Source organism: Ovis aries, chromosome 16, assembly GCF_016772045.2.
Source record: "Ovis aries strain OAR_USU_Benz2616 breed Rambouillet chromosome 16, ARS-UI_Ramb_v3.0, whole genome shotgun sequence".
Taxonomy (NCBI): Eukaryota; Metazoa; Chordata; class Mammalia; order Artiodactyla; family Bovidae; genus Ovis; species Ovis aries.
In genome coordinates this window covers 42,311,177-42,599,534 of record NC_056069.1, presented here as the reverse complement: position 1 = coordinate 42,599,534, position 288,358 = coordinate 42,311,177, and the positions used below count along the sequence as shown (strand labels likewise).

At 39.1% G+C, this 288,358-nt stretch overlaps 1 protein-coding gene across 2 annotated transcripts; it reads left to right on the top strand.

The window, feature by feature from the left end:
• Window positions 1-114,257: 114,257 nt before the first annotated feature.
• On the top strand, window positions 114,258-264,496 carry CDH6 (cadherin 6). Of its 2 annotated transcripts, none has more exons than XM_004017072.5 (12): window positions 114,258-114,450; window positions 199,280-199,636; window positions 228,694-228,988; window positions 232,439-232,558; window positions 235,490-235,657; window positions 238,698-238,885; window positions 241,049-241,302; window positions 247,835-247,971; window positions 251,265-251,386; window positions 252,443-252,560; window positions 252,691-252,942; window positions 258,469-264,496. In XM_004017072.5, exons 2-12 carry the CDS (start codon window positions 199,409-199,411, stop codon window positions 258,957-258,959), a joined length of 2,373 nt encoding a protein of 790 aa, XP_004017121.1. In that variant the 5' UTR covers window positions 114,258-114,450; window positions 199,280-199,408; the 3' UTR covers window positions 258,960-264,496. The 2 variants fall into 2 exon arrangements, with proteins under 2 accessions (XP_004017121.1, XP_042089846.1); XM_042233912.1 differs by lacking the exon at window positions 114,258-114,450 and adding an exon at window positions 114,585-114,703.
• The last annotated feature ends 23,862 nt before the right edge of the window (window positions 264,497-288,358 follow it).

Sequence of the window (288,358 nt, the reverse complement as noted above, 5' to 3'; positions counted from 1 at the left end):
AAAGAAAATGAGGTGAGACATGAAAATAAGATCAGACAATAGGAATTTAACCAAATCAGATTCCAATTCCCCTAAAGGCCACATGGTACCTACATACCTCCTGCTTGCCCTGGCTGGATTTTTCTCCCCCTTTCCGTTACATTTTACTAAGAAACCACCTGAAAGGCAGTAACTAGTTATTTGAGACATAGAAGTACTTGTTTCACTTGGCACCACCTTGGAGGAAGGCTAGAGGAACCATTAGTGGGGAACTGTGATGAAACAGAAATGGAGCAAACAGAAGAGGAGAGCTATGGCTGTGGCTGCAGGCCACCACAGCGGTCAGCACTGCTGTGAGAAGACTCGTGGCCTGGGAAGCAGTCGCGCATTGGAATCCAGAGGAGAATGTGGACTTAACATCAGCCTTTCCGCAAGAATTCACTTTACTCCACACCATGCATGCAAACACACACAGGAGAGGCAGCCTGTAGAGAAATACAGAAACCGTACTTACCTCTAAGGAAGGGCCCACATCAGTTCCTCCATCATCTTTTCTACCCAGTTGGTCCTCACTGTTCTTTTCACAAGTAACAAAGTAAAGTGTGAGACAAAAATCACAGACATTCATCCCCGCTTCACTGCTGTGTGACCCTAAAGCCCAGAAAGGCCAAGTAACCTAAAACTTCACAGACAATTAATGGTGGGTCTCATGTTAGCATTCTTATAGATATAGTCATAGACAGAGATCTACGGATATAGATATATATGTATAGATATATATATTTTTTTTTTTTCTCCCAAATCATCCCACCCTCTCCCTCTCCCTCTGAGTCCAAAAGTCCGTTATACACATCTGTGTCTCTTTCCCTGTCTTGCATACAGGGTCGTCATTGCCATCTTCCTAAATTCCATATATATGTGTTAGTATACTGTATTGGTGTTTTTCTTTCTGGCTTACTTCACTCTGTATAATCGGCTCCAGTTTCATCCATCTCATCAGAACTGATTCAAATGAATTCTTTTTAACTGCTGAGTAATACTCCATTGTGTATATGTACCAAAGCTTTCTTATCCATTCATCTGCTGATGGACATCTAGGTTGTTTCCATGTCCTGGCTATTATAAACAGTGCTGCGATGAACATTGGGGTACATGTGTCTCTTTCAATTCTGGTTTCCTCGGTGTGTATGCCCAGAAGTGGGATTGCTGGGTCATAAGGTAGTTCTATTTGCAATTTTTAAGGAATCTCCACACTGTTCTCCATAGTGGCTGTACTAGTTTGCATTCCCACCAACAGTGTAGGAGGGTTCCCTTTCTCCACACCCTCTCCAGCATTTATTGCTTGCAGATTAAAGAAATTAAGGAAACAATTCCATTCACCATTGCAACGAAAAGAATAAAATACTTAGGAATATATCTACCTAAAGAAACTAAAGACCTATATATAGAAAACTATAAAACACTGATGAAAGAAATCAAAGAGGACACTAATAGATGGAGAAATATACCATGTTCATGGATTGGAAGAATCAATATAGTGAAAATGAGTATACTACCCAAAGCAATTTACAAATTCAATGCAATCCCTATCAAGCTACCAGCCACATTTTTCACAGAACTAGAACAAATAATTTCAAGATTTGTATGGAAATACAAAAAACCTCGAATAGCCAAAGCAATCTTGAGAAAGAAGAATGGAACGGGAGGAATCAACTTGCCTGACTTCAGGCTCTACTACAAAGCCACAGTCATCAAGACAGTATGGTACTGGCACAAAGACAGACATATAGATCAATGGAACAAAATAGAAAGCCCAGAGATAAATCCACACACATATGGACACCTTATCTTTGACAAAGGAGGCAAGAATATACAATGGAGTAAAGACAATCTCTTTAACAAGTGGTGCTGGGAAAACTGGTCAACCACTTGTAAAAGAATGAAACTAGATCACTTTCTAACACCGCACACAAAAATAAACTCAAAATGGATTAAAGATCTAAATGTAAGATCAGAAACTATAAAACTCCTAGAGGAGAACATAGGCAAAACACTCTCAGACATAAATCACAGCAGGATCCTCTATGATCCACCTCCCAGAATGCTGGAAATAAAAGCAAAAATAAACAAATGGGATCTAATTAAAATTAAAAGCTTCTGCACAACAAAGGAAAATATAAGCAAGGTGAAAAGACAGCCTTCTGAATGGGAGAAAATAATAGCAAATGAAGCAACTGACAAACAACTAATCTCAAAAATATACAAGCAACTTCTGCAGCTCAACTCCAGAAAAATAAACGACCCAATCAAAAAATGGGCCAAAGAACTAAATCGACATTTCTCCAAAGAAGACATACGGATGGCTAACAAACACATGAAAAGATGCTCAACATCACTCATTATTAGAGAAATGCAAATCAAAACCACAATGAGGTACCACTTCACACCAGTCAGAATGTCTGCGATCCAAAAATCTGCAAGCAATAAATGTATAGATATATAGATAAACTATATCTATATAGTTTATATCTATATCTATATCATCAACACTGAGTTTTCTTTTTCTGACACAAATTGATGAGTAATTAATTGCCCCCTTCTGTTTCAGGGAGCTGAACTAACTAAACAAAATAGGTTTTAAGGTTTTTGTTTGTTTGCTTGCTTACTGAACTAGCAAAGAGTCTTTGGGTATATTTTGCCTTTTTTTTTTTCCTCCTGATGAACAAATTCTATGACAGTGCAAAAACCAAGAGACTTTTTAAGAGTATAAATTTCTTATCAAGTATATTTTGAAAATTAAAAAGACTTCCTGAAAATGCTCAAAATATTTAATTGCATCCAATATCGGCCATAATATGCTATAATATGGCAAAGCCAATGTAATTAGGATGGAATGAAACAGGATCCTTATTCTAGTATTTTAATAAAAGATACTCCATTGAGAATCTTTAAAAGAATAGACTATTTGAGCCAGGCATTCTGGTAAGAGAATGCCATTCTGTTTTAGCATTTATTTACAGGTGGTCCTCAGTGCTGACTATATACCAAGGGAGCTTTTACAATATTCTGATGTCAGGGCACTGCCCCCAACCAATTAAAGCAGTCTCTCTAGAGGTGGGGACTAGGCATCTACAAATTTTTAAAACTCCTTAGGTGATTCTAATATGCAGTCAGGGTTGAGAACCACTGATTTAGACATTGCTATTCCAATTAATATTAAAACAGTCACAGCCTGTTGGCTCCACTAATCCAGTTGCATTACAACTGGCATATAAAAGATTATTTTTTTAATATCATATGAAAAGGAAGATCAATGGACTCTTGAGGTACAAGTTACTCTGTAATCCTTCTGATGCACTGTCCATTCTGGTAGTCCTCTGTGTTTTAATTCATCACCTGTGCTTTTACAGAACTGAAAGTGTTAATCCTTCTTCACAGACTCTAGTGCAAACCTTAATATTGAATAATCCACTGAGTTGTGTGTTTAAGATCTTTGCTTCATTAAGTCACCAGATATTCCTGGCAGCAGAAGAGTGGCAAGATGTCAACCTGAGCTTTGCTGAGCCAAAAGAATTAGCTTTTACCGTATTTTTAAAGATGAATATGCTCTTAGAGCATGTCCATTAGCCCTAATACTCCAATGAATGTATGGCTTGACAGACACAATAATTGGCATAGTTCAGAGTGTAAGAGAACCGATTTGATGAATCAGGATAAGGTCAAGGAAAAGAAGAAAGAAGGATTTAGTTTGCTCAATTTCTAACCATAGCAACAAGAAAGATTAAATAGTAAAAAACAAGATTAGGTAGAATTGATAATCCATTAATGTGGAGTTCCTTCATCTCATTAACACTAGTCAATAAAAAAGTGGCTTTGCTATAAAACAGTGGCACTTGAGTTCCATGGAAGTCACTGTGTATCCTAGCAATGTCCTTTTTTTTTTTTTTCCTTTTATTTTTTTTATTATTTTTTTTTTAATTTTAAAATCTTTAATTCTTACATGCATTCCCAAACATGAACCCCCCTCCCACCTCCCTCCCCAAAACATCTCTCTGGGTCATCCCCATGCACCAGCCCCAAGCATGCTGCATCCTGCGTCAGACATAGACTGGCAATTCAATTCACATGATAGTATACATGTTAGAATGTCATTCTCCCAAATCATCCCACCCTCTCCCTCTCCCTCTGAGTCCAAAAGTCCGTTATACACATCTGTGTCTCTTTCCCTGTCTTGCATACAGGGTCGTCATTGCCATCTTCCTAAATTCCATATATATGTGTTAGTATACTGTATTGGTGTTTTCTTTCTGGCTTACTTCACTCTGTATAATCGGCTCCAGTTTCATCCATCTCATCAGAACTGATTCAAATGAATTCTTTTTAACGGCTGAGTAATACTCCATTGTGTATATGTACCAAAGCCACAGTCATCAAGACAGTATGGTACTGGCACAAAGACAGACATATAGATCAATGGAACAAAATAGAAAGCCCAGAGATAAATCCACACACATATGGACACCTTATCTTTGACAAAGGAGGCAAGAATATACAATGGAGTAAAGACAATCTCTTTAACAAGTGGTGCTGGGAAAACTGGTCAACCACTTGTAAAAGAATGAAACTAGATCACTTCCTAACACCGCACACAAAAATAAACTCAAAATGGATTAAAGATCTAAATGTAAGATCAGAAACTATAAAACTCCTAGAGGAGAACATAGGCAAAACACTCTCAGACATAAATCACAGCAGGATCCTCTATGATCCACCTCCCAGAATTCTGGAAATAAAAGCAAAAATAAACAAATGGGATCTAATTAAAATTAAAAGCTTCTGCACAACCAAGGAAAATATAAGCAAGGTGAAAAGACAGCCTTCTGAATGGGAGAAAATAATAGCAAATGAAGCAACTGACAAACAACTCATCTCAAAAATATACAAGCAACTTATGCAGCTCAATTCCAGAAAAATAAACGACCCAATCAAAAAATGGGCCAAAGAACTAAACAGAAATTTCTGCAATGTCCTTTTTTAAAAAAAGAAGTTTGAGGATCTTATCTACTGTGGCTAACCTCTGGAATTTCTGGTCTTATCTCCTGGCTACTCACTTAGGATAGTCTAGGATTTTATTTCCCATGGGTTTACCATCAACATTTTTCCCTTTAAAATATCAACCCTGACCTTAAATGGCACAGGGCTCTCTCTGTTGGCTCTGGAAATATTTATAGCACTCAGGTATAATTCTTCTGATTGAAATATGTTTTGCTTCTATTCTTCAGTGAAACAATAAAGGTAGATTGCAGAGCAAGCCCTTTTATTCCTCCTGAAAGGACCCGCTGTGAACTACAAAAACGAAATACAAAGTAAATTGCTTCAAACTAACGTGAATGCTGCTAGCTCATGCTGGGTCATACTAAAAGAGACTTCCGTCTGTCCCAGCAACAACAAAGAGGGGGGTCTAATTCTTAACCAAGCTTGACATGTGTCTGGGACAAGATGTTAGTCATGCTTGGCTTCATCTTCTCAGGAATCTCTTGTTTAATTTAACTCAATGACTTTGAACTGTGAAGGAAGAGTTGATCCAAAACATGAGTTAGACAAAGGAATCTAAATAGGAACCTGAAACCATGTCTACCTCTTCTGGGTTCTGACCTTACCATAATGAAGAAAAACAAATAAAGTTGGGAGAATGTGATCTCTTTCTTTAAAGATTTAAAGGTCAAAAAATGGAATGGATTGTCATAAGCTATTTGGAATTTATGAAAGACGTTTTTGATAACTATTGCATGTCCTATTTCTAATGAATTCAAAAGAGATTTGGTTTGAAAATGTGCAAGTAAGAAAATTGATATATATGCTGCTAACAGACAGGGATGGTGGGCAAAACTACTGGGTTATAATGCTGGGCCAGCTAAAATGATGCAGATTATATTTAATCTTCACTAGCTACTCATAGTTTTTTATTTTTCCATGGGTCAATTAACAAAATGCTTTATGTGACAACTATGTTCTCAGCATTACAAGACATAGAATTACATGACTACTTCAAGGAGTTTAACTTCTGGTTGGGAAACTCAAAACACTACTAAACAAGTTATGAATTATCAATGGGCAAAACAAATGAGGCTATGTTTGAGGGAATTATGAATTACAAAGTCTAACACATTCTGTTCTGTATTTCAGCTGTTTTTTATTTCAAGGAGTTCAGTGACAATTTGACCTTGTCCTTATTTGGGGACTGGTCCTCATACTTACTCTTGGGAAAATTCCCTCTGTAAATTATTCTTCATTTTATGTCAGATGAACCCAATCCAACTCAATCTAATATTCTTTGATGGCTTTCACAGATTTTTTATCCCATTCACAGCTGCTGCTGCTGCTGCTAAGTTGCTTCAGTCGTGTCTGACTCTGCAACCCCACAGACGGCAGCCCACCAGGCTCCCTCGTCCTTGGGATTCTCCAGGCAAGAACACTGGAGTGGGTTGCCATTTCCTTCTCCAATGCATGAAAGTGAAAAATGAAAGTAAAATCGCTCAGTCATGTCCAACTCATAGCAACCCCATGGATTGCAGGCTACCAGGCTCCTCCATCCATGGGATTTTCCAGGCAAGAGTACTGGAGTGGGTTGCCATTGCCTTCTCCAATCCCATTCACAGCAAGAAATGTATTTTACATGATGACAGCACACACACCATAGTCACATAACTGATCGAAATTTTATGAATCTGTTGTTTGACAATGTGAAGACATCCTCCAATGCTTTGTATTTGATTCAAATATATAAGCTTAAAAAAAACTACTGTCATGACCCACTCAACTGAGTCACTGTGTAACAGTTTAAATAGTATCACCTGAATCTAGATCTTCACTTTGAATGGGCCTAGTGAAATAGATCATGGACTTAAGATCACACATGGATTTATGAATCCTATAGACAGAGGAGCCTGGCAGGCTACAGTCCATGGGGTCACAAGAGTCAGACACGACTTAGCAACTAAACCACCATGGATCTATATATGAATTATATATATACATAATACATAAATTACAACTGACTTTCCAATAGGGGGTTTAAAAACATGAGTTAGCATCATAAGCACCTGTAAGTACCAGTGATCGATATTCACTTGAATCAATCCTAAATCCATATGTCATACCCTGTACTTTAAGATTGAGTGGATCAGCAATTTGTTTTCCCAGGGTCACCATCTTCTGGGCACACTCTTTAAGTTCTAATATTATTAAATCTGCAGCTTCATTAGGCAAAGTATCTTTTGACACCTGGCTTCTATCAAAGTTCTAGTGTTGTTACTATGGGTCAATTTTTTTTTTTTTTCTCAAATGTTCCTGAGCACAAACAATCCCAGCTCTGGCTTCGTTTCAGGCACCACAAATTCAAGGGCAGATCTCTTCATCACACTTCTCCGATGTAAGAAGATCTTTAAAACATTTGGCCTTTAATTCAGTCACTCAGTCATGTTTGACTCTTTGCAACCCCACAGACTGCAGCACGCCAGGCTTCCCTGTCCATCACCAACTCCCAGAGCTTGCTCAAACTCCTATCCGTCAAGTTGGTGGTGCCATCCAACCATATCATCCTCTATCGTCCCTTCTCCTGCCTTCCATCTTTCCCAGCATTCCAGTCTTTTCCAATGAGTTGGTTCTTCACATCAGGTGACCAAAGTATTGGAGTTTCTGCTTCAGCATCAGTCCTTCCAATGAATATTCAGGACTGATTTCCTTTAGGATGGACTGGTTTGATCTCCATGCAGTCCAAGGGAGTCTCAAGAGTCTTCTCCAACACCACAGTTCAAAAGCATCAATTCTTCAGCTCTTAGGTTTCTTTATGATCCAACTCTCACATCCATTTGGCCTTAGGATCCTAAAATTATAGCTGTCTATGATTGAAACTAAAAGTGAAAAGATAGGGAAAGATAAGAAAATCTGTCTGAATACTAAAGACTGAATATAACACACAAATGCATAAAATTCATAATGAAATCAAATTGCTTTCAGTTTAAGGGTAGTAGAAATATATTGCTTTTAAAAAATAGAAGCACATTATAAATAATCTGTGTTATTTCAGGAAAGATACATTTTATCACTATTTGCATAGAGGATACAATTAATCGATTTAATTAATGATACACCTAGATTTATGATGGGCTTCCCTGGTGACTCTGACAGTAAAGAATCTTCCTGCAATGCAAGAGACCTGGGTTCAATCCTGGGTTAGGAAGAGCCCATGGAGAAAGGCATGGCAACCCACTCCAGTATTCTTGCCTGGAGAATCTCCATGGACAGAGGAGCCTGGCGGACTCCAGTCTATGGGGTCACAAAGAGTCTGACACAACTGAGTGACTAAGCACAGCACAGATTTATGATAATTTGCTTAGCCTTACTGTCCAAGCAGAAACTGTAAAGGTTAAGCCTCATTCAGTAAATATTTATTGAGAACTAGGTACATAGAAAATACTATCCAAGGCTCTGACGAAACAAGATAGGCACAGTCCTCAGTTGTAGTCTTACATTTTATTGGATGCAGGTGACCAAAACATGACAAAAATAATTAAAGGAGATGTGCATCAGAGAGTGGTAATTGTATGCAGAGAATTAAAAGAGGTGATAAGGTGGTGTGGCTACTTCAGATGGATTGGTTGGGGTGAGCCTCTCTACAGATGACACAATATGACCAACATCTTAGTGACTAAGCAGCAGTCCTGGAATGATGGGAGGAAAGAGAACCACCCACCAAGGAACAGGCCTCCTGGAGGAACTGAAATAAAGCTGGTGATCCTGGGGTGTATTGTGCACAAGAGGGGAAGCAGAATGACATGAGGTCAAGGAGGCAGGGACTAAATCACGTTAGGATTTTAACTACCATGGGAAAACTTTGTTGTGTTTAGAGCAAACCTGACTCATACTGTTAACGAACATTCTAATTTCCCTGTGGATAGTGAACTGTCAGGAAAGAGTGGAAGCAAAGGAAGTCGAGGAGAAAGTTTAGGCATACAGAAGGGAAATGGCATTTGCTTAGAACACACTGACACTGGTGACAGCTTTATTATGTGGTAATAATGCATGATGTAGCTGGTCCTTGGGTGAAGGTAACATGATGCTGCATAAAAAGTGATGTGTGCAACATGTCCTTGTGTAAATGCATCAGGAATAAAGCAGAAAACAAACATAAGGGTAGAGGATGTTTCACCTCTCATTTCTGCGTACATTTTCAAGATACAAGTGACTGAAATTTAGGCACTGTCTGCACACTGAAAATGGAAAGTCTCAGAACTACCACTGTTCTTGGGATACTTGTTAAAATAAGGTATTCCTTGTTCTTGGGATCCTTGTTAAAATAAGGTATCATTCATGCTATGACCTAGGATAAGAATCTTCTGGGAAAGAAGATACTTGGTTCTACTCATCACAACAGACCAAGAGGTTAAAATGCTCTTAAAAAAAGGAGGGGGGAAGGGGGAGAACTAAGAGAATAGTCAAAAATAAATAAATAAAAGTGTCTAGAAAGTAAAAAAAGAGGGAGGAGGAAAAAGCAAGAAAAATGTATCCAAATGCACTGATCAAACCACTTTTTAAACAAGTAGGTAGCAAATCAATCCATGATTTCTACAAGCCAGGATGGTACTGTGAAAGGTGCCAGAGATCATCTGGCCCTCAACAATATTTGATGAATTAATTGAACTGAATTATACAAAGAAGAACTCTTTGCCTTTATCCTCTCTAAGAGCTTTACTGGTGATTTCAATTCCATGCTAATCATAAAATTTGAAGTATTAAAATAATAATTCAATTTCAAAAGTACCTTGAAATATGTATCTGCCATCCACTTGTCTCTATCAATTTATGCTCTGGAAATTTCTGTTTGTGAACTTCTGTTAGTCAATATATGGAGATATAACTTCTTGTTATAAATTAAAATACATTCAGAGTTAAATTTTCACAGTTGGAGGGTTCTGCACCTTAGGTTACTTTAGAAACTGTTACTTATATTAGATTTAAATTTCATTACTGAGTTAAATAAATTATCCCAATTCCCTCCTCTATAGACTCACAATTTTATAGTCTGAAACTGCTCTTCCTTTAAGGCATATACTACATTTTGCTCTTACTTTGCCTGGCTGCCTTTTTCCTTCATAGTAACAGGAATTAATTTTAATCAGAATTTCTCTTCTATAGGTTTTCATAGCATCAACATTGTAGTAACGTAGCTTTTTATTTCAAAAAGGAATGTAGTTAAATTTCCTTAGGCCATGATGTACATAATTTCCTTAAAATAAGCTTTTATAAAAGGCAAAATATTCTATGTCTCTTTTTTTCAGAACTCACTTGATCAAATTGTATAAATACTTTCAGGTCTAATACCATTAATATACTACATATTTCTTGCCAGCTTCAGCCCGCTTCAGCGCTCTTGGCTTTCACTTAGGAATAACACCAAAACTTTGAAGAAAGGGTTCTTGTAACACCAACAGCCAAGGTCTGCTTCTTCTCAACTATGCTGCAATTATTTCCATCAGTATTTCAAGAATTAAACATGCTAGTTTTAGATCTCTATTCATACAATTATTCTCAGAAAAAATTCTCTCCAACTTTTCTTTATAATGGGTCTTCAAAAGTTAAAATTAAGTAGGACAAGGATGATCTTATATGTAAAGTTTAAAATAAAGGGAATTTGAGGCCTAAATTATTCAATTAAGTGCTTACTTGTTCACTTTCAATTGAGGGGGGAAGAAAAAGAGGAAGGAGGAAAGAGTAAACTCCTATAAGTAAAATACAATTTTCTTTTAAGCCTGAAATAGCAGTTTTCAAAAATAAATCCAGACTTTTTAATCGTCTCATTGTCTTGCCAAGAGTAAGTATAACACAAACAACAATTTTGGAAAAGGCTTTCATAGCTATCCTATGGTCATTCCTTCCCATTTCATGATCAATAGGACCTTATCATCTTTGCACAGTTGACCAATGGCAGGGAAAAAATAAATAAAGTAAAAAAAAAAAAAACACAAGTAAAAACAAATAGATAAAATCTAAATTTCATCTGTGCTATGGTTTACAAATGCATACTTAATAATGGAGATTTAGCCTTCAACAAAACACTAAATAAGACTGTTTCTTCCCTCTAAGGAAAGTTAATTCACACTGGGGAGAAATAACTCAATTGATTACTTCTTTCTCCTTACAGATGGTGGAAAAATTAGTAACAGTCAGAGCTGATGACCCAGTGTCAAGCACAGGGTATGGGTGGGTTATCCATATTCAGGGTTCCGCTCGGAGAGGCCCAGAATGCTTCTCTTAATAAAGTGGAAGAGATTTGGGGGTGGGAAGTAGGAGATATGTTTCCAGAGGCCTAGAGAAGAGAGGGAGATTTGGTGAGAGGCAAATATCTTGGAGGTTATGGAATATAGGATAGTTCAGAGGATACATGAATTGTATCCCCTTCATGGATAACAGCCTTGTCATGGCAAAGGGGCTTGCAGAACTCAGTGAAGCTATGAGCCATGCCATGCAGGGCCACCCAAGATGGACTAGTTCATAGTGGAAATTCTGTGAAAAATTTTTAAAGAGATAGGAATACCAGACCATCTTACCTGTCTCCTGAGAAACCTGTATGCAGGCCAGGAAGCAACAGTTAGAACCAGACATGGACCAATGGACTGGTTTAAAACAGGGAAAGAAGTACATCAAGGCTGTATACTGTCCCCTTGCTTATTTAACTTCTATGCGGAGCACAGTATGCAAAATGCTGGGCTGGAATCAAGTTTGCAGAGAGAAATATCAACAACCTCAGATATGCAGATAATACCACTCAAATGGCAGAAATCTAAGAGAAACTAAAGAGCCTCTTGATGAGAGTGAAAGAAGACAGTGTAAAACCTGGCTTTAAACTCAAAAAAACTAAGATCATGGCATCTGGTCCCATCATTTCATGGCACGTGGAAGGGGGGAAAGTGGAAGCAGTGACAGATTTTCTTCTCTTGGGCTCCAAAATCACTGTGGACTGTGACTGCAGCCATGAAATTAAAAGATGCTTGCTCCTTAGAAGGAAAGATATGACAAACTTAGCGTATTAAAAGGCAAAGATAGCACTTTGCCAACAAAGGTCCATATAATCAAAGCTATGGTTTTTCCAGTAGACATGTATGGATGTGAGAGTTGGACCATAAAAAAAACTATGTGTGTGTGTCCAACTCTTTGTGACTCTATGGACCATAGCCTGCCAAGCTTCTCTGTCCATGGGATTCTCCAAGCAAGAATACTGGAGTGGGTTGCCATGCCCTCCTCCAGGGGATCTTCTTGACCCAGGAATCAAACCCATGTCTCTTATGTCTCCTTCAATGCAGGCAGGTTCTTTACCCCTAGAGCCACCTAGGAAGCCCCTAAAGAAGGCTGAGCACCAAGACTTGATGTTTTTGAACCGTAGTACTGGAGAAGACTCTTGAGAGTCCCTTGGACTGCAAGGAGAACAAACCAGTCAATCCTAAAGAAGATCAACCCTGAATATTCATTGGAAGGACTGATGCTGAAATTCCAATACTTTGGCCACCTAATGTGAAAAGTCAACTCATTGGGAAAGACCCTGATGCTGGAAAAGTTTTAGGGCATGAGGAGAAAGGCGTGACAGAGGATGAGAGAGTTGGATGGCATCACTGACTCAGTGGACATGAGTCTGAGCAAACTCTGAGAGATAGTGAAGGATGAGGAAGCCTGAGGTGCCGCAGTCCATGGAGTTGCAAGGAATCGGAAACCACTTAGCAACTGAACAACAATGAATTGTCTAATAATCAATTATAAATTGGTTGCATTACAATGCTTCCTACATCCATTCAAACCACTAATAAAGGTCACTATACATGTGGGCTTGTTAGTGGGGAAGAAGTGTGGGGAAAATGAGGAAAAGGAATCTTGTGACATTTGGAACACCAAAGCTACAACAGGACAGCACACTCTGAATGGTGAATGACTCATCAAATTGACAGCTGCAGCTGAACCCAAAGATGAATTAAGAAACATAAGCCACCCTTCAGAACCTCCAGAGACCTGAGAAGAACGCCAGAGTCCAATGACATGGGTTGAACTCAAACTTCTCTTGAATCTCTATACTGGAAAGAAAGGAAGGAAAGAAGGGAGGAGGGAAAGAGAGAATAAAGAGGGGGTTTTGCAGGTAGGGAGAAGTGGTAAGAGTACCTCTCTAAAATTTGGATTTTATTTGTCTCTAGAAATCTCTAGGCAGAGTTAGTCCCCTTATAAAACGTGACCTCTGATGGCAAGACCATCTCACTATATCCTCCATACAGCATCAGCACATAGGTAGCCTGGCCTTTTTTAACTGGTCCCACTTTAATAAGTGTTATTTAGGCAAACAGTATAATTATGAGTTTTACAATGCTTTCAATATACTATTAAAGCATTTCTATTTCTCTCCACACATTCATTTGTTTCACAACAATGATTCTGTTCATCCCACTTGGTTTTCCTTACTTTTCAGTAAACATTGCATTGGGCTTTAAAAGTATTTAAAAACAGTCACTCTTTTCATTCAGCCTGCCATTGCAATAATAAAGCTGAAATGACAAAAAATAAAATTCACAAATTCTATTGCAGAATGATTTTCATTTTCTAAGAGTGAAAGGTGATCTGTATACATAAAAGAATGTACCATATTTTTAATTTATTTGTTCTATACATTAGCTTTGGAGTTTGGGAGATCCAATGATTTGATATAGTTTAGTACATGCAGTATGTTGTGTTAGTTTTTCTTATAGCAGAGAAGTTGACAAACAGCAACCCTTTGAACCAAAATATGTAATAATTTTATTGAAATACAGCCAATTCATCTATTCATTTGCTCTACAATAGCAGAATTGAGTTGTGGCAACAGAGACCATGGGGCCCACAGAGGCTAAAATACTTAATATTTGTCCCTTTACAGAAAGTTTGTAACAGAAGCAGTGCTAAAGCACTGCTAGATTAACTAAATACAGAGACAACTAGATTGAGTGGGCTATAATGCCATGGATGTCTATTTAAGCAAACCAAAATCCAAGCCTGTATATGCCTCAAGGTTATGAAATGAAAACACTAAGGACAACCAATCACAGGCAGCCTAACTTAACTAAGGCTTTAAGTTATAGCCAATCAGTTAACTTCTTTTCTTTGCTTCCACACTTCTACATGTCAGTCTTTCCTTTCTCCTGTTGGTGGAATGCTCCAAACTACTTCCAAATCAACAGTATTCAATTCAAATGAACAAATGTTCAAGTAAACACTTTAAGGCCTTAATATACCTCAGTTTATATTTAATAACACAATAATAACTCAGTTTATATTTACTAGTAGTTAGTGTCACAGTCTGTATAGGTGCTCAAAAACATTTCATAAAGTATTAACCTCAGATTAGTATACTGTGTTACATTTTAGTATTAATTCGCAACCTGGGGTAATTTTTCTTCCCCTCCCCTGGCAATGTCTTGGGGACATTTTTTATTGTAACAAAACTGAGGGGTGGGAGTGTGGGCCACAAGCATCTAGCCAGTGGAGGTCAGGGAAGCTGCTACACATAATACAATACACAGGGCAAGTTTCCCAAAACAAAGGACTTTCAAGTCGAAAGTGTCAATAAAACCAAGGTCGAGAAACCCTGTGTTAAAGGATGATTTGAGGCTAACATTTTGGGGGACTCAGGTGAGTGAGGAGTCCAGCCAACTTAGATTCCACCCACTCTCCAGTTTAGAATAGATATCCATGCCATGTTTGGGGTGGGGTAATGTGTTTTCTTACCATTTCAATGCTAAGAGGAAAGATTTTTCATAAACAGACATATCCTATTTATAAAAACTCAACATTCAGAAGACTAAGATCATGGCCTCCAGTCCCATCACTTTACAGCAAATAGATGGGGACACAATGGAAACAGTGACAGACTGTACTTTAGGGGGGCTCCAATATCACTGCAGATGGTGACTGCAGCCATGAAATTAAAAGACATTTGCTCCTTGGAAGAAAAGCTATGACCAACCTAGACAGCATATTAAAAAGCAGGGACATTACTTTGCTGACAAAGGTCCGTCTAGTCAAAGCTATGGTTTTTCCAGTGGATGTGAGAGTTGGACTATAAAGAAAGCTGAGTGCTGAAGGATCTATGCTTTTGAATTGTGGTGTTGGAGAAGACTCTTGAGAGCCCCTTGGACTACAAGGAGATCCAACCAGTCCATCCTAAAGGAGATCAGTCCTGAATATTCATTGGAAGGACTGATGCTGATGCTGAAACTCCAATACTTTGGTTACCTGATGTGAAGCATTAACACTGGATAAGATCCTGGTGCTGGGAAAGATTGAAAGCAGGAGGAGAAGGGGACGACAGAGGATGAGATGTTTGGATAGCATCACCAACTTGATGGACATGAATTTGAGCAAGCTCCAGCAGTTGGTGATGGACAGGGAAGCCTGGCGTGCTGCAGTCCCTGGGGTCTCAAAGAGTTGGACATGACTGAGCAACTGAACTGAACTGAGGCATATCCTAAATAAGTAAAAAAAATAGACATCATTTAAAAAATTGAAGCAAATAAATCTTTCAAGTTTCACTACCCACTAAACATGACAGTGAACAAGTGGTTCTAACACCCATTTTAATAATGTAAAAGTGGAGAAGAGCAAGTAAGCACATTGTTCACCATCACAGAAATCAATCATGATGAAAGTAGCCTCAATGACTCATTTTATTTTCTTCCCCACTCCCCATCCCACTCACAATGGCCTCTTCCCCTAAATCCTTTAACAAAGTGATGCATTTCTGCTAAGCTAAATTACTGTCTACCTTGTCCCACCATTTTACACATGGGCTCTTGCAGCAATCAAACAGCAACAATTCGGGTTTTGTGGGTTTTGTTTCATCTTTTACAAAGTGGGTGGATATTCTTCTTCCTACTTTTTGTATATTGCCACATCTATTAGTGTTAGTACCAAAACAAATGGTGTCTGAGAGAATACCAGTCACTCAGCTCTTTCAGTTCTTATTCAAAGCTGTCCTTCCTCATGCCCACTTGGGCTTTTACAAACATGGGTTCACAGGTCAGAACCCATAGGAAGGCGTCCATGGGACTCTAGACTAGAAAACAAATCATGTGCAGACAGCAAGACTCCAAGCTGAACTCAAAATCCCTCCTTCCTTCTGAAGATTAAGTGTGGGTTATTGTGTCAGGCTTCACTGTCTCCCTCTTTATTTTTCCTCAAGGAAGGCATCCTTCCCAGGAAATTTCCTCAGCCCTTCAGGCACCAAATGGACAGTGCCCTGTTGGGCTTCAGACATGCCCAGACATGTCCACATATATGGGGTTCTGCTCAAGCAAGACCTTAGCCATAATAGCATTTATAAATTAATACTTTCACCTGACAAGTAATCAAAACTATTAGCATCAACCCTTCCTGACTGGGGAAAGTTGGGTAACAGACCAACTCTTTGCTTACCAAACTCCTTATTAACTCCAGTTCTTTTCAAACAATCTGCATCCAAATATTTAACTTCATAAAAATTAATACTAGAGTAGAAATCTCCCAAGTGAACATACTCAATGGAAACTATGGAATATACTCAGAGAAACTAGTCAGATGATTCTGCAGGTAAGCACATTTATGAAATCAGATATTATGCAACTTTAGGGGAAAATACAATAAAACCATATTATGAGATACCTTCCTATATCACTTATCCAACTACACTGTGGGACAAAATTGTATTTCTCTATTAAAATGAAATATACTTTATTTCCCCTCCTATGATATAGAAAGTATATTGAGTTATTTTCCTTAGTAAAAGTGACTTAATGGTGATAAATCATACTTGACTATCTTAAAATTAATTCCTGATATACTGCATTATTTTTAAATAAGTGAAATAAAGGAAAAAACTATTTTTATATTGAAAAACCCCTATCTCCTATTACTGCGTTAATGTGCAGAGCAGGAGCAATTTGTGTATTATAATTACATCTTTTTCCTCTCGAGATTCAGCAGAGGATATGCTAAATTTTAGAAGCTCAAACAGAAAGACCTTTGAATAGGTTTAGAACTGCAAAGATGAAATGCAGAACTGAATATACAAAGAGGTAAAACTCAGGGTCGTTCTTGGGCTTTGTCTCCTGGGAGTCACTTCCAGTGGCACCACAAAGATTTGTATAAAGCAGTACATTGCACACAACAGCAGGGTGACTGTCTATGATTATGGAATCTTGGAGATTGTGTGCTGCCAAGGTTCAAAGAATACAGAAAGAGGACTGCACAATGGCTTATGTTCTAAGAAAGAACGTTCTGCTATATATAAATGTGGATTGAAAAGTGGCATTTTAGCAACTTTATGAAAATGGGAAGTATTTAGTAAACTGAGTCTGTGTTGTTCTCAGTCTGTGTTCTTCTCTTCTTCTTCTCTGAAGTCAGCTAATGTGGCTTCAGAAACCATTCTGCTCAGCTAAACATGCATGAAGAAGTTATATTTTGTGTAAATGTGTTTCCCAGCATGATTAGAGTTCTTTCAAGGAGATACCTTATTGAATAGGTTTTTCAACTTCACATGTTCACATTCTTGAAAGACTAATGGATCCTTCATTAAAGAGATCACAGCTTTTCAGGTGTCATGCTTGAAGACACACAATGAATTGGTCATTAAGGAAATTCAGCCACGCAGAAAGGACAGAGAACAACGGGTTGACTCTTCTAATGACTCAGACAATGTTGGCAGAGCTGCTTTCACTTACAGGCTGTTTTATAGTTGCAGAGCAAGCATTAATTTTTCAGACATAACAACTAGGTAAAAGAATCAGCCACCTCAGGAGCAAGTGGCCACCGTCTAGAAAAACAGTTCATATAGAGATTTTTTTAAGTATTAAAACAGATCTATTTGCACCTTAATGCTGTCCCATCCTACCTGCCCATACACGTGACACTTCTTAGACATAAATCAAAGTAATCATACATAGATAACTGATTACTTTCTCATTAGATCATATGCATTCAAGAAAGCACAGCTTTAAGATTATTACAATATTTTGTAATAAAAATGCATTTTGTACTTTCTTAATTGTTTTACATGGATTTTTAGGCTGAGTCAGATTTGATTCTCTCACTAGTGATGAAAGACACTTGACTGGCCTATTGTGTCCAGTTATTCAGTCCTTAACTTGAAACTCTAGAAGGAATGAGTAGATCTGCATTCCTTCACCTGAGATTATCTAAATATTTGAACTCTAGATTTTTCTGTGCCTGGTTGAAAGGGAGACAAGGATTAGGGAGGAAACCCAGTGCCTGGCAGCAATTTCACAACCCCTTTCTCTGCTTCTTCACCTCTGTCATAGGGAAAAAGATTATGGTGGAGGCTATTCTTTCAAGGATAAGCTGACAATTTACTAGGCCCCTATAAAGAAAAAAAAGCACTCTGGTAACATCTCGATTAATTCTGAGACTTTTTTTTTTCACCTTGTGGTGCTTCAAGGCCAAATGAGCCTTCGAGGAGGTCATAGGAACTTAAGGACATAAGAAATGCCATAATAGGTCAAATTAATGAGCCAGTTACTGATAGGCTTTCTCTGAGAGAGGCGACAAGGTACATTTTGTGCATGTTGTCAATTTCAAAATATTTGCGGCTATAAGCTGGAGTGTTTCTTAGAGCAGATATCCATTTTAAATGCCATGTTCCTTTTACTGCATCTTCACTCATATATTCATTTAAACCTGTCTGAAAATATTTTAATTATGTACAGCATTTTTTAAATTTATTTTTTATTGAAGAATAATTGTTTTACAGATTTTTTTGTTTTTTTGTCAAACCTCAACATGAAACAGCCAAAGGTATACATATATCCCCTCTATTTGAACCTCCCTCCCATCTCTCTCCCCATCCCATCCCTCTAGGTTGATACAGAGGCCCTGTTTCAGTTTCCTGAGCCATACGGCAAATTCTGTTGGCTATCTATTCTACATATGGTTATGTAAGTTTCCTTGTTACTCTTTCCATACATCTCAGCCACTCCTCCCTTCTCCCCATGTCCATAAGTCTATTCTCTAGGTCTCTTTCTCCATTGCTGCCCTGTAAATAAATTCTTCAATACCGTTTTTCTAGATTCCATATACATGTGTTAGAATATGGTATTTATCTTTCCCTTTATGACTCACTTCACTCTGTACAATAGGTTCTAGGTTCATCCACCTCATCAGAACTGACTCAAATGTGTTCCTTTTTATGGCTAAGTAAAAGTTATGACCAACCTAGACAGCATATTCAAAAGCAGAGACATTTCTTTGCCGACTAAGGTCCGTCTAGTCAAGGCTATGGTTTTTCCAGTGGTCATGTATGGATGTGAGAGTTGGACTGTGAAGAAGGCTGAGTGCCAAAGAATTGATGCTTTTGAACTGTGGTGTTGGAGAAGACTCTTGAGAGTCCCTTGGACTGCAAGGAGATCCAACCAGTCCATTCTGAAGGAGATCAGCCCTGGGATTTCTTTGGAAGGAATGATGCTGAAGCTGAAACTCCAGTACTTTGGGCACCTCATGTGAAGAGTTGACTCATTGGAAAAGACTCTGATGCTGGGGAAGGATTGAGGGCAGGAGGAGAAGGGGACGACAGAGGATGAGATGGCTGGATGGCATCACTGACTCAATGGACCTGAATCTGAGTGAACTCCGGGAGTTGGTGATGGACAGGGAGGCCTGGCGTGCTGTGATTCCATGGGGTCACAAAGAGTCGGACAGGACTGAGCGACTGAACTGAACTGAATATTACATTGTGTATGTGTCAGCACAACATTTTTATCCATTCATCTGTCGATGGAGATCTAGGTTGTTTCCACATTCTAGCTATTGTAAATAGTGCTGCAGTGAACATTGCGGTACATGTGTCTCTTTCAATTTTGGTTTTCTCAGGGTATAAGCCTAGGAGTGGGATTGCTGGGTCATATGGTGGTTTTATTCCTAGTTTTTAAGGAATCTCCATACCATCTTCCATAGTGGCTGTATTAATTTACATTCCCACCAAGAGTGCAAGAGGGTTCCCTTTTCTCCACACCCTCTCCAGCATTTATTGTTTATAGACTTTTTGATGATGGCCATTCTGATCGGTGTGAGGTAATATCTCATTATGGTTTTGATCTGCATTTCTCTAATAATGAGCAATGTTGAGCATCTTTTCATGTATTTGCTAGCCATCTGTATGTCTTCTTTGGAGAAATGTCTATTTAGGCCTTTTTCTCACTTTTTCTTACATTTAGGTCTTTAATCCATTTTGAGTTTATCTTTGTGTATGCTGTTAGGAAGTGTTCTAATTTCATTCTTTTACAGGTATCGGTCCAATTTTCCCAGCACCGTTTATTTCAGATGTTGTCTTTGCCCCATTATATATTCTTGCCTCCTTTGTCAAAAATAAGGTACCCATGAGTTTGTTTCTGGGCTTTCCATCTTGTTCCATTGGTCTACATTTCTGTTTTTGTGCCAGTACCATACTGTCTTGATGACTGTAGCTTTGTAGTATAATCTGAAGTCAGGAAGGTTGAATCCTCCAGCTCCATTCTTCTTTCTCAGGACTGCTTTGGCTATTCAGGGTCTTTTGTGTCTTCATATGAATTGTGAAATTATTTCTTCTAGTTCTGTGAAAAATGCCATTGGTAATTTGATAGGGAACCTCACTGAGCTAAAGTTTGCATTTGGTAGTATAGTCATTTTCACAATATTGATTCTTCCTACCCAGGAACATGGACTATCTCTCCATCTGTTTATGTTATCTTTGATTTCTTTCATCAGTGTCTTATAATTTTCTGTGTATGGTTCTTTTGTCTCCTTAGGGAAGTTTATTCCTAGATATTTAATTCTTTTTGAAGCAATGGTGAATGGGATTTATTCTTTGATTTCTCTTTCTGATTTTTCATATTAATATATAGAAATGCAAGTGATTTTTGTGTATTGATTTTGTATCCTGCAACTTTGCTAAATTCACTGATTAGCTCTAGTAATTTTCTGATATTATCTTTAAAGTTTTCTATGTACAGTATCATGTCATCTGCAGACAATGACACTTTTACTTCTTCTTTTCTGATCTGGATTCCTTTTATTTCTTTTTCTTCTCTGAATGCAGCAGCTAGGACTTCCAGAACTATGTTGAATAATAGTGCTGAAAGTGGACACCCTTGTCTTGTTCCTGATCTTAGGGGGAATGCTTTCAGTTTTTCACCACTGAGAATAATGTTTGCTGCAGGCTTATCATATATGACCTTTAACTATGTTGTGGTAGGTTCCTTCTATGCCCATTATTTGAAGAGTTTTAATCATAAATGGGTGCTGAATTTTGTCAAAGGTTTTTTCTGCATCTATAGAGATTATCATATGCTATTTATCTTTCAATTTGTTAATATGGTATATCACATGGATTTGCATATATTGAAGAATCCTTGCATTCCTGGAATAAACCCAACTTGACCATGGTCTATTAGCTTTTGATGTGTTGCTGAATTCCGTTTGCTAAAATTCTGTTGAGGATTTTTGCATCTATGTTCATCAGTTATACTGGCCTGTAGTTTTCTTTTATTGTGTTGCTTTGTCTGACTTTGGTATCAGGGTGATGGTGGTGACAGTCTATTCCTAGGCAAGTTGATAAGAAGTCCGGGGGCCCTGAGAGAGAGGGGTCTAGGGTTCTCGAGGAGGAGACAGGGGTCTGGAATTCTCAAGGGGGAGGAAAGGACAAACTTTCATTTTTCTCTCTCTACATTCCTTAGTCACATAAAACATTTTTTCTTTAAACCCGAAACTGATAATTACACACAAACAACTCAATTTAAACGCTGTGCTAGGGATTATAGAACAATAACGTATCCTGCTTGAGGACAGTTTCTCCTTCCTGAAATGCATCTGAGTAATCCTGATATCTTAGAATGTATATTACGGGAGTTGGTCTGGTTCAGTTCAGCTCACTCACTCAATCAAGTCCGACTCTTTGAGACCCCATGAACCGCAGCACACCAGACCTCCCTGTCCATCACCAACTCTGGCAGTTTACCCAAACCAATGTTCATTGAGTCAGAGATGACATACAACCATCTCATCTTCTATCGTCCCTTCTCCTCTTGCCCTCAATCTTTCCCAGAATTAGGGTCTTTTCAAATGACTCAGCTCTTCACATCAGGTGGCTAAAGTATAGGAGTTTCAGCTTCAACATCAGTCCTTCCAATGAACACCTAGGACTGATCTCCTTTAGGAAGAACTGATTGGATCTCCTTGTAGTCGAGTGCAGTTCAGTTAAGTCGCTTAGTCATGTCCGACTCTCCACGACCCTATGAATTGCAGCACGCCAGGCCTCCCTGTCCATCACCAACTCCTGGAGTTCACTCAGACTCACGCCCATCGAGTCAGTGATGCCATCCAGCCATCTCATCCTCTGTCGTCCCCTTCTCCTCCTGCCCCCAATCCCTCCCAGCATCAGAGTCTTTTCCAGTGAGTCAACTCTTCACATGAGGTGCCCAAAGTACTGGAGCTTCAGCTTTAACATCATTCTTTCCAAAGAACACGCAGGGCTAATCTCCTTTAGAATGGACTGGTTGGATCTCCTTGCAGTCCAAGGGACTCTCAAGAGTCTTCTCCAACACCACAGTTCAAAAGCATCAATTCTTTGGCGCTCAGCCCTCTTCACAGTCCAACTCTCACATCCATACATGACCACTGGAAAAACCACAGCCTTGACTAGATAGACCTTTGTTGGCAAAGTAATGTCTCTGCTTTTGAATACACTGTCTAGGTTGGTCATAACTTTCCTTCCAGTGAGTAAGCATCTTTTAATCTCATGGCTGCAATCACCATCTGCAATGATCTTGGAGCCCAGAAAAATAATGTCAGCCACTGTTTCCACTGTTTCCCCATCTATTTGCCATGAAGTGATGGGAGCGGTTGCCATGATCTTAGTTTTCTGTATGTTGAGCCATAAGCCAACTTTTTCACTCTCCTCTTTTATTTTCATCAGGAGGCTCTTTAGTTCTTCTTCATTTTCTGCCATATGGTGGTATCATCTGCATATCTAAGGTTATTGATATTTCTCCTGGAAGTCTTGATTCCAGCTTGTGCTTCATCCAGCCCAGTGTTTCTCATGTTGTATTCTGCATGTAAGTTAAATCAGTAGGGTGACAATATACAGCCTTGATGTACTCCTTTTCCTATTTGGAACCAGTCTGTTGTTCCATGTCCAGTTTTAACTGTTGCTTCCTGACCTGCATACAGGTTGCTCAAGACGAATGTCAGGTGGTCTGGTATTCCCATCTCTTTCAGAATTTTCCACAGTTTATTGTGATCCACACAGTCAAAGGCTTTGGCATAGTCAAAAAAGCAGAAACAGATGTTTTTATGGAACTCTCTTGCTTTTTTAATGATCCAGCAGATGTTGCTAATTTGATTTCTGGTTCCTCTGCCTTTTCTAAAACCAGCTTGGACATCTGGAAGTTTATGGTTCATGTACTGCTGAAGCCTAGCTTAGAGAATTTTGAGCATTACTTTACTAGCGTGTGAGATGAGTGAAATTGTATGGTAGTTTGCGCATTCTTTGGCATTGCCTTTCTTTGGGATTGGAATGAAAACTGACCTTTTCCAGTCCTGTGGCCACTCCTGAGTTTTCCACATTTGCTGGCATATTGAGTGCAGCACTTTCACAGCATCATCTTTCAGGATTTGAAATAGCTCAACTGGAATTCCATCACCTCCACTACTTTTGTTCGTAGTGATGCTTCCTAAGTCCCACTTCATGTCACATTCCAGGATGTCTGGCTCTAGGTGAGTGATCACACCATCGTGATTATCTGGGTCATGAAGATCTTTTTGTACAATTCTTCTGTGTATTCTTGCCACCTCTTCTTAATATCTTCTGCTTCTGTTAGGTCCATACCATTTCTGTCTATTATCGAGCCCATCTTTGCATGAAATGTTCCCTTTGTATTTCTAATTTTCTTGAAGAAATCTCTAGTCTTTCCCATTCTGTTGTTTTTCTCTATTTCTTTGCATTGATCACTGAGGAAGGCTTTCTTATCTTTCTCCATTCAAATGGGTATATCTTCCTTTTCTCCTTTGCTTTTGCTTCCCTTCTTTTCACAGCTATTTGTAAGGCCTCCTCAGACAGCCGTTTTGGTTTTTTGCATTTCTTTTTCTTGAGGATGGCCTTGATTCCTGACTCCTGTACAGTATCACTAACCTCCATCCAAAATTCATCAGGCACTCTGTCTATCAGATCTTAGTCCCTTAAATCTATTTCTCACTTCCACTGTATAGTCATAAGGGATTTGATTTAGGTCATACCTGAATGGTCTAGTGGTTTTCCCCACTTTCTTCAATTTCAGTCTGAATTTGGCAATAAGGAGTTCATGATCTGAGCCACAGTCAGCTCCTGGTCTTTTTGTTGACTGTATAGAGCTTCTCCATCTTTGGCTGCAAAGAATATAATCAATCAGATTTTGGTGTCGACCATATGGTTATATCAATATGTACAGTCTTCTCTTGTGTTGTTGGAAGAGGGTGTTTGCTATGACCAGTATGTTCTCTTGGCAGAACTCTATGAGCTTTTGCCCTGCTTCATTCTGTACTCCAAGGCCAAATTTGCCTGTTACTCTAGGTGTTTCTTGACTTCCTACTTTTGCATTCCAGTCCCCTATAATGAAAAGGACATCTTTTTTCGGTGTTAGTTCTAGAAGGTCTTGTAGGTCTCATAGAACTGTTCAACTTCAGCTTCTTGAGCATTACTGGTCAGGGCATAGACTTGGATTACTGCGATATTAAATGGATGCCCACGTCCAAGGTAAGGGACTTCCCTGTAGCTCAAATGGTAAAGAATCTGCCTGCCATGCAGGAAACCAGGGTTCGATTCCTGTTGGGAAGTTCCTCTGGAGAAAGGAATGGCAATCAACTCCAGTATTCTTGCCTGGAGAATTCCATGGACAGAGAAGCCTGGTGGGCTATAGTCCGTGGGGTCGCAAAGAGTCAGACACGAGTGAGTGACTAACATACACATATAAGGTAAGGAGCAGTGGCTGCACTTTGCTGGATCATCCATGAAGAAATACCCCTCACCCAAGGTAAGAGAAAACCAAGTAAGATGGTAAGCACTGAGAGAGGGTATCAGAGGGCAGACAGACTGAAACCACAATCACAGACAACTAGCCAATCTGATCACACGGACCACAACCTTGTCTAACTCAATGAAACTAAGCCATGCAGTGTGGGGCCACCCAAGACAGATGAGTCATGGTGGAGAGGTCTGACAGAATGCGGTGCAGATCCACTGGAGAAGGAAATGGCAAACCACTTCAGTATTCTTGCCTTGAGAACCCATGAACAGTATGAAAAAGCAAACAGATGGGACACTGAAAGATGAACTCCCCAGGTCGGTAGGTGCCCAATATGCTATTAGAGATCAGTGGAGAAATAACTCCAGAAAGAATGAAGGAATAGAGCCAAAACAAAAACAACACCCAGTTGTGGATGGGACTGGTGATAGAAGCAAGGTTCAATGCTGTAAAGAGCAATACTGCATAGGAACCTGGAATGTTAGGTCCATGAATCAAGGCAAATTGGAAGTGGTCAAACAGGAGATGACAAGAGTGAACATTGACATTCTGGGAATCAGCAAAGTAAGATGGACTGGAATGGGTGAATTCCACTACTGTGGGCAAGAATCCCTTAGAAGAAATGGAGTAGCCATCATAGTCAACAAAAGAGTCCAAAATGCAGTACTTGGATGCAATCTCAAAAACGACAGAATGATCTCTGTTTGTTTCTAAGTGTGTCTGGTAGGACCTTTCTATTGTTAAATTCTAATCCTGTTATCCTAAAATGCAAATTGTGGGAGTGGGTCTGGTAAAATTTTCACAAACTTGAGACATTCTTTTGATTTATTGTAATAACTAATTAAAAAGTATATAATTCCCTTGCTAAAGACTAGCAAGTGGGGCACTCTCCATCCCCCTTCGGATGTCTATGTCAGAAGCTTTCTCTGTTCCTTTTTATACTTTAATAAAACTCTGCTACACAAAAGCTCTTGAGTGATCAGACCTGGTCCCTGGTTCCAAAGCTAAATCTTCTTTGGAGATCACAAATCTGACACCGTTCACTGTAAGCTATTAGTGGCCTCGTACAATGAGTTTGGAAGTGTTCATTCCTGTGCAATTTTTTTTAAGGAACTTTAGAAGGATAGGCATTAGCTCTTCTCTAATTATTTGACAGAATTCTCCTGCGAAGCCATCTGGTCCTGGGCCTTTTTTTTTTTTTTTCCAGCAGGGGGCGGGGGGGAGATTTTTGATCACAGCTTCAATTTCAGTGTTTGTAATTGGGTTGTTCATTATTTCTATTTCTTCCTGGTTCAGTCTTGGAATATTGAACTTTTCTAAGAATCTGTCCGTTTCTTCCAGGTTATTCATTTTGTTGCCATATCAGTTCAGTTCAGTTCAGTTCAGTTCACTCGCTCAATATAGTTGCACATAACAGTCCTTTATAATCCTTTGTATTTCTGCATTTTCTTTTGTAACCTCTCCTTTTTCATTTCTAATTTTGTTGATTTGATTATTCTCTTTTTTTCTTGATGAGTCTAGCTAAAGGCTTGTCAATTTTATCTTCTCAAGGAACCAGCATTTAGTTTTAATAATCTTTACTATTATTTCTTTCACTTCTTTCTCAATTATTTCTGCTCTGATATTTATGATTTCATTCCTTCTACTAATTTTGGGGGGTTTTTGTTGTTGTTCTTTTTCCAGTTATTTTAGGTGTAAAGTTAGGTTCTCTATTCTATGTTCTTCTTGTTTCTTGAGGTAGGTATGTACTGCTATAAACTTCCCTCTTAGGACTGCTTTTGCTGCATCCCATAGGTTTTGAGTTGTCATGTTTTCATTGTCATTTGTTTCTAGAGATGTTTTCATTTCCCTTTTGATTTCTTCAGTAACCTGTTGGTTATTTAGAAATGTGTTGTTTAATCTCCATGTGTCTGTATTTTTTATAATTTTTTCCTTGTAATTGATATCTAGTCTCATAGCATTCTGGTCGGAGAAGATGCTTGATATGATTTCAATTTTCTTAAACTTATTGAGGTTTGATTTATGACGCAAGATATGGTCTATCCTGGAGAATGTTCCATGTGCACTTGAGAAGAAGGTGTATTCTTCTGCATTTGGATGGAATGTCCTGAAGCTATCAATGAACTCCATCTCATCTAATATATCATTTAAGACTTGTGTTTCCTTATTAACTTTCTGTTTTGATGATCTATCCATTGGTGTGAGTTGGGGTGTTAAAGTCACCTACTATTATTGTGTTACTGTCAATTTCTCCTTTTATGTCTGTTAGTATTTGTCTTATGTACTGAGGTACTCTTATGTTCGGCACATAGATATTAACAATTGTTATGTCTTCCTCTTGGATTGATCCCTTGATCATTATATAGTGTCCTCTCTTATCTCTTGTAATCTTCTTTATTGTAAGGTCTATATTATCTGATATAAGGATTGCACTCCAGCTTTCTTTTGTTTCCCATTTGCATGGAATATATTTTTCCATCCTCTCACTTTCAGTCTATATGTGTCTTTAGGCCTGAAGTGGACAGCATATATAGACAGCATATATATGGGTCTTGTTTTTGTCTCCATTGAACCAGTCTGTGTCCTTTGGTTGGAGCATAAGTAATTATTGATATATATGTTCCTATTGTCATTTTCTTAATTGGGGTTGATTTTGTAGGTCTTTTTTCTTCTCTTGTATTTCTTGACTATATAAGTCCATTTAACATTTGTTATAAAGCTAGTTTGGTGGTACCCAATTCTCTTAACTTCTGCCTGTCTGAAAGCTTTTTATTTCTCCGTCAATTTTGAATGACATCCTTATCAGGTACAATAATCTTGGCTGTAGATTTTTCCCTTTCAGTACTTTAAATAAATCCTGCCATTTCCTTCTGGCCTGCAGAGTTTCTGCTGAAAGATCAGCTGTTAAGCATATGAGGTTTCTGTTGTATGTTACTTCTGTTGCTTCTCCCTTGCTGCTTTTAATACTCTTTGTGTTTAGTCTTCTTTAGTTTCATTAGTATGTGTCTTGGCGTGTTTCTCCTTGGGTTTATCCTGTATGGGACTCTAAGTGCCTCTTGGACTTGACTATTTCTTTTTCCATGTTGGGGAAATTTTCAACTACAATCTCTTCAAATTATTTCTCATACCCTTTCTTTTTCTCTTCTTCTTTTGGTACCCCTATTATTCGAATGTTGGTGCATTTGATATTGTCCCAGAGGTCTCTGAGACTATCCTCAGTTCTTTTCATTCTTTTTACTATATTCTGCTCTTCAGATGTTATTTCCACCATTTTATCTTCCAGCTCACTGATTTGTTTTTTGCTTCAGATATTCCACTACTGATTCCTTCTAGAGTATTTTTAATTTCAGTAATTGTGTTGTTTGTCTCTGCATGTTTATTCTTTAATTCTTCCAGGTCTTTGTTAATTGATTCTTGCATTTTCTCCATTTTTGTTTTCAAGGTTTTTGAGGAAATGGCAATCTACTCCAGGACTACTGCCTGGAAAATCCCATGGACAGAGGAGCTACAGTCCATGGGGTCACAAAGAGTTGGACACAATTGAGCGACTTCACTTCACTTCACTTCACTTCACTTCACTTACTATCATTATTCTGAATTCTTTTTCAGGTAGCTGGCCTATTTCCTCTTCATTCATTTGGACTTCTGTGTTTCTAGTTTGTTCCTTCATTTGTGTAGTATTTCTCTGTCTTTTCATAATTTTTTTTTAATTTATTGTGTTTGAGGTCTCCTTTTCCCAGGCTTCAAGGCTGAATTCTTTCTTCCTTTTGGTTTCTGTCCTCTAAGGTTTGTCCAGTGGTTTGTGTAACTTTCATATAGGGTGAGATTTGTGCTGAGTTTTTGCATGTTTGCTTTTTCCTCTGATGGGCATGGCTGAGTGAGGCTGTAATCCTGTCTGCAGATGATTGGGTTTATATTTTTGTTTTGTTTGTTGTTTAGCACAGGAGGCTACTGGTGGTTGGGTGATGCCAGGTCTTGGTTTCCTTTGTGTGAGTTCTCATTATTCGATACCTCAAATGATGCTAAAGCTGAAACTCCAGTACTTTGGCCACCTCATGGGAAGAGTTGACTCACTGGAAAAGACTCTAATGCTGGGAAGGATTGGAGGCAGGAAGAGAAGGGGACAACAGAGAATGAGATGGCTGGATGGCATCACCAACTCAATGGACCTGAGTTTGAGTAAATTCCAGGAGTTGGTGATGGACAGGGAGGCCTGGTGTGCTGCAGTTCATGGGGTCGCAAAGAGTTGGACACGACTGAGTGATTGAACTGAACTGAACTGAGGCTTATTTCTCTGGTAGTCTAGGGTCCTGGAGTCAGTGCTCCCACTTCAAAGGCTCAGGGCTTGATCTCTGGTCAGGAATGAAGATTCCACAAGTGGTTTGTTATGGTATTAAGTGAGATTAAAACAAATATCCAAAACCAAGAAACCAAAGATGAATCCCAGACAAATGGCAGTTACAAAATCAGGCAAACAATAATTAAAATAATGGAATATACACATATACATATACACCCATGAGCAAAGTCAAAAGAGTCCGACAAAAATAAAGTACAACAGATTGACCCAGTGAACAAAGGAAATAAAAAGTTATATTTACCAATTAAGAATAAAAGTAACTAAAGCACAAACTGGAAAACAAAACTAAAGCAAGGTGCCAACTGGGGAATAAGGCAATGAAAATAAAACTAACAAATATATTGAGAAGAAAGGAAAGAAAGAATAGATATGCAAAGCTAAATAAAGGTAGATGAAGACTTATATACATTAAAGATTAACTGCAAGGGGAAAAGAACAGTAGGAAAAGCAAACAAAGGAATAAATGCAGAAAAATATAATCAGTTTCAAAAAACTAAAAATTAAAATTATAATAAAGAGAAAAGAAGATTTTAAAAATGGAAGAAGAAAGAAAATAGGAAAACTCCACAGAACTGCAAAAGCCCAATGCAGATGTAGAGGTTTATAACAACAATAAAAATGTGACTGAATATACACATACACATATACACCCATAAGCAAAATCAAACAGTCCAACAAAAATAAAATACAATAGATTGACCCAGCAAACAAAGAGAACCAAAAATTATGTCTACCAGAAAAAAACTAACTAAAGCACAAACTGGAAAACAAAACTATAGCAAGGTGCCAATTGGGGAACATAGCAAAGAAAATGAAACTAACAATTATGTTGAGAGGAAAGGAAAGAAAGAAAGAGTAGATATTCAAAGTTAAATAGAGGTAGATAAAGAAGACATATATATTAAAGATTAACTGCAAGTAGGAAAAGCAAACAAAAGAATAAATGTAGAAAAAATAATAGCAGGTTGTAAAATTTGAAATTAAAGAAAGAGGAAAAAGAAAAAAAAAAAGGCAAACTCCCCAGATCTGCAAAAGCCCAACACAGAGGCAGAGGTTTATAACAACAATTTTTAAAAAATGTGACTGAGAAGGAAAAAAAAAGGTGCTCAAAAGCTTAATTAGATTTCATAGTGCCAGTAAAATTGATAACAACGGGGGTGGTGGGGGGGTGGGAAGAGAGAGAGAGAAAATCCAAAAGAATCTACAGAACAAGTCAAAACATAAGAATAATAAATTTTTATTGGGGGGGGGTTGTTTGTTTGTTTTGAGTCACTACTGTCACAGTCCTTTCCCTCACTGAGAGACACAGTTCACCTCACCTCCCTAGGATGTCCTCTAACACTGTGCTGATCTTTTGGACCTACTATGGAGGTAGCTCAAATTCTAATCTGACCCTACTCCTCTCTGTTCTTGCCTCCAATGTCCACAGCTATCAGAACTAGCATGTTTTCTTTTGTGGGAGCTCTCAATGACCTTTTACATATTCCATAGACACAGAGTCCACCTAGTTGATTGTGTGGATTTAATCTGCAGATTATACAACTGATGGGAGGGTTTTTGGTCTTCTTCCTTAGTCACACTGCCCTGGGTTTCAATTGTGGTTTTATTTCCACTTCTGCATCTGGGCTTTGCTCCTTAGGTTGCCCTTGAGGACTTAGGTTTGCCCCTGTGAGAGGTCAGGTGTGGAGGTGGTACAGCTACTTGGGTCGCAGGGGTTCTGGCAGCACCGGTACTCAAGGGGAGTTGGTGGCTAGGGCAGGAGGAAATATAGTGCTCTAGAAGGGTATGGCAACCAGTATTGGTCAATATGCTCCAGTATTCTTGTCTGGGGAACCCCCACTCCCTGACAGAGAAGCCTGGCAGGCCACAGTCTATAGGGTCACAAAGAGTCAGACTTGACTGAAGTGACCCTGCGTGCATAGATGCAGGACTTTTTTTTGCCTGTGGCAGCTCTGCCCCAATGAGAGTTGAGCAAGAAGGTGGCGCAGCTGCTTGGCTTGTGGGGACCCTGGCGGCGCCAAGTGTGCAGAGACACGGACTGCCTCCACTGCAGGAGTTATGGCCCTATCAGAGTCTTTCTTTGAGCCTCTTGTAACTGGCAATCAGAAGGCCTCTTTGGCCAGTCTTTCTCCTTAGCGCCACCCGTTCAGGCACTTATAGACCTCCCTTGCCTGTGGTCCTTCTCTGTTGTTCAGACGTCAGGGACACAGAGGGGTCCCCCTGGCTGGGGTCCTACTCTGTAGATCAGCACATCAGGCACTTAAAGGAGCACCCTGGGTGGGGCCCTACTCTATAATTCAGTGCATCAGTCACTTAAAGGGGCACCCTGGGTGGGGTCCTACTCTGTAGATCAGCACATCAGGCACTTAAAGGGGCACCCTGGGTGGGGCCCTACTCTATAATTCAGTGCATCAGTCACTTAAAGGGGCACCCTGGTTGGGGTCCTACTCTGTAGTTCAGTGCGTCAGGCATTTGATGGGCCAGCCTCTCTATTGCTCAGCTGCCAGTGCTGGTGTGTGGGGGGAGAGAGTCTATAGTGTTGGCTCCATTTCCTCAGCATGACTCAGCAGTATCGTCTTGCTTCCATGGCTTTCCTCCACAGGCATTTCCCTCCACAATCTCCTCTCTCACATCTCGGTCCATCTCTCTGCAGTCAACAGCAGCCCTTGCCCGGGGACTGCTCCACAATCCCTAAACTCCAGCTCCCAGCCACCGTGCCTTCCAGGGGATCCATGTCCCTGTCTGTGGTATGTATGGCTGCAGCAAGGACTCTGATTCTCATTCCATTTAGGCTGCCACAAATCAGCTGTTTCACTCTCAGCCTTAAATGTTTCTCTTCTGACTCAGATAATTGCCCTAATGTGGGGATCAGACCCCTACTTCAGTTTCCTCTCCCGCCGAGGGCAGGTCCAGTCCTACGAACACTCCTGTTTTTCCCCCTATCTCCTTTGTCCTACCGAGTTTTGCGTGGTTCTATATATTCTTTTCCGCTGGTCAGGTACTCTTGTCTGCTCTCAGCTGGTGTTCTGCATGTACTTCTGTGTCTGAAGGTGTATCCCTGATGTATCTGTAGATGTACTCCATGTCCACCTACTTGCCATCTTGTTCCATCTTCTCATGTACAGCTTTTTATATAGTCAGCTCTATAAATCTCTTCAACCTTAAATTTGGCCTAAACTACTTGCTTCACATTTCCAAGGGTTTCCTGATGGAAGTACTGTATGCTGGGAACTGGTAGACTAGTAACTGCGATTATGTGTACTCCATCTAATTGAGGTCTCTAAAATGACTCGATTAGATATTTAAATCTTCCCAAACAAGGGGTCACTAATTGTTGATCTACAACTCTTAGCACTTCTTGCCAGCTTCTTATGGCCCAGGGTTAAGAAGTTCCTTCTTACAGTCTACTTAAATATTTTCTCTTGTCTACCCAATTTCCTTCATTTTATCAGAAACAGCAAATGATCAGGATTCTCCTCACGAAAAGTAAATAAATAAATAAGCATTGTTTCTCAGGGCTTAACAACAGGAGCTTGACCGCCAAGGAAACAGGATGTGCAGCCGACATGGGTCCATGAGCAGCTGGGCTTGTGGAGATGTATTTTTAATTGACAACAAAAAAAATTAGCAATCCAAAAACTCACTGAAAAGGCAAGAGTAAGGAAAAAAATCTGTATTGTATTCTTTTATCCACCAGAGTAAAATAACTTTGGTACAAGGTCTGTGGCATGTTTCCCATAAAAGAAAACACAATGAAACAAAATGACATTTTATCAGCTAGAAAGGAAGCAAGTGTTTGCTATAAAACAGATGGGAGGGGCCATCCATGTCTTGAGTTGCAGAAAGGTTCACGTTATGATCTTCCGGCCCTTGCTAAACTGCCTGTATCTTGCCTCAGTCCTATAATAATTTTTGGTTGGTCTAGAAGAGAATGGCTTGGTCTCAGAGCTAGAAGGGACCTGAGAGATTTTTTCTTGTTTTATAGATAAAGAAACAAGCCTGCAGAGCTTCATTTCAATGGTTCTCTTGCAGCCATTTTTGTTGTTGTTGTTTTCAAAATCTAGGTGTTACATGCAAATGTGACTGCTTCCATACAACCATGGATAGCAGGCCTGCTCTGCTACAACGGTATGGATGGGACCTGTTCTTTCTCAGGACCATCTAAAATCACTACAAGGAAAATATCTTCTCTTCAATAATGCCCTGTTTTCTTCTAAACTCACACAGCACATCCATTTATTTAGTGAGTAATTAAAAAATAAAAGGCAGACGATATATACCAAGATCCTCACTTCATTTCTCAACCTACTGAGTAATCCAATAAATTATTTACTTTGGGATCACTTGGGTTAAACAGCATTCCCTGCATACTCTATGAGGTGTCTTTGATTTCAGGCTTGTTTTAAATAAATAGTTCTATGAAAACAGAATAGCCTTAACTTTCAGCCCTGAAATAAACAAACAGTCTCAATCAATGACGCTGAGAAAACCATTTAACATTTTTCAAGAGACTAAGAAAAGAAATATTTTCATGCCTACAACATTAAGTCAGAAATAGCCTTTGGCACATATATAGTTTGGTATTTTCAAAGGTTGTGGGAAAATATGGGGAAAAATATAAGGAAAATTAACGAGGCTACCATGACAACAAGCAAGTACTCAGAGGCAGAGTTTAAACTCTGGAAATCTCAGAGGGAAAGAGAGGAGGGTCCCTAGGACAGTTCATCAGAGAAGAGGAATCAAGCGTAAGGAGAATTATTGCTAAATGGAAAGATACTGGAACAGATATTTATTGTAATGGATTTCCTGTAGTGCCAAATTTTTTGAAAGGGCACTGTAACTGAAGAGAGACCATTTGCTTGAAATTATGTGTTTTTTGCAGTATTGAACTCAATGTGGAAATATATGTTCTACATTTTAATTTCTATGAGTTGTCATTTGTTTTTGTTTAATGGACAAGAAGCCACTTGTTTGGGAGTAAGAAAAAAATACGTGGAGTAGTTGTTTGTTTTGTTTTGTTTTGTTTTTTAATTGAGTTTGCCAAAGTGGCTGAGTGAGCACCCAGGAATGGTCACTGAGACTCCCAGTGCTCTATCACAGCATGTTTTTTTTTCTTTTTCTATTTTAATCAGCTCAGTTCAGTCGTTCAATTGTATCTGACTCTTTGCAACCCCATGGACTGCAGCAGACCAGGCTTCCCTGTCCATCACCAACTCCAGGAGCTTGCTCAAACTCATGTCCACCAAGTTGGTCATGTCATCCAACCATCTCATCTTCTGTCGTCCCCTTCTCCTCCTGCCTTCAATCTTTCCCAGCATCAGGGTCTTTTCCACTGAGTCAGTTCTTTGCATCAGGTAACCAGAGTATTGGAGATTCAGCTTCAGCATCAGTCCTTACCCTGAATATTCAGGAATGACTTCCTTTACGATTGACTGGTTGGATCTCCTTGCAGTCCAAGGGACTCTCAAGAGTCTTCTCTATTTAAATTGCAAGCCCTAAACACATACATTCTTTCACTTGGTCAATCAATATTTACAGGCAATTGCTATGTGAAGTGAGTATGTGAAAGTGTTAATCACTCAGTCGTGTCTGATTCTTTGCAACCACGTGGACCACTAGGCTCCTGTGTCTGTGGAATTCTCTAGGAAAGAATAGTGGAGTGCATAGACATTCCCTTCTCCAGAGAATCTTTCGATCCAGGGATCAACCCAAGTCTCCTGCATTGCAGGTAGATTCTTTACCGTCTGAACCACCAGGGAAGCCCAGTTGCTATGTACTACTCTTCAACAGCTGTTGGGAATACAGGGTTTAACAGAAAAGAGGATGTATATGAGTTACATACTGGTCGAAGGGAGCTAGAAGAGAGAGAAATAAGTAAACAAACACATAAACAAGAAAATATCTAGACAGGAGGACCAACAAGTACAAAGATCTTAAGTTAGGAAAGAGTATGGACATGCACCAAGAACAAAAGAAAGACAGTCTACCTAGGACAGTCAGGCAAAGGAGTGGACTTGGTGATAATATTTGAGGTAGGGTTCAGTACAGTGGGAATTTTCCATTCTTGTCCCCAGCCATCTGTTTTTCACATGTCTGTCAGAATGGTATGAAAACATAATCTCTCACCTGTATTAATGCAATAGAGGTAGATTCTCTATTCACGATGAATAACAAAGATAAAACTGTTAGGACATGATGTGAACAGCTTGGGTGTGGCATTTAAGGGAAAGGGAGCAGTAATAACGCTATATTTTTGGCCTGAGACAGTGAATGAAAGGTGGTGTTATTTACTGAGATGAACAAGTTAGGGAGAAGAAATTTGAGAGACAGGTGCCTGATGGACCTATAACTTTGGGGGCATCCATTATATAGCCAAACAATAACAACATGGTCAAAATATAGTTAAATACACAGTTCATATCTCAGGAAAAGGATCACAGCTGACAACTCAAACTCAGACATCATCACCCTATAGAGGACACAAAACAGTGGACCCAAATGCAGTAACTTGATGTGCAAAAGGAGTCAGAACCTATAACCTAGTGCTGGGTCACTTCACTGTAGAAGTGGGGAGTGGAGGAGTCAACAAGGAGTTTGAAAAGAAGATGTCACAGGAGAGAACATAAGGTTAATGTGTGTCACAGAAACCAAGCAAGTGAAGTATTTTCAAAAACACAGAGCTGGGTCAGATACTACAGAGAGGTTCTGTAAGAAGAAAACAGAGAAGTTGGATTTGGCAACTAGCAAGTCATTGGTGCGAAAGGATAAGAATCTTTTTACTTTCTGGGGGGAGGGCCGCTGCACCACATGGCACGTGGGTCCCTATTTCCCCAACCAGGGATTGACCCCATGCCCCAGCATTGGAAGCACAGAATCTTAACCACTAGACTTCCAGGGAAGAGACTAATTTCCCTGAAGTGGCAGATGACTTCAGTTTTAAGTGGATTAGCTTATGAACCATGGGTATAGAAGGAAAAGCTATCAGTTCAGTTCAGTCACTCAGTCATGTCCTCATGAATTTGGGACCCCATGAATTGCAGCATGCCAGGCCTCCCAGTCCATCATCAACTCCCGTAGTTCACTCAGATTCACGTCCATAAAGTCAGTGATGCGATCCAGCCATCTGATCCTCTATCGTCCCCTTCTCCTCCTGCCCCCAATCCCTCCCAGCATCAGTCTTTTCCAATGAGTCAACTCTTCGCATGAGGTGGCCAAAGTACTGGAGCTTCAGCTTCAGCATCATTCCTTCCAAAGAAATCCCAGGGTTGATATCCTTCAGAATGGACTGGTTGGATCTCCTTGCAGTCCATGGGACTCTCAAGAATCTTCTCCAACACCACAATTCAAAAGCATCAATTCTTCGGCACTCAGCCTTCTTCACAGTCCAACTCTCACATTCATACATGACTACTGGAAAAACCATAGCCTTGGCTAGACGGACCTTAGTCCACAACGTAATATCTCTGCTTTCAAATATGCTATCTAGGTTGGTCATAACTTTTCTTCCAAGGAGTAACCGTCCTTTACTTTCATGGCTGCAGGCCCATCTGCAGTGATTTTGGAGCCAAAAAAAATAAAGTCTGACACTGTTTCCACTGTTTCCCCATCTACTTCCCAGGAAGTGATGGGACCGGATGCATGATCTTCGTTTTCTGAATGTTGAGCTTTAGGCCAACTTTTTCACTCTCTTCTTTCACTTTCATCAAAAGGGTTTTTAGTTCCTCTTCACTTTCAGCCCTGAGGGTGGTGTTATCTGCATATCTGAGGTTCTTGATATTTCTCCCGGCAATCTTGATTCCAGCTTGTGCTTCTTCCAGCCCAGCATTTCTCATGATGTACTCTGCATAGAAGTTAAACAAGCAGGGTGACAACATACAGCCTTGATGCACTCCTTTTCCTATTTGAAACCAGCCTGTTGTTCCATGTCCAGTTCTAACTGTTGCTTCCTGACCTGCATACAGATTTCTCAAGAGGAAGGTTAGGTGGTATTCCCATCTCTTTCAGAATTTTCCACAGTTTATTGTGATCCACACAGTCAAAGGCTTTGGCATAGTCAATAAAGCAGAAATATATGTTTTTCTGAACTCTCTTGCTTTTTCCATGATCCAGTGGATGTTGGCAATTTGATCTCTGGTTCCTCTGCCTTTTCTAAAAACAGCTTGAACATCTGGAAGTTCACGGTTCACATATTGCTGAAGCCTGGCTTAGAGAATTTTGAGCATTACTTTACTAGCATGTGAGATGAGTGCAATTGTGTGGTAGTTTGAGCCTTCTTTGGCATTGCCTTTCTTTGGGATTGGAATGAAAACTGACCTTTTCCAGTCCTGTGGCCACTCCTGAGTTTTCCACATTTGCTGGCATATTGAGTGCAACACTTTCACAGCATCATCTTTCAGGATTTGAAATAGCTCAACTGGAATTCCATCACCTCCACTAGCTTTGTTCATAGTGATGCTTTCTAAAGCCCACTTGACTTCACATTCCAGGATGTCTGGCTCTAGATTAGTGATCACACCATCGTGATTATCTGGGTCGTGAAGATCTTTTTGTACAGTTCTTCTGTGTATTCTTGCCACCTCTTCTTAATATCTTCTGCTTCTGTTAGGTCCAGACCATTTCTGTCCTTTATCAAGCCCATCTTTGAATGAAATGTTCCCTTGGTATCTCTAATTTTCTTGAAGAGATCGCCAGTCTTTCCCATTCTGTTGTTTTCCTCTTTTTCTTTGCACTGATTGCTGAAGAAGCCTTTCTTATCTCTTCTTGCTACTCTTTGGAACTCTGCATTCAAATGCTTATATCTTTCCATTTTTCCTTTGCTTTTTGCCTCTCTTCTTTTCACAGCTATTTGTAAGCCCTCCTCAGACAGCCATTTTGCTTTTTTCCATTTCTTTTCCATGGGGATGGTCTTGATCCCTGTCTCCTATACAATGTCACGAACGTCATTCCATAGTTCATCAGGCACTCTATCTATCAGATCTAGGCCCTTAAATCTATTTCTCACTTCCACTGTATAATCATAAGGGATTTGATTTAGGTCATACCTGAATGGTCTAGTGGTTTTCGTTACTTTCTTCAATTTAAGTCTGATTTTGGTAATAAGGAGTTCATGATCTGAGCCACAGTCAGCTCCTGGTCTTGTTTTGTTGACTGTATACAGCTTCTCCATCTTTGGCTGCAAAGAATATAATCAATCTGATTTCGGTGTTGACCATCTGGTGATGTCCATATGTAGAGTCTTCTCTTGTGCTGTTGGAAGAGGGTGTTTGTTTGACCAGTGCATTTTCTTGGCAAAACTCTATTAGTCTTTGCCCTGCTTCATTCCACATTCCAAGGCCAAATTTGCCTGTTACTCCAGGTGTTTCTTGACTTCCTACTTTTGCTTTCCAGTCCCCTATAATGAAAATGACATCTTTTTGGGTGTTAGTTCTAAAAGGTCTTGTAGGTCTTCATAGAACCATTCAACTTCAGTTTCTTCAGCGTTACTGGTTGGGGCATAGACTCGGATTACCGTGATATTGAATAGTTAGCCTTGGAAACGAATAGAGATCATTCTGTCATTTTTGAGATTGCATCCAAGTACAGCCATAAGCCTATATAAACATTTGATCAAAGAGGAAGCAGAGTTTTGTTCAACAAAGAAGTAGAAAAGACTTGGCACCTACTGGAAGGAAATAGAGAAGCAAGGGATAAAATTTGAAAACACTAAATTGACCCCCCAAAAAAGACTTAGGGAGATAACCAAGATCAGATTAATTTTACTTCCCAGTATTCTTTTAAAGTCTATTTAGGGATTACTTTCTTCTTCTTTCTCTGGATAGAAATTTAGGTAATCTCATAACTTTCCTAATAACTCTTAGTAATTCCAAACTCCTATCTTAAGTCACTAAAATGATCTCAGCTTAGTAATTAGAATGTCCAGTACTGTTTAAGAGTCAAAGCCTCTAATTTCATTCAAAGACATATATATAAATTATGGGTTTATGGAAAATTTGGATACAGAGCTCTAATCTTACATCAAATAATGCTCATAGAATTCACAAACTATAAATTTCCTGGATGACATCAGAAATGTTGGGAATTTAAATGAGTTCATTCTCTGTCACATCTTCATTCATGGCTGGCTGCTCTTTCTCATCCTTTCTGGGTTCAGAAGGGAGGAGGGAGGAGGCAGAAGGGAAGGGAGATAAGGAACACAGGAAAGGGTTTACATGACTTATGGTGTATGCTTAGTCGCTCAGTTGTGTCCGATTCTTTGGGACCCCATGGACTGTAGCCACACCAGCCTCCTCAGCTCATGCGATTTTCCAGGCAAAAATACTGAAGTGGGTTGCCATTCCCTTCTCCAAGGGATTCTGCCGACCCAGGGATGGAACCCAGGTCTCCAGCATTGCAGGCAGATTCTTTACCATCTGAGCCACTACATGCCTGGTGCTGTTATAAACTGGCTTTGTACTCATAGCCTTGGTAGATGTTTAAAGCAGGCTCCTCTGTGGGACTTTCTCACTGGTATTTTGGTGACTTCACAACACTTGTAGTATCTTACCTGCATTTCCCTAACTAGTTGACTGTACTCTATTCTATATTCTATCTCTCCTCAGGCCATCTCCAGCTCCTTCTCTGCTGAAGCATTTTCAATCCTCTAAAGATTATCGTGCAGGTGTGCTAAATCACTTCAATCATGTCCAACTCTTTGAGACCCTATGGACTGTAGCCTGCCAGGCTGCTCTGTCCATGGGATTCTCCAGGCAAGGATACTGGAGTGGGTTGCCACACCCTCTTCCAGAGGATCTTTCTTAATCCAGGATCCAGCGAGCCAGCATCCCTTATGTTCGTTGCACTGGCAGGCAGGTTCTTAACCGCTAGCACCACCTAGGAAGCCCTTAAAAATTATCACATTAGATCAAATCACAGTGATCCCAGAGCATTCTTTCCTCACTTATTCCCCTCAAAAAACCCACAAGAAACACTGCTGCATTCTTTGTCCAGATCCCGAGAATATAGTTAGGAAAGTGAAAGTCACCCAGTCATGTCCGACTCTTTGTGATCCCATGGACTATACAGTCCACGGAATTCTCTAGGCCAGAATACTGGAGTGGGTACCCTTTCCCTGGTCCAGGGGATCTTTCCAACCCAAGAATTGAACCCAGGTCTCTCACATTGCAGGCAGATTCTTTATCAGTTGAGCAAAAAGGGAAGCCCAAGAATACTGGAGTTGGTAGCCTATCCCTTCTCCAGTGCATCTTCCCATCGAATCAGGGTCTCCTCCACTGCAGGCGGATTCTTTGCCAACTGAGCTATAGTTAGGAGGAAGCAGCAATTTTTCTTCCCCTTGGTTTTTTGAACCACTCCATCTGTGCCTGTTCAGTTTTTATGGGGTTTCAAACCTGCGTTCATCAAGACATCATCATGCTCTGAAAACTGTCTCTTTCAAGGGCTTTTCACACACCTGAGATGAGAGTCAGTGGAGGAAGGAAGAAGAATCATTTCATATGGGCTACTCAGTTCCAAGAAATCTTAAAATTTGGCTTTTTAATCTGACCTTTTTATACTTACAATGTGAGTGTAGAACTTATATACACAGTACATCATGAGAAACACTGGACTGGAAGAAGCACAAGCTGGAATCAAGATTGCTGGGAGAAATATCAAGAACCTCAGATATGTAGATGACACCACCCTTATGGCAGAAAGTGAAGAGGAACTAAAAAGCCTCTTGATGAAAGTGAAAGAGGAGAGTGAAAAAGTTGGCTTAAAGCTCAATATTCAGAAAACGAAGATCATGGCATCCAGTCCCATCACTTCATGGGAAATAGATGGGGAAACAGTGGAAACAATGTCAGACTTTATTTTTTTGGGCTCCAAAATCCCTGCAGATGGTGACTGCACCCATGAAATTAAGAGATGCTTATTCCTTGGAAGAAAAGTTATGACCAACCTAGATAGTATATTCAAAAGCAGAGACATTTCTTTGCCGACTAAGGTCCATCTAGTCAAGGCTATAGTTTTTCCAGTAGTCATGTATGGATATAAGAGTTGGACTGTGAAGAAGGCTGAGTGCCAAAGAATTGATGCGTTTGAACTGTGATGCTGAAGAAGATTCCTGAAATTCCCTTGGACTGCAAGGAGATCCAACCAGTCCCTTCTGAAGGAGATCAGCCCTGGGATTTCTTTGGAAGGAATGATGCTAAAGCTGAAACTCCAGTACTTTGGCCACCTCATGAGAAGAGTTGACTCATTGGAAAAACTCTGATGCTGGGAGGGCTTGGGGGCAGGAGGAGAAGGGGACGACGGAGGATGAGATGGCTGGATGGCATCACGGACTTGATGGATGTGAGTCTGTGTGAACTCCAGGAGTTGGTGATGGACAGGGAGGCCTGGCGTGCTGTGATTCATGGGGTTGCAAAGAGTCGGATACGACTGAGCGACTGAAATGAATGAACTGAAATAGGGGTTATCTTACTGACTGTGAACATTCATACCTTTTCTGGGAAAATATTAATCTGTTTGATTATGGGGGTTTGCCCCAAACCTTGCTAAAAATATTGCATAATATATAGTATGGGTACAATATTACATTTTAAAAACTGAGGAGCAGGCGGAAATCTGGCAGTTCCCAGTTCACATACTGTTGAAGCCTGGCTTGGAGAATTTTGAGCATTACTTCACTAGTGTGTGAGATGAGTGCAATTATGCAGCAATTTGAGCAGTCTTTGGCATTGCCTTTCTTTGGAATTGGAATGAAAACTACCATTTCCCAGTCCTGCGGCCACTGCTAAGTTTTACAAATTTGTTCGCATATTGAGTGTGGCACTTTCACAGCATCGTCTTTTAGGATTTGAAATAGCTCAACTCGAATTCCATCACCTCCACTAGCTTTGTTTGTAGTGATGCTTCCTAAGGCCCACTTGATTTCACATTGCAGTTTGTCTGGCCTTAGGTGAGTGATTACACCATCATGATTATCTGGGTCGTGAAGATCTTTTCTGCACAGTTCTTCTGTGTATTCTTGCCACCTCTTAATATCTTCTGCTCTCTTAGGTCCATACCACTTCTGTTCTTTATTTTACCCATCTTTACATGAAGTATTCCCTTGGTATCTCATTGACTTCACATTCTAGGCTGTCTGGCTCTAAGTGAGAGATCACACTATGGTGGTTATCTGGGTCATTTAGATTTTTTTTGTATAGTTCTGTGTATTCTTGCCACCTCTTCTTAGTATTTCCTGCTTCTGTTAGATTCACACAGTTTCTGTCCTTTATTGTGCCCACCTTCGCATGAAATGTTCCCTTGCTCTCTCTAATTTTCTTGAAGAGATCTCTAGTCTTTCCCATTCTATTGCTTTCCTCTATTTCTTCGCATTGATCACTGAGGAAGGCCTTCTTATCTCTCCTTGCTATTCTTTGGAACTCTGCGTTCAGATGAGTATATATTTCCTTCTCTCCTTTGCCTTTAGCTTCTCTTCTTTTCTCAGCTGTATGTAAGGCCTCCTCAGCCAACCATTTTGCTATGTGTATTTCTTTTTCTTGGGGATGGTCTTGAACACTGCCTCCTGCACAATGTCACAAACCTCTGTCCATAGTTCTTCAGGCACTCTATCAGATTTAATCCCTTGAATCTGTTTGACACTTTCACTGTATAATCGTAGGGGATTTTATTTAGGTCATACCTGAATGGTCTAGTGGTTTTCCCTATTTTCTTCAATTTAAGTCTGAATTTGGGAATAAGGAGTTCCTGATCTGAGCCAAAGTCAGCTCCTGGTCTTGTTTTGGCTGACTGTACAGAGTTTCTCCATCTTCAGCTGCAAAGAATATAATCAATCTGATTTCTGTATTGACCATCTGGTGATGTCCATGTGTAGAGTCTTCTCTTGTGTTGTTGGAAGAGGGTGTTTGTTTGACCAGTGCATTCTCTTGGCAAAATTCTGTTAGCCTTTGCCTGGCTTCATTTTGTACTCCAAGGGCAAAGCCTGTTACTCCATGTATCTCCTGACTTCCTACTTTTGAATTCCAGTCCCCTATGATGAAAAGGACATCATTCTTTTGGTGTTAGTTCTAGAAGGTCTTGTAGAACCTTTCAACTCCAGCTTTTTCAAAATTAGTGGTTGGAGCACAGACTTGGATTACTGTGATATTGAATGGTTTGCCTTGGAAACAAACAGAGATCATTCTGTCATTTTTGAGACTGCACCCAAGAACTGTATTCAGACTCTGTTGACTATGAGGGCTACTCCACTTCTTCTAGGGGATTCTTGCCCACAGTAGTAGATATAATGGCCATCTGAATTAAATTCTCCCTTTCTGAGCCATTTTGTTCACTGATTCCTAAAATGCTGATGTTCACTCTTGCCGCATCCTGTTTGACCACTTCCAATTTGCCTTGATTCACGGACCTAACATCCCAGGTTCCTATGCAATATTGTTCTTACATCATCAGACTTTACTTCTATCACCAGTTACAATGGGGCATCGTTTTTGCTTTGACTCCATCTCTTCATTCTTTCAATGATGTTCAAATTGGATTTAGAAAAGGCAGAGGAACCAAAAATCAAATTGCCAACATTCATTTGATCATAGAAAAAGCAAGAGAGTGCCAGAAAAAAAAAATCTACTTCTGCTTTATTGAGTACGCCAAAGCCTTCGACTGTATGGATCACAACAAACTGTGGAAAATTCTTGAAGAGATGGGAATACCAGACCACTTTACCTGCCTCCTGAGAAATCTGTACGCAGGTCAAGAAGCAACAGTTAGAACTGGACATGGAACAACAAACTGGTTCTGAATTGGGAAAGGAGTACATCAAGGCTGTATATTGTCATCCTGATTATTTAATTTCTCTGCAGAGTGTATCATGCAAAATGCCAGACTGCATGAAGCACAAGCTGGAATCAAGATTTCCAGGAGAAATATCAATAACTTCAGATATGCACATGACACCACGCTTATGGCAGAAAGCGAAGAGGAACTATAAACCTCTTGATGAAAGTGAAAGAGGAGAGTGAAAAAGCTGGCTTAAAACTCAACATTCAAAAAATGAAGATCATGGCATCTGGTCCCATCACTTCATGGCAAATAGATGGAGAAACAATGGAAACAGTGACAGACTTTATTTTCTTAGGCTCCAAAATCACCACAGATGGTGACTGCAGCCATGAAATTAAAAGATGCTTACTCCTTAGAATAAAAGCTATGACCAACCTAGACAGTATATTTAAAAACAGAGGCATTACTTTGCCAACAATGGTCCGTCTAGTCAAAGCTATGGTTTTTTCAGTAGTCATGTATGGATATTAGAGTAAGACCATAAAGAAAGCTGAGCGCCTAAGAATTGATGCTTTTGAACTGCAGTGTTGGAGAAGACTCTTCAGAGTCCCTTTTACAGTAAGGAGATCAAACCAGTCAATCCTAACGGAAATCAGTCCTGAATATACATGGGAAGGACTGACACTAAAGCTAAAACTCCAATACTTTGGCCACCTTTTGTAAAGAACTGACTCATTGGAAAAGACCCTGATGCTGGGAAAGATTTAAGGCAGGAGGAGAAGGGAATGACAGAAGATGAGATGGTTGGATGGCATCACGGACTCAATGGACCTGAGTTTAGGCCAGCTCTGGGAATTGGTGATGGACAGGGAAGCCTAGCATGCTGCAGTCCATGGGGTTGCAAACAGTTGGACACATCTGAGTGACTGAACTGACTGAGGTGGGAATCTGAATTCTTAAATTTTTCCAGCCCCAAAAGTTTTGGATGAAGACCATAAACCTTTTGAATAAACTACAATGTAGTATTTTTGTGAATTTAAGATCACTTAAATTTAAGGAATCCAAATTTATAGAATTCAGTATGAAGCAGAAACCCTGCCTTTAGAAATAGTAAAAAAAGAACTTTTTTGTAACCTTGTCTTACCTATATCACCAATAGCACACAAAGACTCCAAGGAACAAATTAAAGCAAAATAAAGTGCACTCTCTCCAAAGAAAACTGAGTTTTTCTGGTAGCTTCCTTATTTCATCTGACTTACAACATTAAGCATGGTAATAACCAGAGCTCTTTCAAAAGTCATTTGACCAATCCAGCCTTCAGATCCCTAGAGTTCAAGCAACATGACACAGTAAATCTACTGTAGCAATTTGAAATATAGATTACAAATACAAAGGGAATCTACATTTAATCTATGTCTAAAAACCATATCTTAAAGTCACTGAAAAGGAGGATGAAGTTTATGGTGCATAATCCTATCCTCCCGGAATTTTGGCTGACCATCAAAATACCTTTTGATACCACAAATCTGCTTTAATCTTTTAAAAGTTCTGCACTTGACCAGAAAGGTTTTCAAGAGCGATGGTGCTGAAACTCGTTGTGCGGTCAACCATTGTATTTGAAGTTCTGCATCACTCACTGGGTTATCACCGAAGGAAAACAGTGCATTCTACTCTCCGAGTATCATGACCACACAAGTGTCTGATATCCTGTGTGTCAAAACTGACTCACAATTAAAGAGAATAAACACAGACATGCACAAATGATAGATATTATTTTTCAACCTGAAATGTGGAAACAAAAAATCTTTTTAAAACCTCTTAAGGACATATAAACTGTTAAAGAAGCTGAGAATGTTGCAGTTCTGTGCTCTTTTATTCATCCCTTTGGAACTTGACTGTGGTGGAAACAGGATTAAAAAATAATGTTCAATAATAAAGTGTGGTAATTTTGCTTAGAAATTATTAAAATTTCTAAATTGTATAAGAATTCATACCAAAGCATCAAGTGTCCTGTGGTCAGTCTGCCTTCTAAAATATTATAAGTACAAAGAATAAAATATAAGCTTAATAGAGGGCTATGACACAGGGGCTAATTATATCCCCAGGAAAACAAGATCATAAAGAGAACTCCCTATGAGAATATTATTTTGATGCCTGTATCTTTGCTGTGTACAAAAACATTATTATAAGGTAATTAATATTCATTTAAGTTTTGTTTCTCAATTTTTTTCTGCATGAATTTCTAGCAATTATAACAGAGAAAAAGGAGGGGAAGAGGGCAGAGGCAAAGACAAAATCAAGATGGAAAAGAGCCCATAAAACTCTCCCATTACATACTCTAACCAACCGATGTGAACACTCAGTTCAGTTCAGTCACTCAGTCATGTCCGACTCTTTGCAACCCCAGAAATCGCAGCACACCAGGCCTCCCTGTCCATCACCAACTCCCAGAGTTTACTCAAACTCATGTCCATCGAGTCGGTGATGCCATCCAGCCATCTCATCCTCTGTCGTCCCCTTCTCCTCCTGCCCCCAATCCCTCCCAGCATCAGGGTCTTTTCCAGTGAGTCAACTGACTAAGGACAGCTTTATTCTGAGATGCTGGGGGTTTTGTGTGTCTGTTTCTTTCATCTAATGTTCTGTTTCTCTTGGTCATGTTGTTTAGTCTACATTTTTATTTTATTATAGACTCTACACCTTCCTAACAGTAAGCATTTCATCCTGTTTTTTTTTTTTTTAATTTCTCGCACTCAAAGTCAATAAAAATAAATATCCAAAGAGGCTTAGGAAGTAATTTCCTAAATATTTTTACCAATAAGGTTAAAAATAAACAAAAACCAAGACCTCATCAAGTGAGATGATATGTAGTGGCATTAAGTTTTAGACTTTCAAACTCTTAAGCCATTTTAATTTTTTTTAAAAAGGCATAAAATGACCAAAAGTACTAGGGTAATATCAAGACCAAGAGATTTATTTTTTCCTGGGAGATAAAATTGTTTTTCTAGTTTCTCTTTCAGTGTCTTGACAAAATAATGATATGATTTAAGAACATAAAGCTTAAAATTCCATTGTAGTAATTTCTGTTTTCATAGACCTGAGCTTAGATAAAGCTGCTCAAGTTTGCACTGCATATTATAAAGGACAGTGCTTCTGAGGTCCGAGCTATTGTTCCAGTTCTATTTTCCAAATTTTTAAGTGAGAAATGTTTGTTTCACTCAATCTCACTAAGTTTGGTTTCCAGGATACTGACCTTTCATAATTAGATATAAAAAATTTAAAAATTTAAAAGGTAAACTGGTAGGAATAATGAAAGTATCTGTTCAGTGGTGATGCCCCTTTCTGGTTAACATGACTGAAAAGAATATTTTCAGACCCCAGGTGGGAATAGTAAGCAGTCTTTCTCATACCCTCTCTTCTTTTTCTCTGACTACAATACTTTCTGAGTCTGTTTAGGAGTGTTTCTAATTCAGTCTTCCAGCGTAGCACGAATTGCCTCAAGTCATTTCCTGTTTCCTCTCTGGCTGTGAGCAGAGACACATCTCTGTAGGAGCCCCTGTTGGTCCCTGTGATCATCTCCTTGGACAGAGCACGTGCAGGTCCTCTCTGGGCAGCCAGGAGGAGGTCTGCTCCTGCCAGGAACCAGCCTTAATAGAGTGGTAATAAACAGAGGCGGTAACTCAATAACAAAAGAGAATGCCTCCCAAGCTGCAAAGTCTTTGAAAAACAAAAGCAGTCCTATTAGAAACTTTTTTGAAGAATTCTGAGGACATTTTATAAAACAGAAGTCTAGCCTAGTGCCCTTTGTCTACTGTTTAAAAATCTTTACTGTTGAAATTAAAAGAAATCAGAGAATAAAGATCTGTTTCTTATTAAGAAAATAATTTAGAGTGCATCCATTTCTTGACCTCACTACTCATTATACTTCCATTAAGGGCATTACTTTCCACTTGGCATGTTAGTCACTTAAATGCTAAACTTTTGCTCAAAAAGACATACACCCACATTTTTTTTTAATTTACACTAAATGAAAATTATTTTATTTGGGCTTAATTTCCCTCAATCGATTTTGAAAATGGGCTTTTTGATGTATACTCAATGCAATAAAACCTACCTACCACCCGGGATCATTCTAATCCCTTTCAAAAAAAAAAAAAATACTCTCTTAATTGCAGCCATGACAGTACTGTAGTTTCAATTTTCTTTTCTTTTTTTAAAAACTTTTGAAATCTGTCAATGAATTGATTGATACCAATGGAGAAATACGCATATACCAAGTGATTATTAAACACACTTAAGATGATGTGATTTTTGCTTTGTTGTTACGAATTGTTTAATGCATACTAAGTTCAAAAGTGAATAAGCAGATATATCTTCAAAAGAAGTCCAGAGAGCACATATGGAGGGTATGCTGTATCTCAGTTACTGTAACTGGGTTAAGGTTACATTGTCTCATTCTGCCACAGACAGTGAAAGCAATAGATTCTGATATCAAAAAAAATTTATGGTTTGACAATCTTAACTTTCACACATATAATTAAAAGCAAATCGCTCACCTAATGTGCATAGACATCTCACTATTCTGTGTGAATAGTTCATATATTGACCTGCAAACAGAGTTTAGCTTAGCGTTATTTAGACTCCCTAAAAAAACATACAGGGAGAACTAAGGGGTAGCTAGTAAAAGGTATAACATCTTTCTTAATATTCCCCCATCAAGCCCTCCAACTGAAAAAAAACCAGCATAGAGAAACATAAAAGTGTGTGTTTTACAAACAATGCTTCAGGAAATGGCTCCCAACTCACTTTTCTAATTGAATTTCCAGTGTCGGGTTATTCACAGGGACCCTTAATTTTCCTCCCAGCCCTCTTGGGAGGGTTGTACTTCCTGCCCACCTGAGTGAAGTCTGTCAGGTCGTATGCCTTGCTTTGACCAGTGAAAGGAAATGTGTCACTTCTTAGGAAAACTGGTAAGATTCACATTCTCTTTTCCGTGGGAATATCTAGTCCAGACGGAGCCTTCACTGGCTTTTCCTCCTGACTGACAACGATGAACAGTTCCTCCTCTCTGTCAAGTCACAATGAACGTGTAGCCTGAGCGAGAAATAAACTTGTGTGGTGTTAATCTACTGAGATTTGGGGACTTTTTTTTTTTACTACAACCTAACTTAGTGTACCCTAATCTCATAAAGAAACAAGAACATCCTACTGGAGACAGCAAAGCCAGCCAACACCATAACAAGTTTATTCAAAATGACATACATCAAGTTTATAAATCAACAAAAGGCCACTTATTTTTTCATCTTAAAATCCACATGTTATGGATTTTTAAAGATGCATTGCTTTCCATTTTAAAAAAAGCAATATTTTATTATAGTCAGGTTTCAGCAGTCATAGGCATTTAAAATAGTAGTCAATAGTACTAACATTTACATAGTACCGTAAAACAGTTTAAATTCATGTTTTATGTTAATTTCATTATGATTGAGAAAGGTCTGATTTCAAGTTTCCCAGTTTTATTATGCATGTTGTATAGGGAATAATATGGCAATTCATATGTCAATACTGATTGAAACACACTTTGAAAAATAATAGTAGAATTACTGAAAATATTACACTTAAATGTTTAAAAGGAAATTAAATACTATCTCTATCAAACAGAGAAAATAGCTTTATTCTAGATGCTCAAATACATCATCTTTAAGAGAAAAAAGAAGTTGTGTGTTAGATTACTTGTCAGAATCCTAGAAATGTCTCAGAGAAATCATTTGGAAGTTAAAGAGCATTAGCTCAAGGTCTCAGTGTACACTCACAAAAGATGACAGCATCGAAAATCCCTGCTGAATGGTGTGGCTTCATCAGGCCTCTCAGGAAAATAAAATCTCGAAGAAAGGCACAAAACACTATAAGCCACGAGACACGACAGTGTCATGAAGTGACTAAGCATTCTATAAAACTGGGCAAATGACACTTCCCAGACAGTTTTGGGCAATCTAACAGAGAAATGTGTGAGAAATACTAGGACGCAGAATCATCCAACACCAGTTTAAAATTCAACAAAGGCAAAAACTCGTAATTTTTTAGCAAATGTAAGTCCTATAGAAACGTGTTTGTGTGTATGTGTTTGGGTGTTGTGTGTTCTACTGCATTTGACAAGTATTTATTGAGGGCTTATTGTATAAACATATCTAGACTTGGCAGATGGACAACACAAAGATGTTTGCAAAACAGTCCATGGTCTCCAAAACTTTACAATCTATGCCATGCCAGGGATTCTATGTCTTAGTGGCACCATACATATCATATAGAGCACTTTGCAACTCAATCTATGCTTTATTATAAAGACTTAAAAATACTTAGTTGAATGAATAAACAATAGCTGAGAATAAAACCCCCTGAATCTACTTTTTATACATAAACTTCAATTTCTGAAAACTTGTCATTCTTGCTTTTGTAATATTCACAAAGCCTCTGGCAGTATAGGTTCCCTCTACCCCACAGCATGATGAATTGTTAGAGAAATATTGTGAGTTATAATTATCATACTACACTTTAAAGCATTAACATTAATTTAAAGCCTACATAATAAAAGAGTGAATGGTTGAATTACAAATGGCCGAGGAAAAAGGAATTAATTGGGATCACAATTCCAAGGAAGAATATTGAAATTAAAAAAATAACCAATAAGATTTTGATTTTACTGTTAATTTGAAACAGTGATGATAAGTATTTGGAATTTTAGTCTTTAACTTGTACACTCTTTGTATCCCTAAAAATATAATCAGGAAAGTATTATCAAAGCTCAGTCCTATAACATATGGCATGCATATGTACATGCACATGTATATTTACATATTTCTTTCTCCCATTTATTCCTAACACCAGCCTTATGGAAAATGTAGCTCAGTTGGTAAAGAGTCTGCCTGCAATGCAGGAGAACTAAGTTTGATCCCTGGGTTGGGACTATCCCTTAGAGAAGGAAATGGCAACCCATTCCAGTATTCTTGCCTGGAGAATCCCATGGACAGAGGAGCCAGGCAGGCTGCAGTCAATGGGGTCGCAAGAATCAGATTCGACTTAGCAACTAAACTACCAAACCACCACCAGGATGTTTTAGGTTGCAAATAATTAACAAGCAAAACCTACACAAACTGGCATAAAGGTTTATTATCATATCAAAGAGACTTTGTTGATTAATATAATTGTCCACCAATGTCCTCAAAAACCTATTAGAGACACTATTCAAATTTCCTTTGAGCTATACCCAGTATATCTTGGGCTTCCAAAGTGGCATTACTGGTAAAGAACCATGCCTGCCAATGCAAGAGAGATATAAGAGATGGAGGTTCAATCTAAGTCAGGAAGATCCCCTGGAGGCGAGCACAGCAACCCACTCCAGTACTGCTGGCTGCAGAATCCCATGGACAGAAAAGTCTGCTGGGCTAAGGTTCATGGGGTGACAAAGAGTCAGACGTGACTGAAGCAACTTAGTCCACATACACACAAGCAGCATATCTACTCTGTTTTCATGGTTTCGGAGATCAACCCTATTGTCTGCTACTCCTGCTGCTGCTGCTGCTGCTGCGTCACTTCAGTCGTGTCCGACTCTGTGCGACCCCATAGACGGCAGCCCACCAGGCTCCCCCGTCCCTGGGATTCTCCAGGCAAGAACACTGGAGTGGGCTGCCATTTCCTTCTCCAATGCATGAAAGTGAAAAGGGAAAGTGAAGTCGCTCAGTCGTGTCCGACTCTTTGTGAGCCCATGGACTGCATCCCACCAGGCTCCTCCGTCCATGGGGTTTTCCAGGCAAGAGTACTGGAGTAGGGTGCCATCGCCTTCTCCAGTCTGCTACTCCTAGCAGGCACAAAATCTTTCAACAGAAAAGGAGAGTTGTCTCTTCCTGTGTGTTTTTTGTGAGCAGGAAAATCTCTCCCAGAAGCCTTGCAGCTCACACCCCTCCCTCCATATATCATTAGCTACAGTGGGTCACACGCCCATCACTAAACCTTTCCCTGGGAAAGTGACTGAGGTAGATGGTTATGAATTAGCAGTAGTCCAGGGCCTCCTCTCTGAGCACATGGCCACATCAGTTCAGTTCAGTTCAGTCGCTCAGTTGTGTCCAACTCTTTGCGGCCCCATTAATCACACCACACTAGGCCTCCCTGTCCATCACCATCTCCCGGCGTTCACTCAGACTCACATCCATCGAGCCAGTGATGCCATCCAGCCATCTCATCCTCCGTCGTCCCCTTCTCCTCCTGCCCCCAAGCCCTCCCAGCATCAGAGTCTTTTCCAATGAGTCAACTCTTTGCATGAGGTGGCCAAAGTACTGGAGTTTCAGCTTCAGCATCATTCTTTCCAAAGAAATCCCAGGGCTGATCTCCTTCAGAAGGGACTGGTTGGATCTCCTTGCAGTCCAAGGGAATCTCAAGAGTCTTCTCCAACACCACAGTTCAAAAGCATCAATTTTTCGGTGCTCAGCCTTCTTCACGGTCCAACTCTCACATCCATACATGACTACTGGAAAAACCATAGCCTTGACTAGACAGACCTTAAGTCGGCAAAGTAATGTGTCTGCTTTTGAATATACTATCTAGGTTGGTCATAACTTTTCTTCCAAGGAGTAAGCGTCTTTTAATTTCATGGCTGCAATCACCATCTGCAGTGATTTGGGAGCCCAAAAAAATAAAGTCTGACACTGTTTCCACTGTTTCCCCATCTATTTCCCATGAAGTGATGGGACCAGATGCCATGATCTTCATTTTCTGAATGTTGAGCTTTAGGCCAACTTTTTCACTCTCCTCTTTCACTTTCATCAAGAGGCTTTTGGTTCCTCTTCACTTTCTGCCATGAGGGTGGTGTCATCTGCATATCTGAGGTTATTGATATTTCTCCCGGCAATCTTGATTCCAGCTTGTGTTTCTTCCAGTCCAGCGTTTCTCATGACGTACTCTGCATATAAGTTAAATAAGCAGGGTGGCAATACACAGCCTTGACGATAGCAGACAGTAAACAACTCATTCAAAATCAGAAATTGGCCAAAATGCATAAGGTGAACATGGAGAGTAGGAAATCAAGAGTATCCGCTATAAACTTATTCCTTTCCATGTACAGGTAATCCTATTATTCACAGAGTCCTTATTCGCAAATTTTACTACCCATTAAAATTTATTTGTAACCCCAAGAGCAATACTCACAGTACTTTTGTAGTCACTCACAGGCATGTGTGGCGCAATGAAAATTCTAAGTCACCAGACATGAGCCCATTCCCAACTAAAGTCAAAGAAGGTGACACTCTGCCTTATTTCAGCTCTCATAGTATAAGCTAGTGTTCCTTTATCTGTCTATTTAGTGCATTTTTTTTAAATTTGTGCCCTTTGTTGGCAATATCATACTATTTTAAATGACCCCCAAGAAAAGAAGTGAAATGCTGTCTAGTGTTTAGTGCAAGAAGGGTGTGATGTGCCTTATAGAGAAAACATGTGTATTAGATAACCTTCATTTAGACATGAAGAATAGTGTCACTACGGGCTTCCCAGGTGGTGCTAGTGGTAAAGAACCCACCTACCAAGGCAGGAGACATAAGACATGCAAATTCAATCCCTGGGTCAGGAAGATCTCCTAGAGAAGGGCATGGCAATCCATTCCAGTATTCTTCACAGGAGAATCCCATGGACAGAGGAGCCTGGCAGGCTACAGCTGCACAGTTGGACACAACTGAAGTGACTTAGCATGCATGCACACACAATGTCTTTAGCCATAAGTTCAATGTAAATGAATAAATAACATATATTAATTAAGGTGTCTTTCAACAGAAACACACATAAAACAGTTATATGTAGATCTGTTGATGAAAATACTGTGACCAGAGGCTGACAGGAACCTCACCTTGCAATGTCCCCAGTATCCACTAATTTAATGTGCACAGGAAATTTACAGAACATAACTACCACAAATAATGAGGACTGGCTATATTTAAAAAACTTAGATGTAACTAGGTTATACCACCGTAAGTAGAAGGCGAGCCTCAAATCCAAATTTTATCAGGATTGTTAACAAAATTTGGACTTTATCCTGAGAGTAACAGAAAGACACTGAAAGGCTGCAAGTAGGGAGAAATTTGAATGGACCTGCACTTCTGGAACATCATTATAGAGAAGGAAGACTGCATTCAGGGAGACCAGGTAAGAAGCTATTGCAGTAATCCAGGCAAGAAGTTATGACAGAGGCATGAGAGAGGAGGAGGAGGCCATGGCCTAGAGTATAAATTTTCTCTTAATCCCCCTCACTTTTTTCTCTCCTCCACTGACCTCTGATGTCTTCTGAGACCACAAAAAACAGAACACCCAATGAAATAAAGACTGGTCTCCAAAAGAAGATGTGAGAGGAGTTTGAGAGGGAAAAGCATGCAGAACAGAGATAAGAAGAATCAATGTCAAAATTTTGCTGGGTACCAGCTAAGTTTGGCTCCATTTCAGATTCTCATCTAAAAATCTTAGTAAGAACCTAGTTCACAGCCTCTATTAATATTAGAGCATTAAATTTTAATAAGTGGAAAATGGAATGCATAAGTTTTTTCAGTTGCATCCAATTGGGAGTTGACCAGTCATTTGTGATTTTACACATCTCTTGGTTGAAACAGAGTTACAAATACCTGACTGAACACTGGGATACATCATGCAAATGTGTGACTCTCCCTGGAGGACTTTTGTCCCCAAAGTAATGACTGAATTACAATTGAGTTATAAATATGATAGTCCCATCTGTGATCAACATTAAAAATTTTCCTGATGTAGAATTTAAAGTAAATATATCCCAAATCCCCCAAAGCCTACAGGACTGTTGCAGAACTGAGAAGTTAAGTAAAATAAGAATTATTATTTTGAATTTTCACTATCATGTCACATTTCAGTTGTAACATTTTGGAATTCAAAGTCTTATCAAGTCTCCATGGAATTATCTGAAAGAAGCAGAAAGAAAGAAGAGAAAGAGAAATGTTCATAGTAGAGGACGGTGAACTTTGGAGCATATTAAATCCTTTTCTCTATCCAGTATCAGTGTCCAGAATATTGTATTGCCTAGTTCTTATGACATGTGAACAATCTTAAATTACTTCATGGTTAAGAATATTGTAATATATTGTGCTACCATATCCAAGTCATTAATGCTAAAATATAGCCACAGGCAAACCTTTGCTTGCTGTGCACTTGAACCATGTGCCTGATATATTACAGAAATATATACACTTGGATAACTCACTGTACTATAATCCTTTAAACTAACAAACTGTCCTTTGAAACTCTTAGCCTTTTAGCAGGCTCATTAAAACTTTTTAGATAATACTATCAGTTAGAAGGATTATCAATGAAATTAGAATGAAGGGAATCATTTAGATTATTTTCCAAGTACTGAATTTTAAAAGATACAAAGTAAGGATGTATTCAAACTGTTTCCTACTTCTGTTGATACTTTGTACACAGTTTGTGCTGAGTGTCCCACAACTAGAATATGGTATTTTTCATATTATATTTATCAAGGTAAATGCTAGTTTCTGTAAAAGATGAGCCCCAGCTTAACACAAAAGAAGTTTACTTTTCACAGCAGAATCAACCAAGGTGTTGTACGACGGGCAGTCTCCCACATGATCAATCAGGACCCATTCTTCTTCTATCATCCTTAGGGCTCTGCCCTTCTAGGTTTAGGAAGTCCTCTTTATTCAGCTGATGGATTGTGAAAGAGCCCAAGCTCACCTGTTTCTTAATCACAATGGTCTGGAAGTCACTTCTCTTTATATTCCATCAGTGAGAACTAGTCATGTAGCCCTGTCTACAAAGGGAAAGACACTGAGAGATATAGTCTCTGGCTGGGCAGCCACTGCCCAGCATTATCTCTACAGTGGGTGAGGCCCATAGGCTGTTCATCTAGGTTTCTCTGCCACGCAGAAGTGTACAGTACAATAATCTGACTGACATAGATCATTCAATGATTACCACAATGAGTTTAATGAATGAACATCAATCATCTCATGTATTAAACAGTTATAAAATTAAATAGAAAACATATGTTTCCTTGTGATAAGAACTCTTAGAATTCACTCTCTTAAAAACTTTCACATATAACATACAGCAGTGTTAATTATATTTATCACACTGTACATTACACCCCTAGGACTTTTTTATCTTTTAACTGGAAATTTGTACCTGTCAACTTCCTTCATCTGATTCCCTCTCACCCCACCTCCACCTTTGGAAACCACAAATCTGACTTTTTTCCCCCATGAGTGACTTTGTTTTTGAAGCATAATTGGCCGATAATACTGTTAGTTTCTGGTACACAACATTTTGTTGTTCAGTCACTCAGTCGTGTCAAACTCTTTGCAAGCCCACAGACTGTAGCATGCCAGGCTTCCCTGTCCTTCAGCATCTCCAGGAGCTTGCTCAAACTCATGTCTGTTGAGTCCGTGGTGCCATCCAACCATCTCATTCTCTGTCTTCCCTTTCTCCTCCTGGTTTCAATGTTTCCCAGCATCAGGGTCTTTTCTAATGAGTCAAACTACTGGAGTCAAAGTATTGGAGCTTCAGCTTCAGCATCAGTCCTTCCAATGAATATTCAGGACTGATTTCCTTTAGGATTAACTGGTTTGATCTCCTTGCAGTCCAAGGGACTCTCAAGAGTCTTCTCTAACACCACAGTTCAAAAGCATCACAGTGATTTAATATTTCTATATATTTCAAAATGATCTCCATGATAAATCTAATTACCATCTGTCACCATTCAAAGATATTACAGAATTATTTACTATATTTCCCAAACTGTACATTTCATACCTGTGACTTATTTATTTTATAACTGAAAGTTAGTATCTTTTAATCTCCCTCACCTATTTCTCTCCTCCCCTGACCTTTTTCCCTTCAAGCAACTACCTGTTTTTCCCATGTATCTATGACTCTGTTTAGTTCTGCTTGTTCATTTGTTTTGCTTTTTAGATTCCACATATGAGTAAAATCATAAAGTATCTGTCTTTCTATGTCTTACCTATTTCACTTAACATAAAACCCTCCAGGTCCATCCATGTTGCCACAAATTGCAAGATTTTATTCTTTTTAATGAGTAATATTCCATTGTATGTGTGTATACACACACACACACACACACACATAAACATATTTATCCATTCGTCTATTTGATGGGCACACTTAGGGTACATCTTTATCTTGGCTAATGCAAATAATGCTGCAGTGAACATAAAGGTGCAAATATCTTTTCTAATCAGTGATTTTTGGTTCCTTTAAATACCCATGAGTAGAATTGTGGGGCCATACAGTAGTTCTATTTTTAATTTCTGAGTAATCCCTATACTGTTTTCCATAATGGCTGCACCATTACTTCCTGCCAATACTACACACAGGTTTCTTCTTCTCAACATCCTTGCCAGCACTTCCTGTTTGTTATCATTTTGATAATATACACTCTGATAGGTGTAAGGTGATATTTCATTGTGGTTTTAATGTGCATTTCCCTGATGATTAGTAATATTGAGTATATTTTCATGTGTCTGTTGGCTACCTGTAATGTCATCTTTTAAAAAATGATTAACCAAGTCCTCAGCCTAATATTTCCCACTTTCATAAAAATATAGAAAGAAATTTTAGGTACTTCTAAAAGGGTTTTTAATCCAGCAGGTCTCAGCATCTTGTAGTCTAAGGTCCACTAGGATAATGATCTTATTTACTTACATTATTTTCAGATCTTACCAAATGTCTAACCAAGATTCATACTGATATAGCCTGGCTCCACAGATCAAAACACCATCATTTCCTCTGAATATGAAATTAAGAAATTGTGGGATCTAAATCTTACTTTTTTCTTCACTACTAAAAAAATTACTCAGGAGTCGAGGATAATAAGCATTTACAATGTGATAAACAGGGAAGTAAATAGAAGAGCTGTATGAACTATAAATAAAAAAGTTACCTTGAAATGGTCAAAAGCTATTTTAAGTAAATTTAAAAAGGATCCCATCTAAGATGAGGGAGGAAACTCATAGAGTCATAGGACAAAGGAAATAACATGCCTTTGGGCTCAAAAAAAAATCATGCTGAACTTTACCATTAGGATCAGAAGAGAAGAAATAATGTAAAAATATTGATGACCAAACTGTCATGCTTGCTAAAGTTCTTGCTCCCAAAGGTCAATTAAGTCACAAAATAATAATTATTTTAAAAGTACAGTAACAATGCAGCGAAGTAAGGGGATGGTTTTTTATGAGTACTTTTTAATAGACAGTTGGTAGAGCAATGCCAAACAATGTTCAAACTACCACACACTTGTACTCATTTCACATGCTAGAAAGATTATGCTCAAAGTCCTTCAAACTAGGCTTCAACAGCATATGAACCGAGAACTTCGGGATGCTGAGAACTTCCAGATGTACAAGTTGGATTTAGAAAAGACAGAGGAACCAGAGATCAAATTACCAACATCTGTTGGATCATAGAAAAAGCTAGAGAATTCCAGAAAAACATCTACTGCTTTATTGGCTACACGAAAGCCTTTGACTGTGTGGATAATAAACTGTGGGAAATTCTTCAAGAGATGGGAATACCAGACCACCTTACCTGCCTACTGATAAATCTGTATACAGGTCAAGAAGCAACAGTTAGAACTGCACATGGAACAGCTAACTGGTTCCAAATTGGAAAAGGTGTACAAGGCTGCATATTATTACCCTGCTTATTTAACTTATATGCAGAGTACCTCATGCAAAATGCTGGGCTGGATGAAGCACAAGCTGGAATCAAGTTTGCCAGGAGAAATATCAATAACCTCAGATGTGCAGATGACACCACTCTTATGACAGAAAGCAAAGAGGAATTTAAAAATCTCTTGATGAAGGTGAAAGAGGAGAGTGACAAATCTGGCTTAAAACTCAGCATCCAAAAAACTAAGATCATGGCATACAGTCCCATTACTTCAGAGCACATAGATGGGGAAACAACGGAAAGAGTGACAAACTTTATTTTCTTGGGTTCCAAATCAATGTATATGGTGACTGAACCCATGAAATTAAAAGAGGCTTGTCCCTTAGAAGAAAAGCAATCACAAATCTAGACAGCATATTAAAAAGCAGAAACATTACTTTGCCTACAAATGTATGTATAGTCAAAGTTACGGCTTTTCAAGTAGTCATGTATGGATGTGAGAGTTGGACTATAAAAAAAGGCTAAGTAGCGAAGAATTGATGCCTTCAAACTGTGGTGCTGGAGAAGACTCTTGAGATTCTCTTGGACTGCAAGGAGATCAAACCAGTCACTCCTAAAGGAAATCAACTTTGAATATTCATTGGAAGGACTGATGCTGAAGCTGAAGTTCCCAAACTTTGGCCACCTGATGCAAACAGTGGACTCACTGCAAAAGACTCTAATGCTGGAAACACTGAAGGCAGGAGGAGAAGGAGACGATAGAGGATGAGATGGATGTGAGTTTGAGCACACTCCGGGAGATGGTGAAGGACAGGGAAGTCTGGTGTGCTACAGTGCATGGACACGAGTAGGACATGACTGAGCAACTGAACAAGAAGAACAAGATGACATCGGCTAAGGATTTGGAGCAAGTCTAAACAGAGTCACAAGTCTAAACAAAGTGTAAAAACAAAGCATTTTTCATGCTAGCATGGAGGCTTATTTACAATTCAAGTAGAACTCCGATTTACCAGAAAAAAGGGGGTCCACCTAAAAACATAATTTTGCCACCTTCACAAGGTTCTAAAATTATTTCAAGCTTTAATTAGAAAATCTAGAGAAAAAAGTTTCTACAGAATAATGGAATTCTGCTCTGCTCAATGGGGCCACCCTATATGCCTCATATATTTCTCAGCTAGTGTACAAGGATGAAATAGAATACTTTCAGGTTAAAAATGGTACTTAGTGGATGTAAACATAACCTTTTTTTAACAGCATAGTTTGGCATGCATTTATTTTTAATTTAAAACAAGTTAAAATTAATTTTGTCTTAAAAGTTTCATGCCATTTTTTGGGATGATTGGAGCTACCCTGGAGGGTAATTAAACTGGAGCTGGGAATCAGTTTTAGTCTTTAGAGAGAAAGAAACAATTTTCATAATTTCAAAATCATTTCATTAATGGGTATATATGGTCTGAATTTTCAAATCCAGGGAGCTTACCATATGCTCCCTCTCCTTTGAAAGAAACAGTGGCAAACTGCCACCATTTGACATGGAAAGAACTGGAAATGTATAGTAACAAGAAATTATAACTATGAATATGAGTTCATTATGCATATTTCCTAATATAAATGTGTCATCTCTGTGGTAATTCCAAAGCTTTTTTCCCCTAAAGTTACAGAGCAATGTAGCCTATCTTGGAGTAACCAACAGGTCAGGCAAAAGCTGAGTGCAATCAAGATAGAAAAACTAGAAAAATAAAATATATTGCAAAATAGGCACTATAATCTACTGGAAAGAGTTGCTCCACAATATATGAGCATTACCTGTGATTTTTATTGTGTGAATTGTTAATAAGACATCAGGTTCCAGTGGCAGCAATATTCACTAGGGACTAGACTCACTTCCTAGGTTCAAATGAACAGCACAGTCTTACAGATTTCTAGAGAACGATATATAACCTTGTCAAAAACAGCATATTGTGTTTAAATCATGTATTAAAATAAATCCAGAAGTCACAGTAAAAAAAAAAAATACCTGTAATCATGCAAAGAAAAACACATATAATTTGTGCACTAAAAAAAATACACATTGTTTTCCAAAACAACAACAACAAAAAATATGCTCTCTATTTAACATTTTTTGTATTAAGCCATTTTAAAAGCATTCTTACACAGAATTCATGGCATTCAAAGCAACTTTCACACCTGATCTAAAAAAGCTCCCTTGGTGTTCAGGAAGGTAAAATTATATTCTTTTTACTCTTTTATAAAGAAGGAGCCAGTGAGAAGAGAGATTATGTGGGTTATCCAAAGTCACAAGGCAGAAAAGTGGCAGACTCAGGAATCAAACCTCTAATGACCAGTGCTGTCACGGAAAGGGGTTGTCAAGCAGACAAGTGGTCTAATGCACACTTTCACCTCCAACATGTCTAAAACATGCTTGGCGAGGGCAAACAGAGCCCTAACTCATTCTTATAGTTGCAAGGTAATAAGCCTAAAATGAATTAAAAGGCATATCATGCCATGGCCTTGGGAAAAAACATCCTCTCTCATTGCCATTACAGAGAGAGACGAAATCATATCAAAGTAAGCTAGACAGTTAAAAGGGAATAGGAAATAAAAAGGAAGTGGCCAAGCGGTGCTGGTGGCAGCTGTCTGAAAGGGAACATCAGCAGGATCAAATAACAGAACTTTCTTAGTTGATTCTTAAAAGCACAAACTAAAAAAAAAAAAATAAAAAGCAGCATATACACACCATTATGCTGAATCTAAATACACATACACACACAGAGAATGTAGTTTTAGAAGGTATAATGGCGAGCCTCTCACAGGCAGGCCAGATTAAGTACCAAAACCAAATGTCTTTGAAGTCAGCGTAGATAGTCACTTACATGGCCTAGTTCGAGATGAGTTGAAAGCTCAAATCTCTTCATGCCTGGTATGGGGCCTGAAATCTCCTCCAGAAAAGCCATTTCTGAGGATTCGGGCTTAAATGCAAACATGTGACAAAGGAGGGATAATTCTAATCCAGAGTTACCCAGTAATACAACAGTTTAAGGGAATATCTGGCAAAGAATCAGACATTATAAAGAACACAGAAGGGAAAAAGGTGAGGAAGACTTCAAAGGAATTTACTGTGCTTAGAAAGGGTGAGCCTTGCCACTGGGAAGCTCGGGAAATTGCTTTGTCAGTTTATGAAGCCTGGAGAGCAACCCACTAGGTGGTATAATAATGAATTTTTACGATCTCAAAAGGTTCCAAAGCAGCATATTAAGTAGTTGGTCTAACCATATGCAGTTGGTTACCTGTCTAAAATCTTCCAGAGATTTTACTCCCCTTCACCCTTCCCCTCCACCCTCTTGACAAAGCCATTGCACATCTAGAGCCTGCCTACCTGCCAGACTTCATCTCCTACCTTTCTCCTCTGCACAATACCCCTCCCCTACATATAAAAAAAGTGAAAGTGTTAGTCACTCAGTCATGTCCAACTCTTTACAATCCATGGACTGTAGCATGCCAGGCTCCTGTACATGGGATTCTCCAGGCTACACAATGGCTATCCACTCCAGTATTCTGAATACTAGAGTGGAAAGCCATTCCCTTCTCCAGGGGATCTACCCAACCCAGGGATCGAACCCAGGTTTCTTGCATTGCAGGCAGAATTTTTCTTATCTCTAGTATCTGAGACATCACTTTGCTTACAAAGCAATATAGTCAAAACTATAGTTTTTCCAGTAGTCATGCACAGATGTGAGAGTTGGACCATAAAGAAGGCTGAGCACCAAAGAGCTGATGCTTTCAAACAGTGTTGGAGAAGACTGTTGAGAGTCCCTTGGAATGCAAGGAGTCAATCCTAAAGGAAATCAACCCTGACTATTCATTGGAAGGACTGACATTGAAGCTGAAGCTAAAGCTCCAATACTTTGGCCACATAATTCAAAGTGCCAGCTAACTGGAAAGGACCCTGATGCTGGGAAAGATTGAGGACAGAAGGAGATGAGAAAGGATGAGATGGTTGGATGGCATCACCAACTCAATGGACACGAGTTTGAGCAAACTCCAGGAGATAGTGAAGGACAGGGAAGCCAGGCATGCTGCAGTCCATGAGGTCACAAAACATTGGACACGACTTAGCAACTGAACAACAACACATACATATATGCCATATTCCAGCTGCACTAAATTTTGTGAAAATAACATATTTTCTTATCTCTAGAATCTTTCATGCACAATTCCTTCTGTATGCAATTGATGTGCAAAAAACTCGCATTTGGCAACTCATACTGATTGTTAGAGACTCAACTCAGAACATTCCTCCTGGAAGCCTCACCCAGGCTAGATAACATGACCATTTTATATGTTCCAAGTACACCACATACATACAGATCCCAGTTAGAACTTTATTACACAAAATACTACAGAAAAGTGAACAAAAACAATTACAGAACAGATACACTCTAATCACTATACCAACTAACTTACATAGCTAAAAACACACAAAAAGAACCCAAAAGGTGTTTCAAAGAAAAGCAATACAGCATCCCATAATTCAGAAAATCAAAGTAAAAGAGTTCAGTGTTTAAAGCAGAATCAAATCACTTGCAAAGAATCTGCATACAAGTTCCTTCTTTTGTTCTTAGTATATTCCCAGAACTCATACTAGCCCCAGTGACAATAGAAGGAAAAATGCAACATGAAACTTAAACTTTGAAAAACATGAGGTTTTGTGCACCTATTGTGCAAAATTTTTCTTCCCTAGAATAGCATATTTAGCCCACTAGTTCCTCAAATTGATGCTTTTGAACTGTGGTGTTGGAGAAGACTCTTGAGAGTCCCTTGGACTGCAAGGAGATCCAACCAGTCCATCCTAAAGGAGATCAGTCCTGGGTGTTCATTAAGAAGATTGATGTTGAAGCTGAAACTCCAATACTCTGGCCACCTGATGCAAAGAGCTGACTCATTTGAAAAGACCCTGATGCTGGGAAATATTGAGGGCAGGAGGAGAAGGGGATGACAGAAGATGAGATGGTTGGATGGCATCACTGACTCGATAGACATGGGTTTGGGTGGACTCTGGGAGTTGGTGATGGACAGGGAGGCCTGGTGAGCTGTGCTTCATGGGGTCGCAAAGAGTCGGACACAACTGAGCGACTGAACTGAACTGAACTGAGTTCCTCAAAAAAGAAGGCGGCGATTATTGTAACCTTTAAATGAAAGTATCAGCCTGAAGCTGCACCTCTAACTTGAAAATAAATACACCAATAGAGTCAAGAACAAATAGTAACTCACATTAAAAATAATTAGCTAGAACATCTGGGTTATCGAACCTTTCTTCAGGAATGAATCTGAGAAAATGCAAAACATTGTAAATTGCTTAATTATACTTTTGGTTCTCTAAATAGTTGTGTATTCTTTTACTTCAACTTATTATTCTTCATGATGGTAGTCTGTTTTTTTCTATACTTTATAGAATACCCTATGTACCTAGGAAAAGGCTGTTACTTGGAAATTAGTGATTAATGATCACTCATTCATTATAACTGATTCTGATTATAGAGAATGACACAGAGAAGGAAAGTACAATGACCTGATTTTTATTTCTGACTCTGAATCTGACCATGCACAGTCATTTGATTTAACTAGAATTCTAGTTAACCTATTTTTGAGGTATAGAAAGGATAGATGAATTGCAACCAACAACTGAAATAAAAGTATATCAGGTAAAAGTGTAAGAAGACTCATTATTACTGATTGTTGCCACATTTGAAATATACATGTCTATGAGGGGGACTCTTTTTAGAAGTGTCAGTATACTCTTCTGTAAAATAAAATATTTCCTCTTGACTGGTAGTAAATGGCACTGCCAATATACATAAGAAGCAAAAGTCCCCAAAACTTTGTTATGAAGGATGAAGAGATTTAGCTACTGGATGACCTTCACTCACTAGAAACTCTGAATATCTCTGCTTTTCAAGTAGTTTTCTATATCTAGAGACACCATCCAAGTTGGAATTAATAGCCTGAACTTAGGCATGATTTAATCAAAATGTCCTTGGTGCCTAGTCCAGCATTTCAATTTAAGAATTGAAATCCAGTTTCTGCATTTTAAAAAATCAAATCTATTCTCTACAGAATATTTTTACAAAACATCTTGGCACCTGCAATGTTGAAAATAGATCCAGTCCTATTTAAGAGAAAGTAACAGCAAATCGGGGATTTGTACAATGGCAATAAAATTCAGTTAAGTGTGGGTGTGCCAGGTTTTAGTCTAGAGACAGAGGTTTTTATAGCATATTATAAACTCCTGAAACGGGAGGTTATTAGAGGATCAGTTCCCTAACTATGTGGTTCTAGCAGGCTCTGCTCTGTTGCACTCTTTATTCTCCTGCTGGGAGCTCTGTCTTCTGAGGTGCAGAGCACATCCATCAGCCTTTTCAGCTGTTAAGGTACTTCGTTTATTCTAGTGTTCCCTTCATCCTATTCCCCTGCCTCTGTCCCCATGGACCTCAGAGATCTACAGTTCTCTTTGGCCTCTTAACAGGCATAATGGATCACCAGCTGAACCATCATCACACAGCCCTTCCTGCAGGAAATTATTCCTCTCCTGTTTCAAATGTTCCTTCCTTTAACTTGGTGAATCCCTTTGCTGCTGTTCTTACTGTGTAGTTGCCTATATGCAAAGACATAAAACTTGGTCAAAAGTGCTCACTTTCCTTTTGAAGTTCTCTCAAGTATTAAAGGTCCTTCCATCTTTGCCAACAGAAAAAGTGTATATATATACATGATGTAAAAATACTTGCTCAAGAAAAGTAAGTGCTAATATCACTCCATCTCTATTATTTTGCCCCTAACAGATTATTATTCAACTATTTGAAAATTTAGCTCTATTGTCTTAGTATTAAGAGCCCTCTCATGTTGAAAAGCACTTCCCTAAATACAATGTTCTGTTTTAGTAAACAAGAAAGCTACTAAATTTTATGAACAATTAGAGAAAATAAAAGGTAGCAAAATTCACAAAAAAAGAGGTAATCTCAAAACCCTTGAGATTGTTCATCATCCTTCTATTCTGATGTTTATTTCTGCACCACACTATTTTTATTAATGAACAATGTGCTATATGGACTAATACCTCCTGGAAAATCATCAGAACAACTGACCCTTGAACAATCTGGGGTTTAAGGGGGCTGACTCTGTTTGCAATAAAAAAAAAAAAAATCCATGCATGGTGTTCTCTATCCCCAGTTCCTCTGTATCTGCTGTCCAGTATTCGTGGACTCAACCAACAGTGCAGCGTGTGGTAGTGTAGAATTTACTACTGAAAGGAAACCTTAGTATAAAAGAACGCTTGCAGTTCAAATCTGTGTTTTCAATGGTCAACTGCATGTGCTAGTGGAAACATCACTAGGTTGCTGGCTAGAAGACATGAACTCCAGTCTCAGTGCTTAGTCACCCAGTCATGTCCAACTCTTTGGGACCCCATGAACAGCAGCCCACCAGGCTCCTCTGTTCATGGGATTCTCCAGGCAAGAATACTGGACTGGGTTGCCATTTCCTTCTCCACCAGTCTCAGATCTATGCTGATTAATCAGTTGGCTTTGTGTAAGTCCCTTAAATTCTTGGGGCCTCAGTTTCCTCATCTATATTAAGAGCAAGTTAGAGTAGATCACTGGGATTCTTTTGAAGTCTAGTGCTCTAGCCGGAAATTTAGACTAGCTTCTCCTTTTTTCATTGTTCAACTCATCCATTCTTTGGGCTTCCCAGGTGGTTCAGTTCAGTTCAGTTGCTCAGTCATGTCCAACTCTTTGCAACCCCATGAACCACAGCACACTAGGCCTCTCTGTCCATCGCCAACTCCTGGAGTCCACCCAAACCCAAGTCCATTGAGTCAGTGATGCCATCCAACCATCTCATCCTCTGTTGTCCCCTTCTCCTCCTGCCCTCAATCTTTCCCAGCATTAGGGTGGTAAAGACCCCACCTGCCAAAGCAGGAGATGTAACAAGCACATTTGATCCCTATGTCAGGAAGATCTCCTGGAGAAGGAAATGGAAACTCATTCACTTTATCACCCTCTTTCACGCACACACAATTATATTAGAAAATTCATGCACATGAAATAGTCCTTACATGTTGTTTACAGATAAATGTGTATCTTTTACTTTATTTTTCAAAATAGAAATTGTTTTTTATTATACTTATCAATGTTTATAATAAGATAGCTAGAAAATGTAGAAATGGATAAAGGAAAAATAAAAGTGGGCATCACTGGTAGCAGTGTGGGGAAGAGTCTGTCTGCTAGTGCAGGAGACACAGGTTTGATCCCTGGTCTGGGAGGATCCCGCATGCCACAGAACAGCTGAGCCTATGTACCACGACTACTGAGCCTATGCTATGAAGCCCACACACCTAGAGCTTATGCTCCACAACAAAAGTCACAGCAATGAGAAGCCCATGCTCTGCAACTGGAGAGTAGTCCCTACTTGCCACAATTAGAGAAATCTGTACAGTAAGGAAGACCCAGCATAGCCAAAAATAAACTTAAAATAATTTTTAAAAAAAGAAAACTAAAGGTCATTCAAGATGCTACTGGTCAGATAAAATGACCATGTACACTTCAGAGCATAATCTTCCCAATTTTTTCTAAATGCAATTTTTTTCTTACAAATATTAGATGTTATTCATATTATTTTATACCGGATTATTCAACTAAATATATACACATTATATTGAACTAAATATGAATATTCATAGTATTCTATACCCTGATTTTTCAATTAAAAATATATCACAGATCTCTTTTGATATCAATAGATAGATAGATATCTCCCTTCTCATGGATAAGTAGTATTCCACTTTATAAATGTACATGAAACATTTAACATCCCCAGTTTATGATATCTAGTATTTTCCTATTTTTTTCTATCAAAAGTAATACTGCAATCTTCATCCCTGTGTGATGCATGTGTTTGTTGAACTATTTTATGATGAAAAATTGCTGAAAGTGGAATTTTTTAGTCAAAGGGCATTTTAAAGAATTTTGGTATATAATGCCAAATAACTCTCCAGAAAAATTAATCCAATTTGGAACCCAACCAGAATGGTATAAAGTAAACTCCCACACACATACATAGACATAGACCCTCGTTTACCTTGGACTTTGTTAATTGCTTTAATTTCTGCTAATTTTGTTGCAATGTGAATTCATTTGCAATCCTTTCATATGCTAGTAAGCCATTTTCATGTCTTCTGTAAATTTTTTCTTTACATACTAAAATATTAGCCTTTTTATTTCTTGTATTTTGTGAGTATTTTTCAAGATAACTATTTGTCTATATCATTATAGCTGTGGAGAAATTTTTAGGCACTCAATTTTTTTTTAATTTTTATTTTTACTTTATTTTACTTTACAATACTGTATTGGTTTTGCCATACATTGACATGAATCCACCACGGGTGTACATGCGTTCCCAAACATGAACCCCCTCCCACCTCCCTCCCCATAACATCTCTCTGGGTCATCACCGTGCACCAGCCCCAAGCATGCTGAATCCTGCATCGGACATAGACTGGCGATTCGATTCTTACATGATAGTATACATGTTACAATGCCATTTTCCCAAATCATCCCACCCTCTCCCTCTCCCTCTGAGTCCAAAAGTCCGTTATACACATCTGTGTCTTTTTTGCTGGCTTGCATACAGGGTCATCATTGCCATCTTTCTAAATTCCATATATATGTGTTAGTATACTATATTGGTGTTTTTCTTCCTGGCTTACTTCACTCTGTATAATTGGCTCCAGTTTCATCCATCTCATCAGAACTGATTCAAATGAATTCTTTTTAACGGCTGAGTAATACTCCATTGTGTATATGTACCACAGCTTTCCTATCCATTCATCTGCTGATGGACATCTAGGTTGTTTCCATGTCCTGGCTATTATAAACAGTGCTGCGATGAACATTGGGGTACATGTGTCTCTTTCAATTCTGGTTTCCTTGGGGTGTATGCCCAGCAGTGGGATTGCTGGGTCATAAGGTAGTTCTATTTGCAATTTTTAAGGAATCTCCACACTGTTCTCCAAAGTGGCTGTACTAGTTTGCATTCCCACCAACAGTGTAGGAGGGTTCCCTTTTCTCTACACCCTCTCCAGCATTTATTGCTTGCAGATTTTTGGATCGCAGACATTCTGACTGGTGTGAAGTGGTACCTCATTGTGGTCTTGATTTGCATTTCTCTAATAATGAGTGATGTTGAGCATCTTTTCATGTGTCTGTTAGCCATCCATATGTCTTCTTTGGAGAAATGTCTATTTAGTTCTTGGGCCCATTTTTTGATTGGGTCGTTTATTTTTCTGGAATTGAGCTGCATAAGCTGCTTGTATATTTTTGAGATTAGTTGTTTGTCAGTTGCTTCATTTGCTATTATTTTCTCCCATTCAGAAGGCTGTCTCTTCACCTTGCTTATATCTTCCTTTGTTGTGCAGAAGCTTTTAATTTTAATTAGATCCCATTTGTTTATTTTTGCTTTTATTTCCAGAATTCTGGGAGGTGGATCATAGAGGATCCTGCTGTGATTTATGTCTGAGAGTGTTTTGCCTATGTTCTCCTCTAGGAGTTTTATAGTTTCTGGTCTTACATTTAGATCTTTAATCCATTTTGAGTTTATTTTTGTGTGCGGTGTTAGAAAGTGATCTAGTTTCATTCTTTTACAAGTGGTTGACCAGTTTTCCCAGCACCACTTGTTAAAGAGATTGTCTTTACTCCATTGTATATTCTTGCCTCCTTTGTCAAAGATAAGGTGTCCATATGTGTGTGGACTTATCTCTGGGCTTTCTATTTTGTTCCATTGATCTATATGTCTGTCCTTGTAGGCACTCAATTTTGCAATAGTTCTATCTGCCTGGATTTGGAGCCCTACTTAGATATGTTTCACATAGATCAAGATTATAAAAATAATCACCTCTATTTACTTTTATTCTTTTCCATTTTTTCATATTAAAACAGTTAATACCTTTGGAATTCAATTGGTGTGAAGTATAATTTCTTAAATCAAACGGTCAGTAGATTTTCCCAACAAAGTTATTATCTATCTTTTCTTCCATTGTATTAAAATTCCACTATTATCACAAACTGAAGTAATACGCTTGTTTGGATCTATTTCTGGAACTACTAGTGTATTGTGTTAGTCTGTGCAGCCCTATACCTACACCACACTCTCAACTAATGCTATTAATTTTGCAAGATTCTTTTAGCGTCTCTGAACCTCAGATCTTCATCTGCAAGATAGAGCTAATAAAACCTATGTGTAGTAGGCATCTGACATGCTCTTTAGCCATCCATCACTAGAAAACTGTCCCTAAACTTGGAGAACTCCTCACCTAAAATTCTGTGAGAGGCACTGCCATTCTATAGACAACTAATAACACCAAATAGTCACTCTTCCACCGTCTTCTGAAGCAAAGCTCAGTCAAGAGCCGATTCTACCGGTGGCAGGCACACAACTCAGTTTTGAATCAGTAGCTGAAACAAGGAAAAGGGTCCATGAGAAGAATCTCTGGCTGTGAAGGCAATGTCCACACTTGCTGGAGCAGCAGCAGCAGTAGTGTCTATGTTATAAACCCAGGGTAAGGAGCAATGGTATCCTCCTTGTAGCGCGTCTTCCAGGTATCCCAGGGATTCCAGAAGGCTCTCAATATCCTTTCCTGTTTAAGCGAAGTAAAGTTGGTTTCTCTAGTTTGCAATTGAAAATCCTACCATACACAACCAACCCTGGCTGTTTGAGCAATGAAATGAGAAAAGGCCTGCATTCTCATTTCAGCATTTTCTCTTTCTTTTTGATTCCCCTTTCTACATGCTGATCTGTCCACCAAAAAGGCAACTGAAAATGAACTGCATCAATGAGCTTCCTTCTCTTCTGGTTTCCAGTTGAGTTCAGCCAATACAAAGCCCCAGCACGAGGTGTGATGGAGAAAGAAGAGTTGGGTGAAAGTATTCACACATTCCCTTATTTTTTTTTCTCTAAAAGCTTACTGTTCACTGTTTCCCTCTATTGAGCTGGAACTTCCTGACAGTCAGTCCTCTGATTTCTATTTTCCCCACAGATCTGAGAGTCATGAAAGTATTCTAATTCTATTCCTACTATCCCTGAGGTAACATAATTCCTTACAGCTTTTCTATATAATATCCACATATTTTTTAATTGTCCTATTATTAATTCTTTCCCAAATTTTCAGTTTTAGTATACTTTCTGCTTCTTGCTTAGGTCCTAATATATAAGCAAAAGCTTCTACTACGGTGCCTGAATTATAAGAGAGTTCAGCAAATTTTCCATGAGTGAAAATACCAACTGTTTTCCTTTTTTCTTATTCCATTAGTGTGATAATGCAAGGGAAGCAAGAAGGAAATTAAGAGTTTTATGAAGGTGTTTTCAAACAAAGGTTAGTGGAGTCTTCTGTCTCCTAAGACTAAGTAGAAAATCTAGAAGCATGGACCTCAAGTAGAAATTTGCCCAGCTCACCATCCTCAGTAGACATTCAACCAAAATTTCTCAAACTTTGGCTCATGCCCATTTAGATCCACCAAAGGTGTCAGAGTATATATGTCACCCACAGCCACCCTCAAATTTAACAGGCATCTATTCTACCTCTAAGAACTTCCCTTTCCCCCATTTTACTCACTGATGTCAGGTCTGGTTTTGAATGGATCATAGTACTGTATCAAACTGTGTGGAAAATTCTTCAAACTCTTTAGAGCAGCGAAAACATCCCTTCAGCTATTCTTTCCATGTCCATATAATAAATGATAGTAGATACTACTTAACTGTCTAGTTTTTGTATCAATATATAAGTGTGAAGTGCAATTAGCCATTGAAATAAAATTGGTAATTAATACTAATTACTTCATTCTATGAATACTGGGGTAATGTATTCCAGGACTTTCCTCATTACTTTGAGAAATTGAGAGGTGGCTATATAGCGATCTACAGAAATTCTGAAAACTACTTAAAGCATGAGTTCTGTATAATTGGATCTGTTCTGCACCCCTTGCATATAAGTTTCCTTGATGCAGAGCCCTGAATGCATAAAGAAAGGAGAATGTAGAGGGAAGAGCAACTTCAATCTGCTTTGCTGTCATTTGGATCTTTCGAGTTCTGAATTCTTTTGGCAGCTCTAATATAACAAGAGCTTTTCCTTCAGTGACTTTAAAATCCCCATTTGGAATGCTTTTTCTCACACATTTATGTGAACATTGCCAATGGCTACTTTTCTTAAAATTAATTCTCACCCTAGATAATGATTTACAGAAGTTTACTGAAGTGCTAATAGTCAATACTAGGAACTATAAAATAGATATCTTTGCCATAGAAGAAAAGTGCTTTAATGTACTCATAAGTTCAAAAATCAACAGTTTCTGAAAAATGTTACTCCTTATAATTTATTATATTTTATGTTATTATCAATAATTCCTATCATCACAACAAAAGCAAAATGAAATCACATTATAAGGACAGAAAATTTTTTATGTAAAGAGGATGCTTATTGTTGGGAATACAGAAAAAAACAGAAAAGTTGTTTTTCTATCAGGCCTACACCTGAAGTAAAACTAGATTCTGTTTTCAGCTTTGCAACTGACACTATAAAAAGTCACTTGACTTCTCTTGATTTCTGTCATCTGCAAATCAGTAAGTCAGCCTAAATTATCTCAAGGACTCCTCCCTACACCAATTTTTTGGTGATTTCCCATAAATATCCCATAAATTTCACCAATGGGAAATCAAACTACATCAAATCTAACCCCTCCCGTTCTTTAGCACTAGGCATTTCTTTTAGAATTCCCTTTACTTGAAGAATTACTTTAACTTTTTAAGATAATAAATAACACTTTAAATTGAAAGTCTTAGATATAAATCACAGTTGGCATCAGGTAATGCGAGTTTTGCTTTTGTGCCAAGAGTATCTGTGGTAGCAGAAGCAGAGGACACTTCTTAATAGGTAGCAGCTTCCTGGTGATGCGCAGTCCCCAGCAGGGATAGTTTGGACAAATCACATTCTAATCAGAAGCTGTGAAACTGGGGTTTTGCCATTTCTCTCTAGTACTGCAAAATCCATGCAGATCCTCACAGAAGAGCTGAGGCAGGAGGCATGTGCCCTGACCAGAGTCCAGCCTCCCATTATTTAAGTCTGGAATGCCCCAGGCTGTAGATGAGAAACTGTGGAGAATGTAACATGTACCCCATTTGCAATCCGAGACACCAGCACAACTCACTCCTTGCTCAGGTCTTCAGGATCATCAGACAATGAATAACACGATATGGAGCCATATTCTGTCCTATTCTAGTCCATTTATTTCTGATGAGCTCAGGAGCAAGTGGACTGAATACATGAAGGTCAGCCAGCACTGTGGCATGATGAGAGGGATGAGGGAGTTGAACTTCAGCTCCCAACACTAGTTAATGGAAATAACAGAATCAGACAAAACTGTAACCGTTTGCAAGGAGTGACCTCACTACAAACTAATACATAAATATGTTTCCATTTCTTTCATTTTCAACTACTCCTATTGACAAATACTGTGAATGAATCTGCTGTTTTTAGAATCTAAAATAACCATTAATTTCTGTCCTCTCTCTCCCTCTCTCCTTTTTTCTCTCTTTCCCCCTTTCTTCCTCCCTCCTTCTTTTTCTTTTCTCTCCCTAAAAACAGAAAACCACACTGGCAGGAACAGCAGTGGAAAGGCAAGGAAAATCTACTCCAGAATAAATTGGTTGTGCTGAAACATTTGTAATTAAGCATGATAACCAATTACAGAAATACCTGGGGTAGTTTCAGTGATTCTCTCCCCCATATCAGAGGTCTCCTAATCAATTTGAAATAACCAGACGCTCCTATAGAAAATAAGCAAGATCACAGCGCTTGCTAATGAGTCTCAAAAATGGATTTCACTGCATGAAAATGTTCATTGTCAGGAGAGAGACTGTTTTCAGAATCTCGTGGGTCATTTTCATTTGCATTTGATTGGAAAAAAGTCCTTTGTTCTTTTCTCCTTCCTCACATCCTTTAAAACACTATCAACTTTTTTCTAGTGATTTAATATTTTTGTATCAGTATGTTGTACCAAGCCCTAAAAATACACCAAAATAAATCCTTTTGTGCTGAAGTAGCTAGTATCCACCTCAATTATTGCTTAATTTCACTGCTTTGAATGAGTTTTCTTGAATTTAAATTTGCAGATATATGACACTGAGGGAAATTGTTTGACATGAGTTGCAATCATGAACTCTGAAAGTGACACAAAGCCACATGGTGTATCATGTACAGCAGTGTTTCAGCAGATCTCAACTATAGTGGGAAAGCATTTTGAAGGTCACTATTCAAACACACAGGTAGACCTTTAAGAACAGGTGACAGTACATCACAAGTCTGATGAGTATCTGCTTTTTCACAGAAAAGAAACAGGGGCAGAAAAGGCAGATACCTGAAGAGGAGAGAACATGATACTTCTGATTTCTTAAAAGCATCCTTACCTAAGACATCTGCAGCTTTGCACTGGTCATCACATGTGACCCATTCATTAACTTCTTAGTAAGTTTATGGTATAAATTTGCTTCCCCAGAACATATTATAAGGTGTTCAGTGTATCTTTTTCTCTCTCCTTTCTCTTCTGTCCTATCCTATTCTATCATACACTGCACGCTCTGTTTCCTCACTTCTTTCTTTCCTCTTAGTCGTTCTAGCTCTCTGAGTATTTGCAAAGCCTGCAGGACAGAACATATTCTATCCTCTCACATCTCACTCAGGACCACAAGAAGCAGAAGACATGTGCTCCCACACATGCACAGCTTGGTCATTTCACAGCACTCCTAACCATGCTGCTTCCATGTCACCTGTTAAGAGAAAAAATTGCCACACTCATGAATAAATATTCTACTCAGAGACACACACATGTGTTTGCCAGATAGATTGTCCTCCAAATTTTTTAATTCTAGAATACAAGAAATCTTTATCCCAACTCTTGCTTATCTTCTTTAACTTGACAAAATAATTACATTTTTCCACATTAGCTAGAAAACCACTCTTCAGACTCATCACCAAAAAAAAAAAGAAAAAGATTTACGACCCTTTGACATTCTCTAATACATTTCAGTTTGTATCTCTCTGAAAATAAAGAATCCAGAAGTGCACACAAGACTTTGGATGGGGTCTGACCATTGCCAGTGTGGCAACCTTCACCTCCATCCTTCTTTTCTCCAAATAAGTCTATGACTCCATTGGCTTGTATGACTCCTGATCACTGATGACCCTTTCTAAGAATCTTCTACATGCAGATGCTCAACAGGTATAGGTTTTGTTGTTGCTGTAGGAGATAAAAAGCTTTTACTTTTAACTCCATTAAAGCTGACTCAGTGGAAAAGACCCTGATGCTGGGAAAGATTGAGGGCATGAGGAGAAGGCGGCAACACAAGATGTGATGGTTGGATGGCATCACTGACTCAATGGACATGAATTTGAGCAAACTCTGGGAGATAGTGAAGGCCAGGGAAGTCTGGCATGCTTCAGTCCATGGAGCCCCAAAAAGTTGTACACAACTTAGCAACTGAACAACAAATTTCATCCTGTTACAAGAAGCCTGTCAAAATATTTTCAGATTTTGATTCTGTCATCTAGTATATTTGCTATCCATCTCAGCCTTGAGTTGTTTACAAATCTGATAAGCATAAATTTTATGTATTCACAGATAGCATTGACATATGAATTTAATAAGATATGGCTAAAAGCAGAGCTCAGCAGCCCAGTATGAGAATCCGCTTCAGGGTGACATCCCCTAGTTAATCAGCAGTCACTGAGTAACTCTGTAATTGTTGTTCAGTCACTCAGTTGTGTCCAACTCTTTGTGCCCAATGGACTGCAGCACACCAGGCTTCCCTGTCCACCATCTCCCAGAATTTTCTCAAACTCATGTCCATTCAGTCGGTGATGCCATCCAACTATCTCATAACTCTGTAATAGAGAACAATCTGACTCCAAATTACCTCTGTTTCTTTTATTTTTAACCTCTGAGCTTTGTTGCCCGTGCTTAGTCATGCTGGCTCTGCGCTTTTTGAAAAAGAATATTGTCTATAGCCTGAAATATGCAGGGTAGCCTATTCTCAGGGCTCTGACCTTAAAGAGTCCATTCATACAGAAATAAAATGTTGCAGAACAGAGAATAACATGTTTTGTTGGAGGTTTCTACGAACATGATGACCTGACCCATATAGATAGCTGCAAGAACAAAGGATTCCAGCACCAAGAAGTTTGCAACAACCAACCTTGCCCTTTCCTCATCATGCATTTCAAAGTGCTTTACTGAAACCCTTCCAGAGTTTGGGGTTTAGGAGCATGAGCTACCCATCTCTTTGCATGGCCCTGCAATAAAATGTTCTCTGCTCCAAACTCCACAGTTTTGGTTTGTTTGGCCTCACTGTGTGTTGGGCACACAAACCTGCATTTGGGAACAACTCTGCAAAGCACCATCTAGGTACTAAAAGGGACACAGAGTGGTCCAGTTTACTCTTTCTAATGAAGAAGTTGTCAAGGATTTGAAAGATGTAACAAGAGAAGCATTTGTGAAAGATAATCCTGAATAAGGTGTATATTAAAACCTGAAGAACCAGAAGTAGTAACTTACAATGCTATTATAATATTTTCAAAGAAAGACTATACTACAATTTTTATTTAAGAAGAGAAATTATTATTCATGAATGAGATAATTATATCAATTTATCTTCCCTATTCCTAATAAAATTAAGTAATTCTACTAAGTTTTCAGATGAGATTATGCATGATAGCCTATTCTCAGCAAAGAGATATTACTTGCTGACAAAGGTCCACTAGTCAAAGTTATGGTTTTTCCAGTAGTTATGTATGGATGTGAGTTGGACTATAAAGAAGGCTGACCACCAAAATATTGAGGCTTTTGAACTGTGGTGTTGGAGAAGACTCTTGAGAGTCCCTTGGACTGCAAGGAGATCAAACCAGTCAATCCTAAAGGAAATCAGTCCTGAATATTCATGGAAAGGACTGATGCTGAAGCTGAAGCTCCAATACTTTGGCGACCTGATGCAAAAAACAGACTCATTGGATAAGACCCTGATGCTGGGAAAGATTGAAGGCAGGAGGAGAAGGGGACGACAGAGGATGAGATTGTTAGATGGCATCACCAACTCAATGGACATGAATCTGAGCAAGCTCCATGAGTTGGTGATGGACAGTGAGGCCTTGTGTGCTGCAGCCCATGTCGCAAAGAGTCGGACATGACTGAGCCACTGAAATGAACTGAACTGAACTCTCTACCAAGTATGTACGGGACCAGAAAATAGGTAAATAGAGGTACAAATGTAACTTTCTTCTTTTTCCCTCCACTCACACAATATACCATAACATGTGATATGTTATTCTAATAATGTACCAGTAGTCAACAAAGGTCCGTCTAGTCAAAGCTATGGTTTTTCCAGTAGTCATGTATGGATGTGAGAGTTGGACTATAAAGAAAGCTGAGCACTGAAGAATTGATGCTTTTGAACTGTGGTGTTGGAGAAGACTCTGGAGAGTCCCTTGGACTGCAAGGAGATCCAACCAGTCCATCCTAAAGGAGATCAGTCCTGGGTGTTCATTGGAAGGACTGATGTTGAAGCTGAAACTCCAATACTGTGGCCACCTGATGCGAAGAGCTGACTCATTTGAAAAGACCCTGATGCTGGGAAAGATTGAAGGCAGGAGGAGAAGGAGACGACAGGGGATGAGATGGCTGGATGGCATCACCGACTCAATAGACATGGGTTTGGGTAGACTCCGGCAGTTGGTGATGGACAGGAGGCCTGGTGTGCTGCAGTTCATGGGGTCTCAAAGAGCTGGACACGACTGAGCAACTGAACTGAACTGAACTGAGTCAAGGAATATCCCTCTAGGGAAAAAAAAAATGACATTGATATTCTACTGAATCAGACACTAGAAGGATAAAATTTTGCTTAATGAATTATGATTTCACAGGTGGGATTTTGTAATTCAATAGATCTATAACATCTATAGTGTTGCCTCAAATTCCAGACAGTAAAAAATTCAAGCAGACATACTAATCAAGTTTTTCCCTTGTTAAATGTAAGGATTTCTTGTCCCTAAAGTTGACCAATGCTTCCTAAAAACTTCAATGAAAAGATAAAACCAATTTTATGCTCACAACAAGTTAAAATTGTGAATTACTAAGATTCTTAAGAGGAATTAAAGATAAAAATGGTAAATGTTTGGCTAAAAATAGAAACCAAAATGGAAATGAATGAATATTCTCTTTCCTGTGTTAAGTGTCTCTCTTGGAATCTCCTCTTTTTAACACCTTGCCCTAGGCTAATTTGTCTGGAGCAAAATTCACTTAGAATATGCACAAAAGAACACGGAGTGTCATCACCAAGCAAGAAGCTTCTGAATACATTCACTATGTCCATAAAATCAAAGGCTGGAATGTCTGTCCAAGCAAGTTTAGCTTTCACTTCCTGAGGAATACATTCAGAAGAAATGAGGGAAAAAAAAAAAATAAGGGAAGGTGAGATTTCTAGGCCAGCAGGAAAGCTGTAACTCAGACTTGAAAGCTAGCAAGTAAAGCATACCATTGAGTCACAGAGGATTCAGAGACAAGCTTGTTATTACCAAAGTCACTCAGACTATTCACTGCTTATTCCTAGCAACTTCTCTCTTCTCATGTTGCTTTTATAAAACTGGTTGACTTAACTTCTCTAAATACTAAGCACATCAGCACTTAAACCAGAGTAACAGAGTCCTTTTCTGTTGCCCAAACTCACCACAAGATACTTAAACAAAGACTAAAGAAATCTGTTTAAAAAAACATTTTTTAATTATTTGACTCTTTTTTCTTTAGTTTCATGAAGTTGTCATTCATCTCAGGCAGGCACTTTGAAATTTAGTCTGATGTTTTTCACTTTAATGGACTAATTTGATATGCATCATTAAGGCCAAAAAATTAATATAATCCAATCAAATAATTCTATAGATAGCTATTAAATGTCAAAACATTGCTAAATAGCTTAATGCAATGGGGGAAAACCAGAAGAATCATATATTAATCTCCTAGACTTTATTGAATTTTTCCTGAAATAATATACTATTAAAGAATTTTTAAAGAAGTATGTAATATTTATCCCCAAATCTTTTGTTTCCTCTGAATATAATGAATAAATAATCATTTTCTTTTAACGAGATTTTGTGTTTTTATTTACACAATTCATAGTTAATTTGAATACTATTATCCTAGTCCATCTTTCACAAATGAGTTAAGAAACATTTTTTAAAGAGCCTTCTATCGTACTAAGTACCTTCCTGGGCTCCAGGATTAGAAATACAAAGGCAAAGGTCAAAATTTTTATCTCAAAGAAATTATGTTTTCCAGCGAAAACAGATATATATAGAGATAGCAACTATTCAATACGGCTTATGAACAATATAAGTAATATTGAAATAATACAAAATAAGGTATAATCACCCCAGATAATGATCACAACAAAGGTATAGCGGCACTTTTATAGACTTCATTTTGAAAATTCAGAATACGGCCTTGACCATGGCTGGTCATGATGCATCACCCCTAAGAGTTCTTGTGGTTAAGTCACTCAGTCATGTCCGACTACTTTCACCTCTATGGACTGCAACATGCCAGGCTTCCCTGTCCTTCACTACCTCCCAGAGACTCCCCAAATTTATGTCCCTTGAGTTGGCTAAGCCATCCAAGCATCACATCCTCTGTCATCCCCTTCTCCTCCTGCCTCAGTCTTTCCCAGTATCAGTCTTTTCTAGTGAGTGAGCTCGTCACCTCAGGTAACCAAAGTATTGGAGCTTCAGCTTCAGCACCAGTACTTAAAATGAATCCCCAAGAAAAAGAAATGCAAAAAGGCAAAATGGTTGTCTGACGAGGCCTTACAAATACCTGAGAAAAGAAGAGAGGCAAAAGGAGAGAAGGAAATCTATGCACATCTGAATGCAGAGTTCCAAAGAATGGCAAGGAGACATAAGAAAGCCTTTCTCAGTGATCAATGCAAAGAAAGAGAGGAAAACAATAGAATGGAAAGACTAGAGATCTCTTCAAGAAAATTAGAGATACCAAGGGAACATTTCATGGAAAGATGGACACAATAAAGAACAGAAATGGTATAGACTAACAGAAGCAGAAGATATCAAGAAAAGGTGGCAAGAATACACAGAAGAACTATACAAAAAAGATCTTCATGACCCAGATAACTACAATGGTGTGATCACCCACCTAGAGCCAGACATCCTGGAATGTGACATGAAGTGGGCCTTAGGAAGCATCACTACAAACAAAGCTAGTGGAGGTGATGGAATTCCAGCTGAGCTATTTCAAATTCTAAAAGATGATGCTGTGAAAGTGCTGTACTTAACATGCCAGCAAATTTGGAAAACTCAGCAGTGGCCCACAGGACTAGAAAAGGTCAATTTTCATTCCAATCCCAAAGAAAGGCAATGCCAGAGAATGTTCAAACTACCATACAATTGCACTCATCTCACATGCTACCAAAGTAATGCTCAAAATTCTCCAAGCCAGGCTGGTCAAGCTGGATTTAGACAAGGCAGAGGAAACAGAGATCAAATTGCCGGCATCCACTGGATCATCAAAAAGGCAAGAGAGCTCCAGAAAAAAACATTTACTTCTGCTTTATTGACTACATCAAAGCCTTTGACTGTATGGATCAAACAAACTATGAAAAATTCTTAAAGAGATGGGAATACCAGTCTACCATACCTGCCTTCTGAGAAATCTGTATGCAGGTCAAGAAGCAACTGTTAGAGCTGTACATGGAATAAGAAACTGGTTCCAAATTGGGAAAGGAGTACATCAAGGCTATATATTGTCACCCTGCTTATTTAACTTATATGTAGAGTACATCATGTGAAATGCCAGGCTGGATGAAGCACAAGCCAGAATCCAGATTGATGGGAGAAATATCAGTAACCTCAGATATGCAGATGATATCACCCTTATGGCAGAAAGCAAAGAAGAACTAAAGAGCCTCTTGATGAAAGTGAAAGAGCAGAGTGAAAAAGTTGATTTAAAATTCAACAGTTAGAAAACTAAGATCATGGCATCCAGTTCCATCACTTCATGGCAAATAGATGGAGAAACAGTGGAAACAGTGACAGACTTTTTTGGGGGGGCTCCAAAATCACTGCAGATGGTGACTGCAGTCAGGAAATTAAAAGATGCTTGCTCTTTGGAAGAAAACCTATGACCAACCTAGATAGCATATTAAAAAGTAGAGACATTATTTTGCCAACAAAGGTGCATCCAGTCAAGGCTATGGTTTTTCCAGTGGTCATGTATGGATGTAAGAGTTGGACTATAAAGAAACCTGAGAGCCGAAGAACTGATACTTTTGAACTGTGGTGTTGGAGAAGACTCTTGAGAGTCCCTTGGACTGCATGGAGATCCAACCAGTCCATCCTAAAGGAAATCGATCCTGAGTGTTCATTGGAAGGACTGATGCTGCAGCTGAAACTCCAATACTTTGGCCACCTGGTGTGAATAACTGACCCACTGGAAAAGACCCTGATGCTGGGAAAGATTTAAGGCAGGAGGAGAAGGGGATGACAGAGGATAAGATGGTTGGATGGCATCACTGACACGATGGACATGAGTTTAAGCAAACTTCATGAGTTGGTGATAGACAGGGAAGGCTGTCATGCTGCAGTCCAGGGGTTTGCAAAGAGTTGGACATGACTGAGTGACTGAACTGAACTGAATAGACTTGCCATGAAATGATGGGATAACATGCCATGATCTTAGGTTTTTGAATGCTGAGTTTTAAGCCAGATTTTCACTCTCCTCTTCATCCTTCATCAAGAGGCTCTTTAGTTCCTCTTCACTTTTTGCCATTAGGGTGGTATCCTCTGCATATCTGAGGTTGTTGATAATTCTCCCAGCAATACTGATCCAGTCTGTGAGTCATCCAGCCCAGCATTTCACATGATGTACTCAGCACAGAAGTTAAAGAAGGAGGGTGACCATATACAGCCTTGATGTACTCCTTTCTCAATTTTGAACCAGTCCATTGTTCCAAGTCTGTCTCTTGGCCAGAGAGCTGAGGCTCACCTGAATGAACTACAGGGTTGTGATAGTGTCACTGATCACTTAAGTCAAATACAAATTATCTAATTGGATGGCTCCCATCATGGGAATAACTGCCCAAGGGTCCACATAAATAACAAATCAGTTATTTAGGGAGCACCCCTGAGTAACCAAGGCCCTTCTCATTTTGAAAAGATCTTCACAGTCATCTTGATTATATAATCCACAGGTGGTGTTTTCCTAATCCAGTCCCTCAAAAGAAAAGTGTCATTTCCACCTTTTTGACCCTCTGAAGTGACAAATTCATTACAGAGAACAAGTTGACAATGCCTCCAATGAGGTCATCTGGTTGGCCACTACGTCTTAAGGGTACCAGATCAGTATTTCCTCTTTGTCTATGCCACTAACCAGGTGGCATTTTCCTAGGGAAATGAGGAGGGGAAAACATCAGGAGATATTAATGGATATTTTACATGAGAGTTTCCGGCTCTGGGGTCATTCTGCTGTTTCTGACGGAGTTTTTAGTAGGGAGAACAGGGAGCAAATTATAGTGAGAATTATGTAGTAGGGGATGGAAGGCCCTTCCAGTCAACCAAATTTAAGGTGCTACAACAGTTTTGGAGAACTGAACTGTGGCACCTCCCTTCTTGAGTAAGTTTTCAGGTATGAAGCTCCTCCTTCTGAACTTGCAGGGTATAAGATGTTCCCTCCCTAGATGTCTGGGTTGTCCTGTCTCCACTGCCACAAAGTTGTTATGTCTTCTTAAAGTTACTTGACCTTTTTCCCCATCATCCTTACTCTCAGATCTTTCATCCAGAAATGTGAAGTGTAAGAGAGATAGAATATCATTATAAAACTTACAGAGGCCGCAAATGTCCAACCTTGGCCCACTAAGCCATTGTAGAGGTACTCTTGGGGGTTATTATCATTATGTTCTAAAGTCATTAGACCACTGTGCTCATTATGCTGTGATCTAACACCATGTCAGTCTCAGAGAAGAATCTAGGCTGCTGAAGCAGAATCTCATTAGAATCTTCTGGCATTCCTTCTGGTTGGGCTGCCACCCAAACAGTATATGAACCAAATTGGCTTAGAATTACTCTCAAGGGTAAGAAGAGGTGGCCAAAATACACAGATGAACTGTACAAAAAAGATCTTAATGACCTGGATAACCATGATGATGTCATCACTAACCTAGAGCCAGATATCCTGGAGTGTGAAATCAAGTGGGCCATAGGAAACAGCACTACAATTAAAGTTAGTGGAGGTGACAGAATTCCAGCTAAGCTATTTCAAATACACATGACAGATTTTCCCAAGAAAGACATCCTCCTGTTGGGGCCAAGGCAGAGTCCATGCAATACTAATTCATCCTGCTATATCTTGATTAATGCTTTGGGCCAAATGGAAATTCAATATAGACATATAAGGAGAAAGCCACCTGGGTTTCTAAACCACATCCTGATGGTTACAGGATGTGTTCACCTGGAGTAGCTTTAGTCTTATCAACTGAAAGTTTCTATTTCAAACTAACTTTGAATAATAATTTTTAATAAATAGATTTTATTTTTAGAGCAGTATTAAGTTCAGTTCAGTTGCTCAGTCATGTCCAATTCTTTGTGACCCCACGACTGCAGTATGCCAAACTTTCCTGTCATTCATTACTCAAACCCATGTCCATTGAGTCAGCGATGCCATCCAACCATCTCATCCTCTGTTGTCCCCTTCTTCTCCCACCTTCAATTTTTCCCAGCATCAGAGTCTTTTCCAATGGGTCAGCTTTTCGCATCAGGTAGCCAAAGTATTGGCATTTCAGCTTCAGCATCAGTCCTTCCAATAAATAATCAAGACTAATTTCCTTTAGGATGGACTGGTTGGATCTCCTTACAGTCCAAGGAACTCTCAAGAGTCTTCTCCAACACCACAGTTCAAAAGCATCAATTCTTCGGCACTCAGCTTTGTTTACACTCCAACGTTCACATCCACACAACTACTGGAAAAACCATAGCTTTGACTAGATGGACTTTATTGGCAAGGTATTATCTCTGCTTTTTAATATACTGTCTAGATTGGTCACATCTTTCCTTCCAAGGACCAAGCGTCTTTTAATTTCAGGGCTACACTCACCATCTGCAGTGATATTGGAGCCCAAACAAATAAAGTCTGTCACTGTTTCCATTGTTTCTCCATCTACTTTCCATGAAGTGATGGGACCAGATGCCATTAGCTTAGTTTTCTGAATGTTGAGTTTAAGCCAACTTTTTCACTCTCCTCTTTCATTTTCATCAAGAGGCTCTTTAGTTCTTCTTCACTTTCTGCCATAAGGGTAGTGTCATCTGTATATCTGAGGTTATTGATATTTCTCCTGGCAATCTTGATTCCAGCTTCTGCTTCATCCAGTCCAGCATTTCTCATGATGTACTCTGCATATAAGTTAAATAAGCAGGGTGACAATATACAGCCTTGATATACTCCTTTCCCTATTTGGAACCAGTCTGTTGTTCCATGTCCAGTTCTAACTGTTGCTTCTTGACCTGCACATAGGTTTCTCAGGTAAGGTGGTGCAGTATTCCCGTCTCTTTAAGTATTTTCCACAGTTTGTTGTGATCCACACAGTCAAAGGATTTAGCAGTCAACGAAGCAGAAGTGGATGTTTTTCTGGAACTCTTGCTTTTTCTATGATCCACTGGATATTGGCAATTTGGTCTCTGGATCGTCTGCCTTTTCTAAATGCAGGGTGTACATCTCAACGTTCTCAGATCAGGTACTGTTGAAGCTTCGCTTGAAGGATTTTGAGCATTATCTTGCTAGCATGTGAAATGAGTACAACTGTGCAGTAGTTTGAACATTCTTTGGCATTGCCTTTCTTGGGGACTGGAATAAAAACTGACTTTTTCCACTGCTGAGTTTTCCAAATTTGCTGGCATATTGAGTGCAGCATTTTCACAGCATCATCTTTTAGGATTTGAAATAGCTCAGCTGGAATTCCATCATCTCCACTAGCTTTGTTCATAATGATGCCTCCTAAGGCCCACTTTACCTCGCATTCGAGGATGTCTAGCTCTAGGTGGGTGATCACACCATTGTGATTATGTAAGTCAAAAATATTTTTTGTATAGTTCTGTGTATTCTTGCCACCTTTTCTTAATATCTTTTGCTTCTGTTAGGTCCATACCATTTCTGTTCTTTATTGTGCCCATCTTTGCATGAAACGTTCCCTTGGTATCTCTAATTTTCTTGAAGATATCTCTAGTCTTTCCATTCTATTGCTTTCCTCTATTTTTTTGCAGTGATCACTGAGAAAGGCTTTCTTATGTTTCCTTGATATTCTTTGGAACTCTGCATTCAGATGGGTATATCTTTCCTTCTCTCCTTTGCCTTTCACTTCTTTTCTCAGCTATTTCTAAGGCCTCGTCAGACAACCATTTTGCCTTTCTGCATTTCTTTTTCTTAGTGATGGTCTTGATCACTGCCTCCTGTACAATATCACAAATCTCCGTCCATAGTTCTTCAGACACTCTGTCTATCAGATCTAGTCCCTTAAATCTATTTCCCAGTTCCACTGTATAATTGTAAGGGATTTGATTTAGGTCATATCTGAATGGTCTAGTGGTTTTCCCTACTTTCTTCAATTTAAGTCTGAATTTGGCAATAAGGAACTCATGATCTAAGCCACAGTCAGCTCCTGGTCTTGTTTTTGCTGACTCTATAGACCTTCTCCATCTTTGGCTGCAAAGAATATAATCAATCTGATTTCGGTGTTGACCATCTGGCGATGTCCATGTGGAGAGTATTCTTTTGTGTTGTTGGAAGAGGGTATTTGCTATACAGTGTTCTCTTGGCAAAACTCTATGAGCCTTTGCCCTGCTTCATTCTTTACTACAAGGCCAAACTTGCCTGTTACTCCAGGTGTTTCTTGACTTCCTACTTTTGCATTCCAGGCCCCTATAATGAAAAGGATATCTTTTGGGGGTGTTAGTTCTAAAAGGTCTTGTAGGTCTTCATAGAACCATTCAACTTCAACTTCTTGAGCATTACTGGTTGGGGCATAGACTTGGATTACTGTGATATTGAATGGTTTGCCTTGGAAACAGAGATCATTCTGTCATTTTTGAGATTGCATTCAAGTACTGCATTTCAGACTCTTTTGTTGACTATGATAGCTACTCCATTTCTTCTAAGGGATTCCTGCCCACAGTAGTAGATATAATGATCATCTGAGTTAAATTCACCCATTCAAGTCCATTTTAGTTTGCTGATTCCTAAAATGCCAATGTTTACTCTTGCCATCTCCTGTTTGACCACTTCCCATTTGCCTTGATTCATGGACCTAACATTCCAGGTTCATATGCAATATTGCTGTTTACACCATCCGACTTTACTTCCATCACCAGTCACATCCACAACCGGGTGTTGTTTGTGCTCTGGTTCTGTCTCTTCATTCTTCCTGGAGTTAATTTTCCACTCTTCTCCAGTAGCATAGTGGGCACCTACTGACCTGGGGAGTTCATCTTTCAGTGTCCTATCTTTTGCCTTTTCATACTATTCATGGGGTTCTCAAGGCAAGAATACTGAAGTGGTTTGCCATTCCCTTCTCCAGTATTCAGTTTATAGAAAAACTGGAGAACAGAGAGTTCCCATATATCTACTCCTCCCCCAACTCCCCTCTACATACACAGTTTCCCTTATTATCAACATCTTGCATTATTGTGGTACATTTGTTACTTCCATGAACCTACACTGACTTGTCATCATCACCCAAAGTCCACATTTACATTAGGGATCACTCTGTGTGTGGTACATTCTATGGGTCTTCCCGAATACATAATGTCACACATCCACCATTAACAGTAACATACAGAATAGTTTTACTGCCCTAAAAAATCTCCTCTTCTCCACCTATTCATTCCTCTCTCTAACTTACCTCCATCCCTGTCCCAATTCCTGGAAACCACTGATCTTTTTCTGTCTCCATAGCTGTGCCTCTCTTGGAATATCAAATGGTTGGAACCTTATAGTGTGTAGCCTTTTCAGACTGGCTTTTTTTCACTTAGCAACATGCACTTAAGTTTCCTCTGTGTCTTTCCATGGCTTGATAGTCATTACTTTTTATCATTGAATAGTATTTCATTACATGGATGTACCATAATTTGTTTACTCACTCACCTATTGAGGAACATCTTGGCTGCTTACAAGTATTAGCTATTATGAATAAAACTTCAGAGCAGAGAATTTTAAAATAATCTATCTCTACCTCTCCCTTTCTAAGGATCCTAATTTTCTAGAAAAGCCAACCTACTGCAAAACTCTATGAAACTGTACTTTTGCTCTTATATTTTAAGCCACAGTAAGGGAAAAATAGAAACATTTAATAGTGACCTTACTTTCATAGAATACAAAAATTTATTTTAATTTTGAACTGATACTGACAAACTTGAGTGTCTTGAACCCAATTATTTCTAACTGAATTTTATTAGATTGCCTAAGCAATTTCTATTTCCTTTCTTCTCAGAAAATTTATAATGATGTTCCATAAACTGGAAAAAGAAATCTGTCTCACATGCCCATGTGCTCACATGTCATATATGCATTTGCAATGCTTCTGCTTGCAGAAGAGAAGTATTTTTCTCTAAAATTCTACCTATGTGTAAAAAATTAATAAAATATGCTTGAATTCCCACACTCAAATTGCCACTCTTCCACAAATTAATTACATTAATGTCTAAGACTGGAATTCAAGCTAACAAGTCTACCTAATTAGATTTTCATTTATAACCTATTGACAGCTTCAAGTCTTGTTGGTTCAAGGAAGTTCAACCTAAGGCCTCATTATCCATTATTGATAGCTGTCAATAAGATAACATTATTTTATCTTGTTAAGTCTTCCATTGATTTTCTTTAACCCCATGTAAACTCCACTGAAAATACAAGTTCTGAATTAAACTGACAGATCACTTCCTGCCCAATAAACATGCAAACCAGACAAGGGAAGCCTAATTCCTGAGCATGCACCAGAATGTGGATGGTGTGTGCATTTGCTCTCTAACCTCACCAGGTACACAGCAGCTTCTTTCTTCATGACTACATTCCTCCTCTGAACATCTGAGCCATTTAAGTTTACTTAGCGCTGTGCAAACCCCTGTAAGCAGGCATAGGGCTTCCCTCTGCATTAGTGCCTGTTACCCTCAGTCCCTTAATAATGAGTGCTTTAGCTACTCCTTCATTTGTCACTAGGCCACTCTGCACGTCATCCCCCTAGCCTGGATCTAACTGCTTCCACAAACTTTATTATATCTTATTGTATTTCATTTAAAATGATGTCTGCATCATTCCACTATTAAACCACATATGAATTATTTTTATCTCAAGTCCACTCAATGGTATCACTCTAATGTTATTCCAACAATTTTGTACCCTCCCCATGACCCCCATCTTAGTTTCTAGCCAAAACACTGTCCTAATTCCAAAGCTGACATCAAAGACCTTTTTGCCTAGAATCTGAATTACCACTACTATATCTCATGACCTTATTCTCAAAGTGCTTTTAAAATGGCTAAATTTTACTCCCATGCATAAAATTCATATACAAATATCCACTTGGGTCAATGTCTTTTGAAATCTTAGTCTTTACTTTTGTTAGGTTTACTTTATTTTTGTTAGGTTTTTATGTCTGCTTTTGTCTTCTCTTTTTTTAGAGGAAAGAACAAGAGTATTACTGATGTGAGGGTCATTTTTCCTTGCAACTTTTCCTTGAGCAATAAGTTAGCTCTTTCAAGGCCTGTCCTGCACCAGGTGGGAACTACTCTTCATCATTCTCCACCCTTCAGGTATTAAGAGGTAACAGACTGCAGACTAAAGGGGAGAGGGTACATGTGTTATTTTACTTTATGAAAGTCAAGAGGTGCTAAAAAATTGATATTAAAGAATCTTGAAAAACAGATTGGCAAGTCAAAAGCAGCACCTCAGGGAAACTGATTTCCATAATTCTTTCTCTGTAGGTTTTATTACCAACTTCAGTTCAGTTCAGTTCAGTTCAGTCGCTCAGTCGTGTCTGACTCTTTGTGACCCCATGAATCGCAGCATGCCAGGCCTCCCAGTCCATCATCAACTCCGGAGTTCACTCAGACTCTGGTGCATCGAGTCAGTGATGCCATCTAGCCACCTCATCCTCTGTCGTCCCCTTCTCCTCCTGCCCCCACTTAGAACCGGGCAAATGTCATAATGACCAGTCACTGGTTGCTTAAAGATTTTATTTATGATTTTACTATACTAAAGCAAAAGTGTTTCTTAGAAAAAAATGACAACAAAAATGTTGTGATATAAACAAAGAAAATTTCATATACAAACTGGCAATAAAATATTTCCCATGTGGGAGATATCACCTTGACACAAATTAGGAACCTGTTTATGGTACAAAAAAAAAATTACATTTAAATATAAAAATATAAATGTCTAGTTTGATGTAAACTGCATAAAAGCAAAGAACAAACCTGTTCCAAAAGCCAGTGATACAAAAGACAGAAAAAGGAATATGAATGAGAAAGAAAAGTGATTTTAAAAAGCAATTTGCTACTTTAAAAACTGATTCCTTACTCTAAGAAATCAGATGACACATTTCCGTGCTGTGGTATAAAAACATGAGAAAGGAGAACAAGTTTTGCATTTTAGTAATTGAAAATTTTGCCACACTTCTTTGAAGAGGCCACAGATTCTCTCCTTGATTCAAACACTAATGTGACAACAGAATTACTAAAACAATTCATAGAAGAAAATGGAGAAAAAAATAAAAGAAATGATGCACTCATTTAAAAAATCTTTATAAGTAATTAAAACATGAATTTAAAAGCCAAATATTTTAAAAATAATTTTTCCAATTGACAATCACTTCACAGAGTTGATACTTAGTGAGAGTTATTTTATGGAAGGCATTATACATTAGCAAAGAAAGGAACCAAAGACAAATAACTTTGAAATTAAGCATCAGTGACAGGAAGTCAAACAGGAAGTCAAACATTCTTCAAGTAGTGGTAATTCAGATTCTAGGCAAAAAGGTCTTTGAAAGGTCACTTTCCTTTTACTTATATCTGAGTATGGGGCACTCCTCAAAATCATGTTGGTACTCTGTACACTCACAACAGCCTCCTTAGCCAGGTGTGAACTGCTCCTTTGGTGAGCAGGCAAATGATCATTCCTGCTCTGGTCTTACTGGAGAAATGAGGGTTGCCAACGGCACACATCATACGTGGCCATGCAGGCACAAACCTATCTTACTGAAAAACCCAAAATTTCAAGTTCAGACAATGACCCAGGTTCCCATCCTCTTAAAGTCATTCAAGGAAGAAAAAGAGTCCCACCTTGACTTCTCCACTTCACTCATCCTTTCAATGACTTTAAACCTTTAGCTACCTTCAACAACTGGGGACACATAACTCTCAATATTTTCCTAAGATTATACAAAAACAAACAAATGCACACATGTGCACACACAGAGACAAAGAATTATCACGTTACACACTTTTTCACTCAACACAAATATTTTTTCACGTTAGCAGATATAATTCGATCCAATTCTTTTTAATGTTTATATAGAATCAATCCACTGTAAAGACATGATATACTTATTGTACTGTTTTCTTATTAATGAACATTCATGATTGTGATGGACAAAATTATATGCTTTTGAACCCACAGCTATAGGTGAGATTCCTCAGACTATGTCTAAGTTATAGGAAATGCGCATTTGAATTTTTAATAGCTATTACCAAACTGATCTCCAAAATTTTTACAAATTCCTTTTAACACAGTAATGTATGAAAAGATCATTTTCATAGCACAGCATAGCCCCATTCAGCACAACACACATTTCCAATCTTCTTTACATTTTCCAAATTTCTAACAGCCAAAAAGGGTACTTTTAGTTTTCATTCTTAAAGGAATTATTAGTATTTAAATTAAATAACTTTATATATTGATTGGTCTTCTCCAGCTTTTCATCTCTAAATTACCTGTTCATATGTTTTGTCCACTTTACAGTTAAGTGGTTAATATTTTTCCTAGCTATATTAGAAAAACTTTTTACATACTAGGAATATTTATTACACTTGATAATACACATATTTTCACATTAGCTGTTTGTATTTTAACTTCAGATTTCCTGTTAATTACAGAATTTAGAATTTTAACATACTCAATCTGCCCATGTGTTCTCTTTATGGATTCTGGTTTTCAAATCTTAAGAATGTCACCCCAAACTCATAAACACCTTCTTAAAACAATTTTAAATTTTTATATTTAGCTCAGTAGTTTATCTTTTGTGTATGATATGAAGGGGAATCCAATTCTGTGTTTGGCATTTGAATATTCAATCATCCAAACACCTTACAGATTTGAAACACCACGCTAAACAAATACTAAGTTCCTACATTTGGGAATGTGTACATGTGGCCACAGTCCAGTTGAATTCTATTAATCTGATTGTCTAACTTCCAATCTCATCTTCATTATAGTAACTCTTTGTCTCCTTCAATACTATTGTGTGTATCATCATTATTAATTCTCTCGGAATTCTTCTCTATGGACTTTATCAACTTTTTAGATGCCACCTGGGACTGAATTACATTTTTATATTCACTTAGCAAAGATTTACATCTTTAATTCTTCCCAGCCAGGGAAAATTCTTCCAGACTTCATTTTATATAGGACAAAAATGGTAAAAACTATTCTAATGAGTCTTGAAGGACAAACATTGATGCGAGAACATTTTAAGTCAACTACCTAACACAGTAGAATACAACTATAAAGAAACTATGAAGTTAATTCCATGAATCTTTCTAAGTCTAGACTTCATTCTAAATGAACAGAAACATCTGTCATTTTAAAGACTATTTTTCTTTTCTAACACTGTTTTTGCTTTTGTCCCCCCAAGGGTAAAGATGTGAAACCAAATTTGGTATGTATAAAGATTTTGTCACAGAGATAATCAAGAGAACTGAAGACATGTCATTTAAGGGAAGTTCAGTTTAACTCGGGTTGGAACAATGAATGGTTTCCTCCTCTCTGCCTGGCCAATGGGATGACAGGGTGCGGTGAGCTTGGTAAATGAGTGATGGTGTGAAAAGACAGAGCATTTTGTCACCCTTTTCCTTATGACCTCTTTAGCCCTGTTTCTGAAACCATCAACCAGGGAGACAATTAGTACTGGTTACATTCTAGTCTTGTGAAATGGACAGCTATTCACTAGAAAAGAGACCAATTCATTTCATCCAGGTCACTGAGCAATCATTGGATCATAAAGGCTTTTAGTCACTGCCAAAGTGAACTACGTTTGAACCACCAGACCCAGTTGTGTTAGTCCATCTATCATTGCCATGCCAACTGGTCACCCATACAGACACTGCATTAAATGCAATGGCCTCATAGATGATTTATAAGTTCTCCTTTAAATACAAGTCTGTGTCTTAGGTATGGAAAAAGTCACACAGAAGGGATCCAAAGATATTTATTTCTGTTGCCTTCACATTCTAATCTATTTTATTGACTGTATCATTATTTAATGTATGAAGTTAAAATTTCAAATCACAGATAATCATTACTTTTCTCTTCGTTCTCAGTTTCTCCTAGACCTTACACTGTTTACTTCATGTAAATGGGACATAGCAAAAAAAAAAGTATTCGGAGTTAAAAACCTTACCATGGCTGTCTTACAAAAGACAGAAGGCTCCAAGTTACAAAAGCATTTATAACTGGACTTTATTCTCTTTTTCAGACCTAGATAAAATTTGAGTTAATTGTCCATCCACAGTGGACAGTAAAATATGACTGTATGAAATAATAGAAGCCTTGAAGTATCACAAAAATTGTATGGCACTGGAAGAATATATATTTTAGATATTGGCTGTGCTTCTAAATAAGATATGAGGTCTGATTGGAATAAATTTTCTGAACCATTCCTGAGGAATATCTACCAGGGTTTCATCTTTCTGGGCATTGAGTTTTACTGCCAACCAACACAAACAAAGATAAACCATTCTTCTAGGTAAAAGAAAAGAACAAAATCTTTTGAGTTTTAGGTTTGGTTTTCTTGGTAGTCAGATTTAATCTTTAATCTTGAATAAAGAGCAAGTTCATAAGTACAGAGGACATAGTTGCCATCTATCTTCTTCAGTACGTCTTCAAATTATTTATACTTTTAAACTGAATTAATTTCATTTGTTGGCGAAATTAAAAGAGACTATTCCATTTAGTATAAGTTCTAGCTTAAATCATAAGTAGTAGTTTTCTTGTATCCCCAGTAGATGTTATAATAGAAATGGCCAAAGCACCTGTGTCTCAGCTTCACTGCACCATCCAAAGCAGCCAGGTGGATACACTGAGAGAACTAGAACTAGTCAAGTCCACGATGCAAAGAGAAGTGACCCTCAACCTCCACGAGCCAGGAGCACCCGGATGAAATTCAATGTGCAGTCAGACTTTAGCATCAGAAACTTCCAGGGAGTGGATGGCACTTTCTCCATTATGGTCATAATTCTATAATAAATCACCCATTTAAAAATGTAGAACCATGTTTATTATTTCCTTAGTTCAAATCAAAGGAGCCCTCTGAGATGACTGACAAGATGCAGTTAATGATGAAAGTGAAAGAGGAGAGTAAAAAAAGTTGGCTTAAAGCTCAACATTCAGAAAACTAAGATCATGGCATCCGGTCCCATCACTTCATGGCAAATAGATGGGGAAACAGTGGAAACAGTGGCTGACTTTATTTTGGGGGGCTCCAAAGGTGGTGCAGAGTTTAAAGCATCTGCCTGCAATGTGGGAGACCTGGGTTCGATCCCTGGGTCGGGAAGATGCCCTGGAGAAGGAAATGGCAACCCACTCCAGTATTTTTGCCTGGAGAATCCCATGGACGGAGGAGCTTGGTGGGCTACAGTCCATGGGTCGCAAAGAGTCGGACACAACTGAGCAACTTCACCTTCAAAAACCACTGCAGATGGTGATTAGTGCCATGAAATTAAAACACTTACTCCTTGGAAGGAAAGTTATGACCCACTTAGACAGCATATTAAAAAGCAGAAACATTACTTTATCAACAAAGGTCCATCTAGTCAAGGCTATGGTTTTTTCAGTAGTCATGTATGGATATGAGAGTTGGACTATAAACAAAGCTGAGCACTGAAGAATTGATGCTTTTGAACTGTGGTGTTGGAGAAGACTCTTGAGAGTCCCTTGGCCTGCAAGGAGATCCAACCAGTTCATCCTAAAGGAGATTAGCCCTGGGTGTTCATTGGAAGGACTGATGTTGAAGCTGAAACTCCAATACTTTGGCTACCTGATGCGAAGAGCTGACTCATTGAAAAACAGCCTGATGCTGCGAAAGATTGAAGGCAGGAGGAGAAGGGGACAACAGAGGATGAGATGGTTAGATGGCATCACAAACTCAATGGACATGAGTTTGGGTAAACTCCAGGAGTTTATGATGGACAGGGAGGCCTAGTGTGTTGCAGTTCATGGAGTTGCAAAGAGTTGGACACAACTCAGCGACTGAACTGAACTGAACTGAATCTTTCAGGAGAAAAAAAAATAATCTCTTAGTGACATGAAAACCCAAATTTGAGAAAGAACTGTGACAAGCCAACTCAGCTGTGCTATATTTTTATAAAATTAAGTTCAAAGAAACATATAAAAGTTATTTTCGGCAAGAAGAATATGTTTAGAGACTCTACAAATAAATAATACCTTGTACAAACCTGAGGTCTACAAGGTTCTAAAATACTGTTCCATGTTGCTGTCACAAAAGGAGTGAGCAGGTTAACTGAAAGAAAGCTTTTGGTTGCATATTAGGAGCACATTACATGGGAGCATGAAAAATAGTCTTTAGTAACCATTGCTCAGTACAAGAAACAGCATCTACTGAAAACAGCACAGAATTTATACTATAAATAAAATACAAGCCTCAAATACAAAGCTATGAAAATAGGAAAATAATTTTGCCTGCTTATTGGGAAATACATTCAGGACATTTATTGTTTTTAGTCCTGCTCCACAGAATATATTACTCATGCTGGTGTTCCTGTCCCAGCAGAGAGAGATGATCCTCTACCTAGTGCTTTACATTTTTGTTTCCATCTTCCATAACATAAGAATAAATGCATAAAATGGAAATTAACTTGAATATTGCTACATGATGGAAAAGAATGATTTAGAACTGCATGGGAAAAGAACAAAAAAAATGTATTAACAAGTTGAATTAACTTTCATTGATCAGTCCTTATGCCCTAGACACTGAAATAGACACCTTACACAGATACCCTCAACTTAAATTTTCAAAAACAGTTTAAAAAATTAACAACTAAATCAAGGTGATGAAATAGTGCTTAAGCATGAATTTTGGGTACAAAACAGTATGTAAGTGCAGTGCAAATCACAAAAGCACAAAAAACAGAGTCTTTTCTTCTTTCAAGCAAGAATAAACTAGGGAATGATTGATTTACAATGTTTATTAGGAACCCATAGTGCTGCAAAGAGAGCCAAAGCATCTAACACTTAGATGCTGTGTTACTACATGGTGAATTAAGAAAAGTAAGAAAGGAAGGACTGTGCTATGAGAACACATGAAGAAGAGACCAAGGGGCACTGTTTACAAACTATAATGGCAATGACTACCAGAAGCTTAGTATCAAGAGCACACTAATGTTTTATTTCTTAACTAGGTCAGCCATTCTTTGAAAGCAAGGATCATGCAGTCTAAGTCTCATACTCCTAACACAGTCATCAGCTCAGTTCAGTTCAGTCACTCAGTCGTGTCCAGCTCTTTGTGACCCCATAGACTGCAGCATGCCAGGCCTCCCTGTCCATCACTAACTCCTGGAGTCTACCCAAACTCATGTCCATTGAGTCGGTGATGCCATCCAACCATCTCATCCTCTGTCATCCCCTTCTCCTCCTGCCTTCAATCTTTCCCAGCATCAGGCTATTTTCCAGTGAGTCAGCTCTTCGCATCAGGTAGCCAAACTATTGGAGTTTCAGCTTCAACATCAGTCCTTCCAATGAACACTCAGGACTGATATCCTTTAGGATAGACAGGTTGGATCTCCTTGCAGTCCAAGGGACTCTCAAGAGTCTTCTCCAACACCACAGTTCAAAAGCATCAATTCTTTGGCGCTCAGCTTTGTTTATAGTTCAACTCTCACATCCATACATGACTACTGGAAAACCATAGCCTTGACTAGACAGACTTCTGTTGGCAAAGTAATGTTTCTGCTTTTTAATATGCTGTCTAAGTGGGTCATAACTTTCCTTCCAAGGAGTAAGCGTCTTTTAATTTCATGACTGCAGTCATCATCTGAAGCCTTGTCTAACTCAATGAAACAATGAGCCATGCCATGTAAGGCCACCCAGGACAGACGGGTCATGGTGGAGAGTTCTGACAGAATGTGGTCCACTGGAGAAGGGAATGGCAAACCACTTCAGTATTCTTGCCTTGAGAACCCCATGAACAGTACGAAAAGACAAAAAGATGGGACACTGAAAGAGGAACTTCCCAGGTCGGTAGGTGCCCAACATGCTACTGGAGATCAGTGGAAAAATAACTCCAGAAAGAATGAAGAGACAGAACCAAAGCAAAAACAACACCCAGCTGTGGATGTGACTGGTGATGGAAGTAAAGTCCAACAGTGTAAAGAGCAATATTGCATAGGAACCTGGAATGTCAGGTCCATGAATCAAGGCAAATTGGACGTGGTCAAACAGGAGATGGCAAGAGTGAACGTCAACATTTTAGGAATCAGCAAACTAAAATGGACTCAAATGGGTGAATTTAACTCAGATGACCATCATATCTACCACTGTGGGCAAGAATCCCTTAGAAGAAATAATGCAGTAGCTATCATAGTCAGCAAAAGAGTCCAAAATGCAGTACTTTGAGGCAATCTCAAAAACAACAAGAATGATCTCTGTTCATTTCCAAGGAAAACCATTCAATATCACAGTAATCCAAGTCTGTGCCCTGACCAGTAATGCTGAAGAAGCTGAAGTTGAACAGTTCTATGAAGACCTACAAGACCTTTTAAAACTAATACCCCAAAAAAATGTCCTTTTCATTAGAGGGAACTGGAATGCAAAAGTAGGAAGTCAAGAAACACCTGGAGTAACAAGCAAATTTGGCCTTGGAGTACAGAATGAAGCAGGGCAAAGGCTCATAGAGTTTTGCCAAGAGAATGCACTGATCATAGCAAATACCCTCTTCCAACAATACAAGAGACGACTCTATGCATGGACATCACCAGATGGTCAATACAGAAATCAGACTGATTATATTCTTTGCAGCCAAAGATGAAGAAGGTCTATAGAGTCAGCAAAAGCAAGACTGGGAGCTGACTGTGGCTCAGATCATGAACTCCTTATTGCCAAATTCAGACTTAAACTGAAGAAAGTAGGGAAAACCACTAGACCATTCAGATATGACCTAAATCAAATCCCTTACGATTATACAGTGGAACTGGGAAATAGATTTAAGGGACTAGATCTGATAGACAGAGTGCCTGATGAACTATGGATGGAGGTTCATGACATTGTACAGAAGACAGGGATCAATACCATCCCCAAGAAAAAGAAGTGCAAAAAAGCAAAATGTTTCTCTGAGGAGACCTTACAAATAGCTGTGAAAAGAAAAGAAGTGAAAGACAAAGGAGAAAAGGAAAGATATACCCATTTGAATGCAGATTTCCAAAGAATAACACAGTCATAGATACATTCAATAAAGGCCAGTGATTATTGAGCAGTAATATCAGAAACTAGGAGACTCTGGATAATCAAGGCTCAAGATGTCTTACATTGAAAAAGATAACCAAATAGAATTTTTAGACATTCCAGTTATAGACCATGATTTATCCTTGACTATAAAGTGGTAATACACTCTTCCCGGTGCTAAATACCATCTCTAAGGACACAGTTACAGTGTGGCTAAGAGAATAAGGAGAGGTGGGGTACATTCTTTTTTCCTAGCACTTGTCACCAAAGGGAGATCACTGTTTTAGGGTTAACTGGTAATCCCCAAAGGACACCTGGACTTGAGGTGATGATTGTCCCATTTTGTTTGGTAATCACCCAACACTCCTGTCTTCTTTGGCCCAGAAAGGAATTGTGACTTCAAGCCAGTCAGCTGAGAATCCACACTGTGCTGCAGAGAAATAACAGTGGTGTTACACAGCTCTGTTGCTGTCGGTCCTGTTAGCAAAGTCCTTCCTGGCTCAGCAAAGTTTGGTTACACTATGCACTGCTGTAGGAAGAGGATCATGCCCCAAACCAACAGCCTGGGTGTTTTCAGAGAACTCACATTTACTGAGTTCTCATACATTCCTGCAACTTTTCCAAGCTCTGTACACAGTTTGATTCATACAATTCTGACATGAGCCCTGTTAGATGGATACTACAAAATCCATCTCCAGTTTAAGATGAAGAATTGAAAGAGAGAAACATGGAGAAATTTGCTAAAAGTCACACAGCTATTAGATAGATGATGGAACCTAGATCCAGGGTTCTATATCGTATTAGTCTTCAGAGCTCCTGGCCACCATGTCACTTTTGCTGAGGTTAGCTAGAATTCCAGCTGACCCACTGTCCTCTTCATGTCTGCCTCACAGTACTGGGGATCCTCAGGGCTACATTCCTTTGCTCCACGGTCGTATCACAAGTTCTTCCTTTTCACTTCCCCCTGTGTGTCACGTCCTCCCTGCACTTTTTATACTCCCCCTAGCTATTTGTATGAAGGCCTAGGCAAGAAAAAAATTGTGAATAAGGAAGATATTGAACAGATGCCAAAACACAGAAGATTTGGCTTGATTAGATAAGCACAGTACTCAGAAATTTCTTAACTGCCATATCCCAACATACCCCAAGAGCCAAAAAGATTACTAATATTACATTAAGAGAGTGAAAATAAAGTAAGGATTTTGAACACCAGAAACACCCTAAAAGCAACTCTATGTGAGTGCTGAGAGACATGTTGTTCTTATTTATAAGGATATGTCCCCGATATAGAATATTGCCCCCAAAAGTCACTTTGAAAAATTCTGAAACTGTTTTCCAGACCCATTCACAAAGAGTGTAAAATATTTACTGTCCACTGCAGTCAGTGTTAATGACTACCAAAGGATAATAAATTCATTCTAATAACCTCCCTAGCTAGCAATGTACGGTGGACTGCCAGGGGAGGAACAGTACTCAGGCCAGATGCAGAAGGCTGATAGTCTGGGAATATTAACATTTCTCTAGACATAATCTGAGGACTTCACTTTTCCCCCTCCAGTTCCTGGCCTGATACACTACTGGATATAAACTCAGAAGTGTAGCATGGTTTATTTCAACGTTTCTTATCCAAAATTGTTCATCTTTTCCTAGTTATTACAATTCCACAGTGAATATAGGTGGTTCCATAAAACATAAAGGCAGTAGGAGGAGAAGGTTGAAGTTGCTGTAGGGTTTGATGTCATTTCTTTACTAGGTTGGAAACTAGACTTATGACCATCAAGTTTGCTTTTATTAGTTCACTTGTAAGGAAATAAGAGATTGTAAGAGGAGTTATCTATGAATGATCAGATAAAACAGGCTTAAAATAGGCTCTGTATTTTCTCTTCTGTTTCACTCACAGTTACTTATAATGATCATGGAAATATTTAATGTCAAAGTCAGAACACTTTTAATAGTAAAATAAAGTAGTAAATAGAGTAAAATATCAATAATTAAACCAATACAACAGGCACACACTGGAGCTATCCCAGGCAAGCTAGGATGGATGGCAACCCTGAAACTAAGCAATCTTCCCACAAACTGCTTTTCAACTTGGAATTGACATTGGTAGAGCTCACCATTGTTGCTCTCCCCAAACAAGGTGGGCTACTTGGCCAATAGTCTGCTGTATTTCCACATTTGCTACAGTCACAGCTTCTCTTCCCATTTCTGCAGTCTCCATCTCTTCTCTCCTGTTACTAATAACCAGAAGTATGGTTGCCCATATAGGCATGCACTCACTGGAATTGCATACATTTATTATTTTCCTTACTTACACATATCATTGCCAATCATCTTTGAGTTCTCCTTGCAAATAACTAAATGGCATTTAATTGCAAAGTTTATTTTGCAATTGTAGCGCCATTTACTCAGAAAGCTTGTCATAGAATCAAAAAGAGTGACCAATCAATTTATCAGCTACGGCCAGCACCGTGGATGGAATTTTCCAGTGCATCAAACTTAGAAGATTCTTATTCCCTGGGATGGTGAAAATGAAACTTGAGTAACTGTTTTATATAAATGAAATAAGCTGTTTGCTTTCCAAATCTTTTCTTCAGTATCCAGAGTATGGAGATAGTTTGAGCTCCAGAAATGAGTAAGTGCTTATCCTGCATAAAATTCTCACACTATCTAATAATGTAATACCCATAGATTACCAGAGTTCAGTTTATGACCCATAGGCACTTTAACAGGAGGTCTGTGAAAATGTAGTGCCTTCAAGGCTCAAAGTGAATAATTTCAGATATTTGATCCACGCCAGTATTTCTTTAATCATTACTACACAGGAAGGGATAGAGTGTTTGTTTGACATGACCCAACTCAAATGGAAAGACACCTAATGAACTGCATCATTGGGAATCCACTATTCATATAAATGAATTTTCTAAATTACTTATGCACACCTATTCATTTGCCAAACTGGACTCGCTCATTGGCATCTTAAATCATTACTAGCTTTCCAAGGGAAAGGGACTAACTTCTTGAACTATAGAGTCATCTCTGTGAAGATTCATCACCGTATTTCTGTTGCAATATCCTTAATGTCTGCTTTGTTGTAGTGGATGTTGTTCTCTCCGATCAAGGTCAGTTGTCATTTCCACTGTCATTAAACTTGCATCTAATCATGTCACCTCCTGTAATTCTAAAAATTTATTGCTGCAAAACTGCTAAGTGGTCAAAAACTAGATGTCAAATATAATTAAGGATAGTTTGTTAGGAAACAGTCACTTGGATACTGAGTAAGCCTTATCTTTTCTTGTTTTGGATTTGGGACTAAACTGCCAAGAGTTTAAAACAGACCTTCTACATGGAATATGACTGTCTTCCCTTACTAAGTCTTCCTTCCAAACCTTTCCATAAAAAGATGTGATTTTCTTCACCTCTTATTCAGTAGCCATTGCTTATCATTCATGATTTCATGTTCTCTCAGATCCAAAAAGCAGTTAATTCTTTTCCCTTCTTTTTTTATATTATGTTTTTAAGACTTCACCAAAATAAGAAAGTCAAAAACACCAAGCAGGTAAAAAAAACCATGTTTAAACATCTTAGTCTATTTAAAAAAAAAAAAAAGAAAAAGAAACTGCACACAGTGAATCGTGTTTGCCTATGCTGGGCTTCAAGATGGTTTGAGAGGCGAACAGGAAGCATGCATACCACTGCCAAGTGCCCCATCTCACTCTGGTGTTCCAAATTTTAAAATTCTTGTGCTTGAGGCAAAGTCATGCTAAATCCCCTAATGTCCTAATATTAGGCATTCCTGAGTTACTTTTGTTAGTAAGTTATCTGGAAAATAGCATTGTGGAAGATCCAGAACACTAATCAAAATAAAATAATGATTGATACCCTGTGGCTGAATTACACAGATCACAGGACCACCATTCCATCATATGAACTTAACTGTCACCATCATCTCTCCCAATACATTCAAACCAGAATGTCATCAGCAAAACAAAGCCGAGTGCAGAAGTAATTACCTGACTAATTCAAACAGAAATAAATTTCTTTTGTTTCAACTATGTTATTGGGGGAATCCAGGCAGAAGTGTCTCTGCTACCTGGATTATCTAAGCAATTACCTCAAACCTCCACTTCATTCCGAATCCTGTCAAAGAACATCCACTCTTCAAATTTATAAACAATGGTATCTCTAAGCAAATTACAGAGGTAACATTTAAATCCAGCTGTCGATCCCTCCAAGGTAAAATTCAGAGCATTTTATTCTACAGCTAGCTATGCAGAGAAAGGAAATGGCTGAGAGAAATGCTAAAATCCCAAGCACAAATTTGCTATAGAATTAATATCACAATTTGTCACTGATAATGAAAGCATATAAAACAGGTCCTGACAGCATGTTATTTCTGTTGCAGATCATTCTTTATAAAATCCAAACGAGGTTTTCGTTTGCAACTGTGAAATGATTTTTTCCCTAAATGTACAAAGCAAAATAATATTAATATTGTGGTTAGTAGCCATCTGCTTCATGAGAATTCTGTGCAATCATTAGTCTAAACTGATGGCATCATGGCAAGCTGCCATGTCCCAAGAGGCCAGCCTCTAAAACCCATCAACATTTCTGCATTAGTCTCAACTCTGAGAGGGTGAACCACAAACCAGGAAATCTGTGCTATGGGAAGATCCAGATCACTAAGCTCCATTTAGATCTTGAACCCCCAAATATCTTCCCACCCCAGTCTATATTCAGAAGCATGCATCCAAAGGGCAATCCAATGGAGCCCCTAGGCAGCAAGGAATAAACATGAGGCATCTGGGTCGAATGCCAGGTCCAGCAGAGCCAACTAACAACCTGTGTTTCACTCAACAGCCGTGGTTTTCACTACAAAGTCAGAGAAGGATCAAGCTGTGAGGAGTTCAGCTTATCACAAAATCTCACTGAAGTCACCGTAACTTTTCAGTAAAACGCTGCAGAGGCAGCAACATGCAGAGGGATTCAAAGGAGGTGCGAACTAAGTAATATTTCTCACACGGTTTCCGCCATAAAAACTTGCACCAGAAAAATCTGAATTTAAATGTTTCATCCGATAAGCTATGTACTCTCTTGCCATTTTTAATAGCCTGTTCTAATGATTTTCATTTAGAGATGCAAAAGGATGCTGTATTTTTAATGTTTAATCAATCTTCAAGAACTCTGTATGTTTGTAATCATGGGCCATATGAATGCTAGCAGAATAAGATATGTGTCCCAAAATGATTTAGTAAGACACACCATAACTGCTTTTCTCTGGTATCATAATCACATAATCATTTTCTTTTTGGATAGCCTAGATGCTCCAAGCAGAGGGTGGCAAAAGGGAGGAAGAGGTAATATGAAATGAAGGAGTCGAACTAGAATGTTAAATGCTGTGTTGTGATACTTATGCAGATGATTCAAGCTCCCCATATGTATTGCTTCATTTTATGGGAAGATCCTTCATGGCAAAAAGATGGGGACACAATCGAAACAGTGACAGACTTTATTTTCTTGGGCTCCAAAATCATTGCAGAAGGTGACTTCAGCCATGAAATTAAAAGACGCTTACTCCTTGGAAGAAAAGCTATGACCAACCCAGACAGCATATTAAAAAGCAGAGACATTACTTTGCCAACAAAGGTCCATCTAGTCAAAGCTATGGTTTTTCCAGTAGTCATGTATGGATGTGAGAGTTGGACTACAAAGAAAGCTGAGCCCCAGTGAACTGATGCTTTTGAACTGTGGTGTTGGAGAAGACTCTTGAGAGTCCCTTAGCCTGCAAGGAGATCAAACCAGTCAATCCTAAAGGAAATCAGTCCTGAATATTCATGGAAAGGACTGATGCTGAAGCTCCAATACTTTGGCCACCTGATGCAAAGAACTGACTCATTGGAAAAGACCCTGATGCTGGGGAAGATTGAAGGCAGGAGAAGGGGACGACAGAGGCTGAGATGGTTGGATGGCATCACCAAGTCAATGGACATGAGTTTGAGCAAGTTCTGGGAGTTGGTGATGGACAGGGAGGCCTGGCATGCTGCAGTCCCTGGGGTCACAAAGCGTCAGACACGACTGAGTGACTGAATTGAACTGAACCTTAGTGCAGGAGCAGAAAAGTGACATACGACGGAGTTGAGGTCCAACTACACATGTGCATGAAACAAGCCACATTTCAAAACCCTACTGGTTTTCAGTGCAAAAATGTTGTTTCAAGTAAGTTTTGATAAAATCTTAAATGAAGGCTTACATACATTTGCAAATAAATGCACAGACAAAAGTAACAAATGACATGACTATCTTTTAAACACACAAATGTAACTTGTATGCACTTATTCAAAACTCTCATAGACGAATCATGACAGATGAAAAATGCCAACACGGAAAAGAGAACACAAGGGCATATAGCATTGTATTATTTCTTGGTCTAATTTTATGTGTATCATCACTTATTTAAAATGAAACGCTCTGAGGAAGGATCATCAATTTAATCTTGAACTGCTGTATAATCTTATAAGACATTGCCCCCTCTTCCCCCTCTTCTAGCAGCATCTCCAAGAGGCTGAGTGGACTAAGGATAGGCAGGCTTTGTGTTTCCTTCTCCTTCCACTTCAAACAAGCATCATATTCAAATGAACAAATGTGAAATGAATCTTTAAAAATAAAGGACTGAGCTGTGAGGGATCAGGCAGAAGGCAGGAAGATTCCACGAGCCAGTGCTGGGGGCAATGAGAACATTAGGAGACAAACTGGGTATTATCATATCAGTAGACAATGCCTGCATTCCAACTCCTGTGATTCACTGCTGAGAGCTGGTCACTTCAGGATACTGGCTCTAATATGTCTTATGACAGGATGACTCTTGCCTTATGCTTCACCAAGAAAATGATCATGTTTTGCAAAATAAGAAGACTAGCAGAAACCTTACCCTCCTCTTCATTGCATATGGTTATTCGCAACCGCAAAAAGCCACAGTCTTCCTGCCTCACCAGCTGCAACTTGGGGCACATTTAAAAGTGTCACAACTATTTCAAACAAATATGATACACTGAACCTCATTAGTATATTCAGTTCAAGTCATACTCAAGATTTGGGTTCAGATCTGTTTGCTTGCTGTGTTACTTAGAATAAGTTATTTAATCTCTCTAGGTTTCTGTTCCCTATCTGTAAAATGAGGTGAATAGTGACCTTAGAAGGCTGTCATGAAGAATCAAAAAAGGCCACTTGTAAAGTACTGACTGTAATCCCTGGCACCTAACAGGTTTGTGATAAATGGAGTGATTACTGATGTTCAAAAATGTGAAATTTCAAGTTTTCTGAGAAATTTAGGGTCTTGTCTTTGAGTTAGAGACAACCAGACTATCCGCACAAGCTTTTTAAAATCAAAAGCTCAGAAAGTAGACAGTTTCATCCCATCCCCAGATTCTGGTTCTAATAGTTGAAGATAAAATACTCTATTTTTTCACTAAAATACTCATTTCTAAATGTGTTCTGTCAAACTGTGGAGTCCTGCTCAGGACACTGAACCTTTCCGAGTCTTCTTGCCCTGCCTGGAAACACAAAGGCTAATTATCCTCACCCTCTACTGAAGAGAACTCTAGTAAACACACAAAGTAGAAATGAACGTGAAGCATTTTATAATCCTGAAGAGCAATATAGCACAGGCTGTTACCAATATAGCCGTGGATGAGTATCTGCTATTCCGATGTTTGAGTGCCTGTGTCCAAAGCTTCACTCTGCTACAGGACAGCAGCGTGGCAGGCACAGTAATGAAACTCTCTAAACCATCATTTACTCATGAGCCTGATAAAGTAACTGTTTCACAGAGTCCTTGAGAGAATCAAAAGAATATGAACAAAAGCTTTTAACATATAGTCTGGCATATAATAAGTGTTCAATAAATCTTAGCTACTAAAATTGCTTTTAAAGGTTATTATGTATTCATGGACCTTTTTCAGTTACAAAGCATTTAGTTCCCTCTCAATTTTGCAATTACAAATTTCTTATTTTGTTGCTTTAGTGTCTGAAAATATTAACTAATTATTACCAACTTTGATACCCACTAAAAAGTCTCAAAATATCCTTTAAATGTCTTTATCTACATTCTTAAAATATAGTGGCTTGTGACACTTTTCAAAAAGGCTCATATCCATGATTCTTAATGAGCTTAGTGAAATCTCCTGCGTGGTAATGTTCATGGAGATATGTGATTATACTTATAAAGATTTTAGTGGTCACAGAAATAGTAATAATCGTTTTCCTCAATTCTCAAGTATTACAAAAAAGTACTAGTTCATATCACACTTTAATACCAATTAATAAAAAGGACTTTTAAAATATTTAGTGTCTCATTAAGAAAAACTAGCTTTCCGTTTAGTTATTCTTCAAGACCATTATTCCAAATTAGTGATGGGAAGCCGTGCCTTTGTCCGCCTAGCGGCCACACAAGAGAATAGCAATATGTAAAGAAACGTCTTTGAGAACAATGACGGAAGTAAAAAACTATTTCAACACTTTCAATTTATAGATAAGCCAAGGCCAAGAGACAAGAGATTGGTCAAGACTACAAAATTTTTCAGTAAACTACCTACATGTGAAAATATTTTGTGATATTTTGAGTATTGTGATGTCTGGAAAACTAATCTCCAAAATGGACTTAACTAAGGTTCTTTTAAAATTCTTCTTATCAATTGACACCCAGAAGCTTTTTTCCAGTTTTCTTTTTCCTTCGAAGAGAGATAATAAGTAAAGTTTCCCAGGGGCAAAGAGAGGACCTCAGCTGTGACGAGAATTCTGCCTGTGTCCTCTATGAAGGATTCCTTTTTGAGGAATAAAGACTGCCCCCTGAGGGTTCAGAAGTGCACAAAGATAGCTCTCCTCAAAAAAAAAAAAAAAAAAAAAAAAGTAAAAGTCAATGCATCTTTACAGATGGCCAAAGACCCACAATGAATAAAAAACAAAGGTCAGGAAATAAGTTAAAAACTGATTTTTCTCAACTTTGGGGTACCTCTAGGTAGAAGTACGCATAGGTTAAGTACATACAAAGCAAAGAATAAAATAGGATCTTCTTGATTTGAGGTAAATTACTTTATCAGTTTATTGGTAAGCTTTCTGCTGGCCCTAAAATTTAACAAAAGCACTTAAGGTTTTGTTTGAACATAAATGCAATAGAGAGCTGAAACCATTACTCAGATATCTTAAGGCAAGTAATAAAAGAGATTGTAATGGAACAACCAAAGCATGTTTATTTTAAAATCAGAAATTTCATACCATGGCAAGTTTTGATTTTCACATCACTGCATATAGATTCCACAGTAAACTCTCTGAATCTTTAAGTCCCTATCCAGCAATTAAGAGAGTAGAACTCACTTCAAAGTGTGTGTTTCAGCCTCAGCCTTGACTAATACTGTGTGACTTTGAATAAATCATTTTACCTCCCATTCTTCAGCTTCCCCACCTGTGAACAAGAATGATAACAACATCTAGCATGAGCCATCCGATGGACTATATGTGATAACATCCATAAGGAACAAGTAAATGACATACCATATACATGCAATAAATGTTAGCTATTGCTCTTATCAAAATATTGTATGTACCCATTTTCTATACTACAAGCCTGAAGAAATAAGAATAGTAAATGAAAGTAGTTTCATATTGGAGTATAGCAGATAAACAATGTTGTGTTAGTCTCAGGTGTACAAAATGGGAGGCATGGATAGACCAGTCTTGGTCTCAAATGAGATATGTGACTTTGGACAAAGAACTTAACCTGTATTATCTTTGTTTTCTCATCTAAAAATTAAGAGTCTCAAAATTCAAGAATCTCAAGTTTGATAAAGATGTTAAAGATCATTCAATCCCCAAATTGATGAGCTCATTTATAACAAGTGTTGGTCCGGTCTGGGAATGAATGCCTTCAGGAATGGGACCCATTGCTATGCTGAAGCTATAGCTGAAGCTATACCTTTCATCTTGAACAGAACTAAGAGTTTGAAAATTCTTCCATATGTTGAGCTGAAATCTACCATCTGCATGTCATCAAAGATCAAAGATGCCAATGGTAGTAAGTTGCACAATTATTTTATGTCATTAAGAAAGAAGAGACATTGCCAATTATACCATGACACAATCCTTTCTCATCATGCCAATTGTGAGAGGCATTATAATTTCAGAGATATTAAAATGAGAAAATATGGGTTTTTTAGAATTAACAAAATGCAGTAACTTCCAGGGATTTCTCCAGTTGATAGTACCTGAAGCTTCTATCACATTAAAAGCCATTCTAATTTTCTTCCATATGACAGTTCATCAAGTATTTGAAAGTGTGACACATGGCCACTTTGAACATTCTCTCTTCCAGTCTTATAACTGTTAGTTCACAAACATGATCTTAAGTCTATGAATCACCTAAAGGTTCTGTCTACCGAATCAATTCTAGTCCATGTAGATTTCTATATATTTACATGTAAGCACCAAGCATTTTTTTTCAAGCACCAGAAGCTAAAATGATGATCAAAAGAAATGCTCTATCTTCAGTAATTCATTGGATATACAGTCTAGCAGATGAACAAGAATATGTAAACAAGAGCTCTAGCTAAAGTACTATAGTTATTTTACAAAGTACAGTGAAAACACAGGAGGGGGAAAAAAAGAAAAAGGCATTTAAGTGTGATACCTGAAGAAGAGAAGATTCTAGGTGAGGTCTGGTCTATTCTAAAGATAACACTTAAACCTACACAAAGGGTAATCTTGTGTAATTGTTTTTGTTTTATCTTCTTTTGACAAAACTTGTGAAATTTTAACATTCTCTCTATATATATATGTATATATAGTCCCCCAATATTTTTGAACACGCGTTACTATATTATCTTTCCCACTCCAGTCAGTCAGTCAGTTCAGTCGCTCAGTTGTGTCTGACTCTTTGTGACCCCATGAATCAGCATGCCAGGCCTCCCTGTCCATCACCAACTCCAGGAGTTCACTCAAACTCATGTCCATCGAGTCGGTGATGCCATCCAGCCATCTCATCCTCTGGTGTCCCCTTCTCCTCCTGCCCTCAATCCCTCCCAGAATCAGGGTCTTTTCAAATGAGTCAACTCTTCACATGAGGTGGCCAAAGTATTGGAGTTTCAGCTTCAATATCAGTCCTTCCAATGAACACCCACGACTGATCTCCTTTAGGATGGACTGGTTGGATCTCCTTGCAGGCCAAGAGACTCTCAAGAGTCTTCTCCAACACCACAGTTCAGAAGCATCAATTCTTCAGTATTTAGCTTTCTATAAGGTCCAACTCTCACATCCATATATGACTACTGGAAAAACCATAGCTTTGACTAGATAGACCTTTGTTGGCAAAGCAATGTCTCTGCTTTTGAATATGCTATCTAGGTTGGTCATAACTTTCCTTCCAAGGAGTAAGCGCCTTTTAATTTCATGGCTGCAATCACCATCTGCAGTGACTTTGGAGCCCAGAAAAATAAAGTCTGACACTGTTTCCACTGTTTCCCCATCTATTTCCCATGAAGTGATGGGACCAGAGGCCATGATCTTAGTTTTCTGAATGTTGAGCTTTAAGCCAACTTTTTCACTCTCCTCTTTCTCTTTCATCAAGAGGCTTTTGAGTTCCTCTTCACTTTCTGCCATAAGGGTGGTGTCATCTGCATATCTGAGGTTATTGATATTTCTCCCGGCAATCTTGATTCCAGCTTGTGCTTCGTCCAGCCCAGCGTTTCTCATGATGTACTCTGCATATAAGTTAAATAAGCAGGGTGACAATATACAGCCTTGATGTACTCCTTTTCCTGTTTGGAACCAGTCTGTTGTTCCATGTCCAGTCCTAACTGTTGCTTTCTGACCTGCATACAGATTTCTCAAGAGGTAGGTCAGGTGGTCTGGTATTCCCATCTCTTTTAGAATCTTCCACAGTTTATCGTGATCCACACCAGCCTGCCATTATTCCCATCAAGTGCTTCTATAATTGGGAGAGGGATTAGTAAGAGAAAGGAATTTTTCCCTCTGGATATAAGTGTAGGGCTTCCCAGATGGTGCTAGTAGTAAACAACCTGCTTGCAAATGCAGGAGACATAAGAGAAATGGGTTTGATCCCTGGGTCAGGAAGATCTGGAGGAAGTCATGGCAACCCACTCCAGTATTTTTACCTGAAGAATCCCATCAGACAGAGGAGCCTGGCAGACTATAGTCCATAACATCAGGAAGAGTTGCACACAACTAAAGCACCTTGGCATGCATGTGCACACTGGATGCAAGTGTAGGATTTTCTGTTTATTCTGGTCTACACTAGTTATTTAAGAGAATACACTGACACTGTGCATATCCTCCTACTAGGTTGTTCCTTCTAGACCAGGACATGCTCCTTCACTGACATAGTACAGTCTACCAAACTTGAGTTGTAGGTATTTCATCAGACAAATTTAGATTCTACTGCTACACAGTGAATAAAATATAAAATAATTCATCAAATTTGAAGTCCACTCTACCAACCTGGAAATGCCCTGAGTATTCAAATGTCCAGTGTAGGTCAATAACATTTTGCTGCCGTGCATTTATCTAATTTGGAAATCTCCTGGCTATTGCAATCTACCTATAGCGATGAGGCAAATGATCAAGAGGGAAATGTCTTAATGCACCCTGGGATCCAACCCATTTTAAACACAGGATTGGAAACTCTCCCAGAATAAGAAAACCTGGATAAGCACATGAAGTTTGTGTGAATTTATTTTAGCTTGTATTGAGATGTCTATGGCTCTCACAAAAGAGGAATTCCATCGAGGTTTCCTGTCTCCTTTGTTTCAGTTCTATAATACCCAGAGTAGTTAAAACTTTTTCCCCCCTTAAACACTGATGTGTGTATGCATGCATGGGTGTATATGCAGGTGAGCACACACAGGGCAAAGATAAGAAATAGCCCTTATTCCTCACTGAAAACTGTTCACTTGCGCACACCATGATAACTAAGTAATAAACATTGTAACATGTAGACTTTTTTCTGGTCGACATTGTAGATTTTTTTCTGGTAACAACACATTTGAGGCAAACTTTAGAGGGAAGATTTGGATGAAGCAAACCTACCCATGCCAAGATTCTTAATTAGGCACATGGTTTTAAAAGTGAACTTTTTTCTCCTAATCAAGAATAACCGTTGATGATCACGAAAATGTTTTTATCAGGTAATCATTGCATACAGATGCACATTACTGAAAAGAAAGTCAGAAAACATGTAATTATTTATTTATATGCATCCCCACTATAAGGATAATATCACTTCTTAATCATCTGAAGAGAGATTTAGTGGAAGTTGAAAAATCCCTCATCAAAATTAATATCCCTAATAATAGTCTATGAAGGAGTTATTTTTAAAAAATTGAAACTTTGCAAGCTGTAAAAGGAGAGAAGTACAAGTTATTTTGACTGAAGCATATAAAATAATGAAGTAGTCTAAAAATTAATGAGATACTTCAGCTGCACCAAATTACTAAACAAACAAGAGAATGTGTGGAATGGGACATTTTTGAGAATGTATTCCCAGTTCACAAGAGCATTCCCTTGCTGCTGCCCTCCATTTGGGTCCTGGGGGATCTGCCTGCAGATACAGAAGACATAACAGCTGTGGGTTCGATCCCTGGTTTGGGAAGACCCCCTGGAGAAGGAAATGGCAACCCACTCCTGTATTCTTGCCTAAGAAATCCCATGGATGGAGAAGCCTGGCAGACTATAGTCCATGGGACCACAAAGAACTGGACACGACTGAATGACTGAGCACGCAACACATGAAAGGGCTCTGTGTGGGTCACCCTGCTGCCTCCCTCTGCCCCAGCCCGTGCAAACTAGTCCCGGATCACTTGACCAATCAGAACTGCTTTCCAATAGTCCAGGAACACTTGACCAATCAGAACTGCTTTCCAAGAAATTGGAAATGAAGCAGAAAGAGAAACATTCTTTCCAACAGGTAAGCTCTGCTACAGTGGTACTGCACTAAAGTTCTGACTAAACAACAGAGAAGGCCAGTGTGAAGGGAGACAAAACAGAAGCCTAAGCACAGTGAGGACAGGAAAACAGTACTCTCAGCTGAGTACTGGTGGCTTCTCAGTACCTGTTTCCAAGTCTTTCCAGAAGCCCTGCAGAATTTCCACTCTTGAGTTTCAAAAGAAGACTCTACATGATGATAGCAAAGACCCTCTTATCTGTTTAATTCTAATTAGCTTCTGTTACTTGCCAACATGTTTTGGTGTGCCAGAGAATGAACTAGAAATAGTACTAATATGACACTGGATAATTGTATAACCTCTCAGTTTTTTAATCTCTGAAATGAAAATGAAATAATTCTGGATATTTACATACCGGATAATCATTTGACCTTAATAACTCATTTTTTTATCTCCGAAATGAGAATGAAATAATTATGGATATTTAATTGAAAACAATGATTGTAGTAAATAATGCTAGAAATCCTCAAATATCACACAAAAATCTTTTTTAGTATTAAAAGTGCTGTCCTTTATGTAATGTTGCCACGTGAACTATCCCAAAGCAAATTGATTGCTTATCCATTGTTAATAACAAGTAGTTGCTTTAGTCACCTTTGACGTGTAGTTTAGTGGGGTTAGAAGAGTAGCATATTTCAAACAATTAAAGATTTCCTTTGTGAGATATAAACTTATTCAACAGGGAGAACATTAACTTCACTATTATCCCATTTTTACCATAAAAGTCAGTTATTCTGCACATCTTTCTGCAAAAGGCAGTCTTAAAATGTGGTTTATTTTTAATGGTATATATATACATATATGTATGTACACACACACACACACACACGCACATATCCACAGTTTTACCAGTAATATTTCTGACTCTTCTGCTTTCCAGTTTTCATTGCCTTGGACGTGTTATTTAACCCATGCAATGCCATCATCAATCTGCTTCCTTTGTCCTAATGGGGAAAAAATCAGACCACTTGTTGAAAAAAGAATTCAATAAAATAATCTGTGAAAGTACTCTGTAAGCGATAAAGGACTGTAAAAACATAAGGAGCTAGTATTTCCAATTAAATGTATAGAATTCATAATCTGATGAATGGAAGCAGCTTTCTTCTCGCCTACCCTTTCTCTACAAGATTCTGAATAGCTGCATGAAGAGAAAATGTTCAGCCCCCTTTTTGTTAAGTTGGTGGCAATTCTCCATTAAAGGAAGATCTTTTCAAGAAAGAAATTCAAAGTCTTTCCATCTTCCATGTGTGGAACATCTGTGCTAAAACCATTCCATGCACACTTCTTTGAAGCACTGACTGCCTAGAGGAAATACTTTGATTTTGGCTTTATTTAAATGTCTGAACTTCTATTGGAGAAACAAAAGATTTTCTAGTAAGAGCTCAGTTGGGAAGGAGACCAACCTCCAACCAGTTTAACCACTCAGAGGCCAGAGTAGCCTGGATCTTTTTAGCACACCGTGCTGTGGAAATCTCCCCGCAACTTAAAGCATACACAAACAGATGGTTTGGGATGCTACTGACCCTGGGTGCGATCACTGTGGTAATTAGATTTAATTTTCCTAATCCAACACTGCCTGGCTCCATCATGTCTATATCTTTTATGTAGAAAACCATTACTCTCACTTAATAATACTTCAACATGCTTAAGATTTTGCAGCTTAGCTCCCTAATATTAGAAATTACTTTTTGGTTACTATAAGGATAGCTATGCAAACTGCTATGTGTACCTAAGAGTTCAATTTGGAGGTTACCCTACTTCAGGAACTTTCATGACAGATCACAAATGGGAGGCAGACCTGAATATCATTACACACTCTTCTGCAAGTCTTTTGTGTCCTTGTATTAACTCATTTAGAAAGACGGAATCAGCCATAAGTCAGTGGTAAGCCTGAAGGGTTTGGGTTCGACAGTTTCTGCAAGCCCAAGGAAGCATAGCTTCATTTTACAACATCTTGGGGTTACTCACTCCAAAAGAGTGACAGAGATCATAGGACTATGTGAAAACCTGTCTTCCCAGAAGAAAAGGAAAGACGTGTCTGAATCTATGTCTGCTTGCGCCTGGAGAACGCCTGTTTATGTTGTGAAGAAAAGCCGCCAGTACTGGTATCTCAGGAGACTGGGTTTGTTTTATGTGTGTGCATGTTATGCGTGCTATAACACGAAGCTGGCCAACTGATAGCGCAACGAGGTACCATGTCCCTGGGAATTCTAATTGCTTGGTCAGTAAAAAAAAAAAAAAAAATACCCAACCGTTACAGATGATCGCACAAGGTGCATTTTGATAGTATAACGGAGGGAACAGACGAAGTCACGCAAGTTCTGAATGTCTTAACCCCCCCAAAAAAATAAGAAAGGAAGAGAAAGGAAAGCCTGGAGCGGAGGGAGTGTTACAGGGAGCGAATTGCTCAGGACTTCAAACACAGGGAGTCATTCTGTCAAGGGGAGGGGGCGGGCGGGGGCAGGCACTGGGCCTCTCTAACAAAGTCCTCCTCTCTTTGCTCCCTCCCACTTCATTCACTTGCAAATCAGTGTGTGCCCACAAGAGCCAGCTCTCCCGAGCCCGTAACCTTCCCATCCCGAGCTGCAGTTTCAGCCGCTGCAGCGAGAACGGCTGAGCGGGCAACCGCGGCGGCGGCGGCCGAGGCAGGAGCAGCCTGGGCGGGTCGCAGGGTCTCCCTGGGAGCAGGAAGGCGAGCAGAGGTGGGTTCGGTCTCAGTTGGCAATGGTGCATGCCTTTTCTTGTTTTAATTCTGTAGCGCTGATGGAAGCCAATCAGAGAGAGCGAGCCCTCCTCGCCCGGTGGGTGCCGCACGCTGGAGTTGGGAGGGATGTTCAGCCTGCGAGCCCGGGTCGGGGCGGGCGCGCGGGTCCGGCTGCGCGGGCGGCGCTGCTGCCGCTGCCCAGAACGGGCGCCGGTTCCCGGGGAGCTTCGGCGCCGCTCCTCCGCCTTCTGGTAAGACCGCGGAGGGGCTTGGTGGGGGCATATGTGACGGGGCCGCCGGGAAGAACCCGCTGCCTTTCTCTCCGCCGGCAGAGGCTGCCAAGGGATCTCCGGCATTTGCAAAGTTGGCTGGTCAATTACCAAGGGCGCTGGTGCGTGCAGGACCCGCGGAGCGGTTTGGGGCTTGATTTATTTCCACCTGCCCACATCACAGGGTCTGTGCATGGACTGCTTTCGCCGGGTTACATTTCTTGGTTTGGGAGCCAAAGCAGAAAATTGGGTAGCTTGAAAACTCCTGAATGCTCCCAATAAGGAAAACTTAGGCTAAAGAGATGATTTGTCTCGGAGAAGAACCTTATTTAAAAAAAAAAAAAAAAACTGTTAGCTTTCACGCCGGGGGCAACGCCTGCCGGCTCACATAGGGCAGAAATGCTTAGGTTGCAAGGAAAGTCCAACACTGGACTCCGAAAATGGAGCACACTGTCCAGGGAAAAGTCATGTGGAAGACGGAGCTCGCTTGTGCTCTTCCAAGGCTGGCCAGGCACAAATCTGGGGGAAAACGCTTCCCCCGGACTTGTTGGAGAGCAAATCAAGTGCGCCTGGTTTTCCGGTGTCCGATGCAGGAAAAGTGACGCCCCCGGTGCGATATTCCGGAATTTAGTAACAGGGAATCTTGCTATGTTGTGTGTTGCAGAGCTGGGATTACTTCTGTAGTTATTCTTATGCCAAGAGTTATCGGAGATCTCGGAGATGGGAGATGCTGGAGAGGTCAGCGTGGTGCTGAAGTGTTGTCACTGCTGCAATAAAATCCATATTTTATGGGGAGCTATATGCAGGTCCTTGTTAGTGCAAGGGGCTGTTCACCTGAGTTAACTACAGAGAACATCCAAGTACCAAGAAGTTTAATCATCTGGAATAGCCATACGTTTCTCTCCTCTCTCTTGTGTGTGTGTGTTTTGTTTTTTTGTGTTTGTTTTTTGTAAAGACATTTTAATTATTATATTCATACTATGGAAGTGTATCACCCCATATCTCAGCCAATTTTCATTTTCACTTACTGAAGCACATAATGTAGGAAAGAAGAGGATTTTTCCTGAAAAAAAAACAAAAATGTTGCTGCTGGAGTGGGTGATGTGTACATGTCTGGCTGCTCTGGAGGGGCACACATGCAAAATATGGGTTCTCTGAGTGGTTATAATCCAGGGGGTGCAAAATCCTCTGTGTGTGGGAAAAAGAACACAGGGATATACCTTGTTAATGCACAACTCTTCTAAGAATGAAGAACAAATCAGCTTACACAAATGGTGAGCAGGGATTACTTCTTTTCTTTTCTTGCTGATGCCTGTACCTGAAAAGGAAAAGCTTTAGTATTCTACTTTAGGAGAAAAAAAAAAAAATCTCTTCCAGTTTGGCCTCAGCATCACCCTTTGTGTTTCAGTACTTGCATAGCTTTGTGCTGGCTAATTTTTTAGAGCCAGAGAACAAGTTGTGTGAAGAAAGAGGATATGATCAAGCAGATGTCTTCATTATGTCATAGGAGGAGGGCAAAGTTTATGCCAGAGGCCAGATTTTCAATGCAGAGCTCAGAAACTTAAAAGAAATCCAACAATTTACTGGAAAATGCAATCACGCAGGATTGTATCTTGCCCGTTTTGCTCTTTGGTGTGTTCTAATTAAAAAGGTATTGGGGAGAAATAAAAGGCAGATCTTTTTCTACCTGTTTTGATGGTTCATGGCATACTTCAGAAGCAGAGGAAGTAACCAATTTTTTCAGAAAAACATGAGAAGCAGCAGTATATCTCTAAAGGAAAACAGCAATGGTTTAGTTCTGTACTTGTCTGCAATTATCTTTTGCTACCTTTGTAAGTGACCGACTGGTATCTCTACAGGGACTTTCAGTCCCTTTACTATCTGGCTTTTACATCAATTTTTTTGCAATTACATTTCTTAATGCTAACTCTGCAAAGATAATATATAGAAACACAATCATTTTCTACTAAGTTGCCTACTATCAGAAAATGTGTATATTACCTCTTCCACCCACCACTTCCATCAGCTGTGCAAGTAAAAACTTACTGAGGCACTCTTCATTTTAAAGCAGAAATCTCTCTTGAAAATATTGTTCTGAGATACTTGAAAACAGCTAATATCAATAGAAAGCATAACTGTATGTAGCTCCAGGACATCAAATGATACTTCCTTTTTCCAAATGTATCAATAACTTGGAACAACAGGTTCTGAATATCTAACCAGAGCTAACTGAGTGATTGTACCACATCAGGATTAAAAAAAAAGAGAGATAAATATGACAAATAATCTGAATGAAACCATGTTTCTCCCTAGGGAAGTAAAATGTGCAGTCCCCCCTTCTGGCCCTTATTCGCTTTGCAGCCCCAAATGCCAGCTTACTGAGGCTGAATCCTTTGAACTATGGAAACTTTTTTTAGTTGGAAAGGACCTCTAGTGGGTCACGCCATGCACTTCTCCCTGCAGTTCAGCTGCATCGTGGATTTTGTTATCTAAGATAATAAGCGTATAACAGCTTTCCCTTCACAGACAAGACCATATTCCCCAACTCCTTTCATGACATTTATTCCAGGTCAAAACCATTACTGTCATTTGTGTAGTTCCTCTAATTTCAGGAACCCAAGAGTATTTGTACAGTTTCTGGATATCTAGACTTTTGATAACTTCTCTATGCTTCCAAATGAAAGCAATGGCCAATTAATAAAGAATTCACCACTACTAATATAAAATTTTTCCTTATTTCTCATCTTGCCAAGATTGTATTTCCTTCACTCAAATTTACCCAATAGTAATAATGGCATTACAGTTATGACTCAAAAAATTCCACATGAAGAAGCCCTACCCTAAGGGTTCAAGCAAATATAGGAAGCAATTGAAAAAAAGTAGAAAAAAATGAGGCAGAAAAAAATTAACTAACCTTTCAAAGATCCATGAACATTGACAAGTTATACTGAACTAGAGGTTTCTAATTTAAAGAAGCCCCCATTCAAATAAGCATGTACTAAAAGTCCAAAAGATGTTTAGATGCATATCACTCTTATTCTAGGAGGTGTTTGTCTTTTCTCTCTCTCTCTCTCTCTCTCTCTCTCTCTCTCTCTCTCTCTCTCTCTCTGTCTCTCTGTCTCTCTCTCTCCCTCTCTCTCTCTTTGATGTATCACAACATATTTTAGGTAACCTAGTCCTTAAAAAAAAACTTACTGCCTGGAACTTACATAGTAAGATAAGTTCTATAGGGGTGAATCAGCCTCTTCTGCTGACAGTCTGCAGGTTTCAACTTTCAATTTAAAAATCTGTTCTAAAGTTTGAAATGTGTTCCAAATGAGATAACATCCAGCAGAAGCCACTTGCTTCTGCTGCTAGCTTAGTCACAGCAGCCCATTCTTTGGGGTCGATCAGAATTAGGGTCTCGCTTATAAAAATAACAAGCAGTGACTCAGTCTGAATTGCATTCTTCAATAGTGTTTCAGCCTAGCTAGTGTCTACTGAGCTTACCTTATTTGCTTCACAAAAAGGTGAAAATGTAGATAATCAAACCTTCTCTGGTTTAAATTTTTTTCTGAATAATGATTCTAAATACAAAGACTCAAGACCATCATGTTAACAGGGGAAATTGCTGAAAGAAGAAAATCAAAATTCACACACACAGAGCACCCAGTTGTGACAGTGTTCCAATGATATTAGAGAAGAAATAAAGAAATGTACAGATTGGGTTGATTTTTTTTCTTTGTTCCTTTCTTTTTCCTTACATTTTTTCTCTCCATTAGGATTTTTGTTTTACTTTGAACACAAATGAAGAGTTTAAGGCACTTTCCTAGATCTAAACAATATTTCTGTTTTGAGTTTTCCTCTTATGAAGATTAAACTGGCCTACATTTTTAAAGTTCCTATTCCTAAGAAAGGCTCACTTTTTCAAAGTAATCAGATGAGAAAATTCAGGTTTTCTATAATTAAGGTTTACAGCCAAAAGTGTACAGTCTTAGTAATCCCATCACTCACAAGTAGGGAGATAAGGCAAGAAAAGTATACATGACCCTTGAAAAAGGTGGTACACCTTGATTTACTACATACAGATGTAAATGGAGTAAGGTTCTTTTAAGCCAAAGTGATTGGGTCAGAGGGGTCAAGATACAGCCAGTATTCTAGCTGGTCAAGACTGAACTATCCAGGAAATTTTTAACTCTTCCAACAATGAAAACTAACTGAAGAATGAATGCTGTGAGCACAGATGCATAAAGGCAGACTGGACACATATGCAGAAGGTTCTGTGTCCCCCATCCCCACAGATTATTAGAGATTATTTTACCTTGTTTCATCTATTTAATATCATTACACTAACACTGTTGGGTGCTCATTTCCTCTATAAATCAGATCACCTTGGCTGAGATTTATAAGAGGAAAAGTTTAATTAAAGCCAGAATGTTACTATTAAATTTGATGTGCAGTATAAATGGGCAGCATGGGTCCAAAGCTTTCCCCACCATATTTAGTGCTATCTTGTGAAAGAGAACAACTTAGGAAAAAGTTGAAGAATACAAAACTAGGCAACACAGGGTATAATTTATCTTCATATTTCATCACTTGAAAGAGCATTGTGTTTTTTATCTTTCTGTAATTCCCTAATTTGGTAGATCTGCCCAGAAGATGTTCAGGAGACCTAATAAGTTATAGGAATGGAAAACAGCAAGAAAAAATTAAGTTGAGGTGGTGTCCCAAGTGACTACAATGAAAAGAGATGGGAGGTGAATTTTTACATAAGAGGAAAATGTAAGAATAGAAATAGAATTAAAGTCACCATTTTTATACAGAGTGCACTTTCCACTTTATAAATACTGCTATTATTAGATATAACTTTATAAACATGATTACATTATTAACATGTTTATAATCACTATGTTTCTCTAACATGGAATGTAAACTTGAAACTTAGTCTTTAAAAAAATCATTTAAAGGAAATGATTCTGCATGGATCATAAAATAAGCAGAGGAGTACATTTTTAAAAAGTGGTCTGAAATTGCAGCAGAATCAAATGAAGGTTTTCTTAATGCTTTGAAGAATATTGACTCTTTTCTATTATCTTTATTATTCTTCAAAGTAATTAGATATACTATGTGTCCTTCTGACAACCTAAAGTATACAAAAGTGATAAAGACCTAATATAAGTCATTCATTTGGATTCTATATGTGGTATCCTCTTTATTTAGCCCCTTTTTGGTTTGAATTTCTAGGAAATTTCTGTTTGAACCAAGCGTTTAATGAATGTGCTGTTAACAAACACTTGTGGTATCTTAAAAGTAAAAGTGTGACTCTCTGAGAAATACAGAGCAGCAGAGGGCATGGGAATGATTTGATTATTTTGACCAGAGCAATGCAGGTTTCAGGCTGAGGAAAATGTCTGTAGCTTATTCATTTCTTAAAAACCACTTGAAAGTGTGCATTCGGGTTTACAGTTGTAGTAAAAAGAATTGTGTGGGGCATTTTTCTGAGCATAATAATGATACTTCTTATAAGAGAATAAATTGTCTTCTCTTATGTTGAGAGAGAGCCTTAAGTTGGAGGAGGTATTTCAGGAAGGTAGCTAAAAATAACAGCTATTTATTTCAATGATGGGGGGCATCACAACCTCACGGCACCCCAAGGGCCTCAGTCCTTTCTTAGTGCACTGACAAACTCACTACACGCATAGCTTTGGGGACTGTAGGTAAAGCTGAATAAGATTGTGTTCATTTCCTTCCTTATTTGATGACTAAAAATAATTACTTCCTTTCTTATTTGATGGTAAAAATAATTTTCTTCTTTTATGACCACAGTTTTGTTATTTCATTCCCATCACAGTTCAGTATTTGTTCTGAATGATTTCTTTACCAAGCAAAATTTTATAAGAAAAGGGGTAGAGGGTAGGGGTGGAGGAAAGCAGGAAGGAGAAAGGAAGAAAGACATCCTCTTAACAATACAGTAATATTATAAATGGTTGATGGTGATAAGCCATTTCCATTAAACTCTATTCTTTCTATTACCACCATTCAAAATGTCAGGTAGTTAACCCAGCCTTTATTGACAGTTTGACAATAAAGTCAAACTTTATTGACTTTGCAAAGGAGTTTAGACATTACTTTACCCAATGCCAAGGGCTTCACTGGTAAAGAGTCTACCTGCAATGAGGAAGAGCCGGGTTAAATCCCTGGGTTGGGAAGATCCCTTGGAGAAAGAAGTGGCAACCCACTCCAGTATTGTCTGGAGAATCCCATGGACAGAGGAGCCTGGTGGGCTACAGGCCATGGGGTCACAAAGAGTCGGACAGGAGTGAGTGACTAAAACCCAATGCCAGTCGTTTACATTTGAGGTCCCTAATGACCAGAGAGATGAAGTGACTTGTCCATGGATCAACTGAATTCATGCTGTTCACTGTATCTATCTCTTCTGTAACCTGAGCTCTAGTTGTGGAATAGTGTAACTTTTTATCATCTCCACTCAATTCTGCCATTAAAAATTAAAAGAGAAATTTAAATCTATAATATCATTATTTATAAATATGCTATAAAGGAGCAGGCATGGAAACTTATGGAAAAAATAAGGATTTATCACTCTTTAGGAATTTTATGTGTTTGTACACTTTTGTAAAGCTCCTGTTGCAAAGAAGAATTAAAATTTTCCTTCAAAATTTTGACGATTACTTGGGAGACTGATAAAATGTAGGTTTTTATTTTATTTTTAATGAGTTGATGGTACTCTTGGGTATCAGTAATTTGGCAGGTTAACCAGTCATGTGTGCATCGTTGCAAAAAAAAAAAAAAAGTTTACTGGTCAGTGATCAGATATGAAACATGATAACAACCTATTTATTGTGATTTTTATAACTTTCCATTTACTCAATTTAAGGACTGAGACGGTGACCTTCCCACTTCTTTGGAGTTAAAATGTCAATTTTTGCATGGAATTGTAAGGATAAATTATGTTGTTTTTTCCCTTGACAAAATTAAAATCTGCAAGCAACCCAATGTCAACCCTCCCCTATTTAAAAAAATAACTGTTAATGTTCCATGAAATCCAAAAGTCCAAGGACCACTGGGTTAGATAATGAATAACATAATATTGAAAAATGACTGACTTAGTTTTCTTCCTTGTTTGGATGAATAGAAAGTAAAGCAGAATTACTTTTGGAATAAGCCAAATAGACAGCCCAAAAGATAAAACTCATTCTATCAAAAGGTATTTTTGGATCCCTTATTTAAACTTCATAGAGATTAATAATAACATTTGGAATAACAATACAATCTTTGACTATATTAATAGGTCCTCCAAAATTGTACTTTGCCAAGGTCATGGCCAAAATGTGTCATTGGCAATGAATTCGCCTATTTGATTACATAGTGGATTATTCAGTGGAAAATAAGAAGTTTTAAATTTATATCTAGTTTTTCTAAAAACCCATCCAGCTCAATTTAACCATACCCATTATTAAAGGGGTATTTTTTTTTCTAAAGATAAACTTTATATAACTGTGGATAAACACAAATTTCCTAAGGTGTTGATTGAGTTGTAGTTTAAGGTATGCATTGTTAGGTCAAAAAGCAGTTGCTTTCTACATTTCAGTCATGAAAATGAGCTTATCACATTTTTAACTACAAAGCTTACACTTCCTTTGCAGGATTAAAAAAGGAGAATTTTATTAATCAACTATCGTCCATTTTATAAAATGTTTGGAACTGCTCGATTTCACACTCAACTAAAATATTTTAAGCTCTTCTTAGCAACAGGTTACGATTTAACACTGATAAAAACTGTGTGGTTGGACTGAGTAATCATGATGAAAAATGATAAAATTCACCAAGATTGGTATAGTACTGCTGATCCTAATTTGTATCAAGTAGAGCTACTCTATCTCCCAGTAACTATTTGCTAGTTAATTACTTACGTAAAAGTATGTAGTTGAGATTTTGTCACTGTTTCATAAAGAAATAAATTATGTGAGGGAGGCTTTGTGATAAATATCAGTGCCACCGTTTTACTCTCTTTCTGACTCATATCCCTTTTTATTAAGAAAAAGATGTTTGGGGCAGATCATTATTAAGACAACAGAATGAAGGGGTCACTTACTGGTTAGCGTCATCAAGAGGAGGCGGTTCCAAACCTCTAGATCCAGCTCTGCAATAATTTTTGAATTCAAGGAAAGTATATTTACCTGAAGGTAAAGTGCCTTTGATATAAATGCAGGCACACCATATACAGGTCTCATATTTTAAAACTTTGTCTCATGATACTTCCCTTCTTCAGTATGCCTTTTATTCTCAGATGCCAGATTCCAAGATATCTTTACAAATAGCACCATGGTTTTATTTTTCAACTTCCCCCCGCCTTGAGTTTAAATGTGTGTTTATTTTGTATTCTAAAAAGACAATGAAATTAAGTTTAAGAGATGACCCAACAGAAGGAAGGACACTACTAGATGTCGAGTGATCATGTGAAATGACTTTCTCACCAACTAGAATGCTAAATAGGACAGTTACTTTATTTAAAATATGAAGCTGAAAGCTACAAAAGAGTGAAATGCTCCCAAGTGATTTAGTTTAGTCTGATGTAATGAAAGATTTTTATACAGCAGACAGAGCGGGGAGAAATTGTTGAAACCTATGCTGGGTTAACTGTGCACCAAAGAACAAGAAGTTTGCTTTGCACTGTGGATATTCTGAACTTTAATAGAACATATGTTTGCTTCCCAATTTCTCACTACATTAAAATATATTTTTAAATGGCTTATTTTTTTTCTCCATATGAAAATCACAGCTGTTTAGAAAAACCAATCACAAAAACAAGAGCCAAACCTGCCCTGATTTGTAATTAAGAAATAGGCAATGATATCCATGATGTTATCAAGAAGGACTTTAAAGCAAGTAAAATTTGGGCTGCGTTTTAAACTCAGTAATCCAAAGAAGTAGCTACAAGGCTCCAACTGCTCAGGAGATACTGCACTTGTCAAATACTTTCCAATTTAGTTTTCGCCTGATTGACAAGTTCTCCTAAAAACAATGCCAAGACTTTGGAAATTTTCTTGAGTCCCTGCACAGAGAAAGCCCACATGATACAAATACAAGATGCCTTGTGGAATGAACAAATACAGGCTGGGGAGAAAGGAGAAAATGGTTTTAAAATGTCACTTCTTTCATCTCAAGATCACAGTTTTAAGATGAAGGCATCACTAGCAAATGTAGCATATAGTGAAGGCTCAATAAATGCTTACTGTGAAATTCTTCTCATACAAACTGCAAAAGATTCTCTTAAATAAATACTTCTCCAATTTATTTCCTTTTCAAGTTTATTCACACCAATGAAAAAATTCAAGTTTTCTATCCCATGCTATGGTGTTTAATAACTTTGACTCCGTTAAAAGAAGCCAATTTCAAAGGAAACCCTATCAATGGTGTCCTCAGAGCTAGAGAGACTAAGCATGTAAACAGAGCTGCCCAGCTTTCAAAATTGGCCACCAGACCTCTTCTTCCTCCAGGCAGATTTTTATTAAACTTGGTATTAAACAATGTTGCCTGGAGCCTGATTAACAATTTATGCCTTCCTAAACAGATTAACAGAAGTCTGTCATTTTGATTTTTTAATTCCTGTGTTTGGAAACAGGATGCACCTCTGAGTTTACACTTTCAATTTATGTATTTTATTTTCAGAATTCAAACTTAAACACTGTTCTTTTCTGAATTTTTTTTCTTTTACAGTTTTAATATTCATGTGTGTTACTATATATTTTCTATGCTAAATAAAGCAATTGCTTTTTTGCTACGTGATTTTTTTTCTCTCATTCAATCAATCCTAAATGTTCTTTCAAAAAATATCTTAAAGATATTTTAAATCTGTTACTTTTGAGAACACAAGAAGATTATTGGAAGTGAGTAGGATAATAATAAAAGCTAACACTTAGACAGCACTTACAATATTTCAGGCACTATTCTAAATGGTTACATGAATTTAATGTTCACAACGTTCTGAAGAAAACACCATTAATCTTCCAATTTTACAGACAAACCTGGGAGACAGAGCAGTTACGCAACTTGCCCAAGGTCACACAGCTAGTATATGTCAGAGCTAAGATTAAATCCTGGCAGTCTTGATAGCCCATACTCTTAAATATTAAATTTTTGTGCCTTTTGTGCTTAATATGTATGTATATATACCCAAATAGATGGTAGATAGATGAACAGATTCAAATGTTTGTATCTCAAATTCAAAAATAATGTCAAAATTGTAAGGATATTTATACATGCATTTATATATATGCAATATATGTAACATATACATATTTCTCAGGAATCAAAAAACATAATTTTAAAGAAAATGAGAAACATCTTTCCCTTTCAAGTCTCGGTGAATTTATCAGTATATTCCCACAACAAGTTAGATCAATTAATTATAGCCCAAAGCAGCAGATATCAGCCTCACAAAAGCCGTTTAGCTTTAGGCCTAGCTTTTCACTTTAATTTAAGTCAGTCTTACAATCACTTACTGTTGGTCCCAAGGGAAGCCTGGCAAGTGTCTGGAAGGTTTAGACTCATCAGTCATTAATTTATTCATTCTATAATATTTACTGAGACCCTCCTGTGCCCAATGCTGGAGAGATACTGGGATGATAAGACAACATACATAGCACTTTGGGGGAAACAGATTCTTTCTTCATATTTTATACAAAATAAATCCAATAAGAATTAAAAAGTAAGAGTATAAAACAAAACTGTAACTTTACTGAAATTAGATAAATATATATTTATAATCTTGGGATACCAATTGACTTCCTAAGCATGAAGCCAGAACTTGAAAACACAGTGAAGGAAGTTAACAAAGTGAAGTAATGCATGCTTTAGTAATAACAGGCCAATAGTGCCAGCTTTGTATAAAAATGAATAGGACATTCACAGTTCATTTTATTCGTATTCTCCCCATACTTAGATCTTACATGAACATGGAAATTAGTCTTTCATTTCAGGTTACATTATGATCGATTTATAGGGTCTCTATTCATTTTCAGATTTGGTATTTGACCTCCTGCCCCAGCTGAGAAAGAACCAACACATCCCTCTTCATTGCCAAAGGCTTATTACAGTTTTATTTTTAATAGTATGCCTCAAAGTACTTGAGACGTCCCGGGTGGTGCTAGTGGTAAAGAACCTCCCTACCCATGCAGGAGACCCAAGAGATGTGGGTCCAATCCCTGGATCGGGAAGATCCCCTGGAGGAGGGCACGGCAACCCACTCTAGTATTCTTGCTGGGAGAATCCCATAGACAGAGGAGCCAGGTAGGTTACAGTCCATAGGGTCACACAGAGTCAGACATGACTGAAGCAATGTAGCATGCTGTACATGGAATACTTTCATGTTGTTTCTTTCACTGATCCCTACAATTCCTCTGGTGAGTTTATGGGACAACATTAAGTAAAAATACTTTTCAAGAAGAAATCACAAGAAATTAAGATTTAAGTGATAGAGGCTCAGTTTAATTCAATAACTGTTGTTGGTGCCATGGATAATACCATGGCATCCAGTTGGTTACAATATGCATTAAATACAGGCCTACCTCGGATATTGTAGGTTTGGTTCCAGACCACTACAATAAAGCAAACCACATGAATTTTATGGTTTACTAGTGCACATAAAACATATACTGCATGAAGTGTGTAACAGTATTATGTCTTTAAAAATGTACAAATCTTGCCTGGAAAATCCCATGGACGGAGGAGCCTGGTAGGCAGCAGTCCCTGGGGTCACTGAGAGTTGGACACGACTCAGTGACTTCCCTTTCACTTTTCACTTTCACGCACTGGAGAAGGAAACGGCAACCCACTCCAGTGTTCTTGCCTGGAGAATCCCAGCGACAGTGGAGCCTGGTGGGCTGCCGTCTTTGGGGTCGCACAGAGTCGGACACGACTGAAGCGACTTAGCAGCAGCAGCAGCAGTGCATGTAAAATATATACTGCATTAAGTGTGTAACAGCATTATGTCTTTAAAAATGCACAGATCTTAATTTAAAAATACTTTATTGCTAAAAAACACAAACCATTACCCAAACCTTCAACAAGTTGTAATCTTTTTGCTAGCAAAAGGTTTGAAATATTGCGAGAATTACCAAAATGTGACAAAGAGACACAGAGTGAGCAAATGATGTTGGAAAAATAGCACTAATAGACCTGCCCAATGCACAGTTACCACAAACCTTTAATTTGTCAGAAAAATATAGGGAGATATACCTATATTAAATATGACTGTTAGAAACTGCCATTTTAGAAACATATTCAATGAATAGATAGATATTCTGTCAGAATTGAGCCTTTCAGTCATGAAACAGACTAAGGTCTACCATTATTAAATCTAGACTTTAATGTATTGACATCCAAGCTCAGTACTGGTATTAATATTCAGCTCATGTACACCAGAACAGCTGTCCAAGTTGCTTACCTCCAGTGTCCCCACTCATCTTCACTGGCCAAATCTCACTGGATATTCAGGGAAATGGTCAAGAATCTGTCCAGCAAACTCTCCCTGACTTCCACTCACCTGTCCCACCATCAGCTTAAGATTTTTCACTGCATGATCCTATAATAGCCTCTACTTAGCCTCTAAGTAAACCCGTTGTTTCAAACATCTCTACAAGATAGTCCAGGACTTAACCTATCACACTGTAAGCCTCTAGAGAACAAGGCCTCTGGGTATTAAACTTACATCTCTAACCAAGGCCTAGCACTATTTTTGACAAACGGCAAGAACACCTTAGATGTTTGTTGAAAGAAGAAATCAACAGTATTCATTATAAAATTGGACTACACTTATATACTTTTACATTATTCATGTTGGTTAGTTTTTGTTTCTTGTAATCCAACTTCCTCTGAACATAGTGTAAGAATACACTTAAGAAGAAAGAAAGGTCAGCTCCAGCCTTCTAGACAGCCCAGACCAAGGGAGTATACCCAACAGAAGGTGCTGTTCCCAGGACAACCTTGGTGTCTTCAGCCAAATGTCTGACATAGGGTTCACTTCAGTTCAGTCCAGTCGCTCAGTCATGTCCGACTCTTTGCGAACCCATGAATCGCAGCACGTCAGGTCTCCCTGTCCATCACCGTCTCCCGGAGTTCACTCAGACTCACGTCCATTGAGTCCGTGATGCCATCCAGCCATCTCATCCTCGGTCGTCCCCTGCTCCCCCTGCCCCCAATTCCTCCCAGTCTTTTCCAATGAGTCAACTCTTCGCATGAGGTGGCCAAAGTACTGGAGCTTCAGCTTTAGCATCATTCCTTCCAAAGAAATCCCAGGGTTGATCTCCTTCAGAATGGACTGGTTGGATCTTCCTGCAGTCCAAGGGACTCTCAAGAGTCTTCTCCAACACCACAGATCAAAAGCATCAATTCTTCGGCACTTAGCTTTCTTCACAGTCCAACTCTCACATCCATACATGACCACAGGAAAAACCATAGCCTTGACTAGACGGACCCTTGTCGGCAAAGTAATGTCTCTGCTTTTGAATATGCTATCTAGGTTGGTCATAACTTTTCTTCCAAGGAGTAAGCGTCTTTTAATTTCATGGCTGCAGTCACCATCTGCAGTGATTTTGGAGCCCAAAAACATAAAGTCTGACACTGTTTCTATTGTTTCCCATCTATTTCCCATGAAGTGATGGGACCAGATGCCATGATCTTCGTTTTCTGAATGCTGAGTTTAAGCCAACTTTTTCGCTCTCCTCTTTCACTTTCATCAATAGGCTTTTTAGCTCCTCTTCACTTTCTGCCATAACGGTGGTGTCATCTGCATAAATGAGGTTATTGATATTTCTCCCAGCAATCTTGATTTCAGCTTGTGTTTCTTCCAGTCCAGCATTTCTCATGATGTACTCTGTATATAAGTTGAATAAGCAGGGTGACAATATACAGCCTTGATGTACTCCTTTTCCTATTTGGAACCAGTCTGTTGTTCCATGTCCAGTTCTAATTGTTGCTTCCTGACCTGCATACAAGAGGCAGGTCAGGTGGTCTGGTATTCCCATCTCTTTCAGAATTTTCCACAGTTGACTGTGATCCACACAGTCAAAGGCTTTGGCATGGTCAATATAGCAGAAATAGATATTTTTCTGGAACTCTCTTGCTTTTTCCATGATCCAGTGGATGTTGGCAACTTGATCTCTGGTTCCTCTGCCTTTTCTAAAACCAGCTTGAACATCAGGGAGTTCATGGTTCACGTATTGCTGAAGCCTGGCTTGGAGAATTTTGAGCATTACTTTACTAGCATGTGAGATGAGTGCAATTTTGCGGTAGTTTGAGCATTCTTTGGCATTGCCTTTCTTTGGGATTGGAATGAAAACTGACCTTTTCCAGTCCTGTGGCCACTGCTGAGTTTCCCACATTTGCTGGCATATTGAGTGCAGCACTTTCACAGCATCATCTTTCAGAATTTGAAACAGCTCAACTGGAATTCCATCACCTCCACTAGCTTTGTTTGTAGTGATGCTTTCTAAAGCCCACTTGACTTCACATTCCAGGATGTCTGGCTCTAGATTAGTGATCACATCATCATGATTATCTGGGTCGTGAAGATGTTTTTTGTACAGTTCTTCCATGTATTCTTGCCACCTCTTCTTAATATCTTCTGCTTCTGTTAGGTCCATACCATTTCTGTCCTTTATCGAGCCCATCTTTGCATGAAATGTTCCCTTGATATCTCTAATTTTCTTGAAGAGATCTCTAGTCTTTCCCATTCTGTTGTTTTCCTCTTTTTCTTTGCATTGATCGCTGAAGAAGGCTTTCTTATCTCTTCTTGCTATTCTTTGGAACTCTGCATTCAGATGCTTGTATCTTTCCTTTTCTCCTTCGTTTTTCACCTCTCTTCTTTTCACAGCTATTTGTAAGGCCTCCTCAGACAGCCATTTTGCTTTTTTGCATTTCTTTTCTATGGGGATGGTCTTGATCCCTGTCTCCTGTACAATGTCACAAACCTCATTCCATAGTTCATCAGGCACTCTATCTATCAGATCTAGGCCCTTAAATCTATTTCTCACTTCCACTGTGTAATCATAAGGGATTTGATTTAGGTCATACCTGAATGGTCTAGCGGTTTTTGCTACTTTCCTCAATTTAAGTCTGATTTTGGTAATAAGGAGTTCATGATCTGAGCCACAGTCAGCTCCTGGTCTTGTTTTTGTTGACTGTATAGAGTTTCTCCATCTTTGGCTGCAAAGAATATAATCAATCTGATTTCGGTGTTGACCATCTGGTGATGTCCACCTGTACAGTCTTCTCTTGTGTTGTTGGAGGAGGGTGTTTGCTATGATCAGTGCATTTTCTTGGCAAAACTCTATTAGTCTTTGCCCTGCTTCATTCCACATTCCAAGGCCAAATTTGCCTGTTACTCCAGGTGTTTCTTGATGTCCTACTTTTGCATTCCAGTCTCCTATAATGAAAAGGACATCTTTTTTGGGTGTTAGTTCTAAAAGGTCTTGTAGGTCTTCATAAAACCGTTCAACTTCAGTTTCTTCAGCGTTACTGGTTGGGGCATAGACTTGGATAACTGTGATACTGAATGGTTTGCCTTGCAGATGAACAGAGATCATTCTGCCATTTTTGAGATTGCATCCAAGTACTGCATTTTGGACTCTTTTGTTGACCATGATGGCTACTCCATTTCTTCTGAGGGATTCCTGCCCGCAGTAGTAGATATAATGGTCATCTGAGTTAAATTCACCCATTCCAGTCCATTTTAGTTTGCTGATTCCTAGAATGTCGACGTTCACCCTTGCCATCTCTTGTTTGACCACTTCCAATTTGCCTTGATTCATGGACCTGACATTCCAGGTTCCTATGCAATATTGCTCTTTACAGCATCAGATCTTGCTTCTATCACCAGTCACATCCACAACTGGGTATTTTTTTCCTTGGCTCCATCCCTTCATTCTTTCTGGAGTTATTTCTCCACTGATTTCCAGTAGCATATTGGGCACCTAATGACCTGGGGAGTTCCTCTTTTGGTATCCTATCATTTTGCCTTTTCATACTGTTCATGGGGTTCTCAAGGCAAGAATACTGAAGTGGCTTGCCATTCCCTTCTCCTGTGGACCACGCTCTGTCAGACCTCTCCACCATGACCTGCCCATCCTGGGTTGCCCCACAGGCATGGCTTGGTTTCATTGAGTTAGACAAGGCTGTGGTCCTAGTGTGATTAGATTGACTAGTTTTCTGTGAGTATGGTTTCAGTGGGTCTGCCCTCTGATGCCCTCTTGCAACACCTACCATCTTACTTGGGTTTCTCTTACCTTGGGCATGGGGTATCTCTTCACAGCTGCTCCAGCAAAGCACAGCCGCTGCTCCTTACCTTTGACGGGGGGTATCTCCTTACCACCACCGTTCCTGACCTTCAACGTGGGATAGCTCCTCTAGGCCCTCCTGTGCCTGCACAGCCACCGCTTATCGGGTTGCTCCTCCCGGCCGCTGGCCCTGGTTACAGACCATATAACTGATGGCTCTTCCAATACAATGCTTGAATTTTTTATTAGGGATGTTTTCTTATCTAAAAGTTGCAATTTCTCCAGTCACTCTCACCAAGGTGTAGAATTGTTTAGAGGTTTTATTAATGTGTTCAGGTTAAAAATTACAGCTGCATAAATGTTTTCTCTTTGGAATAGACTAGCATGATAAACCTTGGTTATCTTTTGGTTTATTATCCACCCATAGTAGTACATCAAATGGAATCTACAAAACAATCTTATGTACATGTTTTATGAGCAAAATCATTTTCCCCTAAACTCCTACCCTGGACATGTTTCTTGAGGTTCTACAGAAGTCTAATACCACAGTCTACATACCTTGTTATAACCTTGAACACAACTACACAAAATAGATTGAATTAAATTCAACTGATTAGGTAGTCCTGTTTCATTCCTTAAGTGGCAGTCAATACGTGAAATGGGATCTTCATGAATATTATTTGGCAATGAAATGTGCAGTTCAGCACAGCTCTCTCTGAGCATGCCAAATATTTTGTAAGGTTTGAGATGAAGAGTAGGAGAGGTTTGGATGATGTTCTTTATACTTCCTCCATTTAATGTGACATTCATCAGCCTGAACTCAAAGGTTCATGGAGAATTTTAAAGTTACTAATCAATAGAAGTTAGTTTGTTTTACCTATGTGGATTTCCTAGAGTAGAATAGGTACCATGGTACATTCTGGAAAGTTTGTCTCCTATCTCACCACTATAGGAAATTGTAACTTTCAAGGGAAAAGAATAGAACTATGGGTTCAGAAAAGTTAGGAAAGTGATTCCCATTCCTCTGGTTAACACTTCCTTTGGTTAACTAACACTTTCAATAAGTAACATCTCACATTAACACAAGTAATCTAAACTCTGCAGAGGCAGCCTCTCCCATACTTCACATCCCAACTTTAGAATAATAAGTAGAGAATTAAAGGATTTTCAGGAGTGATTAAGCTCTGGGGGTAGAGGAGAAACCAATAAGAAAGCCTATTAACAGTGGAAAGGAGATCAGAAAAGTAAGCTATAGTAATTCACATTCAGCACCCTAAAGATCTGATTACTTCTTACTCTTTATTACCAAGTATTTCCAGCTTATGTAATAGGATGCTTTGGGCTATGAGTGAGAAAAAAGTCCTATTTCAAACTCAAAATAAATAAATAAAATTATATTTTACAAAAGAGACATTCCACAGAAATGCAGGTTCCAAGTGATCCACAGATGAGTAGCAGCATGATCACACACTCTGGATCTTTCTGTTTATCCTTCCTGTCATCTTTAGCATCAACTGCATTCAATGATCAGAGAATGCAATGGCACCCCACTCCAGTACTCTTGCCTGGAAAATCCCATGGACAGAGGAGCCTGGAAGGCTGCAGTCCATGGGATGGCTGAGGTCGGACACAACTGAGTGACTTCACTTTCACTTTTCACCTTCATGCATTGGAGAAGGAAATGGCAACCCACTCCAGTGTTCTTGCCTAGAGAATCCCAGGGACGGGAGAGCCTGGTGGGCTGCCGTCTGTGGGGTCACACAGAGTCGGACACAACTGAAGTGACTAAGCAGCAGCAGCAGCATTCAATGATTCCCCTCAAACTTTAAGATGATTGCCAGTGGCTACTGGAGCTACATCCTTCCTTATTCTTGTCTAGCAAAAGAGACAGAAAAACCTCTCTCACTATCAAGAATTAAGCGTAGTGTCCTTCAGTCAGGCTGAGCCAGTACAGGACATATGACCACTTAAGTCTATTATTAACTGCTAGGAAATTCCATGTGCTAATTGGCTTTTTAGACTAAAGATCTATTCTTGGGATTAGCTTCTCTTGATTTTAATTCCATGCGTGGGGTCAGAGGGAGGAAATATATCTGGACAAAACTGGGATTCTATCAGGAAGAAAGAAGCTGGGAAATGAACGTTGGCTAGTTAACAAACCCTGTCTACTACAATTTAGCCTGAGAATCAGTATTACTCTAAGTAAAAAATCTTAACTGTTAAGTGGGTAAGGGATTCAGTGGAATTCAGTTTCATAAACTATAGCTTTACAGGTAACAGATAATAAGACCAAAACCCACCTGTTCCATCAAGTGAGGGTTATCAGCAAAGCGGCAATTAGAGTGATACTAAACCATTTTAATGACCTCTGTTCCTATCTTTTATTTTACTCTGTGCATTAAGTGGGTTTTGGTGTTATTTGTTTTGGGAATATACTGACTAGAAATACATCACTGTCCAAAAAGAAAACATTTTTTTTTTTCATCTAGGGAGTTGAGGCTTAACTAGCTGGAAGGGAAGTATAATTTCATTTTGTTCTCATAGTCTCATTTAGAAAATAACCTTAAGAGATTCAAAGGACATCAAGCCATGTGAGCACTCTCCTTGCTCTCTAGGGGCTTGGCCTGGGCTTTAACTTTTCTAGCTTTTTCTGAAGTGTTTTCTTAAGCAACATTTTTGCCTTTAGCACTGTCCTAACCACTGGAGCTTTAAGAAATCTTAAAAAGTGTTGTTTAAAAATAGCCTCACAAAACAATTTTCTTTTCTCTGCCTTGCTAAAAATATCCCAAATCTTTAAGAATGTTTTTTTTTTCCTCTTAGGTTTTATTTGAAAGGCAACTAAGCTGAAATGCAGATGTTTATCTAAATCCAAGTCAAAGCGGTTTGAGAAATAATTGCAAAATATAAAATGAAAACTCAACAGAGTGCTGCCTCTGCTATCAGGCTAATTTTAGGCAAAAGTGAGGTTCTAAGGTTGCTTTTTTAAACAAATGCATTTATGTGGATGTGATGTATGCCACACAACAGGATGTTCCTGAAACATCCTGTAATAAAATCAAAAGTCTAAATCTTACAATTTTTTCCCCATCTTGTGTTCCCTTAGAACTGACTTTGCCACCGTGTGAGTTCACTGACCTCTGCAAACCTTTAACTATGACAAAAATGTCTTTTCTTGCCAAGCAAGTTAGGGGTAGAATTAAGGAGCCATGACCATAAAAAGCTTTGAATTTAATTAGGAGTTGAGTTATGTATGAAGTTTTGAGAAAAGGGGGCACTGAGCTCTTAAACTGTCCTAGTTTGTGTGACAAAGGGAGTCCCAGGTTGACTGTGTAGGTACAAATACTTTCCAGTTGGGCAGATGACCTTTTGGATGTTTCTCTTGGTGCATTTTTTTTTTTTCCTATAAATGAGGATAATGGTAATTTCAACTTCAGAAAGGTGTTTGAGGAGTAACTAAGATAAGCATGTAGGAAGCACTCCCAAAATGTTGCTGTCCTCATTGTTATCAAGAAGTCTTCCAGGTATTCAATCCATTTGAGGGTCTTGGTTATTTTTAACATGCTGCAAGGTGTTTTTTTGTTTTTTTAATTTCACTAATTGGAATGATGCACAGCATTTTTTATGTCACCAATGTAATGTGCCATGGGGCGAGGGGGTGGGGGGCAACATGCCCATGTTCTACTCACTGAAACGTGTTATGGCTGACACAGTGAATGTGCCAAACGTGGCTTAAATTCAGAATTTCCTCAAAGCCTCTTCAGCACCGTTCCCAGAAAATCTGCAACCCGAGATGGGTTCCTCATTTGGGTTTGCAAAGGTGTGAACTAACTGCAGCCAAAACTAAGTAAAAATGGTAGATACAAATTCCCTTATAGCACACTGTTGTCCTGAGCATCTTATTCTAATCTGACGGCCAGCTGCCGGTGTCCATGTGGTAATGGCGGGGGGTGGGAGGGGGGGAAACAGGAGACCACAACTATGGCATCTGAAACACATGGTGCTGGCAAGAGACAACACACATGGACATGTACACACACGCACGTATACACACACACCAGCTCCACCACCAAAAACACCAAAGACAAAGCGGGAAATGAGGTTTTGGTTCAAGATGGAGACGTCAAAGGGTCACGTCCTCAATTCCTCCCATGAATACAGGGAACCCACCACTACACATGGAACTAACTACTTCCTCTGCAAACACCTAAAACCTGGATGAGCAGCTCCCGCCAGAGAAAGCCCACAGCTCAGCAGGTAGGACAGAGGGAACACCATTCCCCGCCCCCCCACCGCCGCCCGCAAACCAAGCCCCCCGCCAGTCAGGAGGGAACTCAAGACCGGAGGTTCTCCCTGGGGAGCGAAGGGTTTGAACCCCACTCTCACACTGGCACCTGAGAGCCCTCAAAAGGTCTTTAAAAACTAACCGAGCTCCTGCTCACCAGACCCACAGGGCTGAAGGGTCAGAGAAACAGCCCTCACGGGGCTTCCAGCGGCAGCACTCACCTGTCGCAGGCAGGGCACAGGCCTCAATGTCAATGAGAGACGCGGGCCTCCGCTGTGGGAGTCCTTACTTGCTTGATGTGCTGCTTAGCTTCGGCCTGAGGGGGAGGCATCTGACTTGACACACACACTGGGGACAGCTAGGGTACTCCCCGACTCCGCAAGAGGGAGGCTGGCAGGCGCCACCACGGAGCCGTCTCTGCCCTACCCCGGCGCTGGCGCCATCTTCCCGCCTCTGCACCTTCCCCTCTCCCCTGGCCCCGCCCCCTCTGCATTCACGCGTGAGATTGGTGCCTCGCAGTGTAGTCCAGGGAGACAGTTCTTGACAGGGTACCACCACGGGCACCGGGTGGGCATTGCAAGGAGACACCCCGCCCTGCTCAACCCCTTCTAAGAAAGAGGCCCATTTGCTTGGCTTGGAACTTGGGCTGAGGGGCAGATGTCAGATTTGGCCAAGAACTAGGGGCCCAAAGCCCTGCTCTCAGGGAACAAAGGCCAATGCATGCCATCATCTTTGCACTTGACCTCTGCCTTTTTACAACTGGCAGTATCTCCCAGACAGGAGTTTATACCCTCCTCTGGAGCCCAGATATCCAACCCACGGAACACTTCTGGATCTCCTGTAGGACAGCCGGGGCTTATGCTTGTAGTCCCATAGGGCCGCATCTGTGTGTATGAGCCTTTTTTATATAAAGTGTACGCTTACCTTTATAAATATAATTATATAACTATAAAATTTGCTGCATATGCTGCTTTGTGTCATAATAATAGTAAAGTCTATTCAGAATAAAATTAGTATTACTTAGAGACTTATAGGAAAAATGTTATTTCAAATTTCAGTTCATATACATAACTTTTGCAAAGTACATGTGATCAATATAAGACATTCAAGCATAAAAAATTACTTTTAGATTAAAATATGTGGGGGAAGTTGAATGGAATTGAGTTCCTGACAAAGGACTGGTATAAAATTTCTGGCTGTTAAAATGATCTCGTTCATATATTTTTAGATGAGGTATTGTGGCTATTGAACTGCTACTGTATTAGAATTCTATTAGAAAAAATTTAGAGTGATTTGATAGTTTGTTTTACTGTTAATATTTACAGTTGGCCAGAAGTTACATTATTTTCAATAACTCAAACTTATAGTAAAATATTTTTTTAAACTTTTTACTTAATATTGGAGTATAGCCAGTGAGCAATGTTGTGATAGCTTCAGGTGAACAGTGAAGGGATTCAGCCATACTTATGCATGTATCTGTTCTCCCTGCTAACTCCCTCCCATCCAGGCTGCCACATAACATTAAGCAGAGTTTCCTGTCTTATACAATAGGACTTTATTGGTTATCCATTTTAAATATAGCAGTGTGGTACTTTTAACCACTAACAATGCGCAGAATTTTTTTTAGTATCATTTTGATTAACGTGCAGGCAAAAATTTGAGGTGCCTGGAAGACTAATGTGTACATATACCGCTCATACTGTAGAACTTTAACTAACATGTTATGCTCTGAGGCTCCAGTTCATCCCTAAATTCCTCAGTTAGGGCACTTTTGCAGCTGGCATTAGATTTCCGAGAAATCTAGTCCAGGTAGCTCTGTACCAAGCCCAGGTTGTTTTCATTGCACACTCATTCCTCTAATGTGAATAAAGAAAATGTCAGATTGGCAGGTTTCCAGTTTCAGTGTCTCCTGAAAACAATATATTCATCAAAACTAAAACACACAGACCCAGCTGAGTCTAATTCTCTTATTTCTCTAACTCTATAATATGGTTTTGGGCTTTCCCGGGTGGCACTAGTGGTAAAGAATTTGCTTGCCAATGCAGGAGACACAAAAGAGGCCTGTTCCATCCTGGGTCAGGAAGATCCTCTGGAGAAGGGCATGGCAACCCACTCCAGTATTCTTGCCTGATTCCCACAGACAGAGGAGCCTGGTGGGCCACAGTCCACATGGTTGCAAAGAGTCGGACACTACTGAAGCAACTTAGGTCACCTGCACACATAATATGGTTTTACTAACGATACATTCAGTTGACCAGACCACCTGACCTCCCTCTTGAGAAATTGTATGCAGGTCAAGAAGCAACAGTTAGAACTGGACATGGAACAACAGACTGGTTCCAAATAGGAAAAGGAGTACATCAAGGCTGTATATTGTCACCCTGCTTATTTAACTTCTATGCAGAATACATCATGAGAAACGCTGGGCTGTATGAAGCACAAGTTGGAATTAAAATTGCCGGGAGAAATATCAATAACCTCAGATATGCAGATGACACCACCCTTATGACAGAAAGCGAAGAAGAACTAAAGAGCCTCTTGATGAAAGTGGAAGAGGAGAGGGAAAATGTTGGCTTAAATTCAACATTCAGAAAACTAAGATCATGGCCTCTGGTCCCATCACTTCCTGGGAAACAGATGGGGAAACAAAAGAGACAGTGACAGACTTCATTTTTTTGAGCTCCAAAATCACTGCAGATGGTGATTGCAGCCATGAAATTAAAAGATGCTTACTCCTTAGAAGAAAAGTTATGACCAACCTAGACACCATATTATAAAACAGAGACATTACTTTGCCAACAAAAGTCTATCTAGTCAAAGTTATGGTTTTTCCAGTAGTCATATATGGATGTGAGAGTTGGACTATAAGGAAAGCTGAATACTGAAGAATTGATGCTTCTGAACTGTGGTGTTGGAGAAGACTCTTGAGAGTCCCTTGGACCACAAAGAGATCCAACCAGTCCATCCTAAAAGAAATCAGTCCTAAATATTCATTGGAAGGACTGATGCTGCAGCTGAAACTCCAATACTTTGGCCACCTCATGTGAAGAACTGACTCAGTGGAAAAGACCCTGATGCTGGGGAAAATTGAAGGCTGGAGAAGAAGGGGATGACAGAGGAGGAGATGGTTGGATGGTATCACTTACTCGGTGACACAAGTTTGAGTAAACTCCGGGAGTTGTGATAGACAGGGAGGCTTGGTATGCTGCAGTCCATGGGGTCGCAAAGAGTCAGACATGATGGAGCGACTGAACTGAACTGAACTGAAGCATAGTAGTTATGCTAGTATTCCAGTTATTAATGTAGATTTAAGCGGGTTTACTTTTTTCCTAAAAACAATGAGTAGTATATTAGTATTGGGGACTACATCTAATCCCACTCATGCACCATTTCATATCTCCTTACTTCCCCTGTCTCTCATTCCAGCCACTGCCATGACAACCAGTTTCTACACATATTCTGACCCACTTTTTGCAAGCGCACACCTTGCTTTCTGCCCTGGGAATTCTCTGTTGACACCACAAACTGAGACACTAAAGGAATCTGTTCCATGCTAAACCCTATTCAATCCAGAAATGCAGGTGATTTGTTCCAGGAGTTGCATCTTTGACAAATCCATGATTGGAGCCTATGGCTAAGTGTTCCTGCCTTTCTTCCCCAGGAGAGAAGATCCTGAGATACATTTCATAGGGTTTCTAGGATGATCTCATGAACTGGTGGCCAACTTGATAATGCTTTCTGATAATTAATCCTCCTTCTTTCTCTCCTTGCTGCCCCCAAATTCTGTACTCAGGAAAAACACTCCTCCTCCAAAATATTTGCATATAAAACACAGGTAAAATGAGTTACAATTCTAAAAATCAAGGCTACCAGCTTGTTTTTCTAGTTCAACCATGTGCCCCTCAAACACCTCCTTTTGCCATTCCCATCTTCTGTTTTGCTGATAGTCATTATTCATTCATCCATTCTTATTTTCTGCAAGGATTGATGGCTTGCCTACTATATGCTAATGACAGCGATACAATGATGAACATAACCCTTGTTTCCTTCAGTGAGGACTTTGTCTCCAGATTCTCAAAAAAGACTGGTAGGGGACTCTGAACACATTTTTCTGAAGTCTGAAATCACAGGAAAAAGCTATTTCACTGGCTGGATAATGGATGATGAGAAGGAATATTAGAACTCAAACAATGAGAGCAAAGAAAGAAGAAGACACTGGAAAGTGTCTCAAGCAATAGAGTGTCAGACATTCAGAGGTAAAGCAGTGTATAGTTTACTGCAGGGATGAAAGGCCTAAATGAAAACTGCATCTCCAGACCACACAGAGAAGTAAATGGTGTCTCCATCCTGTGTGGAGCTCAACCGGAAAACAGAGGTGTTGCTTAGCTGTGGGGTGAAGGGCCTCAGAGAGTGGGTGGTGGGTATTGGAAAACAGCAAACTATTAAGTGGAAGAAGCCCAGCTTGAGCAGTAAACTGCTGCTTAAACAGGTTTACGCGGAATGTGATTGTATGTCTTTTTAACAGCCTCTAAAAGTCTTTTTTTAAAGCCTTTTCGGAAGTAGTTTCCTCTTTTCCTGTTGTACTGTCAGTTGGCAGATGCCTCTGGGAAAGGGGGCTCTGCATTCTAAAAGGCTCTTAAATAATGCTGGTTAAAAATTACTTTAAAAGCTATCTGCCGGATAGCACCTTGCCCTCTTCCTCTTACCCTCCCCAGTGACTTTCTCTTTCCTGAACCCTATCTGATTTGCCAATTACCTTCTTCAGAAACCTCTCTCGTTCTCTTGACACCTGTGCTGACAGAACATCCCGTCCTGGCAGGCAGCTGCCAATTCTCATTGGAAAATGATTGCTAAACATTTCAGCGCAAGAAGAGCTCCCCCCTCTGCTCATTGGCACCATAGAAACCACCATTATTCCTCATCCTTATGAATCCCAGCCCTTTTCCTTGTAACTCTCTACCTCTGCGGCCTTCCTGGGTTCTGCAACAGCCATGACAAGGGGAGAGCCCATCTTCAAAAGACAGTGGCTTACCAGAGGATGCTTTGAGAGCCAGAAAGGTGCAGAGAAGGAAGCTGTGCCTTTACGAAAAATCACCGTAACTGGACACCACAGCAGGCTGGGAAAAAGCCCAATACACTGGGCAGTGCTGGTGATTTCAGGAACAGATCTTAGGGCCTGCCAAACAACTAAGCCACTTTTGATTTTAACATTTTTCCAGAATTAAATCCTGCAGGCTATTTTCATACATCTTAAGGGGATTAAAATATCATCCATATATATGTGTATATATATATATATATTTTAAAGCATTAATTAAGTTTAGCTCTGACACCCAAGAGTAGTGGTCCCTGACCTGAGCCCTGACCTCCAAGAAGGGATTCCAGATGAGGTTAATGGTTGTTGCACAATCAGATTGGTGTCGCATATTGAATATAGGTCAAAGGATGACTGCTCCCTGCAAAAAAAAAAAAAAACAAAAATAACCTTTCTAAGACACGATTTCATATTAGCATAGGACCATATGCTCAGGATCAGAAAGAAATTGTGTTGTATCTAAAAGAAATCACTTTGGGAGAAAATCACATTTGGAGCTAAGGCATTTGGCAATGAAACTGCTTTTCTGTAAGCCTTTATTTACTGATTGCAGATAAATCCTGACCTGAAATTAATGAAAACTGTGAGCGTGTCCTAGTAAAGTTTGGGATGAACTGACAACTTCAAATTATTTTATACTATGACTTTCCTCTTTCTAATTTCAAAATATCTGGCATCAAAAAGTTTGAAGCTTTGATGTAAAAAGCCTTACAGTTCATATTAGCTCATTCATGAAATCCAGAAAGGGATCAAGTCACACATATGATTGATTAGATTTAATTGTTTTTTTATCTAGTTGTGACGATTGAAATTATAATCCTGCTGCTGAGGAGACATTTTACCCAATATTGGATAGATTGGCAAAAATGAAAGCGATAAACTCCTTTCTACTGTATATCTCAAATATTCTTTAGAATAATGTTTGTTGTCAACTTTAATGTGTTTTAATTATAATTACAAGAAAAACACTTTGTTAAGCACCAATCAACTAGTTAGTGATGGTTTACATGATACTTAATTTTTACTGAAAATATTCAATAATTTTTTAAATCCTTTAAATAAAATATCACAAAGAATTAGATATTACATTTACTGAGCTATTAAACTGCTCTGGGTATGAATATTATTCAACCCATTCTTCAATATAGTTCTTACACTGGATCCCTGTAGTAATTTAAAACATTTTAACTTTATTAGTAAAAACATGCCATTAAGAATGCAGTGATTTGTATTGGTGTTTTTCTTTCTGGCTTACTTCACTGTATAATCGGCTCCAGTTTCATCCACCTCATTAGAACTGATTCAAATGTATTCTTTTTAATGGCTGAGTAATACTCCATTGTGTATATGTACCACAGCTTTCTTATCCGTTCATCTGCTGATAGACATCTAGGTTGCTTCCATATCCTGGCTATTATAAACAGTGCTGCGATGAACACTGGGGTACACGTGTCTCTTTCAATCCTGGTTTCCTCGGTGTGTATGCCCAGCAGTGGGATTGCTGGGTCATAAGGCAGTTCTATTTCCAGTTTTTTAAGGAATCTCCACACTGTTCTCCATAGTGGCTGTACTAGTTTGCATTCCTACAGTATACTAACACATATATATGGAACTTAGAAAGATGGTAACCCTGTATGCGAGATAGCAAAAGAGACACAGATGTATAGAACAGTCTTTTGAACTCTGTGGGAGAGGGAGAGGGTGAGGGTGGGATGATTTGGGAGAATGGCATTGAAACATGTATAATATCATATAAGAAATGAATCACCGGTCTAGGTTCGATGCAGGATACAGGATGCTTGGGGCTGGTGCACTGGGTTGACCCAGAGGGATGGTATGGGGAGGGAGGTGGGAAGGGGGTCAGGATTGGGAACACGTGTACACCCATGGTGGATTCATGTTGATGTATGACAAAACCAATACAGTATTGTAAAAGTAAAATAAAGTAAAATTTTTTAAAAAAAAGAATGCAGTGAAAGTGATAAGTTTGGAGGAAACATCAATATTCAGGCAATAGAAAATGTAAAACCAAATAGCTTGGGGCCAATTCAGTTCCTCCATGTAAAATAATTCTGGTTAGAGCAAATCAATGTTTTGAAGATGTAGCCTAATCAAACATAACTCTAATAAAGTTAGGTAAATTGAGAGTTCCACATATGGTATGCAGAAAACTCATTACTCATTACAAAACAAGGATTTTAATGTCTCCAGGTCTAAATAAAAGAGTGCTGCCACAAATAAGCAGATTCAGGGAGTGATTAAGGTTAGGAGTCAGTCTTATGTGGGTTCTTATCTATGTGACCTTGTGTAAATCGTTCAATCACTATCCTTTTCCCTCAATGCCCTACTTCTTTAAATTATTGTGAGGATTAAATGAGATGTATTATAAGGTGGTCACACAGTTCTTGGCTCACAATAGGTTCTAAATAAGCCTTGGTCACTTTGATTAGTAGTGTTATTTTATGATAGTGATGATGATGCTCAGTCAGTTTAGTCATGTCCGACTCTTTGAGACCCCATGGACTGTAGCCTGCCAGGCTCTTCTGTCCATGGGATTCTCCAGGCAAGAATATTGGACTGGTTTGCCATGCCCTCCTCCCAGGGGATCTTCCCCACCCAGGGATTGAGCCCACGTCTCCTGCATCTCCTGCATTGCAGGCAGGTGCTTTACCACTGTGGAGAAGGAAACGGCAACCCACTCCAGTGTTCTTGCCTGGAGAATCCCAGGATGGGGAGCCTGGTGGGCTGCCGTCTATGGGGTCGCACAGAGTCGGATATGACTGAAGTGATTTAGCAGCAGCAGCAGCAGCAGCAGCAGCTTTACCACTGAGCCATCAGGGAAGCCCAATGATGATGATATTTGATTATCATTCTATGCAAGTAAAAGCATGACTCCTGAATCCTCCCAGTCACACACACACACACACACACACACACACACAGAGAAACCAGCCAGTTCTTTTCGTAAAAATAAAATCATTACGTTTGACAAAGAAACTCCACATGGGAACCAGGAGACAAATGACCTAAAACCTGTTTTTTCTGACAGTGAGTATACTATAAAACACAGTTACCATTGTAAAGCGAGGGGTAGGCTTTTTGATTTCTTCAAAATCTTTGCCCTCCTGCACCAGAAGTATAAAAAGATTCTACATGTTTGCAAATTCTACCAGATAGCCTACCATATTATTTAAATAATTCATATATGGAAAATTTCAATATATTTTTAAAACTTATAGCTGACATTTTTCTGAAAACTTAAGGTTTAAAAAAAAAAGAAATGAGGCAATTCCTGGGTTTAAGAAGTTTATTTGCAATCTAATGTTTATTTTGTTGATTCAGTTGCACAAAACCATTACAGTAAATCTCTTGGGAAAAAAAATATGTTGTTGCTTTTAATGCAGGAGTCAGCAGTCTAAGGCTCTCGGGCCAAATCCAGCCACTGCCTGTTTCCATATGACCTGCAAGCTAAGAATAGTTTTCATGTTTTTAAATGGTTAAAAAAATCAAAATAATATTTCATAATAATTATATAAAATTCAAATTTCAGTGCCCCTAAAATAAAATTTTATTGCAACAAATCATTAGCATATTATCTATGGCAGCTTTCACACTACAATAACAAGTTGAGTAGCTGCAGCAGAGACTGTGTGCAGCTTACAAAGCCTAAAATCTTTACTATCTGACTCCCTAGAGAAAAAGTCTACCAATTTCTGCTCTAATATAGCAAACCCTGCTACCAAAAAAAAAAAAAAATTGTATAAGCATCCTCCAACTTAGGAACAGGTTCTATACAAAAAATTCATTTGGAAGTCAGTTGTCCATGAGAACCAAATGATAAATGAGTTTTGTACCCAGCTGGCCCACAAATGCTGATTAACTTACAATTCTTTTAACTGTAAATGGCAATCTACTCCAGTACTATTGCCTGGAAAATCCCATGGACAGAGGAGCCAGGTAGGCTACAGTCCATGGGGTCGCAAAGAGTCAGACACGACTGAGCAACTTCACTATCACTACTAGCTGCCTGAGTTATGAAGTTTAGAAATAGGTGGCCATAAGCCGGCATGATCCCCTGAAGAAGGAAATGCAACCCTTCCAGCATTCTTGCCTGGGAAATTCCATGGACAGAAGGAGCCTGGTGGGTTAGAGTCCATGGAGTAGCAAAAGAGTCTGACACAACTTAGCCACTAAACAACGAAGTTGCAAGAAAGAGGAAGAAAAAATGTCCATATGGGAAATAGATGGGGAAACAGTGGAAACCGTGTCAAGACTTTATTTTGGGGGGGCTCCAAAATCACTGCAGATGGTGACTGCAGCCATTAAATTAAAAGACGCTTACTCCTTGGAAGAAAAGTTATGACCAACCTAGATAGCATATTCAAAAGCAGAGACATTACTTTGCCGACTAAGGTCTGTCTAGTCAAAGCTATGGTTTTTCCAGTAGTCATTTATGGATGTGACAGTTGGTCTGTGAAGAAGGCTGAGCGCCGAAGAATTGATGCTTTTGAACTGTGGTGTTGGAGAAGACTCTTGAGAGTCCCCTGGACTGCAAGGAGATCCAACCAGTCCATTCTGAAGGAGATCAACCCTGGGATTTCTTTGGAAGGAATGATGCTAAAGCTGAAACTCAAGTACTTTGGCCACCTTATGCGAAGAGTTGACTCATTGGAAAAGACTCTGATGCTGGGAGGGATTGGGGGCAGGAGGAGCAGGGGACGACCGAGGATGAGATGGCTGGATGGCATCACGGACTCGATGGACGTGAGTCTGAGTGAACTCCAGGAGATGGTAATGGACAAGCAGGCCTGGCGTGCTGTGATTCATGGGGTTGCAAAGAGTCGGACACGACTGAGCAACCGAACTGAACCTTTTACTGATTGCAAGGCCATAGCTGGATGCACATAGTTCTTTCCAGGTACTGTCATGTTCTTTGAGCAGAAGGACTTTATATTACATATTTTTATATTCCTCACAGTACTTAAGCAAGGACATTTATAAGTGCACAATATATACTTGTTAAATGAAATGGTATCCGTTTATTTCAATGTTATGTGTGCTGAGTAGTCAGTATGGCCTCAATTTCCCCTACTTCTCTGTCTCTTACTAATAGTCATAATTTTCATAAATTTGGATTCTTATGAAAAAAAATTAGTCATTCTGATTTTGAAATCTAGACCAACTTTTGAACGTTTTCCAGTGCAAAACCACATATAATGAGAAATACATTTTACAGCCCAACCAAATGCACATATTCACATATACTTATAACCTAAAAGTTTCATCAAAAAAGAGAACTTTTTGAAATGCAAAACTGTCTTTTCTATTATATTCTGTTCATTTAATTATTTTTCAATGCTCATCAAAATTACTAAATTGGTTTCATGAACAACTAGTGGGGTCACAATCCACAGTTTGAAATGCTGGGTCTGTGGTATTCAGGATAAATTTCTGAATACTCACAAATGAATTGAGTTCTTTCAGGACCATTAATTGAGCACCTTACTAAGGGCCTGGTCCAGACACCATAGGGCTTCCCTGGTAGCTCGGGAAACAACCTACCTGCCAATGCAGGAGACATGGATTCGACCTCTGGGTGGGGAAGATCCACTGGAAAATAAAATGGCAATCCACTCCAGTGTTCTTGCCTGGGAAATCCCATGGACAGAGGAGCCTAACAGGCTGCAGTCTGTAGGATTGCAAAGAGTCAGATGTGACTTCCCAACTGAGCACACACACACCAAACACCCTGCCAGACACAGAGATCTGATCAATACGTCACTCCCCCTCACCTGAAGGACTGGATGTCTAGGTGGGAAGGTAACCAGAGTAAAAAATACGGAGGCTGTACACCACTCAACTCAGCCGGAGGTACACACAGGTTATAGTATTAAGTTCCTAGCAGCAATTAAAGAATTCCCAGTCCAAGGCACAGCTTTGCCTCTATTAAGTTAATATTTTAATTAACTTCGGGTTTAGGACATGGCTTCCTGTTCTGCTATTTAGATAGAGGTAATTATTCCCCAAAATTTAAACCAGTTTTTGAGAGAAGAAAAACTTTAAGATATATTTATCTTAAATACAGATACAAATTGAGTGTAAGTACAGATAATACTGGAATTAGGCATTTAGAAGTTTTTTTGCTTAAGTGGAGAGTCATTTGTATCTTCCATTGTCATTAAAGTTTTTAAGTTCATGTTTATAACCAAATTGCTAAATAATGTTGTTATTATAATACATTTGAAATTGCAGAGCATTTATAATTGTAGAAATACTAACTAGAAATATACTTGCAATATCTTTTTGAGACCATTACTATTTTAAACTTAATTATAATATATTATCCAATGATGCAATTTTATAAGCAGGAAAATTCACAAAAACAAAAAAAGTACACAATACCCAATTGTTGTATTTAAAATTATAGCTAAAAGAAAACTGTACCTGAAAGAGGTTTATCTCACATGCCTTAAAGATTTATAGTTAATTAAAGTAAAACATGGGTTGGTAATTTCAAATGTACTGCAATTTCATCCATTTAACAAAGAACCTATTTCACTGGTATAAATTACAGTTATGAGAAAACACAGGGTATTTTGCATTTTAAAGATTTTATACCCACTCTGATTTATTTTGAGGGAAAATTCCAAAATATGTGGCTCCCACTCTTTCCTATCTTTGTGGGCTCCTTAGAGTTAGCCCCACACTCAGTCCATCAGCGTCCAGTCACATCTGCTTCCCAGATGTGCTCAGAACCCTCCTCTTTTCCTCTCTTTCCACCTGCAGAACCTAAGTCTGAACCATCATGTCCTTTTGCCTAAACTATCAGAGAAGCCACGAAACTTGTCTCCCTAATTTCTTTCTCCAGCTCCTGTGAAATCCAGGCTTTACACACAGAAAGAGTCATCTGTAAAATATAACCCAGAACCTGTGACTTGCACTGCTTTGAAAGCTTCAGTGCATCCCACTGCACTTTGCTACCCTCATTGTCTACCACCCCATTCCTTGTACACTGTGTTTCAGGCACATTTAACTTCTTTTTCTCTCCCAACTGTGATACTCAATTTTAGGTGTCAACTTGGCTGGGCTACCATGCCCAGATAGTAAGTCAAACATTACTCTAGATGTTTCTGTGAAGGTGATTTTTTTGGATGAGACTAACTTTTAAGTTGGTGGATGTTGAATAAAGCTGATTACTCTTTGTAAGGTGGGTGGGCCTCATCCAAGCAGCTGAAGGTCTTAAGAGAACAAAGATTGACCCCCTAGCCAAAAGGAATTCTGCCAATACACAGCCTTTGGACTGGAATGGCAGTATTTCCCTGAGTCTCCTAGCCTACTCCATGAGATTTTAGATTCACCAAATCTTCACAACTGCATAAACCAATTCCTTGAAAGAAATCCAGATGGATAGGTAGGTACATATCCTGCTGGATCTGTTTCTTTGAGAAGCCGGACTCATCTACCAAACATACCAAGCCTTTTCTCACTGTAACATCAATACCTAAGCACTGAAACACCTTTGCTCTTAGTGTTCTCCATCTCTGAAACTACCTCCCCAGGCTCACCATATAACTGCTTCCTTTATAGTGTTCATGTTTTACCGTGGAGTAGCTTACCCAGATACTCCATCATATCATCTCATTTCATTTCCTTCACGGAAATTCTCATGTTAAAATGATCTGTATTCATTTGTTTGCTTATATTTTCTTTTTTTTTTTACTTGTTTTATATACTTTTAATATTGGTTGATGTTTTAAGAATGATTATGTGTCCTGAAATTAGGTTAATTTCCCTGTATACTTAAATTGTCATGTTTCTGATGTATGTGGTATACATCAACAGTGTTTTTTTTTCTTTTTCTAACTTTTTATTTTATATTGGAGTATAGTTGATTAGTTGAGGCTTCCCTGGTGGCTCAGAAGGTAAAGAATCTGCCTGCAATGCAAGATTCCTGGATTTGATCCCTGGGCGGGGGGGAGATCCCATGGAGAAGGGAATGGCTACCCTAGTATTCTTGCCTGGAGAATTCCATGGACAGAGGAGTCTGGAAAGCTATAGTCCATGGGGTTTCAAAGAACCAGACACAACTGAGCAACTAACCCTTTCACTTACATAGTTCATTACCCATATTGTATTAGTTTCAGGTGTGCAACAAAGAGATTCAGTTATATAGATACATATATCTATTCTTTCTCAAGTTCTTTCCCCCTTTAGGTTATATTTTGTTTCTCTCTGACTGATTCTGTGAGGGAAGATGCCTATCTTGTTCCCTGTTAAGTCTCCAGCATTAGAACAATGCCTGGGAAATAGTAAGCATTCAATAAGTATTTATTGAGTAAATGAATGAACAAATTAATAAAGAAAACATTTTTGTTAAAGTTCAAATTACTTCCTAAACACTCTGTCCAGCCTCAGAATCTGTTTAGCCCAGGAGGTCATTCTCCACCTAGAATTCATATAATGATATAGTGCTGTGCTGTGCTTAGTCGCTCAGCCATGTCTGACCCTTTGTGACCCCATGGACTTTAGCCCGCCAGGCTCCTCTGTCCTTGGATATTCTCCAGGCAAGAACATTGGGATGGGTTGCCATGCCCTCTTCCAGGGGATCGTCCCAACCCAGGTATTGAACCCAGGCCTCCCACATTGCAGGCAGATTCTTTACCAGCTGAGCCACTGGGGAGCCCAAGAATACTGGAGTGAGTATCCTATCCCTCTCCTGGGGATCTTTCCCACCCAGGAATCAAATCTGCGTCTCCTTCATTGCAGGCAGATTCTTTACCAGCTGAGCTACCAGGGAAGCAATGCCTGGGAAATAGTAAGCATTCAGTAAGTATTTATTGAGTAAATGAATGAACAAATTAATAAAGAAAACATTTTTGTTAAAGTTCAAATTAATTCCTAAGCACTCTCTGTCAAGCCTCAGAATCTGTTTAGCCCAGGAGGTCATTCTCCACCCAGAATCCATATGATGAAATAATGAAATAGAAAGCTGGTTAAATATCTCATGAAAAAGTAGCAGCTCCCCTGTTAGTTTCCACACATAATTGTGGTACTTAAGCCTTAAATAGGAAACCTCAGACATATGCTAAAATTGCCCTAGATCTATCTTTCTTTTTTTCATAGTGGAGTCTAATAAATCTAATTAAATCAGAGTGAGACCATTATTATTCCTTTGTAAACTTCCATGATTAAAAGGAGTTCTTTATACTTCCTATGACAAATCATTCCTATTGGAGAACACCAGAGGGACTTGTCAGGGTGTAGACCTAGTATCAAAGGTTCTACCTACTGACTAGTTTCTTTTTTCTTTTTTGAATTAATGAGACAATATTGTCCATATTGCCAGACTTAAAGTCAGTGCTGATTTTTTTATCATGAAAACTCAGAAAGTAGGGCCACCTCCAACAGATATGCCATTTTAAATTGTTCCGGATATTTTAACTTCATAAATACCTTCCAGCACAGTCTTTGGATCTCACCCTATCACGAAGAGTTAATGTAGTTAATTAACATGAGGATGACCAAATTCCCTATTCATTTATTTGCTCATCTGTTCATTCATTTTATTGTGAAGCATTGCTAAGCACCATGTACTGAACTGGAAAGTATATATCAGTGGATAAAAGAGAGTCCCTGTCCTTGACAACTTTATAATATAGAGGAAGCAAAAAGGGGTAAAATACATAATTCAATATATAGATATGTTATTTAAAAACTATAATATGTGCTATGAAGAAAATAGGCCCAGGTTAAAGGACAGAGAATAACTGAGGGGACATACACTCTGATAGTGAAGTCATGAAAGGCCTCTGGAAGTAGTGATGCTTTATTCCCTAACCTGAAGGATGAAAAGAAGGAAGCCCAGAGAGAATAGTGTGGGGAGATGGAGATCGATGAGGGTACCAGCAAGAAGGTAATCTGAAGATCTGAAGGGAGTACTGTGCCTGATCAAGTTTAAGAACTGAAGGGATCTTTTTCTGGGAAACATCATCCTTAAAATCATCTGGATTTTTTCTCTTTCTTTGCGTTAGCCTCAGGCTAAGATATGCCTCCTAGCCTGAATTCTCACCCTATCCTGGGCAGGCAGTGTGCATGGGGGAAACATTTAAATGGAAACCATGTAGTTTGTCATGCAAATTGAATCTCTTGAACAGAATTCGATTTAATAGATGTCCTGGTTGATCATTATGCAAGCACAGCCTGGCTGCACTTTGACGAAGTCCTTTGTCAACTTCAGCGACTCTGTCCCCAGTCACTCCCTCCTCCCTAGACAAGCTCTTTAGCTCACAGCCGGAACTCTTTAGAAAGGAAACACTTCTGACTGGATGAACTGAAGCAACAGTTTTTTCCTTACATACCTATAGCGTTGATTATGTAAGCCAAAGTCAGAAACCTACTGTTGGTCGTACACTCAGCCCGCATACATTTAGGTCATGTGAAATCAACTTTAATTCCGATGCAGGAAGGGGGACCCCCTCCAGGGCCCAAGTGGGCCCTTGTCTAGCACTCAGAAATGAATTGTCCAAGGAGACACACGTACTGACAAGGCAAGAGACTTTATCGGGAAGGGGTCCCCCATGGGGAGAGCAGGGGGCTACAGGAACACGGGAGAACTGCTCTGTCTCATGGCTCGAAGTTTTGGGTTTTATGGCAAGGGGGTTAGTTTCCGGTGTTTACTGGCCAATCACTTGACTTGGGGTCCTTCCTGGTGACACTCACGTTACTCAGCCAGGATGGATTCCAGTGAGGATTCTAGAAGGTTAGTAGGACATGTGGACAGGCGTCTCCTCTTTCCTTGTGACTTTTCCCAAATCCTTCCGGTTGGTGATAGCATGTTAGTTATCAGTTCCTTAACAGGACCTCCTGTTATAACTTATGCAAGTGGTTACTATAGTGCCTAACCAGGGTGGGAAGTTCCCCTAACAATCCTATTCTGAAAAAAATGAACCCAAAACATCTCCAAGGCATAGACTCTGGGAAGTAAGTGGAAAAGGTCCTCTAGATTTTTAGAAAAATTTAGCTCATTGATGAAGACTTTACCTTCTTGAATTATTATTGACTTGCAATAGACACACTTGAGAGAAGACGATCGTCAAAGACTGATGACCTGTGAAAGGAACTGGAAGGAATCAGAAAGCTCGAGTGAGTCATGATAGGATTTGATGACTATGTGCCATCTTGCACTTTGTTTTATTCCTTATTTGTTCATCTATAAAATAGAATAAATTCCATTTATCTGATGAAAACCTTGAGTTAACAGATTCAGGAATGTTAATCACCTGATCATTGTGAATGTTTGTTGTTTGATATATTGGAGGAGAGTTATTAAGGAAAGACAGGTTGATGTGATAGGGAATGCTTGCATTGTAGAGATTTATAAAACTAACCGTTAAGCTTCCAACTTGGCCAGTACTGGTTATGAGTCTTTGAGACAGGTGGCTCCTCAAATTCTTTAAACTTCAGTTTGTTCATCTATAAAAATAGAGATCACAACTGCTAGATTTTTGTGTGAATTATATGTGAAACCATATGCAAAACCATCAAGGATGCTTTCTCTCAGATAGTAACCTTTCAGTATATGTAATTTGCCTTTCTTTTACCTATTTGCATTTTCAAAAAAAACTAAGAGTTCTTGGGTTGGCCAAAAAGTTTGTTCAGGTTGTTCCATAAATGTTATGGAAAGACCCAAATGAGGACTTTCTAGTCAACCCATACCTTTTCCTGTTGTATTTTTAAGAATAGAAACGTCTTTCCAGACCAGACCTTTTATAAAACTCCTTACAAGAGAAATAAGTCTTAAAATGACCCAAGTAACTTTTTTGGATAGGAATATTCACTACTTCTAAGGATGTTTTAATGTTTGAAATATATAGCTTTTGATATATACAGTGACCAGACTCTGACATCAAGCGAACTTTCTTTAAAACCAATTTTTCCTTACTCTAAGGAGGTAATCCTGCAATCTTGTAAAAGTGATCCATATATTAATAGATATGAAACAGCCCTGCACATAAATCAGAGAGCAACAACTAGATATGTCCCTTATTTTTTCCATTGTTATTCATGTCAAACTTGATGCATTCTTACTTTGCCTGGGATAATGCTACAGAAAGTTTTTTAATTAAAAAAATTGCAGAAGAGTACGTTAAATTGGGCTTAACATGAAAGTGTTTTCTTTTGATGACTCAGATAATAATATAGTAAGAATCACCTCCTGGGTGCCAAGTTCAATGCTAGGGCTTTAGTACACTTTATCTCACTTAATCTTCTCAATATTTATAAGATATAAATATATAAATATTTAGATTCATTATACAATTACATAAAATTGAGATACAAAGAAGTTAAGAAACTCAAGGTAGGACAATTCATTGATGATGGTTTTATAACTGAAATCAGAATAATTCCACATAGCCTCTATTCATTAACTGTACCTAGCAAAAATTAAAATTAATCCAATCTAATATAAATTTTAGGTCATTTTTTTATCACTTTTGAGAGACTATATTCTCTTGCAAAATCCTGATTTTTTGAGATGGGGAAGTCCTTTGTCCTTCTGCAGCACTTTCCACTCTCTTTCTCCCTCTCTCTCTCTTTCTCACATGTGTGCACGCACACACACACACACACACACACACACACACACACACACACACACACAAGCGTTCTTTCTGTAGTCCATTCACTCCCTTAACCTATACAGTACATTCACCACCTGAAAAAATATCCCTCCCATTTTCTTTCCCAGCTGACTTTCTGCAAGCTCAGTGAGACCATCTTTATCTTTTGAGTAGTAGAGATTTGTTTAGAAGCCCTTTTGAAAATGAACCAGATTTTAAGGACATAGTTTCATAGTAGGAGATAAAAAATGACTCTTAAAGCTTTCTTGATGTATTTTCATCTCCTTTTCTTTAACTGCTTTGCTCACATGAAGCTGGCTTAGTATTTATTTCTCCTTGAAGAATTTGTTGTCACAAAAATTAATTACTTTGCTGCTAATAAAATTAGGATTTGGGGAAAACGGAAGCTTTGTAACATTATCCCTCCTTTTGGGAAACATACTTGTGCTCTCTAATGTGGAACTTAGGAGTTCTATAAATCCAGTACTTTGTTTAAATAGTTTAATGAGATTCTTATTTTATTCTTTTTTGTAATTATTTGTAGAATGTGCAGCTCTCAGTGATTTAATTCTTAAAAAACTAATTAGTGTGCTATGGAATGATTTGTCTTTCGTTAATTTCCATTAACATTACATTTTGGTTTTGGTGGTATATGTTGCATTGCGTTCCCTGTGGGCATCTCTGGATGAAATGCGTATTTAACTGTGTCCAATATAATGATTACTAATGAATGAATGAGTCCAAAGGAAAAAATAGTGGATGTTTTGATGAGCCTTTCATTTAGAAGGCTGAAGTTTGAAATTCTATAAGGTTAAAATGTATTTTCTCAAATAATTCTTTTTTAAAGCTATACTCAGCTGTTGAGAAACACTGCAGTGCCGCAGAGAGAAAGATCTATCAACAATGATGATAATGACGGCGGTGGCAGGAGTGGTGATAAATAATAATGGAAGAACAATTACCAATATTTACTAAGTGCTTCAGTGGACCCGACATCTTGACATTATCTCATTTAATCCTCACAATGAACTGTTATTATCCCCATTTCATAAGTGAGAGAACTTGAACTTTGAGAAGTAAACAAATTATCTAAAGTCACATAGAGGGCTAGAGGTAGAGTGAAATTCCGAGGTTCCAGAGACACTTTTCACTTTCATGCATTGGAGAAGGAAATGGCAACCTGCTCCAGTGTTCTTGCCTGGAGAATCCCAGGGATGGGGGAGCCTGATGAGCTGCTGTCTATGGGGTTGCACAGAGTCAGACACGACTGAAGTGACTTAGCAGTAGAGACAAGCTTTTAACTATTCTACTAGCATTTTTAGTCTTTATAAATATAGCAAGTAATCTCACAATGTTTATATTTTAGTCTACTTCTCTATGGGCTTCCTAGGTGGCTCAGTGACAAAGAATCCGCCTGCCAATCAATGAAGGAGACTCAGGTTCCATCCCTGGGTTGGAAGATCCTCTGGAGTAGGAAGTGGCAACTCGCCCCAGTATTCTTGCCTGGGAAATTCCATGGGCAAAAGGAGCCTAGCGGTCTACAGTCCATGGGGTTGCAAAGAGTGGGACACATACTAGTTCTTCGTATTGTTTAGCTCATCATTTTAAGGCAGTGGTTCTCAGCCTGCAGTGATCCTTGCCCTGGGGAACATTTGGTGATGTCTAGAAGCATTTTTAGCTGTCACAACTGTGATGCGAGTGTTACCGGCATCTAGTTGGGGAGAAGCCAGGGATGCTGCTAAACATCCTACAGTTCACAGAACAGCCCCCACAACAGAGATTATCTGGCCCAAACTCAATAGTGCTGAGGCTATAAAACCCTGTTTTAAGGAGCTGTCTGTCCAGTGACTGGTTTTCTGGTAATCATGTCCTTATATGGCTTAATTTCTGTTCTAACTGCTCTATCTTGATGAATAAATGACTCTGAGCCTTGTGTTTATAGGAGAGACTGCATAAAACAAATGCAAGGGGCTTACATCATCCCTTAGGTTTGCAGAGGGTATAATGATGTATCCTTTGGGCTTGATGATATTGTTACTGCAATAGACACAACAGGAGAGCCCACTCTAGACATCACTATGCCAACTATGTTACATATTCAGAAGATGCTCACAGTGATACTGCTTAGTAGGCATGATTTTCTCCATATTGTGCATAAGACTCTGAAGAATACAGAGATTAAATAGCTTTCCTAAAGTTGCTGCTGCTGCTAAGTTGCATCAGTCGTGTCCTATTCTGTGCGACCCCATAGATGGCAGCCCACCAGGCTCCACCGTCCCTGGGATTCTCCATGGAAAAAGCGCTGGCATGGGTTGCCATTTCCTTCTCCAATGCATGAAGGTGAAAAGTGAAAGTGAAGTCACTCAGTCGTGTCTGACTCTTAGCGACCCCATGGACTTCAGCCTACCAGGCTCCTCCATCCATGGGATTTTCCAGGCAAGAGTACTGGAGTGGGGTGCCATTGCCTTCTCCATTCCTAAAGTTGAGTAGCTCACAAGTAGATGGACCAACATTCACATCCCAGATACTGGCTCTGTTCACCTTACCCCAGATATAATTAATTAGAGCAATTTACAGTCCTGGATTCTGCTCTCATTTTTCATTGTACTAAAGTAGGGTTTTTCCTCAAAGTCTAACACTTTTTAGCTTAGATATAATTGAATAGCTCCTTGCATATTAGAATTTGATAAGAAATATTCTCATTTCACAGAAAAATACACTCTAGTATCTCATAAACAGGTTATAAAAATAGATTATTTCTTAAGGATGAGATATGAGAACGATCTCTTCATGTGAGAGTTTCCCTTCTTAAAGAAAGAAAATGAAGCACGGAGACATTGTGTGGCCTGACTGTGTTCACACAGCAAGTTGCAGGATGGGGCGGGGGCTGGTGGTCTGTGACCATGGGCCAATTCTCTTACTTAGACTCCCTTTTGCTTCTGCCCACAGTGCAACCACCTTTTTGACCCGCTTCTCCCTTCAGGGAGCTGATGGTAGGAAAGCTGTAAGTTCATTCCCCCTGCTGAACTGGTGGAATGCTTTTACAAACTAGGGACACAAACTCATTATACTCATTATTTTCAAAAATTGTTTAGGACCACAAACATGTTGTGGAAAATTAGTCCTTTGAAGAAGAAAGATGAGAGTGGTAAAAATCTCACAATTCTCATTATTATGCAGTCAAATCACTCTGTAAAACTAATTAAGGATTTTGCAGTATTTTATGCTCCTCGGAATCAAACGTGATGAAACAGGATCTCATGACTTTCATAAGAGAATGATGAGTCTGCTCATAATCTCGAAACCTGAAAACTATTCCTCCCTGGAAATTTGCCCCTTCTTCTAGTTCAGTATGTTATGTTATGCTTCCTTTAAGCAGGGCTCGTCGACCATCAAAGGTCATGCTCTCTTAACCAAGGTCATGTGCTAACTCAGAAGAGTGCAGATTTCATCTTACCCTTTCCCATTTCACCCCTTTCTTAAACTAAATTGGGTAAGAGACAGGGAAAGTAAAATATGAAGGGAGGCACCCTCTACCCATCAGATCATGTTTTCCCGTGCCTCCTCTACACTCTGCACTACTCCGCAGTGAATGTGGAAGTTAATCTGTTGGAGTTTGGGATGAAAAGTTTGAACCTAAATTAATTGGTTTTGTCACATATACTTTCAATTTTTTTTTTGGTTGCTCAATCCCATGTACTGTATGTTAGTACAGAAGTACATGGATATAACTAAAAACAGATTATATATTTGGAGATTACAAGCTCTGGAATTTGGGAAGGCCACTGTTCCTTATGTTCTGGAACAGAAACATTTTCTGACTTTCCTAGAATTCTAAAGTATAGACCTCCTCCCCTCCCTGGCAGTGTATCAGAGGTGATATGCTAATCCCTTCACCTCCTTCTAAGCATCACAGGCCTAGGCTTCCTCCAGAATTTACACCTCAATGGCCTCCAACCCCAGTAATAAATATCTCTCTTAAAACACAAGTGTTAAGTCCCATCCTAGCCACAATATGTGGTTGTGCTTCTCAGACACTCCCTGCCTATCAACTACCCAGCTTCCAAGATCCATCCACCTCCTCTACCTGAACCAACTATATCTGGACAAGCAAAGCTTGAGAGCCCTGGAAATGGCAGGGATCCTGTATCAGTTGCCTATTGCTGCTATAACAAATTATAACAACTTAGTGGCTTAACACAACACAAATTTATTTTCTTATAGTTTCATAGATCGAAAGTCACCCTGGCCTAAAATTGTCAGTAGGGCGTGTTCCCTTTGGAGACTCTAGGGAGGATCTGTTTCTTTGCCTTTTTCAACTTCTAAATGTCACCAGCATGGCATTAGCTCCTGGCCCCATCCTCTGTCTTCAAACCCAGCAGTGTAACATCTTCAGACCTCTTTCTCTCTGACTTGTGCCCTATATCACATCTCTTTTTTTAATTCTCCTGCCTCCCTTTTATAATTCCCTATAATTACACTGGACTGGATAATCCAGGCTAATCTGCCTATCTCAAGATTTTTAACTTAATCACATATGCAGTGTGCCTTAAGGGAACATATTCCCTGGTTCTGGGGATTGGAACATGGGCATATTTAGGGGCCCAGTATTCTGCTAACCACAAATCTGTGCAGGACTTGGGAGTTGAATCAGCTGAAGAAGGAAACTGTATTCACCTTGATTCCAAAATTGGAGAAATGGAAAAAAGTGTGATTCCAGGACTAGACATACCTAGATTCCTACCCCAACTTTACCAATAACATTATGATCTTAGACATATCATTGAACCTCTCCGTGAGTGTTTCCTCGCCTGAAACATGGAGAAAATCAAACTTCATATAGAGCATAAAAATGCAAAAGTAACTAGCATTACAACAGACCCTTAGTAGGTATTTGATTAAAGTTAATTCTTTTCCCATTATATTGTTTAGTCCTAGTTCATGTAATGCTGAATACAGTTGTATGGCATTTCCAAAGTGACTGTCCTAACCATGTTATATTTTTTAATCTACTTTGCCATCCAATTGCCAAATTTTGAGTCTAAAGAAGAAGGTTAAGGAACTTAGTGATAAAGAAAGAAGGGACAGAACAAAGACTGCAAACAAAGTGTTTTGATTCCAACTCCTGTGTTTTTTTATTCTATATTACAAACCTCTTGTTCTCTACTTCTGGTCACCATACTGATCAGAAATTAAATGTTTGGCCAAAATAGATTGGTATATAGGAGATGAGGCATATTGCCCATCATCTTTGTGAAGTTTGCAGAAAAGCAAAACAGATGAGAAGCTGTGGGATCAGGAAAATATTTTCTCTCGGAGCTGTTAGGCATTTGAAACAAGTTGTTAAGGCAGCTTGGCTCTTATGACTGTATGGCTGGTGCCAATTTGAAAGCTTTCATAGGTCTCTGGTTCCCCTGATATTATTGGCTAAACCAATAAATATGGTTAATTTTTGTGTAAAAGAATTGTAACTCTGAAAATACTTGTAAGAACTAAAGAAACTCCAGAGTTCCACCTAAGGGCTTCTTAGTGAAAGTATTAACTATGAGAAAGAGAAATCTAATTGCCTACATAGTAACTAAATAAAAATTTCCCAGTTCTTATTATTACACACCATAAAAAGACATTTCTATTTGCTTCTGTTGTTGTTGTTCCTAGTTGGGATTATTAAGGTGCGATGTAATTATGGTCTGACGCTTCTTGTCTTTGGTGACGTCAGGTGCTTTGCTCTCCAGTCTCCTGGCTGGTGATTAACAGCCCCTAAACTTGATCCCGGTATGACAGTTAGGATTGAGTAGTGTCATCTGTTCCATAATTAAATCTGTCTTCCATATCCTTTGAACACCATATTGGAGTTTAATTGGCTGATGCTATCTCTGCTGCTACTGTGGCTTGTCTCCACAGCAGAGTCAAGATAACAATGATCCCACACATTGCAGAATATCCCAGTTGGAGAGAATTCACTTTCTCTATTGCATGGAAAGCCCTAAAGTCCCAATTTAGAAGCAGTACTTAAGAAGCATAGGGCCTGTGTATTCCCCCGAGTACTCATGCAGGGTAATATTCAGGGTCTACCATGGCAAATCAAAAGCTTAACTCAATATGCACATGAAGAAAGCCCTCTGTGTCCAAGCTGATAACTTTTCCTAAAATACATAGAGAATCACTGAGGGATGATGGATGCTGTGTTTACACTCTGTGCATAGGCCTGTCTATGTAGCCATCACAGACAGAGACAATCTCCAAAAATCCTGGCTTATTTCCATTTCCTAGAGAAACAGCCTCTCTGATTATATATTAAACTGCTTATGTTCAGTTCAGTTCAGTTCATTTGCTCAATCGTGTCTGACTCTTCGTGAACCCGTGAACTGTAGCACACCAGGCCTCCCTGTCCATCACCAACTCCCAGAGTTTGCTCAAACTCATGTCCATTGAGTTGGTGATGCCATCCAACCATCTTGTCCTCTGTCGTTCCCTTCTCCTCCTGCCCTCATTCTTTCCTAGCATCAGGGTCTTTTCCAATGAGTCAGCTCTTCGCATCGGGTGGCCAAAGTATTGGAGTTTCAGCTTCAACACCAGTCCTTCCAATGAACACCCAGGATTGATCTCCTTTAGGATGGACTGGTTGGATCTCCTTGCAGTCCATGGGACTCTCAAGAGTCTTCTCCAACACCACAGTTCAAAAGCATCATTTCTTCGGCGCTCAGCTTTCTTTATAGTCCAACTCTCACATCCATATATGACCACCATAGCCTTGACTAGATGGACCTTTGTTGACAAAGTGATGTCTCTGCTTTTTAATACGCTGTCTAGGTCAGTCATAACTTTCCTTCCAAGGAGTAAGTGTTTTAATTTCATGGCTGCAATCACCATCTGCAGTGATTTTTAAGCACCCTTAAAATATGCTTCCAATTTATTTTTTAAGAGAAAATACAGATGCATTAGGCTTCTTCAACAGGCACATCATCTTGTTTAGCATTTGAGACAGCAACAGAAGGTATTTCAGACCATGAGGTGATGTACTAATGAAAAATGAAAGAAGAAACTTTTGGCCAAAACAAAAAGAAACAAATGCTGCATGAAAAATAGAAATGACCAAAACAAAACAAAAATGATTTTAAAAACCACCTGCGGGATAATCCTGATTCTGTTCTCAAGTAGCACAATAAATCCATTCAATTTCGTCAAAATCAAGATAAGGCTTAAGGGAAATTTGAGATGCATACAATAGTAGCTCAGCAATACTGTCTACGACCCAAGTAAAAATATTGTATGTTGAATATTGTATAAAGAAACAATGGTAGGAGATTTCATGAAGTGTGAATGAAAAGATTGACATGAATCTTTGTGCAAAACCCTTAAAGCTGGGTTAAAACAAACACTTTAAAATTAAGATCTAAGTATATAAAAAATATGCTGGAAACCTTATGTGCTCTTTTTAATTTACTTTTAATCATATGGTTATATTTTAATTATGGTTTTCTTTTGTTGGAATCATATTCTAATGCAATGTTTTCCTATTCTGGGCTGCAAATGTATTGCCTGATTTTCATATTTAGATGACTCAGCCAATAGTGATTTATAGGCTCTTCAAACTCTTTTCAACAGTTCACTCATGATGCAGCAAGAATTAAAATATGTGTATAAAATTGATAACTTAAGCAAATCATTGCGTCTCTACGTAGTGGTTTAGACATAAGAAGAGTGGCCTGGAGCCCCTAGGATTTGGCACTTGTTTTTGATATCCTTAATGGATGGCTGTTCTCTGAGCCAGAATTCCCATGAATCATATTTAGTGAACATATTAAGTGATCCCAGTTCACTTGGGATATTGCATTTGTACTTCCTTTGTAGCTGAACCACTAACAGAGGCAGAGAGGCTTTATCACGTCCAGTTTTAAAACTATACCCTAAGAGGAAAGATACTCATTTAAGAAGGAATGACAGTAAGCCTATCATAATTATATTCATTTTTAAATCACCCTGATTTGTTTCTGTTGTTCTATGGAGATTCTTTTGTATCTTTCATTCTTGACCCTTATGTCAAATGACTTTTTCACACTTCAGGACATTCCCATTTAGCTCCTGCTTCTGGTCTCACACTACTTTGTATCCAACTCTTTAATTAGAAATGGTTAATTTGACTTCTTGTCTTAAGGCAAGGAAAAAATGAGTCTTAAACAGTATTAAGCCCCCATAAATATTTCACTTTATGCTAATTCCTGTGCTTCCAGCTGAGCTGTTTGAAGTTCTCCAAAAAGTGTTTCTTTTCCCCTCAATTAAATACATAACTGGAAAACAGTAAAATAATTATCAGTTTTACTACCCAATACTTTTCTTTTCCAGACTTTAACTCTGGACCTTTAAATTTTTCCTTCTACAAAGTATGAAACCCAAGCCCAGTGTTGTGGCACCCAGTCCCAGGGTTGACAAGGCTTAGAAGACCAGGGTTTTGGAGAAATCTTGGAGCTCCCTCAAGTGGACACATGTTTAATACACCCTTTACCCCTAGAAAACATTCCTGGCTGCACCTTCTCTCCAGGCGGGCTATAGTCCATGGGGTCGCAAATAGTCAGACACAACTGAGGAACCAACACTTTCACTAACACTCTCTCCAGGACAGAACCATTTAATCTTCCCAATGAGAAGCAGAAGGATCATCTTTAAGCTTGAAATATTCCAAAAATAAATGAGAGTTCAAATTGGTTTTCCAAGTAAATGCATATGAGTAGCCAGTGAAAAAATATTGTCAAGCTTTTTGATTATTGGTTTTGCTTATGGCAGTGTAAATTGAAATTTAAAATTATAACATATTCTAATCACTTGGATAAAAATGCTACTTGTTAAGAAAATTATAAAAATAACAGTTGCATAACACTTAGACTTTTTGCTACATATACTATATGCCAGCCACTGTTCTAAGATATATATATATATATATGCGCACACATATATACAAATTCATTTGGTCCTCATACCATCCTTGCAAAGTAGGTTCTGTACTAATTCCCATTGAACAGATGAGGAAATTGAGGCATGCAGAGCTTAAATAACCTTTCAAAAGTCAGAGCTGGGACATGAGTCAGTATTCATACTAAGTTCCAATCCAAACTCCACTATGCCATGGTTTTAACATGCAGTGTGAATACACACATACATTCACATGTATACACTATATACACATATACGCATATGCATTTATACATCCATATATATCCACACATATATATATACATACAAACACATGTGCACAGATATACACATGCAAACACAGAGATACACACATATGTGGAGAGAGTGTATAAGGAGCATATTTTATACCAAAAAAATAATCTTTCAAAGTATAAAAGCTATGAGGAGAGAAATATGTTATAAACATTTTTTTAATTTTTTTTTAATTTTTTTACTTTACAACACTGTATTGGTTTTACCATACATTGACATGAATCCACCACAGGTGTACTTGAGTTCCCAATCCTGAACCCCCCTCCCACCACCCTCCCCATATTATCTCTCTGGGTCAATTACCAAACTTTGCTTATTCTATTTCTTTATTATCACTTAATGTAACTAATATCAGTCTCCTGTCCTCTCACCTCCTACTTCAGTTACTTTTGCCTTGCTCTATTAAGACCTTTGAAAATTTGCTTCCTCAATGGCCACAGCACTCGCTATTTCCTTTGCTAGAAATTTCAGCATTTCTTCCCATGACTGGCTCTTCATGGTTCCAGTTTCTTCACAGAGAAGTCTTCCTTGACTTCATAAAATAGATGCCCCTCAAAATATATTACTTATCTATCCATTCACAGTCCATCTACTCCACCAGAATGCAAGCTCCAGGAGGCAGGACTTTATGTCTGGGACGTATTAGGAACACAAAAGTAATTTTCAGTGAATGACTGAATTATTAATTTCCATTCTGATGGCTTTTAAGTGAATAGAACTATATAATGATAATCCATATCTCAAAATTTCTCTTTTCATAATGTTATTGTTCTGTTTATAGTGTATCTTAATATTTGATATAATATCATATTTTAAGATCTGTAAATTTATAAACCTCCAGCCTAATAACAGTTGTATTTAAGGGTATATTTTTATTCTTTATTAATATGTTACTCTTGTCCTAGTTGTAACAAAATCTTACAATGCATTAGGGTTTTAAAAATGTACAAAGACTATGCTAAAATAATACCAGAAAAGAAAATAGGTAAATTTGTACATTTCTATACAGAGATAAAACTTTTAAAAAAGCTTCCTGTATTTTTAATGGATTATGTTGTGACTTAAGAGTCTTGTCACATATATTGAGTGTGTGTATGTCTGATAATTAAGTCATATCTTTAAATTTAGCTAAACTATCTCAGGTTGAGAATGGGGAAGTATCCAAAGAGTAATGACACTAAAGGCAACTTGTCGTTGTTGTTGTTTTTCAGTCCATTAGTCGTGTCTGACTCTTTGCCACCCCATGGTCTGCAGCACACCAGGCTCCTGGGCCTCTACTGTCTCCCAAAGTTGATTCAAATTCCTGTCCATTAACTCAATGATGCCATGTAACCAACTCATCCTCTGCCACCCGCTTCTTCTTTTGCCTTCAATGTTTTCTAGCATCAGGGTCTTTTCCAGTGAGTCAGCTCTTCACATCAGGTGCCCAAAGTATTGGAACTTCAATTTTAGCATCAGTCATTCCAATGAAGATTCATGGTTAATTTCTTTTTACTGACAGCTAAGATGCTATTTTCCTAATATCTGCCATTCAGAATACAATACAGCTAGAAGAGAAAGAAGGTAGAAGGGGAAATAATATCTCCAGTCCAGAACTGTGTTCCTTGTTTCATTTATTCTGTGACACCCTCCCCTGCCCTTGTCCATGTATTTCTTTATAGTTTATAAAAGTGTCTTAGTTTCTAAGCCCAGACCTTTTTACTTAGGCTTCTAATATTATAATGATGATCAACCCAAATTATATACACATTACATTTAACCCAAATTACATTTGTAAACAAGTCTATATATATATAGATGTGTGTATACATACATACATGCAAACAAATATATATACATGTGTATATAGATTTGTACATGTATATGAAAAGTGAAAGTAAAAGTTGCTCAATTGTGTCCAACTCTTTGCAACTCCACAGACTATAGCTCACCAGGCTCCTCTGTCCATGGAATTCTCCAGGCAAGAATACTGGAGTGGGTTGCTGTTCCCTTCTCCAAGGGATCTTCCCAACCCAGGGATCGAACTCAGATCTCCGGCAATGCAGGCAGATTCTTTATCGTCTGAGTCATTATATATACTCTTTATGTAATTTATAACTATACATATAGTTATATATGCTCCTTGTGGTTTTGCAGCTACATAAAAATCATCTTGTTCTAAGGCAGCCGAAGCATCCTGTACCCAAGCACTCTATTATCCACAGGTGTGTAATACCAAGGCCCATTCTCAGTATCACTGGGGGATGAGGGAACTTGCCACACTGAAGTCAATGACCTATTGATTGATTGCTTGCTTGCTTCCATAGGTTTAGACTTTGAAATACTTGAGGGAGCCACTAAGTATCAGAAGCCAGTTGAGGAGATCAGAGTGGAAGAAAATGTTCCAACCACCTAGTCAGTCCAAAAGGTTGCTCCTTGTTAATCTCTTTCATAAGATTTAAAGATGTTTTTTATAATACTCTATTCCCTCATATTTTTTTTAACTGTGTATGCCATTGTTTCAAGCCCAAAGTTAGAAAATTCCCACTTTTTCAATCAAAGCAATATATCAGAGCCAACAACAACAAGAGGAGAATTCTGTGATTTGAGTGGCTCCTCTATGCACATTTATTCGTAAGGAAATATTGTCCTGTGATTTCATTTTGAAGTCGACAGTTTTATTGCTATCTCCAGTTCTGGTACATTTAGGGTTTTCCTCTTATCTGATTTCTATGTTTCTCCCTTACTCTTCTGTCTCCAGTTTGCAGTAATGACAGTGAAAACTAACAACTCATGCAATTTCTCTGTGAGCAGCTACTGGACTAAGTGGGGGAAAATAACAAATTTTATGCATGATTGATTGCATAAACCCTTCATTTCAGAGAAACAAGCCTTAAATGAGTAATTTATTTATAGCAATGAAAACCAAATAGATAATGTCTTGTATTCAAGGAACAAATGAAAGACAATCTCATTTCCAAACATTTTCTTTTTTAACCCAAAATTAAGGGCCAAGAACTGAATATACTATAACACATGTAAGAAACTATACTTCAATCACATTTTAGGATATTAACTAAGAAAATTATGCAACTTCAATTTATTATAAAATACTTGTTTTACTGTTTTTGTTATTCTTTGATCAGGAAAAAGAAACTGTGGACATTGGGAACTTTGTATTACTTTGTGCCTCTTGTACTAACAGAATTGATATTTACACTGCTTCTTGTTTTCAATTGCTAAAAATGTATTCTTTTTGACATTTATGTTTTGAACTATGGAAAACATTTTTCAGCTGTTTTAATAAGAATCAGATATCTAAAAATATGTAACAGTTTATTATAAGGTGTAAATTTTAGTAATAGTTTAAGTATAAATAGCAATTTTATACTTTGACAAACCATTTTTCTTTTCTATACTCAACTGGCTAAATGTAAGCAATTTTCTTTAATCACAGGAGAATTAGTGGGAAAATTTGAAGACATCACTAAATAATGATAGCACTCATACCAATTATCCTCATTGTACTTTATAGTTTACTAATAACCACCTCAATCAAGGTGTCTTTTGTGGAAACAAATCACTCAACTTTATTTCGGTTATAGTTTGTAATGACCCACTGAAGTATCATAATATACTCCCCTAATTAAGAAGTGATGTGAACACAATATGAATGAAGGTGACAGGAAGCATGGGGGGAAAGAGGCAAATTTCTATCTGATCTACTTGGTTATCAGGGATACACAATTCTTCCCCTGCTTGGCCACACGATAACTCTGACAGGGTTCGTGGCCACATGGGATGCCCCACCACAAACCATTAAATCCCCTCCAGCTTCTCTGGCTAGCTTTGCTGCATTTAGTTTACTGAAACACTTTGGCAAATAAAGCAGAAGGTTCTTTTGGAAGGGATTCCCTTCCCTCTTCCCCTCCCCCGCCCCCAATCTCCTAGTGTCATGTTGTCCTCTATCTGAACTTGAGTGTACTAGCTGTGAACCTGTTTTGATCAGCAGAACTCGAAAATCTGGCCCCTCATGCTGGGATTTCATATCAATATTTTCGCCCAACATCTGAATGGAGAGGAGGGTCCCAATGCAGCCTTCTTTCTCCTAGCTGTGTCTCATCACAGTTAGTGCCTTATTCAATGCGATTTCTGATGCTTGGGGAGTACTGTGGAATCATGCTGATAAGATAGTAAAGAGCAAAATTTATCTCATTTTGCAAAGAAATCCACATAGATTTGTATATTTAAGACTACATTGCCACTTAGCCATCTTATATTTTTAAACATGCAGAAAAATAGCTGTTTGGCAAGATAGTACGTTTAAGAATGAATGAACCCAGTTTGTTTATTTAAAGCTTGCCTGTTCCAGAGCAGATTTTAGGCAGCTGAACAAGGTGGGTAAGCAGAGGAATGTGTTTAATAAATGGTTAGCAATCACAGACCATCATTTGGAAAAGAATAAGTCAGACTTGGGATTTAGGGTCTGTGTTATCATAAGACAAAGAAAACTAGCCCTTTGTAGACATCTAAGGATGTTATATGACCTGAGCAAATCTGTGCCTCAGAAGGATAGAGGTGTCAGCAGATGGTGATACCCACATGATCTCCACACTTGATCAGCATCCCAGAATATATAGCATACACTACAGGCAATGCTGTCCACTAGCTGTTCATTTATTGCCCCCAAAAGATCATACTTTACACTGTTCACCTCAAGGTCAAGGGCAGGCCGGAGGCAAAGAGATTCCAGTCTCTTTTTTATGTACAGATGTTTATTCCTCCCAAATAGTAATAAATTGAGCCTCTCTCCATATTTAATCTCCAACCCTGAACTCAGCATTTTTGATAGGTTAGCCCCCGGTCAACCTTACCCATATAATTAAAAATTGACTTTTTCATTCCTGAGACAGAGGTAAAAGAATGGATTTGACCTTTTTTTTCCCCACTATTTCTTTGGGTGTGAAATATGTTTCAAGCTCGCAATTCTTCTTTTCCACACAGTGTTCTTCCTCTCACATTTTCTCTGGGAAACAAAGCAGGAGAAGCAGCAAGGTTAAATGGGCTTTTAAGTCACAAGATACTGAATCCATTTCTAACCTTGTATTGCTCACCATGCAAATGTGAGCAGCTGATGCAACTTCTTGGAAACCCACATATCAGTTTCCTCATCAGTCAATGGAGATGATAAGTCTGCCCCACAGGATTGTTGCAAGAGTTAAAATTCCATAAATATTCCTTTCTTTCTGGCTCTTCCCTTCAATGAAAACTTGAAACCAATGTATACTCTGAAATTAGGACCACATAATCTTTATTCAAATATTCCTGTATTTGATTTTTTTTTAATAAGTAAGAGATTTTTGTTTAATGGAGGCAGGATTGATTCCATTGTTCATCATTGGAGATGTTTTGAATTATCCAAAACTTAACATTTTTGAGAAGGAAATGGCAACCCACTCCAGTATTCTTGTCTGGAGAATTCCATGGACAGAGGAGCCTGGTGGGCTGCTGTCCATGGGGCTGCACAGAGTCGGACATGACTAAAGCACCTTAGCATCCATGCATGCATTGGAGAAAGAAATGGCAACCCACTCCATTATTCTTGCCTGGAGAATTCCAGGGATGGGGGAACCTGGTGGGCTGCCGTCTATGGACACAACTGAAATGACTTAGCATCAGCAGCAGCAAACTTAACATTTAAGGGCTTCTCGGTCTAGGATATAGCTGTCAGATAGTGACCACTGGCTTTATGGTAGTTACGTTCTATTGTACATTTTAAATATTGTAAAAGACAATCATATAGGAAAATTATATTTCTATTGGAGAAATATCTCAGGCTGAGAACAGAAAGGCACCATTGCCAAGCACTTCAAAGAAAGAAAGACCATGCATAGAAATGGCCTTCACTCCCTTTCTATCCCCACACCCTCACACCCCAAAGCTATTCTAATTTCCTCCAACTCCAAAGAAATCTCTCTTGGTTCACTTGTCCCCTTGAAAGGAGAAAGAGAAAAAAAAAAAAAAGAAAGAAAGTAGATAGGAAGAAGTTCTTGATTCTTCCTCTCTTTCCCTTTTGTTTTCACTGTTGCTAGAAAAACAATTACTGTAATCCTGGCAATAAGTAAGAAAGTGTGAAAGAATCACATGTCTTAAACAGAAGGAAAACCCTAAGTCTGAAGTGTTAATAGACAAGAAAGATTCAAATCTAAATGTGCCAAAGTCTTCTGAAGGGCCACTTGAAGGTTTCCATCTCCTTATTTTTCTCCTTTGGTCAGGCTTCCATGGTGGCTCAGATGGTAACTAACCTGCCTGCACTGCAGGAGACCCAAGTTTGATCCCTGGGTTAAGAAGATCCTTGGATTTATGTCAGAGAGTGTTTTGCCTATGTTCTCCTCTAGGAGTTTTATAGTTTCTGGTCTTAGGTTTAGATCTTTAATCCATTTTGAGTTTATTTTTGTATATGGTGTTAGAAAGTGTTCTAGTTTCATTCTTTTACAAGTGGTTGACCAGTTTTCCCAGCACCACTTGTTAAAGAGATTGTCTTTAATCCATTGTATATTCTTGCCTCCTTTGTCAAAGATAAGGTGTCCAAAGGTGTGTGAATTTATCTCTGGGCTTTCTATTTTGTTCCACTGATCTATATTTTCTGTCTTTGTGCTAGTACCATACTGTCTTGATGACTGTGGCTTTGTAGTAGAGCCTGAAGTCAGGCAGGTTGATTCCTCCAGTTCCATTCTTCTTTCTCAAGATTGCTTTCGCTATTCGAGGCTTTTTGTATTTCCATACAAATTGTGAAATTATTTGTTCTAGCTCTGAAAAATACCTTGATAGCGATTGCATTGAATCTGTAGAATGCTTTGGGTAGTATACTCATTTTGACTATATTGAGTCTTCCTATCCATGAACATGGTATATTTCTCCATCTGTTAGTGTCCTCTTTGATTTCTTTCACCAGTGTTTTATAGTTTTCTATATATAGGTCTTTAGTTTCTTTAGGTAGATATATTCCTAAGTATTTTATTCTTTTCGTTGCAATGGTGAATGGAATTGCTTCCTTAATTTCTCTTTCTATTTTCTCATTATTAGTGTATAGGAATGCAAGGGATATCTGTGTGTTGATTTTATATCCTGCAACTTTACTATATTCATTGATTAGCTCTAGTAATTTTCTGGTGGAGTCTTTATGGTTTTCTATAAAACTCCTAGAGGAGAACATAGGCAAAACACTCTCCGACATAAATCACAGCAGGATCCTCTATGACCCACCTCCCAGAATATCAGGGAAAAAGGCAAAAATAAACAAATGAGACCTAATTAAACTTAAAAGCTTCTGCATAACAAAGGAAACTCTAAGCAAGGTGAAAAGACAGCCTTCAGAATGGAAGAAAATAATAGCAAATGAAGCAACTGACAAACAAATAATCTCAAAAATATACAAGCAACTCCTGCAGCTCAATTCCAGAAAAATAAATGATGCAATCAAAAAATGGGCCAAAGAACTAAATAGACATTTCTCCAAAGAAGACATACAGATGGCTAACAAACACATGAAAAGATGCTCAACATCACTCATTATCAGAGAAATGCAAATCAAAACCACAATGAGGTACCATTTCACGCCAGTCAGAATGGTTGCGATCCAAAAGTCTACAAGCAATAAATGCTGGAAAGGGTGTGGAGAAAAGGGAACCCTCTTATGCTGTTGGTGGGAATGCAAACTAGTACAGCCACTATGGAGAACAGTGTGGAGATTCCTTAAAAAACTGGAACTAGAACTAGAACTGCCTTATGACCCAGCAATCCCACTGCTGGGCATACACACCGAGGAAACCAGAATTGAAAGAGACACGTGTACCCCAATGTTCATTGCAGCACTGTTTATAATAGCCAGGACATGGAAGCAACCTAGATGTCCATCAGCAGATGAATGGATAAGAAAGCTGTGGTACATATACACAATGGAGTATTACTCAGTCATTAAAAAGAATACATTTGAATCAGTTCTAATGGGTAGATGAAACTAGAGCCTATTATACAGAGTGAAGTAAGCAAAAAAAAAAACAAACAAACAAATACAGTTTACTAACACATATATATGGAATTTAGAAAGATGGTAATGATAACCCTGTATGTGAGACAGCAAAAGAGACACAGATGTATAGAACAGTCTTTTGGACTCTGTGGGAGAGGGAGAGGGTGGATGATTTGGGAGAATGGCATTGAAACATGTATAATATCATATATGAAACAAATGGCCAATCCAGGTTCGTTACATGATACTGGATGCTCAGGGCTGGTGCACTGGGATGACCCATAGGGATGGTACAGGGAGGGAGGAGGGAGGGGGGTTCAGGATAGGGAACATGTGTATCCCTGTAGCGGATTTATGTTGATTTATGGCAAAACCAATACAATATTGTAAAGTAATTAACCTCCAATTAAAATAAATAAATTTATATTTTTTAAAAAAAGAAGATCCTTGGAGAAAGGAATGGTAACCTACTCTGGTATACTTGCTTGGAGACTGCCATGGACAGAGAAGCCTGGCGAGCTACACAGTCCATGAGGTTGCAAAGAGTTGAGCACAACTGAGCAACTAACACTGAGCAAAATAAACTCAAGTATGAATAATTGGAACAAACAATCAAGAAGATTTATTCTTTTATTTTGTTTAATTAACATTATTTCAATAGTATTTTATTCTATTTTCATTGCTTTATCATAATATTTAAGCTTTAAAGGAAAATAAACCATTATATTGTTTTGATGTCAGGAAAACGGACAGAGAAGCAACATAAAAATTTAGAACAGAGCCTTCTTAAAAGGTTGAAGCTACTTACATTGATTAATCTTCCTATGGGGATAAAATAGAATTCAGTGTTGATATCTAAAGTGTTCATTAACATGACAGAATCCATTAGAACAGTAGTGCTGTCCACTAGAAATATCAAAAAAGCCAAACATGTAATTTTAGATTTTCTAATAGCTATATGTAAAAAGTAAAGAGAAACAAAATTAATTTTAACAATACATTTTATGTAACCTAATATATCCAAAATGATCTAGATGGGTGGGGTAGGTGTGGGGTGGGAGAGAAATTCCTAGAGGGAGGGGAGGTATGTATACATGTAGTTGATTCACTTCATTGTACAACAGAAGCTAAGACAATATTGTAAAGCAATTATACTTCAATTAAAAAGTAAAGATAGGGATTTTTAAAAGAGACACCTAAAAAAAAAGTATCGTTGCTTTTGTTCAGTCACTAAGTCATGTCTGACTCTTTGCAACCCCGTGGGCTGCAGCACACTAGGCTCCCCTTCCTTCACTGTCCCCCAGAGTTTGCACAGATTCATGTCCATCGACTCTGTGATACTATATAAACATCTCATTCTCTGCCACACCCTTCTCCTTTTGCCTTCAATTGTTCCCCGCATCAGGATTTTTTCCAATGAGTCAGCTCTTTGCATCAGGTGGCCAAAGTATTGGAGCTTCACCTTCAGCGTAAGTCCTTCCAATGAATATTCAGGGGTGATTTCCTTTAGGATTAACTGGTTTGATCTCCTTGCTGTCCAAAGGACTCTCAAGAGATTTCTCCAGCACCAGTTTGAAAGCGTCAATTCTTCAGTGCTCAGCCTTGTTTATGGTCCAACTCTCACAACAGTACATAACTACTGAAAAAATCATAACTTTGAATATATGCACCTTCGTTGGCAAAATGATGTCTCTGCTTTTTAATATGCTGTCTAAGTTTGTCATCGCTTTCCTTCCAAGGAGGAAGCATCTTTTAATTTCATGGCTGCAGTCATTGTCCTCAGTAATTTGGGAGCCCAAGAAAATAAAATCTGTCACTGCTTCCATTTTTTCCCTTTTTATTTGCCATAAATTGATGGACCCAAAAGCCATGATCTTCGTTTTTTGAATGTTGAGTTTTAAGCCAGCTTTTTCACCCTCCTCTTTCACTGTCATCAAGAAGCTCTTTAATTCTTCTTCACTTTCTGCCATTAGATGGTATCATCTGCATATCTGAGGCTATTGATATTTCTCCCAGAAATCTTAATTCTATCTTATGATTCATTCAGTCTGGCATTTCATGTAATGTACCCTGCATATAAGTTAAACAAGCAAGGTGACTATACACAGCCTTGACGTACTCCTTTCCCAATTTGGAACCAGTCCAGCTCTAAATGTTGCTTCTTGATGCATATACAAGTTTCTCAGGAGACAAGTAAGGTGGTCTGGTATTCCCATCTCTTTAAGAATTTTCCACAGTTTGTTGCGATCCACACAGGCAGAGGTTTTAGCATAGTCGATGAAGCAGAAGTTTTTCTGGCATTCCCTTGCTTTCTCTATGATCCAGTGAATGTTAGCAGTTTAATCTCTGGTTCCTCTGCCTTTTCTACACCCAGCTTGTACATATGGAATTTCTCAGTTCACACACTGCTGAATGATTTTAAGCATAACGTTAGTAGCATGTGAAATGAGTGTAATTGTACGGTAGTTTGAACATTCTTTGGCATTGCCCTTCTTTGGGATTGGAATGAAAGCTAACCTTTTCCAGTCCTGTGGCCATTGCTGAGTTTTCCAATTTTGCTGACATGTTGAGTGCAGCACTTTAACAGCATCATCTTTTAGGATTTGAAATAGCTCAGCTGGAACATATTATTATTTTTAACAAGAAATCAATATATTAAAATTGCTGATAATATATTTTGCTCTTTTTTTTTGGAACCAAGTTTTCAAAAGCTTTACCAAAATTTCATTTCAGACTAGCAACATCTCAAATGCTGAGTAGACACAGAGAGCTGGTGGCTCATTATTGGATAGTGCAACTCTAGAAATATTTGCCTCTTCTCTATGCTATATTAACTTTTTCCTAATTTTGTACTTAATCATGTTTTAGGATATTTAGCAGTTAAATGTTAATCTGAATTTGGAGTCATACATTTATTTCTCTATATACATTTAAGGGAAAGAATACATGCTTAAGTAGCCAAACATCCAAGCACAAATTTGGCTGATGACTAAAAGAACAATGATGATTCATTCATCCTTTATAACGGGTATGATATTGCCAGTTAAGTCATCTATTTCAGTGTATCATGGACGTGCGGTTCTAGGAATCATAACTATTCCCCTGCAGGGCATCCCAATGACAGATACATATTGAAATCTACTAAATGTGGAAATTTAGGAAAAATAACAGTATGAGAATCAGAGAATTTTATAGCTTCAGAGGTCCCTAGAGGATATCATCTCCAGCCCTTTCATTTTACAGTTCAAGAAACTGAGGCCTAAAAGAAGTAGAGAAACTTGCCAACGGCCACAGAACTCATTAGAAACACAGAGGAAACAGAAACTTAGTTTTCTGCCTCCAAGTTCAGACTTTTTTATTTGATGAATAATGAGAATTGATTTACTTATTGCTCACATTCTTTAGGTGATTACCAAATCCATCTTTCTAATCCATACTGTTTCAGTGGGAGATTATTTCTCAATTTATGTTATGAATTGAAAAATAAAATTTAGCCCATTAGAAATCATTGACATAAAGATGTGAAATGGTAAAAAGGAGAATTCCTGGAAATACATGGAAACAAACATTTATAAATGAACGGTTAATAAACCCAACTTTAGAAACAAGGTGAATTTAGAGTCTGCCTTGATTAGAACCAAAATGTGTGACTTGCAAGGACTGCTTCTCTTATCCACCTGGGCAGTTTAAAGGTGATGCATGTGATGAAAAGTGAAAAATCTGACAAGGCAAAAGCATAGTATTCATTTTAAAACTCACTTGCACGACAATTATATATTAGAAAGTTCCCAGAGGAATTCATTGTTCTCTGGCGTTGGGATGAAACATGCATTTGTGTTTCACTGGCCTCCACTTCATCAAGGAATAGTCTTCCCTCTCTCTAGTCCAGGGGAAAAAAGCACTTAATGTTAACACAGACAATTCTTCAAATGATCTTTAGATAAATGAATAGGATTTCACTGTTTCTCTTTTTTTCACATCCATTCATTACTTATGAAATTTTCTGCACAAGGGAAAATGAATTGAACCAGCAGGTCTCAAAGTATGGGCTGATGAATACTCAGTCCTCAAAGACAGTCTGGGGGAAAAGAGGGTCCATGCACTCAAGAGTCTGTGAAATTCTGCTCTCTGTGTCTCTATCATGAACTCCACCACACACATTAACATGATAAAGGCTGTGAGATCTTTTGTGGTAAAGAAAAAGCTTGTCCCCTTTGTTTATCCAAATTTACCCATGTTATTTGATTGAAGAGTTTTTTCTCCTCTTTAGCATCTGTAAATATCCCACTGAACTACATTCCTGTGGAACACGCTTTAGAAAATGCTGATTTTGTGCATTTTTTTCTTCAATTTGTGGGAAAGAAGTAGAAGCAACCACAGTGTGCCAGACCAGATGCAGTGGTTCACAGAGGGCAGTGAGGGAATCTTTCCACTACCATCAACACCAGAGGTTGACCATCACTTAGAGACAAAGCGTTGTGGGACACTTAGCCAGATTACTTAGGTCATTCTTGAAGCAGAAAATATGATGCTGAATAAATGACTTCATCACCTTCTATCTCAACAGCAGCAGCTCCGTTAAGAACTCCATCCTCTCTTACAAAAATCTCCATCTTCTCAGACAGCCCACCAAGTGCCAAGAAGAAATACAGCAATTTTTATTAATATGAGTTGGTTTCTCCCACAATTAGAAAGCGTAGTGGTAGGATTCATTCAGACTTTTCTCCATGTTCATCTGGCAACACAGTGAAGAGTAGAGAGTGTGTGATTATAGTGAAACTTAGTCTAAGTTGTATTTAACAGAGTCTCCTTTTTCTTCAATTGCCACATTCTTTCATGCTCTTTCCAATCACCCTTCCCCTTCTATTTATCTTGGGCAAATTCCATACCTTTCTGGTTGCTTTGTTATTTTTATAGTCCACTCTGCATGCATGTTTGCTAAGTCATTTCAGTCGTGTCTGACTCTTAGCAACCCTATGAACCCACAGCCCACCAGGCTCCTCTGTCCATGGAATTCTCCAGGAAGAATACTGGAATGGGTTGCCATGCCTCCCTCCAGGGGCTCTTCCCAACCCAGGGATCGAACCCATGTCTCTTACATCTACCTGCATTGACAGATGGGTTCTCTACCACTAGCTCCACCTAGGAAGCCCATAATCCACTCTAGTCCTGTCCAATTGGAAGTTCCAGTGTCAGATCTGAGCTAAACCTGTATCACTTCCTCGACCTCAGTCAGCCTGCAGCTCCATAAACTCCTTTGGAGACAGGTTGTTTGCCTCCAGCTCCTTCCCACCAACCTTTCAGTCATCGATACTCACCACAGGGTGCAGATCAGAGAAAGATGCACGAAGCAAGTGTCCCTTGCCTTAGTGGTCATGGTGTCCCTTGAACATCAACATTGTATGGCAGGCACTCAAAATAAAGTTCTCATGCATGAACCAAAGATGAGTTTTTCTGACATCCAGCAAGGGTCCCTCAAGTGCACAATTTCCTAAGGTGAGAGATCCACTTCAGCCCAACCTCTTCCAGCGTTTGTGCTTGGATTTCCTTGTGGTCTCTTGCTGTTTGGTTCCCCTCATCCAGAAAGCACCCCTCTTGGATAGAATATAGACATAAAGGCCCATGGGCAGGCTCTCTTCTGGAGTATGCCATTGACTCAAGGGAAAATTAAGCTCTTAAGCGGCTTGTAAGTAGTTTGGTCGAAGAAGGCAATGGCACCCCACTCCAGTACTCTTGCCTGGGAAAATCCATGGATGGAGGAGCCTGGTGGGCTGCAGTCCATGGGGTCGCTAAGAGTCGGACACGACTGAGTGACTTCACTTTCACTTTTATCTTTCATGCATTGGAGAAGGAAATGGCAACCCATTCCAGTATTCTTGCCTGGAGAATCCCAGGGATGGCGGAGCCTGGTGGGCTGCTGTCTATGGGGTCACATAGAGTCAAACACGACTGAAGCGATTTAGCAGTAGTAGTAAGTAGTTTGGTAATGCCAATTGCTATAAGAGATGAACTTAGAATTTTCAGCAGTCTAATCCAGGAGATGTTTATTCCTTTTTCAATAAAACCCAAAGAGGTTGTCTCCAGTCTGATGATGGTGACCTTCTGATACACTAGCTCCTTCTATCCTATATGCTAGGCCTGCAAGTAGCATATAATGCTTCCCTCATAGTCTATTGACAGACCACAGTGTCATGCTCACATCTAGCTGCAAAGTAGGCCGGGAATTATATTCGATCCATGTGCCAACAAGGAAAAGGGAAATGTGTTTTGGTGACTATATCTCAGTCTACCATAGAATTGTTCCACTCTTGCCTTAACTTTTACCACCTTATATGGCAGTACTAGGTGTCATTCAAGAGGGTCCCCGGATTCCTCTTAACTCCTATTGTAAAGCACCAACCTTATTTCCCCCTTGATAAACAGGATGAATCCTAAAAGTGACTTTTTTTCCCTGTTGGCCCAATGGTACACAGAGCTCAGTAACCAGGTGGCAGTCTCAACACTCAACTGTTATGTCCCCTAGTGGAGGTAGTTTTCCTTTGCATCATGAGATCTTTAAACCAAGAAAGCCCAAATCCATGGGACTGAGAAATAAAATACTTACAAGTAAAATTTAGGTGTAATAATGAGAGCTGCCATTCTACCCTGGGAATTCTGTTTATGGAGAAACTGTACCATATGTTATTCACTAGATCAGAGCATCATGTGGGATAGTAACCTAGTCTCAGAATGTTATCTTCCAACTGTTGCTGTAACTGAGTTTTCAAAAGGCCAATCCATTCTTCTTTAAGGCCAGATCCTTCAGGGTAATAAGGTACATGGTAAAACAAAAAAATCGGAGAATCCCATGGGCATTCACCCACTGCAGTGCTTTTATTTTTTTTGGAAAAGTTTCTTGTTCAGAGTTGGGTGTCTTGTTGTGACAGTGAATATGGCAATGTAAGTCTGTGGAAGGTAGTAGTGACAGAATCATGGGATTTAAAGAAAGCAAATCTATATCAAAAGTAAGTGTCTTCCAGGAGTGAAGAGATCTTATAGAACTGATCTGCAACAAGCTGCTGCCTGGTCCTCCCAAAAGAAAACAAAGAATTTCTTTGGATTTTGTAGACAATCTATACCATATTTGAACATGATGCTCCAATTCTCTGCTTAGGCTGTAAGGCTTTGAAGAAGTTCCGGGCAAGTAAAGTCCCCCTAATCCTAATAAGCTTGCAGGACGATTCAATTTTACCACTCCCACTGAAAAAATAACCATAATGTGTGTTCCCACTGGGGCCATTGAGAGGTGGGCTTGACCAAAAATCCGTTTTCCCCTTGACTTCCGATATCTCCCATTGTGGTGTCTGAACCCAGGATTATCTTCAGCTCAGAGCCACTGTCTCTGTGCTCACTCCAACTCAGTTACCAAGTTTGTAGTAGGAAATTTATTTCTACATGAGCTCCCTGATTCCTGAAATGTGAGCCTTGTAATAGAAAAAGTTAATGAAGATTCTTCTAACAAAGTAAACCAAAAGCAACACCATACCAGTAGTTTCAGAGGTAGGCCACCATCAAAACTGTAAACAATGTGCAGTTTCTCTTTCCTTGTACATAAGAACTCTGGTAAATGGCTCCAAGTCCCTTGGGAAAGGTTGGGGTCTCTAAAGGGTCTGCTGTCAAAGATTCCATCCCTTCTCTTCATTCACATTCCTACTAGGTCTAGGAATTGCCTCAAGTCTTAGAATTTGGTTAGTGTCTTAATCTTTATATGGGGTGGCTCTGCTTGCCAAATCTGAAGCCTTTCAGATCTACAGATCAAAGAAAAGCTTAGTAGACTATTTCAGTACTAATCCATTAGCCACCATCAAAGACAGTCATTAGTGATCATCCATTAGCCACAACCAAAGATTTCTTCAGATCATCCCTCTTTGATGACCATTGTAGCTGAAGTATATGTTCTAACATAGTGCCCATCTTTCCTCTTAAAGTCTCATGGTGAGCATTGCCTCTGCCGTCCTGGCAACCTGTAGTCATTATGGCAACTAAGGAGCCTATTTCAATGGTAACATCACCATATTCATCACCAGCCGGCAGAAAACAACTCTTTGGCACTTTGCAAGGCTGCTGGTATATTTTCTTAGTATATTAATGAAAGGAGTGTTCTCTGGATGCACTTGGAGGTGCCCAGAATACTCTCTAGTTAAGGTGGATGGTCAGTAACAAAAGATAAGTCCACTTTAACTTCCTACCCGCCTCAACCTTTGGATTCCTTCTACTATATTATACCAGTGAATCTCTGGCCTCTCAGCTTCATTCAACATGCACCACTGCTGAGGCAACCAAGTAAACAAAACCAAGAGTATCTGATAAATACATACATGTTCAATCCCTACCTGGTATAACGCCCTTAGAATCCATTTGAACACATATTCCTTAGACTCATGCAGTGTTTTTCATGTCAGAGCCTTTCTTCTGCTGGATCTGATTTTGTAATTGGCCCTGGGGTCTGCTGGGGCCTGCTTCTGGATACAAGTGTAGAGGAAGTGAAGGAGTTAGTAATTTGAGGACATGAGTAGAATTGGCATCACCCTGCAAGGTAACTGTTCTAATTTGGGGTTACTAGGCCCTCTTCAGTTCATTTCAGTTCAGCCGCTCAGTTGTGTCTGACTCTTTGCAACCCCATGAACTGCAGCACGCCAGGCCTCCCTGTCCATCACCAACTCCTGGACCTACCCAAACTCATGTCCATTGAGTCGGTGATGCCATCCAACCATCTTGTCCTCTGTTGTCCCCTTCTCCTGCCCTCAATCTTTCCCAGCATCAGGGTCTTTTCAAATGAGTCAGCTCTTCGCATCAGGTGGCCAAAGTATTGGAGTTTCAGCTTCAACATCAGTCCTTCCAATGAACACTCAGGACTGATATCCTTTAGGATGTACTGATTGGATCTCCTTGCAGTCCAAAGGACTCTCAAGAGTCTTCTCCAACACCACAGTTCAACGGCATCAATTCTTCAGCACTCAGATTTCTATATAGTCCAACTCTCACATGTATACATGACTACTGGAAAAACCATAGCCTTGACTAGATGGACCTTTGTTGGCAAAGTAATGTATCAGCTGTTTAATATGCAAGACCATATCAGTCTCAACAGACAGAAAAGGAGCTGCTGCTTTCAACCAGAAAGGCACAGGGAGCAGTTGAGGTTTGGGAATATTTAGGTCATCTGAATCTTCTGCATCCCAGAAGGCTTTAGTGAAAATAGCTCTTTCAGTTTCTGCTTGCAGCCCTCTCCTCCCTAAGATTCAGACCTGAGTCCCTAAAGGGACATATCCAAATGGCAGCATCATACTGTGCTCAGAATTGTCCTTCCCATGTGATGGCTCAGGCTTCATTACAGGTTGAAGCTTGTCTGCTTGACACTCTCCTCCCTGAAGATGATTTCTCTCCTGGGAGGCATCGTGGTGTCTCATGTTCACAGATTTTGGGCAGGCTGACCCCAAGGGTCTGCCAGGCCCATCGAGACCCACTGGAATCCCAGAGTAGACGCAGCTCATGCCCAAACCTGGAACCTAGCTTTAAAGCAACAGAGTATCTTATCCCCTTTCTGGTCAACATATTCAACGGCATGACATGAAAATGTGCAAAGAAAATGTTTGCTTCAGATTTTACTTACAAGGTTGGCACCAAATCTATAAATATCACTTTTAAAGGAAGAGTTCATGATGTGAATTTGATAGTTTTAAAGTTTGCTTCTTTTTGTGATGGTTTCAGACTGATTTTGTGCAGACTTGTTTTTATAGTCAAATCAAACTCTAAGTGCTGGATTACCTGCCAGAAAAGTTAAAATGCATTTCAGTGACTTAATTTTGGCACCATGTTCATATTTATTTTTAATTTTAGTTACCATGAGAGTTTGCTTATTCTTCCCAAGTGAATTAAACCAGATTTGTGTCAAACAAGGATGGAGACTCTTCTTAACACTGTTCAAACTGAGTTACTAAAATAATATGGGCAACAAGGCTGTGGATTCAACTCCTGTCATATGCAGAATTTGTAAATGGCGTGAAGGACAACCTCACCAGATGGAGAAGATGAAAGGGGATCAGAGTGAGGATCTTGAGATGAGATTACTGAAGGGCTCTGTCATTGCCCAGTCCCCACTCTCTTTTGTAAGAAGGGCTGCTACCTTCCAATCCGAAAGCTCATCAAGGGAGATGTCAGTATTAAGGGAGACATCAGCGGGGTCACCTGAACAGCTGAGAGATGTTTTTCCCAGCAATTGGGAGACACAGAGGGGAACTAGTTCTGACTCACACTGGAGGAAGGGAAAACAGACTGTGAACTGGGGTGTGAGAGGGGGCTGACTCACTAGGCAGTGGAGCCAGGGGCAGTCTGCCTCACTGGGATGGGCTGGAGTTTGTCACGACATAGATGTGTGAGTGTTTCCTGAGAATGCAAGTGGCCCAAATCGGAAAGAACTAGAGGGGGCTATCTTGGGCTCTGTCCAGTTGGCAGGCCTGGAGGAGCACGGTGACTTCAGCAGAGAGTCTGGTGAAAGTGTCCAGGTAGATGTCTTCTTAGGCCTTGAATAGAATCACATATGCTTGGAGGTAGGGAATTATAGAAGAGGGGCCCAGATAGGAAAGATGTGAAGCATCCATCAAAGTGCCACAAGAGGAGAATGTTCATTTTAATCATATAACTGTGCTCAGTTGCCTTAGTCATGTCCACCTGTTTGTGACCCCATGGACTGTAGCCACCAGGCTTCTCTGTCCATGGGATTCTCCAGGCAAGAATCCTGGAGTGGTTTGCCTGCCCTCCTCCAGGAGTTCTTCCTGACCCAGGCTCGAACCTGCATCTCCTGCACTTCAGGCTGATTCTTTAGCGCTGAGCCACCAGGGAAGCCCTAATCATATAACTGAGCCATCCAGAAATGACAACTTGCACAATTTGACTGGTGCAGAAAGTAGAAAGAACTGTCCCACTACCTGTCCCTCCCTCCCTCCCTACTAACAACTTCAGTGCTGACAGGGAGCAAAAACTGAGGGTAATAAACTGAGGCCTAGGGCTGAGAGGGAGCAGACGAACCATGTCCCTTTCTAGCAGGAAGCAAACCTGAGCTGAAGAGGGAAGACTCACGCTGAGTTTCATTTGGCCATTTCCTGTGTATGACACAGTCTAATCGCCAGATTGACACAATAGTCCATCTACGAAGGAAGAAAGGTGTCACATGTCATAGGCCCCAGGAACAAGTAAGTGTTACTTACACTGAATGAACTGTAAACAAACAGTGGGAGATAAATGCACATTTTTGCCCTCACTCTTCCTCTCTTCCTCCCTCTCTCCCATCTACATTATTGGCCTTTATCCAGGATGAAATGGTACCAAGTACCATCCTACCCCTGTGATGTTCTCCACCTGTGTGTCCCAGCTCATGGGTTAGAGGACTGTTGGTGACCAGGGGATATAATGAGGTTTTACTTTAAGGTTGAATAGTTATTTAACTTAATCGGAGTAATAGAACTTTGAGGACAGACAGAAAACAATGCTTTCATTATTTATACCATGCTTTATTTATTTAGCAATGATTTACTATCTCATGGACTTTTACTCACAAAAAATGTTATTGCCCCTAAGAACCCAATTGTCTGTATAGCAAGTCACCCAAAGCATGCTTTTTCATCTTCCTTCTCACTTAATCTGAGAAGTTACCTACAAGTTTCCCATGATTCATAGAATGAGATTTAACCTCTACTGAGCACATGCCACTGGAGTAGGAAATGGAAACCAGTTCCAGTGTTCTTGCCTGAAAAATTCTATGGACAGAGGAGCCTGGCGGGCTACAGTCCATGGGGTCACACAAGTTGGACATGACTGAGCAGCTGAGCACACACGCACACATGAGCACACGCCATAATTTCTAGAGCAGCCGTCAAAGGTCTATCTTGGTGTTTTCTTGGTGGACTCCAAAATAGGGACAGGTGAGGGGGAACCTAGAATGGCATATGTTCTACCATTTATTATCTTTTTTCACTAAGGGATAGAAATTTATTTTCAACATCATCTTCCTCCACCCCAGTTGTACCCCATTTCTTAGGCCAATAAGCTAAACAATGAAATTAAAATGGTGAGAATGATCCATACAAGAGAACCTATGTCTCATTTTGGAATAAGAGGGCTGGTCAGAGAGAGGGAGGCCCCCAAGCTCCACCACCTGTACAGAGGCACTAGAAAGCAGAGTTTAGGGAAGTCTAAGTTTCCTGGTCTTTCTCCAATGCGGCCCAGACTGGCCGTCCTTATTCCCAGCGTGGTGCCAGAGGTCAGGTGATGCCACAGAATGAAGGTAACGCCAGAGCATCAGATGTACAAGAAGATTTAAGGAGCAAAAATGATTTGGCTAATAAAACAATTTACATCTGTTACTCAGTAGAACACAAAGTATACATATGTGTTTAAGATAAAACTGAAGATTTCAATAAATTTCACACTTTGGGTCCTGCCTTTAGACCTCTCAGAGATCCTAACGCACGAAATCTCTGCAGCAAAGACAGAAGGTTGACTAGCTACTATTTCTGAAAAGCCATTATGACAAAGAAAAACACCTCAAAGTCATCAATGCATCAAACCTTCACCCCCAAAATGACCTAATAATAACTACCATGTATCTGCTCCTTCTGCACACCCCGTCTGTCAGTCTCCATGTTAATAACCTGGGACCTGAACATAATCATCCCCAGTTTAAGGTGAAAAGGCTAAAACTTTAAAAGGTTATGTAACATGTCCAAAGTCACACAAGTAAATAAAATTTTCACCCTATAATCCGACTGACCCTGAAGTCCATTCTGTTTGCCAGAATGTTCCAGCTACTTCTGCCTGGTGGCATACTGTTTTTCTATCCTCCTGCTGACTGGAGAGGATTAAAGTGAAAGTTGCTCAGTTGTGTCCGACTCTTTGCAACCCCATGGACTGTAGCCTGCCAGGCTCCTCTGTCCATGGAATTCTCCAGGCCAGAATACTGAAATGGGTAGCTGTTCCCTTCTCCAGGGGATTTTCTCAACCCAGGGATCAAACCCAGGTCTCCTGCATTGCAGGCAGAGTTTTTACCATCTGAGCCACTAGGGAAGCCCAAGAATACTGGAGTGAGTAGCCTATTCCTTCTCCAGAGGATCTTCCTGACCCAAGACTCAAAGCAGCATTGCAGGCAGATTCTTTACCAGCTGAGCTATCAGGGAGAGCTTTGCCTTGGACAAAAAAAAAAAAAAAAAAAACAGCAAGGATGCTGTGACAGGTGGCTTGATGTCTCATAGGGCAATTGCAGTAACAATTTCTCATCAAACAGATATAAGTGCCAAAGTCATTTCTCTTTAGTTATGAACAGCAAGAAATGTCATGCAGACAGCAATCTGTTGAGCTCTGAAAAGTAGTGTTGCGCTCAGGTTTTTTTTAAATTTTCATGAAAACAAATATTTTTCAGTTGTTGGGAGTATTTCAAGACATGGAAAATATCAAAGCACTTATCTCATGGAATTTATGACCAAAGTTGCATGATGACTTCTATATTGTTCTTAAGAGCTTTGCAGATTTATAGTGTGGTTTACTCTAATTGCATGAGCTGAATCAAGGATCCTGTAAAACTGACCTGCAGCCTAAACAGATATAATCAGTAAAAGATCTGTGAGGTTATTCACTAAAATCTTATTCTAGAGATTTTCCCATATGGTTCAGTGTAGTTTAGTGTGTTAAAAGCTAAAAGTTTATCATATATAAACAAAAATGCCTAGCCAACATAAGGAAATTGTTTTAAAGGTTTTTATTAAATATGTATGCTATATATTTCTTCTTTTAAGCAATTATACTATTCACTCTGACCTGGGAGGCTTTCTTCCTAATGATATTAAACAAGAAAAAGATTCATTGGCATGAATATGATATTTAACTGTTAAAATTAAAAGCAGACCTCAAAGCAGTTTTTCAAAGAGAGAAGTTGAAATAACTTTTCTGTGAACTAAAGCTGGTAATGACTTGGGGGGAAAAAATACCTCTCTGTCCTTTCTCCATTCATTTCCAACTACTCTGAGCCAAGGTAGTCCCTGCTAATCATACATATTTTATTTCCATCCAACTTGCTAGGCACCTTAATTTTAAAAGGAATCCCATAGCAAAGTACTTACTCAACATGATGAAAGTTCCCTTGCTTGTGCAATTTCTGTTTCATGACAGCCCTCCCTTTCTATATTTCTTTTCATCTCTTCACTTTAAGGACTTGTTTTAGACTATAATTATTCTTGAGACTCTGGGTTAACACAGCCATTAAATCTTGTATAGGTGGATGATAAATTGGGAAGCTAACAAGTTGTACTGATCTTTTTTTCAGAATTCTTCTTGTTTGAGCTCAACCGCCATAAAGCAATGTAAAGAAATATCTACATTTCAGAAAGCAAAATGTACATACACACACACACACAAAAAAAAATTTTTACTGCCAGAAAATCTAGATATTTTGAAAGACGGATAGTATCTTGAAAATGATTCATTTCTATAAGCCTCTTAGCAAGTGATTTGGGGAAAACATCTAAAAAAAGGTATGTCATGGTTTATAAATTTTACATTTGGTAACTGTAGCCATCTTAAAGTATCTTAGTCTTACCTCTCTGTCTCTCCAATGGGAAATCACTGAATTTGTGTTCCTTTAAAACAGAAGCTGACATGGAATGCAAAGGTTGTTTTGTTGTTGTTGTTTTTTTTCCTATAAATACAAATCCAGATGGTGACTGCAGGCATGAAATTAAAAGATGTTTTCTCCTTGGAAGAAAAGCTATGATCAACCTAGTCAGCATATTAAAAAGCAGAGACATTACTTTGCCAACAAAGGTCCGTCTAGTCAAAGCTATGGTTTTTCCAGTAGTCATGTATGGATGTGAGAGTTGGACTATAAAGAAAGCTGAGCACTAAAGAATAGATGCCTTTGAACTGTGGTGTTGGAGAAGACTCATCTTGAGAGTCTCTTGGACTGCAAAGAGATCCAACCAGTCCATCCTAAAGGAGATCAATCCTGAATATTCAGTGGAAGGACTGATGCTGAAGCTGAAACTCCAATACTTTAGTCACCTGATGTGAAGAACTGACTCACTAGAAAAGACCCTGATGCTGGGAAAGATTGAAGGCGGGAGGAGAAGGGGCTGACAGAGGATGAAATGGCTGGATGGCATCACTGACTCGATAGACATGAGTTTGAGTAAATTCCAGGAGTTGGTGATGAACAGGGAAGCCTGGTGTGCTGCAGTCCATGGGGTCACAAAGAGTCCGACACGACTGAGTGACTGAACTGAACAAATCCTAAAGTGAAAATAATCTTATTTTCATTTTTAAAAATGACACTTCAGAATTTTATCAAAAGTTCCAGAGCAAGCAAAATAAAAATTGTACCCAAAACCCTCTTTTCCCATATAGTTGAAGTGGTTATTTATAGCTATTTCAGCCCATATCTATCAAAAAAAAAAAAATTCTGGAACAAAAATCTGTATTTGGGGCCTCTAATGCTGATCCTTTGCATCTTAATTAATGTCTATGACCTGGAGCACCAAATATTGCACTTCTGGCATTATTTGTAGTTGGCTGAGATTCAATTAATTGAAATTTTTTGCTGTTGCTGGAGAAAATGTGAAATGGAGTATTTATAACCATGGGTACCTGATTTTTATTTACAGTCATCTGAAAGAAATTCCACATCAGTGACAGAGCTGCAGCATCTTCTAAAGTTCAGGATGTCATAAACACTTGACTCTCAGATGCTTTTAAGACATTTCAAAAAGCATATGTATGATATGTACTTTTTTCCTTCATATGGAGAAAAATGCTCATTTTACAAAACTTTTTACTGTGTTGTGGGGAAAAAAATAAAGTTACAGTAAAGTCCACTAATCAATTGCTAATTAAATAACAATTCCTGACGCTCCAAGTGGAACTATAGCAGAGTTGGACAGTATTTTATAGGACTAAATTATATTTTGGCTTAGTTTTAATATCCAAGGAAACTCATTTCATAATTGGTAGGTGTGTAAATGTGCTGGCACTTCAGGTTCTTTATTTTATCAGGAAAAATATATTGAGAAATTGTATTTCCCCTGCCAACCGAAATTATAGAGCAAGTCAGCATACTTAAGCACTTAAGTCTTTTTCTAGGTATAAAGAAAAATAATATGTGAGGAAAAAAGGGTTTGGTTTTGTTTTTTAAGTAGGCTGCATTTTATGATATTTTGACTTCATGTTTTTTATTAATAGTAAGTGGCCCAAAGACTATTTACTATGTAAATAGTACATAGTTTAATGTACTATTGTTACACTGCATAAGATCAGCTCTTGGTAAGCAATAGTCTCAAAAGCAATATTGGCTGCTATTTATTGCCTGCTTACTTGGCAATGTGGTAAGTGTTTTACATACTGTATCATATTCAATTTTCATAACAAATCAGTGAGGCTTAACTCAACTGTCTGAACTGGCTTGGCCTAACCCATCAGTGGAATTTCTTTCTTCATTTTTTTTTTTAGTTAAATGTTTGTTCTGAGCAAGTTTTTATTTTTTTAATTTTTAATTGCTTTACAATGTTGTATTGGTTTCTGCCATACAACAATGCAAATAAATCATAATTATACATATATCCCCTCCTTCTTGAGCCTCCCTCCCCCACTCCCATCCCACCCCTCTTGGAATTTCAAACAAAACACTTAAGGAAGGCCTGCTCCTAAGTCAATATTATTTCCCAGACTTGCACAAGCTGTGGCTTCTTACACATTTTGAGAAATTTGATGATCAGCTTCAGCAATACAGGAACAAACTATAACAGGACTGATGCAAGACATGCTGATTAAGAGAATAACATCCTTGGCAGTGGCAGTTGCATTATTGGAATATGTGCATTTTCCTTCTCCATAAGATTTCAAAATTATTTTGGATATTTTTTCTTCCCATTTGTCATAAAGCTACTGAGATAACAAGGCATATCCCAGAAAGATTGGTTTCATCTGGTTTTTCTTATAGATTATCAGCTGTTTTTCAACATCTATTTTGCATATAAGCAGTATGGCTTACATTAATAGATGAGGAAAACAGGGATTTTGAAAAGATAAAGCTGAAAAGTTGGTGGCGTGTTAAATTAGAACTACAAACTCAGTATCATCAAAATTTTTCTTTTTCTACATATTATGCTGTTTACATTAAAGAGTTTTTTTTCTGTAGCTTTAAATAAATAAAAAGCATATTACTGACCTATTAAAAAATTACCAGGCAAACATTCTAATTTTCTACCTTGGAATAATTAATAGATGAAAGAAATTGAAAAGTGCTCGATTTGATGACTGCAGAACATCAAGTAGCAATGCACAATTATTTTGAACAACAACTTCCACTGAGAATTAGCTTTCCACTGGCCTTCACTGTGTTCCGGTGCCCCATTGTTTGTAATTACACATGTACACTGTGATAGTGCAGTTGTTAAATTGGAAATTGAACTTCTTTGACAACTACAGTGAAACTTGACAAAAGATGAATGTGATTTTTTTTTTCCTGTTTCCCTTCTTCTTCTTTCACTTATTTAAACATGTATTAATTAACTTGTTCTGGCAAGTGTTTAGTAAACATTGAGCAAGGGCATTTCTTTAGTGGTATAATTAAAATTCCCTTTTAAAATGTTTTGCATGAAATTTTATGCACAATTTGACTCGGGTAAACAGAGGTTCTAATTAAAGTTTTTAAATGGAGGCAATCAAAATTGAAAAAACATCCAGCAACCCATTCAAGCACATTGTCTTCCTGTCTAGTTCAAGTCACATTTGATGGTCAGTTAACATTAGCCTGAATCAGTTAAGATGTCCCCAATTTCACGGGCCCTTTTCTACTTAAGTTAGTCTCAGGGAATAAACGTTTAAATGTTGCAGTACCTCTTGAAGTTGTTATACAATATTTATTCAATTAAATTTCTTCAGAGTTATTACACCAGGATATTATGAGAAGGATCTAATTTAGGTTACGGATCCTCTGCAAATAAAGTGTTGCATGAAACACGCTGAATGAATGAAGCTATCCAAATAGCAAGTGGGGCTTCAATTATTTTTTCCCATTACAACTTGCTGTAAAAGGTTATACCTCCGTAAATAGCGCTGTCCTTTGGGGTGAGAATAGCCAGTGTAGCTTTTCAGTGTTAACAGGTAAATGTACAAAGCACATCATCACTTTTTGCCATATTTCTCTATGTGTGTAGGGGGAATAGGGATGGTGGGAAAGGTAAAGAGAGATGGAAAGGAATTCATTTTTCTTGTAATGCATTGATTGACCTGAAGTGAGAGATATTTTAAGGGAAGTTTTAAACTCCTAGTCTTTAGTTATCCATACTTTTTTTCCCCTTTTCGTGATGCTGTAAACAACTCCAAAAAAGGAAAGCTTTAAGTACAAGAATTGTTGTTAATTGATAAGTGATTTACCAGCTCTCAGGGTCACTGGTGTCTCTAATGATCTTTTTTTAATTCATGGGGATTAAAACAGATTCTGCCTGATCACTTCCTCCAGACCTCTGGGTTTTGAACCTGAGCCAGCCAGAGCTGAAAGCAGAAAGTGATTCCCTCTGGCTTCGAACCGTAGATTTGGAGCCTGCTGTCAGTGGGTAGCAGCCACTTCTGCTTTTGTAAAAGAAAAGCAAAATATGATGTAACCCCGACTCTAGTGGGGAGTCTGCCTAGTGCTGGGTTTCCTTAACAAGCCCACTAGACTTTCAAACTAATCTACCTTTCCAACTGGCTTCTTTTTTTACTAACAAAGGTGATATTTTGGTGTCTATCCAACACTGCTTTATTATGGTTGTTGTTGTCTTAATATCTTTGAAATTTGGAAGAGAAAGAGAAGAGCTATCTATCAGGTGCCTCCTTGAATGCATGCTAAGTGCCTCCAGTCGTGTCCGACTGTGCGGCCCTATGACTGTAGCCCACCAGGCTCCTCTGTCCATGGGATTCTCCAGCCAAGAATGAGTTGCCATTCCCTTCTCCAGGGGATCTTCTCCACCCAGGGATCAAACCCAAGTCTCTTACATTTCCTGCATTGGCGGGTAGGTTCTTTACCATTGGTGCCACCTGGGAAGGGCCTCCACTGAAATCCTAAAACTGTACCATTCTCAATTTGAAAATCAGGAAATTGAAGCACAGACTATCAAGCCACTTGCTCACTTCTCAGGACTAATAAGTACTGATGCTGGGATACATGTGGGTAAACTGGCTCACAGTGTGCTCTAACCACAGTGATCTTTTATCACTGGTTATCAGCTCACCAGCCTTAATTTTACACATGAGAAACAAAAGCTCAGAGTGGGGAAGAGCTTGCCTGAGATAAATAACACAGGGAATAAGAGAGAGAAAGACAGTGAGGCCTAACACCCAGTGTTTCCAAATACCACTGTTGGAATTCGCTCACAGACATGACTGAAGCGACTTAGCATGCATGCATGCATTGGAGAAGGAAATGGCACCCCACTCCAGTGTTCTTGCCTAGAGAATCCCAGGGACAGGGGAGCCTGGTGGGAGGCCATCTATGGGGTCGCACGGAGTGGGACACGACTGAAGCGGCTTAGCAGCAGCAGCAGCACAATCCACAGGTTAGGACTCTGCACTCTCACTGCCAAGGGCCTGGGTTCAGTCCCTGGTCAGAGGACTAAGACCCTACATGCCATGTGGTATGGACAAATGAATATCATTGTTGTAACTTTGGACAATCATATTGCTTGCGTTCATTCTACATATCCATGACTTCTCAAGCCAAAAGTTCAAGAAAACTAGGAGCTCTTCTTAATGATTCAAGGTCATCATCGTGACTATTCATGTGCTGGATTTCGCTCAAGTGCTGTGAGGTATGTCCATCCTTACAGTCATTAGTCCTATAGTCATCAAGTCATGTGTTTAGTCATCCTTATATTCAGCCGCTCATGCGTTCATCCATACATCCACTTTATTTTACAGGTGTACACCTGGGGTGTGTTCAGACATTGTCCTCAGCATAGAAATACAGAGTGTTGCCTGACTGCCAGGGCTGGCCCCTGACTCCATCCATTTTCTCTTTAGTTTTCTGCCTGCCTTTTGAAGCCTTTCTCTGCCTTTCTCCTACTAATGGGACTTCAGTTTCCAGTACTCGTTACAAGGTCTCTTTAATTTGCTGGGGATTTAGAAACCTGATGATAAATTTGTTCAAATCTTGTCTGAAATGAGAGTAAATAAAAGCTAGATGCTGTTTCCATGAGCAAAATACAAATGAGATAGTGAATGTTATGGTTAAGAAGTAGCCTCTAGATGAGCTGGGATTGATCTACCAGCCACTAGCTATGCCCCCTTGGGCAAAGCATCGGGTCCCTCCAAGTCTGTCTCTCTTATCTCTAGAGTGAAGGGTAAGAGTGACAAGTCTCCATTTCAAAGAATTGTCGTTTAAGACTACATGTTTCAAAAGCATTTATCTCATTGCATGGGACAAAGCAAACATTGTTTGCCATCCTTATTTGCTTAGACATTTGTGACAACTATTTTTACCTCTCAGAGACCTATATTGTTGTTATATTTTTAGGGGAGTTGTGAAGATTCTGCTGTAAGGTCACAGCTATACTGAGTGCTTCTCCTGGGCAGCAGCCTGGCGGCCTGTACCTCGTCAGAGTGAATTCAGAAAAGGACTCCAGAGTCATATGCCAGGGCTAGAGTCTGGCTTCATCACATCCCCATTACATGACCCTGGACAACCCCACTCAGCTTCTCTAAACTTCAGTTTCTCATCTGCAGAAGTTATGAGCGTATTCTCTATGCCACAGATTCTCATGAGAATTAAATGAAGACATAATATTTGTGATGTGCTAAGCACAGTGCCCAGCACATAGTGCAGGGACAGAACACAGCAAATTTATTACTATGTGCTAGACTTCATATAAGTGATAAAGGCTTAGACATTATATCAGCAAGAATAAGTACAACATCTCCACTCTTCATAGCACTTTTCATGAGTAGGAGCCTTTAAAAATCATCTGTGATGTGCCAGGTTTCACAGCGACTTTATGGTAAACCCAACCAGGTGACTCCTTTTGTAGCTTAATAAAGTTAAATTTGTTTTGAACTCCTCACCCCACCAAGGTAGCCTTGTAGCTCCCAGCCAGTACCCTCTGGCTGCCCTTTCATTGAGCTATTGAAAGAAGACCAAACTCACTGAAGTCATTCACAAGAATGTGCAAGTGGTTTTTGACATCTTGCAGTCTTGTTCAAGCTCATTGTCTTAAATGGCCACGCGTCCAAAAAAATTAACAAAGCTGCAGAAGAGCCTCATGGACAAGCAGGGAGTGACAGGAAAGCAAGTCTTTCATACAGTTCTGCAACTTGAACATATAATTTCCTACAGAAATGTTCAAAATTCATGCCATGAATAGCTAGTTACAAGCATAAAATGCTTTCTCTTCTCCTTTGTTCACACAAGTAAATCTTTTGGGAAAAGACAGCGTGCACAAGGAGCCAGGCAATACACATAAAGGACTGAAGCAAGCAGGTTTAAGGAAACTGCAGAGAACACGAGATGGCAAAAGGCAATTGAACAACAGTTGAACACACATTATGCAGGCATCCATAAGGGTCGTAAGCAAGTGCCAACCTGATTCAGGAGGCAGCTCCCTCCATTCCAGAAATGAACATGTCACTAGAGCTTCTGTGGCTCCAAATTAACCCAGAAATAGGCATGTGCTGATCTTTAAAGATGAGCCCCTGGCCACAGTTTCTCAATTGTAAAAGGTAAAACAAGAGATGTGCAAGAGGCAAAGTGTGTCCTCTGCTAAGATACCATTTAGGTATTTGTGAGCATCTTAATAGCTAAGACCTCATGGGGACTCATTCATTTTATTCTCACAGCCATCCTACAAGGTAGATACTATTAATATCATTGTGTTTTATAGATTTTTAAAAAATGTAGACACACATCCATCCCCTACTTGCGCAGCCAGTGTTGGGTGAGGCTGAGCTAACTGAGACATGGCCTGCCAGAATCTGTTCTTAACCGTATTCTGATACTTCCCCTCATGACAAAATAGCTTGGATCACTCCAACCCCCATGAAAAAAGAATTCTGTCTTTTTGATTCAAGTTTTGGGGGTTTCTGGTCCTAACTGAGTAGTTGAACTCAACAAATACTCCTTAAGCCTCAACTACATATAAAATACCATTTTCTGTGCTGTAACACATTTGATTTTATCTTCATTAATGCAATGTCTAGAATATGATTTTAGAACAAGGGTAATACTGTTGAAATAGCTTCATCTGGAAACACATCAGTTTGCAAACAGATTGGCATATTATCCACAAATATAAACATTTACAAAAAATTCAGGCAGCATTCGATGACTGTTGCCATAATGATTCATTGGCACAAGTGGAATGCTATGTGATGGAAGATGCCTAGGCTGTTTGACACATTTCAGTGGAGTTCATTACACACACGAAACGGAACCAATTTTACTCAACAGTGACTTTGACATTTACAGAAAAATGAAATGGAGGTTTAGAAATGAAGACTTCATGTAAAATCTCTACCAAAAATTTTAAATTGGTTCTATCCTTATGTCACCACTTCTAGAAGATCAGCCGTGTACTATAGACTTATTTTTATTCACAGCAGGTGGCAACCTATTCAAAACAAAGTTCCTTGGGTTATCCGAAAATTGATTGTGAACCAACTTAATTGGCTGTAAAACTCCTCTCAGAATAAAGAACGTGTATATATATATTTTTTTAAAGATTTACCTGTAGGAAGATGTGCCCCTTTGGCTTCACTCTGTTTAATTCATCCTGATAGCACAGTCCTGTTTCTTTGATTTTCTAGGTTTTAATGGAGTAAAGACCATCCTCGTCCCCAGTGCACTCAAAGATGGTGTGGGAATGGAGAGATTTTAGGCTGAGTTAGGATACAATAGGGTCAAAAGAAATGCTAAATAGTTAATATGCTAAATAACCAGCTGTTTCCTACTTTATATGGGCTTCCCTGGTGACTCAGCAGGTGAAGACTCCACCTGCAATGCGGGAGACCTGGGTTCAATCCCTGGGTGGGGAAGATCCCCTGGAAAAGGGAACATCTACCACTCCAGTATTATAGCCTGGAGAATTTATCTGATGGACTGTATAGTCCATGAAGTCACAAAGAGTCAGACACAACTGAGAAACTTTCACTTTCACTTTCTACTTCATGAACAGTAGAATGTGAGATGTACCAAAAATTCAGTAGGAATTTATGCTGCCGGTGGTGGTTTAGTCACTAAGTCGCGCTACACTTTCGATCCCATGGACTGCAGCCTTCAGGGCTCCTCCGTCCATGGGATTTTCAGGCAAGAAAACTGGAGTAGGTTCCCATTTCCTTCTCCAGGAGATCTTCCTGACTGAGGGATCGAAGCCACAGACCCACATCTCCTGCACTGCAGGCAGCTTCTTTATCACTAAGCCACCAGGGAAGCCTCAGGGATTCATGGTACATATGTTAAAAGCATTACTAATGGGTTATGCCAATGCGTTAGGATGATTTATGGGTAGATAATATTTCAGAAATATTTTCTGTGAGCAGAATCATGCAAAGTGCTATGCTACAGTATTTCTGTGCAACACCATTTATTTGAAAAAATCATTTCATAACAGATTTTAAAAAATATTCTCTTGCTAGGGTAAATGGCTCAAGTATATTAATAATGTTGCTTTATTGAATGCTGACTGGGCTTTCAGTGCCAAAGTTAAGCCTCTGCATACCAAAAAAAAATGAATGCACTTGGTTTAATTTGTAAGCCTAGATGGCATTATAGTAATATTGCACTGATTAGAATTAATCAGGAACACCAGAATAAACGTATGCTAAGTCTGAATTCTAAAACTTCAAAGTAATTATATTGCCTTTAAATCTGTCTAGTATTTACTTATTTGTTTGTCTGTAAATAGTATAATAAAATCAATATCTCAAAACCAGATAGTTCAAACTGTTATCAAACATGAGTCACTGGAGAAGCAATTCAATCAACAGAGATGTTTTCCAATTAGCATATTATTTGCAAATAAAAGGTGATTCCAAAGTATTCCAGGGAACTTGAAGACATTGTAGTTTGTCTTCCCATTCTATATATCCTATGAAATATTTTACATTATTAGTTTGCAATAATCTAGGGGGAAAGATTTTGCTAATCAAAGGAAAACTTCAACCAAGCTTCTGCATTAATTATCACATATTCTAAATTGGTAGAACCTGAATTAATGAGGCCCAGGCTTCTTCTAACTGGCATGCATTAAATAAAAGCTGGACTTGACTATATGCTCTTGTGAAGGCTGAAGTATACATCCATACTGGCTGCCAGGCAAATAAATTTTCAAAATATGCAATTATGAATGCTATGTGGACTTTGCCCCGCCATCCATAAACATCTTAATTACCTTCTACACATCACTGAAAAAAGGCTTCTGCAAAGATTCAAACTATTTTTCTAGAGTAACCCCTTTTGCATATTTCAGAGCAAACAATTGCCTATAAGAAATAGAAATCTCCCCCTCCTAAAAAACAGATTTCAGCAAAAATGAAAATAAAAAGTAGAGACATGATCTATTAAGAAATCTTTTAAGTTCATTGCTAAACTGTCATTGGGCTATAATTAGGAAGTTTAAGGTTCATTTTTACGAGTTTTTTTTTATATTTCTACCTAGTTTGCTCTAGATACCATGAGGGGATGAGAGCAAAATGGTACAATATCCATTTTGCTTTATATACTTTCCTGCCCTACTGTCTAATTTTTGTGTGCATGCTAAATCGCTACAGTCATGTCCAACTCTTTGTGACCCTATGGACTGTAGCCCACCAGGCTCCTCTGTCCATGGGATTCTCCAGGCAAGAATACTGAAGTGGGTTGCCATGCCCTCTTCCAGGGAATTTTCCCAACCCAAGGATCCAGCCCAAGTTTCTTTTGTCTCCCGCACTGGCAGGCGGGTTCTTCACCTCTAGCGCTGCCCGTCTAATCTTTGGTTCTTTCCTAATGGAATAACCATCCCTACTATTTTAAAATTTGGTGTCTAGGTATGCTCTTACTTTTTGTTGTTTTACTTTACTGCCTGACACCTACAGAATGAACGAGCACATCTGATTACTACTTGCCATGTGGTTTTCCTATATTTTAACTGTTCAGAAGTCAGCGGCTTTTTCATCTAAGGTCATGTTTGGGCTTCCCAGGTGGTAAAGGACACACTGCCAATGCAGGAGACTTAAGAAACACGGGTTTGATCCCTGTGTAGGGAAGATCACCTGGAGAAAGGCATGGCAACCCACTCCAGTATTACTGCCTGCAGAATCCCATGAACATAGGAGCTGGTGGGCTACGGTCCATAGGGTCACAAAGAATCAGACACAACTAAAGCGACTTAGCACAAGATCATTTTTGAAATATGGGTTTTTTTCATTTCATATTTTTAGATTAAAATCTAAAATAGGTATATCATTCATTTTGACTATACCAAATTTTCATCTGATATAATATCATCAGCATGTTATATCATGAAAGAATGTGTATCCAGTACCATTTTTGCAAGGTAAAATTACAACATTGAAGTTAGTTCTGATTGTTTCCGCTTGAATAAAGTAAAGATGATTTTCAGAACACTGACAAAATGGAAAGGGGGAAAAGATACATAGAATCTATGAATGAGTCTGTCCTCTGGTGAACTTTCGTTTTTGCCCATATTCTTCTGGAGGCAGGCTGTGGGCATAAACCGTCCGTCTTCTCTGTTTCTACACTGTTACTGTGAAACACTGAATTGAAGTCTTCACAAAGGAAAATAATTAACAAATGGACTAATTCTGATTTTTAAATGCTTCTATTCTTTAATTTTAAGGGAACTTGACTTGCTTGGAAATGCCTCTTGAAAAATAAAAAGTATTTAAGCCTAAGAGGGAACTATACTCTTTGGGACACTTTTGCAGGCTACTGTAGATGGATTCTAAATTTGCAATGCAAATAGTAACGATAACAATAGTGGTAGTAATAATGATAACAATGGCTAATATGTATTAATACCTTACTAAGTGCCAGTCACTGTTTCAAGTGCATGTAATGACATTTAATCCTTATAACGCCCTCTGAGGTAGTTACCATAATAACGCCCATTTATAGAACAAGAAACTAAGGTGCAGTGAGATTAAGCATTTTCACAAATTCATAGCAATTTAAACCCAGGCAGTCTGGCTCCAACATTGATAATCTTGACAACCATGCAATCCTGACTTAAGAAGTATTAAGTAGGATCACAGAAGTAATATTATTACATGAGGATTGCTAAGTTATATATTCATCAGCGTAGAGTTTGTTGGCATTTTTTTAACTATAGAATTTCGTAGAGAAAGCTATCCCTCTAAACACCAAATATGAGTGGATCATAGTAATTTGAGTAACTTTGTATACTGAGTTTTAACAAGGACACACCCTTTCTTCTATCCTCTCCTTCTCACCTTTGGATGTGCTGAACCCAGGAGCCGTGGCATGTGTCTTGTGGCAAGACGTTCACGCATGTCTGGTCCCATTTCTGTGGCTGGAGTGCAGTGAGGGCAGTGAGCGTCGTGGAGGTTTGTTATGGTGGGCAGTGGCCAAAGCACTGGATTAGGCCCCAGTTCTCTGCTCCTGCTATAATCCCTTTTGCTAGAGTAGAATCTCTTCCAGGGGGAATTCAGGGAATTCTTCATGGATGAACAGTATGTCCCCCAGGGTTACTGTCCCTGAGGGGGCTCACAGACAAGCTGTCCACAATTCTCTTTTGCTTCCCCATGTTGATACAAAAAGAGCTGGCTGATAACTAAACTGATGTTCTACCATACTTGGAGAGAGTGCTTAAATTTGTACCACTTTAAAAGCTTATTACCAGCTAAGCAGAAAAAAAAAGTAAAATACTTGACATTTTGGTATCTGTGATATTAAAAAGAACTAATATTTAATATTCAAGTGGCAACAGCTTGTAGAGTTTGCACACAACATCCATAGGGATCGATTTTTCTTTAAAATGGCCTTTAGGAGTTTTTAAACAGCTGACACCTCCATTCTCTGCATCCCTCTTCCCTGCCAGGACTGTGGGGCACACACTGAGTGCAGCCGCAGACGTGTAACTCTTCACTGCAGGATTTGTCTATGCAAATAACAGAGAATGTGGGAAATGAAGAAAAATGCAATTTCCACTGAATCAACCTCAGTGCCATCTCGACTACTAGAAATGCATAGATGTCTTTAGAGGGCTTTTCTCCATATGGTCGCTCAGTCCCCTTATATCCTATCCATGAGAAGAGAGAACTGTCATTACCTAATTGGTCATCAGTCATCCCACACCTGTACCAAGGCCACATAATGACAAATATACTGGTACCTGGCATTCTTCCAGCATGACTAATTGTCACAGTACTAACTCACTCACCTGTGGAATTTTGAACTTCCCCAGCCTGCTGTCAAGAAGATGCATAATAATGGAATAAAGGTTTAAAAATGCTGAGCACTATGAAATATTTCACTTATATTCCACCAGAAAACTTCCTCTTAAACATGTGTTGGGTGGCTATAATTATTCATTGCTGAGGTTAAAAAAAAAAAACTGGTCATATATACATTTACCTGGTAGAAAATCAGGAGACAAAGGGACAAATCTTTCAGACATAGAGGAAAAAAAAAAAAAATACTGATCAGATTGCCTAAAACCTGTTCCTTTATCTGCATTTATTTAACCTGTATTTACCTATTTAACTGTACCATATATTCTGCCTTACAAAGCCCTTCATTTTTGTGTTAGTATTATTTAAGAACATATTTTTTCTGTTCAAATAGTAAGATAAAGGAGTAATTTATTGGTTTTATTTTTTCCCAAGAAATGTGGGAAAATTTAGGAGGGTGATATAGGCATGCATTAGTTTAATTAGGTAAAATGGTTAACCAAATTGTGATATCTTTGCATCTTTGCCAAGCATTCTGGCATGAGGATTTTTTTTAATGCTAGACTGTTTGTAAAAATTAATTAATTTTAATCCATTTATATTAATATTAAAAATTAATATTTGTCATGGAAAATTATTATCCGCTACTATAATAGCTGACTTTTCTGAAGATCTTGTCATCTATTGCCCTCACTGTGGTATTGAGGTACATTTGATGTACCTGTGAGTATTACAAAAAAACTGTTGGACCAATTTTAATATACATACTTAGTTGCCTATGATACAAGTAAAATTTAGAGATAAAAGCCAACCAGGATTTCCTAAAGAAAATTGAAGAGAATTGTTCATTTTATCCTCTATACTATTAAACACAAATTCTGTAGCTTGTTCATTAACCCATCCTGTAGTGTTAATTGGGTCATATGAGGAAAAAACTTTCCCTGTCAAGTTTGGAAAATACTGGATTAAATACAAGCTTATCATCATTGCTACAAAATTTCACTTCAGAAAAGTCAATACGCTAACGAGCATTCTGCAGAGAAGACATAAGGTCTTTTCCAACCTTGTTTGACCCGGCTGTTCCATCACAACACATCTCAGAAGCCAAGAGTCTGCAGAACAGGTTTCTGCCTTCCCATCACAGGTGCTCAATACAATTTAGCGAAATTTCAACATTATCCACTTTCAATTGAATCAAAATTGTCTGTGATATTCTTTCATGAGGATAAATATGCAAATAGAATCAGAAACACAAACTCATTTCTTCTAACCAGATCTCAGCCCACATACTCAGAGGTAAAAGAGTAGTGAAATAATCTACTCTGGCATGTTGACCTACAGCAAGCTATTACTTAAAATAGGATTTTTAAGTGATAGAAAAGGAGAGAGGAAAACAGTAGCTTCATACTCGGCACCCGCCTTCCATTTAGCATATCTGAAAGGCCGTTTTCCTCATTTCAAAATTGATAGCCAACTTATTTTTTTGTTGTTTTGCTATTCAAATTTCTGTCCTCTTTTTTTCTCCAGAGCTATTTGCTCTAACACTGCATTTTAAGCATCTCTAAAAATGCTTGATATGTTATTATTCTTTCCAGATATTCTCTGACAGCCAAGCCAAGAACATTAAGGAAGAAAGGAGGAATGAGGCTGGATACAGTGCAGTGAGAAAAGACATTTCAAGGAGAGGGGTACCTGCATCTCAGAGACTGGACTGTGGCATCAGAATGAGAACTTACCGATACTTCTTGCTTCTCTTTTGGGTTGGCCAGCCCTACCCAACTTTCTCAACTCCATTATCTAAGAGGACTAGTGGTTTCCCAGCAAAGAAAAGGACCCTGGAGCTCTCTGGAAACAGCAAAAATGAGCTGAGCCGTTCGAAAAGGAGCTGGATGTGGAATCAGTTCTTTCTCCTGGAGGAATATACGGGATCCGATTATCAGTATGTGGGCAAGGTAGGATTCCGTTGGGCTCTTTGACATTCTGGTTTTAAAAGCCTGAAGAAGTTACTTTTCATAAATAGAACAGGGAGAATGTGAACTCTTCCCCCAATACAGTAAGAATTGTTGCTTATCTGGTAAGACTTTTTTTTTTTCGCTTGAGTAGTTTCAGAAAGAAGACTGTAGCAAGAAGCTGAGAAATGTTAGCACTGCAACAAAGAAAGAGAAATGCTTCAGTTGAAAACGAAACGCCCACAACCATCCGCATAGGATTATCATAAATCCTTTAATTTTTACTTTAGCTTGAAAAATGTGGTCCAGCTATTCTATAAAGTAGGATGTATTAAAAATAGGAATAGAGAGATTAAGCTGTAAGGAAAGGAAGCTTCCTTTTTTCTCATTCTGAGGGAAAAAAAAAAAAAAAAACACACATCTGAGCATTTGTCCTTTGGCCAGGTTCAAATTAACTATTTCTTAACCCTGCTACCTACAGAGCCGACTGTGCTCTGACCAAACGGAGATCTTTATCCTCAAAACCCACCATTGCCTTAGATTTAGTTACGTTGCTGCTGCTTTTTCGTCTTGTCTCCAATACTTGCTAATAACCAGGCATTTCAAAACCTTATGATTTAATTGTGGCAAAGTTCACAAAAGAGGAAAATGGTTATGTAAAGGTGCCATTTCCAAATATCATCTGACCATTTTATTGACTCCAGAAAGTAAAATGAGGAGGCATGGCTTATTATAGCCCTTACAGACTACTGGAGCTGAGTCAGGGAAACAGCTTGCTTATACTGTCATCATGAATTTCACTGAAATTTTATCATCAGTCACATTCCCACTGCAGAAGATCTCTATCCTGCTAAGAAGTGAGAAAGACAGGGATACAGGTCTGCACTCTGCAGATTCTGTTTCAGAACATGGTACTGATCAGGAAAATAATTGTCACACATCCTTTCCATACACAATCTAGGGACAAATATAATAGAGATGATAAAACGTCTTCATTTATGAGTACAACTACAATTTTAGAACATCTATATTTGGATATCATGCAAATAGCATAAATTTTACAGATTCGAAGGGCTGCACGTTCACACTTCAATCTGTTATCAAATATCCCTGAATAACCGGATGCAAATATTCTTTTTAAGTATCTACCAAAATAAATGAAGGAAAACCATCTATGGTTTGGGCTGAGGTAACCAGGCATTTTTCCAATGAAGTGAATTATTAATGTGGCATAACGTAAGAGAGGAAGTATTCAGTGAAGGGGTGAACATCAACATGGATCCTTGAGGGACTAGCCTTGTATTTGCTATGAAATCCACACGCTGTGTGACTGCTGAAGAAAGACAGTCCACTTACTCATACTTCACTCCATTTCCTTTGTGAAATTTGAATAGCACTACATTAATAGGGCAATTATTGTAAAAAAAATAATCTTATAATCTTAAAAGCACTTTCTACAATACAAATAACATTATTGTCATCCAAGATTAAGTTTTTAAAAGTGCTTTATTTAAATAATTGAGTCCCCTTTTTCTTTTTTTTCCTCTCAAATTGTGATGCCATTTTACATTAAACAATAGCAAGTATTTTTAAATACAGATATTTGAAAACACTAGAAGCAGCAATGGGTAAAACCTCAGAAGAATCCGTTTTATGATTATAATGGTGAGAAGTAATATTGCCGTGGGGAAAAGGTGCGAGGTGTAGACTCAGGCAGATCTGAGGCCGTTTCACTGTTGCTGACAGGCGCCAGTTGTGTGGCCCACAAATGTTGTTAGCCTTTTCAGGCTTTGGTTTCTTCATCTAGAAAATGCAGAAGCAAAGCCTATCTACCTCAGAGAGTTGCAGTGTAAAGTGAGACAAGAACTAGTAGCTGGCACATAGTAGGTGCAGAAAGAAGTTAGTGTTATGGATGAAAACTCCATTGAATATACTCTATTAAATCTTTAATGCATGGAAGCTGATTACTTTTATATCATTGCAAAAGTAAAATGATGTAATTAACAGATCTCTCAGTGGGTGGTAAACGGAGAGGCTTATGGGAAAATCCCTTCACAATCACAGCTTCAGTTTGATTCATTGGACTTCTATACTTTATTGGCAGCAAGAAAAATTGCCCTTCTTCCCCCCCTCATCTGCCCCTCCCCCATCTCCTTGATGTTCTAATCCATAAAGAAGAAATATACCCTGGGGAAAAACTCAAGCGCAGTAACTAAAGTTATCATAGATGCCAGCATTGCTCTATCAAATGTATGTAAGAGGTGTTCCTGAACTATTGATAAGGCATTTTTGTGAATCTGTCTTTATATTTTATCAACAAAGAGATAAGACTACAATTTTTTATCACAATTAAAAGCGGGCAAAAAAATAAATATTTAAAAAAGGAAAAACAGATTTGCTTCTCATAAGGCAACAGGTTGGCCCACTTTTTTGCACTGCACAGCTTTTCCACATTGATTTCTGCACCGCACTTGCTTTTTAACATGGGCTTCCCCAGTGGGTCAGCAGTAGAAGAATCCACCTGCAGCGCAAGAGACACAGGTTTGATCCCTGGATGGGAATGATCCCCTGGAAGAAGACATGGAAACCCACTCCAGTGTTCTTGCCTGGAGAATCCCATGGACAGAGAAGCCTGGCGGGCTACAGTCCATAGCATCACAAAGAGTCGGACGCGAATGAAGCAACTGAGCACATGCACGTGCATTGTGGGAAGCGCAGCGTCACAAATATTAATATATGACATCATCAAAAGGAAGGTAGCACCACCTACTGTTGAAACTGTGAACTACTCTGAGTTAGTAATTCACAAGAAGTCTGATACCTCAAGGTTTGCTGCTGCTGCTGCTGCTGCTGCTGCCAAGTCGCTTCAGTCGTGTCCGACTCTGTGCGACCCCATAGACGGCAGCCCACTAGGCTCCCCCGTCCCTGGGATTCTCCAGGCAAGAACACTGGAGTGGGTTGCCGTTTCCTTCTCCAATGCATGAAAGGAAAAGTGAAAGTGAAGTCGCTCAGTCGTGTCCGACTCTGTGCGATCCCATGGACTGCAGCCTACCAGGCTCCTCCATCCATGGGATTCTCCAGGCGAGAGTACTGGAGTGGGTTGCCATTGCGCTGTGTTTCCCTCAACTTTTAAAAATATTTCCCGGTGTTACAGTGAGTTCCCTGCTGCACAACAGGGTGCCTTGGTGCAAACTCTGAGAACCAAAAGACTGTGGTTAGACTGACATATAAAGATGTACAAAAGCTAATAGAACCTTAAACTGTGCTATTGTGCTAAGTCACTTTAGTCCTGTCGGACTCTTTGCAGCCCCATGGACTATAGCCTGCCAGGCTCCTCTGTTCGTGGGATTCTCCAGGCAAGAGTACAGGAGCAGGTTGCATTTCCTCCTCCAGGGTATCTTCTTGACCCGGGGATTGAACCCACATCTCCTGCATCTCCTGCACTACAGGTGGAATCATTACCACTGTGCCACCTGGGAAGCACATAAATAATAGCTACTCAAAGCCTATTCTTAAGACCTAAAACTGAAAAGATTCATCTTTTCATGCAACAGATAGAGGCATTAACTGAGGAAAAGTAAGGCCATTGAGCAAATGCACTTAAGTAGAAGAAAGATGTTTTTACATTGTGAGTAATGTAATATTTACATGTGTGTTCTGTTTATATTTATATATGCATTCCTTGGTTCCAGTTATTTGGGTGCAAGTCGATAGGGATGACAGTAACAATGGAGGAAAATGAGAGAATGGGTGTGGGAGCAAGAGGCTACCAGGTGTAGAGGAAGAAAAAAGAAAGCCACATAAGAGTCCAAGAAACAGCAGAAAATGGATCTGGAGGCCAGAATGATAGCCAACGGGGATTTGCTATATGGCTCAGGAAACTCAAACAGAGGCTCTCTATCAATCTAGAGGGGTAAGATGGGGCAGGAGATGGATACATATATCGGAAAGGGATATATGTATACCTATGGCTGATTCATGTCAAGGTTTGACAGAAAACAACAAAATTCTGTAAAGCAATTATCCTTCAATAAAATAAATAAAACCATGAAGTGAATGCAAGATGAGCTTTAAAACTGAAGCACAAGCAAAGGTAGCAAGACCTTCCTTCTCATGCTGTCTTAATGTATGTGTGTGTGTGTGTGTGTGTGTGTGTGTGTGCGCGCACGCAGTTGCTTTAGTCATGTCCAACCCTTTGCGACGCCATGGACTGTAGCCCACCAGGCTTCTCTGTCCATGGGGATTCTCCAGGCAGGAATACTGGAGTGGGTTGCCATGCCTTCCTCCAGGGCATCTTCCTGACCCAGGGATCGAACCCATGTCTCTTACGTCTCCTGCATTGGTAGGCGTGTTCTTTACCACTAGCACCACCTGGGAAGCCCTGCTGTCTTAATTAATGCCCCTCAGCATTTCTCTGTGGACAGAAAGATTTACACAGGAACACGTGCATGGCACAGCTAGCAAGGGATGCATTTATTGTGTATAGAAGTGAGGAAGGCCAGTTACAGCTGAAAGACTGACAGCCCAAACTCTGATTTATGAGACAATTCTCAACACTTCTACTCACCTGAAAAGGTAGTGGCAGGTAGGGGTAGAAAGAAGTGGTCCTATATTGGGTAAAAGTTTGTGAGCTTAAGATATAGGTATCGATACAGATAAGGAGTATATTATTTTCTAAAATATATAACCAGTTGGGAGAACTTTTAGCTGATTTAGCATAAGCAGCCTCTGTGTCACCTGGGAGCTTGTCAGAAATGTAAATTCTTAGGCCCTCACCTGAGATCTATTGAATCAGAACCTGCTTTTCAACAAAAGCAGAATTTTAGGTGAATTTTATGCATATTAAGGGGCTTCCCTGGTGGATATGTGGTAAGAAATCCGTCTGCAGCACAGGAAACCAGGGCCTGTGGTTCAATCTGTGGTTTGGGAAGATGTCCTGAAGAAGGAAATGACTACCCAATTCAGTATTCTTTCCTGGGGAATCCCATTGTCTGAGGAGCCTGGCAGGTTACAGTCCATGGGGTCACGAGAGTCAGACACGACTTAAGGCCTAAACTACCACCACCACCATACACGTTAAAATTTGAGACGTGCTGCTTTTAAAAATATGTATGTTGGCCTGAGTCTCCCTTCCCCAGAGATTCCAATTTACTTGCTTTTTAATTAAGTATTTGTGATTCTAATATGTGGTGAAATTTGAGAACCACTGCCCTAGGAGAATATTATTGGCAATAATTATAGCAAGCTGTGGCAAGCTCAGCAATAAAATGGGCGTCCCCAAAGGACAGTGGAAATACAAAAGACAGGGGCCAATTGGGCTTAGGGGTTCAGCAGAGCTTCCTAGAGGAGGTGGTGGGACCGGGATCATGTCTTAGGGAAGAGCATGCATTAGCCCATGCAGTAGAGGGGGAGCTACCCAGACTTCCCAACCAATTGAACGCGGAAGCCAAGAGAGAGAGAGCAGGAGTTCCAAAAGCCAGAGATTTCAAGATAGAACTATCAGGATGTGAAAATGTCACCGATGCCAGCACAGCAAACAGAAAGAGGTGCATATTTGCTTGTCAATGGTTAAAGGAAAGAGTATTGGATTTTATACAAAATCACTTAGATTATCTTTCAGTTCAGTTCAGCTGCTCAATCGTGTCCGACTCTTTGCGACCCCATGGACTGCAGCATGGCAGGCTGCCCTGTGCATCACCAATTCCCAGAGCCTACTCAGAGTCATGTCCACTGAATCGGTGATGCCATCCAACCATCTCATCCTCTGTTGACCACTTCTCCTCCCACCTTCAATCTTTCCCACCATCAGGGTCTTTTCCAATGAGTCAGCTCTTCGCATCAGGTGGCCAAAGTATTGGAGTTTCAGCTTCAGCATCAGTCCTTCCAATGAACATTCAGGACTGATTTTCTTTAGGATAGACTGATTGGATCTCCTTGCAGTCCAAGGGACTCTAAAGAGTCTTCTCCAACACCACAGTTCAAAAGTATCAATTCATCGGTGCTCAGCTTTATTTTTAGTTCAACTCTCACATCCATACATGACTACTGGAAAAACCATAGCTTTGAATATATGGACCTTTGTTGGCAAAGTAATGTCTCTGCTTTTTAATATGCTGTCTAGATTGGTCATAGCTTTGCTTCCAAGGAGCAAGCATCTATTAATTTCATGGCTACAATCACCATCTGCAGTGATTTTGGAGCCCCAAAACCTGTCACTGTTGCCACTGTTTCCCCATCTGTTTGCCATGAAGTGATCTTCAGCTATATGTAAACTGAATAGAAAAATCAGAGAGAAGCATTGTAATTTTCCATTTTCAGAAAACTCCATGTCTTTCCTTTCAGCTTTACATAATATAGCAGTTCCTTGATAAGTGGTATATGGCCCAAAATTAAATTCAGAAAAAAAATAAATTAAATTAAATTAAATTCAGTAAGAATAGATATAGATATAGATTAGATATAGATATAGATTAGACTTTGAAGACATTGTTATTCATTAATACAAAGATGAATATATTTAAAATCTCAGAACTAGCCACATTTATAGGCAAAAAAATTCACATATTATCATTAAACAACACACAGCAATGATTAACTCCCTTGTCTCCTCCATTTTATCCTTCACAATGTTCTTAATCCTCTCCTTCCACACAATGTATTGGTAAAACTAGTTTCCATTAAAAGCTCTCAAGGTGCTTCTATTTTTAGTAGCATATCAGATGCATTTCTGTGGAATTTGATAAACTATATTTCATTGATATTTTCTGATGTTAGCTTTTTGGAAGTTGGTAATGGTTTCCTTTGGGGGAGTTTATCCAAAAATTGATATGCTGTGCTTTTTTAAATACCATGAAAATGTGAGTTCTCTTTGAGGCTCTGATGTACAGGTCCTCCTAATATGCCTTTTTCTTGAGTCTTTAAAGTTAATGTCTACCCAATTCAACAAAGCCACTAGTCTTAAGATAATTAGACAGTAATGTTTTAACAGCCCATAAGAAATAAAAGTTGTCAGACATATACACCTTTACAATTAGGAATGAAGCATCATTTGTTCCTATAATTACATTGTCCAAATTCAATAAACATGAAGCAATATTTTATTCATTCAGGAAGACTATTTAAAAGATGCCATTATTAAGAGATTGCTTTCTTATATTATTTTTTTTAAGATCATAAGCTTAGGAGTAGAGACCTCCTGGTACTAATTTGATGGATGGTTGAATTGATGCTTTTGAACTGTGGTGTTGGGGAAGACTCTTGAGAGTCCCTTGGACTGCAAGGAGATCCACCCAGTCCATTCTAAAGGAGATCAGTCCTGGGTGTTCATTGGAAGGAATGATGCTAAAGCTGAAACTCCAGTACTTTGGCCACCTCATGCGAAGAGTTGACTCATTGGAAAAGACTCTGATGCTGGGAGGGATTGGGGGCAGGAGGAGAAGGAGACAACAGAGGATGAGTTGGCTCGATGGCATCACCAACTCGATGGACGTGAGTTTGCGTGAACTCCGGGTGTTGGTGATGGACAGGGAGGCCTGGCGTGCTGCAGTTCATGGGGTCGCAAAGAGTCGGACACAACTGAGCGACTGAACTGAACTGAACTGAACTGAACTTGGAGACTCATTTAACCACTGTTGCTTGAACATCAGCTTCAGATTAAATCATCATCATAGCTAACAATTACTGAGTTTTGCTTCATCTCAGACACACTGCTAACGTCTCAAGTATACTCCTCACCAATGAGGTTCAACTTAATACCTAGATAATATTTATATCTCTGTTTTACCAAGGAGTAAACTAAGGCTCAGATAGGTCTGCTGCTTTAGCCCGAGGTCTCCTACTGCTAGAACTTAGCAGTTGGCCTCTGTCTGACCTCACAGTTTCTGTGTTATATCCCCTACCTTGTATATCCACTACATCAGAGAGCCGTTTTGAGGCTCAAATGAAGAAACAGTCCTAGAACATGCTAGAACGTGCTTTAGCATTCAATGATTGCTTTCAATTCAATACCACGAATCCATACTGAGGACCTGAGGGGTGAAACCCAAGGGTAGAGAGAAAAGGGAAAAAAAATTAAAGACTACTTTTAAAGTGTTACACAGATGTGTTTGCATTATTATTACTTACATTTTTAAAATTTTTCTTGATTTTAATTTCCAGAACATATCAGTGTTATTCAAAATAGTTATATGTGAGCATTTTAAAATTAGATACGCTATTAGTGGTGTTTCTAGTCATCATGATGAAAAAGTGACTTTTCTTTTTATTTCCCTTGATAACCTTCTCTAAACTTCTGTTCTGGTTCAGTCACCTGCAATAATCTTTTCTCCCCATGTCAGAACAAGTGCCTTGGGCACATCTTTATTCTTCATCATTTAAATTTAATGCTCAGAAATTTTAACATTTTCATGTTTCAGCTGGTTAGTGTGTTCCAGAAGACTTGCCTTCACTTGCTCCTTGGACATACTTTTTAAAAATATTTCAAAAAGTAACTACCCCACTGTCCATAACAGGCAGTAATCCTCATTTTGTTTCCACTCATATTGAGCTGATTTCACTTTCTTTATGACAAAAGCCTTAATTTCTTATTTTATACTTAAGAAACTGTCCTGAGTAACAGCAATTCACTGGGTCCTGACCTTCCCTGTCTGCAGTCACTCACATGGAGAACTGAACAGTTAGAATGCCTGACCCTGGTCGCAAAGCCAAAGGCAGTGTTTCGCTGTCTGGGTCACACCAGCAGAGGGAGGTATGGAAAGCCAAACAAGGGCCCAATCCCTAATCCTGCAACTTCACGCTATTATGCCTGTGGAATCCTATATCCTTCTGCTTATAATTCAATTTGTTAAAGAAAATGGAGGGATCAAGCTGAATACAAGAGAGTTAAAGGTTCAAATCCTTTTTGTTCCCACTGAGCTATTTTCCCCTATATGCTTTACAAACCAAACAGAACTAGAGGTTGTCAGAAGGTTACAGAGATTCTGCATGCTCATTATAACAAATCCCCCTGAATCTAGCCTATAGACATTGTTAAGTATTTCTTTATGCATCACCTTAACTTGTTTGTACTATTGTGGAACCATGTAGATATTTGATTTGCACCAGAGTTCTTCATTTTTTGTCATGTTATGGGTCCACTCCAGACGCATAGCAGAATGGTAACATAAATATAGAGAATGTCAACATCTCAGTTTACATGTCTTTTAGAGTCAGAATTGCTAATTATCATTTTGACTGACTCATTGAAAAATCAGATAAAAATCCCTGACATATTGGTAGTCAACAGTCAACGGATTCTTAAACCACTGATTTTTTTCATTTTCATTGGCTTCCCTGGGTAGCTCAGCTGATAAAGAATCTGCCTGCAATGCAGGAGACCCTGGCTCAATTCCTGGGTTGGGAAGATCTGCTGGAGAAGGGAACAGCTAGCCACTCCAGCTACCCACTTTGGCTTGGAGAATTTATTATTGTGGGAAAATTACTTTTGATTTAATTACATAATTACCCTTTGTAAGAACAACAAAACTTTTTAAACTTTGACCTTTAGTATATTGATTACTGATTTATATTGGGTTCTAGGTCTGGTCTTTCAGTTAGAACTTTAGATATTGTATTTAAATCTTTGAATATCTATATTTTTATAAACTCTGCAAGGCCCTAGACTATACATCCCACCCATCTTTATATCCTTAAAGATACCTAGCACAGATTTTGCACATTGGAAACAAATATTACTTCAATTAAGCAGCAATGGCCATAAAAGATAAAAACCTGCCATATTTTCTAAAAACTACCTACCAACTTATTGGTGTGGATGACTTGATATGGATATCATTGATAGTGTTTTGTGTTGTTGACAACTGAAAATCTAGTCTTTAAAGTTCAAGGATATGTTAGTAAATATTTAATGGACCAACCAGTCCATTCTGAAGGAGATCAGCCCTGGGATTTCTCTGGAAGGAATGATGCTAAAGATGAAACTCCAGTACTTTAGCCACCTCATGCGAAGAGTTGACTCACTGGAAAAGACTCTGTTGCTGGGAGGGATTGAGGGCAGGAGGAGAAGGGGATGACAGAGGATGAGATGCCTGGATGGCATCACTGACTCGATGGATGTGAGTCTGAGTGAACTCTGGGAGTTGGTGATGGACAGGGAGGCCTGGCGTGCTGCGATTCACGGGGTTGCAAAGAGTTGGACACGACTGAGCGACTGAACTGAACTGAATTGAAATATTCAAACTAAATTCATTATGAAAGTCTTTCCATAGAAACTATTTCTAAAATTTTCACATCAAAATGACACAGGTATTTATAGGAGGAGAAAACTCGAGCTTCCTTAGTAGAAACCAGAGACATTAAAGATAACACAGTGTATGTACATCTAAAAAGAAAGATAGAAATGAAAATACATAGCAAATAATACTGTATCATAAAAGTTGGTTCCTTTAAGACTTTTACAAATGACATTATTTAGGATCTCACAGAAGAAAGTTTGAAACAAATTGAGAAAAAGCTGGAGTTCACCAATAGAAAACAAATTTTTTCCTGAAACTCCTAAGAAGCTACACTGTACAGACGACTCAAGTGCTCAGTGAAAGAAAAATCATTTAAGACCTAAGAATGTTGATTACAGTGATTCACAAAAAATCAGCTATAGAGAAAAATGGAATAACAGAGGGAGAGAAAAATTCTGTATAATGACTAATTCTTTTTTTTTACCAACTATATATTCTTCTAATCAACATATTTTGAGTTCTCACAGGAAAAATAATCATTTCTGAAATGTAATCTCATCTTAACTCTTTCTACTATTTATGAGTACAATTCAGAAGCAAAACATGAAAGAGAAGATGCCAAGAAAGTTCTACTTTAAAACAGTTATATAAAACTTTAGCATGCTTTATTGTTTTCTTTTCATAAATTGTGAAGCTTAAGAATCTGGCTCATTTACTTAATCTACATCCTAGCATTGTTTCTTTTTTGTGTTCCCAGTGAAGATAAATACCTCCAGGAAACAAAATTTCCCTTCAGAAATCAAATTAAGCCATTTTTATACCTGCATATTCTCTAAGTTTGAGATTACTGCCAAATAAAAGTGTTTTAAAAATTTTTTAAGAAATCAATAAAGTAGATTATAAGAAGTTACTTTATCATCCATTTGTATCTTGAGTGTTCTATCTACTCTCCCAACTCTATATATTCTGTAAAAAGAAGGAAAGAGAGGAACCGTTTACCTTGTACAAAAGCTATGACAATTACCAATCTACCTGCCTCTTAGGAGGAAATAAGATTTCAAAATTGAATCAAGAAAATTAGATGACTTGGGCAGACTTGAGTGGCAGTACTTTAATTTTATCTCCTTTTCAACAGACTGGACATCATGTTACTTAAGTTTTAAAGGATAATGAGGTAGGCACAATCTTTACCACAATTCAAACCATCAAGTAACTGCAAAAAAGGCAGGGAGGGTGCTGGATAGGGAGGGACATAACAGAAAACGAAACACAAGGTCATCCCCTGGCAGGTGAAGAGGCATCTTGGATGGTTTTTCAGCAGAATTTTATTGCAGGAAATTTGTAATGAGACAAGAGCAATGATAATACTTTTCCACATTTTGTCAGGCACTACTGTTTACGAACTGCTCTCATATGTACAACATTCCTCGTGATCTGAGCACTGTTCCAGTTGAGCATGATTTAATCCTTTTGGGTGTGAGGACACAAAGTCCCAGAGCGGTTAAGAGACCAACACAGCGCCACTGCCAGCAGAGTGCCAAAGGTGGGGATGGAGTTCAGATCTTTGATGTGATTTAGTCTAATACTCTTCCCTTAAAAGATATTATTACCTTGTTAAAGTAGTAAAGGGTATTTCAGGCATGGTGGGCAAATAGAACAGTAGTATAAGGGCTTAGGAGTTAGAGCACTACGTGTTGTTATTCTGTTACTAAGTCATGTCCAACTCTTTGGGACCCCATGGACTGCAGCACTTCAGGCTCCCCGTCTTTCACTATCTCCCAGAGTTTGCTCAAATTCATGTCCATTGAGTCGGTGATGCTATCCAACCATCTCATTCTCTGTCGCCTCCTTCATCTCCTGCCCTCAATCTTTCCCAGGATCATGGTCTTTTGCAATAAGTCAGCTCTTCACATCAGGTAGCCAAAATATTGGAGCTTCGGCTTCAGCATCAGTCCTTACAATGAATATTCAGGATTGATTTCCTTTAGGATTGACTGGTTTGATCTCCTTGCAGTCCAAGGAACTTTAAGAGTCTTCTCCAGCACCACAATTCAAATTGTCTTCTCCAGCACACAATCCTTTGGCCTTCAGCCTTCTTTATGGTCTAACTCTCACATCCCTACTTGACTACTGGAAAACCCATAGCTTTGACTATACAGACCTTTGTCGGCAAAGTCATGTCGCTGTACTGAGTTTAGGGCACAAACATCTGTGAGAACACTGTTTCTAGAAAAGGACAACACAGTTCCTATGATAGTTTCTTTTGTTAGATTGTGGGAATTATCTTTCTGAACTGACTGGCCTACATTTATGCATCTGTTTGTGAGTTATACCAGTACAGAATTTCTATTTAGTATATCATAAGTTAATCGCCAAATTCAGTAAATGCACACTGGATTCATGCAAAGCTATTAAGGAAAGGAGTGAAATTGGAACCCATTTTAGAATTTGGGTCTTAAGGAAGCAGTTGGAGGTCTCTGTCTATTTCCCCTGCAAATGTTCCTTGGCCTCTAGCCCTCCTTACTTCTGGATGATCCTGATATGGCCATCCAGATTGGACACATTTCTTTTTCACTGATTGTTTCCCAGTTATTACCTTAAAGCAAAAAACAGAAACAGAAAACAAAGCTATTCAAATTATTTAAGAATTTATAAGCTGTTCCCCTGCAAGAAAAACCAAAGCTAATAAATGAACTCATAATTTTTTCTCCTAGAATTGCTCACTATTATTTCTTGACTGTATGAGTGGGTTACAGAATTCAATTTAATCATCATTTATTGGACATGTGCAGGATGCTTAGGAGTTATGAATTTGAATGAGAAATAATCTCTCCCTAAAGCAAACTACTTGTTTTATAAAGAGATGGCTTTAACTTTTTAGATCCTAAGTAAGAGTCAACATAACTATATTATATCCAATATGTTTCTTACCTTAGAGGAAAAACACATTTAGGGGAAAATCTGTTAGTGAGGAATATAATTTTTTTTTAAATTTCTGCTGCTTGAATCATCATGTCTCAAATGTCTACATTTATCTATTAATATTTTCTTCCAAAGTCTATTTGTCAGGGAGAGAAGGTGAGAGGGGGCAAGTGGAGTGTGTGTGTGTATGTGTGTCCTTAGATTTGACAATTAATGAAGAGAATACGCTGAAAGGCAAAAAGTTGGATTGTAACTAGTGAGTTACAATGCCTTACTAAATCAATTTTCGACTGGCTATCTGGCTCCCAGCTTGATTTACCACTGGCTTTTTGAAAATGAAAATGTTAGACTAAACAGGAGCTGAGACTAGTGTCTCAGTCTGACAAAGTCCTTGGATGTCCAGAGCCAAGCAAAAGGCAGTAAACAAGGCCTTTTTGGGAAAATAACTGCATGCGATGAAGAAACCAAACTGCATTTGTTTAATTGATAAATCCCAAATGAACAACAACATCTATCACAGTTTATATCATTTGTGCCAATAGAATTTACAAATAACTTAGCCTGGGATCTCTTATAGTAAATATAATGAATCCAATAGTGTTTATAATTATGGTAGGGGGTGCTGACTGGTAGTATGCTCTGATGTGAATGAACAGGCAGATCTTGCTAAACTCCCTGGGTCTGCTGTTAACTTTGGATAAATTACTTAACCTCCCTGAACGAAGTTTCTCTGTAAAACATAGAGAAAATAAAGCTTATCTCCTGGAGTGATTAAGAGTATTAATTGATTAACAAATGAAGCACTCCTGCAGTTCAGTTTCAGTTCAGTCACTCAGTTGTGTCCAACTCTTTGTGACCCCGTGAATCACAGCAGCCAGGCCTCCCTGTCCGTCACCAACTCCTGGAGTCCACCCAAACCCATGTCCATTGAGTCAGTGATGCCATCCAACCATCTCATCCTCTGTTGTCCCCTTCTACTCTTACCCTCAATCTTTCCCAGCATCAGGGTCTTTTCCAATGAGTCACCTCTTTGCATCAGGTGGTCAAAGTACTGGAGTTTCAGCTTCAACATCACTCCTTCCAATGAACACCCAGGACTGATTTCCTTTAAGATGGACTGGTTGTATCTCCTTGCATCCAAGGGATTTTCAAGAGTCTTCTCCAACACCATAGTTCAAAAGCATCAATTCTCCTGCAATACCTAACACATAGTAAGTGTTCACCAAGGGTTAGTTTTCTTCCTTCTTTACTAAAATTCTTGAAGGACCACCTGCAGTTCCAGCTCACCTCGAATTTCAAAGATAAAGAACTACCTTAGTTTGCTATCACCGCTGTAATGAATGATCACAAACTTAATAGCTTAAAACAGTACAAGTTTACTATCTTATAGCTTTGGAGGTCAAAAGTCTGAAACAGGTTTCACTAGGCCACAATCAAGATGCCTGCAAGATGTCTTTCTGGAGGCTGTAGGGGAGGATCTGTTATCTCCTTGCCTTTTAGAGCTTCTAGATGCTGTCTGGTCTACTTGGTTCACGGAGACCTCCTTTCCTCCATCTTCAAAGACAGCAGCATAGCATCTTCATCTCTCTCTCTCTCTCCTCCTCCTCTTCATCATCACAGTTCCTTCTCTGATCCCAACTCTCCCCTGCTTCTTACCCTTATAAGGACCCTGGCAATTACATTGAGCTCACCTGGATAATCCAGCCTAATCTTCCTACTTGAAAATCATCTTAATCACCCCTGTAAAATATTTTTTGCCATGTAAGGTGACGTGACAGTCACTGGGAATTGGGACATGAACATCTTTGGGAGAGCCGTTATTCTGCTTACCTCAACTATTATAGCACTAAAGTTTTGTTCATTTAATAGTTACTCTGGTACTTTTGACATTAAAGTCAAGATATTGAGTGTAAAAGATAAATGTCAAGGGAGTTAATGCATTTCTCCTGAGTTTAGATTTAAAATTCTTTTGCTTTTAGCACTTTTGTCAAAAATTCTTCTTCACATAACACAAGGTCTGTTTCCGTGGTTATTAAATCTTACAAAAGATAAAAGATTGAATTGAATGGGGTCATATGGAAACTCTGCAAATGCAGAACACTTTGTGGTATTATATGAACATATTTTTAAAGTTACAGCATACAAAACGAGAAAAAATATGGAAGGATAAATAGATAGATACATAGATAGATATAGGATTCAACCAGTGGTTCTCAAAGGAAGTAATTTTGTCCCTAGGGGATATTTGGCAATGTCTGAAGACATTTTTGATAATCACAACTTGAAAGGTGCCACAGGTATCCAATGGGGAGGGGCCAAGGATGCTGCTAAAATCTTATAATGCCCAGAATGGAGTTACCCAGCCCCAAATGTGAATAGTACAGAGGTCAAAAATCCTGAATTAGATAGATCTTTGTAACTCAGCACTTAAAATATTGTTTGGTACAGAATAAATCTTTAATGAATGTCATAGTTCAGTTCAGTTGCTCAGTCATGTCCGACTCTTTGAGACCCTAAGGACTGCGGCATGCCAGGCCACCCTGTCCATCACCAACTCCCGGTGTTTACCCAAACTCATGTCCATTGAGTTGGTGATGCAACCCAACCATCTCATCCTCTGTCGTCCCCTCCTCCTCCCGCCTTCAATCTTTCCCACCATCAGTGTCTTTTCCAGTGAGTCAGTTCTTCGCATCAGGTGGCCAAAGTATTGGAGTTTCAGCTTCAGCATCAGGCCTTCCAGTGAATACTCAGGGCTGATTTCCTTTAGGATTGACTGGTTGGATCTCCTTGCAGTCCAAGGGACTCTCAAGAGTCTTCTCCAAAACCACAGTTCAAAAGCATCAATTCTTCAGTGTTCAACTTTCTGTATAGTCCAACCCTCACATCCATACATGACTACCGGAAAAACCATAGCTTTTACTAAACAGACCTTTGTTAGCAAAGTAATATCTCTGCATTTTAATATGCTGTCTAGGTTGGTCATAACTTTTTTTCTTCCAAGGACCAAGCATCTTTTAATTTCATGGCTGCAGTCACCATCTGCAGTGATTTTGGAGCCCAAAAAAGTAAAGTCTGTCACTGTTTCCATTGTTTCCCCATCTATTCGCCATGAAGGCCTGGGACCAGATGCCATGATCTTCGTTTTCTGAATGTTGAGCTTTAAGCCAACTTTTTCACTCTCCTCTTTCACTTTCATCAAGAGGCTCTTTAGTTCTTCTTCACTTTCTGCCATAACTGTGGTGTCATCTGAATATCTGAAGTTATTGATATTTTTCCTGGCAATCCTGATTCCAGTTTGTGTTTCATCCAGCCCAGCATTTCTCATGATGTACTCTGCATGTAAGTTAAATAAGCAGGGTGACAATATACAGCCTTGACATACTCCTTACCCGATTTGGAACCAGTCTGTTGTTCTACGTCCAGTTCTAACTGTTGCTTTCTGACCTGCATATAGGTTTCTCAAGAGGCAGATCAGGTGGTCTGGTATTCCCATCTCTTTGAGAATTTTCCACAGTTTGTTGTGATCTACACAGTCAAAGGCCTTGGCATAGTCAATAAAGCAGAAATACATGTTTTTCTGGAACTCTCTTGCTTTTTTGATGATCCAATGGATGTTGGAAATTTCATCTCTGGTTCCTCTGCCTTGTCTAAATCCAGGTTGAACATCTGAAAGTTCACAGTTCATGTACTGTTGAAGCCTGGTTTGGAGATTTTTGAGCATTACTTTACTAGCGTGTGAGATGAGTGTAATTGTGCAGTAGTTTGAGCATTCTTTGGCATTGCCTTTCTTTGAGATTGGAATGAAAACTGACCTTTTCCAGTCCTGTGGCCACTGCTGAGTTCTCCAAGTTTGCTAGCATACTGAGTTCAGCACTTCCACAGCATCATCTTTTAGGATTTTAAATAGCTCAACTGGAATTCCATTCATAGAATTGAATGCAAATATCCAGAGAAAATATATATGTTGTAGTTAACAGACTAGATTATGGTATCAGACTGCCTGGACTCAAATCCAACTGCCTTCTCCTGTTGGTTGTATGATGCTGAGGAGTCACTGAACTCTTACCTTGCCTCAGTTTCCTCATCAGTTGAAGTGATAGGAAGATGGTCATAATGAGTAATAAATTATGTAATCTATGTAACGAGTTACAGCACATTACTTGGCCCATAGTATGGGCTTCGTAAATGTTTGCTATTATTTTTTTCCCAAATCCTAGATAGACCCTTGCCAAATGATTAATCAGATAAGAGAAAACTTAAAGATGAAATATTTTCCACTGTTATAAAAGTCAATCAAATTACTTATACAGAAGAATAAAATTTTTTCTGGTCATGATAAGAGGCAACATGGTATAATAGAAAAAGAATATGGGACGTGGAGGCAACCTGATCCTAGGTTTTGTCAGAGGAAGAGAGATTTTCTAGATTCTTTTAGAACCCACTTAACAGATCAAGAGATAAGCCTGGGGACTTCCTTGGTGGTCCAGTGATTAAGAATCTGCCTTGCAATGCAGGGGACATGGGTTCAACCCCTGGTTGGAGAACTAAGATCCCACATGCCTCCAAGCAACTAAGCCCATAGAGTGTCCCTGCACTACAAAGAAAGATCCCATGTGATGCAACTAAGACCTGTTACAGCCAAATAAATAAATATTTTTTGAAAAAGTGAGAGTAGCCAGGCCAATTTAATAGAACTTGTGAATCCCGTTAATAAATGTAATTACCAAAAATTGTCAGTGCCAGGCTCTGAGCTAAAGGCCATTTGTCATTCTTCCTCCTCAGTTATCATCTCAGTTTTTATTGTGGAAATTGACACTTCCTCCCACCAAAACTTGAGTTGTGGGGTATTCTTGAAATCCAAACAGTCAATCCTAAAGGATCTCAATCCTGAATATTCATTGAAAGGACTGATGCTGAAGTCGAAGCTTCAATACTTTGACCACCTGATATAAAGAGCTGACTCATTGGAAAAGACCCTGAATATGGGAAAGATTGAGGGCAGGAGGAGAAGGGGGTGACAGAGGATGAGATGGTTGGATAGCATAACCCACTTAATGAACAATAGTTTGAGCAAACTCCAGGAGATAGTGAAAGACAGGGGAGGCTGGTGTGCTGCAGTCCATGGGGTCACAAAGAGTTGGACAAAACTTAACAACTGAACAATAAATTCTTGAAACTGAGGGAGGGATTTCACATTCCTGGCTACTAAACACATGAAAACTCACCCCTGTGTGTATCAAAGGTCATTTCTACTTCCCTGAGACAGTGTAGCTCAAGTCCAGAAAAGGAGTCAGTGGGAAGGAGTGGCAAGTTTGTGTGGAGAGGTGAAAACAGAGCAAGTTTTTGCCTTTTTCCCTTTGAGGCAATCATGGTGGGGGAGAAGCTGGTTTTAGTTCCTGGGCTTCTCCAGGGCAGGAAAAGGGTAGATGATCTCATTGATGGTACCTAGTAGTCATGTATGGATGTTAGAGTTGGACTGTGAAGAAGGCTGAGCGATGAAGAATTGATGCTTTTGAACTGTGGTGTTGGAGAAGTCTCTTGAGAGTCCCTTGGACTGCAAGGAGATCCAACCAGTCCATTCTGAAGTAGATCAGCCCTGGGATTTCTTTGGAAGGAATGATGCTAAAGCTGAAACTCCACTACTTTGGCCACCTCATGCGAAGAGTTGACTTATTGGAAAAGGCTTTGATGCTGGGAGGGATTGTGGGCAGGAGAAGAAGGGGACGACCGAAGATGAGATGGCTGGATAGCATCATTGACTCGATGGATGCGAGTCTGAGTGAACTCCGAGAGTTGGTGATGGACAGGGAGGCCTGGTGTGCTGTGATTCATGGGGTCGCAAAGAGTCGGACACGACTGAGCAAATGAACTGAACTGAACTGAACTGAACTGAACCAAGGACAAAGCAATCCTATACCTAAGGTCACATTTGCCAAAGGCAATGGAGAAGTGACTGTCAGACATTAGGAGGTATGTGATGCCAATGAGGCAGGCAGGGTGGGTGTAATCACCTCAGACCCTGGAGAGCAGATCTGTGATTTCACTGGGGAGAACCATAGATGCCCCTGAGGAAAATGATGGATGGGAGCTATTGTCTAGAAACCAATGGATCAGAGGCAGTACAGGACTGCCCTTGGCTCCAAAACCCCCAAATTTCCCACTGATTTGGGCCATGTGGATCTCTGCCCTTCATACACTCAGACAGCCTCTTGAACTGAATCAGGAGCAAAGGGAGAAAGCAGAAGCCAGAAAGACTAGGATTTATTTAAAAGAGTTATCTAAAGAAACTGTATTATTGAATCAGGAGACTTTATTGGATTGCACTAAATTATTGACTGAATACTCAATCCAATATTGAGTTCCTAGTACTCAATGGGATTAGAGCTCGAGGAATAAGCTATTTAAAAAACGAAAGAATAAGAAAGTTGCATCTTCCATGCACATCTGAGGGCCGTGTGAGAAAATATGTGGCCCTGCACCTCAAGGCAAGGGCACTTCTATTTCAGTTGACTCTACTGTTTTTATTACTCCAGGCACATACTCAAGGCCCCCTCTGATTTTCTCCCGCATGGAGGCTTGAAACCATGCCCTCGTGCTCACGCTGGTTGCCAAGTCATTTTTCTCCCCTCAGTGATTCAGCCTTCTCCAAGAAGTCTTCCTAAACCATCAAAGAGTTAACATATGCCCTGACATCACCCTGTTCAGCTCACAAGTTCCCTCTGTGTTGCTCTGTAGGTTTTCCTTACCTTGTAGTTGTTGTTTAGTTGCCAAGTCATGTTCGACTCTTTGCCGCTGAATAGACTGCAGCATGCCAGGCTTCTCTGTCCTTCACTATGTCCCGGAGTTTGCTCAAACTCATATCCACTGAGGCGGTGATTATTTCTAACTAATACTTATTAACAGTACTAAAGTGTCTAATTTCTGCTTTTATTCCCTTTCTTTTATATAGCAGTCAGTATTTCCAAGCCTAATTTGAAAATGTATATATCAAAGGTAGATAATAGATGTTTTTTTATCCATTGCCTTATGTAGCTCTTCAGGCCAGTAAGTGTTTTAAAATGGTCGTGGTTGACAGTTAAATTATATTTTAGTAGAACAGTGTTTCCGTGAAATGGAGCATTTTCCATTCATTTTCCATAAGCTTCAGCAGCAGGATGATACTCGAAATATGGCTGCGTAAAATCTTGAAGCTTCTTCACCCTTAACAGATGACTTCTGTCTCAGCCCTTACAATGTTTGAGGTGCTCAAGGGACTATCTTTTCAACAAATCCAGTACAAGTTTATTTTATTATTGAAGTTTAATTGGTTATTAAATAAAATGTTTTATATCTAAGGTGATAACTTGAATCCTCTCTCGGATGGCTCAGATTAGATAATGTGTTTACTGTTTGGTCGTTGTTGTTGTTGCTGTTGTTTATCACTAATTATGTCCAACTCTTCTTGTGACCCCATGGACTATAGCCCACCAGGCTCCTCTGTCCATGGGATTCTCCAGGCAAGAATCCTGAAGTAGCTTGCCATTTCCTTCTCCAAGGGATCATCCTGACCCAGGGATCTCCTGCATTGGTGGGCAGATTCTTTACCATTGAGCCATCTGGGAAACCCTAGTTGCTAATTTATCTGGCAACTTCAGGAGCATATATTCTTGATACATAGAATTATCCTGAAATCAAGTGAGAAAGCAGGTGGAAGGCACTAAGATTTATTGATTATCTTCTATGTTTCAGAAACTGTCATTGATTATTGATATTTCATGCAATTTTATCTTTATAAATTTCATTCTTTCTTTCTTTGTAATCATTCATTGTTGAAGATCTATAATGTGCCAATATGTCAAGTGCTGAGAATACAGAAGTGAACCAGACAGGTTTGGTGTCTTTTTTCATGAAGTTTGCAATCTAGTTGTTTGCTGACTGAAACATGAAAATAGCTGTGAAATTCTCAAAAAAAAAAAAAAAAAAGAAAGAAAGAAAGAAAGAAAAAGAAACCAAAAATGTGCTGACGGCTAACTAGGGAAGAAATTGGGAGACTCTAGCAGGAGACTATAACTTAGACTAGCCACTTAGGGAAGACTTCCCTGTGCAGATCAAGATTACAAAGACCTGATGTATGAATTGTTTAAGTTCATCTAATTGCAGAAAGGAAAACAGATGGAAAGGAAACAAGACAAGCTGTGTGGGAGAGCCTCATTGCAATAGACCAAGGAGCTGTGGTGGTGACTTGGACCAGGGTAGCCCAAGGAGGAATGGAGACAAAGTAGGTGGTGAGTGCCCCGGAGGAGGAAATGGCTCCCGCTCCAGTATTCCTGCCTGGGAAATCCCATGGACAGAGGAGCCTGGCGAGTTACGGTCCATGCTGCTGCTGCTGCTGCTGCTGCTGCTGCGTCGCTTCAGTGGTGTCCGGCTCCGTGCGACCCCACAGACGGCAGCCCACCAGGCTACCCCGTCCCTGGGATTCTCCAGGCAAGAACACTAGAGTGGGTTGCCATTTCCTTCTCCAATGCATAAAAGTGAAAAGTGAAAGTGAAGTCCCTCAGTCGTACCCGACTCTTAGCGACCCCATGGACTGCAGCCTACCAGGCTCCTCTGTCCACGGGATTTTCCAGGCAAGAGTGCTGGAGTGGGTTGCCATTGCCTTCTCCGATGGGTCACAAAAGTCAGACAACTTAGCTGCTAAACCACCACCACCACAAGGTGGTGAGTCAAGATATAGGTAAGAGGTAGCATTGGCAGGAGTTAGGGATCTAATGAATGTGGAGACAGAGACAGAAGGGGGATTTAGGGGGACTCTCTGGTGGTCCTTATGATTTTGATGTAAACGTGAAGTATTCAACAGGCGGATTTTGAAGGTGAAAAGGCTTGTGTCTGAATTCTGACTTTCCTACTGATCAACTAAATTAATTAGATTATTGTAGTAGTCATACTGTTCATCTTTAAGACAAAACTCAAAATAATTAACTGCCAGGTAGTCCTCCTCTCCTTGTCCCTTAAATGTGGATATTCCTTAGGCCCTTGTCTTCCCTCATTTCGCATGAAGTGAAGTGAAGTCGCTCAGTCGTGTCCGACTCTTTGCAATCCCATGGACTGCAGCCCTACCAGGCTCCACCGTCCACGGGATTTTCCAGGCAAGAATACTGGAGTGGGCTGCCATTTCTTTCTCCAGGGGATCTTCCCAACCCAGGGATCAAACCTGGGTCTCCTGCATTGCAGACAGACGCTTTACTGTCTGAGCCACCAGGGAAGCCCCCTAAATGAGATTATCCATCTATTTTCATAGATTCAACTATTATCTATATGCCATTAATGTCCAAATCTCTATATAACCCCAGAGCAGACATTTTCTTGAGATCCAGAGTTATGGATACAGCTAATTCCCAGGCAAGTATCTTGGACAACTTACACTCAGTACTTCCCAACTGACTTAATCACCTCTCCAAACCATTCTTCTTTTATTGATTTATTTTTGAGTTTTGTCTTAAAGATGAATAGCATGACTACTACAGTAATCTAATTAATTTAGTTCATCAGTAGGAAAGTCAGAATTCAGACACAAGCCTTTTCACCTTCAAAATCCGCCTGTTGACCACTTCGTATTTATGATGTAAGAGGACAGAAGGAAAAGGGGACAACAGAGGATAAGATGGTTGAATAGCATCAGTGACTCAATGGACATGAATCTGAGCAAACTCTGGGAAATAGTGAAGGACAGGGAAACCTGGCATGCTGCAGTTCATGGGGTCACAAAAGGGTTGGACATGACTTAGCCTGAACAACTAAATGATGTAAGAATAATTTATTGAAGCGTATCTCTGAGCTAGGTCTTCTGTTAACCATTTTACATATATTGTTTTATTAATTTTCAGAGCAACCTACCTGTAAACTAAGTATCAGTATTATTCTTATGTAGATGAGAAAAAGAGCTGGAGAAATTAACTAAGTTCCCCAAAGTCATACAACTACCACATAGCATGACGTATACCCATCGCTTTCCTTTGCCCAAGATCATGCGTGCTTTGAACATTAGCACGAGTGCTCAAACTCGAGCACTCGTCAGAATTACTGGAGGGCTTCTTGAAACACAGACTGCTGAGCAACACCCTTTGAGTTTCTGATTCTGGTGGCAGATGAGGTCTGAGATTTCGCATGGCTAACTAGTTCCAACAGCCCACCCCAATAATATTGGGTGGCCAAAAAGTTCATTCTTAACATCTTATAGAAAAACACAAATGAAATTTTGGCCACCCAATATTCTGCCATCAGCATTTTAACTTGTAAAAAAATCATCAGATATAAATTAGTTAACTCATACTAACCACTAACATCCAAATATAGCATTATTAAAATATGTTGATAATATAAAATTTTATTAAAAGATTTTTTACCTATCTAATCCTATGATCTCTAAAACAGAATCCACTCCTAATCCCTATCATGGACTCTGAGAAATTACCTCCAGATGTAAACTCTATCTAACAAGCTCGTCACACAAGCTTTTTACAACATTAAGTGTAATTATTAGCATTATGTATATGTGCATTATGTCAAGATATGTATGTGTATACATATATATATTGAATTCAGTTAAGCTTCAATTTGTCCTAACTTGATTTTGTAAATTTATTCTCCAAATTTAAAATATTATTCAGTCTGTTTGGCACAAAGGTGGTCTCTCTGCTGCAAACCCAGTTTCTACACTTCAGTCCCAATCAAACATCTTTTAACCATGGCTGTTCTCTGATTCTTGTACATCTCAGCTTAGCACTCATTCCATCTCTTAAAGGGCCGCATTACTTTCTATGAGTGTATTAGTCATAACCCAGTTTTTTATTTTAGAAAAAAAATCACATAATTCCTTCCCCTGTTAAGGTACTTTCAGATGTGTCATGTAGGTATGCTTCTGTTTAAACTCTGCTTTCTTGTCTCAATGATGCTTAGAAAATTCAGTTTAGTTATTGACTTAGACAAGTGACTCAGAGACACATAGGTAATGAGGGGAAGGGAGCAGCATTAACTAGCTCCATAAACCACTAAAAATCTGTACAATTAGTGTCTCACCTTTGAATTGGAGTCAAAATCAAGCTGGGAGGTGGTGCATATAACAGGTAAAAAGATATTGGCACTGCTTTGGTGATGCCTGTCATGGAGTCATATCTGTAACACCAAATTCCTGCATTTACTTGTTAAGGTACTACACTTAAAAAAATAATGACAGAGCTTCCCTGGTGGTCTGGTGGTTAAGAATCCACCTGCCAATGTAGGGGACATCAGTTTGATCCCTGATCAAGGAAGATTCCTCATGTTGCGAGGCAACGAAGCCCTCTTGCCACAACTACTGAAGTCTGAACACCCGTGCTCCACAAGAGAAGCCTCTGCAATAAGAAGCCTGTGCACCGCAACTCGAAGGTAGCCCCCACTCACTGCAACTAGCAAACTAGCAGTGAAGACCCAGGGCAAACAGAAAGTTAAATAAATAAATAATTTTTTGAACTTCATTATTTTAAAAATAATGATGATGACAAGTCAACAGAAAAACAAGCAAAGACCAAGAGCTCCTCCTGAAACAAAATCCTCCAGGTACAATAGTAAAAAGTCCAGAGAGTCCCAGACGAAATGTGACTTTCTGAGGAAAGTGGATAATTTTTACTTGATGGTGAATCGTTAAAAGTGAACCAGATGATTAAACTTAATGGAACAGCCACATTAAACTGAAATTAGTAAAAAAAAAAAAAAACATGCCTCAGGCAGCCTACAACCTTTTATTTGTTGTTGTTTAACTTCTGCCTTTTACAGTGGCCATGATGAATGACATCACAAAAGAAAAAAATCCAATTAAATTCTAAGAGCTCAATAAACCCCTAATGTCTGCTTGTCACCACCACTTTCACTTGCACTGATGTCTTATGTTTCCTCTTCTCCCCAAGAAGAGAAAAAAAAGAACTGGCCCCAGGAGGGGTTCAGCAGAGGGGGACCTGAGTAGAGAAAGAGCACACTAAGGCTTCCGGAAGTTTCTATTCTGTGCACTTCATCAGATGCAGACACTGTTCTGGAAGGGGGGTGAGGTTAAATTGTTTTATTATCATAGAATGTCTTTGTGAAGAGATGCATTTTCCAACTAGTTTTCAAATATTGATAAATCAGAAGTGCAATCTGCCGAGCAATCCCTGTTCACACTCTTAGTTGGCATCTCCACTGCCCTTTCATATTGTCCGGTGTTTGTTCTATAAGTCAACATGGTGTCTCCCGACAGCTAAAAATAAGTTTCTGGTTACTTTTACCTGAATAAATCTTGTGACCAGATATGGTATTCACCTACTAAGTGTGCAGCGATTACATATTGAAAGTGATGAAAGAACCAGTCGAGGGGAGTCTAAAATCTAGCGGAATGCAGAATATAATAAATCACATGGAAAGATAACAGTTGCCACCTGGTAGAAGAATACTGGCTTTTGATAACAGATTTTACCTCAGCGATACCGTGTGTTTGTTAAATGGGGTTTTCAAAGTCCTCAAAAAAAGTTCTCAAAGTCAAAATAAAAGCAAAAACCTGTTTATTATGAACTAAGAGCTAATCATAGTAACAGTGTCTTAAATTTGGAAGACACTTTATAAAGCACATGCTTTTATCCCATGTTTATGTAGGAATAAACATAGTCTTTGTATATAGTCTCTACAGAGTGCTCCATGACAGCCTTGTCCTGTAGCCCCATTATCTTCATTTTCTGGTAAGGATCCTGGTGCTGGGAGGTAAATTGACTCTCCTATGATCTCACACTTGGTGAGTGAGAGGATGAGCAAGAGCCACACGTGGCTCTCCTGATGTGCTCCCTGCACTGCGCCAGGCTGCTGACCATGGCTGCCCCGGAGCCAGATCCAACGGGCAGTGACATTGCTTTCGTTACTCGTGAGTTAATGAAATAGCTTTTTAAGAGCTCTCTTCAGTCATTAGAATTTGACAATGGAGAGTTAAAACTTTCCCCAGTGGCTCTTTCTGTGTAATCAGGGTTTCAACATTTTCTTAGCATATCACATTACTCAAATCATGGTATGCACTTGTTTTACATTTCTTATTGCGTTTGTCTCACTTCTAAGCAATTTCCTCCCTGTTCCCATTTATCTTGCATTATTTCTGTCAAATTGCTTTCAAGGCTACTAATTGCATGAATAATATTCTCTTCCTCAAACTCTGCTGTTAACTAGCAATAGCTGTGTGGTGCTGGGCACAGTTTATCTCTCAAAATGAGGTGGTTGCACAGACTAATCTATAAGTCTCTTCTTGCACTCAAAGTCTAATCTGACTCTCACACGACCTGTGTGATTTGGGAAACTCTATGTACTCTAGATGGAGAAGGCAATGGCACCCTACTCCAGTACCCTTGCCTGAAAAATCCCATGCACAGAGGAGCCTGGTGGGCTACAGTCCATGGGGTGGCTAAGAGTTGGACACAACTGAGCGACTTCACTTTCATTTTTCACTTTCATGCATTGGAGAAGGAAATGGCAACCCACTCCAGTGTTCTTGCCTGGAGAATCCCAGGGACGGGGGAGCCTGGTGGGCTGCCATCTATGGAGTTGCACGGAGTCAGACATGACTGAAGCGACTTAGCAGCAGCAGCAGCAGCAGCAGCAGCATGTACTCTAGAGCCTCAGTTTCTTGACTCTGCAATGATGTATTCAGTTAGCCCATGTTTCCCAAAATGAGTTTCTTGGAAAACTGTTTTGGGGAACATCAGCATGGATCACACCCAAAAAGGATTCATAAGCAAAGAAAGTTCAGGAAAACCAGGTCAAAAACTATAGGTACTCATAGCCTTTCTTAAGTTAATGGGCAGTGGGAGACTCCAAGAAAGAGGCAGAATATGAAGTATTTCCCAAAATTATTGGGCCACAGAACATTTTTTTCTCAGCATTTTGTATAAATTATATTCCATGGGACATAGTTATATAAAGTCTGGATTACATGTTTTTAAGTCCCCCTTTTGCCTGAAGATTCTATTTTCAAATATGTTTGTAGAAGTTGCTCTGAATATTCCATGCAGTGTTAATCAAGAGAACACAGAGTTGGTTTGCCTGTTGCTGGTATTGCCATTACTATTGTAACATAGCTGATGCTCCACTTACACAGAGTTGAAATAAGGTAGAGATTGTTACCAAACAGAATTTGGGTCTGCTCAACTGCTAAACAGCAAAGCCAATCTACTGACGCCACGTTGTAACAAAGAAAAGTACAGCATATATTGTAGGCACCAAGCAAGGAGAATGGGCAGCTCATGCTCAAAAGACCCAGATTCCCTGATAGCTTTCAGGAAAGGGTTTTTAAAGGCAACATTTGGCATGAAAATTGCTGCTTACAGACCTTCTTCTGACTGGTTGATGGTAAGGTAACAGGGTAATGTTTCAGGAATCATAATTATCAACCTTCTGGTTTCAAACAATCTGGGGTCTACATGCTTGTGGTAGCATGTAAATCACCATCCTCTACCTTGTGTGGGGGGCTTAGTTCCCGCAGAACTCAAAATATGTGTCAGATTGTTATGTATATCTCTTAGGACTGTGTATAACCAGGACTGTCTTATCACTGAATGATTTGCTTTTCCTTTGTTTGTGCATTCCCTCACTTCCCTAATTAGTAACTGCTTGAGTCTGCTCTTTGGAACTCAGGCAAGGCCCAGGAGACTAAAGCCTTTTTCTACAAACAAGAAAGAAGAAACACAGAAGGGCTTTTATACCCAAGAGGACCTCACAGTGTCCTCACAGGTTTCAAGATTAGCAGCCTTCCTATGAACGCTAACCTTTCTGTATGTGTACTTACAACTGAAGTCTGAAAAAAGTTCTTGATAAAAAGCACTTTTTGAAAAAATTTGGGAAGAGCCTTAGATTATCAGAAGACCTGTGAGACAGTGCCCAAAGTCTTGCTGAGGTGGGAAAAAGGGAACTAAAGAAACAGCAGGGAAGTCAACACAGTGGAAATAAAATTCAGAATAAGTGACATGGGCTACATGTTCAAGTTAAGATCATCCTCTTCACTTCAGTTGTGTCTTTATGTTCATTAGCTCAACCCTTTACCCAGACCCATTTCACTGGCTGTTTATCTTATCAGAACCTCTGCTTGATTGCCTTCAGGGGCAGAGAACCAACTACTTCAGAAGGCAGATTATTCAATTTTAGGCTAAGTTTTAGAAGGTCCTTTCCCATATTAAACTAAAATATGTGTTAAATACTATTATTCCAAGTGGCTGTATAAATTACCTAGCTGGTGGGGATTCAAGGCATTGTCCCTGGCAGCACTTAAGATTTTTTTTTTTTTCAAACACTCTGAGTTGAATTTCATAAATAAATAAATTTCACAATTCCTAGAAAATTGACTATAATCTCCATCATATTAAAATTTAAAAAATTGACTAGCTTCCTTAAATTCACCAAGATAGCAAAGTATAGATGCAGAATGTACTCTCTGATTAAAAAATCCAAAATCTTTTTCTTAACAATGTATTGCTTCTATAGTGAGTATGTGTACATAAAAGTGAGGGGGTGGCTGTATTAATAGAATCTGAAAGCTGTAGTGAAAATAGAGAAATCGTGAAAATTGTTCTGTTCCAGCCAGGCTACGATGTGTCCTTGGGCATTTTTCTATTGTTCTGGCCTGTAGTTTTTGATTCTTCAAAATGAACATTACTAAATTTTACATGAGTTCCAGTTCTGGAAATTTCTGTGATTATAAGGAAACATGCTCATTAACAAATGGCATTTACTATTGAGGATTTCAGTAAACAGTAAAAGAAAAAAAATCTGCAACCCTTAGAAAGACTTGAATGAAAATTAACATAGCATTGCATCATAAAGACAGACAAACGGTTTAGGATCACATGCTTGACTTTTACTTTCTTTAATTTTTTTTTTCTACACTAGTTACATTCAGACCAGGATAGAGGAGATGGATCACTTAAATATATCCTTTCAGGAGATGGAGCAGGAGATCTCTTCATTATCAATGAAAACACAGGGGACATACAGGCCACAAAGAGGCTGGACAGGGAAGAGAAACCTGTTTACATACTTCGAGCTCAGGCTATAAACAGAAAAACAGGGAGACCCGTGGAGCCCGAGTCTGAATTCATCATCAAGATCCATGACATCAATGACAATGAACCAATATTCACCAAGGAGGTTTACACGGCCACTGTTCCCGAAATGTCTGATGTCGGTAAGTGAGATGTGATTCAATTGTTTCCTCTAGTACATCAACTGAATCAGGAACCCTATGAGTGACATTTGCTGAACTGAATGAACTTGGATGCTACATTCTAGATGCACTGTGTTTCAAACAATCCATTTAGGTCCTTTTTATAAGTGGACTAGTGTCTCCTAAGATTAGTCTTATTATTTTTAAGAAAACAACATTTCCTCTAGTGATTAGAGAATGAAAAGTGGCAGAGTGAGAAGGGCAGGGAGAAGGAGAGATCATTTCATCTGTTTCCTCTCTCACTCTAAATGCCCACTTTATTGCTTGATATCCTCTCTGTTTCTCTTAGCCCATAGTAGAATTGGGCATTAGGTAAGGAGCTCCCCAGTGGAAAACAAAAGCCCTGAGTTTACAGTTCAGACTGAAGAGTAATTATATTTGAGAAAGAGACTCAAAGAAAACTTTTTTAAAAAATCCATCAATAATACAACAGATGGTGTCTATGGGATATATTCTTTATTAAGTGGTGAAAATTGAGACTTTCATGACATTAATATGGTAAGTTAATACTCTGTGCAAAATTCTACTATCAATTTTAATGTGTGCATTTAGTTTACTTAGATTGGGAAAAATGTGAATTTTTCTTAAATTAAGAAAAAAATCCTACTGACATCATTGTTAACCACATTAAAACACTTCAGGAGAGACAGTGACAAATTTTCAACTACTTGTGTAAAGGGTTATTTTAAGTTTCACTCGGTGTCAAGTTCAAAAGGGCTAGATTACATAATAAAAACATTTCCATCATTCTGTGAGTCAGATATCAAGGATATTTCAGTTCACAGTTCCAAGACTTGAACAATAGCTAATCTACAGAAATGATTATAAAACATCCAAATGTTTCTCATGAAGAAGTGGCTCATCTCATTACTTGAAGTCACTTTGTTTTGTTAGAAAAATCACAAATCATCACCAAAGTGGAGGATTAGAATTCTTTTAAACAGAAGATTTGTTAGGCAAAAATATTTTTCCTCTGGGTGGTAAAAGGCAAAAAGAATTAATGAAAGACTGTCTGGTCATCAGCACCATGCAGAGCAGCTATAGCCAGATGTGAAAAGTGTGGCTGTACAATATAAGGGGCACCATTTGCTTCTGAAGCCATTATAGAGTGAAATATGTTTTATAAATATTTGGGTGGTAGCTGGCAATAACAGGTCTTGAGGAAAAGAAGGCTTTTTCCAGTTTGCACAGAGGCACAGTTATGTTGATATTCATCATTATCATAAATTAACATGGCATTATTGTGATAATAAAGCCATCCTAAAGGAATCACATAAAGGTAGTGGGACAGCAACAAGGTGGTATAAATGGACTTTGGTATCAAATGGACCGGAGTTTGAAACTATCACTACTAATAAGCAACCATGTGGCCTTAGGTAAATAAACGACTTGATGTCTCTGACCCTCCAGTTTTGTATTTATAAAAAAGAAATAATAAACATCAACTCCTAAATCCTTACCATAAGAATGAAAGGGAAAAACAAGTGCACAGCCCCAAGTACCACATCAGCAACTAATAGGCAGTCAAAATATCCAGATAATCATATTCTAAAAGCAATCAAGTTGTGCATTGATGTCAAGTAAGAACATAGGTGTTTGTTGACTTCTACTATTAATTCTCACTCTAAAATCTTATGCTTTCATTCTCCCCTCATTCCTTGCTAAACTATAAGGATGGATGCTCTATCTCATGCATCAACATCCAAGAGTATGCCACCCTAAGACCGTATAGTGTATTAGTTCAATAAATAGAATTGGTTAGATATTATAAAAGTAGGGTGAAAATTCCAGTATTCCCTAACTGTGACTTCCCTACCCTGTTCATGGACAGGAGAATTCTATCAGTATGCTTACTCTGTCTAATATGAATACCAAAAATCATCCACAAAATGATGTTACTCAGAGGGTCTTACCTTTTTAGGAAGTCACAGACCCTTTTCAGAATCAGATAAAATCTGTGGCATTTCTCCAATGTGTCATATCCATTTAGGCATACACATAAAAATTTGCATGGAATTTCATGGGGATTAGGGCTGCTGTCTATGGGGTCTCACAGAGTCGGACATGACTGAAGCGACTTAGCAGCAGCAGCAGGGGTACTTTGAAGGTTGGTCTCTAAAATAAGAATGCCAATCTGAAACAACATAGCTTTCTTTATACATTTAATTATAATCATCTTTGGGGATTATAAATTCCAGATGTGTATTCTCCACTATTCCAATTAATTCTTCACTTAATCCAAAAATACTTCTCTTAACGTTCAAGAGAAGGTCTTTCAACCTCTTAGATTCTATCAGATAGATTTATCACCTTGGATGCTTTTATTTATAAGTAACAGAAAACTTCGTTCAAATTACTTTAAACAATGAAAGTATTTATTGGTCACATTAAGTCTAAAAGTAAAGTGGACTTTGAACATAGTTTGATTTGGATTCTAGCTATTTCTCTGTAATTTTGTCCTATTCAGCTTTGTCCTCGGACTGGCATTGCCAAGATCACAAAATAGCTGCTGCATTTTCAGGCTCCACATCAGCACGTTACATTCAGGGAGCAAAAGCACCTATGATGCAACCAATTTTCAGCAAAATCACAAATGGCCCTCCAACTGAACAATACCTGAATTAATCCTTGTAGAGAAAGTAGTACAAGATGCCAATAGATTTGGGCCTAGACAACTTGAAGGAATCACTGTAGGAAAAACCCAATCAAATTTCACCCTTGGAGATGGATTGGAATCAGTTCCACCCAAAGTCATGATCATTCCCATGCTCCCCTTTAATTTAATCCTTGTTGTTTTTAGTCACTAATGGGAAGTGAATGTCGCTCAGTCATTTCTGACTCTTTGCGACCTCATGGACTGTAGCCCACCAGGCTCTTCTGTTCATGGGAATTCTCCAGGCAAGAATACAGCAGATGGGTAGCCATTCCCTTCTCCAGGGGATCGTCTCAACCCAGGGATCAAACCCAGGTCTCCTGCATTGCAAGCAGATTCTTTACCAGCTGAGCAACCATATCCAATTCTTTTGCAGCCCCATGAACTGTAGCCTGCCAGTCTTCTCTGTCCATGGGATTTCCTAGGCAAGAATACTGGAGTGGGTTGCCATTTCCTTCTCTGAGGAATGATCCCAACCCAGATATCGAACCTATGTCCCCTGAATTGCAGGCGGATTCTTTACCACTGAGTCACCTGGGAAGCCCAATTTAATCCTTTCAATATTTATGACTGTTGCTCTCATTCCTTCAGAATAAGAAATCCAAGGTTTTTTAGCCTAGCATCCTACTGTGGTTCTCCACTCCCTTGCCATGATAGTTTTGTATAGACATATGATTGTGCTTTTTCCTAATGTGTGGATATCAAGGATCCATAATGAACCCTTAATTTATTTTCAATTCATGTTTCTTTCATTACAGGCACATTTGTTGTCCAAGTCACTGCAACTGATGCTGATGATCCAACCTACGGGAACAGTGCTAAAGTTGTCTATAGCATCCTACAGGGGCAGCCTTATTTTTCAGTTGAATCAGAAACAGGTTAGAATTCCTCTTACATCTTCTTTTTAAGATATGTAATTTTAATTGACATGCTCAGCTGAGCTAGCAATTTTTAATAAAAATAATCAGTGTGATTGAATTTTCTTAGATTCATCTCCAAGCACCAGTGACGTATTTGTAAACGTGACATCCAGATCATTTTAATCAAGAAATCTGACAATGGATCTTTCATATACTGTGTTTATACAAGGGAGATTTGGAAAAATTACACATTACCTTATTATTTCCTCCAGTTTGAGATAAAACTAAAAGGCCAACCCCTTTTGATAGCCAAGATGGTTGTTTGCACATATTCTGATTCTTCTTTTTCTAGTTACTTAGTAGGATTGCATCTTTCTACCTTACTGGAAAGCTAGATGTAGCCATGAGATTTATTTGGGGCAATAAAATGTGGTAGTCATGAGTCATTTCCAAGCAAAACTTTTAGACCTGGTACATAATCCACCATTTTCCCTCCCACTTCCCACAGTGATCATGGATGGAAACCAGTATCAAGTGAGTCTTCAGCCTGAATGTCTAAAGGTTATCATGAGCAGATTTTCTTTCTGGCCTACCCAGAGCGCTTTAGTTTTGTTAAGCCACTGAGATTTTACTTTGTTGGTTGGCACATTGTCTAGCTTATCTTAACTGATACTAAAAAAAATGGATTGCCTTAACTCTTTTTTCCACATCTCAGTTTTCTGCACTTTCTCCACAAAGTAGCATACTATCTATGAAGAATTGTGTTTTAATATATACCACTTGTACTGTATGGTAACATTGGCTTAAAACTCAACATTCAGAAAACTAAGATCATGGCATCCAGTCCTGTCACTTCATGGCAAATAGATGGGAAAATAATAGAAACAGTGACAGACTTTATTTTCTCGGGCTCCAGAATCACTGCAGATGGTGACTGCAGCCATGAAATTAAAAGATGCTTGCTCCTTGGAAGAAAAGCTATGACCAACTTAGACAGCATATTAAAAAGCAGAGAATTACTTTACCAACAAAGGTCCATCTAGTCAAAGCTATGGTTTTTCCAGTAGTCATGTATGGATGTGAGAGTTGGACTATAGCAAAAGCTGAGTGCTGAAGAATTGATGCTTTTGAACTGTGGTGTTGGAGAAGACTCTTGAGAGTCTCTTGGTCTGCAAGGAGATCCAACCAGTCAGTCCTAAAGGATATCAGCCCTGAATATTCATTGGAAAGACTGATGCTGAAGCTGAAACTCCAATACTTTGGCCACTTGATGTGAAGAACTGACTCATCGGAAAAGACCCTGATGCTGGGGAAGATTGAAGGTGGGAGGAGAAGGGGATGACAGAGGATGAGATGGTTGGATGGCATCACTGACTCAATGGACATGAGTTTGAGTAAGCTCCAGGAGTTGGTGATGGACACAGGTGGCCTGGCGTGCTGCAGTCCATGGGGTCACAAAGAGTCAGTCACGACCAAGCAACTGAACTGAACTGAACTTGTACTGTATAGTAAATTCCACAAGTATTTTTGCTATCGTGTTGAGTCAAGTTCCTTTTACACAATTTTCAAGCTTCCATTATGGTTTGGATGTCAAAACCTTTCTAAGTTACTATATCTAGTTTGAAATCAATGTAAGAGGTACAATGAACTTGGAAAGAATCCCAAGGAGAAGGAAAATGTTGAGTTTAGAGACAATGAGGATGACAAATTAGAATTATTCAACTTAAAGGACAAAAGGCTAAGGTGATCTCCTGTATTTAAATAGAGAAGTACTATTATTTGGAGAATAGAAAGCAGTTTCACTTTTACCGGAGCCAGCACTATAGGAATAAAATTGACCTGTTGTCTGAGGTATTCTGTTAAAAATAAAGAAAGATATTTTCAGTTTCATTAGTCATTAAGCACCAGAATGTGCCACCAGAGGAGGTTGTAAAGACTTCATCAGTGATTTTTGAAAGAATGTGGTTAATTTAAGCCTAAGCCTTACGCAGAAAGTAGATGAAATTTTAGAAGTTCTTTAAGCTAATTATTTTATAACTACCTAACAATAGAGATAATTTTTATCTAGCTGAAGAGTGTTGGTCACTGCTAGGACCTGTTGAACTAAAGCTTACCTCAGCTTTAGGGAAAAGATTCTCTAGGATCATACAAGATGATTATTATGACAGAACCAATACTGTTTTCACAAGACTCTAGTTCTGTGGTTTAGAAGATCCTTAGAACATTCATTATGGTGGGTATATTTAATGAGGAATCAGCCAATTCAGTAAAGTGAAACTCAAGAGTCAGTGCAATATACGCACATACATATGTATGCTCAGTCATGTCCAGCTCTTCTTGACCCCATGGACTGCAGCTCGTCAGACTCCCCATCCTTGCAATTTCCCAGGCAAGAATACTAGAGTGAGTTGCTGCTTCCTCCTCCAGTGGGTCTACCCATCCAGGGATCGAACCCACGTCTTATGCATCAGCAGGCAGATTCTTTACCCCTCTAGCCATTAGGGAAGTCTTTTCAAGTATACCTGACTTTCTTAACAATTTCCTCATAATACACCTAATTGTCTTTTATTCTACTGTGGCATAGTAGTATACCGCTGTACCACATGCCAAGTTACGTTTTGCTGTGTCATCTCATCACACTTAACAGTTATACAACTTACCGTCCGCATTACTGAACGATGTAATTTACATTCGTTTTCATTCTTCTTGCATTATAGGTGAATGAGTGTGTGTGTGTGCATATGTTTTAATGTATCTGCCTCCCCTATGTGGTTTTAATTTCCTTCAGTACAAAGGTCATCTATAATCAGTCATCTTTATGGTCACCTATGACATCTGCACTGTGTTAGGCACATTGTGGGTGGCAATCTGTGTTTGTTTGCAAAAATAAATAATTTTGGAAAGTATTTCTACTACATCCTTTTCCATTTCTGAATTTCATACCCACAGGTATCATCAAGACAGCCTTGCTCAACATGGATCGAGAAAACAGGGAGCAGTACCAAGTGGTGATTCAAGCCAAGGATATGGGCGGCCAGATGGGAGGATTATCTGGGACTACCACGGTGAACATCACGCTGACTGACGTCAATGACAACCCTCCTCGGTTTCCCCAGAGTAGGAACATTTGATTGAATTACTTTCTCCAGGGAACTTTTGTACAACTGTGACTTTAAGAATGATATTTATTTTTTCTTATTGTTATTAATTGCCAGAGTTAGTGAACTTAGTAAGAACTGGTGCATTTATTAAAAATAAGCTGACAGTACTGATGCTTAGTAGATGTAAACATTTATCAGTAATTAGCTGAGGAGTTGTCTGATATGTCTGCTATTATAAAAGTAATATCATTGTTTTATTTTTCTTTATTAATAAGACTACCACAGGCATAAATATGCTTGTGCAGAACATATGTTTATAAGCATGCTGCTATTTGTTAGGAAAAAATCAACTGTATATTTTGTGAATTTAATCAGGCATATAATCTCCTTTAAGTCTTTGCAAGGGGAGAATTTATCATTTCACTGTTTCTAAAAATAAAACTGTAGAAATAACTATGTACTTAAACCATTTGTACTCATAAATAGTTTTCCACATTATGGTTAACTGAGATACCAAAAGTCATCTCTAAAATTTTTAACAATCATGATTGGATAAGAAGGAAGATGAAGGAAGATAAGTGTCCACTCTTAAAGCAATCACTTGACCTTTTCACTTATAGACCTCAGTAGATACTGGTTTTCATGTCATTTTTCTTCCAACACCAAAATTCCTTTCTGACCATAAGTGAAAGTCACTCAGTCATGTCCAACTCTTTGCAACCCCATGGACTACACAGTCCATGGAATTCTCCAGGCCAGAACACTGGAGTGGGTACTTTCCCCTTCTCCAGGGGATCTTCCCAACCCAGGGATTGAATCCAGATCTCCTGCATTGCAGGCAGATTCTTTACTGTCTGAGCCACTGGAGAAAACTATTTAATACCTGAATCCCTTCTTCTAGGAGAAAATGATTGCCCATCATTAAGTACAAAACCCACTTACTCAAATGTGGCTATTTTTTTAAAGCCAGTCAACTGATTAAGAGCTTCTTTTATAATGGTGATACACACGGATCAACAAGAAATACTTGTATTTTCTTTACATTAAAAAAAATTAATTTATTTTTTATTGAAGGATAATTGCTTTACAGAATTTTGTTTTCTATCAAACCTCAACATGAACCAGTCATAGATATACATATATTCCCTCCCTTTTGAACCTCCCTCCCATCTTCCTCCCCATCCCACCCCTCTAGGTTGATACAGAACCCCTGTTTGAGTTTCCTGAGTCATACAGCAAATTCCCATTGGCTATCTATTTTACATATGGTAATGTAAGTTTCCATGTATCCACTTCATTAGAACTGACTCAAATGTGTTCCTTTTTATGGCTGAGTAATATTCCATTGTGTTATGTATCACAGCTTCTTTATCCATTCAGCTGTGGATGGACATCTAGGTTGCTTCCATGTTCTAGCTATTGTAAATAGTGCTTCAGTGAACAATGGGATACACGTGTCTTTTTCAATTTTGGTTTCCCCAGGGTATATGCCTACAAATGGGATTGCTAGGTCATATGGTGGTTTTATTCCTAGTTTTTTAAGGAATCTCCATACCATCTACTTTTTTCAAGTATTTAATCATAGTTACTGAATGTAAAAACAGAATAGCTAACTGATTTCTGATTTAACGGGCAGAAGAAAGTTTTTATGAACCCTAAAACATCCATTCAGGAGCCTGACATGAAAAATCAGGATCACCAACACTTTCTCCCAAAACCTCTTTTCTATGTGAGGATGGCTTTCGGAAGGCTAGCGGGAAGATTTACCCATACCTTGTTACCAGGGGACTTGCCCCTCTCCACTCTCTCCGAGAATAAACTGTGCTCATTTCTGTATAATGTCCCAAGGCGAGGGATAGGAGAATACAGGAAGGGATTGGAGGCACCCAAGTATACTTCTACTTCCCTCATGATAAAACTGGCCTCTTTTATCATCTTATCAAGAATGAGCTCAATACTTAGTGAATTAAATATTATTAAAGTATTATACTTTCGTGGGCTTCCCTGATAGCTCAGTTGGTAAAGAATTTGCTTGCAATGTGGGAGACCTGGGTTTGATCCCTGGCTTGGGAAGATCCTCTGGAGAAGGGAAAGGCTACCCACTCCAGTATTCTGGCCTGGAGAATTCCATGGTCTGCATAGTCCATGGGGTCGCAGAGAGTTGAAACGACTGAGCGACTTTCACACTTTAGTAGTATCAGAGTGTAAATTTTCTTTCCAAGGCAATTTGTGTAAATGGTGGGTAAAATGTAATGTGTGAGAGTAGAATAACTTTTGTTTTTGCTATTTTGGGGTGGAGAAGGGGTGCTCAAGGACAGGCTAGCCTGGCATACCTAAATTGAAACTCACAAGTAGTCTCCTTTGACTAATTTTCCAACGTGAAGATGTAAGAAAAATGTATATCTATATAACAGAGTTTTTAATTAGTAGTATAAATACAAGAATGGGAGAGATCCATGTATAAAAAAGACACTAATATTTAAAGGAAAAAAAAATCAGTCAAACCTAGAAAAATTTCAGAGCTTTATTCCTCAGTGTATTTATCTATATCCTTTACTGCAACTAAACCAGCTCCACATATGAGTGAAGAAATCTCATCTCTATTTGGATACATTCTCTGAAGTGCTGTAATTTGTTTTCACCTTCAGTTACTATTAGCAATGACAGAAAGAACTCTTAAAGAGTTCCTAGCAACTGGCTTAAAGTCACAGCTCAGGTTAAATTCTTTTCTATTCTTTCTGCTAGATTACAGCACCCTCCTCTAACAGTTCAGGCTTTCTCACAATCACATGTAAACTTGGAAGCCTACTTACAGGACAAGAAAAGTGTTTTCCCTTTGCCAAGAGACAAGTCATGAAATAGAAGAAATATTCTTAACAACCATGAAAGTAAAAACATTAAAGAGACAAGGGCACCATTAATTATTTTAAGGAAAGCCCAAGTCTGCCTGCATCCATGGTACTATCTGAACAAACTGCTAGAAAATGGGTTTTGTTTTTATTATGATGGGGTGTAATTAGTCCGTGTTTGACTTATATCTGTCTGATAATTAATAGGTACATATCAGTTTAAAACCCCTGAATCTTCTCCACCGGGCACACCAATTGGCAGGATCAAAGCCAGCGATGCCGACATGGGAGAAAATGCTGAAATCGAGTACAGCATTACAGAAGGAGAGGGGCTGGACATGTTTGATGTCATCACCGATCAGGAAACTCAGGAAGGGATTATAACTGTCAAAAAGGTAAAGCATTTTTTAAAATACTATGGAAATGAAAGCATTTCTCTTTCTCTGGTCGCCAAGTAACTGGGGGCAATTACATCTCACATGAATAGTCCTCTCAAGTCTTGTCTATTAATTCTTTCAAGAGTAAGAGTGTTTCATGCATTGCACACATGCTAAGATGCTTCAGTCATGTCCTACTCTGTGACCCCATGGACATAGCCCACCAGGCTCCTCTGTCCATGGGATTTTCCAGGCAAGAATACTGGAGTAGGTTGCCATTCCCATCTCCAGGGAATCTTCCCAACCCAATGACTGAACCCATGTCTCTTACATCACCTGCATTGACTGACGGGTTCTTTACCACTAGCATCACTGGGCTGCCCAGTTTTTTTAAAGACCTAGTCTATTTACAGTGAGAGTTCTTTGGTTGGCTTTCAGGGGTTCTCAATAATCTTATGCATTCATTAATTCTATACTTTTTAATAAATTTATATTAAAAAGTTCCTAAGTAAATAGCATAAACAAATGAAACTCATAAAAATACATGAATAAATAGTATAACTGAAGAATAAATGTTAAAACAGTGCCAGACACCATTTGAATGTTGGAGATGCAATAGTACATTCAACAAGATGGTCTCTGCTCTCATGGAACCACTTTTATGGGGAAGAAAGCAAATGAACAAAGAAACATATATAACTACAAATTCCACTACATGCTTTGAAGGAAAGAAGTAATACAAGCAGTGACAAAGATGGTTTGAATTAAAGAGAGAAGATATATAAAGACCACAAAAATAAAGTAACAAAATTTCCTACAAACTCTTTAGCTACTTTTTGAAATGCAATAATTAAGATTTCATATTCTGAATTCCTATTTTTCTCCTATGTAATCACTACTTTGGAACATGCACACGGAAACTTTGTGTTCTGAATTCTTATTTGTCCCCTATGTACTTATTTACCCCCAAAATTGTCATGGAGCAGAATACTAAAATGTGGCAAAAATTAAAAATCAATAAACTGTGTGCTTCAAAGCTACAAATAGTATTAATTTTGGTTGCTGTGTTTAATGAGTTCACGTTTGCATGTGTTGTGTCATATTTTCTCTCTCCTTTGGTGTAGTGTTTTATTTGCTGGTAAATATAAGCATAGGTGGATGTAAACAAGAAGAAAAATTTTCCTCTTAAGCTTCAGATTGTATGTCTTAATATCTGGAAAGACAATAAAACATGTTTCAGTGACATTCAGATCAATGTTTTAAGCTATAATATAATTAGGAAGCCCATTAGTGTGCATTAACCTTTTTAATTTTCTTGGTACCTTATCAGATTCATGCTGAAATTTTGCCTAGCCGACTAAATCACATTCACTAACATCTTGATTAATTGTGTTTCTAGTGAGCCTTGTCATATTATCATCTAAAACTAAAAGTCAGCAATAAGCATTTGGGTTCACTATGTCTCCAGAAGCAGAGATACTTCTCCTACAGACGTCTGACAACAATGATCATTGCTTTCTCGGGCAAGTAATTAGCCAGATGCCCTTATCTGGATATCACTTGGAATATTTTAACACCTCATGCCCAAAACAAACAAAAAACAAAAAACAAATTTTAATCTATTTTATCTGAACAAGGACTAGGAAATTAGGCTGCAAACCAGCACCTCTCCATCCTAGCTATGATCTTAGTTCCTCCACCAGGGAACGAACACATGCCCCTTACATTGGAAGCACAGTCTTAACCACTGGACCACCAGCGAAGTTCTTTGACAAATTTTAAACACTCAGTGACTGTTCAATTAAAGCCAAATGTGACAACATCTGACACAGAATGCTCTTCTACATATTTGCCAACCTGCCCCTGGTGTGGCTTCTGATAGTCAGATATAAGGACTTTTATAAAAGGGGCCTCTTTAGGTTCTCTCTGCTTCTAGGTGCCCTCTCCTGCCCATCATAAACTTTCAGTCCTGGTGCGTGATTTCTGCCCACAATTTCATCAGGATTGGTGGCATCTGAACTCCCATGTCTTTTCCCAACATTATGCTGTGTAGTAATGTCTCAAAGCAATATGATCACATTCATTTATCAGTGGTTTGCATTAAAAATGGCTCATGTCTTGACTTTCTGTGTCTTGACTGCTTTAAATATGTCATTTCTTCCTCCCCTCACTTCCCACAAGCTCTTGGACTTTGAAAAGAAGAAAGTGTACACCCTCAAAGTGGAAGCCTCCAATCCTCACGTTGAACCTCGCTTTCTCTACCTGGGTCCATTCAAAGATTCAGCCACAGTGAGAATTATGGTGGAAGATGTAGATGAGCCCCCTGTCTTCAGCAAACTGGCCTACATCCTGCAAATAAGAGAAGACGCTCAGATAAATACGACAATAGGCTCGGTCACAGCCCAAGACCCAGATGCTGCCAGGAACCCTGTCAAGTAAGCACACTTCTGTGACATGTCTCTTCCATAAGTTTGTTGATTTAAATTCAAATATTCACTTGCAAATTGGAAAAGATGAATCTTTTTTTCCAATTAGCTGTATCTTCCTTAAAAAAATACTTTAAAGTACTTTTATTACCTTTACACTTCTTGCATAATATAAAATATTATCTTAGCAACTAAATAAACCTTAAAAACTCAACATTTGGGGATTGCCCTGGTGGTCCAGTGGCTAAGATTCTGCCCTCCCACTGCAGAGGGAATGGGTTTGATCTCTGATTGGGGAACTAAGATCCCGTATGCCTTCAGTCAGCCCCCAAAATTATATTTTTAATTTGGGAGGAAGGCATAAAATGAGCTATAAGGAGTTTATTGCTTATATGGCAGTGGTACAAGGTAATGTAGTTGAATGGGCTGGGATTTCTTCTCAGGTCTTAGATTTGTCGAAGTTGGTGGAGGAAGCACTTTTAACAAACAAGGCACTAGGCTTGAAAGTCTGTTTTTCAAGTATGGAAGAACCTACCTTATAACACTTACAGGCAGGATTATGCTCCATTTGGATGCGTAATTTTTTTTCTTTTGCAGACATGGATAAAAACAAGCACAGTTTCATGATATATGTCTGGGAAATCATGGGGAAATTAATAGAGTTGAGTCCAAATATATACCAAGTAAGCAAGCTCTATTTTCCCTGTACACCTTCACTGTAAATTACATTGTAAGAAAGCCTCATGGCTCTTTGAGACCATCATTGCTTAAGTATGCTAGAATCTTATCAGGAAAGCACTGGAGTCCACAGCTTCAAGCCTTTACCCATAGCTTAGCTGACTCGCTGAGAAAAGAGCTAAACCAGAATATTATTGTGTCAATTATTCCCTGTCAAGAAAGTAAGCAGACTGAGAAGTTGTGCCAGTGTGTCTGAAAATTTCTGCTCAGGGCACTTGCCATGTGCCAGGCCTGTTCCTGGCACTAGGGATATGAGCGAGAATAGTGTCCAGTCCTGATTGCAGGGCGCTTGCATTCTAACTGGGGATGACAGAAACAAGCAAACAATAAATACGTGGGAGTGTTAGTTGCTCAGTCATGTCTGACTGTAGCCCGTCAGGCTCCTCTGTCTATGGAACTCTCCAGGCAAGAATACTGGAGTAGGTTGCCATCCCCTTCTCCAGGGTATGTTCCCAACCCAGGGACTGAACCTGAGTCTCCTGAATTGCAGGCAGATTTTTTACTGTTTGAGCCACCAGGGAAGCCCTGTGATATGTCAGGTGACACTAAAGTGTAAGCAGCAAAATAAGACAGAGAAAGCAAAGGGTGGGACTTCCCTGGCAGTCCACTGGTTAAGACTCCACGCTTCCAGTGCAGTGGGCTTGCATTCAATCCTTGCTCAGGGAACTAAGATCCCCCATGCTGTGTGAAATGGCCAAAAGAAAGAAAGAACACAAAGGGTATCTGGATACTGTCTTAGATAGTGCAGTCAGGCCTGGCCTTGTTGGAAATCATTTGAGTAAAGCTTTGAATGAAATGAAGTGATGAGCCACACTAATATCTGGGGGAAGAAGGTGCCAAGAAGAGGGAAAAGCAAGGAGAGGATCTGATATCAGAGTTTGCCTGGCATATGGGAGGAGAGGCCAGCCAAGCTGAGAGCAATCGCAGATGAAGAGAAATTACGGTATCAGGTATCAGGCAACAGAGGTTCGGTAGGTGGTGAGCGAGGCAGGTCCTACTGGGATTTGTGGGCCCTAGTAACCACTGTATTTTATTCTGATTGAGGTAAGAAGCCACTGGCAAGCTTTGAGTTGAGTCCAAATATATACCAAGTAAGCAAGCTCTATTTTCCCTGTACACCTTCACTGTAAATTACATTGTAAGAAAGCCTCATGGCTCTTTGAGACCATCATTGCTCAAGTATGCTATAATCTTATCAGGAAAGCACTGGAGTCCACAGCTTCAAGCCTTTACCCGTAGCTTAGCTGACTCGCTGAGAAAAGAGCTAAACCAGAATATTATTGTGTCAATTACTCCCCATGAAGAAAGTTAGACTTAACTAATCCAAAACTACTCTCTAAAAGGATCACATTGGTTGTTGCATGAAGAATTTTTTTTTTTTCAGACGAAAGATTTTGAGATTCTAAGGCACTTGTTTCCTAACTTTTCAGCCACTGAGCCCTTTGTTCAAATGAAATCTCATGGCAAGTTCCACAACTAAAACACAGAAATGCCTGGCTTATTTTCAGAGAATAATTTTAAATCTTTGGGAAAATAGACTTTGTTGTTTTATCATTCTACTGGGATATCTTCTTGAATTGCATGATAGGCAACCCAGAGTAGCCACATGAGAGCTCCATGGGTCAAGGGCTCCTCCATATACATTTAAAATTATTAATAAGGAAAATGGGCTTCTTGAGGGGTGCTAGTGGTAAAGAACCCATCTGCCAACGCAGGAGACATACCAGCCATGGGTTCGATCGCTGGATCCAGAAGATCTCCTGGAGGAGGGCATGGCAATCCACTCCAGTATTTTTGCCTTGAGAATCCCATGAACAGAGGAGCCTGGAGGGCTATAGGCCATGAGGCCTCAAAGAATGGGACACAAGCGAAGCAGCCTAGTATGCAACACGTAGCACACGCAACAAGGAATTTAAACGATGGCCTTTGCTTATACAACATGAATAACCTTAAGTACTTTCACAACGTGCTTTTACTCAAAGTTTGTATACTGCATAAGAAAACAATCTTAGCAAGTCAGTATCAAGACCAGTTTAAATGTGCTAATGCTGGAAGTTTATAAATATGAACTTTGATTACCTCTTTGATCAGTCAAAATATTTTTAATGAAAGAGATAATGTCTTCTGGGAATTTAGGCTGCATTTTTATATCTGTTTTACTTTTATACCACATACCACTTTTACCCATTGTTTTTATTTTGTTTCATTATAGGAAGTAGTTAGCTTGCCAGAAGCTACGTTGGCTGTCAACTAATTTTAAAATTTTTTCTGCCAGTCTTTCTTTGGTACCTATGGATTTCATGTATGGACATAGATTTAAAGATAAAAATATATATAGATACATTGGTACATAGATGTATGTTCCAGTGGTTTCTTTTATAGGAGAATTATAACCGATTCTTATATTCAGAAAGTACAACCATATATAGTTTTTGGTTATTCAAGACATAAATATGGAACAATTAAGTGTTAGATTCCATCTTAAGTGTATAATTAACACTAGAGAATTCTTCCCCAAATGTTAATTTATCATTATTTTAGCACAAATCTTTACTTTTTTAGTCACATAAAATAATTTTCTTTCAACAACTTTATATCACGTGTCTTTTGACTTACACGGAAGTCTTATAAAATGTCACTCTGAATACTTATTATGAAAATTTTACATGCAAATACATCATCTTTTCCTGACCCACAAAGCTCCCTTCAGGATACATAAGACAAATTACTAAATCACAGAATACAATAAAGTTCGAGGGGGAAAAAGGAGGTACCTAGCACAATGATCCACTTTAATCATTATGAATTGATTACCTTTTTCCTTATCAGTTATTATTATAATTAATATGATTGACAGTAAATTTCTAAATATAAGTGGAAATTACTTTGGAAAGAAAAACAACAAACAAATGAGGCTTTGTGTGACTCAAGCGAGACATCTTTCCCAAACAATGTAGACATTTTAGGTCTTCTAATGATTTTTAAATCCCCCAATTAAGGAAAGAAAATAATACAAAATTACTATATTTCCTAAATAGTCCGCTCTCTTTAAAATCAAAAGCCACCTTTAGGACTTCCCTGGCAGTTCAATGGTTAAGACTCTATACTTCTACTGCAGGGGTCATGGGTTGGATCCCTGGTTGAGGAACTAAGATCTTACATGCCACATGCATGGCCAAAAAAATTAAACAAGTAAATAAATAAAACGAAAAGCCACCTTCAACTAAAACTTCCTCATCCTCTATTTCAAAGCTTTATTGGAAAATATGATTACCTGTAAAACTTAAAATCATAGCAGGAAGGAAAGAGACAAGAAGAAAAGATTCCTGCTGTGTATAATTGTTATAGCTTATAAAAGCAATAAGCAGCATGTCTTAAGCTTGACATTTTTCATGAAAGAAAAATATATATTTGTAGAAAATTATTAAATTCCTTACAAAGGCTATGAATACTGAGATTTCCTTTTTGGTAATCATAAATATTTATAAAATATTTATCATCCTCAAATTAAAAATGAAGAAAGGTGATCAAACAAGTTCATTGCAATTGGTTAAATTCTTAACAAACGTTGATTCATGATATAAATGACAAAACAATAGCTCTTTCATCTGTTTCAATACTTTTGATAATAAGATTTATATAATCTTATAAATCTAGATTTATATAAACTGAAACTAAAATTCCAGCTTGATATATATGCAATCCATTGTGAACTTCATTAATTCTCTTTAAAATCAGGTTTAAATACCCTACAATAATTGAATATCTATTTTTTAGACATCTGCTAGATGATGAAAAGAGATTTTATTAGGATAACATATATTGTTTATTATAATTCACTAGTAGTACTTTAAAACAAAATAATTGAAATAGAATCTTAGAATATAGTACACTATTTGCAAGTTAGTAACAACTTTGGCCACCTCATGGGAAGAGTTGACTCATTGGAAAAGACTCTGATGCTGGGAGGGATTGGGGGCAGGAGGAGAAGGGGACAACAGAGGATGAGATGGCTGGATGGCATCACTGACTCGATGGATGTGAGTCTGAGTGAACTCCGGGAGTTGGTGATGGACAGGGAGGCCTGGCGTGCTGCGATTCATGGGGTCGCAAAGAGTCGGACACAACTGAGCGACTGAACTGAACTGAACTGAACTGAACAAATTTTTTTTTAAATGCATAATAATTCCACACATGGATGACTAGGTAAGACATTTACTTAAAATATATTTATACTGAGCTGACATCTTAAAATCTCCTATCATGATGTACATTTTGAAAATGCAGCTGAAATGGGCAACCTTTTTGTTCCTAATAGCCTTCACATATCAACTTTCTTCTGAATTTTCTCTTTCGGAATCCTCTATAAGACAGGGTGTATTACATATTTCCCTCTTACTTATGGCTATTCCAGAAACTAGAGATACATTTATAAAGAAGATAGCATTTCTCAAAGTCTACTCATCTTCCATGAATTTCAGTGTTGAAGACTTTGTCCTTTTTTGGTTTCTAAAACACCTCTTGGTTTTCCTTGAATTCTCCAAACCCTCCTTTTTAAATATGTATCAAATTCTTACTCTGCTCTAGGCTCTGTTCTAGTCCCTGTGGGTCTCTGTTCCTGTTCATCCTTTAAGCAATTCAGTTCCTCGCATTTTTCCCTCTTCTCTTCTTAGACAATTGACTAGAAAATCCAGATTGTCAGTCCAAATATTCATCTTGAGCTTCCTGGACTTCCCTAAGGCACCTCAGCCTCAACATATCAAAACTGATCTTCCCCAAATCCTGTTCTTCACACTTATCATTTGTAATATCACCATCCAACCGTTCTCCTAATTCAGCCAGTGATCTTTAGTAAACATGAGTTGGATAGTGACACTCTGCATAAAACCCATTGGAAGATCTACATCAAGTTCAAATAAACTCCAACTTCTCCCCATGGCCAGCCCATCCCTTTACGGTCCCAACTGTGAATCTCTTTCCAAGCCTATCTCCTAAATCCCTCTCCAGCCTCACTAACCTCAGCCACATTTACCATCTTTTGCTTTTTCAACAAAATGATTTTTAAAATAAAAATGAGAAATAGAAAAATAGCCAATAATCCTACTTATGCACACATACATGTTAAAGTTCTAAAGATCTAAAAAAGTAAAACATAACAGTATACAAACTTGATCCAAATTACATTAAAAAAAATTTGATGATGATACTCAAAAATCATACAACTTGTCTAGTGGGTTCTATTAAGACCTCAACTGTAAAGCAATAATTTCTCAGAATATCTTCCTTAATGTTCAGTTCAGTTCAGTTCAGTCACTCAGTTGTGTCCGACTCCTTGCGATCCCATGGACTGCAACACACCAGGCTTCCCTGTCCATCACCAGCTCCTGGAGCTTGCTTAAATTCATGTCCATTGAGTTGGTGATGCCATCCAAGCATCTCATCCTCTGTCATCCCCTTCTCCTCCTACCTTCAATCTTTCCCAGCATCAGGGTCTTTTCCAATGAGCCAGTTCTTCGCATCAGGTGGCCAAAGTATTGGAGTTTCAGCTTCAGCATCAGTCCTTCCAGTGAATATTCAGGATTGATTTCCTTTAGGATGGACTGGTTTGATCTCCTTGCATTCCAAGGGACTCTCAAGAGCCTTCTCCAACACCATAGTTCAAGCATCAGTGTTAAGTTATAGATTTACAAATATGCGCTAAAGGTAGAAAAAATTTCATGTAACCGATATTCTGGAATCGTTTTAGGAGGTAAAAATAACAAATACAAAGAAAACCTTCCTAAATTCTACTCTGCATTTTCAGGTATTCTGTCGATCGACACACAGATATGGACAGAATATTCAACATCGATTCTGGAAATGGTTCAATCTTTACATCGAAACTTCTTGATCGAGAAACACTGCTGTGGCACAACATAACAGTGATAGCAACAGAGATCAGTAAGTCCACCCTTTTCCCGCTACCATCCCCAGTTGACAGAGAGCATCTCAGCAAGGGCTAGCGAAGCATGGCTGAAACTCGTCACTGTGTATTGATGATCCTGCTCAATACACATTGAAGGAGAGAGCTCTGTAATGATTTATACTAAATGATTCTTCTAAACACGTGTTGGTTCAATCATACAAGCAGAAGCAACTGTGGAAATTCTGTAGTTTGGGAACAATAAAATGGGAATGCATCTCTCAGTCTAGGTACATGTTGGATTTGATTCCAAAATGCTTGTAAATCAGAGTGTCACACAAGCTGCTGAAAAAAATGGGCTCCCAGTTAGACATTGTATATGTGTGTCAGTAGTGGGGGAGTGGGGATCGAGTATAACCTAAAATGTAGGCATTGCTTAGAAATAGTTTTTTTTAATTTCAGCAACATAACCAGTATTGTTTTAGCAACATAATTATATGAGAAGAAAGAAAATGATGAATTTAGACAACAAATATTTGTCAACCTTCTGTCAGTTAGCTCTCACTATGTGCATTTTTAAAAAGAATTGCTATATATAAGCTTTCATTGCACTTTATCATTTAATATATATCCAACACAATATTTATTCATTAATATTTGTTTATCAAGGAGGATTTAGTACAGAAATCTTTTGGCTATTCACCTTTTAGCTTTCTGTAGAATGTCTGTTTCAAAATTGTTACAAAATTTTTTTTTTGAGTCGCTCAGTCATGTCCAGCTCTTTGTGACCCCATGGACTATATAGTCCATGGCATTCTCCAGGCCAGAATACTGGAGTGGGTAACCTTTCCCTTCTCCAGGGATCTTCCCAACCCAGGAATCGAACCAGGATCTCCTGAATAGCAGGTGGATTCTTTACCAGCTGAGCTATCAGGGAAGCCCTGTTACAGAATTAAGAGATATAAATTTTGACTTTTCCATGGAACACCAAAGTGAGCAATACTAACCACCGAGTAATCCATAGAGTATTTAGAATGAATTTTATCACAGTCTCCATTAAATGTAAGGCAAAGAAAAATACTTCCAAAGGGAGACTTCAAATAATTATACACAGTGAAACCTCTGTAATATATACACAATGTGTAGACTTCAGTAAATGAAAGAAAGAGGATTTTTAAAATAGCATTTAAATGTTTAAAAATGGACATCTAAGTTATAGCTCATGTTTTAGCTTTTGTTTTTAGAAGTTCAAATTATTTTAGCTCAGGTATCTAGTGTAAAATGGTCCATATGAAATGGTTTAATACAGTAATATTCTTTGTCAGTATAACTCATGAGATTTGAAGTGGCTGAAAGATATTGAGTAGAATAACAAGTAACCAATGTGGACAAAATGAAACACTGCTTTTGTGTAGGGTAAGAATTGTTCATTATACATTTGTTAGGTGAGAATTTGATCTTCAGAATTTATGTGGAGGGACTACTGTGCATACCAAGGACAGAGCATACTTAGAGCGTTAAAATTACAAAACTATTTCCCATTTGAAAAGGATCATTTTTATAACATCATGAAATTTTATTTTTTACTGAGGTAGTCATCTTAAGTGTGTTTTAAGCTTTGCACCTAAAAATTTGTTTTTAATGTTTACTGTTTCTATGATCTATTTGAAAATACTAGCAATAAAGACCTTTTAAAACTCACCTTTGAAGCTCTGACTTTGGAAGAATAATGTGAGCAGTATTTTAGATGCAAAGGAACCTAAGAATCTTATTGTCCAAACTTTTTCAGTACCTTTTATGCCAAGAGCCAAGAGCTTGTATTAAACCAGCTCTCTCACTCCAGGCCACTGTGCTTGCCATTTCCTTGACCTCAAGAGCTAGAAACACTCACATGGCTTAATCCATCTTCATTCATGTCTCTATACAAATGGCATCTCATCAGAGAAAGCTGCATCTCCATCTCTCTCCGGTCCCTTTTACCTGTTTAATTTCTCCATAGCATTTGCCATCTGGCACATTATATATTTATGTGTTTACAGTTTGCCTTCCTCCTTTAGAACAAAGCTCCAGGAAGCAGGATCTTTGTTATAGTCCTAATGTGTCCCAGCACTCCAAATAGTGGCTGGCACAAGTTAGTACTAGATGCTCACGAAATATTTATGATGAGAACAAACAAATAGACGTATGAGTGAGTGAATGAAAAGAGCTGAGGTGAGAGACTCCAGCCCCTGATTCTTAGAACAGGAATCTCTCTTCCATACTTCCCAGGAGATTATCAGAGATGACAGCAAAAACACTCCATTTACTGCAGGTCTGCAAACACTGATTGGGCTCTTTCATTATATGAGATGAACAGCCTCAGTTTTGTGATCAGACAGACCCAAGTTTGAATCTAGGATCCACTCTTTATTATTAATTTCTCTGTGAATGTGGACAAATTACCTAACTCCTCCATGCCTCATCCATAATATAATGAGTTGCCTCATCTATAATATGGGAGCAATAATTATATCTATCTCAGAAGTTTATAAGGATTAAATAAAATAATATAACAAAGTGCTTGACACAATATCTAGCTCTCAAACTGAAAAACTAAAACCATTCACAATCATTATTGTTCCATTCTTTTTTCCTTCTGTCTACAGAAAAGCCTACTTCCCTGGCTTCCTTTAAAATCTGCCTCTAAAATTCCTTTTCTGGATAGCTCTTCTTTATTTTGTGTTAATCTGGGATTTCTTATATGGTTGCACTGTATGGGCTTCCCTGGTAGCCCAACTGATAAAGAATCTGCCTGCAATGTAGGAGAATCCGGTTTGATTCCTGGGTCAGGAAGATCCCCTGAAGAAGGGATAGGCTACCCACTCCAGTATTTTGGGGCTTCCCTGAGGGCTCAGATGGTAAAGAATCTACCTGCAATGTGGGAGATCTGGGTTCAATCCCTGGCTTGGGAAGATCCCCTGGAGGAAGGCATGGTAACCTGCTCCAATACTCTTGCCTGGAGAATCCCAATGGACAGAGAAGCCTGGTGGGCTCCAGTCCATGGGGTCACAGAGAGTCATATACAACTAAGTGACTAAGCACAGCACAGCACTGACTGTACATAAAGGTAGCTTTGTCCCCCATATATTTCCTTCAGGTGTATCCTCATCCAGAAGTACCAAAGAATCGAATTCTACTTTTTTGTGACTATGATGATACATAATGCCCTGTGGTACTCACAGGAGCCTTGGCGAAACTATGTATGAATGAGAAAGAAGTGAGTAACCATCATCTAAATGGGATCACCCATCAACACATAAATGCCTGTTCCTTTCTTTTGGGCATTTTGCAGATAATCCAAAGCAGAGCAGCCGAGTACCTCTATATATTAAAGTCCTAGATGTCAATGACAACCCCCCAGAATTTGCTGAATTCTATGAAACCTTTGTCTGTGAAAAAGCAAAAGCAGATCAGGTGAGTTTCATAAGAAAGCAAATTAATTAACTCAGACAAACTTAGATCTTCTAATAATTCAGATGATACATAGAGCTGAGGGCAAGTCTTGAATTATCTATGAAATAAATGCCAACAAAATTAATACTATAAATAAGAACCATGATGAATGTTTAACTTGCATAAGAGAACAAACAGTTTTTAAAAACAGAAAGTTCGTTAGTCTCACAGACTGATGCTGATCCCAAATTAGTCTTAAGTTTCCATGAAAATATATCAGTCACTGCTTTATTGGAAAAATCTTTATTGGTGAGCAGATACTTTTAATTACCATATATACTGAAAAGTACTAGCTAGAACATATTTTACAATTGCCTATAATTCATAGTTTCATTTATTTACATTGCCCATCTGTACAAGTAATACAAATTCATGAATGTTTTACTGTTTTACACATTTGTCCCCACCTGAAATCAGTCTTTTCTGCCAGTGATATAAAAATTATGTTAGTTTGTCAAAATAGAAGTGTACTGTTAAAATACATGTTAAAATGGGACTCTGAAGTTGTGGGATTTATATTCAAACTAGCTCTTTAGCAAGTCAATTGCTTATGTATATGCCAAGCTTGCATTTCTAAGCAAGCTCTCCAAAGAGTGCCTCCTTTTACTTAAGTTGCAATGTTGTCATAAATCGCTGAGATATTTTAAGCTTGTTATCACTCTAGGACTATGTTTCTCAACCCAGGTGATTTTGCCCCACCCCTCTCCCCCCTCCCACCCCCGAGAGGGACATTTGGTAATATCTGGGGACAATTCTGGTTATCACAAGGAAGAGGGTACTACCGGTTTCAACAGATGAATTTAGATTTGCTGCAATAAATACTGTTGTAGGGCTGTCCCTTGCTCTATTTCCAGCCAATCAGTTCTCTGTCTAGGGTGGATTCATTATAAGTTTTCTAGAGGCCATCACTGTAAAATTAAAATTAGATATCATTGAGTTAAGCAATTTACTGCAAAGCTGTAAGAAACTCTTCTGAGTTAGTAAAACTTGATGACAGCTTTATGGTTTTGATTTTAGTTGATTCAGACCCTACGTGCCATTGACAAGGATGACCCTTACAGCGGGCACCAATTCTCGTTCTCTTTGGCCCCCGAAGCAGCCAGTGGCTCAAACTTTACCATTCAAGACAACAAAGGTAAATGAGCCCAAGCTGCCTGTCTATCTATATATTTATGTCTGTATCTATATCTATCTAGTCTCATCAGAACTGATCCCATACATAACATGATTTCCACTTCCATTCACCACTTTGCTTTCCTTTCCAGACAACACAGCGGGAATCTTTACTCGGAAAAATGGCTATAACAGACATGAGATGAGCACCTATCTCCTGCCTGTGGTCATATCAGACAACGACTACCCAGTCCAAAGCAGCACTGGGACAGTGACTGTCCGGGTCTGTGCATGTGACCACCAAGGGAACATGCAGTCCTGCCATGCGGAGGCCCTCGTCCACCCCACGGGACTGAGCACGGGGGCTCTGATTGCCATCCTTCTGTGCATCGTGACCCTACTAGGTAAACTGCTTCTCCCTGCATCCTATCTCCCCATGCTGAGGGGCACACACTGTTACTGTGGCTCTCTAGATTTATCCGCCTCCCCCATTAAGGCATACAGCCTGATCTAGGTGAGTAATGTGCTGGGAATCTTATGTGTGTTCACCCGTGAACTAGTTTTTGCTTGAAAAATGGCTTTGGAGAATGAACAGTTGTAAAACTTGCCCATGTCTTTCCCCACTGAGGGAGTCATTCCATCAAAAGAATCTCTTGTCTATCGGGCTGGGAATGAGTTGCAGGGGGATTTGAGGGCAATATAAATACACCCTTTCCATTTCATTTGTTGTTTAATATTTAACCTGGCAAACATTCAGTTTTCAAAGAACAAAAGTTGTTGGGTGTGGAGTATATATGATGAAGGCCATTTCCATCAAGGTAAAGTTTAAAGATCAATGAGAAACTGGAAGGAGAAATGCAATGACTTTTTTCCTCTCATACAGGAAAATAAACAGTGGTGAATTTTCTTGAACTCAGCAAACTTGCTTGGATCCACCCACTTGAATAACTACCTAAGCATTGGTCTCTGATTACCATATACATAATGTCTATTATTTCTCAGACTCTCAATAAATAACTTTTGTGACTAAGGAAATAAATCTGGGATCTAAAAGAAATGAATGTAATCAAATGCCTAACAGTGATTTGAAGGAAAAATTTTTATCCCCAACCAACTAATTAAACACACAAGTTGAGCTCAGAATGCTCAAAAGTCCCTTGATTGTTATGAAATAAGAGATCAAATATTAGCTAACGCACCCCTTCAAAAAATAAAAGTTAAAATTTGTAAAACTTGCCTACACCATTGGGGGAAAGTAAGTCAGAGTTAACCTGGATTTCATAGAGGCAGACCAGGGAGTCGTGTTTTTTTTTTTGTTTTTTTTTTTTTTAAGGCAATGTAGTGACTTTGAGAAGAGGGAAGGAAGACTTCCATTTTTCCAAGAGGAGAAAGCCTAGGGATCCCTGCTCAAGAGTTTCATATCCCAGGTTGACTCCGCTAATTATCACAGAGCCTTGAAACCTGGCTACAGAACTGTGATTCTCTTTGTCAACTAAGAGTTGGAGGAAGTATTTTAAGATATGAGGATAAATAAAAACTGACAGTTTGCAAAGACAAAACAGTGTTCCAATGGTGTGAGTCTGTAAATGTTGTTTTCCGAGAGAAAGATACGAATATTCTTTTTTGGTTTAAGAAAAAAGAGGTTTTTAAAATTTATTTTTACTTTTTATTTTGTATTGGGGTATAACTGATGAACAATGTTGTAACAGTTTCAGGGGAATAGCAAAGGGACTCAGCTATACACATACCCATTCTCCCTCAAAATCCCCTCCCGTTCAGGCTGCCGCATAACTTGAGCACAGTTCCCTGTGTTATACAGGTCCTTGCTGGTTATCCATTTTAAATGTACCAGTGTGTACATGTCGATCTCAAACTCCCTAACTATCCCTTCCCCCCACCATCCCCCCTGGTAAAAGAGGGTATTTTTAGAAGGGCTAAGTCTAGAGGCTGCATCAAATAGAATTCCATGGATCCCTGGTCTATGGAGAAAGAGCTGGTCTTCATCTCATAAAGGTCATACATCCCTTCTCTCATCATCTACCCACTTTCTCCACCCTCTTATTTTCCTTCTAACCAGCTCCCTATGACCTCTTTTTTCATCTCTTTCCTCCTATGAATTTGCCATCTCCTCATTACTCCTAATTTGCCTCCATGTTTCCCACATCTTGTCTAGTCTCTTTGTAATTCTGTACCTAATTAAAAAGGAGAAAATGGGATCTAACCTTTATTAGACTCACATCATGGGCTAGACACGGGACAGGAGGCTTTACAAATGTTTTTTCTCACTTAATCCTCAGAACCATCTGGTCTATATTTATCTGCATCTTACATATGAAAGCTGAGGTTCCAGGATGTGAAGCTAAGTCACACAGCTAACAGGTGATAGAACCAAGTTCCAAACCCAGGTTTTTGCCCCCCAGGCCCTGGTGCTTCCACATTGTACCCTACTTTCTTTACAAGCTTATAGAATGCAGTGCAACGTCCACACTGAAAGAGAGCTTGAACTAAAACTGAGATGATTGAACAAATCTGGGCGCCTGTAAGAGGAAGAAAGCGGCGTTGACATAGGAGGAAATCTGCTGTCAAGAAAGTGGATCATGTGGCATCTGTTGTTTTTGTCAATAAAGCAACAGTAAAAACAACTACATCTTGTGCCTCTTTGGTGCTTTCGAGTTGGCATAACTTTCACATTGGGCACCATGTTATTGCCTCTCTTTTACAGAGAAGGAACCTGACTTAGAAAGGTCAGATTGTTTAATTGAATCTAGATCTGCTCATCTCGGATACCTTGCTACCTTCTAGTTTTATGACGGGATTTGAACACAAATTGGTCCAAGTACTCCAGCCCCAAAATTTCACCGCGGTCCTCTGGCCTCAAGGGGGTAGAGAAAAGGAAAGGGTCAGTTACTGGGAAGACAGCATATTACTTTCTCAGAGTGTTTTTATTCCAAGTGCTTAGAAGTCATACCTTCACTTTATAAAAGTTAGCTTTGAAAAAAAGACCTTCCTTTTAGATGATTATGCTCTCAAGAATTTGTTAGATGTGCATCGGGCCAGTAAGAAAAGACAGGCAATTGTAGCAGTAGGAGAATTAGGCAGTGCACAAATGCCTTTGAATTACTGAACATGCCCTCTGTCTTCTAGATAACTGCACATTCAGGTGTGCATAAGACTAAAAGACAAGATACAGGCAACTTAAGCTAGGGAAGAATTAGGAAGTGATAAATGCCTGCTATCTTGCCTTAAATGGTGGAATGAACCTTTGTCTGTCAGAATGTATTTCTCTGAGAGACAGTTAGCTTGATTCTATTCTCTATTCTAAAGACTGGCCTTACAGCCTTCTGTTTTGCAAATCTGTGTCATACTGGAAACTAGCATAAAAGGTAGATTAAGGGACTTCCCCTTAGCTCAGCTGGTAAAGAATCCTCCTGCAATGCAGGAGACCTGGGTTCAGTCCCTGGGTTGGGAAGATCCTCTAGAGAAGGAAAAGGCTACCCACTCCAGTATTCTGGCCTGGAGAATTCCATGGACTGTATCGTCCATGGGGTGGCAAAGAGTTGGACACGACTGAGCGACTTTTACAGATCTCCTTTGACACAAGGGACTTCTTTGGTGGTCCAGTAGCTAAGACTCCACGCTCCCAATACAGGGGACCCAGGTTCAATCCCTGGTCAGGGAACTAGACCCCACATGCCACAACTAAGAGTTTTCAAGCCACAAGTAAAGATACCGCAACTTAAGACACCACATGCCACAATGAAGACTGAAGATCCCGCATGCTGCAACGAAGGCCTGGCACAACCAAATAAACATTGTTACAAAAAGGTAGATTAAGAGCATCTTTCCACCCAAAACCCTGCAATTTTCCAACCGCTTGGACTCCCAGGGCAAAGCGAAGGCATATGGAGCATCCACAGCCCCACTTGACATGGCCCTTCCTACTTCTTTCTCCCCACCCACCCCACACCTCACACACTCCAAACACACCCCACTCCATGGCCTTGCTCCTAGCTCTGTCCTCTCCTCCAGATAGCACCCTGGATAACTCTTCATCTATCTGTTCAAATATTAGTTCCTTAATAATGCACTCAACACCCATACACACACAAAAATATATGCAGCCCCTCAAACATATACAGAAGTCCTTCCCATCCTCCTTACTCTGCCTTACTTTTTCTTATTTATATTGCACTTATCATCTTCTAATAATTTCCTTATTTATTATACACATTGTTTTTTTCTCTTTCCATCCATCCACCACCACCACCACCACCACCACCACCACCACCTCTGCCTATCTTATTCAGACAAGACTCTTGATCGATTTTTTTCGTTAATACTGCCTAGAACTCTACCTGGCACAGAGTGGGCAATAAATAAATACTTGTTGAATAAACAAAAAATATGAAAGGGATACATGAGGCACCCAGATACTCTCCGGCAGCAAAAGAGAATGATTACATTTATACAACCACATGCTTGAAAACAGCAGAACTGCATATCCTTGTGAAATAGTCTATAATCCAAACATGCTTCAAAGCATGGTAATTAAGTGTACAAGCTTTTTAGTCTGCCTGACCTGGATTTCAATTATTTGCACACATCACATCTCTAAACCACAATTTCCTTATGTAAAATGGAGTTATAATGATGGTACCTACTTTGTCAAGCCTATTATGATAATTCAACTCGATTCCATATGTAAAGCACTTAGCACAGTGCTTGGCACATAGAACCATCTCAACAGGTAACCAATTATTAACACCATTAACATCTGAAATGCTAAATATATAGACTCCTGGGTGTGCATATATCCATTATTATATAGGTAGATATGCACCTCTACCAAAGGCCATTCTTCTATAATTGTTATTGTGATAATTCAATTTTCATGGCTCATAAAAACTGGACCATGTTACGGATGAAAGAGTAAAGAGATATTACTGGTACTAATCTCCCCTGGACAAACCCAGGTTAACAATGCATTTTCTGCCCCAGATGACTGTTTTCTCTCTAAGCTGTCACTATGTTTTCACTTTCTCATCCATATGCTCATTTGTAGATGTGTCTCTTTACAGGTAGCCAGCTGTGAAGAAACATCAGGAGCTATTTAAATACAGTTCTTGCTTTGCCTCTAATTTGAATTAGGAAAAATCAAAAGAACAAACATTCCGGTCAACAGACTTACAGAATATGAAACTCTGAAAGATTCTCTGTTTTAAGTTCCCACAGAAATATGTTTGTTTTGTTTAGCCTAAGCACAAATAATCTGGCATGTGTACTATTACCTGTTCCCTTCAAACTGGCTGATCTTGAAGTCCAAAATGGCTTTCTGAATTGTATCTGGGTCTCTCCAGGTGTTATCTGTACTTATATGTAAGAAAGGTATGCAAACATTCACATCTCTACTTTGGGCTTTAAACTAACTTTACACTTTTCTTGGGGGGGGTGGGTAAAAAAAAGAAGGCATCAGTGCGCAAAAGTTATTTTAGAAGTGGAGTTATGCAAACCCTTCAACACATCCCCGAAGGTGCCAGCCTTGTGCTTATAAGCAGTTTCAGAGCATTTCAGGTGTTCAGCATAATTTTCACTCTTCTTGCAGTAATCTCACTGTGGTTGAGCTTTTTTATTATTTTTCCCCCCTTATCTTGAAACTAGTCTGCCATTTCAAAGCAAAAAGGAACTACTGACAAAACATGAAGGTGTTTTATCTTCTAGTTAAATTCTTAAAAACTTTCTTTCAAATATATAGTTACTCCATTGCGGGGGTGGGGGAGAGCCCTGATTTGATCAGGTGCTGAGGCAAGAACAACCTTAAACAAGAGTAGTTTCGTGGAGAACTTTGAAAACTTCACTTTGTGTTTCTTCCTGATGTTAATTGGGCGGCAAATTAACTTTCCCTTCCCTTGCTGTTTTGTTTCTGCTTCCAGTGACAGTGGTGTTGTTCGCAGCTCTCAGGCGGCAGCGGAAAAAAGAACCTTTGATCATTTCTAAAGAGGACATCAGAGACAACATTGTCAGTTACAACGACGAAGGAGGCGGAGAGGAGGACACCCAGGCCTTTGATATCGGCACCCTGAGAAATCCCGAAGCCATAGAGGACAGCAAATCGCGCAGGGACATTGTGCCCGAAGCCCTTTTCCTACCCCGTCGGACTCCAGCAGCCCGTGATAACACCGACGTCCGAGATTTCATTAACCAAAGGTTAAAGGAGAATGACACGGACCCCACCGCCCCGCCCTACGACTCCCTGGCCACCTACGCCTACGAGGGCGCCGGCTCGGTGGCCGATTCGCTCAGCTCGCTCGAGTCGGTGACCACGGATGGAGACCAAGACTACGACTACCTTAGTGACTGGGGGCCTCGGTTCAAAAAGCTCGCGGATATGTATGGAGGGGTGGACAGTGACAAGGACTCCTAATATGATATGTTGCCTTTTTTTTTTTTCATTTTTCAATACGACACTGAAAGATGTGAAGTGGCTATTTCTTTCTATTTATCCACTGCTTCGTGAAGGGTCCTCTGTTCTATCCGTTCCAAAAGTAAATGGCTGCAGTCCGTGTGGATCCAACGTTAGAGACTTTTTTCTAGTACACTTTTATGAGCTTCTGAGAGGCAAATGTTTATTTTTTAGTGCATCCTGTTAACCATGTCTGCCCAACAGGCCCTGGGCTGCAGGAAAGGATGGGCCGTCATCTTTTCCCCTGTACTCTTAGGGCAAGTCTGAAACACAGCTCAATTTCACTGGCCTGGTCTCTTACTTCATCGCATTGACTCAAGGTCAGCTGACTGCTCTGTACATTTCACATGCTAATGGGATGAGGGATTGTGCTTTAATGATAAAAATACAGTTTTAGTAGAAGAAATGAGGGAGGAACCACTGTTCCTGGTGTATCAGCTCACAAGGAGATGATGAACTATATATGGGTGTGTATTTCTGTCACAAAGAATTTAAAATGATATTTGCCCATCCTGTTTGTCCTTCATGATCTTTTTCCGGCACCAATGACTATTCAAAACGTCAGATCCACCAGTGTTTTGAGGGTCTCCTTCCTCTTTAGGAAATGATGCCAATTAAATGGTAATGTTGAAAAAGAACAACCAAAAAAGAAAAAATCTTAGTACGACCTCATTTCCTTGCCACTGGTTCGTAAGACATGCAGAAGTTTGCTGTCGCATCATATAAAGGGAAAGGAAAAATAGCTAATAGATGTTAACAAAGGAAATATTTAGCATATTTTAAAGTTTGGTTTACCAAATGTATCATGGATCACTTGGAATTATTTCAGCCATCAGTAGGCTAATTACAAATAAGTCTAATCATTTAAAAAGTTCTTGAAGGAACTTTTCTGAGACAAAGTTTAACTCCGTGTCTGTAGTTGTCAGTATTATTCTAATGTACTTGAAAGTAGCAGTGCGAAGTACAAGAACTCATATGCTTCAGATACTTCTTACACAATTAAGTTGCATTAGTAAAATTAGATTAAATAAAACTCAGATCCCTCTCTCAGAGTTAAATGGGGAGGTAAGAGCCAGTCACACTTGAACTTGACACCCTGTCCGTCACATTCAAAAATATCCATATATTTATATAATGTGATATAGATGAATACTGAAATCATGGTGAAAACCTACATATTCTATGTTTGGAAGATGCTCTCAAAGGGAAAAGTTGGATTCCCTACAACAAGGGTGTTTAAGATTGTAATTAAAATGATAGTTAACTTTCAAAAGCATTAAGATTTTTTCATTGTTTTTAGCTTTGTTTCCATGGCAACACTGCCATCGTTGTCTTTGAACTAATGATAAAGTAATGGTCTCAAACTACAAACAGAAAAGTAATGTACAATCCATCGAATCCATTATTTCTCTAATTATGCAATTAGCATCATGGTTATTATCCAGAGGACCCAACTGAACTGAACTAATCCTTTTGGCAGGTTCAAATCATTTATTTCATACGCTGTTCTAATGATTTTTGTCATTAGAATCTTACATTGTGCAGTCATCAGAAATTTCCAAAGTACTGTAATGAAAACATCATTTTGAAAACTTAAAAAAAAACAAAAACAGGTTCTGTATGTATATAATATGTACTTAAGAATATGCTGACTTCAATTAGTAGTCTTAGGGATTTATTTTCAATTAATGTTAATTTTCTGCAGGTAATCTTAGTGTCATTTCCATTTGGGGATAATGTCATATCAACACATATTTTCTGTTTGGAAACACACTGTTGTTTTGTTAAGTTTTAAATAGATGTATTACCCAGGAAGTAAAGACAGCATCTTTAAAATAAGAGAAATATAGTATTTGGGGCTACCCAATTAGAATGAAAAATTGTTACAACCATATTATTCCTTGTGTTTCCTGAATGGATGGACTTCCCTGTATACTAACAAGTATTTTATGCTTGGACCATTTCTTGCTTACAAGGTTCTCTTTCCTAGTTCTTCATACACACACAGACACACACAGACACACACACACACACACACACAGAAGAATGCAAATAAAGGACTACAGGAGGGCTTCACTGTACAGAATCAGTATATATCATAGTCACAGGTAAGTGTTGAAAAAAGATAGCTTAGTAAAGTTAATTAATAAAAACTAGTTACTTATAGCAATAGAACAGCACCTTAATCACACAACTTACTGTAAAAAGAGCTCTCTATCCTCATGTTTCATGTTATGTAATAAATTAAATCAAGAGAGAAAGTCCTGTAAAAAGAAAAATATCATCAGAAGTCTTCCTTTTGAACTTTTGGCATTAATTGGAATGTCTGCGGGTTGATGCCAGCAACTTCAAAGTTTGGGGTAAAATTTACATTCTCCTCATATAAGTGAAAGTAAGAAGTTCTATAGTGGGATTTCTGAGGTGTGATTGGAAGGTATCTTATACAGTTATACCAAAAACAGGTTAATGTGACTAAATATTTAAATAACTAGTAAATCTCTTACCACAAAACCTGATGATGAGATGAATCTCTAGAAAGAGAATAAATTGAAACTGAAGCTGAATATTTTGCATTAGGGTCCTATAAATGTCAAGGTTGAATGATATTTTTCTAAAATGAACGCTGTCTGACATCATGGAAACAATAAGAACCATAGTCTCATCATTCTGTGCTGGTTGCACTTCCTTCCACCAAGCTATCAGGTCGAGGACCCAGGTCAGACATGAATGATTGCTGGAGAAAGCATTAGTTTTCAGTTCAATTTTTACATTGTCTCTGTTCTGGTATTAGCTGTTTGCCATGAGAAAGAGGGAAGGAGATTGGAGAGAGGCAAAGTTTTAATATTTGCTTCAATCACAAAGAACCTAAAGTTCATTAACTATAGGGAGATTACTTTTGTGGGTTGTTTCAAGGACTTTGAGGCCCTTCTCACATTATTTTCCACCCTCTGATTCAAAAGGGAAAGTTTCTTCAAATCACCAAGATATTCCCTAGAATAAGCTGAAATTTTAAAAACAGTAATCTATTGTGCATAAATTTAAAGCCCCTCCACTTCATGGCATGTTCTGAAAGACCTGGAAAATATTCATTCCCAAATAAAAAACTAAATCGAAAAATGAGAAGGAGAATTGAAAATGGTTCCGCAGAGCCGTGAGAGAGGGGATCTGGACCCAGAAAATGTATGTTTTTGTAAGAATTTTCATAGCTTTACAGTTTAGATGCATGAAGGTTTGGATACAAATTTGGATACAAATTGACTCCATTTTCAGATGGAATAAAATCTGCTGATTCAATTCTCAATATAAAAATTTTGGTTTGATATTCATTTTCAGCTCCCAAAAAGTTGTACTTTTATAAGTTGAATCTCTCCCTTAGAAGCAGCCAAATTTTACAGATCCATATTAACTTAGAATGCTTTCATTGCTTTCATTTTAGGTAATTTTTAAATTTAGATATTTAAGTAATACATAGATTTGAGATGTTTGATTTGCTGAGCAATACCTTATATCAAATGCTTCACCTTGAAATGATTATTTCATTGGCAATAATCATGTATAAACTACAAATTGGGCATTCCTCAATTTTATACACTTGAGGACCATTTTTTTAAAAGTATGCAGTTGAAAGGAAAGAGAAAGCTAATTCTTGAGCCCAAACTAAATATTTAAAGCAGGTACAACTAAACTCATTTTCCTCAGGAACTGAACTAACCAACAAATTATTTTGTCATAGTCACTAGTGTTGAAGCAGTGTAATTACTTTGGAAAAACACTAGAAAGTTATGATCTCCACTATTTGGAAAGGTATCCTCTGAAAAGAATCATTTTCGTGTAATTTTATTCTTTTTTTGTTTTTATATAGATGAAATCCTTTCTAATTATGACAGGAGATTAAAACTCTAAGCTGTCTACTATGTTTATGTTAACACTACAACCAAGACTCCTTTATAAGATTATAAGAGTGGAAAGATTAAGAGTTTGTGTGTGGGTCTTCCAGAAAATAAACTGTTTCCTAAGGTCTGACAAGTAGCTTTCTTTTGTAGAGGATACAAAGTTACCGTATGGTCTCCCTAAAAGTTCAATGATTCTTACGGTTGCAGAATTTTTAATATCCCTTTGGCATCTTTATGGAACAATTTTCTAAAGGGATAATTCTCTACTAAAAAATATTAGACCCTGACCATATTTAACACAGAGAGAAATGCCTTGGACTCACACACTTGTTAAAAGTTAATAAAGAAATAGTTCATTTTTAAAGCCAGGAGTTTATGGTCTCTGCATCGTCAATTTAATTTAAGCATTGCTGAGACAATCTTTAATCTCCTCCCCATTTGGTAATACCTTATTTATGATGCATTTTCAGTTTTTAATTTGGGGGAAACGTTTGCCCAACAGAGCCAGCAGATGAAAGTGCCGAAAGGAGGTCAAATGGAAACAAAGCCTATTACCCACTGTATTTCAGACAGGACCAGGCACTTAGCCGAAGAGCCACTGGGTTATTAGATTAATTTCGAAAGAGCTTTTACAAGTTGCTTAATTCCATTTTTTTAAAAACCCATGGACCACAAACTCAAATTTCTTCTCAAATGGGGTTAATTTGACAAATGAGGCATGGACCCAGCATTGTGGAAAAAGCATTCCACTATAATGAGATCTTGGTCTTTCTTGCGAGACTACACTATTTATGTAAATATGTCTAGAGGCACCTACTATAAGCTTTTAGTTTTCTATGATCTATTAGTTTAGTGTTTATTAAGGAATCATATGTATAGAATTACTAGGCATTCAGGAGGAATGCTGTGTAGCAAACATAAAAATGATCTGTTTGGGAGAAACCTAGGAGCGCTTTCAAACCACTGTACTATTTTGTGATTATTTTCCTTGCTTTGAAAGTAAACTGCGTAAGAATAGGATTTATAATAAATGCTATGGGCGTCTTCAGTAGTACCAAGCTAAGGCAATTTGGCAGTCTCCTACTGTGATGTGTGATTTAAAATCCCCCAAATAAAAGCTTTTTGGTATTGATTGTTTTTAATTAAAAATACTCCCAAGTATAAATTGAAGCTGATGCCACCCTCGAAGATTTACCACCTGGAGTCCTCAGTTCATATGGTTTTTCTCGGTGTCGCTCGTGTCTCTGGCAACGAGAACACCTGGTGGAAACAATCACTGCTCAGCTTTCATCCACATTTCCAGCTTGGGAGATTTTTCATAACTTCACAGATTACATGAGAAACTTTTCTGTATTAGAAGAATGGGGTTGAGACTATTACCTTTTTAGCTCAGTGTGGCGGGACCATTCGTTGTAGTCAAATGGCAAATACACGCTCCTTGAAATGGCTTCTTTTATTTTCCTTTGTTTTCTTGGAAGTATAAATTTAAAAAGAATGCAATTTAAAAAGTGATTTCTCACAAAGAGTAAATATGCCTTTTGCAAATCAATTTTTGTAACAAGTTATTTATATGATATTACTTAATAAACTGGTTTTTTTTTCTAACTTGTTTTTTTTTTTCAATTCTCTCAAACTTTTGTTTGTAATCAGAGATCTTTTAAATGTACATACTGATACACACTTTATCCTTCCAAATCTGCTGTTTTAACCTCTGAGAGCTAACTAAAGCCAACTTCAGTTCAGTTCAGTCCCAGGGCTGGGATTCTTTGGAAGGAATGATGCTAAAGCTGAAACTCCAGTACTTTGGCCACCTCATGCGAAGAGTTGACTCATTGGAAAAGACTTACTCTATGATAATCAGCTTGTAAACAATAGTTTCTCCCAATCAGCAACATGTATCATTGGCACAGTCCTGCAGACTTCTTACTCCTGGGACATCAAGAATTCTACTATTACTTATAAAATTACTGTATTACAAAGAAATTCGTTCATCTTCATGAAAATTGTTTTAGATAAGAAAGACAGTTCTATATTTTTGCCCATCCCATATCTCCATCCTTTATTTCACTCACATAAAGACAATTGTCTACAGATTTCTGATTTAAAAAGAAACAGCAAGAGTCACACCAGAGGGGACTAAGGATAAAATCCTTCCAGCATTCTGATACCATGAGTAAATAAAATGTTTTTAGCATATTCAGAAGTCTAATATTTTATATGCTTGTTCTTTTTTAAGCTGCCTCCTATTTCTACAGAGGCAGTTTCATAATTTTTTAATGGGGAGAATTGAATCCATAGTTTTGCAAAGGAAACTTCCATGTATTCATTCATTTGCTCAGTATACAGTAGGCATGCCACTGTGTGCTATGGAATATTCAACAATAAGTCAAATATATTTTTCCCATCTCTCCAGAAGCTCATGGTCTAGGAGGAAAGGCTGCCATAAATTCATCATTAGGGTACCTACGAGAAGACGACATGAAGACATCTTCAGAGAGGTATATATGAAAATCTTCATAGGATGGAGAAACTCTTTCTGCCCAGGTGGAGAAGTCAGGGGGAGGTTTAGGAGTTAGTGGGATTGAATCATGGGAGACAAGAAATCAGAAAAAATAGCAGGAAAAAGAGAGAAAAGAGAGAAAAGAGAGGGATGTTTAAGCAATGCCATTGATCTCAGCTGAGGTTTCCTAAAGGAAACTGCTGCTGCTGCTGCTAAGTCGCTTCAGTTGTGTCCGACTCTGTGCGACCCCATAGACGGCAACCCACCAGGCTCCTCTGTCCCTGGGATTCTCCAGGCAAGAATACTGGAGTGGGTTGCCATTTCCTTCTCCAATGCATGCATGCATGCTAAGCTGCTGCAGTCACTCTGTGTGACCCTGTGGACAGCAGCCCACCAGGCTCCTCCATTCTGGAGTGGGTTGCCATTTCCTTCTCCACCTGAGGGAAACTAGGTTTGGAAAATTCACATGTCACCAGAACACAAAGGATCACAAGGGTCACAGCAGCTGGCTTTTGTTGTTTCTTTATGCTTTTGTTTATCGACATTTGACTTAAAGATGATTTGGTGGGAAACAGAAAACCACGGAAAGGAATGATGCTATCAGAAATGCACTTGTTGAAGGATATGCACATTGTACAGTAGTATGCATGGAAGACTAAAGCCAAGCCACTCCCACCCCGCCCCAGCTCTGGGACAGCCGAAGGCAAGCATAGTCTGCAGTATCTAGGAGAATCTTCTGACCTAACAGTAACATAGGCAGGAAGGGCAATGTGCTTTCTCAAGGAACCAGCTGAGGAAGCAGATTGCTACATTCAGCGGGACTAAGCCCTAACCCATCATCTTAGCAAACTACTTGCCATAATGATATTTATAGTAATTTATTCTAGCCGCCACAATAGACAAACTCCAGCACCTCTAGCAAATGTATGCCTCGCTCTTGTAGCTACACCATCTGGAGCATGCTGCCTCTAAGGTTTAATGTGGTGGGGAAGAGAGCAAGCTAGATGATCACATGAGCTGTTCCTAAGGGCGGGGTCTACTGTCTTAGACTACTTCTGCTCACATCTCAATCATATAGCCCCAGACTCACTGGACAGAGGCTGGGAGATGTAGAAAGATGAGCACATGTGAATCTGGTCAGCATATTTACATGTATCTGCCACATTTAAAGTCAGTCTCTGTCAAGCTTGCAGTATCTTTCCCAATCTCTGCCCCAGTTATGTTGTTCAGTTCAGTTCAGTTCAGTTGCTCAGTCGTATCCGACTCTTTGCGACCCCATGAATCGCAGCACGCCAGGCCTCCCTGTCCATCACCATCTCCCGGAGTTCACTCAGACTCGCGTCCATCGAGTCAGTGATGCCATCCAGCCATCTCATCTTCTGTCATCCCCTTCTCCTCCTGCCCCCAATCCCTCCCACCATCAGAGTCTTTCTCAATGAGTAACTCTTCTCATGAGGTGGCCAAAGTACTTGAGTTTCAGCTTTAGCATCATTCCTTCCAAAGAACACCCAGGGCTGATCTCCTTTAGAATGGACTGGTTGGATCTCCTTGCAGTCCAAGGGACTCTCAAGAGGCTTCTCCAACATCACAGTTCAAAAGCATTAATTCTTCAGCACTCAGCTTTCTTCACAGTCCAACTCTCGCATCCATACATGACCACTGGAAAAACCATAGCCTTGACTAGATGGACCTTTTATGGCAAAGTAATGTTGTTATTCAGTTGCAAAGTCATGTCCGACTCTTCCAGACCCCATGGACTGCAGCACACCAGGCTTCCTTGTCCCTCACCATCTCCTGGAGTTTGCCCAAGTTCATATCCATCGCATCAGTGATGCCATCCAACCATTTCATCCTCAGTCATATCCATAATAATCTTGAGTGTGTTATCAGGAGAGCAGGTAGGAAGTCATTTATAGGGAATTATTTGGCAGTCCAGTGGCTAGGACTCAGTGCTTTCATTGTCATGGTTCAATCCCTAGTCAGAGAACTAAATCATTTTTAAATTCAAACTTCAAGTTGAAAAACCTTGTAGGAGGTGTTTGTCTGCCATCCTTGAATCTAATGCCCATGGTAGGCATTGCTAATGAACTGACTCATGGATTTCTAGCCTTATGCATCTCTAACAAAAATGCCCCAGCAGCAATCAACAATAGAACAATGTTGACCTATCTGCTATCACAAACCTTAGAAATTAAGCTCTCTAGTAAAAGATTTGCTTTCTTGTTATAGTTCTAAGTTTTGTTGACTACTCACCACTGACATTTAGGAAGAGCTTTCTGGTCTTGAAGTTGTAAAAAATTCAGAAGAATTAAGGAAGCCGAAAGGGCTCAGCTTGTCATTATAATTAGCTCACATCTTTATTTCATAAATCTGAACAAACAAGCATGTATCTTTTTCAACAATCCAGATGTTAATTTCAGCCTTGGTGATGCATCTCCCTATAGTGATACCGTGTGTGCATGCTCAGTCATGTCCAACTCTTTTGCAACCGAATGGGCTATACCCTGCCAGGCGCCTCTGTCCATGGGATTTTCCAGGCAAGAATACTGGAGTGGGTAGCCATTTCCTTCTCCAGGGGATCTTCCCGACCCAGCGATCGAACCCACGTCTCCTGCATTGGCAGGTGGATTCTTTACCAACTGCACCAGCTGGGAAGCCTATACAGTGATACTCATGAGCCTTTACATTCATTCTGCAAAAATTATTTGAGACTCTACAATGGTCCAGCCGGGCTTCTCTGGTGGGTCGGATGGTAAAGAATCTGCCTGCAATGCGGGAGACCTGGGTTTGATCCCTGGGTTGGGAAGATCCCCTGGAGAAGGAAGTGGCTACTCACTTCAGTATTCTTGCCTGGAGAATCCCAGGGACAGGGGAGTCTGGAGGACTACAGCCCATGGGGTCACAAGGAGTAAGACACAACTGAGCAACTGAGACACAAATACTCACACACAGTGGGCCAGGCATTGATCAAGGTGATAGGAATACAGGAATAAAAAAAGACACACGCTCTGCTCTGTGCACACCCTTCCTACAAGGACTGCCATGATTTAACTTCCCATTATTAATCTTGGTTTGCTTGACTAAACATTTCGTATGGAATGACACCCTGATTCTTTAGATCACTTTTCTGGGTCTAATATTTCTGAATTCAATGCTTCTCTAAATATGCTATGAATAGATATGGTTCTTTGAAAGAAGTAGATTGTCTCCTACTTCTGTCTATAAAATACTTATTTCTTTTTCAAAATGACTCCCTTGACATATTAGATCATCTTTATTGCTTCCTGAACCATTTAGTCTCAAAAACTTAACTTTTAACGGTGAATGTCTTGTTTGCACATTGGTAAGAAAATGTCTTCTTATAGTCAGTAAAGGATAGGTTTTATTAAAGCTTTTAAGTTTGCCTAGCTGCCTGATAATACTGCCTTACTTTTATGTAGCACTTTAGAAATAACTACTATATATATGACTTAATATAATTCTCGCAAAAGCCCTGTACACTAGGCTGTATCATCCCTATTTCACAACAAAGTGGGGCTATTTGTCCTTAGGTCGCATCACAGGAATTAGAATTACACTTAATTCTTTAAACTCAGGCTCTGCAATCACACCACTGAATCACCCATTTCCTCCTTTTTATGGATAGTCCAATCCGATCCATTTGAGATAAATACTTATTGGAAGAAATGAAAAGGCTTCCTTTTTCCTTTATATAAATTCAGATGAGGTTGGAATCCACTGATGGCTTCAAACTTAGAGACATTCCTCTCTATAATATCAACCCAAATGCTCCATGAAGGAAAAAAGAACTTGAAAAGCAAAATCTGCCTGCTGACCCAATTACTCGAGTGATTCCTACCATAAAACACCACTGAGTCAGTGTTTCCAAAGAACAATTGTCACAATAAATATAAATTCCTCCCAAGGCCGCCAAAACTCTAGTTGTTTATATAATAATCATCTTTACAGTAGTGATAAACATACAATGAAATTGTGGTTACCTTCTGTAGGGTAGCCATGTGCTTCAAGAGGTGGGAGAGAAGGAAAATAATTAGGATTTTCTGTTGCAATTCAGATTTAATGAGTTTAGAGGGACAAAGGAGACTTCTGTATCCAGCTCAGGTCAGTTCAGTCTCTCAGTCGTGTCCGACTCTTTGTGACCCCATGAATCGCAGCATGCCAGGCCTCTGTGTCCATCACCAACTCCCAGAGTTCACTCAGACTCACGTCCATCGAGTCAGTGATGCCATCCAGCCATCTCATCCTCTGTCATCCCCTTCTCCTCGTGACCCCAATCCCCTCCAGCATCAGAGTCTTTTCCAATGAGTCAACTCTTTGCATGAGGTGGCCAAAGTACTTGAGTTTCAGCTTTAGCATCATTCCTTCCAAAAGAACACCCAGGGCTGATCTCCTTTAGAATGGACTGGTTGGATCTCCTTGCAGTCCAAGGGACTCTCAAGAGTCTTCTCCAACACCACAGTTCAAAAGCATCAATTCTTCGGCATTCAGCTTTCTTCACAGTCCAAATCTCACATCCATACATGACCACTGGAAAAACCATAGCCTTGACTAGACGGAACTTAGTCAGCAAAGTAATGTGTGTGGTTTCGAATATGCTATCTAAGTTGGTCATAACTTTTCTTCCAAGGAGTAAGCGTCTTTTAATTTCCTGGCTGCAATCACCATCTGCAGTGATTTTGGAGCCCCCAAAAATAAAGTCTGACACTGTTTCCACTGTTTCCCCATCTATTTCCCAGGAAGTGATGGGACCAGATGCCATGATCTTTGTTTTCTGAATGTTGAGCTTTAAGCCAACTTTTTCACTCTCCTCTTTCACTTTCATCAAGAGGCTTTTAATTCCTCTTCACTTTCTGCCATAAGGGTGGTGTCATCTGCATATCTGAGGTTATTGATATTTCTCCTGGCAATCTTGATTCCAGATGTGCTTCTTCCAGTCCAGCATTTCTCATGATGTCCTCTGCATAGAAGTTAAATAAGCAGGGTGACAATATACAGCCTTGACATACTCCTTTTCCTATTTGGAACCAGTCTGTTGTTCCATGTCCAGTTCTAACTGTTGCTTCCTGACCTGCATACAGATTTCTCAAGAGGCAGGTCAGGTGGTCTGTATTCCCATCTCTTTCAGAATTTTCCACAGTTTACTGGGATCCACACAGTCAAAGGCTTTGGCATAGTCAATAAAGCAGAAATAGATGTTTTTCTGGAACTCTCTTGCTTTTCCATGATCTAGCGGATGTTGGCAATTTGATCTCTGGTTCCTCTGCCTTTTCTAAAACCAGCTTGAACATCTGAAAGTTCACGGTTCACGTATTGCTGAAGCCTGGCTTGGAGAAATTTGAGCATTACTTTACTAGCGTGTGAGATGAGTGCAATTGTGCAATTGTGCAATTGTGCAGTAGTCTGAGCATTCTTTGGCATTGCCTTTCTTTGGGATTGGAATGAAAACACCTTTTCCAGTCCTGTGGCCACTGCTGAGTTTTCCAAATTTGCTGGCATGTTGAGTGCAGCACTTTCATAGCATCATCTTTCAGGATTTGAAACAGCTCAACTGGAATTCCATCACCTCCACTAGCTTTGTTTGTAGTGATGCTTTCTAAGGCCCACTGACTTTACATTCCAGAATGTCTGGCTCTAGGTGAGTGATCACACCATTGTGATTATCTGGGTCATGAAGATCTTTTTTGTACAGTTCTTCTGTGTATTCTTGCCACCTCTTCTTAATATCTTCTGCTTCTGTTAGGTCCATACCATTTCTGTCCTTTACTGAGTCCATCTTTGCATGAAATGTTCCCTTGATATCTCTAATTTTCTTAAAGAGATCTCTAGTCTTTTCCATTCTGTTCTTTTCCTCTATTTCTTTGCATTGATCGCTGAAGGCTTTCTGATCTCTTCTTGCTATTCTTTAGAACTCTGCATTCAGATGCTTATATCTTTCCTTTTCTCCTTTGCTTTTCTAAAAGTTCTTCAAGTTCTAAAAGGTCTGAATAGCTATTCACAGCTATTTGTAAGGCCTCCCCAGACAGCCATTTTGCTTTTTTGCATTTCTTTTCCATGGGAATGGTCTTGATTCCTGTCTCCTGTACAATGTCACGAACCTCATTCCGTAGTTCATCAGGCACTCTGTCTATCAGATCTAGGCCCTTAAATCTATCTCTCACTTCCACTGTATAATCATAAGGGATTTGATTTAGGTCATATCTGAATGGTCTAGCTGTTTTCCCTACTTTCTTCAATTTGAGTCTGAATTTGGTAACAAGGAGTTCATGATCTGAGCCACAGTCAGCTCCCGGTCTTGTTTTTGTTGACTGTATAGAGCTTCTCCATCTTTGACTGCAAAGAATATAATCAATCTGATTTCAGTGTTGACCATCTGGTGATGTCCATGTGTAGAGTCTTCTCTTGTGTTGTTGGAAGAGGGTGTTTGCTATGACCAGTGCATTTTCTTGGCAAAACTCTATTAGTCTTTGCCCTGCTTCATTCCGCATTCCAAGGCCAAATTTGCCTGTTACTCCAGGTGTTTCTTGACTTCCTACTTTTGCATTCCAGTCTCCTATAATGAAAAGGACATCTTTTTTGGGTGTTAGTTCTAAAAGATCTTGTAGGTCTTCATAGAACCATTCAACTTCAGTTTCTTCAGCGTTACTGGTTGGGGCATAGACTTGGATTACTGTGATATTGAATGGTTTGCCTTGGAAATGAACAGAGATCATCCAGGAGCATCCATTAAATCCAAGTACACATCCCAATGGGCTCCCCAGAAGGTGCTAGTGATAAAGAACCTGCCTGACAATACAGGAGACATGAGACATGGGTTCGATCCTGGGTTAGGAAGATCTCTTGAAGGAGGGCATGACAACCCACTCCAGTATTCTTGCCTGAAGAATCTCATGGACAGAGGAGCCTTATGGACTACAGCCCATGGGGTCCCAAAGAGTCGGACATTACTGAAATGATTTAGCACAGATATACACCCACCCCAGTAGCCTGGTATTTGCTTTATCTCTGGAAAATCCATCTACTTAGTTAGGTGGTATCCATGTACCAGAGTAGCAGCTACAAATCTTTGTTTACAAACTAAAAGTAAAGTACTTTTCATACTTTTCTGTAACTGAACAAGAGTCAGACATAACTTAGAGACTAAACAATAACTGAACTTCATCTCTATTTTGAACCTTGATTCCTGTGAGCAACAGAAGCTCAGCTTTTAGTCATTTAGGCTTCTTTCCATACTGTATACTGATAATGCAATAACAGTAATTTTCCATACTGGGATACCACAGCCAAGTTCTAAGGGGTCAAGGTAACCTTCAAGAGTGGGGGTCAGGAGAAAGATGAGGCATAGTCAAAGCTTAAAGCTCATCTGCTAAGGGAATTAGGGGGAGTAGATGGATTCCAGAAAAAATATGATAATTCTCTTAACCCTCCCTGTCTGTTCGCCTACCTATCACAAAATGGGGAAGCTGAAGTTTATTGATCAGAACTGCTTTTTATGTTATTGTCATTTCTTATCCTCAGAAGGTCAGGATCAAAAGCTTAAGAAAGACACCTGATTCTTTCCTGACTTATGGCTTTGGCCAATGTTCAGAAAGTGCTGAAAGTTACCTCTGAATGTCACTGTGTCAAACTGAATGCTAATTTATAACAGTGTTTTTCCTATGCTTTACTATCACAAGCATTATAAAAAGTATTCATGATAGTATTAACATATAGTAGTATATTAAAACTGAGCCAGTCTTCAATGATTTCTGAACATCTCTTATGTGATGAGAACTTTACTATCTGCTTTATTTATGAAATATATTTTTCCTTTATCATAAATCAAGATCATGACTCAGTATTTTCTGATTTGCAAAAACATTATACAAAAAAATCTTACAAAGTTACAAAAAATCAGATCACAATCAAATATATATTTAACAAATAACTTGTATTGAAAAAATAATGATATATGATTCAGACTGGTTTCCTTTGGATCCAAAGACCTGTATCTTCCTTAAAAGAATTTGGTCAAATGACACCAAAAGATTCAAATGATATCTCAAGTGAGAAAAGGTTGAGGGGCAGATTGATTTTGGCATTAAGACCTGAGCTGGGCCCCAGTAGGAATGCTAGAATCACTGGAATTCAGTTGCTCTAAAGGGCAAGTTCACTGGTCCACTCCAGGAATAACCAGAGCTGTTTTATGGACTCCATAGGCTGTAGGCTTTCCGAAGTTTGCATTATATTAAATGTTAAATTTTACCCACACTAAAAAATTATATTGAGGTATAGTTTATTTACAATGTTATATTAGTTTCAAGTGTGTAGCGAAGTAAATCACTTCTATGAATTTGAACACATATATCCACTGGGCTTCCCAGATGGCCCAGTGGTAAAGATTCTGCCTGCCAGTGCAGGAGACTCTAGAGATGTAGGTTTGGTCCCTGGGTTGGGAAGATCACCTGGAGTGAAAATGGCAACTGCCAGGCTCCACTGTCCATGGGATTCTCCAGGGAAGAATACTGGAGTGGACTGCTGTGCCCTCCTCCAGGGGATCTTCCCAACCCAGGGATTGAACCCATGTCTCATGTCTCCTGTATTTCCAGTATTCTTGCCTGGAAAATTCCATGGACAGAGGAGCCTGGTGGGCTACAGTCCATGTAGTTGCAGAGTCAGACACAACTTAGTGCCCACACGTGTGCACACACACACAATATTCTATTGTATATCTTTACCACATCCTCTTTATCCATTCCTCCTTTGATGGACATTTAACTCCATCCCATGCCCTGGGTTTCTCCCATGCCCTAGATATTGCAAGTAGACCTGCAATGCAGTCCCCCTCCTGGGCGGATACCCAGAGAAAATCATGGTCCTAAAGGATACATGTACCCCAGTGTTCACTGTTTACAATAGCAAAGACATGTAGTTTTGATTTGAATTTCTCTAATAATTAGTAATGTTGAGCATCTTTTCAGGTGTTTCTTGGCCATCTGTATATCTTTGTTGGAGAAATGTCTATTTAGGTTCCTTGCCCATTTTTTTGATGGATTCATTTGTTTTTAAATTATACCCACACTTAACGTTGAAGATGTGACCACCAGGGAAGCCCTTGAAGATGCGAGTCAAGTTACAGTTCACTAGTTTACATGACATTGTTATATATCAGACTTACATTGATTCCATTTTTCCAAATTCCTTCTCTATTTTAAAGCCCTTTTTAACAAAAATTTAGGTTTTGGGGGGTCACAGCTCATCTGAGAGCATGGATAGGCACTTTGTGTACTATGGGTAATGTATTAAAAGATGTCATAGAGAAACTAAAGACTAGGAATCTGCATTTATAGCAAATTACCCAGTGATTTTTATGCACAGCAGAGTTTGAGACACAGCAACGCTGTTGAGGTTACAAAGGCAAGGCATGCTCAAGGAACTTTGGGTAAATCTCTTTGACTAGCAAAGTAGGTTCTAAAAAGAGTGAGGAAGGATGGAAGTTGTAATAGTTTTGCACATGCCTTCCAACTTTCCTTTGCTTATTGACTGCAATGAATGCACTTGTCTAACAAATGATAAAAGGATTAAAACAGGTGTCCTCCCTAGAAAAGTTTGCAAGTTTCCAATTAAAATACCAGGAGTCATTCATACACATTCATTTAAAACCTCAGGTGTAGCTCTTCACTCTTCCATCTTTTTTTTTTTTTTTCAGAACTTTTCTGGCTACTTTCCCTGCATGTGTCAGTCAATAAGTAAATAATTGAAATCCCTATAGAGTCAATTCTCCAGTCTTCCTAAGCATTAGCTTGTACTTCTCTTTTTAAAGTCAGCTGTTATTCTGTGAGCCTCAGCTGGGGAACTCCTCCTCTCCCAGGGCCCAATCCAAGTTCCACTTCAATTAGCTTAATTGGAAGAAGACACAACCAAATTTCCAATTAAAGTTCTAAATGAGCTATTAGAACAGACTATTTTTGTCTTTTCAGAGAAAGCTCTCCTAATAGTCATTTTTTAAAAGGTAAAAATCCTTAACGGAGAAAAGGTGAGCACAGTCAGATCAATTAATGCTGTTAATCATTCTTCCTTGTAAAATGGAGTCTTTTCACTTAGATAATTTGGAAGTAAGCCACTTATTCATCCCTTTATTAATTTTAATTTTTATTAAGTTAATATATGTATGTAATCTAGAACACCTAATATTGATAGTTCTATAAACTTATGGCAAAAACTCCCCACTCAACCCTTACTCACTCACCCAGAGGTAATACCCTTCAACTCTTTCAGATAGCTGTATTTACTTCCATATTTCTTTGTTGTTGTTCAGTCGCTCAGTCGAGTCTGACTCTTTGCGACCCTGTGGACTGCAGCATGCCAGGCTTCCCTGTCCTTCACTATCTCCCAGAGTTTGCTAAAACTCATGTCCATTGAGTTGGTGATGCCATCCAACCATCTCATCCTCTGTCACCCTCTTCTCCTCCTGCCCTCAATCTTACCCAGCATCAGGGTACTTTCCAATGAGTCAGCTTTTGGCATCAGGTGGCCAAAGTGTTGGAGCTTCACCTTCAGCATCAGTCCTTCCAATGAATATTCAGGGCTGAATTTCTTTAGGATGGACTGGTTTAATCTCCTTGCTGTCCAAGGGACTCTCAAGAGTCTTCTCCAGTACCACAGTTTGAAAACATCAATTCTTGGGCACTTAGTCTTCTTTATGGTCCAACTCTCACATCCATACATGACTATTGGAAAAATCATAGCTTTGATTATATAGACCTTTGTTGGCAAAGTGATGTCTCTGCTTTTCAATATGCTGTCTAGGTTTGTCATAGCCTTTCTTCCAAGGAGCATTTTCTAAACAATGCTTACATTAGGTTGAATCATAACAACTTGCTATTTTTTAAGGTGAAAAGTGGTTAACATCATCAATTTCAGATAGTTCAAGTTCATACTGCTATTTCTTGGGTTTAAGATTCTGAACATTGTCAATTGGCTTCCCATTATGGAGGGAAAGGATTAGATTTACTACAACACCCTCACATGCACACACATGCAAACACACACACACGCTCACTTCTCTCACATCTTTCCCATATAGTTATAGCACAACTAGTGATGAAGAGTTTACCGTATTACTCTATATAAATATTACTCACAGTTGAGCCTTACACTGTACTGTGATTTCACTTCCTTTCTTACTCAACTTTGTTTTTCCTTGAAGTTAGTAATTGCCTCTTTTCAAAATTTGCTTAGCTCTCTATATACCTGTCATAATTCAGTCACAATCTTCCTGATGTGAATTTTAAATTCCTCTCAGTCCTGTAAAGTAATCTGTCAATTCTCTTTTGCTTAGAGTATCTGTCTAGAAACTGTCCATCTCTCTGATGTCATGAATGGATTTTTTTAAACGTTTTATTCTATTCCTGATTGTTTATCTCTATTTCTTTTAAATTTCTTTTCTGCTTGCTTTGGTCTTGTCTTCCACATTAGACGTCTTCCTCAAATGTCTATCAATCCTTAGCCATCTGTTCCTAGTTAATAGTGAGGTGCTGAAAAGCTAGATCAGTGGTAAAGTAGCTGCCTGCCAATGGAGGAGATGCAGGTTTGATCCCTGGGTCAGGAAGATCCCCTGAAGAAGGAAATGGTGACCTACTCCAGTATTCTTGCCTGGGAAATCCCAGGGACAGAGGAGCCTAGTGGGCTACAGTCCATAGGCTTGCAAGAGTTAGACACATCTTAGTGGCCAAACAACAACTTAAAAGCTGATTAGAAGGTCTAAGTGTCAATTGGCGGTCTTCCCTATTTCGTGCTTGAAGGAAACTGATGATTTCACTGGTATGCTCAAACGACAGCATTCATGAATATTTGGTCTTGAGTTTGTCAGTTTCCACTGAGAAGGATCCTCCAGTTTCCTCCCTGGAAGTCCAGTCCTGGCTGTCAGTATTCAGAAACCTTTATACAAGGAAGGATCTGGAGGAATTTCAGTGTTCAGAATAGAGACTTTCATGTAATTTACCTCTAAGCTACAGCTCTTACCCCTGCCCTCAACTGTACCTCTTATTCCTGAGCATAGGATCTCTCTGATTCAGCATTTCTAGAGAGTAAACCTCTTACCTTCTGCTGGGATCGAGAAAGAGTAGTGAAAAAAAACAGCTGGATGTGCAGAGTAGGAAAGAAGATCTGGAGACTAACTGTTCCTGATGCAGCTTTACAGTCAATCTTCTTCCAGCCACCCCGCACGCCTCGTGATCAAGTACCTAGCAGCTCCGTGCCTTGACCTTGCCGGAGTGTTGCATTATGAATCAGCTTGCTTCTTATTGCATTCCCACCCCACGCTAGAAATTAGGCTTCAGTCTCTCCATTCTGCTAAGTAAGTTGCCACTCATTTATCCTCCTTTCACCTTCTAAATTCATCCATCAGTGAATATGAAAAAATATTTATGGTGATAGATGTTTGAGATTACAACTTCAAACATGACAGACACTTGGGGTTTATAGTCTAGCAGAAAAAAACACCAAATAATTAAATAAGCCCTTACAATAAAGTGCTATGATAAAAGTATGGAGGGAGGAGGAATGTGGATACAAATCATGTCTTCTGAGAGGAATAAATGGTTATGTTAAACGGTGAAAAATTGTCAGGCATGAGGTAGAGAAAGAACACCCAAACAAAATGGAGAGTCAATGAGAAAACTTAAAAGTGGCAGAGACCATCGTCCATTTAGGTAACACGAAAAGTTTGGTGTGATTGAAGCATAGTAAAGTGGGGTGGACAGGGGATACGTGTTATTTCTGTTCAGTTGCCAAGTCCTTTGAAACGTCATGGTCGGCAGCACACCACACTTCCCTGTCCTTCACTATCTCCCAGAGCTTGCTCAAACTCATGTCCATAGAGTCAGTAATACTGTCCAACTATTTCATCCTCTGTCACCCCTTTCTCCTCCTGCCCTCTATCTTTCCCAGCATCAGGGTCTTTCTCAGTGAGTGGCTCTTGGCATCAAGTGGCCAAAGTACTAGAGCTTCAGCTTCAGCATCAGTCCTTCCAATGAATATTCAAGGTTGATTTCCTTCAGATTGACTGGTTTGATCTCCTTGCAGTCCAGGGGACTCCCAAGAATCTTCTTCAGGACCACAGTTCGAAATGACACGGTGAGATATAAAAGAGGTGGGTGTGGACAAGGCGGTGACAAGCTATGTAACACATTTTAAAGGGTTGGGACTTATTCTAAAATGGAAGCCAGGGACTTCCCTGGTGGTCCAGTGACTGAGCCTGCCTGCCAATGCAACATCCATGGTTCCCTCTCTGGTCCAGGAAGATTCCGCATGCCGAGGGGCAACTGAGCCCACAAGCCGCAATGCCTGAAGCCCGTGCACCGAGAGCCAATTCGCTGCAACGAGAGAAGCCACTGCAATGAAGAACCCGCGCACTGCATCCGGAGAGTAGCCCCTGCTAACCCCAGCTATAGAAACCCAAGAAGCAACAAAACCCAGCGCAGCCGAACATAAATCAAATACAATGGAAGCCACTGCAAGATTTACAGAAGGGGAATGACATGACAAGATTTTCTTTTGAAAGATAACGCTGACTCTAACATGGAAAAAGGCTTGGAAGCAAAGGAATTACAAGCAAAGGAATACAACAGGAGGCTAATTTGGCTACTCAGGGGGAAGAAATGGGGAAAATAGCCAGTACTATCACAGTCTGAGCAGTGATTTTATTTTTATGGCCACAGATTCATGACAGACGCAGAACGATTTTCCCCCTTGACTGGGCTGTGGACCATCCTACATGTTTCTGGACTGAAGCATTTATGTAGGTGGATGTGCTATCATAGACAGGGACAGGAAAAGGAAAGGATTCGAAAGAAGGATAATCTGGTCAGTTTGAGCTTGCTAAATGGGAGGCATTTGTGTGTCACTGAAGAGAAGTCAGGCAGCAGATGAAATAGATGGGTCTGAAGGTGAACAGTTTGGGATGTAGATGCAGCTTTGAGACCCAGCAACATGTAGAGAGCAATTTCAGGCATAGGAATGGATGAGATTGTACAGAAAGAGTCTGTAGAGTGTGAAGAGGTCAAGACACAACCTACCTGAACACCGGTATTTAAGGAATAAACAAAAATAAAAGCATCTGTGAAGCAGACTGAGAAAGATTTTTCTCAAGAACTAGGAGCAAAGCAGAGGAGTGGTTTCCAATTTGGGGTGAGAGATATAATAAGAATGGAAGGGTTAACAGCACCAAACATTATCCAGGGGTCACCTGAGGTAAGGATTGGAAAGTTTCCAGTGGACATAGAGAAGAGGAAGTAGTGGGTCACCTCAACAAAAGCAATTTCAGTAGAGATGGGACATCAGCCAAGGTGTAATGGGTAAGAAGGTGAAGTTAGTGAACTTTGCCAACTTTCTGTGGAAGCTAGGAAGTGGTGAGAGAGTATGATGACAAGGATGTGAGGCACTGATAAGATAATAGATTTGGGGTCAGGAGGTTTTGTAGTTTCTGTAGAGAAGCAGGCATAGCTACTTGTGTGAAGAGTAGGAGAGAGATGACTGAAAAGAGAAGGCTTTCCAGGTATTATAGCACAAAGCTCCAAGTTAGTGCTCAGGACCATGAATTTATAGTAGCTCTAGTCTCTAGCTTGATGTGATTAAAGTTTGAATCGTCTCCTTTTCCCCAAAGCCAGAAAGATCTAATGTGATATAAAGTCATTCACCTTTACATCAAACTTTGTAAGATGTGTAGAAAACTTAGGGAAATCGTTGTAGTGCATTTTATGGAACAGTTCAATGACATATTCAGCAATGTTAAAATTTCAGTCTCTTGACGATCTAGTTCACAGTTTGGAAGATCATGTTTCTTCGTAGAAAAAGCCTTTAAACGATTCTCTTAAACAACTTATTTGATTATTCTTCCTCCGTTAGTTTCAAAGGCTGTTCATCAGATCCTTAGAGAATGAGCAACTTCCTATTCATGCCAAAAAACAATCCTTCTAATCATGGGATTCTAATGTTGCATCCCATTGACACTTTTTATTTTAAACTGTATGATTATCTCAGAAAACAGATGACCTCTATAATCAGGTCAGATTCATCTCACTTCACTTGAAATATTTTTTAAGCCTTGTGCTCATATTATCGATTCTTAATCAAATTTTATCTAGGTCTACTTCCTCCATAGAAAAGCCATTTAAAATTCTTCTTGATTATTGATGAGTAATATATAATGGATCTTTGGAGAGACAAGGTTGTTAAAGGTATACCTGGTCATGTTACTACTGGACATAAAGAAAAACTTTCAACACCATTTACAGTAATCAGTCCTCCTCATTTCTGCTTTGTCGGCAAAGCCCTCTAGGAAATGATATACACATGGTCAATATGGTGTTATACATCCTTGCTATCCATCAGTGTATCTGCCACTTTATGTATACAGTAGGCTCCCAATGAATATTTATTGACTACCTGAATAAGTGAGTTTTTATATCATTGAAAAGGAGTTACTCTTTAACATCTATTCTTCAAGAATGTCAAGCTGTGTCTAAAAGTAATCATGTGACAATTGTAATATTTTCCTAAGCTTCTATACCTTAATTTACATGCTTTCACATTCGCTTTCAGATGGCAAGTGCATCAAGCATTTTTTTTCATATTTGCAATGATCCCACACAGTCAAGATTCTCAGTGGCACTATGACACATTGACCTTGAAATCCACATGTTACAACACTGGATGGTGGCTCAGGAAAATACATCTGTGTGTGTGTGTGTGTTGTGTTGTGTTGTTTTAGTGTTGAATATTGTAGCTGGGCTTCTTAATAAGGAGACAAGAGGTTAAATACCTGGGAGACAAATGCTATACATGCACTGAAAGGCTATGCTCATCTCCTCTGAATACTTAATAATGGAGAGGAGACTGGTGCTGAGCAAGCAGGATATTCAGGATATTAGTGTGGATCATGGAAAACTGCTGCACAGTCAAAACTGATGGAAAAAGTCTCATTGAGCAGCTTTGAAAATATATTTTTTATTTCAAAAACTAGGTAATTTTTCTAAAGATTTGGGATTAAGATTACTTACTGAGTTTTTGGCTCCCAGGTGGCTCAATGGTAAAGAATCTGCCTACCATAGCAGGAGGCACAGGGTTTGATCCCTGGGTCAGGAAGATCCCCTAGAGTAGAAAATGGCAACCCACTCCAGTATTCTTGCCTGGGAAATCCCATAGACAGAGGAGCCTGGCAGGCTACAGTCCATGGGTTCACAAGGAATCGACAGGACTTAACAAAGAAACAACAACAATGAGAAAGGAAGCATTGTTTTCTAAATTTGGCTGCTTATGTCTATTGGTCTATTATTCGGGTGAAATGTGACAAAAAGAGATCACTGAAGCACAGCACCAGAAAGTTTGAGCCAGGGGAAAAAATTTTAATCACTGCTTCAATATAAAAATGACCATTTTCATGAAATGGATTACGTTTACATGTAAAAACTATTTTGTTCTGTTTACTCTCAGTATCCCGAAGATACTGAGACATTAAGATCCAAACATCGAAGACATTTAATGCGGGTTTTGCTTTAAGCATACTCTTGCACTAGCTTCTTTTTGTTTCAGCATTCCATTTTCCCAATTGTTTCTGAAAGCATTTGTCATGCACCTAGTTCCATGCAAAGTTCTTTGCAAAGTCATGCCAGAGAGAAAAAGAGAGCGGGATTCTTGTTTATCCTGGAAAAGTTGTTAAATATTTCCATGCTGGGCATGGTTCAGCACTGTTCTTTAAAAATGTTTGTATATACCTTCAGCAGTTAGAAGAAAACATTAGTTGATTCCGTTAGCTATTTTACCCATAATGGATGCTCCTCTAACTAGTCTGTTATATGGTTTGAGTTGATAAACTCCCAAGGAGAAATTAATAGGCTACCTTTCCATCTGCAGAATTGGATACATTAAATAATGCTTCTAAGTATTTCAAATTCTTACTTTGCACTATCTTGCAAAGAGTGAGAAAAGAAAAGAAAGGATTACAATAAGCATTTTTCTACTTGTAGTAAAATTTAAAATAGTACAAATTCTGAATGTCCTTCATATAAATTAATTTCTTTCATGAAATTAGAGGGATAATTATTTTAAAATTAAGTATTTAAGCAGTTTTATTGATGTAAAACAGTATTTGAGGTAGCTAAATGCCTCCCTCATAACTCTGTTGGTAAAGAATCCGCCTGCAATGCAGGAGACCCCAGTTCGATTTCTGGGTCGGGAAGATCCACTGAGGAAGGGATAGGCTACCCACTACAGTACTCTTGGGCTTCCCTTGTGGCTCAGCTAGTAAAGAATCTGCCTGCAATGCTGGAGACCTGGGTTCAGTCCCTGGATTGGGAAGATCCCCTGGAGAAGGAAAAGACTACCCACCCCAGTATTCTGGCCTGGAGAATTCCATGGACTGGATAGAGATGGACACAACTGAGTGACTTTCACTTCCGCTTCAAATGTGTATAATAATTTGATATGTGGGGTTTTTTTATTATTTTATTGTCTCTGTATTTTCTATGGAGGAAAGATTTGTATTTCTTTCGGATAATTTTCAAATTTGGAGGAAAAGAGTATATATACCTTAAGTGTGTTGATAGAGCAGTGCTTTTATTACAACTTTCACAGTATTCCATTTGATTAGGCAAAATTATGTTACGAATGACTCTGCATCAAATATTTTCTCAAGTACCAAAATAACCTCTAATTAAAGTGAAGTCACTCAGTCGTATCCAATTTTTCGCAACCCATGGACTGCAGCCTTCCAGGCTCCTCCATCCATGGGATTTTCCAGGCAAGAGTACTGGAGTGGGGTGCCATTAGGACCATACTTAATTATCAGAGTTCATCATTCTTTGAGAATGCGTGTTATATCTGCAAAAACCAAGTATGATAATAATTCATATGAACAAAAATGCAGGATATAAAACCCTGCATTTAATAATAATGCTAAACCAATATTACAGTTGGTTTAACATCATCATCATTGAATTGCCTATTGGAAGTAAGAAACTAGAAATAGAAAAAAGATGAAGGACTTTCAAATGTTTATAAGCTGGTTGAGAAACAAATGGGTAAACCAATGAATATTTCATTCGACACCTGTAGAGGCCTGTGACCAGCCTTGAATACCTGAGGATGGATAATCCCACACCAGTGTGATTGGGGTCTCCTGGCCACAGCTGATTAGACAAATTCTTTAGGGCTTCATGATAGCTCAGTTGGTAAAGAACCTGCCTGCAATGCAGGAGACCCTGGTTCGATTGCTGGGTTGGGAAGCTCTGCTAGAGAAAGGATAGGCTACCCACTCCAGTATTCTTGGACTTCCCTTGTGGCTCAGCTGGTAAAGAATCTGTTTGCAATGCAGGAGACATGAGTTCAATCCCTGGGTTGGGAAGATCCCCTGGAGAAGGGAACCGCTACCCACTCCAATATTCTGGCCTGGAGAATTCCAAACAGTCAGACAGGACTGAGCGACTTTCACTTCACTTTAGGTAGCTCAAGTTTTGTTTCTATTGCTTATAGAGTTACTTAAATAGTTTGCTTGCATTATTTTGCAGAGAGCAAGGAAAGAAATATTGTTACTTTTGCTTCTGTTAGTCACCCAAACAAAATGTTACTTAGAAAACTATGAAAGTGGTAGTTTGGGGTATAAACAATAGGCAGTGGTCAAACCCCAGAAGACTCTGCTCAAACACTAAGATGCTGGTAGTCCAAGGAAGTCCATTTTATCATCCTAGCTCCGACAAGGAGGAAAAGCTCTGACTTCTGACATGGAGCAGAAGCTGGCTGTGGCTGGGTATCTAAAGCACCGTTAAGTGCAACAAAGACTCCATGCTGCTAGCCACCAAAGCAAAAATAGCTCCATGAAATTGTTACCTCAGTACAAAGGAAACCAGCCAAGAACTTTGCACCAAATCTTTCCATTCTCTCCGTCAGACACTCAGGGGCAGGGGGAACAAATTCTGGTGTCTGTCACCTCACAGCCCATTGCTGTTGTTCAGTCACCTAGTCGTGTCCAACTCTTTGTGGCCCCATGGACTGCAGCATGCCAGGCCTCCCCATCCCTCACCATCTCCCAGAGCTTGCCCAAGTTCTTGTTCCTTGCATCAGTGATGCCATCCAGCCATCTCATCCCCTGACACTCTCGTCTCCTTCTGCCCTCAATCTTTCCCAGCATCATGGACTTTTCCAATGAGTCATCTGTTCACATCAGATGACCAAAATACTGATGCTTCAGCTTCAGCATCAGTCCTTCCGGTGAATATTCAGGATTGATCTCTCTTAGGATTGACTGTTTTGCTCTCCTTACTGTCCAAGGGACTTTCAGGAGTCTTCTTCAGCACCACAGTTCAAAGGCATCAATTCTTTGGTGTTCTGCCTTCTTTATGGTCCAGCTCTCACCACCAAACATGACCACTGGGAAGACCATAGCCTTGACTAAATGGACTTCTGTTGGCAGAGTAATGTCTCTGCTTTTCAACACACTGTCTAGGTTTGTCGTCACTTTCCTGCCAAGAAGCAATCGTCTTCTGATTTCATGGCTACAGTCATCGTCCTCAGTGATTCTGGAGCCCATGAAGAGGAAATCTGTCACTACTTTCACCTTTTCCCCCTTCTATTTGCCATGCAATAATGGGGCTGGATGCCATCTTCTTAGTTTTTTTAATATTTAGTCTTAAGCCAGCTCTTTCACTCTCCTCCTACACCCTCATCAAGAGCCTCATCAAGAGGCTCTTTAGTTCCTCTTTGCTTTCTACAGCCTGCAGATGGCAGATATTTCAGCAGCAGTGTAAAATAATTACTTTGGAAAGAAGAACCACTGCTGAAGTGAAAATGCAAGGAATGGCTATAGCAGCTGACTGTCTTGTCCCATGCGGAGTGCCTGGCTCCATGGTGCTTGCGAGGATGTCCTTCGAGGGAAGACGGTCCATTCCATCCACGAAGGTGGGCCATGCCTGGCTGAACTTGAGTTACTAGCTGTTTGCATTTTCATGGAACCCCTTCTCAGGGCAAAAGCAGTCCCCACGTGAACCTGTTCAAGGCCATTTCAGCAGCACCCAAAGTCCAGCCTGTCACAGCTCTCTCAGGACTCAGACTAGCACTATGGGAAAAGTCTTGCTGTCCTCCCCTGTCATAGGACATTCATCAGGTCAAGCCTGTAAACCCCAAGGTCTCTACAAACTCAAATTTCAGTAAATAGAGATAGAAGAGCGATTAGACAATCTCTCCCAGACAACTCTGAGTTGCCTATGCAAAATGCCTCATTCACTGCTCTTGAGCTAGCCATACCCTAGCTTAAAGATCAAATTACACCTCTGGACTTAAACTAGACCTTGTCTAATGCAATACATATCTGCCTGAGCCTAGTCTAAATCCAGCCTCTTTACATATTGGGAGAGTAGTAGTCAGAATCTGTCAGTGTGAAGGAAAGAAAGTCCCTATTAAGCTACCCCATTATCTAATGAACAGAAACCCACAAGAGAAGTGTCTATATCTAACTCACAAAAACACCTCCTGGAAAGGGATGAGCAGTTTTAAGGATGAACAGCAATTTTCCAGACAGAATTGGCAGTCGTCTTCAAGCACAAAGTAGTGCAAATATATGCCTCCCTGTAGCAAAGGCAAGCAATTTAGTATGACTAATGCTAATGTGGGAGAAATTTGAGCTGGAAATACTATGCTAGGGAGCCTGGATTTTCTCCTGAAGGCTATAAGATGTCCTCAAAGGAGTTGAAGTAGAAGAGTGACATAATCAAATTAGGGATTCAGAAACCTCAAAACAAGAGCAATGCAGATAATTGAGTAAAGCCCTAAATTAGGAGGTTGTTGTACTTATCATCAATAGGTAATGAAGGCTAAAAGAGTAGATCTTAAAAGTTCTCATTACATACATACACAGAAACCGATGTGTGAGAATGTGTGGTGATAGATGTTAGCTAGACTTATCGTGATGGTCACTTTGCAAAATACATAAATATCAAATCACTATGTTGTACACCATATAAATGTTATATAGTTTATGCATCTATGTAACATTATATAGATATATCTCAATAAATAAATTGAGATGGGCAGGCATGGGTAAAAGAGTTAAGACTATATTTTGGTTTAGCCTCTCTTTGCAAAAGCATTGCAATATTGCTTCAATTCTTCCCATTCAGGATTTTATCATCTGATTTTTCTCCAGAACATATGAAGTTAGTGCTGATGTTAATATATTAGTTTTCCATTGTTGTGGAAAAATCATTACAGACGTAGTGACTTTAAACACCCAATTATTAACTCAGAGTTCTATAGTTCAGAAATCTGGCATGGCACACCTACCTTCTCTGCTCAGGGTCTCATAAGGCTGTAATCAGGTATCAGTCAGGCTGGGCTTATTTGGAAGCTCTGGGGAAGAACCTGCTTCCAAGTTCATTTAGGTTGTTAGCAGAATCTAGTTCCTTGCAGCCGTGGGACTAAAGTCCCCAATTACTTGCTAGCTGTCAGCCAGGGGCTACTGTCAGCTTCTTGAGAGAAGGGTAGTATGAAGAGGGATATTAAGATCAGAGTAGAGTTGACTATGTGGGAACAGGCTAGGGTGGAATGATATGAAATAATAGCATTGAAACATGTATATTACCATATGTAAAATAGTTGACCAGTGAAAGTTCGATGCATGAAGCAGGGCACTCAAAGCCGGTGCTCTGGGACAACCCAGAGGAATGAGACGGGGAAGGAGGAGGAAAGGGGGATTCAGGGTGGGGGGACAGATGTGCACCCATGGCTGATTTATGTGGATGTATGGCAAAAACCACTGCAATATTGTAAAGTAATTATCTTCCAATTAAAATAAATTAATTAATTTTTTTAAAAAAGAGAGAGTTGAATAAAAAGCCAGGCTCAGCAAGCCAAAAGGAGAAGTCCACAGGTCTCTAAAGAGAATGTCCAAAAGCAGAAACTGAAACAATGATATGGACCCAGAGGAATAAGGGCCAGGAATACAAGAGTCTTACGAGTCAGGACAAAATGGAAAAAAGAAACTTTATGTAAAATGGTGACTTGAGCAAAAGTATCTAACCTTCTTCCCAGGCCCTTGTTATACTGACACAATGATTTTCAAAAGAGCAAACAAGCTGTCTCAACATTTGAACTAGGAAAACATTTCCTCCACATGCCATGGCTTCAAAGAGAAAAGCTGCAGGTGGAACCAGATGAAAATAATTAGAGGAGGTCTTGGGAAATCCCAGTGACATTGTTCAAGTTTGAAGACAGAAGAAAAGAACCAATCCTGGAGCAAGCAGGAAGTGTGTCACAAGAGAACCACAATCGTTTAGAAGCAACTGTGCTGTGAGCCCATGAGTGTGCGCCAACCTACCTAGCAGAGAGCTGGATGGTGGTTGGGCTGCATGACAAGATGGGTAGTAAAAACTGGACAGGCACAACTCCACGGCTTGTGCCTAGAGTAAAGGTTGAACCACACGAAAACCAAAACACAGATATTTGGCGCCTGGAAGACAATTAGCAGAGATTCAACATATAGATAAGTGGAATTTCTAAAAAAAAAAAAAAACAGAACAAATGGGACAGAAGCAGGGCTCAAGTGGCAGCTAGCTTTCGTTGAGAACCTATGATTGTCTGCGTGCTGTGCTAGCAAAGAACATACATTGCCTCTGGTGGTACTCCTTCGGTTGCTCTTGGGAACAACCACAACCTTGTTGATAACTCATCCAACACTCTGCCTTCACAGTTCTTAACTAGTTCACTTCCCTGAGTTGTCATTACAACTTACCTTGGATGATACCAACACGGCAACACCTGCTTCCTTTTTGCTCGCATTGGCCTTGATTAATTGTGAGGTGTTTGGGACCAGGAAGGGAGAACGAGGGGGTTGCCACATACCTTTAATTTTCAAATGTACCGTGTTACTTTGTTGAGACGTGTCTCTTTCAGACTTCCTCTTGTGGAATTACAGTTTTTAA

Coding starts and splice junctions, on each gene's coding strand:
- CDH6 (XM_004017072.5), top strand. CDS start 199,409: ATGAGAACTTACCGATACTTCTTGCTTCTCTTTTGGGTTGGCCAGCCC. Junction 238,886..241,048: donor GGATTATAACTGTCAAAAAG/GTAAAGCATTTT, acceptor ACTTCCCACAAG/CTCTTGGACTTTGAAAAGAA. Junction 252,943..258,468: donor GTGCATCGTGACCCTACTAG/GTAAACTGCTTC, acceptor TTCTGCTTCCAG/TGACAGTGGTGTTGTTCGCA.